General features: G+C 43.6%; 4 protein-coding genes across 12 annotated transcripts in view; 3 read left to right on the forward strand and 1 right to left on the reverse strand.

Annotated features, from left to right (window-relative positions):
* The window catches only part of LOC146566681 (kinesin-1 heavy chain-like), a 17,827-nt gene extending 9,475 nt beyond the window's left edge, over nucleotides 1-8,352 (forward strand). Inside the window, exons 15-26 of the mRNA XM_085286247.1 lie at nucleotides 21-164; nucleotides 909-1,097; nucleotides 1,285-1,402; nucleotides 2,986-3,041; nucleotides 3,118-3,227; nucleotides 3,311-3,412; nucleotides 3,506-3,566; nucleotides 4,476-4,547; nucleotides 5,180-5,284; nucleotides 5,386-5,599; nucleotides 6,166-6,283; nucleotides 6,689-8,352. Coding sequence (XP_085142373.1) covers nucleotides 21-164; nucleotides 909-1,097; nucleotides 1,285-1,402; nucleotides 2,986-3,041; nucleotides 3,118-3,227; nucleotides 3,311-3,412; nucleotides 3,506-3,566; nucleotides 4,476-4,547; nucleotides 5,180-5,284; nucleotides 5,386-5,599; nucleotides 6,166-6,283; nucleotides 6,689-6,695 — 1,296 coding nt within the window. The 3' untranslated portion in view covers nucleotides 6,696-8,352. The remainder of the gene's footprint in view (nucleotides 1-20; nucleotides 165-908; nucleotides 1,098-1,284; nucleotides 1,403-2,985; nucleotides 3,042-3,117; nucleotides 3,228-3,310; nucleotides 3,413-3,505; nucleotides 3,567-4,475; nucleotides 4,548-5,179; nucleotides 5,285-5,385; nucleotides 5,600-6,165; nucleotides 6,284-6,688) is intronic.
* Nucleotides 8,353-10,974: 2,622 nt separating this feature from the next.
* Nucleotides 10,975-80,661, forward strand: arhgap12b (Rho GTPase activating protein 12b). 5 transcript variants are annotated; one of them, XM_085286248.1, is made up of 19 exons: nucleotides 10,975-11,154; nucleotides 15,211-15,952; nucleotides 68,168-68,440; nucleotides 70,120-70,260; nucleotides 70,383-70,463; nucleotides 70,981-71,103; nucleotides 72,493-72,567; nucleotides 72,934-72,995; nucleotides 73,071-73,152; nucleotides 73,332-73,454; nucleotides 75,807-75,911; nucleotides 76,029-76,127; nucleotides 76,344-76,446; nucleotides 76,536-76,655; nucleotides 76,759-76,857; nucleotides 77,628-77,705; nucleotides 77,806-77,940; nucleotides 78,060-78,165; nucleotides 79,261-80,661. In XM_085286248.1, exons 2-19 carry the CDS (start codon nucleotides 15,278-15,280, stop codon nucleotides 79,433-79,435), a joined length of 2,655 nt encoding a protein of 884 aa, XP_085142374.1. In that variant the 5' UTR covers nucleotides 10,975-11,154; nucleotides 15,211-15,277; the 3' UTR covers nucleotides 79,436-80,661. The 5 variants fall into 5 exon arrangements, with proteins under 5 accessions (XP_085142374.1, XP_085142376.1, XP_085142377.1 ...); XM_085286250.1 differs by lacking the exon at nucleotides 73,332-73,454; XM_085286251.1 differs by lacking the exon at nucleotides 73,332-73,454 and having other exon boundaries at nucleotides 75,810-75,911.
* A 24,007-nt stretch (nucleotides 80,662-104,668) lies between these two features.
* On the reverse strand, nucleotides 104,669-155,325 carry zeb1b (zinc finger E-box binding homeobox 1b). 2 transcript variants are annotated; one of them, XM_085286254.1, is made up of 8 exons: nucleotides 155,230-155,325; nucleotides 121,059-121,214; nucleotides 115,487-115,648; nucleotides 114,392-114,594; nucleotides 114,029-114,134; nucleotides 111,857-113,559; nucleotides 110,406-110,583; nucleotides 104,669-108,440 (listed from the first exon to the last, which is right to left on the reverse strand). In XM_085286254.1, the coding sequence occupies exons 1-8, from the start codon at nucleotides 155,285-155,287 to the stop codon at nucleotides 107,701-107,703; spliced, it is 3,306 nt and encodes a 1,101-aa protein (XP_085142380.1). In that variant the 5' UTR covers nucleotides 155,288-155,325; the 3' UTR covers nucleotides 104,669-107,700. The 2 variants fall into 2 exon arrangements, with proteins under 2 accessions (XP_085142380.1, XP_085142379.1); XM_085286253.1 differs by having other exon boundaries at nucleotides 110,406-110,586.
* A 16,392-nt stretch (nucleotides 155,326-171,717) lies between these two features.
* znf438 (zinc finger protein 438) lies at nucleotides 171,718-226,360 on the forward strand. 4 transcript variants are annotated; one of them, XM_085286255.1, is made up of 5 exons: nucleotides 171,718-171,846; nucleotides 198,889-198,974; nucleotides 202,540-202,629; nucleotides 221,630-223,395; nucleotides 223,531-226,360. In XM_085286255.1, the coding sequence occupies exons 4-5, from the start codon at nucleotides 221,654-221,656 to the stop codon at nucleotides 224,117-224,119; spliced, it is 2,331 nt and encodes a 776-aa protein (XP_085142381.1). In that variant the 5' UTR covers nucleotides 171,718-171,846; nucleotides 198,889-198,974; nucleotides 202,540-202,629; nucleotides 221,630-221,653; the 3' UTR covers nucleotides 224,120-226,360. The 4 variants fall into 4 exon arrangements, 2 of the variants coding, with proteins under 2 accessions (XP_085142381.1, XP_085142382.1); XR_014893816.1 differs by lacking the exons at nucleotides 221,630-223,395; nucleotides 223,531-226,360 and adding an exon at nucleotides 211,875-219,325; XR_014893817.1 differs by lacking the exons at nucleotides 221,630-223,395; nucleotides 223,531-226,360 and adding an exon at nucleotides 203,525-207,618.
* Nucleotides 226,361-275,122: the final 48,762 nt, after the last annotated feature.

Below are 275,122 nucleotides of genomic sequence, written 5' to 3' on the forward strand. Positions count from 1 at the left end.
GTGTTATCGTCCACCACTAGAGCTCCTTGGCCTCCATTGACTCAGAGCTTCAGAAATTGAAGGAGATGACCAACCACCAGAAAAAGAGGGTCACTGAGATGATGTCATCATTACTCAAAGACCTGGCTGAAATAGGCATCGCTGTGGGAAGCAATGACATCAAGGTTCCCAGTTTGGCTCTGATACACTGTTTCATATTCAGAAAAGTGACATTTGGGTTAAAACTATGAAATAACAGTGCTTTAGACCACAAGCTAACAACTTGTGGTCTAAGAACTATCAACATCATCAGGTATTCAGGTGATCCTTGCTGAAAATGAGGATGGTTTTGCATAGGCTGGTTGCAAGCACTTAATTCCACTGTGGATGTATCTCTCATTCAATTTATTTAGTGGATTCAGTCAGAAAATGTAGAACATGAACCTTGATAAAGTTCCTGCCAAAGTAGAACGTCAAATCAACCTTTATTATCACAAAAAAAGAAAAGCACCCAATCTTGAAAAATAAGAAACAGAAACTAAACTATGAGTGTTGAATTTCTGCAGATAATGACTTTCAATAGTCCTTAAAAAATTGGTAAAACAGATTTGGTTGAACCAACAGTGTGAAATTGATTGATTCAAATGTAAAACTGGTAAAAGCACAAATATGCTCACAGAAAACGCTTCAGCAGACTAATGTTCTGCATATTTTATGATCAGACGACAGTCAATCAGTTTGTTGTCTAGTTTTAATAGGAATTGTGAGCATCTTGGTTTGTTTCCACTGGTTTCCAGTGTATCTCCAACTGCATGCTCTTCAAGAAATTTTGATAAACTCCTAATCTATTTTAAACTCCATGGATGGTCTGAGTGGGACTGAGTCTGAGGAATGTCTTTGACCTACGTAATGTTCTCTCACGTCCTCAGCAACAGGAGAGCAGTGGTCTCATTGACGAAGAGTTCACTGTGGCCCGTCTCTACATCAGCAAGATGAAGTCAGAGGTGAAGACCATGGTGAAGCGCAGCAAGCTGCTGGAGAGCACACAGACCGAGAGCACCCAGAAGCTGGACGAGACTGAGAGCGAGCTGACTGCCTGTCAGCTCCGCATCTCCCAGGTAACAGCTGCTTAACAACTGCTGCCATCTCAGATGCTGTCGCCATAGTGACATATAGTTAAGATGTCAGATTATGTGGTTCTATATCAATAACAATGGGGCCTAACAATTGGGTCTGGCCTAAAAGAACTGTCATTTAATTTGTATGAGTCCTTTTCATGTCTTTCGTTGGCCGGTCGTTGTTTAGCAAGAAGCCAAAATCAAGTCCCTGACGGAGTCCCTCCAGAATGTGGAGCAGAAGAAAAGACAGCTGGAAGAGAATGTGGACTCTCTCAGTGAGGAAATAGTCAGGACCAGGGCCCAGGGTGAGCAACACACTCTCTGCTCTCCATTCTGTTTTTGCACAAGGAGCCCTGTTTGGCTAAAGGTTTGTTGTGGAGAAGGCAGTGAAACTGCTGTAAGAGGTCCTTAAACTAACTAATAGTTGTCTGTATAGCAGGGGTGGGCAATCTCAGTCCACGAGGGCCGGTGTCCCTGCAGGTTTTAGATGTGTCCTCGAACCAACACAGCTGATTTAAATGGCTAAATTAGCTCCTCGACATGTCCTGAAGTTCTCCAGAGGCCTGGTAACGAACTAATCATGTGATTCAGGTGTGTTGACCCAAGGTGAGATCTAAAACCTGCAGGGACACCGACCCTCGTGGACTGAGATTGCCCACCCCTGCTGTATAGTGACTCAAATGTTTTAGGACATAAAAGCTAAAGCAAGTGGGTACAGTGGTGCAATGGTGACCTTAAAACAAAGTCTCACACACTGATTTTAAAAAATAAAGTCTTGGAAACAACCCTGAATAAAAGGATTTAATCTTCTCTGGTGTTTTAGGGCTATTGACCAGTCAGATAGGGTAAAATCCACATTTCTTTAAAAATGTATTTATTATATGTACCGGCCACTTCATTAGGTGCACCTTGACCCCTTTTGTCTTCACAGCTGTCTTAATTCTTTGTGACAACTCACATGTGAAAAATATTTGGATACATTTTTTGTTGTGCATCGCGGTGCAGCAGGCAGGTCCCAAATACAGGACACAGAGAACAGAACTCAACCTTAACGGTAGTTTTACTGGTGGCTTCATAGGAACCAAGGTGCAGAATAATAATAGAACTTATTAACTAGGAAAATCTCTTTGGAAACATGGAACTCACAGGGACCCACGGCAAGAGGGACAATGTGACAAAGAGCAAGGGGGAAACTCAGACAATTGATACACAGCAGGTAATGAAGGGAGAGGAAACAGATGGGAAACAAAGTGGGAACAAATCAGGAATAACAAGACAAGGGAAGTTAAACTTGACACAAGACTATCACAATAAAACAGGAACAAGCATACACACTGAGACCCAGACTATGACATGCCAAACTAACACAGGGATAGAAGATTAAACACAGAGACAGAACACAGAAAGACTAGACAGACACGGGAACGTCACTGGGGGAACAAAGGGATCACAAAAGATATAGATTTAATAAGCAAGAAGGTGAACTAGAATCCTACAAACTGAGAATATAATAAAGGGCAAACTTAAAGGTATCCTTAAAACCATAAAGAAACTTAAAATCCTGGGTCCAAGATCCAGGGACCATGACATTTTTATTGTTTTAAACCTGAATTTGTAAAACTAAACTTGAATAAGTCATAAGTATTGATTATTAGCATTGAACGTTCAAAGAAGTATCTGTGTTTATGGATTTCCCTGAAAGTCATGTCAAGTAATACCTGTTTCTCCTTTAAATCTTGTTTCCAGTAAACTATGAAAAGGGTTTACATGACGTGGCAAGCTTAAGAAAAATACTGTTTGTACTTGTTTGTGCCATAAGAAACTAAAGAAGATCCATTGTTATATCCCAGTTGTTCCCAATAACATGGATCATTTCTTCTCCTTCCAGAGAAGGTTAATGCCATGGAGAAAGAGAACGAGATCCAGTCTGCAAATGAAGTCAAGGTACTGTAACACGTACAAAGTGTGATTGCCCACCTCATCTCATGCAGTGACTAGCTGTTTTTTTCCGTGTCTTCAGGAAGCTGTGGAGAAGCAGATCCAGACTCACAGAGAGGCCCATCAAAGGCAGATCAGCAGCCTGAGAGATGAGCTTGACGCCAAGGAGAAGCTTATCACTGAGCTGCAGGAGTAAGACACCACATCACCTAACGCTTGTCTCTTTGAGCGAAACTTACATGACTCGGCTGATTTTATCCCTGACCTCTGTGCAGTCTGAACCAGCAGATCATGCTGGAGCAGGAGAGGCTCAGAGTGGAGCATGAGAAGCTCAAGGCTGCTGACCAGGAAAAGAGCCGCCAGCTGGAAGAGCTCACGTAACATCTCTCGCGTTTATTTAACAGGAAAATGCACACTTGTTTAGCAGAACTGTTTTCCAGTCTTATTAATGCTTGTTTCATGTGCTGCAGGGTGCAGCAGGACAGGAGGGAGCAGGCCAGACAGGACCTGAAGGGACTGGAGGAAACTGTGGTCAGTTATTGCCACAAGTTTTGAAATCTGTATTTGCTTAGAAAATGAGTTCACCCACTACACAACAAACCTCTTATGTAAGTAGCTGTTAGCAGTAGTATGTTGCTGGGCGATTGTGGCTCAAGAGTTTGGAGTTCACCTTGTAATCGGAAGGTTGCCGGTTTGAGCCCCGGCTCGGACAGTCGTTGTGTCCTTGGGCAAGACACTTCACCCGTTGCCTACTGGTGGTGGTCAGAGGGCCCGGTGGCGCCAGCGTCCGGCAGCCTCCCCTCTGTCAGTGCGCCCCAGGGTGGCTGTGGCTACAATGGACCTGCCATCACCAGTGTGTGTATGGGTGGATGACTGAATGTGTAAAGCACTTTGGGGTCCTTAGGGACTAGTAAAGTGCTATACAAATACAGGCCATTTACCAGGCCATTTGCTATGGAGATTTCGATCTCCACCAATACAACAGAGGTAAGAGGAAAAACAGTAACATTTTTAACATTCAGCTAGCATTAGCAAATATGGTCACTTCGGGTGTGACTGTGAGTATGAATGGGTGTCTATGGGTGGGTGGATGAATGGATAGATGGATGGATTTGATGGATTATGGAAAGCCTTTCTAGTGAAATTGGTGTAATTAGTTTCCTTTAATCAGCTTTAATCATGTGACCTCTTGCCACATTCATGTATTTTTGCACAAAGAGTAGTGGTGCTCAAAGATGTAATTTTTGGGAGCAATAATTAGGTATGAACTGACATGATGTGACATCTCAGTACAGCCTCACTATTATTTTTATGGCTCACTAGCCCAGATATAACCCAGATTTGTTGCCAGCAGCAAATGATACATTGTGACATGAGTTTGGAGGGCGATTTCTTGTCACCGTTATTCTTTGCAAACCTGTCTTTCTTGTCTTGTGTTAGGCACGGGAGCTGCAGACACTTCACAACCTGAGAAGGCTCTTTGTCCAAGACTTATCCACAAGATTAAAAAAGGTACAAGTCCTCAAAGTGTTTCTGTGATGGAACACATTTCAGCTCTCGGAGCAGATATGTAACCTCCCATTCCCTGAATGTTGCCATGGTGGATCATCACAGTAATTGCCATCTTGTGATCTGATTTGTCATCTGTTAAGACTCCCGTCTTACACAATATCACATGAGCTCTTCTTGCCTCGACCACGACGTTTACCTGGAGTGAGTCAAACAGCTCCATATTTCGCTCATGCACCGGCAACACTCCCATTAAATCTGCATCCTTAATGAAATTTTAATGAATCCAGGGAACACAACAGAAAGTGTCTGCAATAAGTAGGCCATCTGATTCTTCAAAGGTAGCAGCTGTAATTTAGGGACCTGGGCCCTCAGTGCTGCTCATCTCCTGCCTTCCAGCGGAAGCTTGATGAGACAAAGGCAGAGCAGGCTTTCCTGGAGCACACAGAGAATATATTATGCTGCTGTACTCATCCAAAAACTGCTACTTATCACCACATTTAGGCACAGATGGGATTATCTGGATCAGGGCTCTTTGGTTACAGAATTATTTTTCACTTTGACACGGATTTGAAAAACTGAAAGCAACAAAATAAATTACATAGATAACAAAGTTGTTTGCTGTGCTTGGACAGAATGCTCAGATGGACTCAGAGGACACAGAGAGCAGCGCTGCCCAGAAGCAAAAGATCAGCTTCCTGGAGAACAACCTGGAGCAGCTAACCAGAGTTCACAAGCAGGTAGAAATAGATGCAAGCAAAGTGAGACGAGTGTCTCCCACTCAAACTGGCATCTCAAGGTTAAAAGCTCTATTTTTTCTCTTCTGTTTTAAATTCCACAGCTGGTACGGGACAACAATGACCTACGCAGCGAAATCCCAAAGATGGAGAAGCGCCTGCGGGCCACCGCTGAACGGGTCAAAGCCCTGGAGACCGCCCTAAAGGAAGCCAAAGAGAATGCAGCCCATGACCGTAAACGCTACCAACAGGAGGTGGAGCGCATTAAGGATGCCGCCAAGCCTAAAAACATGGGCAGGAGAGGGTCAGCACAGATAGGTAGGTGGCACCACTGTTTTAAAAAGCGACGTCTTTTACCAGACTAAAAGGTAGCAGTTAGCTAAGCTTGATGTAATCTTGCTGTTTGTTTTGAGATCAGGTATGACACATTATAAAAATAATTCTCAAAAGCTATATAGATGTTGATAATCCTGGTACCCTGGGCAGATTATATAATAAATTTCATCCAGATTGACTAACAAATCTAGGCGGAGTTTGGGACCAGGGAACATATATATAACACTATGATTATTATAGTAGGTTTTGTACGTTTTGTAGTTTTTTTGTTGTTTTGGACAGGATCAGGCTAATCATTCATCAGTGTTTTTTATTTTTATGCTAACCTAGGCTAACAGCCAGCTAGCTTTAGCACTAAAGTGATAAAGCTAGGCTAACAGCCGCCTAGCTTTATCACTAAAATGATGCATATACGTCAGTATTTTATTAATGTTCTCATCTGATTCTCAAACAGAAAGAAATTAGTGTTTGGGTTTTTTAAAAATATCAGTGGGCCATTAACCTTCCCTCTCTAAATGATTGTTATTGTTTCGCTGTGTCCAATCCAGCCAAGCCTATCAGACCTGGTCAGCTGCCAGGGGCTCCCATAAACTTCAGTGTCAACAGGTCCAACCTCATCCAGAACAACCACCCTACCGGCATTAAGGGAGGAGGAGGCAATAACAGGCAAGAAAAACATGCACCCTGTTTCCCTGCAGTCCCAGGTTTATGAATTAGCGTTCATGTTTGCTTAATCCTAATACTTTGAGTAACCTCTGTCTGAAGATGGCCTCCCAGTTTATAATTAGCTAAGACAGATGGGCCAAGTAAAGGCTTTTTGAATAATGGCTCAATTACAGCTGCCTTAAAAGCCTCTGATACGTATCCTGTTGATAGAGATAAATTAATCATATTGAAAATTGATTAATTCAGTCTTGTAGAAAGGGGGACACAAAAACGTGACAAGCCAGTGATGACCAACTTATCAACTCTAAGATGATTCATGTTTCTTTTCTCATTCATTCTTTTGCATCTATCCACAAGTTTATGGACTTCATTATTAATTGTTGTCAAAATTTCTCCCCCTCACAGTCCCTGATGGTACTAATACTCACTCAGATACAAAACCAAAGAAGCAGACTGACGTGGACATCCATCAGCTGAATCGTTGCACTATTCTTCCAATGTCTAAATGTGTATTTATTTACTGTACATAAGCGCAGCATAAGCTGCAAAGCTGCTCTTTTAAGCTCTGTAAGCACTCATAACGTGTAATAGTGTCCTGCAAAATCCACTTTTATTATGACAGGCTGGTGTGTTTCCTTTTCCCAGGCACAGATAATATTTTACATTGTGCCAACATGCATGTACATACAGTATCAGACCTTGATGGCCACCTCAGCATGAGAGCAGAGATGAAAACAAGGCTGAACGAAGGCCTTGATTCTTTCGTCTGTTTGTTGACTTATTGATTGGTTAAAATGTGACATGTGCAATTCACAGATGTCACAAAAACTTTTGAAGGCAAAAAACCCCCCACTTTAGTTGTACTCATAGGAAAAAGGAAGTTTTGACAGGACTCTGTGCAGTCCACTCTTACTGTTCCCATAGGATTTACGAGGGCACATAGTAGCCAGGTGCTGCTAATCAAATGCACTTGATTAACAGATCATCAGCGAGTGTGAGCGCCTCTATGAAACAGATGTTTTGCCAGTTTGCTAGTCTGGAACATTCGGATGTGTTTTAATAATGTTCCACAGTTTTCCCAGGGGAAAATCACCAGAAATTCACCCCAAGGTCAGATTGTGGAGTTTTTGGAAAATCTGAAAAACAAAAAAAACCCCGCCAAGAGCTACGTCTCTTAGCATGCTAAATGCTAACGTTCATGACAGGATGATTAGGAAATGACTGCACAAGTATGACTTGTTTGGAAAGGTTGCCAGGAGAAAGTCTCATCTATTGGAAAGGAAGATGGCAGCATGATTTAGGTTTGCAAAGTTGTATCTGAAGGAACTGCATGACTTCTCTGGGTAGATGAGGCCAAGTGTGAGACCATCTGTCCAACAGCTTAAGCTTGGCTGAAATTGGGTCATGCAACAGGACAATGGCTGAAAAAAAGAAAAGGTGTTGTTTTGGCTCAGTGACAGTCCAGACCTCAACCTGATTGAAATGTCCTTATGCATAAATTCAGTTCAAAACTCAACAAACTGAAGCAATGTAAAGTTGTGTTGGCCAAAATTCTCACATGATGTAAAGTTATACAGAAAACAATTACTGCAAGTTTATGCTGCATAAGGAGGTTATACGAGCTACTGAATTGTGGGGTGTACTGAGTTTTTCACTGGACTGCACAGACTACTGTGAAAACTTTCTTTTTCACGACTGTGTCTTAGTTTATGTCACTGAAGTTGCACTGCTGCATTGCAGCACCTTTTGCTGGAGACAGCAGAGGGCAGAAATGGCATAAGCATAAAGCATGACCGTGTCTAGCATTATAGAACAGAGAATGATCTGCCTATGTGTAATTGTTATTATTGTAAAGATACCTCAATAAAATCAATCTGGAACTGCTGTCATATTTTGGTGTGATAGCTTAACAAGCTAATAACGATGATGCTGAAGCAGCAGTTTTTTGTCCCTTAAACATTTAACATTTTATTAAATGAATCTGTTACTACAGTGCTGGGTTCAGCTTCCACTGCAGTTTTCAAATGTATATATTAATAATTATTAATAAACTTTAATTTGAAAGCTTGCTTGGTGACTTTATTTCCTGTACCATCGGGATAACTCAATGGAGGGGGGGTTAGTTCAAGTTCAAGGTTCTTTATTTGTCACATGCATAGTTATACAAGTATAACACACAGTTGAGGAGATGAATAAACTACACAGGAGTATATGGGGGAGGGGGGGGCACCTATTAAAGTGAGCGGTAGCAAAGGAAAAAGCTTATACTGAGTTGTATGTGAGACTGGACGCTGAGGAAGGAGAAAGGGACTTGTGGTGATTGGCTGCAGACAGAGATTGAGTATGTGCAGCATGATTAAGAATAGAGATGGAAATGTGCTAACATATGACGAGTGTTGAAAAGGTGAAAGGAGGACTTTGATGAGCTGATTAATGTAGAAAATATGAGAGGGTATGAAAATAAACAACCAAACAGGAGGAAAAGAAGACCACAGAAAAGATTGATGGATGTCATGGGCCAAACACAGGTTTGACAGAGAAGGATGCTTGGGATAGGGTGACATGAAGGCAAATGATCCACTGTGGCAATCCTTAAAAAGAGCAGCCAGAAGACGAGTAGGAAAATAAATACAAGAAAAACAAATTCCCTACCTAACACATTAGGTGGGGAATCCTGCCTCAGAAAATTCTGAGCATCAGACACTTGGTTTCCTGTATTTTGGGAAGTTTTTTTTTTACTTTCAGTTTAGCGCGGGAGACACAACTCAGGCACCATTGAACAGTTTAACATCTGAGTGAGATCTAAACTTTGACAAGACTGAGACAACATCAACGGGAGCTGAAAAAGGTCCTGGCTGTTCTTTTGCGTCATACCAACTTGTACCACAGGATGGTGTCCTAACTCAACCAAGGCAAGTCACTGAAAGCATTCCTATGCTGTTTTCCAGACACTCCCGAGTTAGCCTGTTCCAGCTTTAAAGTCAGGAAAGTGAGAAAAAACGGGATTCGTTTTCTACTGTTTATATTGAAGGCCGCCATCTTGGATTGCTAACTTGTGGTTGGCGGGGCTGCTCTGACTCTCTGAGTAGGAAATCCAAGTTGAGTTGGCATTCCAAAATTCCAAAGAAACAGCAAAAGCGAAAGGAACAGCAATACGCATGGAAAAGTGCAATGTTGCCCTCAGTGATAAAAGTCTGAATTAACATTTTCTGAAAAAACTGAAAGCAAGTTAGCAAGTTGCTAGCACACTAGCAAAACGTTAAAAAAAGAGCAAAACAGCCAAAAAACCTCTCTAAACAAGACTGATGTGTACTGAAATCAGTGCTCGGAACTGTCATTTCCTCTTTACAACAACATGTTGTGTTTTAACACAGAGTTGTTTATGACACATTCATACATTTTTCTAAGATACTATGGTTGTAGTGTTTTTGCCAGAGGCTAAGTCTGGGTGAGTGACTCCACTGAAGCCTCCCTGCTTCCTGGCACTAAATCATTCATGTTCCTGCTTGGATGGTAAAACACTCTTCTTTGATCACCAAAAGAAATTTCAGCTCAGTAGCCTATGTATGTTTGGTGATGTTACACGATTTAAAGACTGTGAGAATTAAAAGCCTGGTTCTGAAGGGAAATAATTTCATCTTACTGTCATGACCTTTACCTTGAGGAAATTTACAACTATTCCAAGTTTACCAGATCAAAGTCAAAGACCCCCAGGGTGTTCGGCCGGGAGAGGCCAGGGAGACCTCGAGGCTCTGAAACCCGTCTATCAGCGTTGACAGACGGGCGGAGTGGGAGTGACAGACGACTGCTGTGTTAAATGCCCCAACTGCCACAGGGTGCAATAAAGTACGCGAACTCAAACCGGAAACAAGTTTGTTTGTTCATGAAACTAAAGGTCCATCAAAAATCTAAAAACTATTCAACTGAAAATTTTGCTGATTACTTTATCACATCATGTAGGATTATAAACGCAAGTTAATTAACTCCCCAAGCCTTCAAGGATTTGTTTTTTTTACACAGTAAAATTTTCTTCCTAAAAAAACAAAACAAATGTGTGGTATGTGTGAGGATTTCCTCTGAGATGAAATGTGTATAATATGATAATATAGTAGCACAGTCCAAGGACTACAACTCCGTTCAGCGAGGAGATTGTTATGCTTGGACAAATTAGTATTGCGGAGTATTGTGATATAAATTTTAGTGAGCAAAAATATAGATATAATAAAATGTGTTCTTTACGATGCAAATTAACTTCAAAACAAAAGTTCCCTGTAAAGTTCCCGTAGCATAAGACGAATAAAACAATAAAATAACCAAGAAATATAATTATCTGTTGCTGATTTGATAACCGTGTTTTTTGTTTTTTTAAATAACCTCCAAAATGTGTAATTAATGCACATTTGATATTTTTTAAATAAAACTCTTTTCCATTGTTTTGTACATTTGTGGGTACAGAGTCTGTCAGTGCCCCACAGCTGTGTGACTGCATCAAGCGTAATTCATTTTCCAAGAAATAGAAAAGTGCAAAGGCAAAGTTGTCTGTTACTAATAATATTATTATTTTTGTTATGATTATATAAATATGGCTCTTATGGTGATAGCGTTATCGTGATTATCTCCAATAGCGAGAATTTGACGGAGGCAGATTTATTTTGGCAATTATGACCGGATGTGCGCTGTTTCCGCTCGGAACTTGACAGCCTGTGGAGAGGCGGCGGATTGCGAACAAGCTGGCTGAAGGACTTGAGGTCTTCTGCGGACTCAGTCGGAGCAGGCGAGACTGAAATAGGTTAGAAAAAAGTTCCCTCGGAGTACCTCTGCGGTCGGCACGAAGCACGGAGAGACGAAGCGGGAGTTTCTTTTTTCTCGAGGTGAGTGATTTTATCCTGGCGGGGCGCGATGGTCAGCGCGAGGCTATTGGCTTCTGTCGGAATTACTTTGTTGCTATGGCACGCTGTGGCAGAGCGCGCGGTGGTTCGTACTCGAGTGAACCTGCAGTGCTTTTGTCCACGCATGAAGCTTCTCGAAAATACCCCGAAAATGTCTGCTAGTGGGAAAATAAACTAAGGAAACGTTGTTGATATTCTACTGAGAGGGTAATTAAAGGTTCCACGTGATAGCATCACTCCGTGTTGATGGGCTAATTTCCTCTCGGTGTTTTTGGTTATTTGTCCCGGTCCGGGAGGCGACATAAATAGGAGGAGGGGGCTTTCTTTGGCAGGCATGCCCTCCTCTCCCCTCGCTCCTGGGAATCCTTGGTGATGTCGATTCGGAGACCCTTTGTCATGAATTCACATGGATTAAACTCCTTTGTGTTGCGTTACTGCAGTGTGTGTGTGTGTGTGTGTGTGTGTGTGTGTGTGTGTGTGTGGAAGGGACCCTACCCCCCACCTATACCGCCCCTCACCATCGCCTGCCCCCTCAGGCATGCTCTGAGTCCCCCCCCCCCCTACAATTTATAGACTGCTTGCCTTTAGAGGGGGCTTTTCCAGTGCTGTGTCAGGGAGAAGCAGCGTTTATTTCCCATTGATGCTCATCATATGCAGCAAATAACCCGCATAGATGGGATTGCAATGCAGCAGCAGCAGGAGCACATGTTGGAGTGGATGCTGCTCATCCACACATCTGCTTTGGGTGAAGCATAGGGACAAAGGCAGTGCAGGTCTCAGGGTGTTTCTGCTGCTACAGTGGCTTGTCTGCAGATGTATGCAGGTAAACGCTCTGGTCGTGATCTCCTTACTGATGCCTAGCTTAATATTCTTCCATCTACACCCACCCAGCTGAGAGACACTGATTTAACATGTTAACGGTGTGCAGCAGTGCAAGTCATAAACATGTTCGTTAAGAATCTTTAAAAATGTTTTTCCAGAGACCTATTTCTGTCACCGGATTGTTGTCACTGGTTGAGGATTTCGAACCACCTGGCTCCTCTTTTAAAACTCCACAAAAGAAACACAGTAAGTTTATGGTTATCAAGGTCCATATCGACAGGGACAGGCAGTATTTGCACAACATCCCTTTTTTTTTTTTTTTGTAAGAGTCTGCTGAGCAACAAGTTGGCCAGTGCGCTCCTGTAAAGCTGCACAGTGCTGTGACACCCTGCTGTGCAGTGCTGGGTATTTATTTCCAACAAGATTTACTCTCGAGTCCTCTGCCAGAACCACAGCAGTTGAAAGGAGAGACGAGGAGCTCCATATTTCAGCTGCATTCTTGCTGAGAAGTTGCTTTTAATAATTAACAGTAGTGACTAGTGGAGCTGGGGGCCCCTTCCGAGGCTAGTGATGTCATGCTTGATCTCCAGCCAGTTTCTCTCGGTTTATGCTCCCATTAGAGCAGATTTAATCGTTTGGTTTTGTGGTCATTTGTGGTCAGTGTGGGAAATGGTTTTCCTTGGGTATATTTGGGAGCCTTTCAGATAGGTGCCTCAGCTTCACATGCTAGTAGTTATCTGTTACAACCTTGCATACTACTACGTACGCGATCAGGGACCGAAGAGCTTAAACTCACTGCTCTCTGTGTTAGCTTCCTGTGATGAAGTCAGGACAGTGACTGCCATGCCAACTATGGTGATAATGGTGTTATCACGTGGAAGCCCTAACAGGCACGTGACTACATCTTTGGCAGCTTTGCTCATGGTGTCAACTGTAGATTGTGTCTGAGTGGTGCATTCTTGCCCTTGCATGTTCCTGAAGAGACGGTCATTCATAAAGGCTGATGCATGTGTAATTTGACATTACAGTTGGAGGTTGTGCTGGGACAAGCCTGGACCGGGCTGCTTTCAGAGACACACACCCAGAAAGCTGTGGCTTGATGCAACTGTAACACTTCATAGTGTTGAAACAGATGAAACAGACACTATTAAAGCTCATTATGGACATCTTTCATGGGTTCCCACTCTGGCCCAGACGGCTCTTACCACTGTAAATCTATTCTGGGTGTAGCTGTCTATTTCTTTACGTAAGGATGGGGCCCTTTGTAGATTTGGCGGCATGTTCTCACGCCTCACTAATAGCAGCTGCTTTTGCCGCCTAGACTTCAGTCTGTGGCGGCTGGTATTTCAGGGGCAGGAGAAGAAGAAGAAGAATTCAATATGAGGAGATATTAGGTTAACTGATGAAAGGATACTATCTGATGGCTCAATGACAGGTCTCGTCCCAAAACAAACTGCAGAGGAATGGCGTGGGGCCCAGCTGTCTTCTGACTCACACACTGAGTGTACATGATATAGCAAAGAGATCGCCTCAAGCTTTTAAGAGGTTTCACACAGTGTCTTGTAGCTGCATTAATGAGTAATGATGCCAAAGCTGCAGAGCAGGACTCATAGACTTTATATCAGGGATTCCAGTCATGTGGTCCAGAACCAGCCTGCAAGAGGATACAGTTTTTAAATAAAATACTGAGATATTCCTGGTGCGATGATGCCAGCATTACAACACATCGGATTAAAAATGCACGTCGATTTAAATTATTATTTTTTAAAATCTAAACAATGGTTTGGATCATGAAAAACAGAAAACTGTTATTTTCCTTACAACTCTCTAAATGAAGGTTTTATGACTTTCTAGATCCAGTGTGATCTGTAAATTGTAATATCCATGTAATGACACTCTCGATGAGTTTGGAAGAACTTAGGGATGTTGAAATTGCACATCTCAAGCTGTATAGCTTCTGTTTTCTAAACGAATGGCTCTTTTGTGGGCGACCTTGGCTCAGGGGGTTGGGAATCGCATCTGTAACCGGAAGGTCGCCGGTTCGATCCCTGGGCTCTCTGTCCTGGTCGTTGTGTCCTTGGGCAAGACACTTCACCCTACTTGCCTACTGGTGTTGGCCAGAGGGGCCGATGGCGCGATATGGCAGCCTCGCTTCTGTCAGTCTGCCCCAGGGCAACTGTGGCTACAACTGTAGCTGCCTCCACCAGTGTATGAATGTGAGAGTGAATGAATAGTGGTATTGTAAAGCGCTTTGGGTGCCTTGAAAAGTGCTATATAAATCCAATCCATTATTATTATTATTATTATTATTATTATTATTATTATTATTATTATTTACATGTGAAATTGAGCTAAAATTATTTTATACATTATTTGTTGTCTTTCTGGAGACTAATTGGGACCAAAATTTACACAGTAAACGTAACAATCTATTTCGTAATATTTCACATTATCGACTGAAACTATGAACTCGTGAGGAAAGGTTTTATTGAGGCCATAGATCAAGGAAGAAGGAAGTGGATTTTCCCATAGACTTCCTCCCAATTGGACTTCTCTTTACACCCTGAGAAACTGCATGTTAATGGCCATTAAAAACACTCCATGTTGAAGACACTTGCACTTGGGCTTTACTTTTTAGACGGGGGAGCTACATCCATGAAGCACATTTACTGAAGTGCAGCCTTGCTTGTGTGCCTGAGAGCTACACAAAGGCTACCACGGGCTGGTAGTGGTTTTATACAGTGCATGACAAGAAGCTAATAAAATGATGCCGACTTTATTTTTAAGTGCAGCCACTGAAAGAACGTGGCCTCCACAGTGTCGTTATAGTCATTAAGATTAGTGTGTGGGGTCATGTTGCCATCACCTTTAGCTCAGCAGAGGACGATCGGATTACCAGGCTGGATATCCTTAGTGGTCGTATCCGTTATCAGGGCCAGTCAGTGTTGACTGCCTGCTTGTGGTTGACTCACCATCCGAGCACGTCTGACTGGGGGAACATTGTGTCATAATGTGAGCGTGTTTCAGCAGTAGCGCTTTGTGGTTGTGGTTATAAGCTGAGTAATAAAGTGGGGTGTGGATACCCAGGCCATATAAATAGCAGAGGGTTTGTGTTGTTTACTGGATGTGTGTGTTCAACTTTGCTCAAAGTTTTGTAGTCTTTAAAAAAAATAAAAATTAACAACTTATGGTTCTCCTCTGTCTTGTCTTCCTCAGTGAGATATGAGGAACCCTGCAGGCCCAGATTGCTGATCAGCTGAGGCAAGCACTTGTTCCCACAGACATGGCTGACAGAGAGGGGCTGCCCATCGCTCCGGGACAGGTCTACATTGAGGTGGAATATGACTACGAGTACAAGGCCAAAGACAAGATGGTGGCTATCCGGCAGGGAGAGTGCTATATGCTGGTGAAGAAGACCAACGAGGACTGGTGGCAGGTGAGAAAGGACGAAGGCGCAAAGGCATTTTATGTGCCAGCACAGTACGTCAGGGAAGTGCGCAGGGCACTCATGCCCCCCCAGAAACCCACCTTGAGGGCCAAGCCCGCCGTTTTGGACATCTGCCGGGCCTCCAATGAGAACCTCAACAGACCTCAGCCAGAAATGTCCAGCTTCGGACGCCCGTCGCCTTCTTCCACCCCCTCTCCATCTTCTGATCGCGTCACTCCGCCTGCACTGCCCAAGGATGCTAACCAGAACGTGGGGAGTCCCCACCACTGCAAGCTGGTGGCTGAGTTGGTACTTCTCCACAATAACAACAACCACCACCACCCCAACAATTCCACATTGCCACGGACGCGGGCTGATTCACCAACACCAAAATCGGGGAACAACCACAAAAGCCCGGATGGCAGCAAGACGTCCCCTCTGAGCGAGTTGCCTGGAGAGGGGCTAAACAAGCTCCGCAACGACTCGGAGTCTGGAGACGAGCTGAGCAGCAGCTCAACAGAACACATGCAGGTAAGCTGCTGCTTAATTTCTATTAGTAAGCCTTGCTTTGCGCATTTGTGCATTGCTTTGCAGGTGCACCAAATACCACACAGGGTGACACCTTTGGTTCTGTAACTGCTCCCCTCCCAGCAAAAGTGACTCACTCTTATGATCGCCATTCATTTTCTGTTTCTTTGTTCTCTCAGCTATGTTTTTTTTTTTCCCTTTTCTGTTCACGTCTTCCTCTCTCCCTGGTTTATTTCACACTCTTTGCTCACATTTCCTCTGGGCCATCTGCAAATAGCTGCCCTCGTCCCAGTCACATTCTGTCATTGCGTAGAGAGAAGTTCCAGCTTCTTCATTCATCATCTTGCTTAGCTGCAATCGTTCATCAGCTGTGCATCATTTGCCAGTTCTGAGTAAACGCATCAACAGTTGCACGTGCTTATTAAAATCTGCTGTTGCCTTTGAAGCAGAATTTGTCTGGTTTGTACAGATGGAGTGGGGTGAGGGGGTTGCGTTGTAGTTGGGCCATTAACGACTAAATGGTTTTGCTTGTTAAATGCAGGCTTCTATAACTGAGTCTTCAGGTAGATCGAATATAAGGCTGTGCAGCTTTGTTGTCACTTTAGCTTTTCAAACACTTTTATGTTGCTGTACCACAGGAAGGTGTGTAAAGGTATCATTATAGCTAGGCTAATGCTTTGAGACAGATTATCTCTGCAAAGGTTTTGGTATCTGCAGAGATCTAGACTTCCTGACCTCCCCCCCAACACACACACACACTTTGAAATCATAAAATTTATTTCCTCCCTCTCCTTTCTTTCCCGTCCCACAGACTGATAACTCAGGCCACGAGATATGTCTCATCACTCTCAGACAGGGGGACTGTGGGAGACTGCAGGAACTGGGGCTTATCCTCCCTTGTCTGGAGCGCTGGTAGATCAAAGTAGGAAAAAGGAGGAGATTTGAAGACAGTGGGAGGCCATGTGGCTCTGCCTTCACGAGCCATTTTTGGGCCGGCCGTATCCAGGCAGGGTCAGCTGGTTCCAAGGTTCCAAGTGCTGCTTGTGTTCTTTGTTCCACGGGCTGCAGCAGCCTCCTCCACTGTTGAGTGAACAAAGAGACGGGCCTGAATAGAAACTAGGTCATATCTGCCGTGGATCAGTCTGTAGCCCCCGATCGCCCCGCTGCGGGGACCGTTGTGTGAGCGAGAACATGTGTGAGTGCGAATGCCATGTGTGATGCGCCATGTGAAGGAAAGTGAGAATGGCAGCACACCAACACAGTTTATGGCTTCAGAGCCACAGATGTACTGTTGGATGGCCAACGGGTTGGTGGGTCGCTATTGACATAACCCCCCCCCCCCCCCCCCCCAAACAAAAAAAAGAAGAAAGAAAAGGGTTGCTTTCTGTGTTACTGCCTGTCTTCACTAAACTTTTGGAGTTAATTATATGCTTGGCCAAAATCAACACATTTCACTCTCAGGCATTTACATTTGCATGGGCAGCTCTTTGGGGTGGTTTTTGGCGCATAAGTAACAGACAGCAGACAGGATTTAGCCAGAGCTCCCCGTCAAGCTCTGCGGTGTCTGTAGTCGCCGGGGCAGGTGGAACCCACTCCCTCTCTCTTTGTACCTTGTTGTGTTAGCTTGTCCTGTTTGGCCTGTTGCCAGGCAAGTGAATGACCCTGCAGAAAGCCCAATTCTTTCAGCTCCTCTCCTTCCACTGCTTCCTGCCATTGCACGGGTACAAGCAAACTGCCCCCTGAAGAGAGAGAGGCAGAGGGAGGTTCCTGCTGAGGCAATATTGTATTTTAGAAGTTGGTTTTAGACACTTGTTAGTGCCAGAGTGGTAAAACTCACTTTTATGCGATTTGAAAAAAAATAGTTAATTGTATCCTTTGTGTTTACTTAATACAGTGAAACCCCGACTTACGAAATTAATTCGTTCCTGAGGGTCTTTCATTAGTCGAAAATTTTCGTAAGTCGAAGCACCCATTGCGCCTTTTGAGTGAACGATAGGCTATAGGCTAATTGCTAACTGCAACACTAATACGTCATTCAAGTGGAACAGCGAAGCGCAAGTACAAAAGCCAATTGTGGGCATTGTAGGCATTCTGGGCTCAGCCAATCAGAGCCAGCAGATTTTGTTAAGCGGGCATTTTGACGTAACACGGGCAGAAATATTGCCGTTAAGTGCCTTCGTAAGTTGAATTTTTTGTTAAATGGGGTATTCGTAAGTCGGGGTTCCACTGTATTGTGATTGAGACTTGCTAAAACATACATAAAATTATCTGATTGACCCAAGGTGGGCCACCATCGCACCACTATGACACCTCTGACCTTTGTGGCATAGATATGGCAGTGCTGTGGTGTGCAACATGGCATGTAGGCATTAGAGCTTTTGTGTCCACTGGGTTGCAGAGCGGAGCTGGTCCAGCATGAATCACGTGCTGGATCAGCCCCGCTCTGCATATTGCGATCTGGTGTGACTACCTTAAGTTTTTGTGGTGTGGCAGTGCATAGTATCCTGCTGGGAGGTGTCAGCTGCCAAGTGCCATGAAGAGTGTGCTTAATCTGGAACAGATTAGGTAGGTGGTGCATTTCAAATTAGCATCCACATAAATACTAGAATCCAAGCTTGTGAACACTCCATTTTAACAAGATGATAACTTTTATTTGCGTAACCTCGCAGCACTTTCAATGTTCCTCATCTCTCTCTTCCCCATAACATAACAAATTTTAGGGAAATCTGATTGTTTCATGTTCTGAAAGGGGAAAACAGTGGCCGATATATTAGCATATAGCCCATCAACAAATTTCCCACGTGTGGGACTAATAAAGGTTATCTTATCTTATCAACACTGAAGGCTGAGTAGCTCATTGACATACAGGAGCTTCTCTGTTAAGCTGCTGAAGCTGGTCTAAACGTGAGGTAGCAAACACTGTTGAAGCTGCAGTAAACGTCACAGTCATCTCAGATCCTCACTGAAGGTGCAAAACCATGATGTCATGATGTATCTCTATGGCAACGAGCATGTCCAGTGTCCCAGCATGCCAGTGCAGTGAAAATGCAGACTGCCAGGCACTAATACACTTGCTGTCAGGCTGTCTGGAGTGGCAGTATCATCTAATAAGACTAATTTTAACCCACTTACAACTTAAAGCCACCCAAGGAGGACAAACCTTGTCCACAAATCAGGTTATTAGAAGAGGCTAAAGCTGCAGTAACGGTACCCATCCACAAACACATTTCCTCTCCTGAGCACATCGACTCAGGAGCCTTTGAATGAATGGAGACTGGATGGGAGGATTCAAGTGCCAGCTGGCCCCCTCTTAATTGATTTGATTTGATGTGCGGGTGGCGATTAACGCCTCCGTGTCTCTTCATGCTTTCCTCGTGTAATTTGCTTATCTCGCTGGCTCTGGCAGAGACTGATGGTTCACTCCACGCCTCCTCTGCACCACTGGAGGTTGCTTGGGCCGGTGGTCACACAGCCCCATCCAAACCAACTCCCTTTTATTAACCAACCCTCCCCCTCCTCTCTCGTCTAGACAGCACAGCTACTACGTTCTTATTGGACGGGCAAAATAAGCCTCTTTTCCTCACTTCTCGGGGACCTCGCAGTAGGATCTGTTGTGTGTTTTCTTTTTTGAATTTAGCAAACATGTGATTTAAAGCCCTTTTTTCCACATAAACATCTTGGTTTTCTCTACGGTTACTCTGCTTTTATCTGTTGTTTTGTCTGTTTGTCTGACCACACAGTGTGTGTATCCCCACAAAGAAAGTTATTTTGAGTCAGGTTCCTCAGGAGTGCTTTTTACTCAGCTTCTCTTCTTTTTTGACTGGAAGCAGTTTTCTTTGTTCCAAAGCACTGTGACTTAATGAGCAGATGAATGCCACTCTGTGGGATTTTTGGAGAGGTCGGATGGTTGTTTTCTCTCTCAGTGGATGTGTCACACAGATGTGGTGGCCCTGGAAGTGTTTGGGTCTGTGTTTTTATGCCATGGAGTCGGCCAGCTGCCCTGCAGGCACTCACAGGTAGAAAGGCCTTAAAGCCCCCACCCTCACGCCAGGATTTATACCATTTGACACAATCAGTGTCTAAACACTGCTGGACCCTCCCTTTCTTTCATAATTCCAACACATTTGGCTGTTAAGTAAATCCTCACAGGCTGCACTCTCTGTGTCTGTGATGAAACTGGTAATTCCCTGAGATTACAAGATGGATCAGTCACTCCCATTAAATAAGCTGTCTTCTAGTATTGTGTTGTTGTTTTTATTTTTTTTCTCCTCTCAGAGAAATCTAATTGAAGGGCTGCTGTGTAGCCACAGTGACATAACAAGCTTGTATGCATCCAGATGGATTCTTAGAGGGGTTAAAAATGAAAGTATGCTGCTGTTTTGAGGCCAGCGTTTGCCTGCCTTCAGCCTGCTTTGTGGTCTTTTTGCTTGCTAGTCGTGCCTGGAGGAGGAGAGATAGACGGGGGGAAGGCTTGGAGGCCCTGGACCCTGACTTTGCTGCTCGTACCCGGTTATGGGATGGCAAAGGCATCCCAGACAGGTACATTGTCATATTTTTGGTTAATGAGGAGATTAGTTGTAGCACGTGAGCTGTGAACCTCTAAGCAGCTGCCACGGTGAGCTGAGTGATCCAGAATAGCGACACTACAAGGTCACCATTAAAGATGGAGGAGAGCATTAAAAGCGGGTGTTGTGAATGTGTGAGCATATGCTGGGATGTCGATGGCCTGCTCATTGCTGTTTCCTTCTTCCTGTGTATGAAACGCAGAGGGAAGCACGTGCACACGTTGGCCCCGTCCTCCTGCATTGTATGTTTGCTGACTTGCGCAACAGAGCAAAGTTTGGGAATGTGCATCAAGGGTTTAGCAGTGTAATGAAATATACCGCTACGTGCGGTTGCTTGAGACTCCTAAATGCACTTTGAAACTGCAGTCGCTCGCTGAAAGGTTTGATGAATTTACCGCTGTTATTTTGGTTGTGCTGAATCGGCTCATTAAAGTTCAGTGACGTGCGTTTTCTCCCACGTGAAGCAGAATGTGTGTATTGTTCTTAGAAAGGACAGTGAGGTGGATAGTGAGAAAGCCTTTCTGTCCCACTTGAGTGTCCTGGGAAGCTCTTGAGTTTACTGTACAGAAACAACCTGCTCTTAAACACACAGCACCACAATAACCTGCTAATTGCATGTTTTGCTAAATGGGCCCTTTGTGCGTGCAGCCTAAAATTATGTGCAGGGACTCTTTACAGCCAATTTCCAAATAAGCTGAAAGCTTTTGAAGAAAGCATACACTCTTATTACACAAAGACAGTAAATTCCACTAGATATGAGCGCAAGCAGTGCTGTAACCATCTCCTGTGCCGAGACTTGCTACCGGTCCGGCTGAAAAGGAGGCCCCTGCTTGTTTTCCAGCGCGTGCTTGACATTCCTGCATCAGTGCCTACAAACGCACACTCACTCACGGTGAGGCAACAAGCGAGTAAAATCAATGAAGGCTTGCTTTTCCCTCAGAAGTGCAGCACTAGACCTTTTGGTAATCTAATAATAAACTTGAGCAAACAGTGCATCTGCTGTGCTCATGTGAGCGTCTGTCTCTGCGAGTGCGTGCATCTGGCTGCATGCATTCTTCCTAGTTCTTCTTTTTCTCTCTTCTGTCTGGGCATTGAGGTTTCTCTTCTACTTTTCTGCCTCGCTCTGTCTCTCTGCTGCTCCCTCTGCTAAGTCAGTCTGCACACCTGTCTCTGGAGTTTAGTGAATGGCTCCTCTTGGTCCACTTTCCAACCGGTGACTAGGGCTGTTCGATATAACGATATATATCGGATGACGATGTGAAAACGTCTGTTTCATATTATGTTATCGTTTGTTTCGTGGTGTCGCAAAATCATCTGTTTACGGCAATATTTTTTTCATCGTTTTGATGGTCACTGTATAATTTCCTGAAGTTCTCTCTTTCTCTTATATTTAATATAGCCACACTACAGACGGACAAGTGATTGTTTTTATGCATTGTCGTTAGCAACAACGACGGTAAAACCACCGCGTGGCTCCGCCGTCCGCATGTTTATTTTCCACATAAACCTTTCACAATAAAGCTGAAGAGCCTGTTGAGATTTTTCAAAATAAACTGAATCAAGTGAAATAGAATGCAGAGTGTTTACGCATGAGAAGCTAAAAAGAGCTGTCAGGTGCTAAAAAAAAAAAGAAAAAGCTTAGAACAGGCTTTCCCCCGCAGCACGCCGTGTAATAAATACGTAACACTCGACTCCAGGTACACAACGCCCAGCTGAAAACACTTCACGCAAGTCAAGTTGCCCGAGATTAACAGAATTTACAGAAAATGTAAAATTTTTGTTATTATATATCGTTGTCGGGACGATAAATGCCTTATATCGGGATATGAGATTTTTCTATTGATGTTTCTGATGTTTCTATTTATTTCTTCCTCCACATCCATCCCGATGCATGCCTCTGTGACGCATGCGCATGAGGATTATATCCACAAGCCCCAAGCAACAAGGCTTTAAGAAACCCACAATAGCTGATATTAAGGCTTGCTGTTATGGGGGATTGCTTGCTTTCCATTTTTCCTTTATTAATGTTTTGATATAAGAAGATTTCATATCAAGTCACAGTGTGCGTTCACATGAAAGGAGCCAGAGAGACCAATCTGTCATAAAGTGTCACACCAGTTTAATTCTTCTTCTTCCCCAATAAAGACGTCATTTGATGACCTCACCTAGTACCCTTAATGACGAGTTTTGACACCTCCATATATATCGATAAAGATGTGGTTTGTTGACCACAAGATAAGGTTCCCAGCTTTTTCAAGGTTAGCACATAGCTACATAGGCAGACATTATCCGTACTAACTTATGATGCACACCCAGTCATTTTGTTCAGAAAACAGGAAGGAATATGACGGAAACCGCTCACTTCAGAACAGAGGAACGATGGCATTGGAGGGCGTAAGCTGCTCGCACATGCACTCCTAAAAACAGGTTCAGACGTTAATCTTAAGAGCCTGAAAAAAGAAGGCAGCTGAACCTGTGAAGAGGTTCCTCCTCTCGTCTAAGAGGCCAAGAGACAACCCCCACTAGGGGTTAAATACCTGGCCCTCTCCACCTTTTCTTTCGAATGGAGGAAGCCGTTGGATTAGAGTTGAAATATCTCCACAAAAAGTCCAGATGCCTGTTTTTCCCCCAAGACCTGGATAACTGAGAACTGACACGGACATGTCAGGACATCAGGAGTTTTCAGCCCAAACAGTTCTGGGGATACCCTAAGGGTAACTACTCACTTGGTGGTCCACAAAAGAAGTGCATACTCTTAGAGGCTTTTTTTCCCCGATGTTGAGCTCGTACTTCCAATAATCACTCCTATTAGCCAGCTAAAGATTGAGGGCACAATCAGACAACACACAGGCCATGTACTAGGTTGGAGATCATTTGATATCTTCTTTGACTACATTGCATGTTTGCTCTCAGATGCCCATCTATCAGTTATGGCGTAGAACAGGTGAAGGCTGCAGTGTATGCACAAATCCCTTTATATTAACCTGCAGAAGTTCTGTCAATGCTTGTTTCCTCATTTGCAGTTGGCATAAACAAAACCGGGCACAACCAGAAGTAACAACTTCTTTGTTACTGAAATGCATACATACTCCATGTGACCTTAGGCATTTCAGTAACAAAGAAGTGCTCTGCAAGAGAACATGTTATTGTTTCACAAGCTAATAGGGTTGCTGTCCTGTAGTGATTTCCTAGAAAACCATAATATTCTACATCTGCTCAGTTACTGCTCAGTTATTGGGAAAAAGCAGGTTATGTAGTTTATAATCATTTAACATTGGTTTTGCATTGGTTAGACGGCAACTTCTCCTTCAAGTGAGAGTGACAGGTTGGTTAGTGTTTAAAATCCATCGGTTGTTACTTGTCTTCATTACCTTGTGTTCTTCCAAGATGAGGTAATGAGTGTAAACTTGACATGTAAGTGAGCCGCATGTCACTGAAGAACAGAGCTGACACAGGAGAGACCGAAGCCTTGGCCTCTCTTCTGTCTCCCTTTTTAGTTGCAGTTCTTCGTATCCAGCATCCCTAAAGCTGCTCTGCCTGTCAGCCTGTGAGGCAGCGTGCTGCCTATTCATGTAGTGGATGACGGGGGTACATCACCTGTTTAATTTGCTCACTCCGGCTATCTCGCTCTGCTCGTCCTTGCTCCGCAGCTCTCTGTTGTTTAGCTAGTCCCTCGCCTGTCGCTCAACGTGTCTCTCTCTCTCTCTGAGCCTGGCTCACTGCTGTAGCTTGATGCACTGGGACAGCATGTACCCAGAAAAGGTAAGAAGAACACCTATCTGGGCTGCTTTTCATAACTCGGCTACATTATTTTTCTCAAGCTGCCTTCCTCTGGTCTTCTCTCCCCCTCTGGATCGTTCCCTGTCCATGCTTTCTCCTTCCCCTTCACTGTTGTTTGTAATCAATGTGGAAACCTCATTCCCTTCTGCCTGTGGCATTTCACCTGGAAACACTCAGACCGACAGCACCAACTGCTGTGTGTACGCTTATGTGTTTGATATGGTGCTGGGCACGTGTGGGTGTTCTAGTGTAGGATTTATTTAGAAAGTAACTTTGCCAGCTCCCCCTCTGCTGTGTTTTCCACAGAGGTCTGTTTGCACACAAGTGATGATGCTCGGGGCACTGGGCTCTCAGTGCGTAGTTACATAACTTATTCTCGCTGTGTCCAGAGCCTTTTGAACAGCTGCTAGTCCTTTACACCCTCCAGCCGCCTCTTGGTGTGGATGAGTGGTCAGGTCAAGCTATTCTTAAGAATCTCACAAATACTGCACTTTCTGTGTTGATGATAAAAACTGTATCTGGCAGCACACAGTTGCTTGTTGCAGAAAAGGAGGCTAAATTACCTAATTGGTGTTATTTTTGTTTTAAAGTGGACAAATCAACTAGGACCTAAATAAAACCATTGTTAAGTATACTGAATATATCAGTCTCTAAATAAATAACATATGCTGTTAAGTGACCAGCGTGCTCAAAACTGCTGCATCTGTTATCACCCAAGGTTAGCAGGCTACATTAATAAACCGTGCCGGAGCAGTGCACAGGCACATTTATCTGCTAATTAGTGTTAAGTAACAGACTAATAGAGTGCTAGAATTTGCAGTGTTTTGCATCTGTGTTTGAGGTTTGTACTTGCACCTTGAGGGATCACAGTCAGCGCAGCGCTGAAGTGAAGCACCATCAGTATCCCACTGTTCTTGGCATTTTGTTTGTTTTTCTTCGCCCACGCTAGTTTCGCCTGCATAAAGACTGAATTTTGAAATCACGTCACCATGCTTCTAATGTTTACAATTCAAAAACTGTTTCTTTAACAGCTTTTCTATCCAAAATGCACAACTTGGCAGGTAATGGCGTTGCATGTAAAGTCAGAGTTTGGACTAATCAGTGTGTTATAAAAAACTCTTGCGGCCCTCTCGCCCTCTTCCCTGGGTTCTGGCTGCTCTTTGACTTGTTGCACTCTGTCTTTGAGTGTAACAGCTTGTATTTCTCAGCGATTTAGCGCAACACTGCAGCAATTTCCTGCAGATCAAAGACAATATTTGAGAGCCATCTGCTGTGTCTCTCTGCTCTCAGTGTTTTCCTCAGGAGACCTGCAGCTGGGAGCTGGTTGCCAGCGAGTGGGAGGACTGGTGAAAGCATCAGAGCGTAGGAGTCTCGAGGCATCGAGGGGCACGTATTGTCTTCGTCATATGCTGCTGCTATCATTAATTACTTAATGCAGCTGCCAAAGAGACAAAGTATGAGCAGTGAATCGATCAACGCCGAAATTGTTCTGCTGGCGGCTGTCTTGCCAGAGGTCATTTACTGTTAAAAGGAGAATGGAATTGGTCTGTCACATCATCTGGTGGAGTGTACAGGCGCATGGAAAGGTGTAGAGTTGTTGCTGTGGGCTGGTACAGTTGCTGTTTGACCTAACGCACTACAAAGTGCTGCAGGAGTACCTAAAAATACAAAGCAGAATCATTTTGTGGAGACAAAGTATGCAAGAAATAATCTAAATGTCTTTTATTGGTGTTTCATTGGGATGAAAACACCGTTTGTCACATTTAAAGAGATACATCAGAAGCTTACAAACTGATCAAAAATAATCTATTATATGTGTAATTATATTTTCTTTATGTTTCACATTCTGTCAGACTGCTAGAATATTATTAGTCAAATTATTGGGCATGAAGCCTAGCACTAGTTGACCTACTTAAAAAATAAATAAAACTCAGTAGCACAAAGAAGTGCTACAGTGTTGATTTTTTTGGCACTGAGGTTATAGGCATTAGTTGAACCAGCTCTGCAGTGGGTGTGTAATCCTTTCTGTTCGTGTAGGTCATTTTTAGGCTCGCGGTCGAGCATGCGTGGCCCAGATAGTCGTTTACCCCTGAACCAACTTTCCAGAAACTGTTTTTGTCCCCAGAACTTTCCACGAGCAGCTGTCACCGAACAGAGATGCTACAGAGGGAAAAACAAAGGGGATACACAGGGAGTGGACACACTATACCGCTGTGGATCAGTCCGGATCCTTCTGCCAGCTTTACAGCTCTGTAACCAAACAGCAAATCCAATTTTAACACAGCCTCAGCACAAGTCCTATAATTGCTCTCAGATGGGCTTTCAGCTCAGTGGGGAATCCTCCAACCAAACCCTGCCTTAAGGGGATACAGTATGTGTGTCTGTACGTTCCCTCAAAGCTGACCAGAAATAGCTTACTGATAAAATATAGGCGTTAGGATGGTGATCAGAGTTCTCTTTAACACATGGAAGAACCTTCCAAGGCCAGGAGCCTTTCAGTGCCCTTGCATTTGATTGGCAGAGAGGCACTCCCGGTGTCCATTAATGAAATGGATATGTCTGCAGTAACGGATGTCTCAGTGCTCCCTCTATGCTCTGCTGGCTCTGCAGTGCTGTTGGCTGGGCTGATCAGCTCTTTTTATAAACAGGGGTGCACATAAGTGGTCCGGTGCGCATTCACTGTCAAAATAAAAAGACGCGCACCAGATAAGAAGTTGCAACGCGCGTTTGCGTACATAAGATTTTCTGGAGGAGGACAGACATTTGTTTAGAACTCTTAAAGATGTCAAGAAGCAATCTCCTTTAATCAGGTGTTCCTCCACCTCCAAAGAAATGTCAGAAGGAGTCCAAACCGCAAAAGAAGCGCGTATTCTTGGAAAAGTGGTTGCAGAAGGTGAGCTGGCTTCAAACAAATGATGAACGCACAGAGATGTGGTGCAGAATATGCCATGAAAATCCCAAAAACAGTGCCTTTATATGTACGCAAATGCACGTTGCAACTTCTTATCTGGTGCGCGTGTTTTATTTTGACAGCGAATGCGCACCGGACCACTTATGTGCACCCCTGTTTATAACTGATTGACAGCTCGTTGGTTATTCTGTCAGGGAGAGATTAGAGTTTCCGTCATAAACGTATAGACTGGCTCGTGTTTAAAGTGTAGGAGTGGAGACAAAATCCTGCTCATAGTTCATCTGAGAAGCTTTGCAACATTAAAGAAAAGGGTCTGTGGAACCTTTAGAATGATGATCACCTTCTTTCCCTTATTTTCTGCTCCCCTCCTTTGCTGTTTGAAGCATGACCTTGGTGATGGACCTTGGTCAGGTAAGCATTAGCTGAATGGGAGCAAAACAGCCAAGTGTTGGGGATTGTTGGAACCAGTGACATAGTGCATTACCCCTGCCTTGCACACCCCTTTTAAAACTTTTTTAAAAACTTCTTTAAATTAATTCAGATTAACTCTACACGATGCAAAACAGCTTGTGGCAAATACTTTTATGAAGGAGCATTAAAGGCAAAGTCTTTCTCACTGGGCTCAGAGCTAGTGTTGTGAAAAACTATAAACATACACAGCATCAGAAAATAGTATTAGTCTAAGATTAGTTTGTATTTACTCGAGATTTGACTAATCTTTCAAAGTGGTGATTTTAATTGTTAAAGGAAAAGACACACACCTTGTTAAATCATAAATTATCTGTGATTAACCACACCTTTTCGAAAGCTCAGTTTGTTTTGTTAGCTACGATCAGACCTGCTGAATCAAGAAATCACTAAAACAGGAACTGTCTGACAAAGTAGCAAGCTAAAAGGACGTGAAACGCTGCACATCATGCCACCATCTAAAGAAACAGCTGAGAAACAAAGTCATGCCATCTGTCAGTCTGGAAAAGGTTACAGTGCCATTTCTAAGGGTTTGACAGCCATTATCCCCAAATGGAGAAAAACTTGCAACAGTGCTGAACCTTCCCGGGGTCGGCCAAATCAAAGTCTGGGCTTAAATCTGATTGAGATGCTTTGACATGACTTTATACTGGACGCTCGAAAAGCCTCTGGTGTGGCTCAGTTAAAGCAATACAGCAAAGAAGGGTAGACTAAAGCAGAGTGATGTGAAGCACTCATTGCTCAAATGCTTGATTGCAGTTTTTGGTGCCAAGGGTGATACAACCAGTTATTAGATTTAGAGGGCGATTACTTTTTCACACAGGGCCTTGCTTTTTTTCCCCTACCCCCTTAAAAAAACAAATTTTAAAAACTGCATTTTGTATTTAGTTGGTTTATCTTTGTCTAGCATTAAAATTAGTTTGATGACCGGAAACGTTTAAGTGTGAGAAATATACAAAAACAGAACAAAGAAATCAGGAATACTTTTCTGCACCTCTTTATGTCAGTTTCTCCGTAACAACACATTTAGTTATCTGATCAAACATCTCTTCTTTCCCTTCTCCTGCTGTTTTTCTTTAATGTTGTTTCTCACACTGGCTGTGGTTATGGCCGGTCGATAAAATGGGGGAAAAATAAAATAAAATAAACTTTTCATCGATGCATACATGAGACACGGTCAATATACAGTCGATAGAACTCATCCTAACGGCCAGTGACGATGAGAATAGTTGAGAATTAGGTTGACACAGGGAAAGGAAACAACCCAAGCCTCAAAAGAGAAGGACAGACAGAGAAGTAGACACTGCTTTGGGTGGCCTGCACAACCCAATGCACACACAACGTAACGACTGTTCTTGCAGCATACCATACAACAGAAAATGAAGAGACACAGTAATATCACAAATGCAACAGGTAACTTTACTGTAAAAGACATGGTGCCAGTTAGCATAGTTGAATATATTGGATTTAAGCATCTGTTTAAAGTACTTGGCCCTATATGTGTCATATATATCAGGTTTGTGGTTGTACATCCATAGATGAGATTCACTCAGAGACAGTATTGCACTTCATGTGCTTTCTAAAAAAAATGTATTTGATTTACCTTTTTTGGAGCATAAGGGTACCACAACTGAGTTAATATGTCAGTTAATGTTCTTCTTTGTGTACAAAACTTCTCGAACTTGTTTGATGTATAGAGAAGGTTTTTTGTTTGTTTTTGTGGGATTCTTTCCCAATACTTTCAAACTTTTAAGCTTGATAGAAAGATGATTTGATCTAAATTTTGATCTGAAATTTTGGCATGATATGATTTATTTTTCTCTTTCTGTATTGCTGATCCCTGGCTGTGGGATGTGACCGAAACCACTAATAGAGGTTAAATTCTTCTTGTTTCCACAGTGAAAGGCCGTCAGCCAGCAGTTCCTTTTGGCATATGCTGATCATAAGATATAAACATTAGCCACAGGGTGTCACCCATTAACCTCAGCATAAGCATTTATGGAGCTAGTAATGCCCAGAGACGCATACCTGCTGATCAGTACAGAACAACAGGCTCTTAAACACTAGAATTCCACTCACCAAACCTGAATCACAAACTTCTTGGATGCTCTGTACCATACAGGAGGCCATATTATTTGCTAAATGATCTCATTAAACACAGTTTTCCAGTTCAGCGCTTCAAATGAACCAAATCAGCAGCTGCCTGCTACAACACACGGTTAATCGAAGCAGCCCCTAAACTGCAATATTCTCATAGTTCAAGCAGATGCGTTAAAATCAATTACCTGAGGTGCAATCATTTTATTGTAAGAAATTATCCATACTGGCCAGGACCACTTTTGTGTTTTGGCTGTAATTAAGTTGTTTAATGCTGGCATTTAGAGGAGCGGCAGTTCTTGGCACTTTAGCACAGGGTGGTGGTTAGATATATTTGCTGTATTTATTTTCTTTGCTTCTTCTTTTTTTATGTCTATCTCTGATAGCTTTTTAGGTGTTGTGAAGGTCTGGAAGTGTCTAGACAGATCAGGACTAATATTTTATTTTTGAATTTGTTTCATCTTTCATTTTCTAGATTAAATTGGAAAAACTAAGTCTTGACTAAGTAAACAAATAAAATCCTGAAAGCAGCCCCATGACAAAGGTCAGTTGTCTGAGTCCAGTGATTCACTTCCCTCTGGTGTACTTTCTGTATTACAGTCTCATGTTTGTGTGCATCAGGGAATCAGCTTGTGTATAATTCAACATATATGGCACACTAAAGCCTGAGTGTAGTTTTTGTTTTCTCTGAAAAGTGCTACTACTGGAACATTGTTTTGAGTGGATTAACCTTGAGATGGACCGTGCTGGAGTGCCATAATCGTCTGAAAAGTGTTATAGGCTTCAATGGCTAAGCTTCCTGCACTGGCAACTGTGAGACAGAGGGGCTTTACTGGTCAGCCTAGGCACACTGCTCTACACACATACACATACTAGAATGCAATCTTCTTACATATCTGGATTAAGGGGGTTGTGCACGGTACATTCCTGGGTTAAACCCCTCCCTCCAAACTCCTGTTCATCCCACACCAACATGTTGTTGAACAATGTGCTTATCTTGACCCTCACTGTGGCGTGGCAAATCACAAAACCCCACCTTATCCAAATGCCAAGTGTGCCATACTGATGGCCTAGGTAGATGCGAGAGTGCTTGCTGTTTGCTTCCATGTCTTTTTTTGTCGCTTAATTTACAAATTCACTCTCCTTATTTTTGGGGTGTCACTAAAAAACCCTCAGTGGTAACTGACAGGCAAGTAATCTGCCTTTCTTAGAGTCGGGGTTTATGTGAGTGCTCGGTGGCCCGGGCCAGGACCCCCTCCTGGTGGTCAGTAAAAATGTTTGTTGTTGATCTGCCAGCCAGTCCCCAGGCTCTTGAGCATCTATTGATCTAAAATGAGTGGGCGTTTGCAACCATGGTGACATATTCTGGGCAGATAGCACCCACTCCACTGGTTACTAGGTTGCAGCGCTTTAGATATGTTAAGCATGCTGTGTATGAGACACTGTTTAAGGATGAGGGTGTTGGAAAGCCAATCACAGAAACACCAGTTTGCTTTAAATATGTTAGTTTAATTACATGTTCAGTTCACCTTTTAGAATTGTGAGAATCCTGATGCATCCCATAGTTTGGATGGAGGACAACAAAAAGGAACCAAGGCTACAGCATTTGTTGCAGATTGTTGGTATTTTTTATTCAGCTAAAACTGATCCAAACCATCATGCTGAGCAAACAACCTTTACTGTCAGGACTCCTTAATACATTTATTTTTGATTAAAAGGTCTACAAAGGTATCAGATGATACCGTTATGGGGGCAAAGACCAATGTTCTGGGGCTTCCAATGTAACCAGCAGATGTCTGGATAATGACCAATGCATATACAGGTTAATATTTTCAGTTCTACGCACCAGTCATAGTTTACAGTCCAAGTGTGACTATAAATACATGTAAAAACCCCAATAAATAGCTGACGGATCAAGATTACATTTTGGGCAACTGATCCATTCTTGTTCTTAACAGGCAGTGTTAACGCCTCTCCGTTCTGAACCATCCCATTGGTTCATCTGGTCCCATTTCCAATGCCCCTTTGTTCCTTTGAAGCAAACCCACTGACCCTGATCGTAAATGCCATCCAACCTAGTGACAGCCACGTTCCAGATTGCTGTCAGCACCACTCAGCAGGAGGGGACCACCTCATGGCTCAGGGTTACCGACTGCCCCAGTTTCTGCGCTGCCCGGTACACGTTCTGTTCAAGGCCCACTGGTCTGAGCTGCCTTTACGTGCCATTGCTGGCTTGACAAAAACAATGGCGGCATTCTCGATAATGTGGTCAAACTCGCCCAGTGGAAATTGAATTGCTTTCTACAGAAGCAGCTCTGTGACAGTCAATTACCCAACCAAGACCTTTATGTGGGTCAACCAGAGGACAAAGGAGAACAAGCTTATCTGTTAAAAGATATTGGAGCCCATGAATGCGTGTACATGTGATAGTTGGTTTTTCCCTTGTGCTTTAGTGTAGCATGATTATATTCTGTATTTTATATCATTTTTTCCTACCTAGAATAATGAAAATCCACCACTTTAAACCAGATTTCTTTGTTTATTTAATACATTCTTATTTTCTAACCTAAATATGGGTAGTGGGATTCTGTCAAATATGAGAGGAATACAAGTCTAACAGCATGTGAGCACCACACTGCCAAGAATATGTTGACGTGTAACTCAGGAGGTGGCAAGCAGTGCACAGTTCAGTGTGTAGTCATGTTTTCTGTGTCACATGCAGACCAGTGGCTAGCTGATGATGCAAGTCACTTTTCTAAAGACCCCAAACATGTGACCAGGCAGTATAGATGACAAGGCAGCCCTCTCTCTGGCAGAGACTGTACGCAACAATGGCTTTTACAGTGGCTGCTCCCGTGCTGGAACTTTTCTCTGGCTGGATATACCCCGGGACGGGGGCACAAAGAGGGGAGGGCCGGCTGCTTGGCAGAGTCCAGATTGTGGGCTGCCTGACCCATAACCTGTGACACAATGCATCTTTCTGTCACACACACACACACACACACACACACACACACACACACACACACACACACACACACACACACACACACACACACACACACACACACACACAGCTGAACACCCTGAGTCATTTTATGTAGGCCAGTGGGTAGAGTGGGGTGAAGAGGCTGGAGATTTAAATGTGCCCTTTTAATTGTATGTATAGCCTAGTAGCCCACTTTCCTTGGCCCTGTCACTAAAGGCTGTGGTAAATCATTATTAACTAATCTACAGTGACGCTGCCCTTTCACCAGAGCCCAAAGCAAAGTCTTCTACTTATGTCAAGAAACCAGTGGGATTCAGCTGAGGTTGGTGGAAGAGCAAAAACAACCCTGTCCTCACTTTCGAGTAGCTGTAATCAAATGTGTGACATTCTTGTGTGATAAAACATCATCAGCTCAGCTTCTTCCAAATGACCAATCAATACATCGAACCACTGTTTCACTGCTACTAAGGTCACAGATTGAACAATTAATCTCTGGTGACGCTGATAGCTTGACAAGAACAATGTGGCTTTGAAAATGAACATTTTGAAGAATTTATTTACACAGCAAATCTGTAGATAACGTCTATACAGCGGAAATGATTAGTTATCAATGGGTTTTCTGTCCAGTGGAAAGCCATCAGTGGGTTTTTTTTATGTGAATTTCCACATGACTCAAGGTAAATATTAGAAATATATTTGTAAATAAATAAAGTAATTGTCTCTTTTCTCCCCAAATTTGTTCGAACTGTCGTTTGTACAGCATGAACTGGTTCATAAGCTCATAAATTAGAGGATCTATCTGGAAATTAAGTCATATAAGGCCCCCCACAGGTCAAACTATAGAAGGCTCATCAAATGTTGCCTGTAGCTGTCTTAGTCTGTGGCTCTCCAAGGATCAGTAAAGCTGGACTGCTTTCGTATTGGATGGCTGTCCGGCACCTGCCTCTGCTAGCCTTACTGGGCCTACCCAACCACCAGTTAGCCATGTCCACCACGTCAAAGTCTTTGTTTTTATTTGTTTCATAGAAATAATGACAGGACATTTAAAGGCATGTTGTTTAAGTTGATGAACTATGGTGCTGATAATCTAGATTAGGATTACTGAAAATAATAATTTGCTACTATAATCCAGAATACCATCGTTTCTTAAAGAATGATAACCCATTGGCCAGATTTCGAAGCTCATCATAAGTTCACATTGTGGAGACATTTGAGGATTTTCATACAACTGTTACAAAATCACTAAAATGAAGGAATAAAAAGCTAATCGCTAATTGACTCAGTGATGGCTAACATCTTTCTCCAGTCGCCCAAACCTTTGATCACATAAAGAAACAATGCAAAGTGAAGACATAATTTTCAGACTTCAGATATTTTGTGACCCTTTAGTGGATTAAAATATCTATAGGAGACATTTTCAGATTGAAGAAAATCAACACTTCTGTAATGAAAATACACAGAAGTATTTGTGCATGTATCGCTATAGTATTGATCATTATCGTATTCCCTTTCCCTTTTTAATTCAGCAAGATTCATTTGTGAACTCTTTGCATATTTTTAGATGATTGTTTATGAGGACTAAACGAATAAAAATCAGAGTTGTAAATGTAGTAACTGTTTTTTCTCCCCTCCTATTCTCTGCCTTAAGCAGAATGAGTTGTCCAAACCACCTGCTGTGCTCTGGGCTCTTTTTCTCGCTCTGCTAAGGTAATTCCATTTCCTTATTGTAGACGAGCTGCGAGTGCAGCACTCAGCTCTGTGGGGGGTCCCTGCCGTCAGCCTCTCCCAGCCCAGATGTGCCGTTACTGTCTGCCAGTCCCAAACCACCTCATCCCTCCGTCCTAGCTCTTTTTTTCACCTTTTGTCCCTCCTCTTTTAGCGCTCGCCCTCACTGCTCTATAGATGTTGCTGCTGCTGTATCGGTCATGCCATGATAATTTGCATTGCTTGTCCTATGAGAGTATCAGGTACACCTGAATATCCTGCACATCCTGGGTTGCCTTTCAGGTTTTTTTTTACTCAGCAGCTACAACAAAACCCAACATGGCAACAAGACATTTTCATTATGTTGATATATATCAGAGCCTGTGTGGTGTAGCTTGTTCAAACTCTCATTAAATATTCAGAACCTTCAGCCTAAATTTAAGGAAAGCTGTCGAAGCACAACCTGCACTTCCTGTTTGCCTGCCTGTGTTTGTGCGTGAGTTGGATTTACTACAGATTGCTGGTTTGAGGTTGTTTTCTTGGAGGAAGTTTCCATTTCCCTTGCGGTTGGCTGTTGTCTGGTGAAGTGGTACCACTTGGCACTCAGCTTCACCACGGTTTGTGTCAGCTTTCTGCAGAGTGTGATCGCAACCAGGGGCCTTAATAATTCAGTTCACATGATGAAATGCACGCACGCACATTCTCGCACCCCTCACACCCTATAGCACTCCAAAGACGGCTACAGGGTGATACACAGAAGGAGAGAGAGAGGGAGATGTGTGGAATTATTCTATTTGAACCTCGAGGGCGGCAGGGTGGCGTTTATCTGGGTCACATTCTGGAGAGGAGGATCATTAAATCTGGAGCATTAGAAATCAGCTACATGAAAACACTAATGCATATGCATGGTGCAAACACAATCCCCCACACTGAGATGGAGATACACACTGACTCACAACTCACGCAGCTTGCCATCCCATTTCATATTTTGCCTGTAATGCTGTTGTGAGATAAAAGCACTCCTCGCTGTACGTTTGATTTTCAATTAACCTGATTCACTGGGGTTAGTACCCTGATGCACCGCAACCTGCGTGCTCGGCGGCTCCAAGGCGCTCCCACTCTGTTCTTTCCACTAATGAGTCATCTTGTGTCTGAGCACAGATAGACAAGCTTCCCTTTGTCTCTGCCACGAGCCTTCTCTAAAAGAGAAATAAAGCAACTAACATAGAAACATAAAAATAACATCTCAAGTTGAACTCTGTATTTGGTAAGCTGTGCTTCCAGGTTAATCTTTGGTCAGAATAAAAACTCAAGTATGATATATCAGGCTAGCGAAGAAATACAAACAACATGATGAAAAGTTTAATCAGAGCAGTCTCGATTGGAAGTAAAGCACTTTTGGAGTTTTCAACATGTGAAAGGACAGGAATAAGTTTTCCTGTACAGCTGCAGGTAATGAGTTCATGAGCGGGCCCACACATGCAAAAAGAGCGGCACGTGCACTTTACTGAATCCCAAAAAATGACAAAACAATTACTTTTGAACAATAAATACCACATCTGTAACAGACTACCTTTCCTGTCATTTCCACCTGAACTGCAGGATCAAATAAGGCAGAGCAGTGCTCTGGGTAATAAGTACTGTTGTTAGCCGCGATCCACGGCTTTGGAGCTGGAGTCCACGAGAGACTGTGTGGAGAAGCAGCTGTGTGACATGAAGGGTCAGCACAGAATCAAAACTGCCGTGTAGAGAATGTGACATGTAAAGTCAAAAGCTTGGCTGGTAAGAAGCAGCTGAAGTTTCAAAATAAGAGCGTGGAGATAATCTGAGGATGGAAAATATTAAATGGTAAAATGAGTTACAAAATGCACTTGGGTGACCATTAATATAGCGGGAGTCAAGTTGAGAAACAATGCTGTTCAAGTATTAAGTAGTATATGTATTCAAGTAAACCTGGCTTTGCTATAAAGACAGAGAGATCCTACCCCTAACGCACGCACGCACACACTCGTATTTCTTGTATCCACATTAAGGCTTTAACATTGCTTTCTCCAAGTGCCCCTCTACTTTGTTTGTTTTTAACTTGTTCATTGCACTCTGCTACAAGCAGAACTCTTCACATGGGTGTGTGAAGCGGAAAAGATGTCACTGAGAAGGAGCTGGTTGGGAAACCTTGGATGTTTTGATGTACTGCTTGTTTATGCTGACTGTATTACTGTTTAATGAGCATTAATGCTGTCAGCCAAAGTAAGCTGGGACCCAAACGTCGCCCGTGGCCTATGAAGTTCCTCTGCTACATGCTCTGTAATGGACGGGCTTAGTGCTACAGAAGCAGAGGAAAAAAGCCATTTAACTGCATCAGTACTTGATGTTTACTTCACATAAATAGGTGACATTAAATAAGGAAGAAAGTATTATCATGTTGTATTTCAGGTACATTTCAGGCCAGTTTGTAAACGCCATCTTCTCCTTTATAGTACAAAGATTTGTGTGTTTGGTGAGTCTATGAACGTGTGTGTGCGCACCTGTGCACTGCAGCAGAGGCAGGGTATGAGTTTGACACCTTTCTCGGATTTCCACCCACACCAAACACTTGCACTGATGCCTTCTGTCACCTGGCTCGTCAAAACAAAACCGTGATGTGCGCTCGACGTACTCCTCCCACCGATCTGCTGCCCGGCTAACGAGGTAGTGACTCTAATCTGTCATCATCCTCGTCTGTTTTGGCTGACCTTTCCATTCACAGACTGAAACCACACACAAAAAGGGGGGCACTGGGATCAGCTGTGATCACTTTGTTTTGTTTTCACACACAGCTGGTGGCAGACTTACAACAATGCCAAAAATCTAATCTCGATGGCGGTGGGTTTTGGCAATTTGATCATTGCGGCTTGTTGGATGTTATTTCCTGTTTGCGATTGGCTTTCCGATGGCTTTTGTTGAGCTCTTGTTGTGTCTCGGAAAGTGCTGAGATTAGTTTTTGGCTTTTGTCGTGAGTAGATTCACAACAGTTTTCAGTGCAGAATTCACTGGAGCGTCTGTCACTCTAAATGGAGCGTGTGAACCAGATTTTATGACCCCAAGGTTGTGAACTCTGACCTTTTTATAGCCTTTGTCCATGGTACGGCCACTTCTCAAGCAGTCCCTTCTGATTCTTTCTGCCATTGCCTTCATCTTGCTCTGTATTTTCTTTCTCTCTCCCTCCTTACATCCATCTTCCTCTCTCCCTCCCTGTGTCTCTGAGAGGATCAGGTCATTCAGCTAATGAGTCCTCCTATTTAAGGCTAGCACCAGAGCCCTAAATAGATCTCTTAAGATCCTTTAATCGGCCGCTGAGGCCTCTTCTGTTCTCCGTGACGACTGTGTGGATGTAGTCAGGTTGTTACAGTAGCTACTACTTGCCACATCGACATACCTGCTCAGGACCACCCCAGCCCTGACCGGACTCATCTCTCTTCTTTCGGACCATGTTTTCATACCTGAGGACCCCTCATTACATTGTGAGTAGCTGCCATTGTGCACTGTGTAAGAGAAGGCTTAGTGAATGGGACTGGATGTGTCAAGGCTTAGGCTACTTGGCTGAGGGGAAAAGTGGAGCAGGTGTTGGTGAGTCTGGGATCTTGTCATGGTCTCTGATAATCACTACCATGCTGTACCAGCAGACTGCTCAGGGCTCGTATAATTTCAAAATCTCTGGTAGCCCTTCGGGCAGACACTCTTCAGTTTATGGTAGCCCAAAATAAATTTAAGTAGCATGAAAAAAAAGAGGACAATTTTTCTTTGATTGACTTAAAAAATTGTTAAAACACAAATTACAACAACTGTAAAAAAAAAAAATACAATCATCAACTCAAATATTTGGTTCTAATTGAACAGAAACTTCTATGAACTTGTAAGAACTGTGTAGAACATGAATCAGTCTGTGTCAGATCCTGAATCTGACATTTCCACTGAAGTCACGGGTAAGAGGTAAGTGGAACCAAGATCTAGGCCATTTGCTTTGTTTGCAAAGACTGCAAAATTTTGCCAAAGGTAGTTCACTCTTTGCAACATCACGCTGTTCTAAACAGCTTTTTCTTCTGCGTTTCTTCTGGACTTCTTGTTGTGCTGGGTTTATTTTTAGTAGTTTTTTTGCAATTGGCGTTTGTTCTGGGAAAGATACTGCAGACTGAGCAATAATGCATTTCTTGGATTTCTCATGGGTTCTAATGGGGTCTTTCTTAAAATTACTGGTCCCAGTAACAAAGGTGCTTGTTGACTCAGAAATCGAGGGAAACTCAAGACACACCTCGCAGAACATTATGTTATTTAGCTCGTCATATTCCAGCCACAGAAATTCTTTTGTCCATGAAACCAAAAAAAGCTGCGCTTTCCTTTTGCCTCATAGCCTGATTTGTCATATCTTTTCCGTTTTGTGATCGGCTTTTCTTTGGCTGTCCCTTCTTCACCCTGACCTGTCTTATTTGGCTCTGCAGAACTAAAATACCTGCGTAAATCCATCTGCTTTTACACAGGCACTTGCATAATGATCAGCGATTCTCTGCGCAATCAACCTGTATCACATGTTTAAGCTTGCTGCGGGAGATTTCACTTGTCACGTTTGAATAGTAAGCTAATGAGTGATAAGACGATGTCAGAGGAATTAGTGCGCAATTAATCTGTCACTCACCAGTCAGTAGCTGCCGCTCTCTATTCACAGTTCGCGCGATCGCAAAGTGAAAGTGAAGCAAAAAACAAGCGGAAATTCAAACGCGATTTCAATATGTCACATACTGACAGCTACGTTTGCCAAAGAATGCAAAAGCATTGACATATTTTTTCTTCCTATGACAGCCTGACGGGCAGGGCTGAGATGGATTTTGGTAGCCCGACCAGAAAAATCGCTAGCCCCGGGACGTCGGGCTAGCAATTTTGCGAGCCCTGCTGCTGTTGTAATTTCCTTGTGTAAAAAGCATGTGTTATTGATAGAATAATTCCATAAAAAAGACTAATACTATTAGATATCCGACTTCTGTATATTTCGTTTTTAAATAATAGGAATAAACAAGTACCTCTATGCTGTAGCATAGTTGTTTCACCTAAGTGCATACTAAATATAGAGCTAGAGGTGCTACTTTACGTTTCTCGTTAAAAATTGAATGTGCGAGTTGATCATTTAATTAGAATAGCAGCAGAGCAGCTTCGTAGTAAAACTGCTTTTGTACCTCATGCTGTACCTGTTGGCTCCCGGTAGTCACCATGACGAGTGAAGTTCCAGAGAATTAAAACTAAAAAAGATGACAGTAATCCAAACTACACTGGTAAATAGCAATATAGCAATCTATATGATAATATGAAATCTATAATCAAAGCATCCATCATAGAACTGGAGCTATGTCTGTTTACCAGACAGTCACCAAAACAGTAACACTAAAACATTCCACAGCTCATAAGTTTAAACAATGGAAGCCAATGCAGAAATGCCTTATACACACACTCCAGCAGGGGGCATAAGTTCCAGTCGACTGTAAAATATCGAGGAGAGGAGAAAATTCATGAACTGACTGAATTCTTACATCACCATGTTAAATTCAGTGAGCTCTTTAGAATTACCTATTTTTTTCAACAATGTATTTTATTTTATACACTGTGGGGCTGAAATCACATTAGGAGGTTGGCCCAATACCTTTGTCCATATAGTTTAGCAAGGCGTTCTTTAGGGTGGTTTAACTGTTGATCGGTAGGTTTCTACAATATGAGCACTCAAGATCCACTTCTGTGGAAACGTTAGACCTAACATCCAAAGGATATACGCAATTATTAAAACCACCTGGTTAACACCGTTCAACCCCATGACATAAAAACAGAAAAGTCGAGGCATGTCATTGGTAGCTGCTCCTGTGGGTCTTGTGTGTTGTCTCATGGGGATTTACTGAAATGTCCCATAAATGTTCAGCCTGGGATTGAGATCTGGGACAAGTTCGGTGGAGTGCATTATCCTGCTGAATTAGGCAACCGGTTGCCATGGGGAACATGCATCTTCAACAACCTTTACGTGGGCGTTATGTGTCAAAGTAACATTTAACACACGAATGGCAAGTTCAACTGGGCCTTACTTATAGAAGGTTGACAATTAGGACCTCCCCGTTCAGTTGACTCTGATTCTGCAGTTCACTACAGTGATTCAAATACCAATTCCTTTATTTTGACATAATAACATGCTATTGGTGGGGGAAAACACTATTTCAACTCAAAGGCATTTCTTGGTTGGTTGAATAACTACAGCAGCTGTGTGTTGTTAAGGGTTACATCTCAGTGTGTACTGATATCTCTGCATTGGTGTTGTTCCTTGAATCTTCATAATGAATATTGGTTAAGGTTTAGCACTACAAGTAACCAATCACATTGTTATGATGTCATAGTTTTACAATGCAGAAAAAAACCGTGCTGATGTCCACTCAGGACAAAAAAACTCAGAAAATGGGAAGCTAGGGTCAGGGCTGGGAGCGTTATCGTGGTTAGTGATAAAGTTACAGCGGCTAAGGTTATGTGTGTAGGATTGCAGGAAACCATGACGTCACAGTAATGTGATTGTTGACTTGCGATGTGGTACTTGGACCAACATCAATTATGACGATCCAGGAAAAACACCAACAGAGAGAGATCAACACCGGGCCTGCATCACACACAGGAGGTCACCCACATGACCGCGTTTTTTTTAGAGAGGGGCTCAGCTAGCAGGGAATTACTTTACCTAAGGTTTCGCCTTCTCTCTTCTGATAGCCACGAGCACAACGCATGTTATCATCTTGATAAATTAATCTTTTGAGTTGAATCAGGGATCCTTAACTGTTGCTTTGAAACAGTGACTTTGAAGGGGGCAGCCCTGGTAAGACTAAAGCATCCTCAGGAGTATTTCTAAACCTTGGCTGTCTGTCTGTTTCGGGTTACATGAGAGAGAAGAGGCTGATGCTTGTTTTCACATTCTTCCTCCAGCATCAAAAGGGAGTCGGAGCGAGTGAGTATAAAGAGGATCTGACCTTCACTTAACCACGGGGCAAATGCAGTTCAGCCTGAACGGGCCTGTAACGAGAACAGACTGTGTCAGTGAACAGAGCTGATATTGTGAGATGTGACAGTGCCTCGCCTGCGTGCTCTGAGGTGATTGTCTTCACAATTAAAGTTTTTCCTCAACATGGGTTGATGAGTTGAAGCACCCCCCCCCCCCCCCCTCCTCTCTGTTACCCACACACCTGCCTTCCAGTGTGAAGGAAGAAAAGACTGAAATACACCATGTACAGACAGTTCTTTTATTCTCTAATAATAACTGGCAGGTTGGCTTAACCCCTTCCACCCACCACCTCTCCACAGCAACCACAGTAGTACCTACTGTGGCTCTGTTGTTCTCTATTGTTAGTGTCTGCCTATGTCACAATGTTTCTGCCCGCTCCCTCCCTCCTACCAAGTAACCCTTGTGACACTTCACACCTCTTTTTAAACCCCCCCCCATTTCTTCCATTTCCCCCGTCATAGTCAGCTGCTCAGCTGCAGTGACTGAAGGCTGACTGGTCATTGTTATCCTCTGTACCAAGAACCCTTGTATTGTGTGCCGTCTCTGCACTTCATCGCTCACAGCATCAATAGACCTCAGACCTACTGCTACCAGGCTCTCAGGGCCTGTATTTTCCATCAGCCCTCCTCACAATGTACAGGACAGTGAAGGGGAGGATAGCGGAATACCTCACATGTACCAGAACAATTTCAAAATTCTTCTTATGTGAACTGTGAAACCGTCTATTTCTGCCCGTTAACTGTTTTATGGAAGACTGCAGCCAGTAAACAAGGAGCATGCAGATGTAAGCTTGGACAACGAAGAGTTGTCACATTTAATCCAGCCCTCTCATATGATACATAATCATTTAATACTGCAGCACTGGTTGACTGTTCAGTGAACGCTGGTATAAAGCAGTGATGACTGTTTCTTCTAGCATTTGTTATCATGAAGCATGTTGACTTGATACAGTAGGGCAAGCACTTTTTCATAAGGTGTTTTTCCTTAAAGAACTATTTCAAGTTTCAGCAATCAGTTTTTCAATCAACAAATTCTCCAGTATCTGTACTTTTTTGTGTTTAATTTATGCTTTTTTTAATTATTCAGTGACACCTTTGTATGTGCACCACAAATATTTTAAAATGATTAGCTTTCAAATGGCTCACAAAACTGATGTGACATAATAGATAAACGGCCACAGCCATGCATAAAGTTCTCATCTCAGTCCGTAGGCCAGTATCGATCAGAAAGACCCGTACCATGTCTGACTGTTGCATAACGGTGAATCACTAATTCCTGCAGTTCTTTTCATTGTGTCGGCTCATATAACAACGACGTTGTTGCAGTTACCTGGATGGAGCAATGCTGTAATTAATGTTATTAGTGCTCTTTGTATTGTGACAATTCCAAATGTCTGCTTTAACCATAAACCTTTTTCATGCATGGGATGTTAATTAGATATAGGATTATAGCACCTGGAACTGGAACACATAACTATAATAGAGCCTTTATGTTGGAAATGTCATTGGTTGCACTCGGGTTTATTTGCTGCCATGAAAAGGTGTCAGACACCTTCAAACCTGCGGTCTGCTTGGAAGGCTTGCAGCCGTAAAGCACCACCGTTCTCTTCGGTTTTCATTTGCCCCTCAGGGCTTGTGCATATTGACAACAATCACTCACTGAAGTTAATGTTTGTAATTACGGTGAATTAATTAGACCTCAGTTAGCAGCAGCCCCAGTGAGTTGTCTAGATAAGAGGGCTGTTTATATATAATTTTAGGTAACAGACCTTAAAAAATGTTTTTGTCACATACAAAACATAAAGTAGGGAGACTTATTCTGACATATTTCTGTTATTGCAGGTGAATCTTCTTCAATAAAAACAGACACACATTTGTTTTCATATCTTAGTGAGGACAAATCTAATTGACCTAATGCCAATTTGTTTAGACAAAGATTTCTAAACTTGTACACACACACACACCTCTCTGTGTCTAAAACTAGTGTTCTTCCACTGCTGCCTCTGTAGCAGGACTTACTACAGTCCAGTGACTTAAATCGAGGCTGACCTTTTTTAGCAGGCTACTGTAGGTATTACATAATCAGCTTCACAGGATGCAAACACAGGGCTGGTGTTTATAAAATGTGACATCTTGAACCTAAGGTTGTCAGTTTTTCTCGCAGCAGTATAACTTTTTTTAGACATGCACTCGTTTTGACTAATCTGTTGGCATCTGACCAGTTTGTTCTTCATGCACGGGAATAATCTACACTACCTTGTGGGAAATCACAGATGTTAAAAAATTAATATAAGACAAAAGTCTAAATATCCCAGAACAGCACTGGGTCACCTATAATGTCAAACATATTACATGTTATTGAAGGCTAGCTGTTGTTGACAATGATGTAGAGTATTTAAAATTATACTAATAGTAAAAGATACACAGTTAAAAGTAACACAAAGGACGCAAGTGGACACAAAATTCAGTTTCCAGGTGTGTAAAAGGTTGAAGCAGTTGAGTCGTTTTTTTTCCAAGTTCGGTGAGGATTGGATGGACTAGCACCGACATGCACTTGAACTAAAATCCTGTTATTTTGTAAAAGTAAACGATGATGATCCTTGGAAGGCTCCACAAAAAAACAAAACAAAACAAAAAACTGCACTATTTGGCTTTCAAAACCAAAATAGCAAAAACTGTGTCATTCTGTGCTTATGCCAACTTACAGTAGCTACACCGATCAGCTGCAATCATTACTTTATTAATGTCTTAAGATAAATTATTCCAGACAATGAGGCAGTTTGTCAGCTAGCGTAAAAATAATACTTCACTTCTGTTTATACAGTTTATTAGATATAATATCTGTGTACTGTGACTTGTTCCACCAGTGTGGGAATATCTGAATTAAGCTATGACAAGTGACCTAACTCTAATGAACATCCTGATGTGTGAAAACAGCTGATGATTGACTTGGGAGAAGCAGTTCTTTGTATGAAAGGCTTTAACTAAAGCATGCTAGCTTGTTCCAGCATTTAGTAGCCACCCCTGACCTCTGGAATCCCTGAAGAGGATGACAAGAAATTTTTCTGCAGCATAGATCAATAAGATTATCCTAATCCTCTACTGTTTGTTTAAGTTTGCAAAATGAACACGCCATCAGCGTGTTATCAGCAAATGTGCAGATTTTAGTAATCTGTAAAAGCTGTCATCACTAAAAAAGTCCCAATTATCTAACAGGTTGATATCTCAGCTCTGATGGCAGCTGACTCGCAATATATTTGGCGTCTGTACTGTGAAGACAGTAACTCGATCTGTTTTTGTCCCAGTCCCTGCTTCAAGTGCTCATCTGTCTGCAGCAGGAACATTTTTTTGGATGCTGAGATGACAGTGAAGGACGGGAGTGCACCATTCCTTCTCTTCCAGGAGTCGGCTAGGATTTATTTCATCATTATTTATGTAACTGTTTCGGTGTTATCGGCGTGAAATGAATCAGTGGTTTTAGTTCAGCTGAGAAACGGTCTAATCACGCCTTCACTGCATGACACATCCTGCTGTTTTCTTCTCACCTGCTCAGGACTCATCAGGATTTGATTAATTTGAGCCAAGTGCCTGCAAATGCTGACAAACCAAGAATACAGATGTTAATATACATCAACATGTTTCCAGAACTCATCAATGAGGTCATTATGTACCTCCACTGCTGCATACAGTTTGTGATTTCTGAAACCTAATCTACTAAAACAGGGAGCACTGAGGGAGTGCTTTCTGCAGACTGACACGTTTTTCTTTATATGTTGAAGCCTTTGTGTGTAAAACGCTTCTTTTATAAAAAGTTGAAACGTGCGTGTGTGTGTGTGCGTGTGCGTATGAGCCCTTGCACGTGTATTAAAAGGATATGTGCACGTGCACACATTCTCCTCGTCTCTCACAACAACAAAGCCTCGTTCCATCTTTGATGTGTGGAGCCAATGTTCCAGCTTTGTTCTGCTGCAGAGTGGAAGTGACCTCTGGTTCAGGCTCCAGTCAGATTCATTAAAATAAAAACCAGGTGCTGACGCACATGAAGACCTGCGCAGTTAAACATACTCTTATTGGCAAAATGAAATGCAGTCTGAAACGGGCATGTTAATGATACATTCTGCTTGTGTTGGTTGCCATGTTGTATTGGCTGATTTAGTGGGCACAGTACCATCACATGCTGTCATAATGGGACTGGGGGTTGTTAGGGTTTGGGACAGAGCTTTTGTGCCAACCAAGGAAACGCCTTGACGTTTGATGTTCACGAGGAAAATATTTCCCCCCGCTTGCGCCTGAAGAACAAACCCCAGAGACATTAGCTCCGTCTAAAACCTTGTATGAAGTCTGTAGGGATGGGTATTGATAAGATTTTCACGATTCCGATTCCATTTTCGATTCTGTTTAACGATTCGATTCTTTATCGATTCTTATTTTTAAAAAAGGAGAACACTAAGGTCGATTAGCTTAGAACTTTGTTTTATATCTTCTCTTTGAACAAGATAGAAATTTAGGAGTAACATGGCCTTACAAACCCAACAGTGAGATCTTGAGAGATCCAGCCTACGGCTCTTCAATGGGGTGTCACAGGGTCCCCAGGAAAAAAAATTGTAAATGTAAAATAATAAAATAAATATTCTTCTGTAGCAATAACAAAGTATAACATAAATTATTCTGTAGCAATTACACAAGAATATCCAGTAATGTCCCTGCCTACAATTAAACACATTCACTTACCAAAGTGAAATCGGGGGCATCTGCTGTGGCAAATGGGTTCAAGCCTTTTACCACAAACTTAGTCACTGCTCGGTGACATTCATCTATCCTGGCCTGAAAGGAGACGCTACCAGTAGACTGCAGTGAGAACTGCCAGCATCTGAGCCAGACTCTGTCTGTCTCATCATGGTCACCTAAATGCACAGTAATAGCAGGTTTTGTAATAAGGCAGATCGCGCTAACATAATATGCACTGTTAGTTGATTATTTACCTGCCGCATTAACGGGAGAGGACGTGTAAACGTTACCGCTGCTGCTGGGTTGAGATTCACGAGTCCGGAGCGGATTTAAAAACACGATCGCGTGTTTTGTGAGCAAATGCTTTTGCATATTCGTAGTGTTTCCTCCCTTAAATGAAATATCTACTTTGCAAGTATTGCAAGTTGCCCTGTTGTCATCCGTTCTCGTAAAGTATAACCAAGCTTTTGAGCGTTTGAGCCGCTTAGGCACCGTGTTTCCTGCCAGGTAAGCGACGCTCTGCAACATGGTGACGTCATTTGGGGCGACTGGAATTGATAAGGGAATCGTTTGCCATTTTTGCAAACGATTTCAAGGAATTGAAACAGTGGGAACCGGTTCTCAACAAGAACCGGGTTTCGATACCCATCCCTAGAAGTCGGGTGATGTAAGGTTGACCATGGGAAAACTTTGAAAATCAAACTACACAGAGCTGAGCTGAATAAATCAAACCCCATAAACTGTCATGATACCCGTTCCAGCTTTTTAAGTCAAGATTGAATTTTATACTTACCAGTACCTGTTATTCAACTACCACCCGAACACAACTGTCAGCTAACAAGGTGCACCATCATGTAGTTACCTTTTTTCAGACACAAATTTTAAAACATTGTAATCAATCAGTGTTGTGGTCGAAGCCTGGCCTTATCAGGTAGCATCAGTGGCCGAACTCACAAATATGCCTGGGACTAAATGGGAGCAGATCCCTGCAGCCTGGTTCCAGCATTTCTTAAAAATCCTAAAATCATAAAAGTAAAGGCTGCTGTGGCAGTAGATTAATGCTATAACAGCCTGGTTTCTGTAATGAAATCCTTCAGCTCTCTGCTGACCTTGTTTTTCTGTCTAATGAGCTGTTACAGATTGAATATGTGTTTTTATGATGTAGTTTGTGCTTTAGTAAAGTGTGTTGTATCTACTGTAAAGCAATGTTGTACAATAAAAATAGATCTGTATTTCACTAGAAACAAACACGGCTCGTCAGAATGCCGCATTTGGATAGACTTCTCCAATAACAGCTCTGCTCTGTGTGTGATGAAAGCCGAGGTTTTCCTGCCTGCTATGCTCAGTATGAGACCATCAAGTGGAAGGATAATGGCTTTGTTTAAGCAGCTGGGTTAACACAGATCCTGTGCTGCTGCATTTGCGGAGTAATGCACTGGATCAAGTCAAGTTTTCTTTGAGTTAGCCCGGTCAATAAATAACAGAAAGGAAAGGCAACTATTTGGGGTCCTCCCGGATCAATGTGACACAGGTCTGTGTGGACGTGTATCTGAATGGTTTTTGTGACGTAACAGACTCGTCTGCTGAGAATTTTAATTATAAGGCACCAACTATGTGTGTGTCCCAGGTGGTGGACTTCCAAGAAGTATAAGAGTGTAATTGAGGTCTAATTGATAAAAGCTTTGTTTACCAAAATTAAGACTTAAAAAAAATTAGTACAACAAACCAATCAGTTCTCCTTTCTATGTTCTGTTAGCTGCAGCATTAGCAGTGCTGCAGTGTTTGTCGGCAGATAAAGTCCGGGCATGAAAAATAGTAATAACGTCAAAAAACAAACTCATGCCTCTTATGGATTATCTGAATGCTTGCAGGTTCCCATGGTAACCGTGGTCTTACCAATGTACGGCTCAACAGATTGCATATTCAAAACTTATTTTCATCCATTCGAAGCTGATCATAACCATCTTTCTTGCAGGTTGTGTGTTCTGCAGAAGTGTTTGTGGTGATTTAAGCAGGTTAGAAGCAACGCTGAACTATCAGGCTATCCCAGCTACCACAGGGCGAGAGGCGGGGCCAAGGAAACCTTTAAAGCTAAATCCAAAATGGTTCTTTTGTGCGTCATGGCCAAAATGGGAGTGGGGCCCCCTGGTGGGTCATGATGTTACCGCAGACATGAGCGAGACAGGCATCGGTGGGCAAGACACGAAAACAGGGCGTTGTTGGAATGCTACTACGCAAGTAACCCTGGCGGAAGGGGTTACATGAATAGGATGAAGGACCTATGGATTCTTCGATACCCAACATCCACAATGACGGCGAAACAACTAGTAGCTCAGTGTTCCAACATTCGAAAGAAGGGACTGCTCGCACAGCTAGAGATTGACGAGGTACAATATAAAAAATATTACGTGAAGTACCCTCAGAAGGTCTGCTAGATGATGATAATGCAGCACTACGGACGATACCTACAACCACGCTTACCGAGACTAACAAGCTGATCTATAATACGGCAGCAGTGATCAGTGAGATACTTGGCTATAAGTTGAACAGCCACAAGGGGCAGTACCCTCCATGGAGAAGGAGGCTAGAGGGCAAGATCAAAGTAGCACGGAGGGAGGTTAGCCAACTAACGGAGTTGCAGAAAGGTGCGACAAAGAAAGTGCATAAAAAGTACAGCAAGCTGTCCATACCTGAGGCCTTGGAAACTGCCAAGCAAAGACTCACAGCCTTGGCCAGCCGCTTGAGGAGGTACACCAGAGAGATAGAAGGCAGGAGAATAAACCAGCTGTTCTCCACAGAACCAGCAAAGGTGTACTCTCAGTGGCAAGGGAACAATAAGAGAACAGCACCACCAAGGCTGGAGACGGCACAATACTGGAAGAGCATATGGGAGAAGGACGCAACCCATAACTGCAATGCTCAGTGGCTAGTGGATCTGAGGGCAGACCACAGCGACCTCCCTGAACAGGGTCCAGTAACCATCACGGTGGCAGACATCCAAGCAAGGGTCTCTAGTATGAAGAGTTGGACAGCACCAGGGCCCGACATGGTTCACGCCTACTGGCTAAAGAAGCTGACTGCACTCCACGAGCGTCTGGCAGCAGAAATGAACCAGCTGCTAGTTGACGAGAGACACCCGGGTCAATACATGGGGCAAAGAAAGGGATTGGCAAGAATACCAGAGGCGTAAAACACCAGCTACTGGTAGACAGACCAGTCAGCCGAGACTACAAGACCAGGCTGACCAACCTGTGCACTGCCTGGATTGATTACAAGAAGGCCTATGACTCAATGCCCCACAGCTGGATACAAGATCAACAGGACCCTAAGAGCCTTCATCAGGAACTCAATGGCGAGCTGGATATATGCTCGCATTGGAGTTTGGGTCCTCTCTGGTGGGGAAGGAGCCTGAGTTGGTGCGTGAGGTTGAGAGGTACCGGCTAGATATAGTTGGGCTCACCTCTACGCATTGTCTGGGCTCTGGAACCAGTCTCCTGGAGAGGGGCTGGACTCTGTCTCAGTCTGGAGTTGCCCCTGGTGAGAGGCGGCGGGCTGGGGTGGGTATTCTTATATCCCCTCGGCTTGCTGCCGGTACGTTGGGGTTTTTCCCGGTGGACGAGAGGGTTTGTTCCCTGCGCCTTAGGGTCGGGGAACGGGTCCTGACTGTCATCTGCGCTTATGCGCCGAGTGGCAGTTCGGAGTACCCAGCCTTCTTAGAGTCCCTGGGGGGGGTGCTGGAAGGTGCTCCACCTGGAGACTCTGTTGTCCTGCTGGGAGACTTCAATGCTCACGTGGGTAACGACAGCGAGACCTGGAGGGGCGTGATTGGGAGGAACGGCCTCCCTGATCTGAACCCGAGCGGTGCTTTGTTATTGGACTTCTGTGCTAATCACAGTTTGGCCATAACGAACACCCTGTTCGAACATAAGAGTGTCCATAAGTGCACATGGCACCAGGATGCTCTAGGCCGTAGGTCGATGATCGATTTTGTAATCGTATCACCAGACCTGCGACCATATGTTCTGGACACTCGGGTGAAGAGAGGGGCTGAGCTGTCAACTGATCACCACCTGGTGGTGAGTTGGATCAGGTGGCGGGGGAGGACGCTGGACAGACCTGGTGCACCTAAACGCGTAGTGAGGGTGTGCTGGGAACGTCTAGCAGAGGCCCCAGTCCGCGAGATCTTCAACGCACACCTCCGGCAGAGCTTCAACAGCATTCCGAGGGAGACTGGGGACATTGAGTCCGAATGGACCATGTTCAGCGTCTCCATTGCCGAAGCTGCTGCATTGAGCTGCGGCCGCAAGGTGGTCGGTGCCTGCCGTGGTGGTAATCCCCGAACCAAATGGTGGACACCAGAGGTGAAGGGAGCCACCAGGCTGAAGAAGGAGGCCTATCGGGCTTGGTTAGCCTGTGGGACTCCGGAGGCAGCCGACAGGTATCGACAGGCCAAGCGGAATGCGGCTCGGGCAGTGGCTGAAGCAAAAACTCGGGTGTGGGAGGAGTTCGGAGAGGCCATGGAAAAAGACTTTCGGACTGCCTCGAAGAGATTCTGGCAAACCGTCAGGCGTCTCAGGAGGGGAAAGCGGTGCTCTACCTGCACTGTGTATAGTGCTGGCGGAGCGCTGTTGACGTCGACTGAGAAAATTGTCGGGCGGTGGAAGGAATACTTCGAGGACCTCCTTAATCCCACTGACACGTCTTCCGGGGAGGAAGCAGAGTCTGGGGATGAGGGGTGTGACCCACCAATTTCCGGGGGCGAGGTCACTGAGGCAGTTAAACAACTCCTTGGTGGCAGAGCCCCTGGTGTCGATGAGGTCCGCCCCGAGTTCCTGAAGGCTCTGGACGTTGTAGGGCTGTCTTGGTTGACACGTCTCTGCAATGTTGCGTGGAGATCAGGGGCAGTACCTGTGGACTGGCAGACCGGGGTGGTGGTCCCCATCTTCAAGAAGGGGGACCGGAGGGTGTGTTCCAACTACAGGGGGATCACACTCCTCAGCCTCCCCGGGAAAGTCTATGCCAGGGTGCTGGAGAGGAGGGTTCGTCCGCTAGTCGAACCTCGGATACAGGAGGAACAATGCGGTTTTCGTCCTGGTCGCGGAACACTGGACCAGCTCTTTGTCCTCTCGAGGATACTTGAGGGTGCATGGGAGTTTGCCCAACCAGTCTACATGTGTTTTGTGGACCTGGAGAAGGCATTCGACCGTGTCCCTCGGGGCGTCCTGTGGGAGGTGTTGCGCGAGTATGGGGTGTCTGGCCCATTGCTACGGGCCATTCAATCCCTATACAACCGTTGCAAGAGCTTGGTTCGCATTGCCGGCAATAAGTCGGACTCGTTCCCGGTGGGTGATGGGCTCCGCCAGGGCTGCCCTTTGTCTCCGGTTCTGTTCATAATTTTTATGGACAGGATTTCTAGGCGCAGCCAAGTGGCGGAGGGCTTTCGCTTTGGTGGCCTCAGAATCTCATCTCTGATTTTTGCGGATGATGTGGTTCTGTTGGCTTCATCGGGTGAGGGCCTCCAGCTCGCACTGGAGCGGTTCGCAGCCGAGTGTAACGCAGCGGGAATGAGGATCAGCACCTCCAAATCTGAGGCCATGGTTCTCAGCCGGAAAAGGGTGGAGTGCCCACTCCGGGTCGGGGATGAGTTCCTGCCCCAAGTGGAGGAGTTCAAGTATCTCGGGGTCTTGTTCGCGAGTGATGGGAGAAGGGAGCTGGAGATCGACAGACGGATTGGGGCTGCGGCTGCAGTAATGCGGACACTGCACCGGTCAGTCGTGGTGAAGAGGGAGCTGAGTGTAAAAGCGAAGCTCTCAATTTACCGGTCGATCTACGTCCCTACCCTCACCTATGGCCACGAGCTGTGGGTAGTGACCGAAAGAACGAGATCGCGGATACAAGCGGCGGAAATGAGCTTCCTCCGAAGGGTGGCTGGCCTCTCCCTTAGAGATAGGGTGAGAAGTTCGGCCATCCGGGAGGGGCTTAGAGTAGAGCAGCTGCTGCTCCACATCGAAAGGAGCCAGCTGAGGTGGTTCGGGCATCTGGCAAGGATGCCCCCTGGGCGCCTCCTGGGCGAGGTGTTCCAGGCATGTCCCACCGGGAGGAGGCCCCGGGGCAGACCCAGGACACGCTGGAGAGATTATATCTCTCGGCTGGCCTGGGAACGCCTTGGTATTCCCCCGGACAAGCTGGAGGAGGTGGCTGGGGAGAGGGAGGTCTGGACCTCTTTGCTTAGGCTGCTACCCCCGCGACCTGACGGATAAGCGGATGAAGATGGATGGATGGATGGATGGATGGAGTTTGGGTCCTAGTGGAAGGCTTGTCACATATCGCCCTTAACTTCAACAAGCAGCAGCAATTTTTACATAACAGGCTGTGTTGTTTATGTTTTTTTTTAATCAAATATTTCAAAGAAATACAATACCTTGTCTTGTATTTTGAGTAGAGTGAAGAATAAAACTGGGGGAGACCTGTGGGGTTTTCTGCTTTCTACGTGGGCCTCAGCACTCTTGACTTTTGGAGTGGCTGCTTTTAGTTGCAACAAGTGAAAAGAAGCTGCTTTGAGATTTGAAAAGCTAGAACTATCAAAACTTTGACAAATCTGCTTTAAAGCTTTGCTTAAATCAATCAACTTAATCAGCTGATTAGAATCGGTCCTTGTTAGTTTTCTGACTGTTCATCTTTCACCAAGATCTCTGCTGCACAAGTCCACACACCTTTTGACCTCTTCTCCATCCCACCCGACCAGCCATTCTGCACCCAGGGAAGGGAGTCGGTGTAATTAGCTTGAACCAATCACACTGAAGGCATTAGGGCAGGATTAGTCATTAACTGGGGGCTTAGCTGTCAGCTGTCAGCCACAGAGGAATGCTGCTAAGCCTCTGCTTCAGCCCCGTGCCACCAAGACATGGCAAGAAAACAAAAATTACGCCTGCGAAATAGTTCTTAAAATACAGTGGCGCTGTCTGCCGCTCTGCTCTGTTAATAGCCGTAGACACGGGTGGATGGATCAGACACCAGCTGTAAATATCTCCGTTGCATATGTAGCCCGGTGCTGCTCTTTTAATGTCCAACAGATGTTGGTGCAGTAATGCAGTCTGTGAGCCTGAATACAGGAGGACCTGAAAACAGGCACACTGTCTGTGTTAATTAAGCAAGTTTTCATAGTCTGAAGTGTCAGAATGTAATGTGTAATGTTTAGTGGTGTCACCACAGAACAGTCCCTCTGTTAGCTTTGGCTCTGCAGTCAGAGAAAACCTGATGGCAGCGAGTTTGAACACAGACACTCTTTGTACTATGAGGGCCACTTGAAATGAGAAATAAGAGTGAGATTTGCCAACGCCAGTTCCATTAAAGAAATTGAATTTTCCTTCAGCGCGTCATCGATACCCCAACCCCCAACCCCCATAACCCCACTGCAACTAAACAGAACAAATTGATGCTGTCAGGGTGCTGGCAGGTCGTTTGACTGGTGCAGCCTGAATTCATTTATCAGACCCCTTCCAGTTCTCTCTCAGGAGCGTACGCAAAATCCATCACATCCTGTTCTTCCTTTTTTATTGGACGGCTGTGTGGGTAACAGATTGCAGCACGGCTCTGTCGTCCTTTCCCACAAGTCTGGCTGCGTGTCTCACACTTTGATCGGAGAGCACACACGCTGGCTCGCAGCTTTTAGTGAAAGTTTGACTCCAAGTTTGGCAGAAAATGAAAAGCAAAAGGAGTTGAACAGTAGGGGGGGTATGACCCAGACTGGACACATTCCTGGGGGGTCTGGGAGTCTGTCCTCCTGTGCAGATCGGTGGCCTTTAACTTCCCCCAGCATGGGCATTCAGATTCTTTGTTGCAATCTGTTACTCTGTTAGACAATCCTTTGCACTGAGTATTTCTTAGAGAAAAGGCATAGTTATACCAGCACTTTAAACAGTGAAACTTTGCAGTGAATTAAACCCACAGAAGTTTGTTAATTTAAAACAATATTAAATGACTCTAACTTTATTAGCCAATGGAGCGCCAGGGGTGTCCATAACCACCATAAACTAACCTCTGGGCATCCAAAAGAACCAGTGAGAACATGTTAGGTGGTTACATACATGCTGATGCGTAAAGATGGAGTGGAGCGAAAACTGAAGTGCTGATGTATGCTGTGACTAGTCCAACCTGCTAATAACATTATGGTTGTCTTTCAGCTACAGGAGAAGTTAATATGCCTAGGTCCAGATCTTCGAATTCATCCACTCTGTTGCATCAGCTCATTTGTATAGCACTGTGCATGATAACAGTAGCAACTTTGCTCCACTCTAGAAAAAATTCCAGCAAAATTCATTATGTTGCATGCACTGCTGTGGAATTGATTGCTACAGGCAGATATGTTTCTCTGTCGTAACTGGTTAATGAAATATGAATAATCTATTCAATGGAAGTCTGTTGGAGTCAAGACGTAAGACTGGAGTGTAATAGGTCCACAGATCTGTCAAGTATGCACTTAATCATTTACGCTTGTGAGTATAGAGACTGCACGGAGCTTCTAGAAAAGGGGTGTCGAACTCCAGGCCTCGAGGGCGGGTGTCCTGCAGGTTTTAGATGTGTCCTTGATCCAACACAACTGATTCCAATGGCTAAACTGCCCCCTCAACATGTCTTGAAGTTCTCCAGAGGGCTGGTAATGAACTAATCATTTGAAACAGGTGTGTTGACCCAGGGTGAGATCTAAAACCTGCAGGACACCCGCCCTCGAGGCCTGGAGTTTGACACCCCTGTTCTAGAAGAACCACACCGTTTGCAGTGAGGCACTGACCACTGAGACTGAGCACAGCCAGGTGAAGCAAAGGTACATGTGGTACCCACCTGAAACGGCTTGTTACACAAATCACATCATACACTGACAGTAGCAGCACATGCAACAAACATGTTTCTGATCCGTCTCTCCTGCTAGTGTGAGCAGCTGCATGCACTGACCTGGTGATATTTGACATACACATACACACACATTCTTAAATAGTCTGGGAATGTCTCCATGTGCTTTAAAGAAAAGATCAAAACTAAAAAAAGTTTCTCTCTGCGTCTGTGTTCGCATTCACACTTTGATTCGTGTTGAGGCCCAAATAGAATCCGACCCCTGTGATCTGATGTTTACCTGTAAAGTAACCAGGTCCTTGGGTCCTTTACAAATGAAGCTTTTGATTGGCTCATTCTAGTTATTCTCAGTTGCGTTGTTGCAGATAGGCAGAGCACAGTGCCGCACACTCATTCTTGGCTCTACGACAGTCTCCCCTTTATGCACAGGAGACTGAACATGGCTGCAGGCTTCCCCTGTCCTCAAAATCCACCCCTCACTCAATTAATATTTCAAGAAGGAAACCTGATTGGAGAGGCAGTGTGTGGCAGTGAAACTCCCTCTGTTCTTTGCAGAGATGTTGTTTGAACAAAAAAAAAAAGAAGAAGCCTTAAATCATGTAAAACAGATGATTTTGGAACAAAAACTCAAAAATTCATTTGTCCACTGCAGCTTGTTTTAGCACTTGGAGCCTTCTTTTGTCTGCTGTATCCAGGCAGCAACAGTTTGTGTCTATTAGACTTGTTATTCTCCAACAAGCTATCTGGAGGTTTATCACAACAAACTGACATTTTAGCTGAGCCTTATCAGCTCCACACCGAAAGGTTAATTGTTCGCATCTCTATCAGCGCATGAGCCTCACCGAACCTTCTGATCCGTGAAATGAAAGGAGCTGTCGTCATGCCGACCGCTGAAAAGATGCTGACTCGATTTTAATCTCTTGGTTTTTGCTTTTTTTTTCTTTTTGTTTGTTTTTTTGTGCCTAACCCTGGTTGTCAAGTGCTGACCTGTCTACCTGTGCAGGTTGCATATATATGTTTCATTAACATTTTTTTCCCTGCACAAACTATTTAGACGTTTTTTTCTTTTTTTTCTTTTTCTTAAACTGGTTGCTAAGGGAGGTGAGGAGTGGTGCGCGTGTGTGCATGCGTCTTTTCTCATGTTCATGGAAAATAGACAGGGAGGGCTTTGCCAGAAATATTATGATGAGAGAGTGGGCGAATGTGTTCGGAGCGATGACTAGCAACGCGGAAATGTAGGTTAATCTGATCATATGGATGTGGCCATCGTCATCAGCATCATATCTCCTGGAGCAGAGGGAGAGAAAGTATGATGAATGTGAGAAGGAGGGGTAGCAGTAGGGCGTTGGCTGACTGAAAGGTGGCACAGGATAAAGAGGGAAAGAATGGCCAAAGAGGTTTTGGTGCATGATTATCAAAAGATGCAGCAGATGAAAGGGTTGTTTGGTGTGTGTGTGTGTGTGTGTGTCTGCAGAGAAACGTGGCTTGAGAGGGGAAACAGAAGCGAGAGAGGAAGGCGGCGGTGGGAAGAGGTCAGCAGAGAAAGATGAGAGAGCTGAGGACAAAAGAACAGAGGGAATGGGAGCAGATTGAGGCAGCGTTTCAGCGATGCTGCATGCTCTCCCCTGCCCTCCCTCTCTCCAACCCTCATGACCTAGCTTCAAACGGTTCTCGTGGTGACCACCTTATTGGCTGGATGTCTCCGTGGTCTCAGTCACCATGCCGTCTATTCTCACCACCACACCGCACTTCCTTTAACCTGCTTTCATCTAATTCAATTACTCAGTCGCATTATGTAAGGTGGTTACCGGGGGAATAGAGCCACGCTCAGAGGTGAGATTGACCCGTGTGCTGTCGGTGATGAGAGGGAGGAATACAGAATTATTATTTTAACAACAGTTATTACAGAGAGTGGAGCTTGTTGTTGAATCTCTCTGCTGCCTTTAATTTTCAATGCAGACCTCCTAAGATTGACTTTGTGGGAAAGAATATTTGCCTACCAGCAAATAAATAACATCACATTTACCAGTAAGGAGTTATGTGCTGGTGTTCACTATTAGTGATCAGACCCAAAACACTGCACAGTAGGTCTGTATTATCCAGGCTCTGGCCTGCAGTACAGGTGGAGCCGTGTTAAGGAAGTTTGAACTTCTGTTTCATGCTGTGTGCTTTCATCTTTGCGGAACTACTTCCCTTTCTTTTCATTTGCAAAACCAAGTGCAACAGCATGGATGTCTTAAGGGGCTGTGTCATTTCAGACCCACAATTTAAAGACATTTAAAAGACATAAAAGACATTTTGTTTCTGTTCATTTTTAAATATCTGTGTCTATTCAGAAACGTAGATTCTGTGTCACAAAGGAGGGAAGTGAGATCTGTAAACATTATGTAATGTGTTCGGCTTTTTTAGTCTGTCAGGATCCTGACAGCAGTAGCAGCATCCTGAATCGGTGATTGAAATGAGAAAATGCAGTGTTTGATCTGCCTTTGTGTGCTGTTTGGACTGCAAACTGCTGCACAGCTACCATTGATGGAGATGCTGCAGAGTGGGTTGCCATGTGCTAGAAACCCCTCCCCCTCACGGTACTCTCCTCATGGCCAGATATTTGTGATGGAAACTCTCCCCCCTCCCACCCCTGTGCCTACTGTCGTAACCCAAGGGAGACACCTACTGGACCTGCAGTTTAACTGCAGCCTGTGCTTCCCTGCTGCCCTCACCCTGACCTGTACTTCTTTACACAGAGAATTATTTATGGTTTAATTTACAGCGCACTGCTGGGTGCAGTCCTTCTCCAGCGATTGTACAAGCTCTGTGGGACAGGAGGCTGACTGAAGGGAGGCGATTTATAGTGTGCTTTTCTCAATATGGCGATAAATACAAGGGCGATAGCAAACTGCAACAGAGCCTAAGCTCATCGGGATCTATTAGTAAACCTCTCTCTAATCAGTTGTTTTGTTTTCTGCTGTGCACGTCCGTTCCCAGCTTCCTTCAATTTCTCCATTAGACCTCTGAGTTGAATTAACGACATGAAACCACACGGGCCTACACACTCAGCCTGCGTAATGCATTCTTAATGCAGTTTGTGGAGATCCTATACTGTACTGGCCTGTAGTCTGAAACTCATTTATCACGGCTCTGCCAACAGACAGGCTGCTCTGCTGTGAAGAAGACTGTTCTGTATTCAACAGCACCTCTCTCCCTCTCTCCTCATCACCTGCTCTCTTTCTCTCGCTCCCTCCACCCATCCCCTAGATCCTCTCTATTTTTAATTACCTGTCAGAGACCCTGGGTCCTGATCCCTCCTTCCCCGCTCTCTGCCACATCTCATTCACTTCAGCCAGGAATCTGCCTGTTGAGAATACAGCGATTTACAGTGAGGGTACTGGGAGTATACTGTGGGAGGACGTCATGCTGAAGTTGCCTGCTGTATTTTACTGTGTAATACCACAGGGAAGATTTTAGCAGGTGTGCCTGTATTTTCTGGTACTGTTGAAAAAGAGTGTTTTAAAAAGTGTGTTATTTAATTGAGTGAATTATTTAAATTAATGTGTCATACGTTTTGGTTAAATAATGCTTATTATCTTTAAAATTGGCACATTATCATCAAAATAATCATCATCATCATAAGCACAATCGTATCTTACTTACCTTACAGGTAAGGAAGTGCCTTATACTTGCAGTCTTCCTGTTGACCAGCAGGGGAAGCCTCCCGGTTGTTATTGATCGTTGTGTTTTGTCAAGTTTCCCTCCCCTCACCCCCAGATGGACGCCCGTCCCTGAACTGGTTCTGCTGAAGTTTTCTCCTTAATCAAAGATAGTTTTTCCTTCCTACTGTCACCAAGTGCTTGTACACAGAGGTTCGTCCGATTAGGTCTTTACCTTACAATATAACGCAGCGACTGTTGTGATTTAGCATTAAATAAATATAATTAGTTGAAATAAAGTGTTTGCAAAAAGAGGTGACTGTCAACTAAAGCTTGCACTTTTTAAGTTAATGAGGAAATTGCCCCACTTCTCACTTGATTTATGACCTAATTTACCATTTTACTGATTACTTTTTGGTGTTCATTGATAGTTTCAAGTCATATTTAATATAGCATTAATAGCCTACCTTGGGTAATTGCTATCAGAGGAGGTGCAGTCATTACATCCACTCCTTATTTGACCCTGGTATCTCTCTTATTGTGATTTGGTCCCTGCAGCTCTTATGAGATATGACAATACTGGGAATAATTTTCTGCACATGCATCATGACATGTGACCCCTTTCACATGATACACATAGATAACTGATGCCATGTGTGTGTGCTTTAAATTTAGTCGGCTGCAGCTTGTCATACCTGAAGATTAACTATGGCTTTTCCTGCTGTAGTGTAACATTCTCAGATGTATTTTTCAACTGTTTCTCAAGTACATTAAATACGGCACCTAAAACATGTTAAAAGATTACCGGTGTAATTTTTAACACTCTGTCGTGTGCCAGGTATCATCTAGAAACAATACAAAGTGAAATCGGTGATCAAAACTAAGTGTTGTAATGGTGAAAGAGCTTCAGCATGTTGCCACATGGAATTGCAAAAATCTTTAGAGAATTGTTGCCGTTGGTGTTAAATATGGAACGCCAGGACTGCCATAATGAATTAATTAAATACACCATTAAATAATTAATTAAATGTGGCAATAATTAATTAAAATTGGAATTAATTAATTAAATAAATAGTTATGACACATGTAATTAATTAATTATTGACACATTTAATTAATTATTTATGTATTTCACATTTTAATTAATTATTGACACATTTAATTAATTATTGACACATTTAATTAATTATTTAATGATATATTTATTTATTTCATTTTGGCAGTCCTGACGCCTGGCTCTCGTCATGAAATAATTTTATCTGTCAGCCTCACCCATCAAACTCAGGGGGCGGGGTTAACGCTGCCCATGCAGCTTCTCTAACATTTGATTGGTTGCCGTGCAAAGTAAGTCAAAACAGGTCGATCCTAGAAAATCGATTGCTTGTGTAGACTTGGGGCAGCCAGTTATCCCAGAATGCAGATCAAATCACAGGCAGCAATGGTGGTGGTGTAGTTTTAAAATACCCCGTTTTTCTGTCACCAGCTACACTTTTAACAGTGTTTTAGCCGCGAATGTCGCGACGTATGTCTGGTCAGGTTGTCAACATAGAACATGTTTGCAAAAGTGCTCAGATGTTTTCAGAGATTTCACTAGCTCTGCTAACAGTTAGCATGCAGAGTGCACCGAGGGGGTTACGTTAACCGGTTTGTTTACATATTCCACTCTCCGTGTTCCACATGTTGCATTCGCAGATTCTCATTTTCACCGAACGATCGTCTCTTTCCGCCTGGTCTTGTGTCTCTGTGCTTCTGTAACATAAAGAACGAGCTGACATTTTTCTCACGAAACCAGCGATCAGCTCAGCAGACCCTCAGTTTACCTGCATGCATCCTCCTCCTCATCTGTCAGCTGTTTAACACCTGCTGCTAATTCAAGAAACACGCCTAGTTACCTGGTGATAGTCACAGTTTAACTGGGCAGCCGGTGCTCGATATAAAGCAATGTCAGCGCATTTTTCTGCACAAGATAAGTAAATATAGTGTTTTCCCCGAGCGCAGAGCTGCTGGAGCTCGTTTCCTTACAGAGCACTTGTGGTGGGGCGTGGTCTGCGGGGCCGTGCGGACGCACCTGCACGGCATCCGCAATCACGCCCGCCGTGTTAAAACACGGGGACTCAGGGGGTGGTGTGGTGTGACGTGAATCAAATAAAGTTGGCTCTGAACGTCGCTCCGTGGTCCCGCCGTGCCTTATTCATGCCACATTGGTGCCGAAACCCAGGAGGCGGCATGGCGGGTACCTACCAGAGCCAGGAAAGGAAAGAGCTGGCCGAGAGGGTGGCCGAAATAGCGGCCACCCAGCGGAAGCAGGCGGCGGAGGTGCGTCGCCAACAGGAAGAGCTGCGGAAGGAGAGCGAACGCCACCTGGGGAAGATGGCAGAGCTGGCAGCGCTGCTCTGGGCCTGGGCGCCACCCCCACAAGTGTGTCCCGAGGACAGTGAAGCGGTGGAGGAGCCGTGTGGGTCACCTCGGCAGCCGGAGGTGGTGGACGAGCCACGCGGGGGTCCGAGCCTGCCGGGTGAAGGGCTGCTCCTGCCGGGAGCGGTGGAGGAGCCGCTCCAATCGGAGGCCGAGGACGAGGCGGGCGAGGGTCTACACCTGCCGGAGGCAGAGGAGTCGCTCCACCCAGAGGTGGGCGAGGGGCTGTGCCTGCTGGGGGCGGAGGCGCAGTGCGGGGAGCCGCTCCAAACGGGAGTGGCGGAGGCGGTGGCGGAGCAGCTGTGCGGGGAGACGGAGGTCCCTGCTCCAGGGCAGCCTGTGCAGCCGGAGTTGGAGGCAGAGGAGCGGGACAGCCCCGCTAGGCCGGGGATCGGCGGGCTGGCTAGTCCAGCCTCGCTGCCACCAGTCAATTCTGCACGCCTGACGTCTGCCCAGCCGCCTGTGTGCAGGAGCGCACGGCCATGCCTGTGGGGCCGTGTCCGCTTGCTACGCGGCCGACCTCCGGACCAGCTTCGCCGTTGCCGCTGGATGCGCGGGCGGCCACCAGAACGGACGCGTCCCCGTCGCTTGGTCAGGGGCTGGGGCGCCGATGTGTAGGGGCCGAGTCTCGCCCCAGTTCGCGGGGGGGGAGTAGGTTCGGCCAGATTGCTCCCCGGCCTCAATCGGGCGATGGGGGTATGTGGTGGGGCGTGGTCTGCGGGGCCGTGCGGACGCACCTGCACGGCATCCGCAATCACGCCCGCCGTGTTAAAACACGGACTCAGGGGTTGGTGGTGGTGTGGTGTGACGTGAATCAAATAAAGTTGGCTCTGAACGTCGCTCCGTGGTCCCGCCGTGCCTTATTCATGCCACAGCACTTTATAGGCGAACAGCTTTATCAGCGGCTGATGTCCAATCACCAGCACACAGCTTTCAAACCTCAGCTGAGTTTTAGCTCTCAGTGGTTAAACGCTGGACTTCATTCACTCAGGTTCTGTCTGTCGGGTCACGTTTACTTCGCTGTTTTATTTACAACTGAGCAAATCGGTTTGGCTGAGGTTAAAGTTACGTTTCATAACTGCATAGTTTCACAGACGTTTAATGGTTCACTGGCACATGTGTTAGACTGAACTATCATCTAAATATCATCTGTTTTTTAATAGTTATTCAACTGTATTCTAAGCACCAGCTGTCTGTTAGAATGTGATTTTTTTTTTTTCTCTCTCTCTGTTGGCAGAGGTATAAAAATGCGCAGGAAAATCTGACGTGCATGGCAAACTTCACCGACGATATTTAGGGAGGAATAAACACACATCAAACAAATGAACCATTTGTCTGTCTCCATAATTGAGAGAATTTTCTCTTCTTATGTCAACACTCTCTCTCTTTTTTTTTTCTTTTTTTTTTCTTTTTCGGTCATGTTATGTTTACCTGTCAAAGGCTTGTTACAAACTATGAAACACATTGTGCAGACTTCTGGATGTTAGAAGAAAACTAATACTGCTCATGAATGAGACTAAAGGCAGGAAGGTGTCCTTTAAAACTAAACATGTTAATAGGACCTCCCTGTTTATATCATAGTTTATGATATAGCACGTGTATTTAAGGAAATAAAACATCGATAAATATAACCTCAGTAAAAGAAGTCAGCGGGGGTTACTACAGCTGTGTACCGGGGCCTGCGCTTTGTCGGTGGGATTGCTTGCGAGGCGAGCGGGTCTATCCCACGCTTTGCCGTGAGACTGGGCAGACATCTCCGAAATCATCGAAACACTTTTGCAAAGAGGCTGTATCTTGACAAACCGACCAGACACATGAAGATTAAACCACTACATTCTCGGCTAAAAAAATATTAAAACGGTATTTGGTGACACACAAACAGGGTTTTTCAAAGTTCAGTTCTGTTAGTTTCAATATGCCGGTTGTTGTGTGCTAGAAACAATGGCCACCAGGCCAAAGCAATGGTTTTGACTCGATCAGCGTTAACCCCGCCCCCTGAGTTTGATGGGTGAGGCTGACAGATAAAATTATTTCATGATGAGAGCCAGGCGTCAGGACTGCCAAAATGAAATAAATAAATATATCATTAAATAATTAATTAAATGTGTCAATAATTAATGAAATGTGTCAATAATTAATTAAAATGTGAAATACATAAATAATTAATTAAATGTGTCAATAATTAATTACTTAAATGTGTCAATAATTAATTAAAATGTGAAATACATAAATAATTAATTAAATGTGTCAATAATTAATTAATTACATGTGTCATAACTATTTATTTAATTAATTAATTCCAATTTTAATTAATTATTGCCACATTTAATTAATTATTTAATGGTGTATTTAATTAATTCATTATGGCAGTCCTGGCGTTCCATAGTTAAAACTTAAATAACACCTTCCTCTTCTCCTAATCACTTTTATTGCCTGTCAAACCTCCTTTAAATATACTTTGCCTAATCTGTCATATGGCACTCATTTGTCCCGGTGAAAGAAGAGTCCACAGGAGTAGTGATCGGGGGTGTTATCTCTCATCAGCACACTCAGGTCTCTACACTGTGGTAAAAATAGAGTCTGGCCTTTGGTGAAGCAGTTTTGTCGGCCGCTGGTCTGAGCGAAACCCACAGAAAGTCATTCTTTGTAGGGGAAGCTCACACTATTTCAGCAGTTTCCTGTTGTGTCAGTTGCGTTTGTGTACACTGCCGCGCTCTGTGTGTGTGTGTTTGACAAGTGCAAAGGGGAACAGAATCCTTCCACCTCACACACACACACAAAGTGAGGTCTCAGATTTCCTGTTACCTTCAGCTGGAACATTACAAGTCAGAAGGACTGAGTGAAAGCGGTGTATTTCTTTGCGTCTGTGTTGGTGAGGGGTGCTTTGAAACCACAGCGCGTGCCCCGTTGCACTTGATGGCCGCCGTGCATCACCATGCGACGTGCATTCAGTGTGTTCAGAGGCTACAGGAGAGCCGGGGAGGATGACGACGACGTCTTTGTGTGCAGCTCTGGACACAAGGTGACACAAATGAGACTGCTAGATATTTTCACCATGTCAGCTTGCTTAGATCTCTGCCCTCTGCATTAATATAGCACAGTGCCTCTGCGTTGCCAGCACAGATGGATTTTGATGTCCCATAACAATTAGTTCCTCTGTGCTCTTCCTCAAACTGTTCATTTATAGTTTGAGACCTTTCCATCAGCACTGGCAGCAAGCAGCAGCTTTGTTCTCCTGAAACTGTTGCATTGGATTCCAGGTATTATTAATAACAGCATAGTGAAAGTTTGCCAGTCTGAATTTAGGGAACAGATGGTGACTGCCAGTGATGTTTCTCTTCATGTCAAGTTTAATTTTGAAGTAAAAAAAAAAAAGTTCCTCTGTTGTCTCCTGCAATACCAGATATGTGTTGTGTTTTAGTGTATGGTGTACATTGCATGAAGCTTTTCTTTCTCATACAGAACAGCCTCTCTTCATGTTGCTATTTTCATTTCTGTCTAGTTTCGAGGGAGTTGCCACTTTTTTCCCTCTTTCGAGTTTAGATGTCATACAGATTAGCAACAAAAAAGGAAAAGCTAGACTTTGAACCCCTGCATGGGGTCGCTGTAGCTCAGGAGGTAGAGCAAGTCAGAAGTCAGAGCACTAATCAAAAGGTTGGTAGTTTGAACCCTGGCTGCTCCAGTCTGCAGCCAAATATCCTTGGGCAAGATGCTAACCCCATGCTTTCTGATGCATCCAGCTTGCAGTGCAGCTGTTAAATGAGGCAAAGTGCTAAAGTGCTTTAAGTGTCCAGTCCATTTACCATTTGTAGTAAGGAGGGAATCTGCTGGTGATATCTCAGTTCTGTGTGTACACTAGAAATGGTCCTGAGTCGTTACCTGTATGCTGCGATGAAACATATCTATCTTGATGGTAGTGGTCTCTTCCTGGAAAGCAGTGGATCATCATTTGTAATGAGCTTTCACTGAATGGCTTGATGAGGATGAAAGAGCTGTGAATCATGGTGTTAGAGGCTGTATTTTTTGTTTTTGTTTTTCCTGTTTTGTTTTTAACCAGCAAAGCTAGTTTTGTTTTCATCCTGTGATTTAGTCTGTGCGTGTGTGTGCACCATCATGGTACCTTCTCTGGAAGCAAATAATATATAAAGTTTGATGTACTGGAAACCTTAAGGTGTGCGCTTGATTTCACACAGAAAGTGAGCGTTCATGTGACAAAACATCTACATGTCATTGGGAATTACGACACAGAATTTGGTGAAGGTTATAGTGAGTTTATCACTATAGCTTTGTGGTTACGTTGTCATGCTAACACGCAGTGACTGTGATCTGCATTTGCTCACTGCCTTAAGTTTGAGTGTACAGTAGTCATTAGTCGGGTGTTTGGTAATAAACTCTGTTGGTTGTGCTCTTCTTGTTACTCATTATGTTCCACATTAACAGCACTGAGGGGAGCACTACTCAGCCTGTGGAAACACAAAGGGAGCTTCGTCCAGTCTTTGGTAATAACACTAATAACAACAACGAAGAGCTGAGCGTCCTTTTAAACGTTACATGTTAGGGTGGTGCAAAATGACCAGTGCAGCTAAAGAAGACAAACACTCTATGCAGGCAGCAGAATATGATATAAAATGATTGTAGCATGTGTGGTCAGCAGTTGAACTGTGTTCCTTTACCCAGTAATAAAGCGTGTGCACACTCCACTCAGACTACAATCATTTTGAAATGACTCTGAATGCAGAAACCAAAAAAAATGTTTTGGTTTCCCTTCTGTCAAAACAGACATTAAAGCATATAAATTACTTCTCCACCAGATGCATTCAGGTTTGTTTGGGCTGAGTGGAATCTAAATGGATTTGACCCCAGCCGTGCTCTCCACAGCCGCGAGACTCCATCATTGCTGTATTACTTCCTTTAAAAAAAAAAGAGCAGTTAAAGTTGCAGCACACTGGATCCATTCTGGTGGCGACGGACGAGTCTGAACTCGAGTTCAGCCAAACTGTCATGTCTCTTCGCTTTGCCTCGTTCAGCTGCTCGCTCTGTGTTGGACTTGAAACTGAGAAGCAGCGGGTAAAACTAACTGAAGCCAGCAGGGTGCCACGAGGCCTTTGCTCCGGTCCAGCACGTGTGCAGGATATTAAATAATAATTCATGTGAAAAATATTCCTGTTATTCCAAAACCGGCAGGAAGTTCCATCTGCATCCTGAAAGATGCCCAAAAGCTTGTAACTGAAGTGTGTTTCCACCCCTACATTCCTCACCTGTAACAAACAGAGGCAGTGCTGGCACAGCGTTCTGTATCTAATGCTTTCCTGCTCGCTAGAGACACCCAAAGCTGGCACCGGTCAGACTCAGCTCAGCTCCAAAAGCCCCCAATTTTTTTTTTTCAGAGCATACAGAACGTTAAACGCTCTGAGCCGTAGCCATGGTAACTTAGCTTTTTCCCTTTTGTGGAGTGACCTTCGGATGCTGCCAAGTTTTAAAAGACCATCTCAAAAACTGTCTTTGATGTTTATCTGCTCTGACACTGCAGGGCCAGGTCCAAATCCAGGAAAATATATTCAGACGGCATCTCTTAGATTGTGTAAAAGTAAAGATCTAAATGGAAGACAAACTGTTTAGTTAATAGAAACCTTTTTATCTCTATACCGCATCGGCACTTTATACCAGCCATTTGCACAAAAGACACACGTAACTTATCTCTTCTACTTCCTCTTGCCTTTGCTGTGCAACGTGCTTTTTTTTTTTTCTCTAACGCTTGTTTCCCCAAATTTTTCAATCTTTCTAACCTGCTGTTGCACAATTTGAAGCAATATTTATGGTTGCTAAGGAGATGTTTAGCTGTTAGGTCGCCGTGCCGTGACAGTGCTGTCTGTTATGGCAAAAAGCCACATTTAAAGTGACAGCTCTTCACAAGCCTGCACAGAGTCTTGTGAAAACTTTCTGTTTAAAATTCTGTATTTTCCTCTGACCTGTAGAGCTCTTTTTGTGTGCTAGGGGGAAATTTGCTGTATGTCTGCCTTCTCTTGATGAAGTAAATTGTGCTCAAAGCACCAAAAATCCATATTTCTTTCCAGGAATTAAGACCCAGTTACTCAGAAAAATCTGCAGTCCTTTTAGTGAACAGTTGAAACTACACCTGTACCTCTGGCAGTGCTAATGCCAGTGTGACAGCATGGTATCATTAGCTTTAGGTTAAGATTTAGGCTTGTATGATAATAAATAACTGTGTGAACAGGAGTAGAAACAGTTCCAATACATTCAAGGAGCCTTGCTGCAGAAGTTGTCTGAAAAACTGGGCAGCTCATACCAAAACAATCTACATATTGTTTAATATAACTATTAAACAGCCTCATGCATGAACCGTGAAGTAAAATCTCTGAAATTCACCATTTCATTTCTTTTGCATTTCATATCTTTTATCCCACATGGGTATTTCTTGCATTAAAATACCAGCAGACATTTGTCCTCAGAGCATTTGCCTCTGATTTGACAGATAAATGATTACATAACTCTGAGTGCATGTGGTTCAAGTCTCACTGATATGGTGCGATTTCAACCTCTGTGACTGCAAGCCACATGTGCCGCCTCCATCCTGCCGTGCAGACTGCCAGACTTGCTCAAAGCCTTTGTCTGCCTCCTCACTCACTCACTTTCCTTCTTCTAAATGGAGAAATTAGATTATTGTGCAACAGTTATATTTCTTTGCAGCTAAATTCCATGTTTATGTTTGTAATGCTAACTGTGCTGCAGCAAACAGCTCAGCTGATCACGTTCTACCGTTGGGTCCACGCTGTGACAGCTGCTGCTGTTTGTAGCTTGGATGTCAGCAGACACTGGCGTCTTGTGGTCATGGAATTCCTGGAATGTCATTGAATTTTCAGAATAAAGTGAGGACAGTCGTAAATTCCCAGGACAACTCAGTGAATATAAATGAAAAAAAGATGATCAGCCACCCGTGAATGAATGCACCACAAATCCTGATCTTTCCCCCTCTTTTCCTCCATCTGTCTCGTCCAGACAACATCACCGACAAGTCAGGGCCGGTCCGACTCACCTGTCTATACCAACCTCCAGGAGCTGAAGATCTCTCAGTCCAGCCTGCCTCCTGTGCCCTCAGGCTCCCCAATCCACATCCTGGGTGACTGGGAGACCCACAAAGATCTGAGTGGCAGGCACTTCTACTACAACCGGGCCACTGGGGAGCGGACCTGGAAGCCACCACGCACCAGGGATACTAGCAGCAGCACCAGCAGTACCCGAGGAGACAGTCAGTGCACAGCGGAGAGTGAGGTGAGGGGTGCCTGGAGTATTTGAAGAGAGATACTAAAAATGATCTGTTTCTGTAAGTAGTCATAAATGTCAAACATGAACAAGCATTCAAACAAACAATCCTTTGTTTGGGCCAAAGGGTTTAGTAGGTGTGAGTGGATGTGGAAACAGGAATCAGATCATGATGGTCTGTAAATGGCGTCTCTGGCAGTTCACGTTAAATAAACAGGCTCTGTTGAAGTTGTGGTCAACCTCACTTTTAAAAGATGTTGTGGTTAGACGAAGGTGGGAAGACAAGTGCGCCTTTGATATAGAGAAACCATGTTTTCGGTTTCTTAGTAGGTTGTCATTTCATCCTAACTATCCAACACTGCCCCCTTGTGAAGCATTAATGTACTGATGTATAACTGATAGAGCACTGGAGTGGCTTATTATAGCCTAAAAAACAAACGTGTTGATTCCAGCTTGTCACAGGACCTTTGTTTTATTGTTGTTGATTGTGCTGCTTGGCTGAAAGACTTAAAACATGAAATTCCAACCAGCCTGAGGAAAAACGTGGCGATACACGACAGATAAATCTGCCACTGACATTTGCAAATACCATCAGCTACTAGTGTGAAGTTGTTCAATATGTTATTTTCCAGCTGTGACTGTTAACCATTTTTACACAAATAAAAGCATTAGTCAGCTATAAAGTAAGAACAATAAATAAATAAAGTAAAAGAAACACGTCAAATGTTATTTGATGCTTGGGTTGTTCAGCTTTTATATTCACTAAATATAGTTGGTTGAACGCTTCTCTACTCTTTTTCTCTTCTGGCACCAGCAGCCTCAAGGCCTTTTATATTTTAAGGTAAATACATACAGAGAGAACCCAACAATCAGATGACCCCGGCCCCTGTATGAGCAACCACTTTGGTGACAGTGGGAACAAAAAACTCCCTTTTTAAACAGGAAGAAACCTGCAGCAGAACCAGGCTCAGGGAGGGGCTGCCATCTGCTGCGACCGGTTGGGGGTGAGGAGAGGAAGACAGGACAAAAGACAGAGATTAATAACTAATTATTAAATGTCTTCCTTCTCTCTCCCCAACTGTCACAGCAGATGGCCCCGCCCCTCCCTGAGCCTGGTTCTGCTGCAGGTTTCTTCCTGTTTAAAAAGGGAGTTTTTCCTTCCCACTGTCGCCAAAGTGGTTGCTAATAGGGGATCATATGATGGTTGTGTTTTTCTCTGTATGTATTATTGTAGGGTCTACCTTACAATATAAAGCGCCTTAAGGAGACTGTTGTTGTGATTTGGCGATGTATAAATAAAATTGAATTGAATTGAATTAAACACAGCATTTTGCATTAAAATGTTTACATGATGTTTACAGTTTTACATTCTTGCCTACAGTTGGGCAAGATGATTGATGCTGAAAACTACTTGAGAACCTTTTAAATGTTGGTGTTGTACCTTACAGTGATATCAACATGAAGCCATGGAGATGCTGCTGAAGTGCATAACATCCACTGTAACTCACATGTTGGAGTTTTATACTCAGCAGCCAGTTTTTACTTTGGTTGACTATAACTTTGTGTCCTGTTAGAACAAACTTGCCATGTGGTCATACGTGTGGTCATACGTGTGGTCATACGTGTGACCCTTGGTTCAGCCAGTTCTTTGCTTTAAGGTCTTCTTTGCTGTCCTTCTTTCTCCACAGCCACTGTCCTCAGAGGAAAACTGCCACAGCACCCACTCCAGTCAGTCTGACAGCCAGTATGGGTCACCCCCTAGAGGCTGGTCTGAAGAGCTGGATGAACATGGACACACCCTCTATGTGTCTGAATACACACAGGAGAAGGTGGAATCTGATTTTGATTGTGCTTAAAAGAGTTCGGGTGACCTCACCTGTCACCCTTAGCGACTGCACTTCCATCAGATGCTTTTTCTTTATTTGCAGCTGACCAGTGTTTATGTTTACAGTGGATAAAACATGTGGACGAACAAGGCCGACCCTACTACTACAGCGCTGATGGCTCCAGGTCAGAGTGGGAATTGCCTAAGGTAAGATTACATGATGAACTTGGTTGTCCGTGTGCTTTGTCTTCGCTCTTTACATCAGACATCCACCACCTAATGCAGGTTCCTTCCTGTGACAATGACAAGTCTTGTCGTATTACATCACCTGGCACCACTGCACTGTAACACACTTTGCCTCATCCTAGCAGTGTTGACACCAGTCCTGTTGTTGTAAGTGGATGAAGTTCTGAGAGCTCACGGAAGAGCCAAGTTTACGTTGAACTCTAAGTGACTGGCTATTAGTGGCACTTTACCACCTAATCTGGAGGCTTTAGAGGCGATCAGAATAGACCGCTTCGTTTGCAGAGTGAGTAAACAGTGGTCCAGTGCACACGCAGGTACAGTCAGTGGACTTTACTGTAAACAATGCCTGCTGTGTAAGGAAAGTTCCTCTGTCCAATGATCCTGTGGACAGTAAAAGGAGAGGTAGGGAAAGGGGATGTGAGGTCTGTTAGAAAAACATCTGGACTGTAAACATCACCACTTGTCTCTGTCGTTGCAGTACAACATCTCCCCTCAGCCTGGCGAGGTTCCTAAGAGTCGCAGCCTGGAGAGAAAGCAGCCGGAGCCCATTGTCCTCACTAAGTGGAGGCACAGCACTTATGTCTTAGACCTCAATGACAAGGTAGGACAGAGACCACCACTAATGTGGAGTTAAACAGTGTTAGGCTGATGGAAAAAGGCTCTGCTGTGTTGTTCATGCTGTGTTTTGTGTGCACTTTGAGTTCAGCATATGGAAAGGTGGTGAATAATTCTGTGTGTGAAAAGAAGAGAGCAGGTTGTTGTGAAAATTAATGATGGCCAAAAAAATGGATTAACAAGTTTGCTTTTTCTGGGGACGACTTCATGGTGTGTGTAGCCAGCATATCTCTGTGAGGACAGTGGGCACCTGCTCGTCATGTTGTGTGTGATTCAATCTTGTGACATGTAAAACGGGCCAGAGCCACAAAGTACAGCTCACAAACCCACACGCTGACACTTGAATGTCCCTGAATTCCTTTTAACAATGCAACATCTGTTACCATCTGGGTCAGTTATCAGTCTCGCTTGTGTCTTTGTTTGTGAGAGTACTTTTTTGTTTTTGTCTCTTGTGAGAACAAAAATGTTTGCTTCTGTAACGGTTTTTTGGGTGGGGGGCTTTTCCCCCCTGTCAAAGCTTCTCCGAGGAACTTTTTTCACAGGTTGAAAATACATTTTTGTTTTGTTTTGGTTTTTTTTACCTAAGAAACTTTTTTACAAACTTGGCTAATTTTCTTTTCACCTGTTTCAACTGGAGAACTTTTTTCTTCCCATTTCACAGGTAGAAAAAGTAAAACATTGTAAAACGGTCTGAAATTGATTTTTACCTTTTAAGTCAGGAGGAAAATAAACGTGTTAGAGATTAGAAAATGAATCACCACAAGCTTTTCTCACTTTCCGCTCAGGGCTTCTGAAAGGAAAGCTCACAGAATACAAACTGATAAAAGAAAGGAGACGCTGCAGAGATTTAGACATCCTCAACCTTACCCTTCAGTTTGGGCAAAGCTCCAAAAACTAGTCCCTGCACTTTTTATTATGCAACTAGGCACGTATTTTTTTCTTTTCTTTTTTTAACCCTCCCTGATGCAGAGTTTAGCAAGTCACATTAAAGAAATGGTTCTAATATGGGATCTAACAATATGCATGAGTTAAAAGAACTGGCTAAAGAGTGGCTAGATTTAAAAACAACACCCTATATGTTGGTGTTTTGTTAGTTTCTTCAGTGTACATTGTTGTTGATGCAGATCAGGAAAAGAAGAAGCTTATTGGACTAAATATTGAACATCTCTGAAGCCGAAATCCAAGATGTTTGCAGTTTAAACCCTAACTTGTCTTTTTTATCTTTCTCTTTTAATGACTTCTATTAACAATAACTCATTCTTGTGATTCCATCCCAGGTTTCTTCTCCATCACTCTCTAACCTCAGACCTACTGTCTTCATGTGTAGTCATGTATAGTTATTAGTGACTTATCACACTGTGCCTCTTGTTGGTAGGAGTGTGCTTCGGTGCCCAAGCAGAGCTCTCCAGACTCTGACTCCTGCCCCTCATCTCCTAAGCACCCCTTGACCGTTAGTATCCCAGCTTGCACTGCACACTGCATATCATCATCCTGCTGTCTCTGCATGTGAAGACAACACTTCTCATCTTTAATCTTCTCAACAACCCAGTTGGTTTACTATCGTCTGCTGCATGCCATATTTACCTGCATCAAACCTATCACCTACCTACTAAACTACTATTTCAACACTGCAGCATTAGGGTGCCATCTGCTGGTGGTGTTTAGCTATGACACAAGGCAACACAGCAGCTTTAAGACTGTTTGCTCCGCTCCATTTGCTTGTTGAGGATCGGTGTGTGTGTGTGTGTGTGTGTGTGTATTTTCATTCATGTGTTCCAGCAGGTTTTTATCTGCCACTGTGTGTCTCTCTCTTCAGCCTTCAGAGAAGTGTGGAGTTCTCAATGTCACCAAAATCACAGAGAACGGAAAGAAAGTCAGGTAAGACGTGATTACTCTCTAAAAGTGTTCTCTGCATCCACAGAATCTCATTAACACATTTGTTCTGATTAACAGGAAGAACTGGACCTCCTCATGGACTGTGCTGCAGGGCTCATCCCTGCTCTTTGCAAAGGGTCAGGGGGGCAGCACCAGCTGGGTATGTATCCTGTGACCTCGGACTTCTTCTTTTGCTTTTTTTTTTTTTTTTTTATCATTCCATTTGTTTCTCTGATATTTTCCTTTTCCATATTCCTGCGTATTCACCGGCCTTCATGCCATCTGTGTTGTGACGTTTGTCAACTTCTGTTCATTAGTTTTCTCCTCTTCTCTCTGAAGTCTTACTACCGCAGCGACTCTATCCCAGAGCTGCTCCTCACTCTTCTTAGCAGCTGGAAGCACTCAGTCAAGCCCCGTCCCGCTGTCTCCTATGTGAACTGTAGGCCCGGTCAGGCTGCCGCTGTATGTTCCCTCTCTCTCTGCATGCGCTCCCACCTCTCTCCCATTTGTTCATTCACCCCTGCTGTGACTGACCAGGAGACTGACTGACGTGTGTTTGTCAAGCTTGACTCACCTTAACTTCACTTTAGAGAAACAGCGGTTTAGAGAGAGATCAAAGGATTCTTTTAAAGGTTGTGTGATATTTATACTTTTATCTTAAATTTACAAGAAAGCAGCTACCGTACGTTTTTGATCTTTGTTGCACTTTGTGGCATTAAACTTGCACATTTTACCTGGTGCTTGGAGAGCAGCCAGGATTTAGGCTACGTCCACACTAATGCGTTTTCGTTGGAAAACGCATAGTTTTCTCTCCATTTTGGCCTCCCATCCACACTCAGACAGCATTTTCTGTGAAGGAAAACGCATACACTTGAAAATGGTGCTTTTGTGTCGCAGTGTGGACAGCAAAAACTGAGACTTTTTGAAAACAATGATACATTTTAGTCATGTGATGCAATCAAGTGTCTAATTAAACAGCGGTGGGCATTATACAGCAGTTGTTTTGTTTGCTCTCAATTTTGATATCAGTTTGTACATCCCTCAGATAGCTTTTCTTCAAATTCCAACAACTCCACCTCATTGTTAGTCCACTTTAAAAAAAACTCGGTGCTTTTTCTCGACATTTTGCTGCGACGTTTCAAAGAGTCAGAAAGTAAATAAACGGCAGGCAGAAATGAGGCAGGTCGAATCGTCTTGTGTTTCATGCATGCGCAGTACTGGAACGTAAGCGTCTTCGCCCGTTTCAATGTGGACGCACAACTCTGTGAAAATGACTGAAGACGATAGTGTGTGGATGCGGAGTGTTTTCAGACGAAAACACCGTTTTCAAATCTATCCGGGCTAGTGTGGACGTAGCCATAGATACACTAATGAGCAGCAGTGGAGCCCAAACAGACAGACAAACAGAAAATAGTTAATAAAGAGGACTTAAATTATTCTGTTGGATAAAAGTGTATGCAGTGTGTCTCTCCTCAGGAGGACATCCACTTATATTTTACTTGGGGCAAGTGTGTTTAATACTTTATTGATAAATGGAATGCTCTTTAAATATTAAGTGAGTAAAAATATGCAGAAAAGAAAGAAAAAATGCAAAGAGTTTAAAGAAAATCAGCATTCCAGTAACTATAGAAAAGTGATTTAAAGAGAGGAAGAACAAAGTGTGATCAAACCTTCATGAAAGGTTCACACCCAACAGCTGCATCAGTGTGTTTCATACAGTTTCTCTGTGATGTCACTGAAAGATTTTTTTTTTTTTAAGCAGTACTGATATTTCATTTAGCTGGAAGAAACCTCTGGCTGGTAGTTGTGTGTGGAGAGTAAGAGAAAAGAAGGAGAGCACGGAGAGACAAGCACAAAGTGCATACTGGGAGAGAGAGGAGGCAAGAGTTGATATTATGGCAGCATATAAAGACACAGGGAGGAAATACAGAATGCTAACAGGGCTTACCAAGCATAGGTCCAGGACCCAAGGAGTCAGAGGGGTTCCCTGGTCTTATTCCAAAAATATATTACATTGTCCAGAGTGAGGCACAATAAAATAAAGCAAGTCACTCTACAATCCAGTGCCAAATTTAAAATCTTGTCTTGGTCATTTACAACAAGTGGAGATACTTATAATTGACCTTGTTTTATGACGGGTCACACCACAGCTCCAGTGATTAATAACAGTGCTGGGTCATGTCCTGGCATCCCCTTCCAGAAAGTTACCCACACATGAAGAGCCAGACTTTGGGGACAGTGCTGGAGTTGATCAACTGCTCCAACGTGCAGCTTTCTGCTGGGGTGTCTGACCAGGCGTTGATGTCAGGAATCTGTTCGCACAGTTTCAGGCATTTGCCATATGGACCGCATGTCTGACAAGAAGAGAGATTTAGGAGGCTCACGGTGTTCATCACTTTCCGGTGATATTTCCAGGAATAGCTCTGACTGAATTACAACGCTGTTAGATTTAAAACCTCCAAACATCGTGTTTATTAATATGCATGACATTAATATAAATAACTAATAGCCTTTTTGCTTTTTCGTAACACAAAACTAAAGATCTTTGTGTGTGAAGAGATCCAATATGTACCTCCTGCTCCACCAGTGATTCCTCTGACATCAATGCAATATTAATGAACATAACTGAGGTTCTTAGATGATTTAACGACTATTTTATTAACTGTTGTGTTATTTACTGAGTCCAGTGTTAAGTCTTTACCCCTTTGTTGCATATCTGGTTTCATCCTTGTACAGACACAGCATGACATCCCTGTTATATTATGTGTGCGTCAGATGTTGTCTCTCATACTGTGTCCCGTCTCTCTGTTCCAGAAGTTTGGCAGCAATCAGTCTAAGCCTGAGTTCACTGTGGATCTGCGCGGGGGGACAGTGGAGTGGGCCTCCAAGGACAAATCAAGCAAGAAGCACGTCATCGAGGTGCTGGACCCACTGGACCTGCTCCCAACTCTCAGCTCTTGTTTTTTCAGTCATTTTCGGTTCAAACATGTCAGAACAAGCTGAGCTGTTTTGGCTTTTTATCCTTTCCTCCTCTAGCTGAAGACCCGTCAGGGAACAGAGCTCCTGATACAGTCTGAGATCGACAGTGTCATCAGTGACTGGTACCGCGCCCTTACAGAGACCATCAACACACATGTGAGTGGAGGACACAGAAGCTTTACCTTTAATTTAGATACTTTTCCCACAATTCAGTGCAAGTCCAGCCAGAGCTGAAATCCCAGTTTACACCTGTTTAAACAAACTGCAGTGAAAGGTTAAATATTCAGGAGTGGACAGAATAAATAGAAACTGAGAGCAAATTCATTCTGAGCCAGCTTAAGCTAACAGCATGTATGTGTCTTCCCCGTCCAGGCGTGGGAGTCGGATGAAGCCATTGAGGAGGACATGCCAGAGTCTCCGGGAGCTGAGAAACAGGACAAGGAGAAGGAGCACCGGGACTCTAAGAAGAGCCGAGGTAAGTCTGCGAGTGTCCCTGCGCTACAGAATGGACATTCAGTGTGTTTGCAAAAGAGATGCACTCACATGGAGCCTGTCTTCCTACAGCAATGAAGAACTCTGTGAGCATGGATTCATCAGACCAGAAGAAAACCAGGATGAAGCTCAAGAAGTTCCTGACTCGTCGACCCACATACCAGGCTGTCCGAGACAAAGGATACATTAAAGGTAAGCGGACAGCAGCTCTATGCACGTGACTCCAGCGAGAGTGCTCTGTGATGTTCCACCAGACGGGTGAAAGATGGAAATAAATGTTTGTGCGTGCTCACAGATCAGGTGTTCGGCTGCAGTCTGACCAGTCTGTGTCAGCGGGAGAACACATCAGTGCCCAACTTTGTCACAATGTGCATCGACCATGTGGAGAACACAGGTACGAGCCCCCCATACATACGCATATGTCACACTGCTTATTATTTTTATCGATTTTTATATACAACTTCACAAATGCAGACATTAAGCTCCCCCATTCTAATCTAAAGACTCCAGAATATGTTGCTATAAATCATGCATCACCATGGCGATGGTTTCGGCTCAGTTTTATTTCATGTTCAGCCAGTCGTTTGCTACAGTTGCATTATTTTTTCACACACATTAAACAACAGAGTTCCAGAGGTTAAAAGTACACGAGCCAATTACCCGAGTCGTAAACTGGAAGAGGCTGTGTAAAAGTATTTAAATGGAAAAAATGTTTGAAAATCAGTAAATACAAAAATAAATAGATCTTCCAGCCGATGAGGTTACATAGACACAGGCCAGTAACATGACCTGTGTCCAGGTCATGGCGGAGAGAGGCAGAGTCTTTCAGAAGTAAACTCAGGTTTTCTGCCACTTCAGCCAGTTCAGAATATTAAACATCTGTGTGGAATTTCAATTGTTTTTAAATTGTTTTTGCTTCTGATGCTGCGACTTTCTGTATCAGGCGTAATTTTAGTCTCTTTCAAGCATCAACTCAACTGTTTTCATTCAGACTACCTGCAGTTTGTTCCAGAGCAACACAAAGCGAGGCAGTGAAGACAAAAGCATTTGATCAGTCTCTCTTTGTTGGTGCTGCTGCTTTAAAGTCAGGAAACATAAACGCGGCCTTGTCGTTTACACTCCCTGCTCCTGTCTGTGTTCCCTTCCTCTCAACTACACCCACAGGTCTTAATATTGACGGCTTATATCGAGTGAGCGGGAACCTGGCAGTGATCCAGAAGCTTCGCTTTGCTGTGAATCATGGTAAGATCTAGTTACACTGTATCTCTATATGTGATGTGATGTAAAGGGTCAGCTTTCTGGTAATAGTTGTGTTCTGCCTTACCTCCTCGTCATCTGTCAGATGAGAAGGTGGATCTCAATGATAGCAAGTGGGAGGACATCCACGTCACCACCGGAGCTCTCAAGATGTTTTTCAGGGAGCTTCCAGAGCCTCTGTTCTCATACGGATCCTTCAATGACTTTGTGAATGCCATCAGTGAGTTATACGGTTAAAATAGTGCCGCTCTCAATCTTTAGGTTAAATCCTTTGCCTGGTGTGACCACAAGGTGGCACTGCATCCATGTGTTTTCGCTGATTCTGCTTCTCCTCTTCAGAGTGCTCCGACTACAAGCAGCGAGTGAATTCAATCAAAGATTTAATCAAGAAGTTGCCAAAGCCCAACCATGACACAATGCAAATCCTCTTCAAACACCTGAGGAGGTAAGCAGTGCGCTGGGACACTTTCCATTCATCCATTTAATAAATAACTTCTTCAGATCCTGAAACCTGTGAAATTTCATCACTGTCTTCAGAAGTGAGAGAGTCATCAGTCAGACTTGTTCACTTCTAGGTTTCCCAATTGAAGTCGGATATTCTCTGAATTAAAGCCACTGTGTTGTATGTTAGTTATTTATTACTGTGTATTTTGTTATACACTAAGGTATAATGACAAAACATTGTTTCAGCCCAGATATAAATCATTTTACCCTGAAGATCCATCAAATAAAAACAAATATTCGGACCTGTGTCTGTATCAACACATGGGAAAAGTACAGCCTGACAACTGTAACCAGCCCATCCCAGTGTGAAGCCCAGGATCATAACTAGTTGGCCAACTCATCAGCAGTCACTTTGAAAAATATAACTGGTGATAAACGTTTATGAGGAACATCCGACACGGAGAAAGTAAACGCCTTCAAGTGTGTATTCTCTAATGCCCGTCCTCTTTGATTTATTGGGTCACGTTTTACTTGAACGAGTTTCACACGCGTGGCTCAAACGGACCCGTTCAGCTGTTTACTCTCCCTCGTTCCGATCAGCCTATATGCAAACACAAACTTGAGCCAGCTGTGTATTCTTGGCTCACTGCAGCCAGTGGCAATATCATATGTTCACAATGACATTTGCCTAGCTTTCCAATTTGCATTTATATGGTGCCGTGTTTGCTGTAATTCAGTACCTGTGAAGTGGTGTTTCATGAGGAAATTTATAGCGTGACATTCTGTATATGGAGGTCTACATATATCAGCAGGGGGATTTAATCTGCCTTCTTTTTTCCTTCGCTCCATGAATATGTTATTGTTTTGTGCATCTGCATGCAAGGATGTAGATTCTATTTAAAAAAGCTATTATGCTCTTGCCTGGAGCGTTCTGTCCTGTTACCGAGTTTGCTTCTGCGCTCCGGCTCGAGCCTTAAAGATGTATGTAATGCACTTTTCTCCAGATGAAACCGGAACGCCGGCGAACATCTGAAGCTGTTTATAAAACGTGCAATCTTTAAATCTCCTCTTCTCCCCATTCTCCTCTTCTCTCCAGGGTGGTGGACCACGGAGAGGCCAACCGCATGACCACGCAGAGCGTGGCCATCGTGTTCGGACCCACGCTGCTGAGGCCCGAGACCGAGACGGGCAACATCGCGGTCCACATGGTCTACCAGAACCAGATAGTAGAGCTTATACTGCTCGAGTACGAAAGTATTTTTGGTAGGTAGAGGTGCCTACTTAGGAAGAGGATGCCACACTTTTCAAACACGGACTTGTTTTCCATTTCCCCTCCTCTCTTTTGTTTCTGGACTGAACTGAACATTGCTGTGGACCAAGCAGAAAAAAAATTCCTAAAGTGTTGCACTTGAAGAAGTTTTGGAGATGATTTAAAAGAAAAAAACAAAGTGTATAAATCTCACCCACTTGTTCAGTTGCCATTCCTGCTGCGAGTAGTGGGGCCAGATGAGTTTTTTCCAGAGTGGTGCTGCGATGACGTGTGGACGATGTGGTGGATTTGAGTATTCAGGTGTTTTTCACATACACTGGATTCCCTGTGGCCAGTAAATGAAAGTGGAGCTGCTCGCACCTCTTGGTGGAATCCGACCAGCAGTGGTTCTGGTTTCTGTGTCGTGAAGCTTCGTTTGTGACGTGTGAGCCCTTTGAGTATTTGGATGAGGTGGAAAAAGAATCAGTGTTAAGCTAACAGACTGTCTTTTGGCTCTTGGATGAACTGGAATTACACTTATCCCACTTATTAGTGACACCCCCGCCCCCACTTTCAACCAGTGTTGGCCATTAACCCTTTGACACACGAGTGTGCCGAGTGAGGTAAATGGCATCAAATCGGAGCAGAAGCATCCCTGTGTTGCCACTTTGTAACAAACTGTGTGTCGTGTAGTCTAACGTGCTTTGGTAACATTTGCGTTAAGCCGGCCGCGGTCCTTCGTGAACTTCATTAAAACTTCAGTGGCGAGAAAGGTCGCCAACCTCAGTCCTGGTGTTACTGGAAACCAACAAAGCGGACTTCTGGGAACTTCAGTGTTACCATTTCACGTGAATTTGCTGACCCTTCTCCTCACGTAAGCTAATATTACAAAGTGTTCAGACAGGGGAACATGGCGCCCGGCTGTTCGAACGCAAAGAAGAGCCTTTAAACCCTTTCGGAGCGTATGTACAGGGAAAGAAAGTAGCTGTTAAACTGTCGTAGTGACTGAGGTATGTGTGCTTTTGATGGCGAACCAGTGAAAGAGTCTGACTTTGTTGAAGTTTGAATCAAAAACGTGAAAAATAGACAGATTGTGAAAAAGAAAAAAAAACCCGTGACCGACTGTTACTTTTGTTTGCAGGTGTATCTGGAGTGTTTGCGCATGGTCAGGCATACATTTGAATGTACTTTTCAGGCTAACTGCTGTTTGTGAAATTGCTATGTCTAATAAAAAACAAGACAAACCCACGTCGGTGTGTGCTGTGGTGGATGTGACGTGAAGAAAAGGTTAGCAGGCTGTTTAACCTTCAATCAGCTCTAAAGCTTCCCCCCTTTCCCTCGTCTTTAATTACATAATTGAATTAATCTACTCAGCACTGATATCCTGCTTATTGAATTGAGTGATTAAGCTTTCATGTCTCAATCAATTATTTTCCTACCTGTTAATTATGAAATGAAACGTCGGTGTATTTCTGGAGATTTCTTGAACGCGGCCCAACCTCTGCCGCTCCACTTCCATTAATCTGATTTCTCCGTTCTTCAAACGCCGTTTTTGTCGTTACGTCTCAGGTCAAACGTGGCTGCAGACCTGAAGGGTGTGGATTAATTGATGTCTAATTAGGTAATTGCCACAGTGTCAGTTCTGATTAAGAAGCACGAAGTGGAGCAAACTCTGCTTTGCTGAAAGCCACACAGAGCCTGTGTGTATATTTTCTGTAGTTGTCTCCATAACTGGAAGTTTCCAGAGTGGGTTTGCTTTAATCTAATTTAGTTTTTATTAGCGCCAGTGTTTAATTTTCCTTGATTTTTGGAATGTGGCATTTGTCGGGGGAATGCCACATCAAAGACGTCAACTAAAGACACCTCCCGTTGTTATAGTTTCAGAATATCCTTGTTTTCACCTTGTTAACTTTAACCTCTTTTTCATATCATTTTTTTGTGCATATATATATATATATATATATATATATATATATATATATATATATATATATATATATATATATATATATATATATATATATATATATATATAGTAGTAGTTTCTTGGCCCGATGAGGCTATTTAATGACAAATTAAGTCAATACATTTGGTATCTTTTCACTGAAACTCAGTATGAGGTCCAAAGAAATGTTAATGGAGTGAAGGACAGAGCAGAAACTTTAAGAGTAGCCAAATTAGCTACAAAGAAAACCAAAAGGCCTGAAAGACCACAGCAGGCAACTAAACTCTTGGGGAGGTAGGTGTATCATAATCAGTGTTAATGTCGTGAATGTAAACAGCGTTTACAACACGGTGTAAACCTTTGCCTATACTAAAAACAGCAAGGGTAGATTGGACTGACAGAAAACGTGAAAGTACGGTGGCCTGGAGAGGTCAAAAGCACCAGCGAATAGAAAAGAATGCAAAAGCTCACACACACATAAAGAAGCACAACAGAACCTATGTTGTGTCCTCACACAACATGGTGACAATCAGCTGCAGATGTGACAGAAAAAGTCTTCACAGATGAAACAAAGATTAACTTCTGTCAGAATGATGAGAAGAGAAATGATCCAAAGCTTTCCACAGCATCTGTGAAACACGCTGAAGGCGATGTTATGGCACAGGCCTGGCTGTCAGCAGAAACCTGTAAATTGTGTTTGCCGATAATGTGACTACTAACAAAAGTAGCAGGATGAACTAAAGTGTACAGGACCGCTGCTCAGATTCAGCCGAATGCAGCAAAACTGATGAGACGGCGCTTCACACTGCAGATGGATAAGCCAAAGCAAACCGCAAAATCGACCCAAGAGTTCCTCAAAGCAAAGAAAGGAGTTCTTCAATGGGCAGGTCAAACACCTGAAGACAGCAGCCTAGCAGACAATCTCACTCTTACCTGGTTTTCAGGATCTCCCAAATGCTTGCTGTTGGTGGATTCCCTGGTTTGATTTAACATTTCAGCCTGTACATTAGCCCGCAGACATTAATGTGAGGGTTTAGAATCTATGACTGACCGTATCTCACAGATGACAAAAGCTGTGCGATGTGTGACATCATGTGTGAGTCACATGTATGTTAGATTTTTAATACTGTAAGCAGAATACCTCGTGTGACTTTTCCCTCTTTCTTGGCAGTATTTATCTTCTGTACTTTCTCTAAGGGAGTTAAACAGAACTTTTCATCCAGCCTACAGGCTCTTTTCTTTCCACCACATGCCCTCCTCTGATTGAAGCCACTACTCTGAACCACCTCCGCTCTCTTTGCCTATGTGTTAATTTATTGCAACAGGTTTAACTCATACCTCAGCTCTGGCTCTGTTTTGACAGGACGGACCACCCTGGATTCAACAAACGTGTCAAAGGTAGGCAGCACTGAGTCGTGCACCCCGCTGAAAACCGCAGGCCGTTAAAACTGAGATGCAAGGAGGAGGGCCCTCAGTATTTCCAAATGAGAAAACAATTAGATCATTTCTATAATTCATGGATGTGACCACAGCGCAGGCCTGGAGAGGCTTTGAGTGTTTGAAATGCTCCGTATGCTTGCAGTGGTTTTCAGGCCTGATCTGCTCCGTGGAGGCCGAGGTGTGGGCAGGTAATGTGAACAAGCCATTATGGAGCATAAAAGATTTATGGATCTTCCCCCCCCCCCCCGCTTCATTTGCAGGTGGGCTGTCAGCAAAGTGGCTGAATGAGGAACAAAATGGTTTGGGAGGTTTTTCTTTTTCTACTCTGTGGTAAAGACATTTTTACCAACTGCTTTTACCAATAGCTCAGAGAGCAAGCGTGAGGTGCTGTTAGCTCAGTGCTGCAAGATGAAGACATCCAAGAGGAGACTTTTAGATTCCATGATGCTGATTGGTTGTTGAGCTGTGCAGCAGTTAGAGCGCTGGAGCTTTTAAACGTTGTGTTTTCTGACTGACAGTTAATTTAATTTTTTTTACTACACAGGTTTTCTTTCTTTCTTTTTTGTTTCTGGTGAAACGGGTTTGTTGAAGATCCTAATGTGCATTAGAAGTGACGTTTCATTTGACAATCCAGTCCAAACATCTCTTTGACAGATGAACTAATGTTCCTCCACCTCCTCTGCATCCATCCACCAGCCTGCTACGCCACCATTAATGATTTCTGTGGCAGTAGCAGGGCGACATCACTCAGCGCTGCAGTTTCATGTCTGATAACACAAACTTAAGACGTCTGCTGACACTGATACGAACTCGATATGTTTTTGAAGCTGTTAATACAGGATGAATGCACCTAATATAATGTCACCTATGTAGGGGTGGGCGGTATAGCCTCAAAATTATATCACGATATTTCATCGAAATTTGCAATAATGATATTTATGATGATATAGTTAAAAATACTGAATGTTTTATCAGTGATTGAAGCTTTCAGGCAGCAGCATTTGTCAGGGCAAACAAAGGGACCGGCATCTGTGCTCATCGGCGACCTGATTCACTGTGTGAATGAATCCATCACAGTGAATCAGGTTGTGTAAGAATTTCAAAGTTATAAAGTGTTCTACAGGTTTTAGTCTGCATGATTGTCAACTATATGCTGCTATATCACTGGTTTATGTTTGCAGTGTCACATTTTTTTAATTGGTATGTACTCAAATATTGGATTTTACAGGCTAATACTCAAACAGTTTTTAATGTATCCGTTGCAAATAAACTCATGTCTTTTTTTTCTCTGATGATAAAAAAGACCAGGCTTTTATTCTTTTTCATTCCATGTGTATTCAGCTAGCTAATACTCATAGTTCATAGTAAGTAAAAGCAGGGAAGTTTTCAGACTTTGATCCTGTTGTTGAGATATTCAGGGCTAAACACTGCTGCAGATTTCAGTGAGCGAATAACAGCCCCGAAATAGTCAACACACCATTTTCAGAAAACACAAATTATTTCATATATTAAGTTAAAATTTCATATATATTCAAACCTTTGACCATGAAGGTTTTATTTAAATCAGAGGTGAAATTATTCAAAAATAAATTTGCTCATTTGAGATGTAATGACCTTTAAACTAAACCTGTGGTTACAAAAACACTTCCTGTCCAGGGGAAAACGTCCTGTGGCCCTGACTTCTGTAAGCACTTTCCGAGTGGGTGTATTTGCACTCACCCATTTCTGGTTACATTGAATAAAACGAGTGACAGAAGGCAGTATTATCAAGTTTGTTGTCACTATTGTAGCTATTCTCAGGTATACAGCATATATGCTGGACTCTGTTGTTTTACACTAGTATAACACCGCAGTTCTTTACAAGTACCTATAGCAGGACTTTTTCCCCTCGTGTCCTATCAGTCATTTTGTAAAATGATGCTGTTTTATATTCTTTCTTTTTTTTTTTAACCTGTGACTCTACCGACAACCTCAGACCTTCGGCAGCTCCTCTAGACTTCCTAAATGCAGCTGTTTCACTTCCATATGACAAAAACCACACAAACTGCTATTTCTGAGCTCAACTGGAGGGATTTTTAAACGCATTTGAGCTGTGAGCACAACATGTCCAAGGTTCTATAAGTGCACTGGGGTTTGGACAAACACTTTTCAGAGAGAGATCACATAACCTGGAGACATAAAAGCAAAAATGTAGATGAGAAAGCATTTCTTCAGTTATTTGAGAGAGCTGGCCTTTAACACGGCCCACACACTGTAACATTTTTAATGTGAGGGTAAAATTTAAGACAACAAAAAAAGGGGGGTGCATTGAAGTCTGCACGTTCCTACACTGTCTAACCAAAGATGGTGTGAGCGCATACAAGTTTAACATCATGTGCAAGAAGAAGAACCAGTTCCTGTTGCAGAAATAACTCATTTTGCCAGCGCGCTTTAACTCAAAGCCATCCTTTATCCAAATGTGCTGTCATAGATGCAGCGCGTGGCTGACTGGGCTGTGTTCTCGCATGCATGGTGATGCTAAGTAAGCGTGTAAGTATTCCAAACGTCAGCCCGACTCGTCGTTGTTATTAATGAGCTTCGGGTGGCAGGAGTGGATCATTTTCCATGGAAATTCAATGCATTTTAAATAGCGGTGGATCAACATTCCAGGCCAGGATTTACATAAGGTAATTGCAGGATGCTGAAAGCACCTTCTAGCTGGCAATGGACTTTTTCCCCCCCTCCTCCTTACCTTCAGTAATACAATCAAGTCCATTAAGTAGGCAATAAATACAAGGCAAGACTGTATCAGCATTCCATGACAGATAATGGGCTCTCTCCAGAATATCTATTTATTTACCCTTGGACAGTTACAGCTGCTGTTGTAGCAGACACACACGGGTAGTCTAAACCCGCCTCTTCTGCTCCAGTATTTTCTCTTGTTGTCAGTGAGAATTGAAATGAGGCAGCTCTTAGGAAAAGAGGGTGAATAGGAGAGACGGGGCCTCCTCCTTACACCTCTCTGAGGTCTACCTGCGGCAGCTGCAATGGGGGTCTGGGGAAATTAACTGTAGATAGAGCGAGAACACAAAGACAACAGTGGCATGCTGTATATATGCAGAGGTGGAACGGGACTTCAATCAACTCGAAGCTTTAAAAAAAACACATAAAAAATACTTTCTTTCCTGGCTTTGTCAACTGGTGGTTAAAACCTCATGCTCCAGGCTTCAATATTAATATCAAGTACAGCGTCTGCTTTCCTGTGACGACGAGGAACACGTGGCGTAGGTACTTGTTGGCCTCTGTAGGTCTGTGACACAGCCTGTTCAGCAGCTCATTAGAGAAATGGGCTGAGCTGGCTGCCCCTCCCTTCATCTGCACCAACACTCTCCCTCCCTTTTTTTTTTTCTTCCCCCCCGGAGACCTTTCGATTATGTGCCAGTGGCATGTATGGCTTTTGGGGGCCATCAAGTGATGATTACACTCGGTGTGTTGCTTTTAATTGATGCAGGAATCAGAAGCAATCGGCAGCAAAGGGAGAGGCTCCTCGTTTGGAAATGAGGGCAGCTGTGAAGTGATCTTCCAAGCCTGGATGGAGATGTGAGGTGGAGGTTGGCCGTGATAAGTACTGACAGTGAGACAAAGGAAGAACTAGGTGCTCTGATTAATGTGAAAGGAGCTGGATTGGGGGGGAGGTGGGGTGGTTCTGTTTTTCCTTTCTCTCTCTCATTAACACTGTTGGCTCTGGAATATGTTAGCTAACAGCGCATGTATTCCCCTGGTGGGGCCAGTCTCCGCCGAGGCTGTAATTAGGACATTTCATCCACAGCCTTTTCAACGCAGCTGTCTGATTGGTGGAAAAGGCCCAGCGTAATTACAGAGGCCCTGGGCCTCCAATGCTGTCGGGCGAGGAGAGGAGGGACCCTAAACAAATCACAAACAAGAATTCAATTAGCAGATCAACAGCCTCACACGTGGACGTCCGCGTTCGACAAGCCACTTTTGACAGTTCCTGCTTCTGGTCTGAGCTCGGGGAAGTTTTCTTTCTCTCACCGCAGGTAGACCTTTCAGAGGGAGGGCTGCGCTAGTTTGCCAGCTCTCTCATAAGCTCATTGGATTTGCTCCTGTGCCAATGTCTTACTTAATTAGCCTGCACATCTTTACGGGCATAAATCGCTTTTACATCACTGCCAACGGAGCGCACCGCAAAGTGGGTCGATCATATATTATGTTGATCCTCCTTTGGCGTGGTTAAAGCCATACATTACATTTGAATTTGTCGAAGAGCTGAGGACCCCCTGGCATAATTCTTCTTTGTTGTGCTGTCAGCGCTAATCTCTCCCCAGGGGTCTCAGCATCAGCTCTCTCTTTCTTTCCCGTTGCTGCCCCCAGATCGGATGAGTAAAGGGACGTGGGGGATTGAGCCAAGCCAGGAGGGCACCCACACATCTCTCATCACCCCACCGCCCCTCCTAATGCGCAAACCTGCCTCCTACCTTCCCCGCTCAGGCCTCGACTCGGGGTGTTTGTGATGAAGATGACACATTTGATCTGCCTCTCCCCCTTTTTTTGCTTTGATACCTTCCCACACTCCTCACTTTCGTCGTCACCATTGCCACGAGTTAACAAACTTTACAGCCAGACTAATCGGTGGTGTGAAAGGTGGTACTCGTAATGACTGTGCAGCTCCCCTCAGCTCAACATTTTGTTGTCTTTCAGCTTAGACTGAAGCATGTTAGGTTAAGTGTGAATGTGAGTGTCTCTCTGATTGCCAATCTATTCAGGGCATTCGCATTGACTTAGCAGTGTCCTAGCATGCTTCTCTTCACTGGTTAACTTTTAGCTTAGCATTATCTTTTATATTAGGGCTTAATTACGGAGCCCCCCAGGGGACATGGGAGAAAAAAAAATTAGGGAGGAAAAAAAAAAATTAGGGAGGAAAAAAAAAATTAGGGAGAAAAAAAAATTAAGACGGACTTTTGCGAGATCTCGCAAAAGTATTGCGAGCGCTCGCAATAAGTATTGTGAGATCTCGCTAAACTCCAACAATGGCGGCAGCTACTTAGTTGTAATATTACTCTTTCTGGGTCACAAAATACACTTTTAAGATATTTTGAGGCGTGAATGTAGTTGTGTAAACGTCAGATACCTGCTCGGTTTACAAGACATCACATATTTGCAAAAGAGCTCCGACGTTTTTGGAGATCTGACACCCACTAGCTCGAAGCTAATGGGAGGTCGAGACCTACTACAGCCGGGAGGAACACCACTTTCCCGGCACATCGTGCCTCGACCTCCCGGTCGGCTTCGAGCTGGCGGCCTCCGAAGAATGCGGCTAAAACTTTTGCGAGATCTCGCAATACTTTTGCGAGCGCTCGCAATACTTTTGCGAGCTCTCGCAAAAGTCCGTCTTAATTTTTTTTTCCTCCCTAATTTTTTTTTTTTCCTCCCTAATTTTTTTTCTCCCATGTCCCCTGGGGGGCTCCGTACTTAATCTATACCTCTATTATTAGCAATTAACCCATGCAAGCAAATATTCCCTTATTTCCATTGTGAAAAAATGTTAAGCGAAGAAGCAAATATGATATTAAAATGCATTTTAATGTAATCAAAAAGGAAAGTTTTAGCAGCAGACTGTAAACTAATAAAAGTAAATAGTAACTAACTGATACATTTGAAGGCTTTCATTCTGTGACTTTTCCCTGTAGCCTTTTTATTTATCTTTATAGTGACTGGCGAGCTGAGCTCTGTTCTGACATCAAAAACAATGATTAGCTGAGGCAAAATCACAATCTTGGCAAAATTAGGACACACACATCCGTGTTAGGCTAATTGGAGATTCTAAATCTGTCATAGGTGTGGATGGTAGTCTCTCTGCTTGCGTTTGCACTGTGGCACACTATCAACATGGCCGGGGTCTACCCTGCCTCAGGCCTAATGTCAGCAGGGGTAGACTCCAGCACCTATTTTGGGACACTAGTTGGATTTTTTTACTTCCTCAGTCTGTAAATACCTTTTTAACTTTATAGCGAGGCTTGCTCTTTGTCATTTTTTAAAAATATTTTCCATAAATTGATGACTCTTCTTTTTTGGAAGCCTGCTGTGGTGAGTTTTACTCTTGTTGGGATGGGATTATTGTCTGTTATTACAGTAATTTCACTGTCAAAGCTTTTTCGTGGTGTTTAATAGGATCACATTTCACAGACAGTGCACATGTTCAGGTATCAGTGGGTAAGAATGCTCTTTGACCTTCAGCTCTGCCTGGATTTCTATACATCATCAACACGTTATTTTAGTCCACAGTTTCCTGCCGATGAGCCGCGAGTCTACATGACTCTTTCTCGCTCTCTGCAGTGCCTTTTCTCTCCCACTAGGTTGTAGTGAAGAACATGGATTCACCCTCCGCTCCGGCGACCCAGATGCATACCTGCTCCAGGCTGCGCTGTTATTCTCCTTGGATTAACTTCCCCAAACGTCCACCCTCCCCTCATCTTCCACCTCTTCTCCCACCTCCACATAGAGGAGGAAAAACAACTAGAGACATTTGGATCTTTGGCACATGGCAAATCTGCTCCGACTGAGCTTGTAAAAACACACACACACACACACACACACACACACACACACACACACACACACACACACACACACACACACACACACACACACACACACACTCAGACAAAATCAAGCTTTTGCTACTGTTCCTCTCCAGGTCCCCTCTGCATTAGCATGGAAGTCATCCATATTGATGCTAGGTGATTCATGTGCTGCCAGCCTCTTTGTTTTATCTTTTTTTTCCTCGCCTCCCTCGCCCCCTTTACCCAGCCAAGGCTTTCCTGGGGATCAAGGGGGTGATTAAGGTGAGGGGAGACGGAGGAGTGGTCGAGCGAGAACCCCAGGGTGTTGGAGGTAGGGGCCGTTCCCCCTGGTGATGAGGTGGAGCTTAATTGATTTGTCAATGTGGAGCCATCTGGCACAGAAAGATGGGCCTCCAACCTGTTCTCCTTCCTGAGAGGGGAGGCGGGTTGGATTACACGCACATGCTGCATGTACTCTGTGGGATTTTATGATATCTCTTTGTCTTCTTTTTCTTTAACGTTTGGGGACAACGTGTTGTTATTGTGGGTCAGCTACACCCAAAGCAAGATTGCTTCTGTCGTTCTTGCCACACCCAGTAAATGGCATAGAAAAGAAGGCACGGAAGGGCTTGCAGCAGTCAGCCGCTGGTGAAAAAGGGACACCCAAACATTTCTTAACAATTGCACCAGGTGTGGGGGGGGGGGGGCACAGAGGGCATCAAAAGGTCAGAGGGTCTGCTGGACGCTGGCACAGAAATGAGGCCACCAGCATCTTAATGAAAAGAGCTTGAGGAAATGGGGACAGACAGAGACAGAAGGAGAGAATGGATGCTGCCTGCACTGATTAGTATCCCTCCTCATCATCTCACTCCACCCCTCACACCCCCACCCCTTTTTCCTCTTCATTTCCCTCTGTCACCCTCTGACTGGGAGCCTCATTTCTATTGTCATTTTTAAAGGTTGTGATAAGAAGAACAAATGAAAGTGCAAGTGTACGGCTGAGGCTTTGAGTAATGATGTGAATTAGCCTCAGTCGTTTTAGAGACTTTAAAACACACAAGCTACTGCTAACGCTGCCAGGCGGAAACTCCATCGTTCACATTTGGGCACTTTTTTACCTCAGTTTAAGGAACGTAGGTGACAGGAGCCACGTTGGCATCCCCGGGGCGAGGTAATGGTGTCTCCAAGAAAGATGGGAACATTCGGAAATTTCCAGGTTATTTCTAGAATAAACGCTTTCAAGTTGCCCAAGATGAGGGGGAAGTGTAGCTGAAGCACAAATTGATTTGAAATGTCTACACAACAATGCGTAGCAACAGTTCACCTTCATGTTTATTGGAAATATACACTTTCACACAAACTATCCATCCATTTTCTGCTTCTTACCTGGGTTCAGGTCACGGGCCAGCAGTCTGAGCAGAGATGTAGATGAACTCTGATTTACTGTTGTTTGGAAAAAGAATATGTTTGTTTTTCTGTAATTGTTGCTTCTATAATATTTGATATTAATGAAGAAATGTGAAGCACTTTGTCTGGATCAGAGTATTACAGCAAGTTTTAGCACCTATTAGCTTGCTGGTTTGGTTATCTATGGCCCATGAACTGATTGTTTTGGTTCTTTCACCACTATCATAAACTCATCAGTCTGCCAAAAAGTTTTGCTGCCATTTAGTTTAATGGAATATTGAGCAGCTAAAGACCCAGATCATTTACTTGGGCCTTACATCATCAGGCCCAAATCAACAAGCCCAAATGTCATGTGCATAGGTCCTACAGTTAGCCATGTTTTTATGGTATACTACAAGCTCACTAGACCTAACGCCCATGCTAAGCACTTTTTTTTTTAGCTAGCAATGTGTTCATGATGTTAATTATAGTGTATCCCATTAGCTTGCTGTTTCTCTTCATCTTGTCACTGTACACAGCGTAAAATCTTTTTGCAACCAATATGATATGATGGAAACGTTCATCTCAAACCTTCAGAACAGGACTTCAAAAACTAATGGATGATTTTACGGTAGCTACATCCATCTTTAACACTGCCTGTGCTCGTCACCTGTTGTTTTGTGCTCTGCTTTTTGAATCTTTTGAAAATTTGTACTTAGCATTTTGTCCGACGCTGTGTTGTTGTTGTTGTTTGTTTGTTTGTTTTTTTTAAAGCTAAAAGTTACCTATATGGTAACTATATCCGCTAACTCTATGTAACTCGGTTGCCGAGCTGCATTCATAAACTGTATGACATACTGGCTAATTAGTGTTAAGTAACGGACTGATGATAGAATTTCAAAGCAGTCAGATGTTGTATTAAAACTGAGCACCAACTACACAGACCCTGCACAGCACAGCACTCACCAACATCAAGCTGCCTGTGGTGGGACACTCGTCAGTCAAAGCAGGGACATCACTAACTCATTTATCCAGGTGGATAATTTATAGAAAAGAAAATAACCAGACTTGGATTTGTTATGAGGGGCAAAATTATCCACAGTGAACAAAATTATTTAATGTAACTTTCTGTTAAAGTTGGATATGGTAGTGTATAGATGGAGGTCAGCCTCGTGTGGCAGCTAGAGGAACTGCAGGTTTTGGCCTATTTTTTCAGCTCCAAAGGTTAACCTGTTTGCTTAATAAATCTTAATAAGGACAAAAGGTGACACTGAGAATATTCCTCAAATGAGTCCTTTTAAAAGACATAAAAATACTCTTGATAATGCAGTAGTTCTGTTTAAGTTTCAAACATGTTTAGTTGAACGCTTCTAAAACAATAATAAATTCACATCGACAGCGGCAGCAAATAAACTTTCATCGTGTACCCGCTGTGCTCCCTGAATAAACATGTTTCAAAAACAGACACAAATCACACCCTGCATATTCATACACTGTGTTCTCCTGCACCGCTGTCACGTGCCAACGGTGAAGAAAACACGGTTAATGAATTGTGTTGTTTATGAGGGCTCAAATCACCACTTTTCTCTGTGGTTTCACTATTGTGTAGGCACATTCGAGCTTCTTTTTGCAAGCCACATTAAAAAAAAAAGCTTCGTATTGAATCTAAAAGCCCACGTTACTATTACAAAGTATTCATCCAAAGGTGATGATATGAAATTATCCCCAACAAGACTCTCTGTTCTAGTTTGTCTGTAATTAGAAAACGGGCTCCTTTCATTACTTGCACTTTTTACACTGTTATGCAAAAAGCCGTGGAGCCTTTGGAGCCTGGGCTTCAGACACAACAGCGGCTCAGCCGGAGCTGATAGACTCTGCTGTTAGCGCAAGGGAGGAAGACCAAAACTGTTGATAATCGCTGGATTCAAAACAACAGGTGCCGTCAAAGTCTCTGGGCCCGATCAGCCAGAGGAGAAGCAAGAAAACCACAGCTCCGGGGGTGAAAAGTATGTTGAGGAGGAGGCGAGGAAGACTGTGAGGGAGTGATTTGGAAGGTGCTTTGGAGCGCAGGTATCGGTGAAAGGAGTAGTGATGAACAAGCTTGCTAAAGCGCAGGAAATCCCCCTCTGTTAACCTCTGTTCCTACTCCCATGAAACATGCACATACACACCGCCATCTCCCAGTAGAGTAAGAGAACGGTGTAGGTTAAAGGTCATCTCTACCGAGGCATGTACACCTTGGGAGCAGCCAAAGGTCGAGCGCAGCGGGATGGTGATGGTGGACACATTCTTAACGAGTGCGATAGATGAGGGAGAAACGAACGGATTAACAAAAGAGACCTCACTGGTGAGGTGACCCAAACGTGAGAGAGCTGAGAGTCGGTTTATCTGAGCTCAGCTGTTGGCTGCTGAGTGACTCACAGCTCAGTAACACATCTGGATGTTTACTCTCTGTTCTTTAGAAAGACGCTTTAGACAAGACGCTAACTGCTCTTAAACTAATATTCCATAATGCTACTGCAAGGTCTCTAATGAAATGAAATGATGTACACATTACCATGACAGAGACCACCACAGTGTTTAAAACTTCCAGCGAGAGTTTATGCTCATGCTCATTTAAATATTAAATATTAAAGCAGTGTTGTAACTAGCATGTTTACATGTGATGTGTTACACAGTATTATTATTGTCCATAAATACTCTTACAATAATAAAAGTAATTATTAACCTTTTTTTATTAAGCTATAATGTGTGAAAAAATGTATTTATTGTAAACTTTGGATATGCATACTTGCACACTGCTAACACTTTGCCAATGGCAGTCTTTAAGTCTGACGTCGTTAGCTGTTTCCGGGTCCAAACTCTGCTTCAGGTCCCAAAGTCAAACGAACACTGCGGCATCACTGTGAGCTACAAACTTGTCTTTATTGTTACACCTGGGAGAGCAGCCACGCTGACCATTTTATTAAAGTTTAACATCCAGGCATCCATGAAAACAGCATTTATGAAGTTTAACGGAGTTTGAAGTTGGCGATCGTGGCTCAAGAGTTGGGCGTTCGTCTTGTAATCAGAAGGTTGCCGGTTCGAGCCCTGGCTTGGACAGTCTCGGTCGTTGTGTCCTTGGGCAAGACACTTCACCCGTTGCCTACTGGTGGTGGTCAGAGGGCCCGGTGGCGCCAGTGTCCGGCAGCCTCGCCTCTGTCAGTGCACCCCAGGGTGGCTGTGGCTACAATGGAGCTGCCATCACCAGTGTGTGAATGTGTGTGTGAATGGGTGGATGACTGGTTGTGTAAAGCGCTTTGGGGTCCTTAGGGACTAGTAAAGCGCTATACAAATACAGGCCATTTGAAGTTAGCAGGGCGTTAGTTCACTAATTTCCATCTAAAGATGATACCATGTTGTGGCTGAGGGATTTCAAACTGCTATCACTGCTATCACATAAATGAAGACAGAAAACTGAATAGCAGTGACGTTTGTAGGGTTAATGAAGTTGGGCTAGCTGCTATATAATGATGTGCTACGTGGCGGAGCAAATGGCTGCCCTGGTTCTGCCCGAGGTTTCTTCCCACTGTCACCATAGGGGCATGTGACACCCCATAGGGTTGGGTTTTTCTCTGTATGTATTATTGTAGGGTCTACCTTACAATATAAAGCACCTTGAGGCAACTGTTGTTGTGATTTGGTGCTGTATAAATAAAGAGATCTCAGTTTTTTGTTGTTGTTGTTCTTTTTTTTTTGTCGCATATACCCCATACACTGTGTGATTACAGGAACACTAACTAGGAGTCTTTATTCACTTACTAGAAACCTTCTGCTCTTAACTCTTAACCACAAACCACATCAAACATTCAGAAGAATCAAAAGTCAAAACACAACGTCATTTCAATCACAATCGCAACTCTACTAAAATTGGCATTTTAGTTCAACATTAACAGTTAGATGTATATTTAGATTTTAAAAAATGGTTAAGAGGCACAATTATACACCATCTATACAATATCCACTTAGAAATTAGAAGACTAAATATAATAATCAAAAACACTTTAAAAACTGGTATCAATGAAATAAAAACCGCCTATTTAAATGAGATAACATCTTTTTTTTTTTTACAGTGTAAATATAATGTCTTATATGTTCATGGTTATAATTATAAAACAAAAGTTTTCCATTCTGTGCACGTACGGGATGTTTCTACACCAAAGCTTCATGGTGAGGAGTGGACATCTACAGTAAAAGCATCATCTAAGGGAGTCTGTGACAGTGGAAATCAACATGTGGAGCTTTCCATTTTATTTCTCTCTCTTAGCGTCTTGGGTCACAAGGACACAGGTGAAATCTTATTTTCGTGGTACCCGAAGAAGCTCTCCTGTGAGATGATATCTAGGAAGGAAACATCACTAACTGAAGAGCTGAAATGTGGGGAGATGCTCTGTAGTCCTTGAAGCATTTGCCCCTGTAAGGACAAAAAGGTGAACCTTTAAGGCATTGTAAAGAGATGTCACGCCTTTTTTATGGGCTTATCCAGCAACCAGCAACCAATTAGGTGGCAGCTTTAGAGACGACACTTGAAGGTCCGTGCTCCTCTGAGGAGGACGGGACAATGGGATTACACACACACAGCAGAGAGACTGAGAAAGGAGAAATGGATATTAGCTTGTGTATGTGTGTGTTCATGCATGCTTTCCTGCATGTGTGGGAAGACCAAAGCATACAAGAGTGGGTAGATGGGTGGAGGTGCGTTACTTACAGCACAGAGCTTAGTGTGAGTGTGTGTATGCAGGCAGGTGGGTGGTAGCTTTTCAAAGAGCAGACCATTTAATTGAATTCTGTGCAGCTCCTTGTTATTCTAGTCATGACTGAGAACTGCTCCATGTTGTCCCAGCAGTGTGGGAGGGCCGGCCTTACCTGCAAATATCGGTTGCTCTGCTGTGTGTGTGTGTGTGTGTGTGTGTGTGTGTGTGTGTGTAGAGGCAGAGGTTGCGAGGTGATTGTGGTTGCGCTGGTGTTTTTCTAGCGCAACTCTAGTCCCAATGTGGTAACGAGGAGGGGAAGTGGTGAAACTCAGCCCTGAACCTCACCCTGAAAAGAAAGCACGAAACTGCCAGAGCCTTAATACTCTAAATATATGTACGTGTGGAAGGGAGAGAGAGATTTGACATGCGAAGCTTTCATCTCATTGTCCTTAATACAAAGCAACCCAAAAAGAAAGTGAAATCTCAGCTACTAACACGCTTTCAGCTCCCCAATAGAAAAGATATGCTGCCTAATAAAATAAATAGAGCCTCTAAGCAATTACAAGCTTAAACGATGATGCATAAATTTCATTTATAGATAGATTTCACCAGGGCTTATCTCTAAGAAACACTGTAATAGGATTCAGCTCGAAGGCAAGAGGAGCAAAACTGTGTGCGTGTGTGTCGGTAGGGTGGGCAAGGAGGGGTAAAGCTTTTATTTGTGATTAAGGTGATGGGTAAAAGGTGACCAGGCTTCAGGATAACGACTGCACCCTAAACAAGGACACCGAAAACCTCAGTGGATCTCAACATGGTTAATGACTGGTTTCATATTACTGTAGCTGAAGGGTAATTCACCAGGGAGATGTTCGAAGTCTGAGCCAAATACAGAACAATCCAATCAACCATTTGACTGACACACACACACACACACACACACACACACACACACACACACACACACACGTCACCCTGCAATCCTTTGACCAATGCAAAGGGACGAGACACACACACACACACACCTGTATTTTGAGTCAGATGTTTTTGTTTGTTTTAAATAAAATAAAATAATAATAAAACATAACTGCTGAAATTGAACAACCAATTCTATATCCATTTACTTACTCCAGAAGCCCCCCCCCCGGACTGTAACTGTAAAGCTAAGCACATTTTTTTAATTAGTATTCAAATGTCACAGTATTTCCTGTCTTGACACATTGTGTCAGCATGGATTGCTGATGAATCTTATGTGTTACTTACAATTTTCTTCTGATAAATAGTCTTTCAAGCAGGTTTTCATCCTGTCTTCCTTCTCTCACCCCAACCGGTTGCAGCAGAAGACCCCGCCCCTCCCTGAGCCTGGTTCTTCCAGAGGTTTCTTCCTGTTAAAAGGGGGTTTTCCTTTCCAGTGTCGCCCAAGTGCTTGCTCATAGGAGCTCATATGATTGTTGGGTTTTTCTCTGTATGTATTATTGTAGGGTCTACCTTACAATATAAAGCGCCTTGAGGCGACTTGTTGTGATTTGGTGCAGTATAAATAAAATTGAATTGAAACTGAATTGAATTATATTATGTAATAATGTAATATGACAACCTTTTGGTATGCATAACAGCAATATAATTATGTTATAAAAATGTGCTTACATTATCATACAGCTATTATGGTAAATCAGTGGGCGGGACATGTGCTTTCCTATGTTCATGATAAACCCTGTCCTGCTAGGACATACAGACAGCAGTGCAACAGTTTCTCATAAATGTGGACGAGCGGAGAACACTTACAGTTTCTTTTTATAAAACAGAACTAGGAACCACAAGTGCAGCTGAAAAAGAAAACTTTGTGGAAGTACCGGGGGAATTACCAGGATTTCTGCATTGCTTTCCCATAAAAATGTGGCCTCAGCTAGTCACAAATAAGCTGATGTGTTATTTCTAACCTATCAAGTAATGAAACAGAGTGGACTTTGGGAAAAGTAAGGAAACAATAGACTATACTTGAAACCTGTGGTTTAGGTTATGAGGCTATGAGATTGGTGGTAAGAGGTGCCTTGATCACATCTGTCCCAGGAGTTTAGAAGCAGCATTGTAGGACTCGAGGCTGGTAACAGCTTTTCTGAGGGTGCAGCTGTTTAACAGTTCACAAAAACATGGCTTATCTACAAGTGGAGGACAGTTTGGGGTCCTAGTCAGTGTTCCTGTAATCACAGTGTATGGGGTATATGCAACAACAACAACAAAAAAGAACAAAACCAAAAAAAACTGAGCTCTCTGTCCCCCTGTCCCTCTCTGTTAGCACCCCCACCCCCCCCCAAAAAAGGAAAAATCTAGGCCATTCATACTTTGGCTGGCCTCGCCAAAACTTTAGCTTAAACAGAACCCACAAAAAACCCTGCAGGAATCACTACAGTGGGCTAAAACATGTTTGTGTATGGCTGTGTTGGCAGTGTTGATAGAAGGACATGGAAAAAATGAAAGCATGTGGCCTGCTGCAACCCTCAGTTGAACTAGCAAAAAACAATATATGGATGAATATATATTATAGCTAATGTTAGTTTAATGCTAGCTTAAATCAGCCTTTGTTTTGTTAATTTAACAGCAGCTGGACGTCTGTGACGTTAATATCAGGATCTCTCGAAATGGTCACTCGTGTCTGTGAACAAGTGATTAAGGCTGTTAAATTGCTCTCTGGGAAGTGTTTTGTTTAGTCATTTTGGAAATGACTGCTCTGTTATTAAAGTTTGAAGGCTTGCAGAAGCCTGTGATGTTTCTCTTGTGGCCTGTGCTCGACAGCCGGGATTGACTGTTTGATTTGAGCTTCTGTTCATGACTGAAGTGTGACTGTTTCCTTCTACCTTCATGGTTTAGGAGTTAAACAGATCAATACTTCAAGAAGTCCCGTTGCACATAAAGTTTCATGTTTGTCCCGGGATATGATTGCTACCTTGTTAGCGCAGTATAGCTAACGTAGCTTTGCTAAATAAGTAAAAAAAAGAAGTAATGTCATAATTGTTTGTTTGGTATGTTTATGAGCCTGTAAAGGCCATGGTTATATAATGTAGTTTGATGCGCAGGTTTCAGTTATGTATGAGCTTCTGCTGACCGCTGTGTTAAACTAGAGCTCTGAAACAGCAATTTGTCAAATGAAGTGGCATATTAGCCTGCTCTCTTACACACACACACACACACACACACACTTTTGTATACATTCTGCTATTTAGTGGTTGAGTAAATGAACATGATATTTAAGTGACTGCTATTTCCTGAGCGCCGGTTTTTCTTTCCTCTGCCTCCTCCTCCCGGCTTTTCTCTAAATTTCCCCGGGGAGCTTCGGCCCCCTGGGTTTGGCTCAGTGTCAGAGTCCCGGCAGCCATGATACTTCATCAGGCTTTTGCACCATTATTGGCAAGAGCACTCCATATCCTCTTAGCAGTTATAGCTTTTCAATTTTCCTTTGAAATGCTGAGCCCAGCAGAACATATGGCAATATCTTGGCTTTAAGTCCCGGATTGGCCTGAAAGCCTGTAAAACGGCCCCACATATTGAACATGGAGCCACAGGCTACGCACTGGTTAACCTTTGTGGAATTTCAGAATGGAGTCTGAGTATTGCTGTGATCACTGTTAAAGACATTTATTACAGGTACAATTACAAGATGCTGTTGGATGTTTTGACACCTTAATGTTAGGGTGTGAGCTGTAAAGCACTGTTCCACCACCAAACCCCCTCCTCTATAAATGTCTCTGAAGACCTATTTAACACGACTGCAGAGCAAAACCCCTGACAGATTATTCTGTATCTCTCCGCCACAGTCCCCCTCCACCACATTCACAAACACTCCCGTAAATTCAGATCGCAGATGTATAGTACAATCGCTTGGACTCCTTCTGCTCCGAAGAGACAAAAGACAAAGGAGGAAGTTTGAATCCCATCCCACCCACGATTTCCTTCCTTTAAAACAAAGACTCTGGCTCAGGAGCATCTTCTTAAGACTTAAGGATGTTCCTAAAATGCCCCCCAAAATCATCCTTAGGGATCCAAAGCGAGACTGTGCTTCTGGGAAGGCAGAAAGAATACACTATGCAAGAATAACTATCAAATATGTTCACCAGCTATTGTATCATTTACAGCGCCCGCACTGACTATGGATTTTCAGTCCATTCCATTACTAATTCATGTTAGTGGAGGGGGTGGGTTTGGGGAGGCCGGAGGAGGGTCGAACCTCCTGGAAACCTAATCTGGATCAATAGGGTTGACCTTGGGCTGGTCTATAACCAGACGGGCTTGAATGATTCTGCCCAATCACTAACATGTGATCCCTCTATTAAATTTTATTTTTATGATGGAGTAAGGTTTAAATCTGCTCTTCTGATTAATTTGTTACGCCTCCATGATCTCACAACTATGTAACCACTTCAGATAACATGGTTTATAAATAAACTACCACTTGTGACCAATGTTCCCTCTAATTTTTCATGTGTCTGAGCGAACACAAACTCACACCCACTGTGAGCAACAGCAGACGTGTGCACTGTGGTCACGCTGGCATCGAATCCATCCAAGTTACTTGGTTTATTAAAATAATCAAATTACAGCATTTACATTTATGTTAGACTACTTTTAATTAAGTGCTTTAGCCCACTTACAATTTAAAAAAAATAAAAAATCTTGTTCATGATCTGTGTAGCATGTTAACACTATTGGAAGTAAAAAATAACTAATTCCAATTTTGAAAACACAACTTTCTTTTTTTAAATAAAGCTCTGACTTGTATTATGAGTCTGTGGTCTGGGAGAGAGTCCTGTAACTCTGTCTGCAAAATACAGTATATAATGACCAGTGTTGGGCAATTAATTATATAGTTACATCTTCAAAGTAACTGAGTTAAACAAAGTTTTTGCAGCTGTTTACCTAAAAATGCAGCCAAGGCGTCTTTTTAAATAAACATTTCAAACTATTTACAGAACAATCAGGTGTTTCTGCATCAAATTTGATGCCACACAAATTATTTGTGCCACTGCAAAACATAATTTCTGTCCACTATGAGATAAAGGAGAACATCACAAGTCTGATACCTGCAGGCCTGACAGCAGGAGATGTAACACTCAGCAGTCGCCTCATTGTTCTGACACACACAACAAAACTATTGACTACACTACACACTAACTACACAAGATCTCAAATCTCTCACATCTCGAAACACCGCCGTCACTCCTAAAACTTCCCCCCTTCATAAACAACTAAATGCCATGTTGCCATATAATTTTTGATTGGTCGACATGTTAAATTTTTCGACCAATAGGAAAAGGTGTGGGGTTTTTTGGTTTTGCTCACAGGTGGAGAGTGCTTTCCAGCGTTTTCCAAACATTGCATATATTTTTATCATAACTCTGGTTTTACGTGGCCGATCAACACAATTTAAAAACTGGTATAAAGTCCACACTTTTTCCGTCAATTGTTTGTCTGTCCTGCTCACATCTCCAATGGTTGTACACGTTGTCATTAACGTGGCTTCACTCCACATCAGCCACGCCGCTTTGCTAGCTAAAACACTGGTGTCGGCACATAAGGACGCTGTCATAGCCTGTCAACAACGTTGATTAGCTGCGTATACCATTGGGCTATGGGATAAGGTGGCATCGTTCTAATCCCATATGGGAGCAGCCAGTCACTTACTAACATTGCAAAACAGAATTGTTAAAGTTTTCATTTTAATTTCAATTCAGGTTAGATCTTTTTTGTGTGCAGAGACCCAATTACGCACGCGCGGGGCTTAGAGGGAACATTGCTTGTGACTTAGTATTTCTTTTGTTGATAAGCCTGTGACCCGAGGCGCTGAGTAAAGTCTGGAAAATAGGACTATTTACTGCCTTCAAGGGGCATAGGAGACAACTCCCATGCATAAACTGTAGTTAAAAGATGGTTTAAGCTTCAAAGTCTGAAAAATGAATGGAAGGACCTTAAACCTGTATTCTTTTTAATGGCCTGCAGGGGGGGGGCAAGCTAAGTCTATTATATTCCGGTGCCTCTATGGGAAAGGAAAAAGAAACTAAACATAGTATCTGGGTAATTCCACTAAGATTCTGATAGTGGAAGAAAAAAAAAAGAAAAGTGAAAAAAACTATTTAAGATACCCATGGAAGACAATTAGCTTATCTACTAGCGTCTGTTGACCCAGGCTTATATAATGGACCACGTACCCAGGGAGTCAAATACAGTCTAAGAGATGGTTGGTTTTTTAAAATTGTATCCAAGAGAATTGTATTTTTTATATAAGATGCACACATGTATAATAATAAAATGATATCACTTGTAGAATACAGTTTTCAATGATTCCTGATTCCTCTACACTGATGAGGTTAGTAGTCAGCTAACTAGTAGAAAAAAAATCAATAAAATGGATGGATGCCCTGTCGTTCTGAAAATTGTCATATTTATTCAACCAATTCAGGATAAATTGCAGTCAATACTTCTGTTTTAACATTATTATTGTCAACAAGAGGACAAAAAGGTTTTCTCTTCTGTGGGCAAATCCTAAAAGTGTTTTCCTGAGAGAAAATCTCCCTGAGCTCTACTTTTGTTTCAACTTTCATTTGGAAGCAGGACTGTGGTGCTGGCATGAGGCACTGAGAGGATTAAAAAGAGGAGGAGATTATCAAGGAGAGAGGAAGAAGAGGACAACAGGTGTGTGTGTGTGTGTGTGTGAAAACTTACAGTATAGTATTATCATTACATGAAAAAGCTCTGGCTGCCTCATTTTCAATATAAGGTACTTTAGAGCTTTTAATGAAATTGTATTGTGATGTTTACTTTCATCTTGCTCTCCATTTCAAACTATTCCATCTACATGTATGTACATGTTCCTGTGTGACGAAAAGAATAAAAAGCCTCATCAGCAAAACAAGTTGGCTCCACCAAACAGCTGTGCCCATGTGTCTGTAACTTGATGATCCGTGAATGCTACTGACGCTGACTGAAATGCAGTCAAGTCTCCACTAAAAGGTTTTGTTTTTCAGTTCTATCACATCAAATATTTCATGAAGTGTCTTCCTGTTTTCCGCTGAAGCTAAAAAGTGTTTCCTAAAATGTGAAACTGTTGCTTCATTTTGTTCTGCTTTTTTGGTCATTTGAGGTTTTTCCTCAGAACTTTATGAATCCACCCATCTTCTGTGGCTTATCATGGTCCGGGTCATGGGCAGTGTTGGGTGAAACTTCTTTAGTAACATTACACATTACTGCATCACTGAAAAATGTAATGTGATTACAGTAATTCGTAATCACGTTACATTAGCCACAAGCATCTGCACAGACAGGGGGGGCTGTAGCTCAGGAGGCTGGACATCTACTAATTGGAAGGTTGGTGGTTCAATCCCTGGCTGCTCCGGCCTTAATGCCAAACACCCTTGGGCAAGACGCAAACCCCCAAGTTGCTCTCCAGTGAATCCATCTTGTGTGAATAGAAAGCACTTATGTGTGTATATATGAGTGAATGAGGCAAGTTGTATAAAGCACTCTCATTTACTGCACGCCAACCCAAAAACTCAAAATCTTACCAAGTATATTTGTCTAATTTCTAGTCAAAATATCTCATCACTCTTAAAATGTGACAATCAGCTACAGAGTAACATTTCAGTGAGATATAGAAAGCTGTGTTTAGACAGAATTCTGGAGAATTTTCACTTGTTCCTGTGACAAAGTGGCTGGGATTTCATTCATTTACCATTTGTCACTTACATATGTTGTTAATTTGTCTTGTGTTATCTTATAATGAATCATACTGCTTTAATGTAGACACTGCAGATGTAATCTTGGCTCTACATACCATCCCGGTCTGTTTGTGGTAGCATTGGTTACATTCATTACACCTGTGCAAATGTTCTTAAAGCTAAATGTCAGTTAATCATTAGTTGATTTGAATCTTTCATTTGTTCATGTAGTTTGGTTACACTTACCATTCTGTGTTCCTTTGCGCAGGTCCAGTATATAAAACAGGTGTATGAGAGGGGCCGCCCGAGTACTTCCTGGTTATATAGGGTGTGATGTCAATGATCGAGTTAATTGGGTGTAACCAAATGAAGGGGTTTTTCTTTTGTGTAAAATTATTTATTTACTTTAAAATAACCTCATGAGTCGGATTGTGGGAAGAGACTGACTTTTCAAACTGTCAGTTGGGTAAATGAGTTTAAGTGGAAGAATGATTTTATTCCTGTTTCTTTGTCTAGACTGTGTTATTTGGTCTAACCTGTTTTCTCAATGGTAGGGATTAATAAGGGTTCAGCTGTGGGTGGAATTCTGTGTAAAGCAGGTGGGATTTTGACTTTTTGAGTGAAAAATTGTTGAATGGTGATGCCAGAAAACAAAGGACACTTAAAAGAAACTTGAACAGTCTGCTGATGCTTTCTTCCTGTCACTTTCCTTGCTGCTTATGTTATGCTACCCCACAGTTCCAATGGCAGATTTCATTCCACTTATTTCAAGCAAAAATATCTCGTATTAAGTGGGAAAAAGTCTAAAAACAAGTTTGATGAGATATTTTGACTAGAAATTAGACAAATATACTTGGTAGGATTTTGAGTTTTTGCAGTGTAGCCAAGAGCCGAGAATGATGTTAAAGCCCGACTGCATGCTGCCCAGCAGCCGGACCCTGATCCTCAACAGGTAAAAAAGACAGGGTCCATTTCCAACTGTGTGTTTTTTAAAAGCAGAATCACCATGGCGATCGCTTTGAAATCTCTTTGTGCTATATTTCATCTTTGCTTTGCCTTAACCCCGTTTGTGTTTATATGGAAATACTAAAGGGAAGATCCTATCCTATGAGTAATGTAGTAAGTAATGTAATGAGTAGTGTAACATCTTACTTGCTCTGGCAAGTAATTAAGTAATGTACTGTGTTGCCTTTAAGAAAACTAACAAGTCATGTGTCTAAACTACTTTTTTAAAGTAACGACTCCTACACTGGTTGTGGGGCTCACCAACATCAATCCCAAATACAAAATGTGACCATGAACTGCATTTCTCCATGTTTTACACCACAGCCAGATTTAATTCGGTGTTTTCTAAAATGAACATTTCAAAATTATTTTCAAAATTCTGATTAAGAAAGCAAAAGCTTAGAAAGACATGAAAGCAGAAGTGCATGAAAGAGCGTTTTGTAATTTCCAAACTCTTAATGAAAAATCTCATGACAAACCGAACAGCTTGTAATTGATGTATTTTATTGTGAGATGGGGAGTCATAAAAAATGAACAAAAAAGACAAAACAAAAACAATCACTATAAAAAAAGATGAGGGTGTTAAAGAGGGGGGGCATATAAAACTGGGTGCGGTCATGACACTGACATATAAAGTAACAAATTGGCACAAATAAAAACAAATAAGAACGTACGTCAAATATTATTTTGGCTTGGCAAAAAGGACAATTTGTGGGATTAAGGATCATCCTTCAATACAACAGAACACACTCATGCTATTAGACATACAATTAGTTTTCAAAAGTTCAGTAGCTTCATATTAGAAAGGGGAAAGAAAACTAAACTAACATGAGAATGGATGCAGAGGTCACAGGTTCCAATTTTCAGGCTTGCAGGGTGCGAGTTTCTTTTTTTCCCTAAGAAAAACATCACTTCATTTGTTCCAAAAACATACTTCAGTATGCCAGAGTCTGATTTTTCCAGGCTTGTAGTTATTTGCCATTGATTCTTTTTTTGTCCCATACTAAAATATATTATCGTATTAATACAAACTACAGTATTGTACACTACATAGTGTAATAAATAACCATAAAGAAATATAAAAAATAAGACACATAAATATAAAAGTTCTCTATGACTAAAGAGACATACCCAACTCGCTGGGGGTGGGGATAATACTGCCATTGCTGAAAACATACAGTACGCACACGGACACGGAACATAAAACAACGTAAGAGCAAAAAAATGAAAACAAATAAAAAAAATGAAATAAAAAATAATACTGACAGGTAAAACGATGTTGGATTAAACTCCTAGGATTCATATTTGCCTACATTTTGTTACCTGAAGAGACATCTGAGCATTTCATGGTGTGTTTAAACAAGTGCACTGAATAAGCTTCAGAAAGGCAGGACACAGTCAAAAATAAGAAAGTGTATTTCATCATCACCCATTTGAAAAACAAAATGTGCATTGCAATTTTTTTTCCGTTCGTTTCTCAGATTAGGTGAAAGCAAATTCTTTAAAATCTATAACACAGGAACACATTTTACGCTAAACTATACTCTCTCTGGTGCGGCCACCAGCCAAAGTTAACAGTATCCCGGCTTATCGGTTGATCTTGGACCCGGCAATACCTGATCATAGCTCCAACAGCAATATTCAGTGGCACTTTTGATATGCATGCTTCTCTTGTTCAGTTTGATCATTTTAATGTTATTTTTTTGCATAAGGCTCTGAGGGTGGGGCGGGGTTATAGGAAGGATGAGACAGTTTTCTACATCCGCTTTCTGCTCGCTCTGAACTTTAAATAATTTGTTTGACATTTTGAGCTTTATACTGTCTTGCTAGTAACTAAAATTAGCTTAGCTTAGCAATAAGCTAAGCTAATGGAAACAAAGGGAAATAGGTAGCCTGGCTCCGTCTAAAGGAGAGGGCGACGGATATTTGAGTGCTGCTTTATCAGCTTAAATGTAGAAGATATTGGGATACTTTTGATTTGTTTTTAAGAATTGCAGAAATTGAGGCCTTTTATATTTGGTGTCATTACATAGCTGTTAGCTGTTGCAGCACATGTAGCAGAGCAGCATTACAGATGAACAGGCTATCTCATAGATATTTAGTGAAAAACTTTCTTGAAAAGTTTAACATAAACAATTTCCCTTTTCAATATAACTCCAACATACTACATATACTTTGTATCTTTATATAGAACAACAGCCTTTTCTATAGGTGAACCTGGAAGTTAGCATTCCTTCAATAAAAAGCCAGTAAGATTTTTCCACTGGCTTTTGGATTATCGTGGAAAATCTCTGTGGAAACCTGAAAGATACGTAACATGATTTGTTAAGCAAAATCATCTCCACAAATTGTTCTAAAGTTAGGCTTTGCCATGACTTTGGCATCACCAATACTAAGCTGCTGAGTATTTCCCAGAAACTTCTGTAGCCTCATTTAGTCTCTCGTTAGCAAACGTCTGCTCTGGGACATGTAATAGCGTTTTCTAACATAGTTTACGATTGCACAATAAAATGTGACCATGTCTTATGTTAATCTTATAGAAGCTACGAAAGGTTATATAACTAAAGAAAAAACCCTGATCTTAAGACAGCAGAACCAGGAGAGGGAAATGCCAATTGAACTGCATTTAGGCCACAGTGAAGCATTTGCACAGGGGTAAACATGACTGTGTGCAGTTTTAGGGGTTTAAATTAATGATCTATAATGTGCTAGTAATTGTTCAGACGCTGCCAGGCTACCAATATGGCTAAGTGGTTTTGAGCTTTACACCAAATTGGTATCAAGAAAGAAAATATTTGCCCAACATGTCAAACAATTTTTGTTAAATGCTGATTTTAAAAAAAGAAGAAGAAAACAAAGTCTCGAAGGAACTAAATGCTGATGATATTTTCTTCATAAGGCTCATGATCCAATCAAAACTATAAAAAAAGAAAGAATTGTAACGCTAGCATCTGCTAGCATGATGGCATTGTATATCTAATGCGGTAATACTGAAGGGTAGACAACACAACTCAACTGCTCCATCAAAAGGTAAACCAAGCCACTTGTAGTGCACAGGATTTTTTCTTATTTTCCTTCCAACCTAACAAAATACTGACTTTTTTTTGTTCATTGGCAATAAAAAGATATAGAAATATCTCCCGAACTGTACAGGTTTTAAAGGTTAAAATATGAGTGATAAAATTAGTAACACTGATAAAAAGAAATGACCCAAGGTGTTTTAGTAATAAAACATTATCTAAAACGTGTCGGCTCTAGCTTCCAAAGTCTGTATAATGCATGTCCTTCATTTGTTAAAATTCACGTTCGTCTTCGTCTTTTTCTTTACAAATGGATTTTTCTAACAGCGAGAAACTGTTCTCCTGTGGAAAAGTCACTAGTATTTTTTCAGGCACACCTGGATTTCTACACAGTAGTGAACTGTCAGAGTGACCAGACATCATCTCGTGCGTTCTTCCTCTGCACACAGCGAGGAGGAGTCTGATTGTGTCTAGTAGAGGAGTCTGGTTCCTCGTTTAGTCTCCTTTCTCCCGTGGCGTCTGCTTCTCATCTTCACAAACCTCGTTCCTGTTTGTTTCGCTTTGACTCTCCTCTGCGACCTCTCCTCCTTCTCTTTCGCTCAGGCCACCTTCAGTTTCAGCTTCAGGGGAGCTTCCTTCAGTTTCCATCGCCTTCTCCTCCTCCACGTTGGTTTCTTCCTGAACGCTCCCGAGCCCATCCTCCTGTCCGGTGTCAGCCTCCTCTTCTCCTGTCTCGCTTTTTTCCTCCTCTCCTCCCTCTTCCACCGCTACTCTCTTCATTTCCTCCTCATTCCGCTCCTCTGGCTCGTCCTCCTCTTCCCCTCCTTCGTCCCCTATCTGCACCACCTGGATATCATCCATGTCCACCACGCCTTCCTCCTCCTCCTCCTCCTCGCTCTCCTCATCCTCTCTGGTGCTGCTCCCTCGCTCATCTGAGTCCAGCTGGGACGGGGCCAGGAGCTGTCTCTGTGCCCCGCTCAGGACCTCCATGTCGATCTGGGTCTCGCCGTCCTCCTCCGGGCTCTCCCGCCCTCCCGCTTGGCTCTGCGTCTCCTTCTTGCAGTAGGAGTAGCGGTGGTTCATGTGCTGGGAGTAGGAGCCCGAGTGGGAGAAACGCTTGCCACACTTGTCGCACTGGTACGGCTTCTCCCCCGAGTGGAGCCGCATATGTTCGATCAAGTGGTGTTTGTGTTTGAAGGCCTTGCTGCAGATGCCGCACTCGTGAGGTCGCTTCCCTGCAGAGAATAACAAAGCAAATAGATGTCAACACATCAAACATATTTATGCGAATGTGGCAGGATGAATGTTATCCCTCGGTCCAACCCACTTTCAGCCTGGCCCATTAGGGGGCGCTGGTATAAATAGTGGCCATTTGAGTGTCTCTGCATCGCTTGCCTGTGATCTCCTTTTTGGTCACCTGACTTCCTCGGTGTGGTAGAGATCGTTTGTGGGTTACTCCTCTAAAGTCTCCATCGCGGCTGGTCGTAGCTATAGAAGCCTCCTCTGAGCTATTCTGCTTACGTTCTGTGACCCGGCTTACTTGGTACGTAATCAACTTTTGTTACGCTCTCTGCCTTCTATTGTTCTTTTATAGTAATTATTTATTATGTTTCGCAGGAAGTGTGGACCTTAGTTTTGCGCCAAGCTACGCGAACTGAAGTGCTACTGTTTTGCCTTGCTGTGCTTTTACCGTCTGTTCCCGTTGTGAGAATTCTTTCCCTGCTGCTGTCAGCTTTTACAGTGGACGTCGGCGTGGACAACGGCCATATGCATGCCGGTTATCGGAGTCAGCTGGCGTGCATATTGATTGACTGTTAACTTATCGTCGTGTGGACGGCAAGTTGGAGCAGTACGGCGATTCCGTTTGCTCCAGATTTTAGAGTTTTATTCAGATTGTATGTTGTTTTATTGCTTTTTGATTTGTAGTTTGGATTTTCTGTTACACCACTGGTGGGAGGCCCTTTTTCTAGCTGTAGATCACCAGTGTGGTCCTGCAGTTGGGTTATCCCCCGGTGCTACACATTAGTTTGTTGTAATATATTGACATTTTCTTTGTTTTTTTTATTTAGATGCGGAGTGCCGACGTGGAGGAGACTAGGGTGCCTTGGTGGTGGGATCCCTTGAGTGTACACACCTGCCTTGTCTAGTTTATTAGTGTGAGTGTGTGATAGTGTGTTGCACTTGTGTTTTGGTGTGTCTTCTTTCTTTAGTTGTGTGTGGCATCCCTGCCCCTCCACTGGTAAGCCTCAGCTCTGAATACCTTTTTAAGCATATTTGTATTTGAATATTTATGATTATGTTTTTATTCGGTGTTTTAAATAATTACCAATAAATTGTCAATTTGTTTATTATTGAACCTCGTCTCTGGATTGAGTATAGCGAACCTAAGTGCCTTTTTGGTGATTTAGTGTCATTTCCAGTATTCTCTGGGTGAAATTCCCAGGGTGGCGTTGTCGTTCTTTAAAACTGAAGAGTATTTACTTTATATCCCAACCTCGTCTCGCCACAAACTTGGCGTTGTCGTTCTTTAAAACTGAAGAGTATTTACTTTATATCCCAACCTCGTCTCGCCACACAAAGAGAAAATATTAACAATAAACATTCAGGGAGCAAATCCCCCATCATGCTGTCTGAAAGGTGCCAGTGCCGGAAAGCTGAAATCAGTATCTATCATCAGTGTATCCAAGGAGAACATTTCAAAACAATACAACAAAATCACAACGATTGTGCTTCAAAACTTTCAAGAAAACTTTATCCAGGCAGGGAGCAGCTAGTTTCACCTAGCATGAGATCATTTGGAGCCGAAAACTGTGGTCCCGAGCCAGGTATCAGAGTAATAAAGAAAAAAAACATCGAAAATGCCTCTGAGAGTGTTGACCTGAGCTTGGCCACAGAATCATCATCATGGAGCAATCCAAATCACTACCAGAGCTCGCCTCTTGCTTCACATGAGAAGCTGGCAGCGCAGAGGTGGGGAGTTGGCGGAAAGAAATTCTCAGACCTCTTCTGTGCATGTTGAGTAATACCTGCTGGAATGGAGGTGTCCACCCTTCTTTATGCTGTAGCTCAAAATCCCCCTTTTGCTCGCACTCTGACTCATCTTTCCCAGGACCCAACAGAGTGAGCGATGGTGAGACAAGTTCCGGTTCTGTTTTTCTGGCTGTGTTTGTGTGAAGGCCCTGGGAAACACGAATGTTTACCTGTGTGTTCGTATTTGTGCCTCAGGAGCGAGCTGCTCTTTTGGAAGATCTTGTCGCACAGGTCGCAGGCGTACATGCCGCTATCCGTCTTCTTCATCTTCTTCCTCGGAGGGCCCGAGTCTGAGTCGTTCTGCTCCTCGACTGTGGAAACACCCTCTGAACCCGTGTCTTGCCTGTCCTCCTGGGGAATATGAGAAATTAGACACACTTGTAGGAATGCATAGTTATGCTCAATCTGTTTGACAGCAAAAGACAATTGATGACTCAGAATACCAGTAAACTATGTGTCCTTTGTGGGATGTGGTACTGAATCATCCCCTGATCATAGGTTTTTACCAATCTTTTCCTAGAAACTCTGAACCTAGCAACCTATCCACTGCTGTAGTCAAACAGGCTGCTTGGCATGGCTAAGGAGCAAATATATATGCATAGGGCTCCTTTTTACAAGACAGGTCTATGCCAATCCACTTAACACAAAAGTATAATACAACAGCGATAAATCAATGCGGCAGGCAGAGGTGCGGCGCTTAAACAGATTCCAACAGATCAATAGAAGCTTTGCAGTAAAGTGCAGCCTCATGTCCTCTGGGTGACAGCCCAGGAAGATCACTCACACACCCAGGCATCTACATCCATCATTAGAGGCCCATTAGATGTCTGCACAATGAAGAACTATTAAGGGCTATCATTTTTACAAAGAGCCCAATTTTGACATTTCTATATATGACTTATTGATTTGATTTTGGATGGTTTCAGACTATCTATCAGGTGATGGTGGTTCTGAACAACAAGCCCGTACATGGATTGAATGTTTTGACTGATTGCTCCGAAAAAGATAAAAGCCAACTTGATTCCGATGCACTTGATTCTCAAAGTTGTTCATGGATTAAACCCTCAATCCTTTATATAACTCACATAATTGAAGGCAAACATATTTTCTGATAACTCAGGAAACTAATTAAGCTCTTTTGTAAGCATTAGAATTAAAGTGTTAATTATGAAAAATATGCTTAAAGGGAGCTATTCTGCTGAATAAAGGAGTGGCACCGGGATTAATCTGAACTGTAAATCATGCAAAACTGCTCTGTGAATAAAAACAAAGAGCTGGAAATGGGTGTAATAGTTTAGCTTTTTAAGCTAGCGATTAAACGATTAAGAGATGGGAAAATATGAAGCTACCACTAGCCTCTTAGCTTAGAGTACCATAAAGCCTTGAAAGGGGCGTGACAGCTGGCCTGGCTCTATCAAAAGGTAACATAACCCTTTCTGTCTCCTTTGGCACGTAAATAAAAGGTAACAGTTAATTAGTGTGTCCTATTAGCGATGAGTCAGAACCTTTGTTTTACATATTTACATAAGCTAGCTAGCTTCATATTTAGTGTGCAAATACGAGTAGCATCATTGTATCAGCTCTGCTGCTAATAAAATGAGGGGACATAAATGGTGCACACCTTGACTCCGTTGAGGTGGATGGTTTCGTGCGTTTCGGTCCCTGCGGGGCTGTTTGCTGTAGTGGTATAGGTGTAAGCCAGCTGGGGGATCAAGATAGTCTGTTTGTTGTTGGTGGCTAGTGCTCTTAGGCATTGCATTGTGGTGACGATGTCAAGAGATTTGGCACTTGGCTGGCTGGCGTACAGTGCGGTGGGGCAGGTGCCCATGGCTGAGAGTGGCAATGCCTCTTTCTTTGTGCAAGTTAAGTTTAGGGGTTCGTCCATGTTGGCGGAGCCAGAGGAAGGGGAGGGGTAAAGGCAGGTTTTATTGGCCGCTCTCTCTGCTTCATCTCTGGCTGGCTTCGGCAGCGATAGGTCTAGGGGTCCCTCGGTGCTCTGGGTTTTCTTCGCTGGGCCAGGACCTCCGGCTGTCAGATTTAGTGGCGAAGGGGAGGCCGGCGAGCTGTGAGTGCCGTTGATCTCTGCTGGGGTAGCTTCTGTTGGGCTGTCCTGGGTCACAGGAGGAATTATAGTGGCTTTGTCCTTCCCTGGGACCAGAGACACCACGCTGTTAGATTCACAAGTGTCCTCTTCCTCTGAGGGAGGTGTTGGGGCACCCAGAGATATCTGACCCTCCTGCATTTTTTCAAACCACTTCTTTACCACAGAGACCGGGAGGCTGACCGAGTCAGAGATCTTGGCCAGCTCATCCTTGGTGGGCTCTGCGTTTAAGGCAAAGTAGGCCTTGAGCAGTGACAGCAGGTTCTTGGGCTGGCTGCAGAGACCTCCGTCTGACAGCAGGGCAGCAACAGTAGAATCGGACCTATCCAGGCCTGCGCCATTCAGTTTGAGACAATCCTTCTTGCAGTGCTTTAGGGCGTGGAGTGCATCCAGCCCACCGGGACAGTTGTCACACAGGAGACAAGTCTTAGTGGTCTTCTCCTCTTTTTCTTTTGTCTCATTGGCCCTGTTGCCTCTGATAGTCAGATCTTCTGGGAGTTTCTGGGACTTGAACGTGTTGGTGGTGGTTTGAGCTGGTGACATAGGCTCTGGCTCTTTCTTTAGATTATGGGCTGTTAGCTGACCCTGGTTGGGGTCCAAATTGTAGTTGATAATGATTTTTGCATTTCCATCCTGACCCACTATTGGCAGACTGATGGCTGAGATGAGTTGCTGTTGTGGGGTGTGAAGCGTTCCAGTGGTTAGCCCCGAGTTCACCTGGCCTTTGGCATTGTTTTCTAGCACCTGACGGATGACATTACCATCCACCGCCACTTTGAGCGCATTCTGCAGGTCTGCCAGATTGATGCTGATGGGCGATACCAGCCCCACAGTGGGTAGGACCACAGCTTGCACTGTGCCCTGCAGAGGAGCTGCAGCTCCTCCGCCGAAAACGCCGCCATTCATGGCGGTCACAGTCGGGGACGATATCACTGTTGGCTTGTACTCGTAGTCTACAGGTTCTGTCTTGATCTGGTTTAGCGGCAGCTGCTCCTGCAGGGGCTTGCTGTGCTCCAGCTTCTCCCTAATCTGAGTGCGGAGGACCGAGGGTGGTGTTGAAAGTCCTGGTGACTGACCCTGGCTCTGGGTTTTGGCGTTTCCTAGGCGCGATCTGCCGTTAACTGAGATGACGCTGATGCACTTCTTACTGCTGATGTGGGAGCTATATGAGCCCGAGTGGGAGAAGCGCTTCTTGCAGTTGGAGCACTCATAGGGTTTCTCTCCTGGATAAAACCACAATGTGTACAAGGGAGAAAAAGAAAAGGGCGGTTGGGGGCAGGAGAAACAAATTTCCATTAGTGAATGAAGCTAAATGAGCAAGCTAGGCTATGAGCAGCACGACAGGAAAAAGCTCTAATGCATTTCAATGATGCTTAAACGCTGATGTAATAGCACCAGTGGGAAATGCCCTTCTCTAATTGCTGTCCCATAATGCCAAAAGAAACATAATTATTGCACATTAAGGAAGAGCACACAATGGACTGAAACATGATGAAGGATATCTAAATATGGGGAATTGGCTGAAACAGAAATAAAACATAAATATTGCTTCAGAGGAGACTCAAACATCTGCGGCCAACAGAGGCTCGCGAGGCGTACGCCCGCCCCGCTCACGTCCAAGCACACGCCCATCCACAAACACACACACGCATACACAATACGCTGCCATGGAGACAGGGGTTGTCCACTCACCGCTGTGAATGCGTAGGTGCTCCTTCAGATGGTGCTTGTATTTAAATGCTTTGCCACATTCAGTGCACTTGAATTTACGATTGCCTCCCGACTGTGTGATGTGTCTCTGTCGGGAGAGGGGTGAGGCAGTGAGATATACAGTGGAAACGCAACCTTTGAACTGCGACTAATTCATGTCATTAATCAATGGAGGGCAAAAGTTCTTGTTTATTCATCCTGTTTGGAAGCTGCTAAGGAAACTAAGCTAAGATAAGCAGGGTCGATTTGAACAATCGCTACAGCGTTGTGCAAGCAGGTGTGCTACTGGAACAAATCATCTCTAATCGTTCTGTGAAAAAGAAATTGTCAGAAGTCAGTTTCTACCTGATCTCGTGCACTCTTGTGGACCGTCATGTGCCTCTCCAGCTGGGCGCGGTAGGCGAAGCTGTAGTTGCACTCGGGGCAGCTGAAGCTTTCCTCCGTCTTCTCGTGCCTGTACTTGATGTGCTCCTTCAGAGAGCTGTAGCGCTTGTAACCCCGTGCACAGTACGGACAGGTGAGCAGCTGAGAGAATGAATCCGGAGTTCCTAGTGGAAAAGAAGGGCAGAGAGTGAGCAGGGGAAAGAAGAAGGGGTTAAAAACTCCTGATGTTACACGTGGCCTGCCACAGTGCGACTCCTGTGCTATTTAACCAATCCCTGAGGGATCCTCCCCCACAGGTAAACAGGACACAGGTACCCAAATGGATGATTAATCATCTATCCAAATGCCTGCCTGTCTTTGTAAACAAAACATATGTATACGACCACATTTTGAGACTTCATTTGCACTTCAGAAGCACTTGCAGCTTTCACTCCCTTCATATCTCATGATCCGATGTCCTGTTGCGCATTTGAAGCATTTCAAAAAACGCCCACGCACGCGGAGAAAAGTGAGCGTGGTAAACAACAGCCTCCCGTCTGGATCCAATCTGGTTAACACAGGGTCTCAGTTGGCCAGCTCCCACACATGTAAAACATTACTTTGTTAACAGGTGATGTATTAAGTTTCCCCTGCGGGACAGGTGAGGGCCTCGAGATGGGAATGCACACACATTATCGCTCAGGTAGCTGTGAGTCAGAGCTCACACAGACGTGACAAATTTACTCAGGTGTTGCTTTTTCCTCCTCCTCTCACTATCCCTCCCTCCTTCCCTCCCTCTCACCTCCCTTTTTCTTTTTTTCCTCTCAGTGGTAGCAGGTAAAAGCCAAAAGCCCGGGAGTCATAAAGGCCCCAGTGTGCTGCACTTAACAAATAGCAGTGTGTGTAATGATGTCGGAAAGTGGCGCTAATGGGGTGGAGTTAACACCAGAGGTGATACAGTGAGCAGGTAGAGCTGTTTCCCCCCCGCCCCCCTGGGGCGAGTAATTACTGGGTGGGTTGCTGTAGCTTTGAGATCTAAGATGAAAAGTGTGTTTTAGAGCGAGCAATGCCCTGTACCATTCTCGTCGTGGATGCCGGTATCGGGAGTGCCCTGGCGCTGAGGCTCGTCGTCCGGGGCTTCTGGGTAGATGACGGCTGTGTCTCCCTGCTGGAGCATCTCCTCTACGAGGGCGTCTGTGCTCACATCATCCTCGCCATCCGAAACACAATCCTCCTTCACTGCGAGAGGACAAACATAGAGTGATTACAGCCTCAACTGCAGAAATGTTATTGATTACCTCGTTATTTTGACACCTTTTTTTCTATTGATGCACGCTGCACACATGAAACCTTAACCTTTGTATATGAGATGCAATAATCCATGGTGTCAAAAAGAGTGTCATGACTGAACTGAATCCCACAAGCCCAGAACGAGGCGTGCGGCGTTGAGGGGGAAAAACACAACATCCTGAATGCTACACTTCACAATAGGATGAGAAACTAATTAACATCAAAGGCCAGAGGCTACTGTATGAACACCATGCTCTTTGTTAGAAGTGAATGGACAGCCTCTGTTCCCTATGTTAGGTAAGGCACTTGTAGAGACTGGACTGATAATTAGGTGATGAATCTTGTCCTAATGCATTGCAGCAGACAGACATTTCACGAGACCCAGCACACACAAACACACACACACACACACACACATGGACGCACAAACACTGTGTTCTCTGAAGAGGCTTGGCCTTTAGACTGTGCTTAATATCCCAGCAAATGAGGTGCTGTATGTGGAAGCCGAGCGCCTTCCTTCTCCACATCACGTGAGCCCGACTAGCTAGTAACGAGCACTAATGACCAAGCTGCGGTTATAGGAAGTGTAACCTGAGGACAGACTTGGGGATGCATGAAAGCTTCCTTCCTTCTTTCTATCTCTGCTCTCGCAGCGCTTCCTGGAGTGGCTGCCGGAACCAGGTATAGCATGTCAGCTATTAAACACAAGCATTATTCCTCAATGGATATTATGGATATGTTAGCGTGCCTGTGTGTGTCATTACAGAGAATAATTGGAATAGTGAGCTATGAGCTAAAAGCAAAGTCTACTGCGCTGGTGTTTACCAGGCAGATGTTTTATGGCTCGATTTAAGCTCTACCCCTGCTTAGTGCAGATTTGAGGATTGTGTTTTGTGAATTGTGAGCGTGCTGAACGACGGGGCCAGCTGTTTTCTCCTCAGAGACGGGAACAGGTGTAGCACTTCATGACTCGCCGACGCACAGTGAATACCAGCGCTCTTACGCACAGCCTCACTCCGGCTTCCTCTGGCGCACCTTAACAAAGCTGTGAAACAATATGAGGGCACTCATTTGTTGCTATGGTTATTAAAGACCATTTGAAGAAAACCTCCCATCCTGGAATGAGCCCGTGGGAGATAATATGGAGAACGAGGCGGTCTGTTGATGAACGTGTGTGTGTGTGTGAAAGCACAAGCCAGCAGCAGGTGCTGAGAAAGTCTAATCGAGGAATTCTCAGCCCACACTAGGGGGCTGAAAACCCCCTGAATATCACTCAGCTTTTCTCCCATGACCTCAGCAGCAACAGTAACACCCCGTAGACATGTTTACCTCATTTTTCATAGCAGAAGAAATCATTTGGCATTTTGGGAAATGGCTTTCTGGCTAAGGGTTAGATGAGAAAATCAATATCTAGCATTTGCTCTGATGAGTTAAAAAAAACGACCGTAGCAGAGGTAAGCTGAATTAACCACCTCCCACTCATCAAAAAGCCATTCAAAAGACAACTCTGCCAAACATCTGAACCACATTCAGATTAGTTGAAAAAGTTAAAGGTGAAAAGACAGAGAGAGGGAAGAGATCCTTTTCCATCTAAATTTGGTTACAGAGTTGAATCCCATCCTTCACTGCTTAAATCCAGTGAGCGTCACCGCAGTTGATCCTAACCAGGTGGACCAGTTTATCACACAGCTAACCCAGAGAGACACACAAATCATCAGCAGTCACATTCACACTTCCGCAAAGTCCAACAAGAGAAAGCACAGCACGAATAAATAACAGAGGAACAACTGTGAGTAAGTAGCAGACACGCCTCAAGTACATACACTGTACTTGCCATATATTCACAGTATGAAATCAGCCTGGTTTAAAAGTGGCCAAGTATCCAATTCTGAGCAAGACATGTCTTGCTACAGGAAGATCAATCAATTATTTTATCTCGCACGATTCATACTGGCCAATCCAGATAAGAAGACAGGCCTGTTTTTAAAAAAACATAACACATGTGATCTAACTCCACACTGTGAAGTTACAGAAAAGGAAGCTCATTTTTAGACATGCTTTTCAATGGTTTAAAAATATACCTCTCCTACATTTCATGTTTTAAACTTATCTCATCAACACTTTTTTTTGGGTGGGTGGTAATATTTTAATTTCTCTACTGGAGCTAATGGGATCTAAACCCATCATTGGTTAAATATGGAACAGATCTGATGGGCAGATTTTATTCATTTCACTATTTCAGGGCTCGATAAAGGTCATGACGGGCTGAGCAAAATTAGCCCAGAAAGCAGCTTCCATGGACATCTGCTGCTTGGTGAGCTGCGTTTAACTGGCAGACACGAGAGTCAGTTGGAAGTGAAAGCTTCATATTTTAAAGTTATGCTGACGTGCAGAACATGTGTCACATGTAGCAAACTGATGATCCGACAGCAGATCAGCACTTTGCTACAGCAAGCTGGGTTTAGCTCCCATCTCACGCTTAAAGGCAACATCCAAACACACCTTTAGGCTACCAAAATGTTAAGCATGTGTGTGAAGTAGAGTCCCAGTTGGGGGTGCGTGTTGGAAAGGTATGACGTGTTTCTCTCGGCTCTTTGCTAGGTACAGAGCCCGGCCAGAAGGGTTCGCGGGCTTTGCCGAGGCGGCTCCGTGTTATCAGGCTGCTCCCCTGCTATGAAACATCACACATAGGCCATTTATGTTGCTGACACAGGGATGTGAATGCACCGCTGCACAAGCGAGTTACAAAACAGCTGCAGAAACTCGGCCCCCGTGAGGTTGTAGCAGGATGTTCTGTTGCAGCTCCTGTCTAAAAAACTATTTATTGCACGGTGTAACCCAACTACAGCACATCTTAGAACAAAATCACCAGACCACCCACTCTCTCCTCTTCTCTTTCCCTCGCTCCCTTCTCTGCCCACATCTCTGCAACAAGATACAATGCTGTCCCATGATGCATTTCCTGCCCTGGCCAACCTTTGCCCCTGCTGCTTCCTGTGGTCGTGCGTCCAGACCCGTCTGCCGATTCTATCTCGGCTGGGCGATGCCTATCAGCAATCGGGATTCACACAGGCACTCGTTAGAAAAGATGTTCCACTTTATCTCCTGTCAGCAGGAGAAGGGATGTGAGGTATTTCCAAGTCCACAATGATTTACTTATCCTTGGCTTAGTGATATCAAACATTTGTGCTCTGAGTCTCTACTGAGCAATCCTTCCAACCCTCGGGGGTTTCTTCCTTTCCCGTGGCTCAGTTTTAACATCACATGATGTGAGGCACACAGGAACGCACTGTAGGTGTTGATGTGCGTCCATGAAGCCACAGAGAACCACAAAATGGAGTTTCAGCAAGCATCAAATATTGTCTCTGCATATTAAGCTAACAGTGAGGAAACAGGGAAGACTGTGTTTCCCCAGCCTTTCACTGCAGCCTCGCCATATCAAAGCTCTCCAGCTCCAGCCTACCTATTCTCTGAGATGTAATCACACTCCTCGAGTCATTAAATGTAAAGCAGAGGCCCTCCCAGGTCACCGCTCTCTTTACCTTTCCCTCCTCATGACTTAGTCAGCCTGTCCTTAGAGGACAGCAGACTGCAGTTTACTGCAACAATACTGCGCTGCTCCACAATCATTTAGGAGTGAATGAGTAATGACAGCGAGCAGGGCGACCCATGATACCGTATAATCAAGAGGAATGATTCCCAAGGACAGAAATGGTGAGGGAATGGATGAGGAGGTAAAAAAAGGAAAGTAGGGACGGTGCAGAAAAACAACATTTTTTTCCAGTTTGGAGCACAGCAGTCTCTGGAGAATGGGTGTCAAGGCTTTAATTTGAAGCAAACCGGGCTCTGCTGAGGAGAAGACTAGTGGGTGGTGGTCACTTTTTCAAGGCTTGCACCAGATACTCTGTTCTCAGGAGTGCAGGAGAGATGAAGGGCCGAGAGCAAGGGTTTGTTTAAAGGACTGCGGCTTTCCCGTGTTTCATCAGTGCGATCCAGGGCGACAGCTAAGATGCTGCTTGATGTATGAGATGTGGGCTAGACAGAGCGTGTGTGTTTGTACATGACTGAAGGCAAAAGAAAATATGCCTGATCAGGCATAACTGTGGAGCACGGCCAGCTCACTGAGCTGTTTCAGTGTAACTCATGCTTTTGAAGTGTTTAATGTTCACAAGCCCGAGCCAAGACCAATGACATTATTCTTCCTCCAACTTTCCCCTGATGCGAGGAGCTACAGCTGGAGAGCAGTGATGAGAATGACAGCATCGTCTGGTGAATAGGTGGCTGCGGCGTGCACAGGTCTGTGGTGTGACTGTGCGACAAAAACTGAAGGCTGCTCACTGCAAAGGAATTAAAATACATTAAAAAATCACTGCACAGACTGAAAGTGATATGTTACTGGACATTTTCACTCTGCTAACCTGAGCTCTGGCTAAACTGAAGCCTCCTTTCTGTTTCACACATCACAGCCCAAAACGACCAAGTAGCACAACAGGCTAAAATGCTGAATATCTCATTACCTTCAGTTCTTGGCACAAGCCTGAAGCTCACAGCGCCACAAGTACGAATACAGATTTATGTGCGCATGCAGTGTGAGGTCAGCAGCACAGAGGCCTTGAGCCCAGGTTGAAACACCAACGTCCTTCAGCACCTGCAATTGTTGTTTAGTGTGGGTAGGAGGGGGGAGTGCTGTGACGTCAGCCCCTTCCTGTGGCGGTGAGCTGCCTCTGATGTCACTTCCGCGTGCTTTGAGGTAAAAAGAAGTTCACGGAGGCCCCACCAATGCCCACCAGTGCCATAAAGCATTCCACTGACTCGGTGGGCCACAAGGTTATTTTTTTTCTGCTTGAAGGTCTCTCCCTCTGTTGGCATTGTCTTTGTTTAATATCATGCTTCCTGCCATAGCTGGATGTAGTACCTGTTTCCTCACACTCTGTTTCACAATGAGACAAAGCCTGGTACTTAACTGTGTGCAGATGTCAGCGAGGCCTTTCTTAACTTAGCCTACGGTCCATTTGCTGAGGTTAAAACAACAGCAAATGCATAAACAACCCCCAAAAAACAAGAAGCTTTTTCAGAAATAAGTGTGGCACGAACGCCAGTCAGAGGAGAAATGATAAAAATATAAATGTTCTGATAGTTGTTCATCTTCAGATACTGAACAAACCAGCATTTGTCTACAGACAGGTGTAGCAAATACTAAATCATGTTACGTTCGAATCTCAAAGCAGAAAATCAGATTACGCGAGCACTCGTTTGGAGCTTTTTCCTGGTGCAAAAACATCAACTGTGTTTCAGAAAGAGGCCAAGATAGCTGGTAGGCTTGCTTCACAACAACTGACAACACACTGCACATCCTCACCTCGGTCCCAGCAGTGCTCCCTGGGGTGCTCATCTTCTGGCAGGGTGCTTTCGCAGTCGGCCCCGTCCGCCAGGCTGCCTTCCTCCTCCACGATGTGCAGCTTGTCCTCGTCGTCCGAGTCTGAGCCGGCTTCCACCACATTATTGTAGTTAGTGACTGGAAAAGAAGAAACAAGGGAAGACATCAGAATGACTGGGGTGCATGTTTTTGAGAAGCTGCTGGGGCGGTACGGAGATAATTGGAGATAAATGTTTGGTAATTGAACGGCTAACTTTGGGATCCAAACCCACAGCAGTATCACTTGTCATAGGCGGATTTTTCCTAAAACACTAATCTGTGGACTGTACGCTGAGCAGCTCCGTCTCCCGCTGTTCACCGAGTGAGCAGCAAGGCTTCAAAAAGCGACGGAGAGCAGCGGTTTACACTGTGAAAGGATGAACGTGAAGAGACCGTCGGTTGTTGTGATTTATTGTGAGTTTGTTGTGGCTGTCACAGTCTTAAAACTTCCATTATGTGCTGCTGACTGACTCCTAAGACCACAAAAAAATGTATCCACAACAATCCTAGAAGCTGCACACATTTGGCATTTGTATTTTTTTGATTAAGGTAATAAGAGGTGTGCTGTATGTGCGTTGTGTTTACGAGCGCTGAGTGTGCAAGGAGCCAGCGAGGTTAAATATATGTACTATGTCATTTAAATGTCAAAACTATTAAAGGGAATGGCTGAAGGAGGAGCAGGAGGAGGAGGGGGCAGGGAGTGGGAGCACCAGTTAAATAAACCCAACCCAATAACCCAGGCTAAATAGATTAGATGAAACTTAAAATGACCCCTACCGAGGGGGGGGGGGGGGGGGGGGTGTTGTTAAAGCCAGAGAGAATAAAACCACACGGAGTGAACGAGGGGCCGTTAAAAATAATGCCGGAGACGTTTTTGATGCTCGGTGCAGTAAAATGTGAGCGATCTGAATCCAACGGTGAAGACAAACTTCTGAACAACAGGCTCCGTGCAGCAGAGGAACAGAGAACATTCACACTTGCACACACACGCACAGGCACACTAAAGCAGTGTGTGAGATCATTAGATTTCGTGCTGAAGTGGTGTGTGTGCTGTGTGGGAGTCGGTGTGACCTGCTCGGGCTGAAGGAGCCAGGAGACATCGAGACAGCCAGCCTACAGAGAGGGTTATTACGGGGAGTAAATTTTCCTGACCGACTGTCTGTTTCACATTTGTGTGTGTGTGTGTGTGCGAGCGCTGGCTGTGTGCTCCCGTGTCTTCTTTTCATTTCCACCATCTCTCAATTCCACCTGTGCTACTTCCACCCACTCTCCGTCCATTCCTCCCCTCCTCCTCCATCCCTCTGTTCCACAGAGAGAGCTACAGATCCTCTCGGAGGCCAAATCAATTCTCCAGCGAGAGCAGCCCCATCAGCAGAGGGCCCGGGCTGCGGCGCTCAAACTAGCTCTCTGGCTACTTTATCTCACATCACACAACGCGCTCTATCACACGCACACACCACCTGCATTCACTCACAGAATATGCACTGAGTACAAAGCACCTGAACAGTTTTTTCCCTTCACTCTCCCCATCCCCACTCGCCCACCTCTTTCTGAAGTGGCTGCAAATTTGTCAGGAGGAGGCGTATCTGGGAGAATCGTGAGCCTCTGGTTCAATCAATGAGAATTGTTTCAGCGAGGTCGCTCTCCTTCTGTCTTTTGCGTCGTGCGGGTCATTTACAACTGGTTCGTATTCACTCAGTAACTGTGCAAAAGGCCGAGGGGGGCGGCGAGGGATGAAAGGCGGTTGAGGAGGGAGAGGAGCTGTTATTCTGCGAGTCGTTGCGCGGGGTCATTGCTGCTGTGCCGCAGCTGTGAAATCCAATCGGGGTTCATCAGGAGAACTATTTCACTCACAACCTCTTTCCTCTTTCTCTGAGAAAAAGAGTAGGTTCTCTTTTTCTTTATCGTGATGTGAGCGCCACACTCAAGAGATACATTCGGCAGGGTGTTGCACATCCTTTGGCTCCGCTATCCAGGATACATCCTGCAATCTATTTAAAGACCTTGACAGGCAAGAACAATTGAAGCCACAAAGCTGGGATCCCATTCAAATAAAGCTATAATTAATTAGCTTGATGTCGCGTTGCTATGTATGAACTGCTCCGCATCGGTTCTTCTTGCTTGTCTGCCTAACAATGCCAAACTCTCTCTCTGCTGTAAGAGCGACCCAGCCGGGGATTGTCCGCTCAGGGTGCAGCACTTCATTGTGAAACAGAAGCTGCTTTGGGATGAGTCTGAGAGGCTGTGGGGCCACAGCCACTCAGGTGTGGAGCTGAGGTCAGCGATTACAAAGCCAACGCGCTCCGCCAGGCAGTGTCAAAAGAAAATGATCAACTATAAAGCTGTAGAGAGAAAATCAATGTGCTGGCGTGTGCAGATGGGGAGGTGGCAGCGAGCAGGACAATAAAAGCAGCAAAGTACAGCAAATGGGGTGAGAGATAGAAGTAGTGGATCGCGGGTGCCCGTGTGTGTCTGTGTGATAGAAGAGTTGAACAGACAGGGCCCTTCCTGTGCCAAATGGTTGGCGGTGTTGAAACAAAAGTGTGTGTTCCAACAGGAGATGTAACACCTAGCATCAACAAAGGCTGCGGTCCCTTCTGGCTGACCAGGCTGAGCGTTTGGACAGCTGGCTTCATTAGCGCTAGCATGCTAGCACACAACAGGAGGATGACTCCTACGCATCTGAGAGAGAAAAAGTGCCGGTAGGTGGAGGAGGTGAGGAGCTTTACTTCTTCAACTATGCTTATTCTAGGTTTCAATGTGTGGAACACCTGAGAAAATAACAGCCTTTAAGTGTGGCTTAGGCCTGAAGATGCACCAGAACTCCTCCGTGTGGATCACAGCACTCCATGGTACCTCGCGTCTCCTGCAAAAAGCTCTCTTTAACACGCTACAGATGCAGGCTGTCGTTGAATGCTTTAGTAAAAGACTAAAGCCACAGTTGCTCGAGTTTCTCCACCCTCGCCATCACTCGCCACCCTCCTTCCCCATTTGCAAAGTTCCCAGAGTCTTTTGAAAGACAGTGCCAGGCAGTCTGTGTCAGCCACACTTAAATAAGCCTGCCGGAGAGAGAGAGGGGCCTGTCTTGTTATGACACCTGCCAGGCTGTATCAATTACTGGCAAAGAACCGATGACTGGGTGGGTTACTCCCAAAACAGGTCCGGCGATCACCTTGGCAGACGTGTTGTCACTGATCTTTCAGCGGCATGGAACACTGAGTGCCATGTGTCCCCGAATGCAGGTTCACTTTTGTTGGTCCTGCACGAGTACTTAGTGTCCTGTAATTGTGTAAACACACCGGCTCTTATTCTAAGCTCTCGCTATTTAAACCTGGCCTGATTGATGAACAAGAGGGAGGAGTGCTTGGTGCAGTTTATGCTCTGCCACACTGAGGTGTGTCAGAAAGGAATGGCACTATCTCAGCTCAGCCTTGTTGGGAGGTTGCTATCTCTGTGCTCTAGGGCCCTGAAGGTGTGAGTGACTGGCTTAAAAAGTGAGCTTTGGATTTGGACACAGTGACACAGACAGTCTTTGAACAAACATTCATTAACTACGAGGATATCCGTAAGGAACCTATAACTCATCGTTGCTGACTGACAGCCTCGTGTACTAGAATGTGTAGGAGCTATGTCTGGAATGTCCAACCAAAACACTTTTCTCAGAGTTTGTCTCTTAAAGAGACAGATCAAAGGGTGTGTTCTCTGGCTGCTGCTAATTTCAGTCAACTGACTGACACATATTGTGAGGTCTGCTGTAGTTCTGCTCACGATTAGACAGATTGACTCACAGCGAGCACCGGCAACTCTTTGTCTGCCCTTCTACCTCTCTTCTATCTCTATATTTAGCTTTAGTACAGGCTCCCTCATTGAGGTACGCCACTTATCTCATTTGTAGCTCAGGGCCAGGCAGGCAGCGGTGAAGCTACCACAGGCATCCTCAAAGAGGACAGGCTCTGCCGTCACTGAGTCTGCCCTTGTGGCTCTGCAATGCCATTTTCTCAGGGAAGGCAACCACTACAAAAAAACCCCAGCTCGAACCAAAGTAAAACAAAGCCGTGCCATTCAAAACCTCAAGAATGCCGTCTCAAGGTGAGGCGCCTCATTCAGTGCTGAGGTAAACGCTGCTGGTTTTGTTAAAACAACAGCCGTCCTCCCACAGAGTCAGGAAGGTCAACTCAAGTGGCGATAACAAAACAAAAGAAATGGGGATTTTTATGGTAAGCTTGCTCACAGGCTGCAGGTCGACAGAGGCTGACCTGAACTGCTTGGTTTGAGAGATATAACTGTGAATAACACAAAACAGAATCCCTTCGCGCCACCTAGTTAGCTGTAGAGGACGTTTAAGTCTCAGAAGACTGTTTTTCCCAGCAAGTTTGCGACTGGCTTGTTCCTCCACAGATGCAGCACAACATGCAGCTCCAAAAACTCCCCAAATGACTCTTACTCACCGTTCCAAGCAAGGCTGGGAAGGCCAAAAAAACAGAAGCACTAGTACGGGCCAAAGTTAAGAATAGCAGTCCTGAGAATTAGTCACTTTTAACGCAGTTCTGTATTTACTTGCTATGACTGCTAGAAATGAAAAATATTCCCGTTCATTAACACATATGAGACTGCAGCATCTGTCAAAGCACTCCAACAACTTGTGGAGCAGAGCGCTTCACTGGAATCACTTTAGAGGTGAGCTGGAAGACAATGGGCTTTTGTCTTCCTAATGACACTGATCAAGGTTTTAGCACGTGAGCTAATGAGCCTCTGCGGGTCACTCATCTCCCATCTGATGAGCACTTTCCATGATAACACTAAACCTAATGGAGGCTATTGTTCTCTTAATCTGCATGATGATACTTGGAGGTGTAAAGGTGGGTGTTAATGAGTGTAAAGTAAAGCAAAAAAAAAGGGGGCCTTGCTTGTTAGGTCACATGTTTTTATTATTAGTCAGAGTTAGTCCTAATAACTCCCCAGATAAGTGAGTCGGAGGCTGGTAAAGGTACGAACCGGTGATGGTATTTCTCTGCAGGGCTAATGATGAACCACACACATTCACTGCACTGGGTGTCCACAGTGAGTTGCTGCTTCTGGCTCCTCTTAGCTCTTCTAAATAAGGCCAGGTGGGCTGGTAGGAACCAGAGGGTGTCTTCACACCACACACACACACACAATCCACAGCATGCCCTGCCACCAAGTTTACACTATTCCTCCAGCTCATGTTTATATTGGAGGTGAGAAGGCCCCATCCAAGGTAATAACACTTGTACACCTAATTGAGAGAATGTGTGTTCTGAATGTAGCAGTTAAAAAATCTGCCTTGTTTATTGAAGGATTTTAATAATTACGAGTGACTGTGAGAGAAAAGAATGTAACTGATACATTTACATAACACAGATGCCCCCCCCCCCCCAAAAAAAAGAAACTAAATTATTAAAAAAAAAAAAAAAGGAGAAGTAAACCTCCTGCTTTGCTACCCACTTCCAGTATCTCTAAAGCCTCCCTCTGTCCATCAGTGAAGAGGCCTGTTCTCAAACACTCAGCAGGTCTGTGGTGAGAAAATGCAAACTCCCGCAACCGGTCCAGCCATCCACAGCACAGGCAGGTGACAGGGAGGCAGTGATGTAGGAGTTGGGTAAGTGTGAGGTGTGCAGGGGGGGAACACGGAGGTGAGGAGAGGAAACATCTGCTGTAGATTCTGGTAAAACCTGCAGTCACGCTTCCAGCAACCACCTTCCTTCTGTTCTCTTTTACCTCTTCACGGTTGATCTGTCACTGCTTTTTCTTTCTTCCTCCCTTTTTCAACCACCAGGCCAACAAAACTATTTTACCTGAGTGATGCAATTTTATTACTCCTCACTTCTGACTGCACTGGAAACCCCCACCCACACACACATGAAAAAACACTGCACCAAAAAGAGCAACACAAATATTTAGCCAGTACAGAAAACCTTTAGCGCACACCTGGGTAAACAGTTGTTTTCCTTCTGTTAACAGCCACTCTAACTTTAAGCGGCAGACGACTGAGCACAAACCTGGGCTAATGTTGCGTTAGCCTTCGTCAAATCTCATTTGGTCGTCGCAGGCAGAATGAAACGTCCCCGTCACTTCTGCTGTCAGACTCCATTCAGGCTGCATGTACAGACTGATGAGTTTGGAAAGCTGCACAGCACTATATTGGTGTTCTTCTCCTTTCATTTTGCCAATTTGTATGTCTGGGCTTGACATTTGGAGTGGAGGCTCTGTGAGGATATTATTAGAGCGGCTGCCTGAAGGTATTCAGCCTGTTTAAATGTAGTCAGCTACATCAGGAGCATCAAACTTCATTACATGGCTTGTTTCCTTTTTCTCCAGCCACTTCAGCATTAACGGCAGTAGCGCGGCCGGGTCAGCAAATGCCGTTTGAGCAAACACAAGTGAAATTAAAGTGGGATGTGTGCAAACTGGACTATTTATTTGTCATCAACAAGTGGGAGAATTACATCTAAATGCCAGAAACTCAACTGTTCTTACTTAAAAATGTAAAGACTGAACATGTTTGAATCCAGAATTGAATTCAAAATCCTGCTCCTCACATACAAGGTCTTAAATAATCAGGCCCCATCTTATCTTAATGACCTTGTAGTACCATATCACCCTATTAGAGCGCTTCGCTCTCGCTCTGCAGGCCTACTTGTTGTTCCTAGAGTATTTAAAAGTAGAATGGGAGGGAGAGCCTTCAGTTTTCAGGCCCCTCTTCTGTGGAACCAGCTTCCAGTTTGGATTCGGGAGACAGACACTATCTCTACTTTTAAGATTAGGCTTAAAACTTTCCTTTTTGCTAAAGCATATAGTTAGGGCTGGACCAGGTGACCCTGAATCCTCCCTTAGTTATGCTGCAATAGACGTAGGCTGCCGGGGATTCCCATGATGCATTGAGTTTTTCCTTTCCAGTCACCTTTCTCACTCACTATGTGTTAACAGACCTCTCTGCGTTCAATCACACTTGTTATTATCTCTGGCTCTCTTCCACAGCATGTCTTTATCCTGTCTTCCTTCTCTCACCCCATCCAGTCGCAGCAGATGGCCCCGCCCCTCCCTGAGCCTGGTTCTGCCGGAGGTTTCATCCTGTTAAAAGGGAGTTTTTCCTTCCCACTGTTGCCAAAGTGCTTGCTCATAGGGGGTCATATGATTGTTGGGTTTTTCTCTGTATCTATGAAGCGCCTTGAGGCGACTTATAATGTAATTTGGCGCTATATAAATAAAATTGAATTGAATTGAATTGAATATGGAAATTTGAATGGGGAAGAGAGAAGCAAGACCCCCAGTCTTAAAGAGAGCAGGCATCAGTAAAAACAGATAGCACACTGGGGTAGAGATGGGTTGCAATGCAGCTTGCAGAGATAAAGCAATTGTGAGTGTAGCCAGCTGGATCTGTAGACGTGTATCAGCTGAGCCATTGGGTGTGCAAGGTATTTTTTTAGTTTCCCGACTGTGGAAACTACGCAGGACTAGTTTGCATATATTTAAGGCATATATTATCTTACTTGCTACTTACACTCTGAATATTTCTTTCCATCTAAGCAAAAATAGAATTTATATTTGAGTGAATTTTTCCTACAAACTTCTTATTTCCCTTTGGGAGAACGCCAAAACCTCCTTTTTGGAGGGGAGGGGGATTTTTTTTGCAACTGCAAGACTGTGGCCTAACAGCTTGGCTGAAGCACACTGAGGTGTGTGTTTAAATATATGCAATGAGCAGGGATGATGTTATCCAACCTGGTTGTGTAGTGCAGGCCTATATTAGGTTAGTGTAGCACAGGGCTGTTGCATTTTAGGAGCAGGTGACTGGACATTCCTGCCTGTATTAGGCTTGACAGTTTACTGTGGGGGAGTGCAGAGCACGGAGAATTACACTGGCCTCTGAAGAGGGAGGGAAGAATGGAGGGAGGGAAAGAGGGAGGAGTGTGGTCAAACAAGTCTCCATGTGAAAAAACCTCATTAAATCTTGCTTACCTGTAAGCGTACCTTACTGCACAGCCTCATCACTGCTAACTTCAGTTCATTAAACACGAATGAACATTCAGCCATCAGCGCTGTCACGTTTACACTGTTCAATTCTTCACTCTGGCCGAGAATGCGCTTACAATGTAGATTAATACTGAGAAGGCCAGTCGGCAGCAAGAGATGTGCAACAGAAAGAGGGCAGAAGAGGTAAACAGAGGGGAATGGTGGCAAAGTGGGAGGACAGGAACTGCTAATGGCTTAAAAAGACAAAGCTGGGCTGTCACATATGATGCTCAACTGAACTGATGGCTGCCCCGGGGAGGGAGTGACACAAACTGTCTGACAGACTGGCATGAAAAACAGAGAGAGGAAACAGAGGGCTGCAAGAAGAAGGCATGAGGAAAATTATGTGAATAATAATATTAATTAACAAATGAAATCAAGACAACCAGGGAGTGGCAGTACGAAAGAGGGTTAACCCAAAAGAGCGAGGGCAAGGGACAACATTTGGTTGGTGCACAAGTGCCTCGGTAAAGGTCAGGTGTTGACGCTGCGGCTCTGCCTGACAGATGTCTCATCGAGGGGACAGGCTGCAGGGCAATAGGCAACACACACAGACACATTTGCACACATTTGTACACACATTCACGGACAGGTGGAAGTGCAGAAATAACCCAGAAGTTCCCTTTTGCTCATTGGTTGCATCTAGTTTTACAACACTTGCAAGTTCCCCATTTATAGCGATCAGCAGGTCGACACACCTCAGCGAGGACTCGGTCCAGATCCGTGTTGACAACCTACTGTGGCTTCACTAATAGCGACGCTAACACTCAGAAGCGCTGTGCGAGCTCTTCCTTTTTTATGAAAACTCTCCTCTGTGTAGCATTTCAACAGCAGCTAACTACTCTCCTGTTTCCAGAATGTCATCTCTGTCACAAGACTCCAGAGGCCAAACGTCCTGCACAACCCCCGACACACACGGCGCGCAATCAAACACATCGCCCGAGGCCACCACGCAGTTGTCACAGTGGTTTCTTCTTATTCGCGTGAAGCGCAGAGAGAAAGGGGTTAACGACATAAACTTGCATCCACAAACGCTCTTTTGTCACCTCACTCCTCCGCTAACAACCCCCACTCCCTTCACCACTGTCCTTTCCTTTCTCCCCAGGCAAAATGGCCTTTCCCTCTGTGATCAGGAAGGGTTAGTCCCCCCCTACAACACCAGCCCCTGGGGCGAACAGAGCTGAAGAGCAGTCAAGCAGTAGCACTCACACCATTACCCTGCTGTTAGATGAACACAAGGGTGGACTACAGATGGACAGCTACAAAAATCTGTCTTGTTAAACCAGGCGAGAAGGAACGTGTGCATGTGCGTATACATGATGCAAGACCTCAACTAAACTGTGTATGTGGAGTGGGGTCACATTATTCCACAGGGCTGCTCAACACTCACTCCCTTCAGCTGTACTTTGTGTAACTAATACATAAGCTATGATGAGTAGAACAGGGGTGGACAGATGAAAAATGGCAGGCCGAGTGAGCAGCGTCACTGTTAATGCACCCTCTGGATGTGGCGCTCTATAGTGAAATGGCTGAGGCAGCAGGCAAGCGCAGGTTCATCATGCAGTGATGTATCGACGGGCCCTCTTTTGTCCATTACGTTCTCAGGCGCATGGGCGTGTGTCTGGGTGCCACCGGCCCGGGGAGGCCATTAGTTCCCCGTGTCAGAATTTGGAGGGGAGTATCGACGGTGTGGCTGGGGTAATCGATATGGGCAAATCTCTCACTCCTCTCTGCCATCTATGCTAACGGGCCTCCAGCGAGTCAAACACAGCTTCTGTTTACTCCTGCCATTACGCCCTGCTTTGTTTCCTCCAGCTTTGTAAACAGGAGAAAAATGAACCGTTGCTTTTGAGGAAGGGGAACACGTGTGGAATGAATTCGAAAAGTGCGACTAATGCGACTGCCAACCAAACAATGCAGTCACTCTGTGCGAGTCACATGCAGCTGTCTTGTCCTTCATTCAGCTTAGTCATGTTCTTTCCTGCTCTGTTCAGATGCTCGTTTCTGCTCCGTGAGGCCAGACCAGGGTTTCTTTGCATGCTGCAGCCAACAGGGTGGGACCCTGATTACCCAAGTACACTGCAATCATTGGACTGGACTCTCGGGACTATTCCATGTGAAGTCACCTATAATGTGAAGTAATTTAGCAGGGAAACAGCCAGGGAAATGTTCTCTCTTTTCTTTTTCTTGTTAAGTACTCTCAAGTAGAAACACTTGAGAGACCCTATCTGATGGTCCTAGGGGGGAAAACCTGCATCAGGAAAGATGATGTTGTTAAGTCCCCTTTTCGAGCCAACTTTCCCCAAACTAACCCTATAGCTAACCAGCAGCATTACTTACAGCAACTGGCTGCTGACACATTTCCTGACCTGTTTTTATTAAACAAGTCATCCCGGCCTACACTTGATTTGGATTCTGCGAGAGCTGAGATGATACTGGGAGAAAAACACCAAAGAGCAAGAAGAGGATCCTGCTTTTTGTGTCTCTGACAGCACGGTGACTGAACAGGGTCAAACAGAGCCACGTTTCTCCCTGCCGGTCAGGGGGAATTCCATCGGGCAGTGTGTGACCCTGAACACCGGCCTTCCTGTTTGACCGCTGTGATTTGACTTTGTCGCCGAGAGGAAGAGGAAAGAAAGACGGCTCTGTCCAAGCACTAGCTCTTCTTGTCACCCCACCAGCATGACTGTTCCTTGTCCTGTTGGTTGTGAAATAATTAAAGCAGTAAGGTGAACATTTGAGCAATACTATGGGGATCTGGTGGTTTCTGGGCTGAACTCAAGTCATCTGAGTCATCTGTTACTGTCTCTGCAGTCAACAGATCTCAGTCTGGAGATTTTGAACATGTTCATACCAAATGCTAAGCAATACCAAGCAATACAAGACACAAACTAGTTCCACACAAGCTGAGAAATTCACTCGATGCAGAGATTCTGCAAGGCTCTTGATGGAGGCGTACGATTCAGCTTCACCGTTAAACAGATTCAGTAAAAGAGTTTGGAGCAAGACCACCGGATTTCGTGGTAAAATCTGCTCTCGTTGGCTGTTAGGCGTCAGGATTTCTGGGTTGCCAAATGGTCTAAAAACATGCCAGTTACTGTATTTGCATGAGATATGCGAGGCAAAACTTAACGTTTGGTCTCTGCACATCATTAGGCAGCTCTCACTGAAGCTGTTCTGAAATGTTGCCAGCATTTTAGAAAGGTATTTAGTGTTATTTTTTTAATTTTGTCACCCTTTCGTGTGTATATAAATATAATTTGTGTGCGTGTGTGTACAGGTGTTGCCAGATCAGTGATAACACTCTTGCTTTTAATAAACTCTGCAGCAGTGCCGTGTGTGTGTGTGTGCATGTGTGGCTTGCTGAAAGGTCCTGGGCGTGTGATTGATGGGAGCTTTAGCACAGTAAACACATGCAAACACACACACACACACAGGAGATGGGCGGAGAGAGGGGTGGTCATACGCAGCAATGTTCACCTAACATTATTCATCCCGTGTTCATCCGTGTAAGCTGAGCACACTGCTCCCCATACTGATGAGCCAAGTGGTGTGTATTAGTCACTTTATTTAAACACACACAAATAGCAGTGAAGGAGGCAATTTAGAGCATTCGTGCTCTTTTTCTTTTGTCTTTCTCAATTTTTGCAGTACTTCCCTTTGTTATCTGCACGATGGGCTGATTCAGAGCAAGGAGGCCGGGAGAAGGCGGCTGAGAAGGAGAGAATGGAGAGAGAGAGAGCAGGCAGGGAGGAGGAAAGGTTATTTTGGAGTCTCTGAACTGTAATCACCACCTACAGCTGCTTCCTCCCAGGTGCTCCAACTGGACATCGACAAAGAGAGGGAGGGTGAAAGTAGAAGAGCGCAGAGAGAGAGAGAAAAAAACACTCCTGGAAGAGAAGTATTGGTGTCTTTCTGTTCATAAGTACCCCAAATTTCCATTTATCACTACATAACTAACCATACACACATTCTAACACCTCTGCTGCAGACAAATTGTGTTGTGTTTCCACAGTTTTCCCTCCTTCTGAGACCCTGCATGCAAACGGGAAGTTTTATCTAAGGAGTAGGAGGAAGCTGAAGCTAACACAGAGCTGACACGACACTTCCAGTACCTGCCAGAGGAGACAGGATGGTGACTACACTTTCAGAGGAAACTAGTCTGGCTGTGAATTACACCAGACAGCGTGTGACTCGCACAAATAGCAGGTGAGACTGACTAATTAGCCCAGTTTAGCCCGTGTGGTAACATGGCCTGCAGTTTGCATCACATTCACAGCACTGAAAGTTAATGGATAAATAAATTGGCATTGGTGTAAAAGGTAAGGTAACACAGGTACGGTGAAAATGTGCAGTTATGTTGTGGTCATGTGTGCTTAATCTGATAACCTAACAGTCCATTAGAGGTCTTACTCTATCAAAGTCCATGTAATCAGGCGACTTCTTCAGCAGGAGCCTTATCGTACAGAAGGAATGCATAAACCACAAGTCTGAACATACAGCAGAAGCTTGTTATTAGGGTGAGCTCATTTAATTCTGATCATTAGCAGTTCTATCTTTTCATTTGCCACTGCAGTGAGATGCAGCAACGCCGTCTGATTAGCTTCTCCACTTTTAAAGCAATCTCCATTTAAAGCTAACTACTGAGTTGACCATATTAGGAATATCCATTCCTTTTATACAGACCAGAGAGCAGGAAAACAACAGCTGGAAACTAAGCATTTAGAGCAATCTGAAGCATGAGCCTTTTGGCTCTCTGTACTTTGGGCCCCTATCTAAAGAGAGGGTCAAAACTGTAATTTCAGTGGTCACAGGGACATAACGACTGCATGTGTTGAATGACCAAAGCTGATTAAAAAAAAAAAACAAAACAAGAAAAAACTCTGCGCATAAATAAGTCACGACAGCTTTATTCCAGCGAGATCTCCTCTACTTGACCCACGAGGGCACCATCCAAATGCTAAATCCCTGCTACAGTGCAAGAACTTTAGATTTGCTCTTCAGCAGTAGGGGTGGGAGAACCACCACCTCTGCCATCAGGGAAACCTGTAAATTTCTATTTAGTATTCCTCAAGCACCCCATCTCCTCCTTCATTAAACCTCTCTGCTCACAGGGATTGCTTAAACATATGCTGAAACTTCTATCATGTTTAACAAGGGGATCCACCGTTCTAACAACAACAAAGTAAGCAAAAGCACAGTGTGTGATACTGTACGAACACTGCACGTGCTCCAGTGTTTCCCCTCTAATGCACATTTTAAGGATCTTCCACCATCGGGCACAAACACACTTCATCATTTCAACAGCCGCAGCCAGGCACAGTTGTCACTGCATAAAGTCTCAGAGGCCAAATACATCACGCATCACACAGCAAAACACCTTCCACATTTCTGCACTGCTGGTGTTTAAATAAAGAAAAAAAAAACTCCGTATGGAAGGCTGCGGGTGCGTCCCTCTAAGTCATCCATGGCAGCCTCCCATTATTGTCCAATAAAAGTAGTTGGCGCCATGTGAGCCGTACATGTCACCGCCAGCAGCTCCACTGTCTGCTGCATTTTCCGCTGGTTGCTGCACATAGTAACAACGAGAATCTAACAACAAATATGGATAAATATATCAAAAATGTCTCGAACAGACGAGTTCAGAGTGACGCAGAGAAAAAAAACCTTGTGTAGTCTGGAGGGGAACTTATTCTACTCTTTTCCGACTCAGTACTTTTATTAGACTCTGTTAGAGTAGCTCTGGATCATTCGTGGTTTGAAACCATACAACTGGCCTTGCTGAAGCCCTTCATCTAAAACAAGCTCCTCCCTTTACGCCAACTTTCTTCTGATTAGTTGCTCATCACAAACGAAGAGAGTATCACAGAGATGTGATGTTTGCCCCATTCCTGATTATTTACTGTTTTGCACATTTTTCACACTTTAATGTTTCAGATCATCAAACACTTTTTAATTCTGAGATAACTGGATTCAATACAAAAGACAGCTTTTAAATGATCATTTCCTTTATTCAGGGAAAAAACGCATCCAAACCTACCTGACCCTATGTGAAATGGTAACTGTCTCCTCTTGTTAAATCATGAATTAGTTGTGATTAATCACATTTCAGTTTCACCAGCCACATCCAGGTCTGATTACTGCCAGACCTGCTGAATCAAGACATCACTTAAATAGAACAGTGCCCTTTTCACAGCACCGTATATCCCTGTATATCAGAGATATCCTCCTTTACTGACCGTCAGAGCTACGAGAAAACAAGAGTGTTTAGAGCTCTGGGCTCACATCATGTAGTTTAACCTCATACATAGTTTAAGTTTAGAAGGCTGCATTTTTGTATCACATACACTTGTGTAATGAAGTGCCTGTGCTCAGATACAGACCCCATAAAAACCATCAATCCATTCATGCATAAACAAAAACTAAAAAAAAAGAGCTGCACTGCAAACCACCAGAGGTTAAGTGTACAGCACTGTCATCCTGTTAAAGCTGGAGCTTCTAGCCTGGCCAAACAAAACCTGGCTGATAAGGATGGCGGTGGCATCAAAGCCTTACAGATTATAGATTACCATCAAATCAGCCCGTGCACTGCTGAGATGGACAGGCACCTGCTACTTTACTGTAATGCCCCTTATCCACGGTGCTGGTGATTAAGACAGGAAGCGTGTGCGTGTGTCGGTGTGTGTGTTTAGGGGTCGGATCTGGACTTGTATACACAATAGCTTTTCATTAATAAGAATGAGAGAGGTCTCCATAAAACAATGGGATGCTGGTGAAACCCTCTGATGTTAGCCTGTTTTTACTACACCCACCAGTCGGGTTTACATATGTATGTACTCATAATCTATAGCACCAGCATCCACTGTTATTCCAGTGTAGCCGTGGCCCAGTGCCAGCCTCGCCCCTCTCACATCACTCAGTTACAGCCGTGCAGTTTGCTGCCTCTCTGCCCTCATCGTTCTCCTTTGCCAGCAGCAGTGTGAGGATTAAAGGAAAATCCTGACCTCTTCATCCGACTCTCTTTAATACCTGCGCTCACTTTAAATGGCTCCTTGAAAACCTAACTGGCTGGATTATGCGCTCAGGTGCTTGCCCGCCTCCTCCCTCCCGCCTACCTATGCTGAACATACCTCATTGGCATGACCTCAGAACAGGTGGAATCCAACTAAACTGCGGGAATTAGGTGTATGATTGAGATGCAGCCTGTACGATCTGGCAAGCATTAAAAAAAGAAAGTGCAGGTCGTAGGATGACAGTCAACAGGATATGCTGATGTTCAGTTTATCTCCAACACACACACACACAAACATTCCCGCACCCTTAAAATTTCACCAGCAGGGCAGAAATGCTCCCTCCTGTCTGTCTCCCCGTTGGAGTCGCTGGCCCAGCACTTTTCTCCATTTTCATCTTCATTCGTAACCTTTATCTCCCTCCTCTCCTCCCATCGCCTCACTTTATCTCTGCCTTTATTCTTGTTTTTTTCTCCCTAAACCACACTTCTCTAAAGGTGGGAGATGCTGATATTGTGTGCGCTCTACATGAAACAATATATAAGAGAACCTTGGGGCCTGTATAGGTGGGGGTTAGGCATGCTGCCAGCTTAGTGGCACCGCTATGTACGTGCACCTTTTGTGCTGCTGTTTTGCAGGTATAAATATTTCAAGATGACTTCAAGCTTCCTCACATGAAGATTTTAAGGTCTTTACTGGATTTTATGCTAATTTAAAACAGCCAAATTTAATAAACAAGACAACAATCAGACCTATCAGAAAATGGATCTGGGCTGAATGCAGAGTGCTTTAAATTCTCTCTGCTCCCCACAGAGCTAAGAAAAACATTAGGATAAATAAAAGATTTCAAAAATCAGACAATACTTTGTCATGTGTGCCATCCTATAGCATCACCATATTCTGTCGTGTCACAAACTGGGCTCACAGGTATCAGGAGAGACCCGCCGTGCATGTTTCATTCATGCACAGCCATCATTCATAGGTAGGTACACTCACGCTATGGTCGTTTGTCTCTCTGATGGAGAGTGAAGCAGCGGCTACAGGCGGAGAACAACTCTCATGCTACTTTAATGGGGATGAATAAAGGATGAGTCGAGGCTCAGACAACAGGTTAAGACGCGGTTTAGCACCTCTGGCCCAGCGCCCAGTGTTAGAAAGATGGGACAGATGGTGGAAAGGCGGACAAAGAGAGGAATTAGGAGGAGACATTAGAAAGAACATCAACATCAATAGATTTAAGGAGGTGCACTGGTTCCTAGTGAGTACTCTGACTGTAGCATTTAGCAGAAGTACAGGGGTCTTTCTGAACAGCACACTAAACAGCAGTGAAGGAGAGAAAGCTACTTGTTGACACTGAGTCTGGTTCCATACGCCTCCACAGAACTCCTCTCTTTGATCCGCCTTGGAGAAAATGAAAGGCGCTGGAAAAGTGGAAAAAGAAAAACACGGGAAGAATGGGGACCTGGGAAGAAGGATCCAAAGCAACGCCTTTGAGAAAGCGATCTTGGGTTTAAGGTGAACACGGTGCCGAAGCGGGTCGGCGTAATCGGTCATTGGTGGCGGACTGGGAACCGGCAGAACAGGCGCTGGGCTGACGATGGTGCCAGTCTGCTACCTCTGATGCAGTCATAATAGCTGCCACCTGTCCCGGGTAATGGCAGCTTACAGGGAGAGCTGATGGCAGCAGCCGGCAGCACCTGTGTTCAACAGTCAGATCACCACATCAAAACAAGCCTGGAGGGTTATAGCACTGCCTGGGGGGGCGGAGGGTGGAGCTCAAGGGCATCTGAAGAACCAACAAATAGAGCTTTTCAAGATGTTTTCCCCTTCGTCAACCGGGATCATTGGAACGAGGACTGTAGTTTGGGTGGAGGTTAAACCATTTCAATAACTCTATTTAAGAGCAAATAATTCAGGGTGTGAGCTGCCCCTCATTTCCTAAAAAGTGTCGATAAGCGTTCGCCGAGGCTTAGGGATGCCAATTAAACTGCTCATCTGCCACAAAACAACGCAGAACAGTGTGAACACACTTTCAAGCTTTCAAAGTCCGGGGGAAGCATTTGAGGAGCTGTGGGCTGACGGCTGGTGCCATGTGACATGGTGTGAGTGCATCTTATTTTAGAGTGAGAGGTTGAGATAAGGTGTTAAAAGGAGGGGAGGGAAAGGAATGCTGAGCTGTCCTTGTAAGCCGCGACTCATGCTGGATGTTAAAATGTTTGATTAGAAGCAGCGAGTGCTCAAAGAACATCTCCTCTGTTGCATTTGTCCGAATCCAGACCGTTCACAGTGAACATATATTCCACTTCAAACTGCAGAGGCCCAGCCTGTAATCGTCTGCTCCTTTCTTCAGTGATCATGACATCTGAACCACCATCCTGTTCTCTCAGCTTCTCCTGTGTGTGTGTGTGTGTGTGTGTGTGTGTGTGTGTGTGTGTGTGTGTGTGTGTGTACCCCACGCAGCAGTTTATTTAGCTGCCATGTTTACATTCCTGCTCAGTCAGCCCCTCCCAGGGGAGGATGACTGGATCTGAACTGTAGCTGAGCCTCTCTCGCTCTCATAGCTCGCTCTCATAGTACATGATGGTTACTACAGATACCCGTGGCTGACACACACGAGCACACAGTCAACACTCTTTGTTGGCTCTGGCAAACAAAAGAATATTTGTATACAGACATGTGAAGTAAATCTGTCAGTCCTACACGGCAAAGAAAAGTGCCTTTTTTTCCCTTCCATTATTAGGATGGGCGTGGCCACGATATGGGAAGGCTAATTGGATGGAGTTATAGGACGTCCTGAGTGCTCAGGTCCCCAGCACTTCCCTGCCCTCATCATTAGACTGACTGGCTCCTGTGGCCTCCGGCAGAGTGCTGTCTGCACGCCCTAATGACCGCTGACTCACTCAGCACGCAGCAGTGCCGCCACATTAGCCCAGCCCAGAATAGCCCCAAATAAAGAGAGATGAGAAGGGAGCAGGGATGTTTGGCGCCCCTGCAGTCCTGTAAGACATTACTCTCGACCGCACGCAATATGTGCTATTGGATTCGTCTTTATCATAAACTCAATGCTGTAAGAACCGCAGTGGTTGGCTCACCGCATCCAGCCTTTGTGGCATTGTTACAGCTTCAAAGTAAGGAAAAACAGGGCCAGCGCTCCAAGTCATTGTGCTAACAGGCATCCATGAAAGACCTACAAACTGTAGGTCAACTGTCTATAATTGCGCATGCGCCATTAGCAGCCTGCTGTAACCCTAATTTCCTTCGGGATTAATAAAGTATTCTGATTCTGATAACTTAGACTTAACTTAACTCGACAAACTCGACATAATCCAGTACCCGACATGCACTGGGTGGTGCCTGCAGACATGTGAAGTTTCTCCGCTGCTATGGCTACACAACATGATGAAATGTGCACAGAAATTAGTGCTCCAGCTAATGGAATTAGCAGTAGCGACAACAGTTTTGAAAACATGTTTATACCACTTATACCGTTATATCAACGGTTTGTTTTAATTTACAAGACAAATGCATTAGGAATATTATAAATGCAGCATGGAAACACTGCAGAAAAGCCGCTGTGGCTGTAGACGACCTCGCCACTGCCTCTTGTTAATGTTTTCTGGGTTCTGCCATGAGCCCTAGACGACTGTGCCAAGCTAATAAATTTAGCTGATACATAAACTAGTCACTAAGATTAAATAATATCATTTATGAGTTTGAAGAAGATTCATTCAAATGTCAGTGAGTTTTTTTTAATGATCTCTGTTAGAAAAACCCCCAGGAACAATTTGAAACAATTAAGTGAAAAGTTAACGTTGATCACATAGGAAATTTCCACCATGACACTTTAATTTTTTCCTCTCTGACAGGCTTTAGTGTTATCTGTTGTCTCATGATGCGGTGGAAAAACCCAACTCCAATACAGGACAGTTTCCATGCAGCGACCCACTGACTTGCTTTAACACTTACGTTTTTATATGTTGTTAAATGCAATCTAGCGTGCTAAATCAGTGCGCTTTTGAGGTGATACACGGTGTGTTTCTTTTTAATTTAAGGGTTTCCCCCTCTTTTCCAGTCTTCATGTTCAGTGCTGACAAATAAATGGAAGAAGCAGATCAGCACATTTCCCAGAACTAGCCCTTTAATTGCCTAACACAAAGCTCAGTAAATGAAAACACTGTGTGGCTCAGCTGATAGCTATGGGTTAACTAGGCTGCAAAACCCACATGATGGCAGGACAGAGGACTGCTCTGTGTTTAACTGACCATGGGAGGTAGGAGGAGATGGGGAGGGAGACAGGGGGAGTTTTTGTACTGCTGTCCTTCCAAAATGAAGTAAAGCTCCCCCTTGAGCACGGTGGCCATGTCTAACAAGTGTTCAGTTCATACAGTAGGTGGGAAAATAAGTTTCATTTTGATGACTGACGGATCAAAAAGGAGGATTGCTGATTTAATTTTCCTCAATGTTTGTAAGTCATCGGACAGACAGAGTGAAGGAGGGAGAGGACACATCTGCGAGGGATTTGGGACCGGCTGATTTCACCTTCTGTCGGAAGACAGAATAACAGTGAGAGCGAGTGTGAAAGAGGCACGGCCTGTCTGAAATACACCAACCAAGTGCAGTATCAGCCAAAAATACTCCTCCTAACAAGTCAATGCCATGTATTGATTAGTTCTACTCAGGGCTTATGCAACATCACCACCTCAGTATACAATTATGGTGTAATCACTGTGCACAAGCAGGGGGGTTTGCACAGCAACCTGCTTGCCCCGTAGAGATGGAAAAGTAAACTGTTCATGTGTGCCATGGGGTCCTTAAATCAAACTGCACAATGTGAACAAAAGACCTGGAAACACTGAGAGAACTGTGCTCGCATAAACCCATATATAGGGCCAGAGGCAGGGAGAGAGTACAAAGGAGGCAGGGGGGAGGCATGTTAAATGTTTGCAGGGCTCTGAGAAGGCCTCAACCCTGGATATGACTTAAGAGATGAGAACTATTCTGCATTCATAAATCAGGAAGAGCCGAGGCGGATGTCCAGCTAAAGACTAAGAGAAAGGAAAGTGTTGGGCTGACTCAGATGCAATCACCTGCATCGTCTTTTTTCCTGCTCTTAAACCACCATTTACTCCTCCCGCTCCTCCTCATCTTCCTCCTCTGCTGAAACCCAACACAGCCCCATTCCCACCGGGTCTCTGATGTGTGCTATGAGATGGCCGTGCTTAATCGATAGCGCCAGGTTGCCAAGACAACCTTGATTTCCTGTCGTCGTTTTTGCCGAGCGCCGGTGATTGCGCTGGGTGTCCGTTGCACCTGCCGCCCTCTCCTCCAGCCCCGCCCCCCCTCCTCCTCCACCCGCCTCTGTCACTGTCTCATCAGGCGCCCCTTATCCCTCGCCTCCATCTCTCCGTGCTCGCAACATATAGCCGCCATAGACAAAAGGGGAAGGCGGTCGCACAAAGGCAAAACAGACGACGGGTCTGAACAATCAACTTTGTGAACTCGTGGTGCTGAGAGCGAGGCCACGTGCACCCACTAAACACTTTGAACAAACGCACACGCCCCGTCATCCCTAACAAAAGTGAGATGTGACAGCTATCACGTCTACCTTGGACGATGATGTCAGTGCACCTGGGGAGCGTTTACTCTCAGGCCCTCTCTCTTTGGCACCTCTAGTTTTTTTTTTTTTTTTTTCATTAATGGAGAGCTCATTAATCGTGGCTGATAACGAGGATGTGGGACAGGGACATGATTAAGGGGCTCTCTCTCCTTTAGCTTGGCGCCCTTGGGGATAAACAGCCCTGTGCGTGTGTGCTTTTGTGTGGGCTGCATGTTAAAACTGCTAAAGGACACCCACACTCCCAGTGCTATCTCCAGGACATCTGTGGGATAGGAGAATACATGTTTCCACTTTTTCCACAGAGAATTTACATACGAATGTGCGCTAACCCTTCTTCCCTCGTTATGTGGATTCCCTAAAGGCTCCACTTTAATGCTTAAGGAGCTGACACTCATGGAGAGGACTTGAGTCTCTCCAGAGTTTTTCCTTGACTTCCGAGACTCTTAAGTTTCTCGACTAATTCTCACAGATTGAGGAATTGCTTGAGAATAAAAGTAAATATTATGTCTGTCAAAGTCTTTTGAAAAAGCTGCATTTTGTGGTCATTTGTCAGTTCACCAGTGCATCAGACTGCGACTAATTTCTCAGCGTCAGACTTGCTCCAGACTATGAAATTATTGATCCAAAGTTAAAAGAGTGATGTGCCTTGCATTTGTTCGGCTGTGCTTTGTGTGTGAGCGTGTTGGCTTGCATTGTGTTTGACACTAAAACATTACTGAGACCGCCATAAACAGTCAACACGCCAACTCCCAAACAGAACAGGGACATATAAGTAGACTGTGCAAAGCTCATGTAAAGATACAGGATACTTCGCACAGTAAGCAACCATTCTCTGTGAATGCTGCGGATACGTGTTGTGGTTTAAAACTAAGTAAAGGGTTAACAATAGCTAGCAAGAGACCACAGCAACCAAGACTCCTGCAGCAGCTGATCACATTTGACCAATGCTGCTCTTCAGCTGACTGAGCTTCACACTCTGTTCAGCAGACAGTATATACTGTAATATATTTGACAGTAATAAACTATTAACAAGATGGACACATAGCATTATAATAAAAGCAAACAGTTAATAGTCCTGTTCTGTACAAAGAAGCAGTGTTGTACTATTTACTGAATGACGCTCTAAAATAACACTTTCATGCGGTGAAATTAGGAATCTGAAATCCTCATTTTACATCTTATATCTAATTCTATAATACTACATTTACTATTTTGCATTTTGAAACACGCATTTTGATCTGCCAAATAGAGAAAACGATGCTGTTAGGTCATTAAAACAAGCTAATTATGAGTATGCTAATATCAAAAGGAGGCCATCAAATGCTGCCAGTCAAGCAAACAATTATTGTGTAATGCATTAAACAGGTTTGTACAGTTTCTGAAGCATGAAGATGTAGAGGTGTTGGTCTTCCATGGTCTCTTGTGTTCTGGGAGCCTCTGGATGTCTGGAGTTTTGATCTCCTCCATACCCGCTTCACACCCTGGAGGACGGGGCTGTGGCCCCCCCACACTCCCTAGCAGATCATTACATGGAGAAACCTTTGGAATGCAAGCATGCTGATCCACACAGGTATGCACACATGGGTATTCACAGACGCGGACTAAAGCTTTCCTGGCTGCTGCCTCCAAGCACACTGTGCGCTGTCTATCTTGCGTGCTGCACAATATCGTTTATTATTTAGTAAATATTGATATCTATGACTAGCTAGTTTATTGTGATGGTGCTTTGTTTTCTCTATTATTATGTTGCTCTTTGTTGTTTGCTGTCTCCTCTGTTTGTTTTTTTTGTTTGTTTTTTTTTTTTCTCCATACAGGTGACCCAGGAGTTCTTTTTTTTTTTCTCTCTCTTCCCCCCCCTTCTCACCGTCTCTTCTCCCCTTTGGTTTTCTTTCTTTCTCTCCCCCTCTTTCTCTCATTCATTCCCCCTGTCCTATTTATTAAAAAAAAAAAAAAAAAAAATGACAAAGGATGAACTGAAGCTCTGCCATCACGTAATGTCGCATACTGCTGTTTCTGATGTCATTTAAAAAAAAAAAAAAAAAAAAAAAAAAGATGTAGAGGTGTAAATGACTAACTGGTTGAAATGGCTCCAAACTAGGGCAAGATTAGTAAGGTTTTTCTAATTTAACGAGAACCACAAATGTATCTACAAACACAATGGCATGTTAGGACGTCTGCAGCACAGAGCGGAGATCAGCCCGCACTCGCATGAGGGCTTTGTAGCACTGCAATCATTTAGTCTTACACACACATTAAATCCAATCTGTCTGGACCAGGACCCTAATCCCCTCTCCCCCGGCCGTGGAGACAAGAAGACAGTAATCCTCTATATTTGTATATTAATAGGACCGGCCTCCGCGAGGGCCTCTCTATATGTTGTGATGTATGTTTTATTAGTTGTGTAATCTGCTTGTTGATCAGAGGGCCAGACCATTTAAACCGAGGTTTTAATAAAACACAGGCAGGCCTGCCTCAGGGATAAGCTCCCCAAGGACAAGTGAAAGAGCATAGGCTCAATAGACTCATCATCAACAATAAACAGCTTTACATCAACGCTATCTGTCAAGGGCCAATACAATTATTAGTTGAAATTCAACCCTGAGGCCTCTGCCCTTCCCAAGAAAAGGGATAGATAAAGCCTAACCCAAATATGAGCTTGTTACCATAATGCATGCTTCGTCCAACCATCGAGTTATTTCTGAGGGTCTGCTCTCGTGTCACTACGTGTGTCCGTGACAATCCAAGTTACTCTGAGAATTTGTCCCAGTCCCCAAGGACCCTCGAGCAGCAGAGTAGAGGAGAGCCGGAGAGGTGAGATTCCTTTGGATCTGAATCACGTTGGAGTCGTCCGCTCACCTTCCAGCCCGTCTAGACACTGTGTCACTGCCACACCCCTCTGGACATCTGTCCTGATTCAATAGATTTTTCAGACAGCCATTAGATTACAAGGGCACTGCTTTAAATTAGCTGCTGAGTTGGGGAGTGATGGAGGTGGGCTGGACAGGAGGGCCATTACAGCACAGGGGACACTGTCCCTCATGCTTACCAATGCTATGCAGCTGCCAGCCATCACCCCCAATGTCTGTAATCAGTTGAGCTGCAAAGGCTGCTGATGTAATTCGTACGAATGGCTCTTTAAAATATTTTACAGAGATATGTGGCATCAGCTTCCAGGCCCAGTTTATGGTAGGCATCAATCAAAGTGACTTCCATAGAGTAAACAAACAAACAGCGTTTAAACATCTGGTGAGGAGAGACAGAGAGAGCAAGCGAGACACCCTGGGGAGATGTGTGGTTTTCCTCTGAGATGTGTTGATTAACAGGAAAGATGGCCGAATGGGAATCACATGAAACCGAAAAAGCCTCAGAGATGGGTCATACTCAGGTCAGGATTCAGGTGGAGGTTAGGAATGCACTCAAAAACCTAACACACACACAAAACACAGAAAACACACAGCCTTCGAATGCAGTGCAGCTAGACCATGTGACTGTCACGGGGTAATCTCATGGGAGCATCCCCCACCCCTGAGCTCCCCCCGTTTATGGACTGTAACAACAGGAAGTCAGCCCGGCCTGCAACATCACACCACACCTACAGATAACTGCTGACAGCAACACTCGCACTCGCACAGAAACACAAGATTTACAAAGTCTTCACAGTTACTTTTAATCCCTAAGAAAGTGTGCGGTGTGGCAGAGTCGGTGGCACCGCGCCCGCTGCTGCTGCCGGCGTCGGTGTTGCACTGGTAAGCGAGGCGCGCTGCAGCCTGGCAGTGAAACAAGGAGAGGCCAAAGCTGGCAGGGGGTGGGCCTTTCACTCACTGAATAGCCCTTGTTTATCTAGGTCCCTCTGGGAAGTCAGGACACTGCAGTGAATGGGAGCCAGTTAGCAGCGATGGCATAATAAGACGGGTGGGGGTGGCAGGGTCATTGAAATTCAGCGCAGGCTACTGTCGAGACAAACCACTCTTGCCAGCTGTGGCAGTAACTTAAAGGAGCAAAGGGAGTGTTTTCAAGGTTTTTCTGGGCTACCGACACACCATCAGGTGACCCAACCAGCATTGACGTGCCATTTCTAACACGTAAAAAAGACCCTTCAGAAGACTGGGCCACTGTTTCACTACAGCTACAGATTACAATGTAATGACACTCAGTGCTGTTGAATGAACTGCAATCAGTACTCTGCTGCTTGATGCCAGGCACATCTAGGTTTGGCTACAGCTAGCTAGCTAACCGCCCTGATTTTAGTAAAGTTTGTGAAAACAGCTCAAGGCTTCACAGTGGAACTTCACTAACTAATGTATATATGGTCTGTGACGCCTACTCTAAGACTATAGCGACACTAAATAAGACTGACGATGAGCAGTTTGCCACATTAGCCATTTGAAAATAGCAATAAAGTTACCTGTGAGTTTGGGTAACGTGGCTAACTCTGCTCTTTTCTTTCAAACACATGAAACATAAACTGATTTCCCTAACATCTATATTTATTTATGGATCCTTACTAAGATAATATTAGAATGCAGTTTAAAAATAAGGATGATCTCACTCTAAATTTGGCTAACCTTGCTTCATGACCTGGCTTATAATTTGCCCGTGTAAGCATTTGGTAACATTAGGAAGAAGAAATACAGCAAAAAACAACCCTAACTTCAAACACTGGCAACGAAAAGTGTTAGAAACAGTTACATGACAGGCACCGTGTCATTACCAGTGTTTGGAACACTGGAGGTGAGCGAGGCAAGAGCCTCTGCAAAAACAACAAAACATACAAATAAGTAAAAGGAGCCAGTGCAACCATTAAATGTGTGGTAGAAAAGCCATATATTTCTAATGAAAAGAAATGCTCTTTCTCTTTGCCCTCTATGCGCTCCAAGCTAGCGTGTCAGCTGTAGTGCCGGTTCCTTTTCCAGCCTTTCATGTTTTCTGCCCCGGTTTGAGGCCTCCACAACCCCTGATGAGGATCCTTAAATAGGCTGCCACAGGTGCCGGGGGTGCGCCGAGGTGAAGGAGGGGGAGGTGGCCTGGATGGGAGCAGGTCTGCAGGAAGCCTCTTGTTTTCCCAGAGATAAAGGGCTTTCAGGTTGCATCCTGGGCCGTAATCTCTCGCACACTTCCTGGTTTTGTTCGCGGTGAGTCCAGAGAAAAATGACAAACTAACCTTCGCCCCGAAAAGCTGATCGATAGCTTCTGACGAGACAGGATGCGTGTAATGTTGAATTTGAAGAGCGTAAAACGACAAAGAGACAGCTCAGATTTGACTCTGAGCGGTGTTCATTAATGGCCCTTGATCATGGCTGATTTATGGGTTCATTTATTCCGAGTGCTGGTTCATTACTGATGATGATTATAAAAGTGTGCATATAATTTCTTTTCTGACCTCTTCATTTGCTTTTAGAGCACAATTAACATTGTTCCAAGCTCTTACAACCCAATTACAGAAAAGACAACGCTGCCTTCCTTCAAATTCAAGTCCCTTAACCAGTCACTTTAGAGCTGGCCTTGTGTTTAAAAGGGTCCATTTACTAGAAATTTGCATGAAAGGGGTTTATTGAAAAGTTGGCACTGAGCAGGAGTGCAAACTTCAGAAGAATAGGCAACACATTCACATATCCACACAGAGGAAAAAAAAGAAGCTTCCGTTCCAGTTCTTTTTTCTGCCTCTCCCACATTTTCTCTCTCTATTCTGATCATGTCCTTCTTGAGGAGGCCAGCGTTTGACCGTGAGCCACACCCTCTTTCCTCCTGCCAGAGGAAACTTTCAATCTCAGTCTCCCTCCCTCGCTTTGCCCGTGGCTCTGGCTCTCTCATACTTTTGTCAGGTGTTATTTATGAGTGCTGTATGCCTACAGCACCTGCTGGTGCTGGAGAGTCTGAGCCAAGGCAGCTGCTAGAGAGACGAACGAGAGACAGAAACGAAAAGAATACATAGAGGAGGACGCGGGGAGTTACAGAAAGTTTGTTGACGTTTAAGAGCACCGACAGCTAACGATGAGCTGTAGGAACACACCAACGAGTGATGAACAAGCACTAATTAATAATGTTGTACAGCTCCAAACAGGATCAATTAAAGGCCATGCTTCACTGACTTTTGGTGCCGCTGTAATGACAGAGGGGAGGGCGCCGTCAGCAATGAGGAGGAACACAGACAGGCTGGCTGTGGAGATCCAGAGGTATTCACTCCTTTCATTTCATTATCCATTAGAGCCACACACATATACATGAAACGCACACAGGGAGGTCAAAGTATGTTTTCACTGTAAACACCTGAATGCTGGCAGCAGTGAGCTGAGTCAGCACAGGTGGGCTGAGACAGGTCAAAGGTCACTGGCTTTGTTCCATTTCCAGTAAGAGACCCAAAAAAACACTTTGTCCTTTTCTTTAGAAGAAGATATGTCATATAAAGAGTTTATGAAGTTCGTGGCGCCCCTCTACAGCACCTGTCGCTAACAAGCTAGCTCACAGAGAATGAAACAAAAACAAAAGTTGATAATTCTGAGTGACTGGCGAACACAGACTGAGTGTAAACCCACCTACAACAAGACTGTTTTTCATTTCATTTGCATTATCGTTATTATGTTTGCATCCACCGAGCAGCAGCAGAGTCACTAAATAAAGGCATCCAGCCACAGCTCACCATAACTGAGGATGGCCTCAAAGTGCTGGAGCTGTAAAGGTAAGGTTCATGCTTACATGTAGCCAGTTTCATGGCTAAGCAATATGTTAGAGGTAAAGCTGATTTTTTTTTAGGCCTGTGAGGTGAGACTTGCAGACTTCTGTGCAAAAACACAATTACAGAGTCATTACTGTGCTTTTACATCAGGATGTATTTGGTTTTATTAAATGCTCCACACTGCCAGCAGCTGTGAGATTCAGGCTCGTGAAACAGATTGCTGTGAGTTGGCTGCTTGACTAAAACCCTGTAAAGGAGACTAAACTTTTCATCATGGGCTTGTTGAAGCGTTTGAACAGTGCAAACTCTATGTGAAAATTCTATATGAGACATTAATTACTGATTAAATGAAAGCATGTCAACATACTATACATATATAATATAGTGCATGACTATGACATGGCTCTCAGCGAAGCAGATTTTGAGCCTCCTGTCTTATAAGACTTGCAGAAAACACTAACCGAAAGTACTTTTATGTGTCTTTGTTTTAATGCGTTTGCTGTTGCACAGACAAACTATCACTTGATTCTTTGTCCGATACTGTAGCTTCCTTCTTGTAACGGTAAGTCAGCTCGCAGTTGTTGGACAGTGAGGACCTCAATAAAACGCTCAAGGGTTAAATGGGGCAATGAGGAATCTCCATGCCTCCGCTATTCTGCCCTCCCTCTGTTTTCAGACTGCCCATTCTCCTCTCATTAATCCTGTGAGGATGTTTATCCATGTTGACATTCAGCATAGCGGCCGGCCTTCTCTTCTCTGACTAACAAACAGGGTGACTAAGATTTTTTTTTGTCGTTTCTCGCTGAAGCAATTGCAAGGCTAGCCCAGCTTCAGCTACCTTGTTGCACAGGCTTGGGAAGGCATAGGAGCAGTCGATTTGTTCGTCACCGTGTCCCTCGGGACATCACAACCAGACTGGGCAACTGGAATCAAATGTGAATATGAATGTGTATCCCCCCCCCAGGAGTGCCATTATCAGTTCTGTGTGCTATGGAGAGGAAAATCAATATGGTCATCATAAGGGGCTGGCAAAAAGCCAGCCGCTGGGTTGTGTTCAAAGCACAATACACGGCAGTGGATTACTTTTGAACTGATGTCATCTAATTTCATCCCTCTAGACAGAGACGCTCTGGGACCGTAACAAGGTCGGGCACAATAAAAAAGGATAAGATGTCCAACATCTATGTCTCAAAAACACGACAGAAAGGTGGTCAGCAGAGGTTCGCCCTGATGAGCTTTTGCTGCAAACACAAGCTGGTGTAAAAGCCCCACACCGGGTGCGCCTTCTGCCTATTGTGTCAGTCCAGTCTTTTTCATTAACCGCTCCACTGAGGACCCCAGGGAGGGAGGGGGGGGGGGGGGGGGGTGGGGTGGGTGGGATGGGAGAGAAGGAGGTAGCGGCGGTGATGATGTGAGGAGGGGTCTGTAGACAGACCCAAAAACATGATTAAAAACACACATCAACAGACAGCAACGGACAGGGTGTACGCAACGTTTACCTCCGGCAGGATGGCAATTTAGAGGTAATCTCTCCCACAAGTATACACACTACTCAGGATCACTGTCCATCACACCCACACCTGTGTGGAAGGAGCGAGGGAAAGAAGAAAGACTGGGAGAGTTCAAAAGGTTGCAAATACACCTTTCTGCCCATGACTCACTGCTTTGGAGTCAGGAGAGGAGGGCAAAGGAGGCTTTTCTGCTCAGTTAGCTTACATGATACACTTAAGTGAGCTCTCCTCCCTGCACTGCATCAAATACCAGCCTACACCGCTTTCTGTGGCAGTATCTGTGGCTAGGGTCAAGGCAGTCAGAGACACACACCTTGCTCAACAACAAGAAAAGCGTGGATGCTGTTACTACACTACCAACATGACCTGGAGTGAAGTAACCCAGGATGATTCTGGATGGGCGGGAGGGTGCGACAGTTGTGTTTTTGTCCAGTTCACCGAGCTGACGCGTCGCTACAAGCTCCCACCGCTTACCCCCATTATCCGGACCCCCGGCCCCAAACACCCTAAGTCAGCAACTCCAGGATATTTTTGTCCTTCGAGTGGCAACGACTGCCGTTGTGCATACGGCTGCATCATCAACAGTTAAGGAGCCTCGGAGGCTGTCATGCACATCATGCTGGGGATTTGGGGAAACTCCTGCCTGCTGTGCCAAATTAAGCCTTCAATTCACCCTGACATTCAAATCAGCAGAATGGGCGAGCACACTTTAAAACATACATGGCACAGAAATGCCACGGGGATGCGTTGCTGTTAACATTAAGGCGAGTGAGCGTGACGCAGCCACAAGCTACATTTCTGAGACAAAAATGTCAAACAGAGCGCTTCGATGCCAGCCTCTCGAGGGGCCCTGAGGGCCACGTGAGAGAGGGATTTGATGAATTCTGCGAACGTTCCACGGATTCCTCCCTCACAGGGACCTTTGGGAAAAGAATGGGTCATATGCAAATGGCATGCACAGTATGGAGGAGAAGTTTCCCACAAGCCCAGTGTGAAAAGGGCTCTCCCTCCCCATCCCGGGGCCTGCTGAATGGCCCTTTTCTTCTGCCACTGAAAGTGTATGAGGTAGAGCAGGCAAACTCCAAAGGTAACCAGGCTCTTTCTCCTCAGGCTTTCTCACTAAAGCCGTGACACACAATGGTCCAGTTAAGCATTCAGCCACACAAACCCCCCCCAATAAAGCACATCCAAGCACAGTTAAGGGGGTTACTGAAACTGACTCTGGGTTTAAAACTCCTTCTTTATGGAGGGAGAGCACCTTTTTATAGGCTAATGCTCTCAGCCTCCATGGGAGTAGCTAATCATTAAGCCGCCTTAACAGAGGTGGGAGTGTGGTCGTACATCACATCGTTTTAATTCCACCGAACGGTCAGATGATCTCAAGCTTATTTCCAACACGAAGAATGTGAAGCTTAGCTAAAAAGCAAAAAGTTTTAATGTAGGCGATTTCTACCTGCATTGTGTTATTTTTATTTTATTTATTTTTTGCTGATGTTCAAAACAAGTTGTGCAACTACTTCAGAGGTCTGGGAGCTGGCTGCCTATGCATCATTCTTTATATCTTGCCAGCATCGTTCCCTCACTTGTCACCTGTTGTATAAATCTTTCGCCGCTCCACCTCCCATCCCCTTTCGACTCCACTGGGAACACGGAGCTTGCAATTTAGAGGGGGTCAGAGAGGAATTGGGGGGGGGGGGGGGGGAAGAAAGGAGGAGCAGAGAAAAAAAAAGTGCTCTAGGACCCCTCACCATCCCCACCACCACCATCCTCCTTCTCCCCCTCTTCCCCCTGTCATTGAACAGACTTAAACACAAACACAATTGGACATGCTGGAAGCTTCACAATGGCACAGAGGGGGGAAAGTGAAGTCATACTCTAAGCATGCATGGGTGCCTAGGTCAGGGGGCAATCAACAGCACCCCTGGCTACTGTGTCCCAACCCGCCCCCCTGTCCAATCCCCCAAAACTTCCCTGCCCAAATGTGAAATAAAGGACGAGCTCTAGATCTGGAACAAGGAGTGAGAGGGGACAGACTGAGAGCGGAGAGAGAAGGGAGGAGGAGGAGGAGCTGAGGGGTTTTGGGGGGATTGGGGGGGGGTTTCTTCTTACTTGGCACTTTCAAATGAAGCTGCCGGGGAAGTTGGTGAAAAGCAGCGAGATAAATGAAAAATTTCCTCCTCTGCTAAACTCTTCCCACAACAGGGGTGGACCTTTTAAATGTAAACAGATGGCTTTTAAGATGCACAAGTGGCAGCCAATCCCCACCTCCTCCCGAAGCCTCCGCTACGGGCCCAAACATCACTTGTTTCACACAAACAGCACAAGCTGCAGCTAAACTATTGGTTTGTTATGTTTCTTTCTCTTTTTTAAATTGTTATTCCACAAACTTACAGCATGTGGTTGTATTCAGTGGTCTCTAGACAGGGCGAGTGAGTCCAGGGCACCAAGTATAGTTTAAGTATAGTTTTACCAGGCCAATAAACATACTCTTCAACATTACATGAGCTGTTGCCAAGTGCCGAGCCCGCAACCTCATTTGCCTTATTTGATGGATGATTCATCAAGGTGGTACAAGTGTGTGTGTGTGTGTGTGTGTGTGTGTGTGTGTGTGTGTGAAAGAGAGAAAAAGGATGACGGAGAGGGAGCAAAAGAGGGAGTGATGCAGGGCGGGAGACACGCGAGGAGATGAGGAAAAAGGTCTGCGTCATATTATCAAATAAACAGAAATCTAAGCTACCTGTGCACAAGCTCCTTCACAGCACCCCCCCCCCCCCCCCCCCCCCCCCAATGACCCTGTTTATTTTTGCAAAGAATGTTAATACCGTCCGCATTCCTCTATTCCCAAATTGCTGTTTTAAATTACCGCTGCTATTCCTGAGGGGTGGGCGGGGGGGAGAAGCGACAAAGGAAGCTGTAGTATCCCGCCGATTGCAAACACCTGTTGTCCTGCAGGCTGTTAACACCTCTCTGTTTACAACAGGGAATGGGGCTCACCTTGATCTCGGCTCCCTCTCTGCTGGCAAAGTCTCGGACTATAACAAGCCGAGCAAAACTCAAGGGCTTCATTCATTAAAAAAGCAACAGGGTCTTATGATTAGGGAGAGACATCAAATGAGCATGACAAAAACAAAACAAAAACAAAAAAAAAGCTTCATCTAACTTCTCTGAGGAATCCCCTTCAGCTGAGAGGTGCATTTATGTGACAGATCACCTGCCTTGTCAGGTGGTGGTAGGAAGCAAGGACTTTAAAAACACAGGCCTCAACATCCCCTTTGAAGGAAATGCAAATGAGGCAAGGAAACAAGGAGCACATCTGTTTGACTTTAAATATCAATAGGGCCGTGTCATCAGTGAGAAATGATTAATACAGGCCCGTTAACTTAAAGAAAGGAGAAAGAGCAACAAAGGAAAGCACATGAGAAGTCCTTTAAAAGCTCCCTTCCTCCCAGGGCTAATAGAAATACCCACACTTTGACAGCAGGACCGTTATCTGAGGTGTGTCCACACGTTGGACACCGCTCCAGGAATGAAATGCAAACACACCCTTATGAAAAGAGAACAAAATCACAATGGAGAACATAAATAGCAGTGGCTCAAAGTTTTTGTTTCTCTTTTTGTTTTATACTCTTCTCCTAAATTGATCAGACATCAACAGAAAATCCACACGGCACAATTTGCTTGCATTTTCCCACCCACTAACTCGTTTTCAGCAGCGCAGGAGCCATCGCATCTTACTAAGCAAAAATAAAAGCGATATTCGCGTATCACCTCAGTTCCCGTGAGCTACACTGGGTGGTACACAGGCTAACGCAGGACCGAGACTACTTGATATGGACGCCACACGCTGTCAGATCCACGACGGAACAACTTGTTTTGTCAATCAAAAAAGAAGAAAAAAAGTAGTCCGAGCACCGGAAACGACGATTTCACCACAGTCCAGCACGTAAATAGAAAGAGCGAAGCAGGAAAAAACAGACGTTATATACTCGCAAAAGTCCATTTATGCGCGTCACACAACCAGGAGACAGATATTTGAACAAAGTAGAGCCGCACATGCGACTTTGTAACGGTTCACCAGTATTTTCACACCACCCTTAAATAACAAAAAACCCCGTCTTGCTTCGCACGTCGGCATGTTAAAACATTAAACAATGTAACCATTTCAAATGTTGCTGCGGGCTACAAGCTGTAATGAAGTGAGTAAAGACAGAAAAGTAAAGAGGTTCGCTCGCGACCACCGTCCTACAACAATCAGGATTCCCAATGCGCGACAGGAGAGGATCCGCTGTCCTTATATGGGCTGCGCTCGCCCTGCTCACACAAACAGCGCGTGAGATACTCCTCGTTCTCCGGAACCTCCGGCTACCCCATCCATGTTTCTCCCAAGCTTTCTACCACTGCTTCACTGTCAAACCCTCTCTGACAAGTCATATTTAATGTTCACGGCGTGTGCGGCATCGAAATGAAACAGTTAAGTTAGAGGAAAGGCAAGTGTTCAAAGCGAGCTCCAATACACCGATACAGTTTCAGCGCTTCTCGGCTTTAAAGCTTGAAAATTGTGTTTACATTCACACTTAAGTGTCTGGATAACGGGACAGGTCGGGTTAAATGGGGGAAAATTCGTTTTGTCAGCCCTCGTAGCGCAGCAACAGTGTCCTGTCGCTACCTGCTGCCTGTGCGCGAAAGAAAGAACAAACAGTTGTGTCCCCTCTGCTTCACACGCGCACAGATAATACAGATAATTATCAACATCGTCGAGAAAAAACAAACCAAACCAAAACACAGTTCTGCTTAATGATTTCTTTTATCCATATGTAAAAACACAATGTGTCCGTCGAGGTCCGCAACAGGAATCAGGTAGACCGTTTCCCCTCAGAAACAGGTCCGAGTTTAGTGGTGGGCTCAATAACTCGACAGAATGGGACTAAATCAATGGATTGTCAGCCTGTAGAGACGGACAAAGTGTGTTTAAACGAATAAAGCAGTTTAAAGTGGAAACAAAAGCTTTTCCACTCATAACGGACTGAGGTGCGTATAACGGTCTCCGGCGCAGAGAGCCGCTAGGCGGTGGGAGAGCCGCGACCCAGGTATAACGGTACACCACATAGGGCTGTAATACAGCGCTCACTTGCTACTTCCCAGCACTTTCGGTGAGTAAAAACCGGACTTCTGGGCCACGAAACTTTTCGGCAAAATTACTGGGAGACAGGACGGCGTTCACACCGTATCTCTGAAAGCAAAGCTCCGAGTCGGAAGTAGTTTTACTCACCGTTGGTCCTTTTCGGGTTCGGCTGCTTTCTGCGCTTACACCTGGGGCCATCCGCCATGATCCTTTCGTTGTGTCTAAATGCTGCCGGAGAGTCACCTCCTCTCTCACCCCCCTCTCTCCCCCCCTCCTCCTCCTGGCTTCCCTTCACCTCCCCTTCTCCGCACCTGGTTTACGACACTCTTTACGGCATCACCTTCCCGCACCTCATCGACCCACGCTGCCAGTATCCTTCACGCGGAGTGCTGGGAGTGAGAGAGAAAGCTGCGTGGAGTCCGTACCTGCTCCGCTGTCACGAATGTGGCGTGTTTTTAAACAGCATAAATATTTTTCTGTGTATTTTTCTTTGATGATACTGAAAGGTATTTCCACCACATTTTATTTTTATGACCACAGCGCAAATTGGAAGTTAGTTAAAATATATTTTTCTCCAAATTATTATTATTATTATTATTATTTGGATGTTTTGTTGACTTTTAAAGCACGTGGAACAAATGTCAAAAACAAAACGAACAAATAAAAAAAATACATGACAGAGATGTAAATAATAAAAGAATTAGTAGTTATTTAATCCGTTTTGGATAAGTTTGGGAGTGTGTGTGATTGTACAGGTATTCCAGTAGGTAAGCAGATTAGTGCACTGCAAGGAAGAATGCAAAAAAGCCTGGAGCCGGTTTGTATCTGTCACGTGCTGGATCTTTGTTCTTGGAACCTTTCAGAGAATTTGGCCCTGGAAAATGAAGGTGAACACTTGAAATGAAAAAGGCCACGTTTGGCACAAGTTGAGTTAGTATGCTCTCTTTTTATGGCTTCCCAGCACTACTGCTCAGTCACTGCCATTCCCAAATCTCCTTCCAACCAGATTTTAGGATGATCAGCCCCCACCCCCCTTACCCTCACACTGATGGGTTTTGTAAATTAGGTAAGTAGCCACGGATAGAGGAGACTGCAAACTTTAATGAAGATTTAAAAGAAGCATGGCTTCCACAGGAGACTCCTCAGGTGCATTTTTAAAGGGAGTTTGCTATCTTTAATCATTTTCTTTTTTTTTCACACCTGAGCCTGACCTGTTCTGTTTGAATGTATGTTTTCCTGTGTGTGAGCACAGTAGGGTTGCAAAAAACAGCAGCCAGGGCTTGTGTGTGTTTGTGTGTCAGAAAGAGGAAGCAGTCATGAGACTGTCATCACTGATTCAATCCTCCACCTAAAGAAAGACCCTGCTGTTCTCCTGAGCCGAACCCTCTATGGCGGTGATGAAGAGGACACAGACATGCCAGCACAATCAGCAGGTTCAGACTGTATCCAATCAGACCTAAAACCTCCACACACACACACGGGCACACACACACACACACAGGGCGAACCACACTGTGTAAACAGAAGAGAAATATCCAGGATCACATGTTTGAGGTGAATTCCTCTGGATGCTTGTAGTGATGGGGAAAGATGAAGTTTATATGATGCTCGCGGTCCCATGACTTGCAGCAGTGTGTTAGAGTCGTGGCTATTCTTGAAGCAGATGACTACAAGCCAGAAGTGTCAAATGTAGGGCCCAGGGGCCAGAACAAGTCAACGGCTTTGCAGAGTAAAAATTGCAAAAAAAAGATGGCATGCTTTTTTTTCACTTGATTTTTCAGCAGAGAGAATGGATCACATCTTGAGAGAGTTATCAACAGAGTTGGATATCCTAATCATCAGCTTAACAGTCTTTCTAGCGCTTTTCTTAACTCTTTTCCCCATAAAGATGACATTTGATGATCTCCCCTTCACCCTTAATGATGAGCTTTGACACCTCAGCAGCCCTGAAATATGACAGTTCAGAAAACAGCTTCAAGGGTTTCTCCTAGTAAGCTTTTAAGTTATAGATAGATGTTTTATAAAACATGAATAAGTGTGGAATATACATTAACTTGTTAACAGCAAAAAGAAGAAGGCTTTTTTTTAAAAACACGTCTTTCGGCAATAATTTTAGTGGTCGGGGCCACTCAGGATCAAAGTGGGCTGTAATTGGCTTCTCACGCCTGGACTTCTTGTATCTGAGATGTTATCATCTTTCAGCCCATACTGACTGCATAACCCCGGTTTTGCATCAGTTTGGGGTATCCCGCATTGTCAAGGCAAACTGTTTTAAGGAGGATGCAACGATTTCGAGCTGCTAGTGCTTTAAGAAGCAAGCAGAAGTCTCAGAGATATATTTGGATTAGACTTTGCAGATTTCATCATTTAATCACACACAACATTTCAACATATAAATCTGCCCGTACAGTATTTACACACACAGAGTAACAAACCCCACATTGCAGGACAATCAGCTTATCACTCAGCTACATGTGACAGCTTGTATACACGGGATGGCAGACCTCTGAGGTGAATAATTCAGTAGCAGCAGAGCGGTCCAGCTCTCGGGGCAGGCTGCCCAGACGCAGAGTAATAGCTTTAGCATAAACAACACCTACAAACTTGCTCTAGGTGGCCTCTTCCACCAATAGGCAGCCTGCCTTTCATTGCACTGTGGCTACCTCTCCTGATGAAAAAGGCCCCAGAAACAGTCTGCATCAGCAAAGATCAATGATGAGACACTAAGCTAAGCGTGCGGTCGGAGCTGCACACAGAGTCTGGAAAAATAGGATGCTTGTTATCCAGTGGAAAGTCAGATCTTTCCCATTTTCCTTGGATCACGCCGCTATTATAGCATGAAGTCATTTTTTTCTTTTTCTCAACGTCTGTGGAAAACAAAGAATAACAATTACACGAGGACCGCTAATACGAAATAGACCGAAGACGCCTCTGATGTGTTTCAAAGTAAGTGGAGTAAAACCAGAGCGATTTATTTGCTCTTGCAAACCTCTGCAAAGTTTGCACTGCAGCGAATTCACGCAAATGGGAAACGCACGCTCTCAGTTATACATAGGCACCCTGTGTGACCCCACCGTGATTGGGATGAATGTTGGGGAGGGAAGAGAGTCTATTACAAGAGACAGATCGAATGTCATAAAAAAAGCTCCTCAGAGTGAAACCCTAATGAAGATGGAGGCCGTTTTTATCCCCTCTATGACCAGGACATACAGGTGCCAGTCACCTGAGAAATGACAACAGCAATAAAAGCACGATCTTGCCTTAAATAAAGTGGCCCATGAAATGAAATGAAAGGCTGACTCTTGCTCATCCAATGGGGAATTAAAATAGAGGAGGGGAGGGGGTGAATGAAGGGGGGGCGGGAGGGATAAGCAGCCATCCTCCACTACATTAAGGGATCATGCTGCTCCCTGAAAATGAGTATTGATCCTCTTAGGTCCAGGATCGTTTAGGAGATTAATGTGAGTAGTGGTTGAACTCCACAGTACTCCACACAGGACAAGGGGGATCAGCTCGGCAGGATGGCCCAGCTGAAGCAGCCTATCGGTGAGTGAGGGGCTGACAGTATTCAGTTTGTGTTTTGGGGGTGGTTTGGTGTGTGTGTGTGTGTGTGCCATCTGGGCTGTCAGCTAAGAGAATCAGCTGGATGTCCAGAGGTCGAAAGGGTGAAAAACATAAAAGGGGAGGGGGGGAGGTTATAAAATAGAGAAAGAGTCTGAAGGAAAGCGAAAGAGTGTCACGAGCAGGCAGAATAGAGGGAAGGAGAACAAGCAAGAGAAGGAGCAGAGGAAATGAGAGCGAAAGAGAGGAACAGAAACTGCCACAAACAAAAACAAAACAAAAGGACGACAGAAAATGCGCAGCCTGCCTCGCTCCGAATACAGGGGACCGGCTGGAGGCAGTGATAGAGAGAGAGACGCAGCAGAGACTAAACTGCTTAATCTCTCCCAAGAGACGCCAGCCTAAATGTGAGGTCCCCCCTCCCCCTTTCAGACCCCCCCCAACAAAACACTATCACAGCCATTCTGCTCAGCTACAGCCAGGGCTGACAGACACGCACACATATACACACAGTTTAAAAGTCCTGAGGTTGAGCCTTCAGTGCAAAGCGATACTGTGGAGATGAGAAAAGATCCATTTCAGTGCCACACATCCTCGTGAGTAAGCACTGCACGAGTGAGCAGAGTTTGTTGATTTATAAAAGCTGCTGCTTTTAACAATCTGGCTCGTCGTGAATCAACAGAGCCTGAGAATTTTCTCATGTCTCTCTTCTGAGGTCAAGTCGGCCCCCGTGGGGAAAACTCCTAAAACAAATATGGGCTGAAGTATTCAGCAGCGGCTCAATGCAAGCTGTCAGGCTCTCAGAGACAACAATGCAGTGTTTTGAGGGCTAGATGTCAATCTCGGGCACAGTATTCTCAGCTCGCTTCCGTCTCCTTCCATGGATTTTTTTTTTTATTTTGTTCCCCCCTCAAGACAGGAAGTAGCTGACATGCTTGCTGGAGTGAGCCACGCCTCAGATGTTTGAGTTGAGAGAAAGGTGAGGAGGACGGAGCAAGAACAGCTGTCAGACCCCCCAAAGAATCTGATTACACTTTCTCCACCTACTTTCTACTGTCATGAGTGCTTACCCTGTGAATACTGATATACAGCTCCAGTCTGAAAATGTACTTTGATAAAGAGGATTTTTTGCCAAACTCTCATCACAGCATATACCAAACACGGTATATGGTGGATCTTCTGCAGCTCTTTAAGGAGCTGCAGAAGATCCACCAGCCCAGCATCCACCTGAATGATGAGCTGGATCCTAGGTGCCAAACTAAATGCATTTGTCTGCTGTGACAAAAACTACACACTACAACTGTAAATAGCAGGCAGTTAATAGTGGTGAACTGATAAAGATTGAACACACCAGTGTATATAGTGGCTAAAAGCAGCTCTGACAGACTACAAAAGGCTGTTTAATCTGTGTAAAATAAATGTCAGTACGCAGTGCAATGTCACCTAAATGTCATTTGAGTTGCGTGTCACTTTTATTTCTGATGTCAGACTCCATCTTTAGAAAGCCATTTCCCTGCTGTTCTTTGCTGAAAGGGTTGTGTTGCTCTACTCTGCTACCCTGAAGGTTTTCTTCTTGGATTTAAGCCAAGTGACTTGGTCCTAGTTTTCATCATCTCTAAAAAAACTTGTGTGATTTTGGCAGTGTTGGTTTGGACCATTATCACACTGAAATGTTCCTTTTCTGCCAGACTTCAGGAGACTGGGAAGCAGCTTGTCAGTCTGTATTTTGGTATAACTACAGGCCATCTATAAATGTCATGTGCCCAACAACTTTTCCTCTTATGTAGCCTCATATTATCACACTCACTGCTCGGTCCTCCGATGATGGGTCTGTGTATTCTGCTGTGTTGGTCTGATCTGGAGAATTTTGGATGCCAAGTCAACACCTCAAACTCATTGTTACGCTCCTAGAACCATTCCTGAACCATTGTATCTATAGATATGGCATTTCCAAACTCCGGTGACCATGTGACTTTACAGCTGAGCTTTGTTCAGCGTTATTAGTAAGGTAAGGCTTCAAAAGTTGCATTTATGCACCTACAGGATTTTCTAAATAAAAAAGAATTAGAACCTTAGAATTATAATCTGATCATGCTTATCAGGCATACTGACTAATATTACGATATTAGACAGGCTAAAAGAGAGTGCTAGGTCTGACTTTAAGCACAATGTAGCTCGCTAACCCATTAGTGTTGCTTCATAGTACACCCTTCTGGTCGCAGCTACTTTATTTCCATTTCTTTGCATTCCTCCCTGTGCTAAAAATCGTCCCGACCCTCGATGCCATACAAAGTCTGCATATTGTCCGATTCCATCCGTGTGTGAATAGCACATATATTTCCAGCGTTTGGAAGTCTTCTCCTGTTGCCTGCTACATGTGAGAGCGGACAACTCCTGATACTCTCCAGAGTTCATGTGAGACACATCTCAGCTTTCCTTTCAGAGCCACAAATAACATCATACACGTGTTTTCAGAGGTCGAGTAGCTCTCATCATGGCTAATAAGCAGGTTTTTGTTTCTCGTTAAATTAATACGTGCACCTTTTTACCTGAGACACAACTGGAGGGAAGTGTGAGCAATAAAAAGTCCCTTTATTGTATTTTCTTTCTTTCTCAAGTATCACCATTAGATAATAACTCACGCAGGATTAGCATGCAGCAGGAGTTAAGACCCCTCACAGACACAAACTCCCTTTGCTCCCATGATTACACAGGGGTGGGTGGCCACGGGGCAGAGAGCTTTTGACCCATGGGTAAAAGTAACGCTGCCTGTCTAGACACCAGGCCAAGAAATATACTTGTTTTGGCTAGGAAGACGTGTGTGTGAACTTATCCCCGCATGTGCACGTGCACACACATGAACGCACACCTCCTTGCTCCAGACATGCTTGCTTCAGTCTTCCCCCTCCTCCTGTGACTGTCAAGAGGAGACAGCCACACTGTGGAAAGCCCAGTTTAAATTTATACTGTATTTATTGGAACTCCCGTTGCATTTTACTGTTCATTTGTCCTTGCGGCTGGAATGGCGTTTGAGTTCTCTGGGAAGATGTCAAACTTGGTCCATCAAGGTGTTATTTTTTTGAAGGCATCTTCTCTCACAGTTCAAAGGCAATCTGTGGTGAAGGAACAAATGTGAAATGAGGTGCACTGCAGTGAAAAGAAGATGTTATTAACTGGGTGATACGGCAAAGATAAATTTGGTTTGCCAGTTTTTCTAATTTTTTCCATTCATGTCTACTTGATCTATCACTGGTGGTAATTTCTATTTTATGTGGCCAAGCTTTCAGAACATGTCTGTTAGAGTAGAGGTAACTGAAAGCTGGAGACATTATGGAATTTTATTACACTGGAACTTCTTTCTACTCAGTCTCTCTATGTTTGCACCTCCAAAGTGAACCACAGGTGCCCCACAGCGCTTTGCAGACCTGCAATAATCTGGCGTAACAATATGAACACCTGCCTATCTGGCGAATTCGGGGGCCAAGCCAACATCTCATGCTCATTCTTTTGTGCTCCTTCAACTATTCCCAAACCATTTTTGATTTGTGTCAAGGTGAATTATCCTGCTGAAACAGGCCATAGCCATCAGGGAGTACTGTTTCCATGAAACGGTGTACATGGTCTGCAACAATGCTTAGGTAGGTGTCAAAAGAGCATCCACATTGATGGCAGGACCCAGGGCTTCCCAGGAGAACATTGCCCAAAAGCATCACACTGCTGCCGCTGTCTTTCATCCTGTCTTCCTTCTCTCACCCCAACCAGTCGCAGCAGATGGCCCCGCCCCTCCCTGAGCCTGGTTCTGTCTGAGGTTTCTTCCTGTTAAAGGGGAGTTTTTCCTTCCCACTTTCGCCAAAGTGCTTGCTCATAGGGGTCATAGCATTGTTGGGTTTTTCTCTGTATGTATTATTGTAGGGTCTACCTTACAATATAAATCGCCTTGAGGCGACTATTGTTGTGATTTAGCGCTGTATAAATATAACTGAATTGAATTGAATAGAATTGAATTGAATTGCTCCGTGGTCCAGTTCTGATGCTGACATGTCCACTGCTAGTGCTTTCAGGAGTGTACAGAGATCATCATAGGGACCCTGACTGGTTTGCGGCTTTCCAGCCCGATACATAACAAACTGATGTTCATTTTATTCTAACTCCTTTATTCTAACAACCCACAAAGATGCAGTTTCAGAGATGCTGTGATCCAGTCATCTAACCATCACAATTTGGCCTGTGTCAAACTCTATTTCTCGTTCTGAGGACAAAATGCTACCTAATCAATCCCACCCACTAACAGGTGCCATGATGAAGAGAAAATCAGTGTTACTGACTTCATCTGTCAGGGCTCATAATGTTACGCCTGATCGGTGTATGATATAATGTTTAAAATGATCATTATGACTCTGCAGTTGTTTTGGGGGGATGTCCCGCTGTAGAAAAAAAAAAACAGCTGTAAAATGTAATAGTAATAGGATAACTTATAACTTATCGTTAAACTTAGTTTAGTGTCCTCTCAACGTCTGAGCTGAAGTGAAAGCTGCAAATGAGTCATTTGGCTCCGAGTCTCATCTCCTTCATGCTGCTGTCCCTGAAGTTTGTTTACCTTTATCTTTTTGGTAATCTACACACAAAACAAGTAATGCTGCTCCACTCTGCATGGTTTGGCAGTTTAAAATTAGGTGCAAATTGTACGTCATGTCAAAAGCTTTTCATTTCAACCACTTCTGTTAGCAAAAAGGCGAACATCTCTTTTAGCAAATGTTTTTATTTAGAACATTTTCTCCTAATTTTCCTCTTCATGTTACTAAAATTAAATGCGGTGGCTCCCATAATATAACGGTGTACTTTTCGCTGATTGTGTGACCTTTTAATACTCACTTCTACACGTCATTCCCCCAACTGATGATATGAATCTATATGTCACAGTTCCATTACAAGGAAACACATCTGCGAGTATGCAGTTACAGGTACAATGGTGAGGCTCTATGAGTAAATAGCGCGTGGGTGGTTTATGTTTGTGTATGTGCTTATGTTTCAATCTGTGATAGGCCACTGATGTTTTCACTGGATGAATATGAATACCGCACACCTACTCCTTTCCCACACACACTCACAGAACATCAGAACATTTTTCTGTGCACATGAATAGCGGCGGAGCACTATAAATGAACATCCAAAATGCCAGCAATTACTATGGTGTCCCTTTACTCAACCTCTCCATATTAAACCCCGCTTGTCAAACAGATTGTCTCCGGTGCTCCGAGCAGCCTGCGCTGCGAAACAGTTTTCATTAAGGGAGGATTGCCATGGGCCTTAGCCTGGCGGCTTAATGTAATTTCACAGCTCAGCGTCCGTGCGACCACTTCAGGGTCCAAGCACGGCCACCCACACCTTTACAAGAGCCAGCCAGAGGTGCTGAAAGGGTGACGGGCTGCTAGTAAGTTTTAAGAGCAAAAGGGGAGCCCCAAAATGAAATTCCAGCACAGGAAATGACTGTAATAATAACATAACAACCAGCAAGGCTTTGGAAATAAACATGTACAGAGATAGAGCGCGTTTCGTGTCGTAATGGGGTGTTGAGGACGAGGAAACTCACTCAGCAGTGGGTGCTGTTTTTGATGGGGAAAGGTTTTAAGAAATACAGTAGGATTCTTGTAGTTATGGAAATTATCAATGACGCATTGCAAGATTTGGTTAAACACTGATTTATTGTAAGCCTTTGCTGGCAGTACTTGAAAGGACAGTATACTGTTTAGAATATAGTGTAATGCTCATGTTGTTGGCCTAAATAAACTGTGTGTTTTTTGCAGGGGAAGATTATATGACGATACCACGTGTAGAACTTAATACCAAATCGCTAATTTAGCTTACTGGTCCTTTAAGGTGTACTGACAAGAGTGGCAATTTATATACAGTAGATTCATGTAGTTGAACCAATCTCTTCACCTCAATCACCTCTTGAGTATTCACCCCGAAGGTGTAAGCCAAGTGTGCAGTGAAACTCCATATTAGAAACACGTGGAGAACATTACACATCTGTACTCAAAGCGACATCTGGACAAAACTGAAAGTCAGATAGACTAGTGTTTCATTTTCATGGTTTACAGCTTTGAAAGGAGCCAAAGAGTCTTGACTTCAGTGCTTTGGAAGGGAGAGGAGCAACAAAGCCAGGCAGAAGTTAGGCTGTTGGAAACTTTAAATAGCCACAAATGCAAGGACACCCACAAACCAGCCATGGGGGGGCCAAGGCTGTCTACTCCCAGTTTTGGTCCCAAGCCTGGAAGGAAGTGCATCTGGCATAAAATCATGCATGTGGATCGTAAAGAATGAGATTTCCACAGAGGAGCGGTCGGGCCTCGTTTAACAACAGTGGCAACTACTTTGGTTGAAGACAAGGGAGCAGGAGACAGGGAAGGAGTGAGGAGACAGTGAAGGAGAAAGAAAGGAAGGGAATGTGGAGGTGAAATTAGGGACAAAAAATGGAGGGACTGTGACTGGTAAATGGAGCGATCTGGCTGATATGTTGGAGAGAAGGAAGGTAGATTTATTGTGTATGTAGGTGACCGTGTGGAAGGGAGGTGAGGCCAGGAGCATCTGAGGTAGATTCAAACTATTCTATCATGGTGCAGGTAGATGTAACATTAGATGTTTGTCTCTAGTCTGTGTTTGGAAATCAAGAATATGAAGAAGCAAGTGAAGGCAGAGGCCAGGATTAAATGGTGGAAGTCAAAGAAGGAAGAATGTTGCAAAGCATTCAGGATGGAGTTGATGCATATCAGAAGATCAGGTTGAGCAGTTTGGAGACAAAGTTGGAGAGGTAAGGATGAAATGGTTTGGACATACTGGATAAAGAATGTTGAATACCGAGCTGCCAGATACAGGAGACCTGTAAACTCTGTTTAAAATTAAAAGTTACTAAGTTCACTAAACTAAATTTGTGATATTATAAACCCAAATCTGAGCCGGCACATTGGATTTCTCTAAAATGTAAAGAAATCAATGGAGCATAACACTGAACCATTACAGCAAATGTATCTGTGTGATACATTTAATCAAAAAAATATTTGTTTGCACATATTGCTGGATGAAAGATTACAGAAACATACAAATCATTTGAGAAACAGTCTATTAGCCAACTCCTAAGAAGCCTAACAGGAATGCTTACGCCATGATGTCTCCAGTTGTCTGTGTCTGCAGCACAGTATGGGCTACTAATGTGCATTTTTCTTACACTATCCTTAATCTTGGGTTTATTTTAGTCAACATAATATATTTAATATAAGATAAAACATACTTTCCATCAAAATATATTTAAGTGCAACACTACATGGCAAATTGAAGTTTTCTGTTTGTTTATTTTAATAACACGAAAAAAGATATCATGAAAAGGTTCTAAAATTAGTGAAACAGTTTCTAATAGTTCTAAAGTTTCTAATAAAAAATGATAGAACTGGGAATGTGTTTGCAATTGCGTGGGTGAAAATCACCTGATGTTACCATTCTAGGGTTAGGAGGCTGCGAAAGGGTCAACTTAATATATATACTTTTTTTTTTTACCAACAGCTCATGCAAAACTACTATACATGACTCCCAGAACAAAAACGAAGAGCTGAAAATAGTAATCTCTCTTATAATATTCGTTGTTCAATAGCTAAATGCCGTGATAGTGCAGCTAACATAAGCTAGAGTTTAGCACTAGCATGGGGTTTAGCATAACATTACAGGAAAACAGCGATGCTATCTCCAGGGAAACAAAATCTGCCCATCAGCACATCTGCATCTCAATAATTGAAGACTTGTCTGATAAACTCTGCCAACTCTACATTCTTATATTTGCATGGGTTATGGCTTGAGATGGTTTCACCTTTTTCAAATGTTTGTGCTAAGCTAAGAGGCTACTAAATATAGCTTCACTGTACTGACATAAGTGTGGTATTGATCTTCTCATCTACTTTCCATTTTGAGCATTTCCTCAAAAGCTGGCCTGTTCCTTTTGATGTGGCTTCTTGGGAAATTCCCCCTAGCTTGGCCACACGCAATTGGATGTGACTTCAATGCAACCATATTGCACCTAAGGCACCACCACCACCACTGGTTTATGAGTTAAAACACAGAAGTCATTATTTATTGAACGGAAAGGGTTAATTGAAATAAAGGACCAAGGAGCTCAGGTTTACTTTTTCACTGTAAGCCTTGGTAAAACAATGGATGACGCAATAGGTGAGCCAAAAGCAACAATCAGCCCAATCTTCGCATTATGAGTCACGACCGAGAGATGCTCATGCTTATTCAGTGTGTCCATTGAGTTGTGCAGCCTCTTCATTTAATATTTCCATAAGGTTGCATATGAGTGTATGCCAGGCAGTCCCTGTAATAAGGAGGTAATGTATTCTGTGCCAATGGCAAAAAGGTACGCTTGAAACATCCCTCATAGGAGCAGCAGTTTCCAACTTGACAGTGGACACATACATAATTAAGCCAACTAAAAAAAAAATGAATATTTCATCTCAAAGCATTTTCATCTCCAAACATCAAAACACCTCAACGTCTCACATAATGAGCAAGGTAAAATACTTTTATTCATAGAGGGAATATGCAACAAGGAATGCTCAGAGTACCTCGCTGAAAAATATATCAGCTGGAAAAGGAGAGGGAGGCCTTATACTGCTCTTTTTTCTTAGGTTGAGTTCTTGTACTCGGTTCTTTAAGCTCACGTAAAGAGCTCATTCTTTCCTACGAATGTTGCCGAACCATTTTTTCTCATCTGCAATTGTGTTATTATGTTATATTACAATGTCAGCCTTAATGTTTTGTAGGCGGATCCGGCTATAACTCACTCTGACCTGTAATTCATGACATGCCATCCATGAGTCGCCTCAGGACTTTTGGTTTCGCAGGTATGTGCGCGCATGCCAAAGAAGAGGATAAATTATTCCATAACCTTGCAGTGGTTAAATTTTACTAGTGCGGTCTATGTCAGAGTTTGCCAGAATTTCTTCACTTTTGTGATGGCACAGAGGTTCTGAAAGGTCTCAGCTTCCAAAGAATATGTCATAAATCATTTTGCAGTGGTTTTTAGCGGGGGTAGTGGCTGCGCATAGACCCAAAGCAGCAGCACCACGCTAGAGAGGATTACTTTGACCACCAAACCTGCCTCTGACTGGCTCCCCATACACCTTCATAGAAGGGAATTAACCTGCCATGACTTGAAACGCTTTGCTGAGCGCTGGTCGATACTGTCATTATCCTAAAGCAATTCTTAATTCTATTTGGCCCTGAGCTAAAGATCCTTGTATTGATCACAAAGTAGGGATGCCACAACAACTTTTTTCCATAGTTAAGACCTCTATGTGTTGTTAAAAATAAAAGCTTCAGCAGCTCCTATGCACAGCCCAGAGGGAAAGATGCAGCCACAGAATGTAATTTTGGATGTTTAATCATACGTTTCACAGTGATACCTGATGATTTCATCAAGCGTTACAGTTATGAGACACAAATGCTCGAGAGTGGTACCTTTGTGTTTCATCGAAAAAGGCAGCTCTCTTTCATATCCTGTTTTGGGAGATGAGAAATATTGATATCACTCGCCGAGCACTATCAGCATGAAACAGAGGCTTTCAGTAAAAGCAGCAGTGACAACACCTGTACTGAAGTTCCTGATTACATGCCTTTGTTCTCAAAGCTGTGTGTGTCTGAGCATGCATGTGTGTGCAGGAGAAGAACAGAGACACACAAAAAAGAAAGAAAAAAAGATGGAGAAATCTGAAGTAACATGTAACCGAATGCTTCTTTTTCTGTCTGTCATCCACACACACAAGCATGCACAAGCAGACAGCATCGCCACCTGCCACAGACTATACACTGCGGCCTTTGACAGCGGTTAGCAGAATGGGACATGTGTAGCCCCAGGTGACTCAAATTGCAAAACTAACAACAGCATGCTTCATTGCACCAAGAATGCAGTGTGAAACACCAGCAGAAAGGCAGTGTGTGTGTGTGTGTGTTTGTGTGTCCGTGTGCGCATCAATTTACATGTATGTCTGAATGTGTATGTTTTCGGTTATGCATAAGTGTCATAACTGACTCATCCAGTAATGTAATGCAGCAATTAATATGGACTTCATTAGAATTCTTAAAGGAGCCCGAAGCATCAACAAACACGAGCTAGATAATGCAGAAGTATTGCTATCATTAAGACTAACTGCTCTGAGTGTACTTGTTATCCTGTCCTCTATTATTGAAGGATCAAATACATTTATATAGAGAACACTACACTAAGAACTCAGTCTATCTACACTATTCAAATAATAATAATAATTAAAGGAAGACGTTTTAATCAGAGGACAGCATCAAGTAAGTTAAACTTGTGGGATATTGATGTGATCAGTTAAGTAGCGGAGGGGGTTGTTGATCAGGTTCAGCTGCTTTGGTGTTATAATGAAATTAACAACAGCTGCATTAGAGAAGCAACAATGAGCTTACCCCAACACAGGAAGGGTTTTAAGGTGGAGGCCACTCCTTATGACTGTGTTTTTACTAGTTTTATGCTCAGCGAGGGTCAGTGTCACTACTGGTAGCATGAAGGAAACCTGGACCCTACAGAGGTTACACAGGTAGTCCAACTCAACCAGGATAGTACATCAATATGTGTCATTGCCGTGAGGTTTGCTGTGTCTCCCACACTCTCAAGAACATGGAGGAGATTCCAGGAGACGGACAGTTATTCACTGAGCTGGAGAGGGTCCTTAACCCATCAGCAGGACCAGTATCTGCTCAATTGTATAAAGAGGAACATTATGAGCACTGCCAGAGCTACAAAATGACCTTCAGCAGGTCACAATCTCTGACCAAACAACTAGAAACAGACTTCATGAGGGTGACCTGAGGCCCAACCTCCTTTAGTGGGCCTTGTGCTCACTCCCTGGCACCATGGAGCCCAACAGACATTTTCCATAGAATACCAGAATTGGCGGTTCCACCACTGGCGCCCTGTGCTTTTCACAGATGAGAGCAGGTTCACCCTGAGCACATGTGACAGATGTAGAAGGGTCTGGAGAAGTTGTAGAGAACGTTATGCTGCCTCTAACATTGTTCAGCTCGACCAGATTGGTGGTGGGTCAGGAATGGAGGCACATGCAGACCTCTACAGGCTAGGCAATGGCACCCTGACTGCCATTAAGTATCAGGATGAGATTCTTGGACCCATTGTCAGACCCTGCGCTTGTGCAAGTAGTCCTGGGTTTCTCCTGGTGCACGACAATGTCCGGCCTCATACGGTGAGAGTATGCAGGCAGTTCCTGGAGGATAAAGGAATTGACACCATTAAATGGCCCCCATGCTCGCCTGACCTAAATCCAATGGAACATCTGTGGGACATTATGTTGTGGTCTATCCAGCACCACCAGGTTGAACCTTAGACTGTCCAGGAGCTCAGTGAGACCCTGGTCCAGATCTAGGAGGAGATCCCCCAGGACACCATCCATAATCTTATTAGGTGCAGGAATACTAGCATATAGGGGTCATGCAAACTACTGAGTATCATTTTGAGTTGCTCCAATGAAATTTCAGCTAAATGGACTAGCTTGCTGCATCATTTTTTGACTTTCATTTTCAGGGTGTCATTTCCATCAAACGGCGTGGGATCCTCTTGATCCTAACAAATTACCAGGTTTACATAACTTGTACTTAGTTACAATTGTTTAAACCAAGGATCTTGGAATTTGCATTTGTTTAGAAATAGCCCCAAGACACCCTCCTTGAGTTCCTTGGACTTCCCCATTGTTCTGAGTATTAGTCATTCTGATGAGTGACTAATACTTTTTTTGCGCTGTGTAAGTGAAACTACCGATTATAGTCATTTATGATCAATAACAAGAAGTTAATAGGATATCGTATAAGCTTCAGCACCACTTAAAATATATATATTATATTAAATCAAAAATAAATTCAAATTGGTGAACTCAATTTTTGTTTATAAAAGTCATTAAACATGTATGCTGTACAATCATTCCACCCTGGAAAAAGAACAGTTTAAAGCAATCGTCATAAGTGCAAAATTATCAAGGAATAAACAGATGAATTGGCTGTGTTGATAAAGTAATAGAGGTGGTCAAGCCACGTATCCACTTTCAAGCTTGCTAGAATTATACAAACTGTTTTTGCTTTTTGTTTTGTGTTACCGTTTAAATTTGTGCAGTTTCAAAAAAAAAATCACTCCACCTATTTAGTGCTTTCCTGGTAAAATACAAAGAAAACAAAAACATGTGGCTCAAGACTTTTGCACTGCATTACATATGGAATTTAACTGATTGAAAAGACACTCAGATGCAACAGAAAATCTGTAGGAAACCGAAGTGAATTAAGTAATTTCAAAATAAAATTAAAATAAAACAGTGAATGATTATTTTTCATCAGTGTTTGAGACATCCCAATCTTTACTGTGATTTTTTTGATGCAGAATTATAGTTGTTTTAGATGCTACCTTTATATACTACTAATACTAATAAGTAAAAACTCAGTTAAACAAAAATATGTGTAAGAAGGTATATGCACACACTTCCTACAAGGCAAGACTGAGGCCCCTCCAAAGGAATGGGGTCCCTTGTGTCACTGCAGCCTTAAATAAAATACCCTGTTGCATACTGCACACGTACAGTAGTTGTATGTGTGGTTACGTGCTTTCTTCTAAAGTTTTGAAACACCGTTATGCGTCTGTTACCGTGTCCTGCAGTGACCCCCACCAGCCCGCTCTTATGTTTGATGTGTCTGAGCTGTCTGACAGCTTCAGTGCTGTGCTGCGCTGCTACAGGTTATTACACGGCTACTCATTGGCTGCTTTGACAGAACAGAGGAAAGTAGGTCCCCAGTATTTAACGGGCCGTACTATTTATGCCTAAACGGGGTGATAAAATAAATGAGCGACTGTATTGTGTTCTTCCCTTTTCACTCAGACTGACACTGCCAGTTGCAGAGTGGAATAATTGTTTGTTATTTAACTTTTAAAATATAGTTGAAGTGTGGGAACGTCGAGAAACGTAAGCGTTTGATAAGTCGCACACATTCATCACCCCTCGCCGGATCAAGCGGATGGTTTGGCTCAAAATGGCTGTAGAGAAACAGTTTTGAGGATCGACGCTTTTGCCAGGTTTTTAAGAAAAATGAGCCACCCTGTAGTTTGAGGGCACATCCGCCACATAACTGGGGATCCAGGTGAGACACGTTTAAAGGTTATTCAACATTTGCACCCGACCCGTAGCTTACAGGGGGGAAAAACAAGGCCGAAAACGGCTCGCTTTGCAATGTTGTCAGGGTGCCTTGTACTTGCAGCGGGAACAATCCCTGGCTCTGGTGTTGATTTATAGTGTGGATAGCGGCTTCAAACTGAAATAACAGTCTCCAGAAAGTGTGGAATTTGGTGTAAAAGTACTCATGCATCACACGGTGGGTAGAGGAAATGTAACTACGATGTCATACAGGCTGTGTGTAGCTAATGCAGAGCAGGCCTGCGGCTAACCCTGCAGCTGTGCTGTGCACAAATACGTCACCAGGATAGGATTCCCTGCAGTGAGATGTGTACACTGACACAAAGCAGACCCGAGACATGTGGAAGCAGATACTAGGCTGATTCATATTGTTTTGAATGCAACCCAACGTCTGCCCTCAGCTCAGTTCCTGGGCTTTTAACGTGTGAGTGGAGGATCGAGCTGGAGCCCCAGTGTGTATAAATTTGATGGATATCGGTCTTGATTGCTGTAGACGTTATAACTAAGGCTGTGCAGATGGGTCAGGGGTTTAGCCAGGATATGCAGTATAATGCCAGCTGACATTTAGTGGCTGGCAGAGATTTTGTCATTCATACAAATATGTGTGTCAAATATCTAAAATAAAGAACACTGCAAGTCATGCTGCCAAGACCTTTGGAGCAGTGCAATGAGATGCAGCCCCCAAAACATTTCTTAATTGTCAGAAGTTGTGATTTTATTATAGCATATGTGATTTTTAAAGTAGATAATAATAGACGTACTTGATTTTCCACCTCAGGCCCTTTGCAGATTAAGAGCTGCGGTGTTTATTCAAGAGGTTCCCAAAAGATGATCAGAACTAAAGAACATCTGCAACATGCACACCATTTGTTTCAGAGTGTTTTAATCGGTTTTTAATCACTTTTCTATGTGAAACTGTGTACAGTGCTTGACACAGAACTGTCTGATTTGTAGTGGAGATTGGAATGTGCACATGTGATGTGATTATGCATTCACCCTCTGTGAACACTTATTTTGCATGAATCTTCTGAAAAATATCTGATTGTTATCATGGGCGCTCACTGAGTCTGTCATCCTGCAGTTCAACTCTGCGATCCTGGGCAGTGGCACAGGAGATGGTGGTATTCCTGCTTTGGAATAAAAGCAGATGAAATCAGCAATACTGAGTATTTCTGAAACGGTGTTTAGGGGAACCCATTCTCCCCACTCTCTGTGCATTGTTTTAAGTGCCAGTGGCTGCTGTCCAACCCCCAAAAATGTTTCTACCTCTGTGCTTAACAGCTGACAAGCTGTTCTTTTCATCAAATGCTGCTCATTTTCCCCCTCCAAACATACCTCTGGTGATAGTCCCAGAAGAGCTCAGTTTACCTGCATGTGTCCAGAGCGCTTGTTTCCAAGTGCAGTCTCGCTTATCCAGATGTTGATTTTTGTGATGAGATGGCAGGTAAGGTTTCCCTCTGATCACTCTTCCAATGTCGGCCCGGTTTGCGCATCCATACGTCACAGTGGAACCATCACTCCTGAGTCAGCAAAACCTTCCCGCTGCTCGTTTGTAGAGCCACAGAGGGCTTCTTTTTGTTTCTTCTTTCAGGCATGCTGTTTGATGTGGAAGTCAAGGTTCTTGACTTAATTGGCATTGCTTAGTGACATTTTCACACAGTGGAAATCCAAGGCTGGAGGAGGGTTGGCGTCTTTAATAGACCTGTGATTGGCAGGCTTCAGTTTTAGATCAGCTGTCTGCTTATGGGAGCTGTGGAAGAGTCAGAGAATTTGTAGTATGACAACAATGAGACATGTACTAGAAGTGGAATGAAATCTTTGTTACACATTTATGTGGTTTTTAGATTTTTGGTTCCAGTTCTGATCTCAGTAAACAGGCCGATGGGCTGCTGTTGATGCCCTTTTCAGTTCTTTCACAGAAAATGGAAAGTGGATATTAAATGCTTTTAAAGATGTTTTAATGACGGATTTTGGAGAGGATCGAGGGAGAAAATTCCCCGCCAGTCAGAGCCATCTATTTGGAGCTGGAAATCTGTCTTGCTGTGGTATACATGTTCCAGCCAGTATTCTTGGTCTTTCTTTCTAGACACAGCTATATATTATGGTCACCATCTACAGCAGCCCAGTATTTATTTATTTATACATAATAAAGATGCTGTAACTCTCTATCTTTACTGTGGGAAAGTCTGAGACTTCAGTTCAGTGCCTTGCTCAAGAGCACCTGGCTGGCAGCGTTTTAGAGAAGAGCTCTTTTTCTCCTCTTGCTGGTCTGCTTGATTTGATGCCAGTGAGAACTAATTCAGAAGTGCAGAGAAAAAATGTTTTCACTGGAAAACCCTTTATTCACAGAAATCGCTGTTTCAGCGATATTTGTGCTGATGATGGAAAACAGGTCATGCCACTCAAATCAGAAGATGACTTTCTGCATTTGGTGGAGGTCTTACACTCATAACAAAACTCCTCCAACACATGCTTCACAAACAGTAACCGCCACCACTCAGTTTCCTACCACCAGCCTCTCCAGTGTGATTGAGCTTGTTGTCATCACTGGAAATCCTGCATTCTGTTTCTGTTCTGATTGGCTGGCTCACAGAAAAAACAATGAAACCAAAAAAAGAAAAGAAAAGCTGAAGAATTGACAGAAAAATCTCTCTCTCTACAAACAGTGTCCTAGCCTAGGACCTGGATGTCATATCCAGGCCATGCAGCTTTATAGTGTGTGAATGAAAGCATGGAGTAGCCAGGAGGGAGTCATCATTATCATCACCTCTTTTAGCCTGACAAAATACTAGCCCCCCTGAAAAACTGACCAATGCTGAGTATTTAACTTTGTAATGCTCAAAGTTTGTAAAATCAAGTTAAAACTGAGAGTGAGCTTCCAGTTTATACACAGCATACAAACTTCAGGAAAGGTTTGAACTGTAACGGGCAAAAAACAAATAATTATTGTTATTGTTGCTGTGGAAATTTTTTTATTTCTAGTAGAATAATATAAGCATCCAAAATATAACTAGGATGCTTGGAAAAGCTGTGTTTAATTCCTTGCTCTGTTTTGCAGCACTTAATAATTCTGTCCTGTCTACGTGTGTATGTATAATATAAGACGCGAGCTACCAAGTTATTGATTAATACTTTTTAGCAGGTAGTTGTCTGCAGATATTCAAACTATCCAGTAGCTTTTGGCAAAAAGATGAACAGAGGAATTTTCTCTTTCATCCCTACACTGCTGCCTTGCTGAACATGATGTACTCGATGCCATCAGCTCTCCATCAGATGCAGGTTCTGGTTAGTGTGATTGTCCACTTCACAGCTGATCACAGTAAAGAGATCTGACGGGTCACAGGAATGGCAGCGAAAACATGCAGTTGGCAGGGGCTAGCCAGCTAACAGCAACAAAAGTTAGGAGGACAGTCCACTGTTAAACTGATAGTATATGCAATTAGGGCTGCTCAATTAATCGAATTTTAATCACGATTACGATCTGGGCTTTCAACGATCATTAAAAATGACTGAGCCGATTATTAGCCCCTCCCTCATTTATCCGCGACCCCTTAAAGGCCGGTCCGTGAAAATATTGTCGGGCATAAACCGGTCCGTGGCGCAAAAAAGGTTGGAGACCGCTGATTAAGAGGACCCGAGGGAAGCTCGGAAAACTAAGCAGAAGTTATTTGGAGAGGAGAGTGACTGCCGTTGGTTGAAAAGAGGTAAAAAAAACTTCAGTGGTGTTGCACACTATTTTATATTATTTTTTAAAGTCATTGTTAACCCTTTAAAGCCGGTCAGAGCAGCACACTCCGTTTTGTGTAACTATTTTTAAATCCCCGTGGAACCTGAACCGCGTAAGCTAGCGCAATAAACCGGAGGAGTTGTACTTACATCTGATGCCATCAGCTTGTCCTAGGTCACGGTTTCCTTCCACATAAAGCTTTGCAAAAATTGCATAAAAAGCGCTTGCAGGAACAAAAACATAATATTCCAGAAACACGCTTTGCCGATCCGATCAGCTGTTCATAACACTTCCTACGTTGGAATAGACGTCAGCGCGAACTTGTGCATTTCCGCCATTACCTGCCCGAAACCGGAAGTGACGTCAGTTTCGCGGTAATGTAGTCTTTTTCACTATCAGGGCCTCAGGGCCTATACTCGTCTTTTTAAAAGTTATCTTTGACTTTATGACTTTCTGTGTCGTTTCTGGGATGCTTAGGACTCATATTGCACTGCTGGAAATAGTTTATTTTGATGCATATGCTGCTTTTTTGCAAATTTGCAGTATAATATTCAGTATAATATAACTGTCGCATGTCGCATGTCTACCATTTCCTGGCCGAAACCGGAAGTGACGTCATTTTCGCGGAAATTGTAGTTTTTTACTTGTAGGCCTTAAAAACCTCTACTGGTCATGTTTGACTTTTCTGAATAGTTTCTGGGATGCTTAGAACTCGAATTGCACTGCTGGAAATAGTTTATTTTGATGCACATGCTGTTTTCTTTGCAAATTTGCATCATAGGATTGTTTTTTCGTTTTTCCTGCAGTATATAAAAATTGGTGTATCTCCAAAATAAAACTATGAAGACACTCAAAATAAATTTCCTGTTGTTGTAAACTATTTTTTGCAACTTTTTTGTATTTAAAGTTTTGAGGGATAAACCTCTTAAATTTCTCCAAATAGAAATATATGTAAAAAAAACAAAAATGATTTTCAAATTTTTTTGTAGTTTATTGCACTTTTTTGCAATTAATGTAGTTACTATGGACTTAATGCATACATATTATTAAAATATGGGCTATAACAGTTATTTAGCAACTTGAAATGCTCCCACAAATGGCACTACAACATGTAAAAAAATAATATAAGCTCTGGCGGACTTGGTTCTATAGTAGGTCTTAAAGGGTTAAATAAATATCGTCAAATAATCGAGATCTCAATTTCAGTGAAAATAATCGTGATTATCATTTTTGCCATAATCGAGCAGCCCTATATGCAATGTTCTCTCGGATTGATGGAGAAAGAAATATGCTAACATTTTAAATGAATCACTCCCTTATTTAAAAGGAATAAACGTGTCCCCAGAATGTCATCAGAATGTGTATTGTCCTGTTATTTATGACTGTATCATAAGAATAAATACTCTATTCTATCTAAATAAACCCTGTCAATCAAACATTTACGGTGCTAATGTGTTTCCTTTGGCCCTGGGTAATAACGTCTTTTATGGAAGGAAAAACTGAAAAAGGAAAAATTAAAAAAAAAAAAAAAGTATTTAAGCACTGCTGGACTTCCAGCTAATTTAAAGTAATAATGAATATGCTGCACTTGCCATTTTCTTTACTCTCTTCTTTAGAATAAAAAAAAATGCCCACGGAGACGAGCGCAGCATATTTATTGTGAACTTAAATGAAGCATTAAAGGCAGCAGAGCAGCTGGCTGCCTTTCACTCTTAGTGACCTGAATATTTGTGAAATCCTTGCTGTGTGCGTCCCTGGCCGTTATTTCTATGGGAAAATCTGAAGATTTCTCTGGAACTGCTTTCTACTGGAGAAGAAATTCCTGACAATTAGTCAGATGACTAATTAAACATAATGGATACATTACTGAAAGTAGTTTTTATAGCAAAGCTGCCACAGACAGCATAGAGACAGTAGTCGATATATTACATGTTATAGCAAATGTAGTTTTTGGTTTCTTGTGAGCTGAACAGAACATTTGGTGATCTCCTCCACTCTCACTCAGTATTGTAATGAATGCATTTCAATGATTTCTGATGTTGTAAACACAAGGCTATTATCTGATCACCAAAATGGTCAGGATCCCCCAATCAAAGCTGCAGGCGCTGTTAACCCAAGCAGTGAGGTGTGATGGCAGCACCCTGCCAATATTTGCATAAGAAAATGAGTATTTGTATGCTGTACAAAGAATTAAGTGTAAGGAAAAGTGAAAAGAAAGAGGAAAGGTCCCAATAAAATAAATACATTTAGATAGGTGGTTTATGGTAAGTGGACTGATTCTTATATAGTGCTTTTCTACTCTCCCAGAGTACTCAAAGCGCTCTATACAACATGCCTCATTCACACAAGTGCAAACTAATCTACGTTCACACTCTAATGAACACATTGGAGGGCAACTTGGGGTTAGTATCTTGCCCAAGGATATTTGACATGCAGACTGGGGAAGCCAAGGATCGAACCACCAACCTTCCAATGGGTAGCTGATCTGCTCTACCACCTGAGCCACAGCCACCCATTATGGTTGTAGGGTTTAACTTAACTATTCACTAAACTTGAATGACTTGAATTGCAATGAATAACTGGAAAAACTGGGGTTTTCTAAAACGTTTGACCGGTAGTGTATGTATTAAAAATTCCAATTATGTGTGACCTCATATTCAAGGTCAGAGGTCAAGTTTTCTGAAAATCTCTGTAAATGCAGTAACTCAAAAAGGAAGTCACCAGGATTTAGAAATGTATATGATGGCTGCATCTCGTAGCTAGACTAATTTAATTAGGACATTCCCCTAAAGTTTGCTCTGTTGTGTATCTTTCCTGTGGGTAACTGTTGTGGGACTTCCTGAAATATCAGTAAGATGCCACATAGCTTAACCCCGGTAGAAGAATCATAGGGCTATGGCACGGGCACCCAGGATCCCCTCGAACAGTAGAATCTGAGCTAATAGACATCAGACCTGCATGGCTAGATAAGTGGCAAAATGTTTTGATTTGACCTAATTCGAGTGAAGTGGCCCTTTTGCGATGTGCAGAATGGCGCTCTCTGCCTTTAAGTGGCTGCTTTATGTTTGCCTTGAGGACTGTCTCATGTGACATGAGCGCAGGTCACTCCAGCTGAGCACGGCAGCGTAAACTGAGTGTGCACTTCATTTAGGCTAGCTGCCAGATTATGTGACATATCCACTTATAAAGCTAATGACGTACTCATAAATCAGCTTTGATTGTGGCTTTGGTAAATCTGGGAAATGACTTGCATTTACTTTTATTGTTCATTTCACAGAGCAGCTTTCTGCTCACTTGGAAAATTGGTTAGCCTACACATTTTTCTTTTAAAGATTTTTCTTTTTTTCGCCGACTCAGAGCCGCGCTCTGGCCTACAGATGACTCAGCATGAGGAACACCCTCTCTGTCTTCCTACATGCACGCACGCACGCACGACCTCCTTTATCACACAACTCACTGTGGGAAATGTCTCACACTTTTAAGGTTCAACGATTAAAAAAAAAAAAAGAATTGTGCTACATGATAACATCTCCCACCACCCCCTGCTCCCAGAATATGAGCAAGGGACTGGCATGCAAAGCCCAGCATCCAGCGTGTAAACATGTTTGAGCGCCAACAACTGGAGCATTTAGTTCTAGCCGGCGCGCAGCTAAGCTGTGGTTTCACATGTGGCTAGATGAGGATGGTGGAAGCAGGCAGAGGAAACTTAGATGCTTGTCTAACATTTCCGCTCAATCATAACCAAGATCAGGTTACCATAACGCACAAACACACACACATGCACACACCAGATTTCTGCACTCAGGCATCATTCTGTTTCCAAGCTTTGAAGTAACAGCCTAAGTAGTAGAGTAACAAAGAAGAAGCTGAGAGCATTCCCAAAACTTGTTGACATTTTACACGAGGGATATGATAATACAGCCTAACATTCCGCCCGTCATTCTGCATGGATTAGCTCGCAGGTCGGACTGTGTAGCTGCTAATAATTGTGTTTTTCTGAGCTGAAACTTGCTGGAAGGCTTGGCCTACTTTCTCAGTTATGGTGCGTCTACATTATGGGCCCAATATAGACCCTGCAAAACTGAATTAACATGCAGCTCTTTTCCTAAAAAGATAGAACTCTCCTGTGTGAGTTTTGAAAAGAAAACCTTAAAGTTTCTCATCCCATTTAGCCCACTTTCCCCCCCATTTTTTTTCAGTTCTATCTGAATTCTGTGCAGATGATATGCATTGCATCTGTTAAGTGCTGCCCAAAGAAGTCAAGAGTGGCGGATTGAAGAACAAGGAAAGTGCATCTCTAGCCTGAATAATGAATAGGCGACCATATTGTGGATGGGGGAAAAAAGGAGGATGTGGTTCAGTAATAGTCTGGTGAGCATTTCTTTCTCGGCTAAATTGTTGGTCTTGCTAGACTCTTGTTTCCAAGAAAAGTTAATGAAAATTACATGTGAAGTCTAATGACCGACTGTTACAGGATTTGTAGGCTGCAGGCAGCTAAGGTATATTATTATATTAGGCTGCCCCTCTGAGTATTAGCATAGTTCCTGGCTGTGTTCCACTTCTAGCAAACCATTTTGGTCAAAAATGCCACCGAGTGCTGTGATGAGAGTAGACTTCAGTACCGACCCTGTACGGTAACAGTTACAGGGTGGTACTTTTTAGATTTGTCAGTGTGATGCGTCACAAGTCAAATCAGGTGCTTTATGATAACGAGTTTCAGTTACAGCTCTTACAGATCTGGTGAGAAAGTGTATATACCTTTTTCTGCAATACCTCCACACTGGGGTGCCCTTGATCAAAGCCCTTAACCCCAAGCTTAACCTCCAACTGAAAACAGCTCTTAAAAATGTGTAGCAGGATGTTCTCTCTGTTTGTATATAAAGGTTTTAGGAAAAGGAAGCTGCGTTCTGCCACGATCATGAAGTGGTTTAGTGGCCTAGCCCTGCTATGAGTTGGTGCAGTCATGGGGTTTTCTCATCATTCTCTATTTTTGTATTGGAGTTTTTTAAATGTGTATAGCAGGGTATTTTTAAAGGTCTAATTTTGCTGCAATGTTTTGCAAATACTGATGGTTGCTAAAGAAGAACAAGAGTATTTTTGAAGTTTAAAGTTATTTAAAAAAAGTCTCAGTTTCATTGAGTCTTAAGAGGAAATAAATGACATTTAAACTGGTTACTTTGGGCATAAATCCATAAGCATGAATCAAGTAGGTTTCATTTGTTCTGGTTCTTGTTGGCCCCTACAAAAACAAGGCATAGTGCTCCTACTACCCCCCCCCAATCCTCCACTCTGTGTGAACCCTGTTCTGTTTTTCTACACATCTCGCAATAAAGCAGGACCCGAGTCATGACACTTAAAATTATCACTAATGTTGTGTAAGAAGCATTCTTTAGGGACTAGCAGGCAGTTTAATCTTACAGTTTAAGAGTTTGAATGCCATACACAGTGCTGATTTTTAACTCTACTAGAGTAGCAGAGCTAACACACTTTGTTGTGTTGTTACCGGTGTTACAGTGTCTTATTTTCCTTGATATAAAATGTGAAATATGTCTGGTCTTCTCTTGTTCCAAATGTTGATATTATGTCGTGTTTTTATGAGAAACAGAGAGTATAGGAGTTGTTCTAAAAAAATAAAATGGGGCTACAGATATCAGCTTCTTTAAAATGCTCACCAAGCTGAACGTGAGCATTTTAAAGAAGCCGATAAAGGAAAAGGGGCTAACGCTGGAGTTCATAGTTAGCCACAAGCTAGCAGCCTCGGTATGAGCAAACGATCCGAGCAGTTATGAGGAAACTTGTAGAGGCCAGTTATGTCCTGCTAGTTGGTGAAGTTACTGCAAAATGATGCACGTAACTGACATTTATTTTATGCTGGCCTCTGTAAGTGTTAAAGTGATCCTTTGCTTTCTGCTCCGTAGAGCAGGTTAATTCCCGGTTAAATGTTTTGGCCTATATGAAGAGGGATATATTTATTTATGTCTGCCAGTCTAAGTATCTCAGACATCAGGGAAAATGGAAGTCATTTTGGGCCTACGCGTGTTTATTCTGTTTGAGACGGGCTTGAGAATTTGAAACCCAAACCCACGCCTTGTCGTCCCTCCGAGGCCCCTCCCACTCCGGCGGCGGGCACGGCGCTCGCATGAAAGTTAGAAGAGAGGCGTTCGCTTTCATCCCCTGTCATTTGGCCATTTCCCAGATATACCATCTCACCTTCCCTCCCCTCCGCTCTCCTCTTGCTGCTCATTTCTCTGCCTGCCCTACCCACTGTCTCCTCAGCCTCTCATCTCTCGGCATATCTTTCCTCCAGACACATTTGTGTGTCTCCCTGCCTCCATCCCACAGCTATGATTTAGGCGTCAGGGCTGCTCCCACTCCTTCCCAGCCCTGGATCAAGTTACCCCGCCATTACTCAGACGTTCCCCCTGCGATGGTGCTCCATGTCAGGGGTGTAGCGGAGCCTGCCTGCCTCTCCAGACCTGCAGACTAGCTCAGTTCAACCACAGACGCCCCTGGTCAGTGGAGTCTCTCCAGCTATGGCACAGACTCCCTGGAAAATGATGTGGCGTGGTGGGCAGAGGGGTTAGTGTAGTTTTACTTTGGTTTCTATGTGGGACGCTGTCGTAACTCCAGCACTTGGGCTGCTTTCGCCTGGCCCACAGAGCAAACGGGCTGCATTGGGGATCTTTTGTTGTTGTCGTTACCAGTTCACCCACAAACACTAGACTGTGCAGACTGTGTACCAGCTGTGAGCCACACAACAAGCCCAGCCCTTCCATGCGTCACAAGTCGACGGGTGATTTGTGGGCCTCATCGTTTTATGGTTATGTAATGTCGGTTCCTTTGACGAGTAAAATGTCTTGTTAAAGCCCACACCGCCCTGTGCCCATAAAAGTGACTGATGCAGGCAGTATGAGGGCCTGGCTATCCCGTTAGGTTTGGTCTCCCATCCTAGACAGCGTGTCACGGGGCCTGGATGAGAGCTGTCCAGCTTGTGTAGCCAAAACATGACGCTGCAGAAATTTCACAGGCTTGGCTTTATCACTTGATTGATGCACGCTGAGTAAAACTGCTAAATCCACCGAGGAATTGTGGGATCCTATAGGTCTAATTTATGGCAGTCACTGGGGGAAGGCGTATACCTGTTTCTCTGCCCACGCCCCCTTTCATTGGGTGTAAAGTTTTATAGAGGCTATAGCATCCTACTCCCATTAAGCCTGTTGTGCACTTCAGTGGAGCCATAACTCCCTTTCTGCTATCGCCAAGCTTTTCAGCTCCTCTGTAATTTATTTAACTCTGACATATGGCTGTCCTGCACGAGGCAAGGTAGCATATCACAGCACAGGAAGGCCCGCTCAGGCTAGGCTAATCCTTTCTAATTGAAAGGGAGGCAGCGTTGTGGGCCAGTGGCTTGTACGTCGCTCATCTTTCTGCTTGTTTTACAGTAATGAGACATCTGGGGCCCGAGCGCAGAGCTGTTTGTAGTGGGAGAAGTGGTTCCCGAGCCCGAGGGCCTGCAAGGCTTTCGCAGACAGAACAACAGAGCTGACTGCTTGTTTGCTCCTATCTGTATGTGGGCATTTTTATTTTGCCCTAGCCGCCTTGGCACGGTGTCATCAGCCATGCTAATGTTAGATTTGATTTATTTCTTTGGAAAGAATAATACATTTGGGAAATTTAGGACAAGGATGAGGCTATTTAAGTTAAAGGGAGGACGTTTCATTGCCCTGTCTTCTAATATTAAGTTTGCATTCTCTACATCTCCTGTGTTGGTCTGTAGCCTGTTATTCTGAATATAAAGCTGCCAAGAGGCTGTCACTTAAGGTATAATTTGACTATAGGTTTTTTTTAGCATCAGTGCAAACTGAAGTTCTGTTTTACTTTAAATGTATTTACTTATTATTTATATTGTGTGTTGGCTGTAGTTTGTGTATTGAAGAATAAAATTGGTTTCTGTTAGTTAGATGGTGAAGAGCAGCGGCCTAAAACAAAAACCTTGCAGGCTGGGCACTGTGGGTGTCATAGTGTCACTCAGTCACTTATAGCTCCAGGTTGGCCCTCAGTACAGCCTCCCTGTTTATGAGGAGAGTAAGAGAAACCTTTTTCTTCTTTTCAACCACACTGATGTTCCTCCTGAGCTTATAGTTTAGTTGAAATTGACCAAAGTTTGACATGTTCTCGGTTCTGCAGTTTTGACTGCAACTCAACTGATTTTCTCCATGTAGGCTGAAAGCACTAAGCAGTTTATACCATATGTAAGTATATAGTTTTATTATGATTTTTTCCCCATTGATTTGAGTAGGGTAGTGGATGTTTGTCCATAGGCTACAGCTAGTATAAGAGCAGGCTGATCCTAACAGTCATATAAGAGAACTATATGGGTGCTTTTTCTGTTCGTGTGTAATTTCTTGATCTACCACCAATCTAAGTAAGTGTTTGCATATGGTTTTATTTTTAATTTTCCTTCCATTGTTTGTTGTGAGCTATAACTAGTTCTGTCTAGATGTTTTTAATATTTCCAAAGGAGTCTTGTAACCTTGTAAACTTGAGCTTGTTCCTTCCCTTTTGGTGCATCGATCCTATTCTCTTCACCTCTTAAACATTGTCTTTAGGGAAAGGAAGAACTTTACCACAGTGACTTCATGTCCATCCTATTCTTCTGGATGTGATGTCTCAGGAGCACCAGGAGGAGATGTATTTGTACTTGAGGATGAACTGATGGATGAACTTGGATGAACTTCTCAAGATTTCACTTGGTAATCATAGCACATCTGGTAGTGATCTAACTGGTTAAAATGATAATGTAATGATAACGACATATTGTTTTGCACACATACACTTTCTTTGCGTGTTTTTATTTTTATCATTCTTTTCTCCCAACTCGTCTGTGATCAGTTTCCTGGTGGGCAACCCTCCCTGAATCTGAAAGTTCAGTTGTTCTTCTGTTTTTTAAATCTAACGGCTGGCCTGTCCATGTTGTTGCTGCTGCAGACGGATGTGGTCCCTAACTCCACTGTCATGGACTGCAGCTGGCAGCTGTAGTCGTTGGGCTCTGGAGGTCAGCTGTGGGTTGGAGAGCTACGCTCCTCTGTGCTGAGGCTGCAGAACAGTAACTCCGTGACATCGGAGTTTGAGTTAATTGCAGCTTACTACTGAGACAAGAGGAGAAACTTGTAAACTAATATTTACAAGTTAGATCTACTCAATCTAGCTCAGTGGCAAACACTGTAATGTTTTCTTTGATGCCATAAGGAGAAACAAAGAGGGATCTGTGATCACATTTTCCCATTTGGTTCAATAATGAAATGGCAGCTTGAAGCTGTTGTTCCCATCTCTTAAATTCTTTGAAGTCCCCATAATGAGTCTTAACAGACATGGATTTACACTGCAGCATGACCGGTTGGCAGTCATTCTTGCCTCCCCCCCCCTCCCTCGTTCTACTACCACCTTGTTTATTTGCCCCAAGCTACAAGCAGTCACACTGTCCTTGCATTGCCATTTTCACACAGAAACGGTGACCTGGCAGTGCATTAAGGCAGATCTGCAGCTACACTTCGAATCCTGTTGGACACGCTGAACCCTGTGCGGCTCACCAGAGACCTCTAAATTACTGCTTTTCACAACCAGAAAAGCACCTTGCATGTTTGAGAATAGCTTTTTTCCCCTTCTATTTTCTTTTTCTTTGTTTGCAGTTATGTTTTTCTGTCTCAGTGGCAACTACACAAACGCACGCACCGAAAACACTTAAATCTGATATCTTTCCTTGTGCAAGATGCTTTTTTCTGTTAAAAGCAGAAGTTGGATCTCTCTCACTTCAGTGTGGAACGCCAGCGTTACTTCACCTTTTTGTCCTGCTTAGGAAAATATATGCTCACACTCTAAAAGCCATGAGGCTAACCTCGGCACAGATATTTAAGACGCTTAAGGTTAATACTAAACTGCTGTAATCCAGTTTTTGGTTGGATTCAGAGCAGAGATAGCAGCGGTTCAGCATGTACCGGTCAGTACTAAATGATTGCTTATTTCCTGCCAGAGAAGAGTGGAGTTGGGGGGGTTGGGATGGAGTAATAGCAAGCAGCTGCCTCAGCTGGACCTTACCTTTCCTTTTTGTTAGCCTGCTGCTCTCTCAAAGCTAACCTGCATGCCAGAACGCCTACTCCCCCCCCCCCCCCCCAAGTTCTGCCCTGGCTGTCCGAGATACTAAGCGCTGTAGGTGGCACATAATCCGGATGCAGCATGACAGGGAACAGGCTTGATCCATCTTGTTGAGTGAGAACTTCTTGTTGGGGTGTTTGGACAAAGCCTTGTCGTTTTGTCCTGAGAGGTTTTTTTTTATTTATTTATTTTTTATTCATGCTGCTTTTCTCCGATTAACTAAATGCTCCAACGATCGGCCAAGTTTAAGCAGCCAGCACGAGTGGCCATATTTTATATTTATCACACAGAGAGAGAGGAGCAGTGCAGGGCAGTTGCACCGGCTATCACTCTTTCATTGGAAAACGATAAACATAAATCTGTGGAATGCATCCCTGTGATCTGAGTCCGTGGTGGATCAGGGAATGACGGGGAGTAGCAGAAGGCCCGATCTGCTTCGCCTTCCTCAGGCAGTAGAATTCGAAGGCTCTCTGGCTCTGTGGGGTTTGCTGACATTTTCTTTTTTGGGGAGGGGGCCCTTCAGCAAAGGCAGACAGTGTCACAAGTGCAAGATTGGTGCTTTAAAAAGTCAGTGAGGATGTGAGAGCTTCTTGGAAACCCCCTAAGCAATACAGAGGGACTTTGGGTAGGGCAAGGCTTTTCCCCATGAATCACAGCTAATTAACGAAGTAATTAAGATCGGAATCTCGGCTCACAGAATTGTCTATACGTTCAAATAGGCCATCAAATGGAAAATCCCTTCCATTTGTGAAAGGGCTAATTTAAAGCGTTCAGACCTTTTCCTCTCCATTTTTCCCCGCCGTGTGTCACACAAGGGACATCTATTGAAAAGAGCAAGGCAATGTTACGGTGAGTTAATGCGCTCTCCACTCCATCAGAAGCGCTGTTCATAATGCATTCGCTATACACATTTCAACTTGAGTGAATTTATTTCAATAAATAATGTCACTCCAAGGACACGCTTCGATCTTTGCACGGCGGCCACGCTCACCGTAAGCCATGTCGTATTGTTATCTCATTCCTCCTTGTGCCAAATGATAGATTAACAAACAGTTTAGAAACGGGGCACTGAGTATGTCTGCACTTTTATCATCTCCGCACACTGCCAAAATAACCTCCTCCTCTTTATGATGGATGTATTTTCCAGTTTTATTCTGCTCCTACAAGCTGGACTGCTATCTTTAGGTATGGCCATAATGTTAGGGCTTACAGGGAATTTCATATGGTGGGCAAGAAGTGGATACGATTTATGGCTGGGATTATGCCCAGTGTGCTTTTTCTGGTAGGTGCTATTTAGGTGGTGCTAGCATGTACTGTTTAGACTTTTCCCTATGCCTGTCTCTTTCCTGAGTTTCTTCTAGAAGTAGAAAGCTTGTTGGGAATTAAGGGAAGTGTAAAAGAGATTGTGGATTGGTGAGTGGTTGACTGGTTGACCTCTATTGTGAAACTCATTCATGAAAAAAGGGCATTTTGTAGCATTGTTTCCCTGCAGTGTCTCTAAGGATTTTGAACTCTCTGGTTTAGCTGCAGTTAGTTTAGTTTAGTTGGGTTTTTTTGGGGTTTTTTGAGCAAGGGGGGGTTGGAGTGCTGAGTCACCAGCTAACGCAGACCTTCCCAAAGTGTGGGGCCCGCCCCCTAGGGGGGGCGCAGAGCCATTGCAGGGGGGGCGGAATGAAAAGGGGGAGAAAAAACAAAACGCTTGGACACTGCTAGCACGGGGCGGCCACAGAAACGCAAAGCAGGAGATGAAGCATCAGTGAATATGTTTCCAAACCAACTTCATTCTAAACCAAAGACTAGAAAATATAGTGAAGCCAATCTTCCCTTTGGTTTCACCTGCACAAGTGCCGAGGTAGGTCTCCCCTGCAGAATTGGTTTTCGCTGGGCTCTTCAAATCACGGACAAACAGTATCCCACATTCTTGATTTTTAGTTCACAAACACTCGTTGTAATGACTAACTACTCCTGACATTTTGGAGATTTTAGCTCTTTATACAGTAAAGTTACAGCGGGATATAAATAACATCAGGCTGATCCTGCCGCGATTTGTTCCCCCCGTCTAAATCACGGACAAACAGGATCCCACAGCTGTTTATGTTTTTAAACCCATTTTGCACAGAGAGGCATGTTTTGAAAAGTGTATTGATAGCAATGTTGAATATTATTACACAGGAAAAAAAACCAACTACATGTAAAATAATCACACCGTGACGCCTCTGCCTTTCTAAATAGAAGAACAGTAGCTGCGTGTGTATGTAAGCCTGTAAAAACCGAAGATAGTCAGATTAACAGTATTTTGTCTCTATCTGCCATTCTGCAATTCATCTCATGTAAACAATAACGTGGCGCACAGCGTGACGTGGAAGGCACATACCTTTGACGTTGTGTGACGAACTCTGTATTCCTCGTCCACAGGTAAACACAAAAAAGGAGTTTTAAAAAATCTCAGTTTTCGGTGATTCGAAACGCCGTTTACGTGTGGACGAAACAGCTGCGTTTTCAAAGATACTCGTGTAGGTGCGGACGTAGTGTAAAAAAGTTAGTAGTTTATTTTCTTACTACCTGTAATTTATTGCAGATTACTTGTATTTGCTTAATTGTTTACTAAATGTTTGAGGTGTGAAATAAACCGAAATATCCGAACATATCTGACAAATGAAATACTAAAATTTCATTCACTAAAACTGAAGCATGAGCTTCTTGGGCAGGCTGTACCGCGCAGCATGCTGTTTTTATTATGAGATTGTTCGATCAAAAGGCTCAAAGGCATCAGCAGCACAGAGTGTGCACAGTTCAAGATGAGACTTAACGGAGGTGAGTCCAGCAGATGGCTACCTTCCTGTACAGTTTTGATGAAAAGGGAAATTGGCTATTGAGACCATAACAAATTTTTGTACCTGACCCTAAACATGCTTATTTTGTCACTGATCTTGGTAATTTTAACATGGCCTGCGTTATACTTCACGTGTCTCTCTAGTCTGCTAGAGTCCGCTTGGGTCCATTTTTGGGTCCAAGTGTTGTTAATTCTGTCATCAGACTGTGTCAACGAGGATTCATGTGGATGTCCACGTCCGTGCCAGTTTGTTTCGAACGCAGACGCTCATCCACAGACACTTTATATTACAATGAACCAACTGCGCATGCACCCCAGGCGGTGGACTTCAAAAAGACCTCAAAGAAGTGGAACAGGAACGACTTTCAGTCCATCGGGCTTCCAACTCCCCAAAACCCATTGATTCACATTTGAAGACACCCTCAAGTGGGTATTTGATTAACTACAGTATTGGCTTTACTTTCCTGTTCTGGAAGTTACTGCTTGGTACACTGCTATGTACAGTTTTTCTCCTTCAAACTATTTGTTTCCCGGTCCTGAGGTTTTCCTACTTGAACTGGGACAGAATTGCATATATGTGTTATGTTTCAAAATGTTAAATCTTTATTACTTTGTGAATGTCTTTACTTTTTTCTTGCACCATCAGCAAGTCTGTGATTCCAAGAAAAATATCTTGAGATCTACTGAATACTGTGAATGTACTGTAGGTGTATAAGCAGTTGGATGTAGAATAATTGGGCAAGCAACTGAAAAAAATGGCTAATTTAATAATAATACCCAATAATTACTGGTGATGGCATTATTAATGAGAGGCTTTAATGAGAGTACAGCCATTTTTCACTATGTTCTGACATTTTATGGACACAACAAATGACTGATTCATCTTTAAAAGTAATCAATAATGTTGCTGCTTGGGGCAGATTTCTAGTCTGACCATTATTTGAAATCGCAGCTTGTTAACTGTGAAAATCAAACAAGACAGTGATTGCTTGAAAAACAAATTTCTGCTCATAAAGGCATTTAGCTCTCCTCATCCTCACTTTAAGCCTGTAAGTCTCAACTGTGGGTCAACAAAAATTCAGATTGGATGGTTTTTTAGTATTAATAATTCATAAAAATTGGAAAGTGGGGCATGTCAGAAAAAGTTAGAGACCTATTGCTACCAGCCACTAGCAGCTAGATTTCTAGTGATTGTTTGCAGCTTACAAAAGGTTTAAAAGAACAAGTGGGTGGAGCTATAGCATGGGTATGTCTGCTTGAGGTGCCCGTCCATGAGATCTTTAATTCCCAGTAGAGCTTCGATTGCAATCTGAGGGAGTCCAAAATCGTTAGTGCCTGTAAACCCAGATCCAGGTGATGAACACCAGAAAGGATCTGTCAGGCTGACGGAGGGGTCTTATTGGACTTGGTTAGCCTGTGGGACCCTAGAGGTAGCTGACAGATGCTGGGAGAGGTACCAGGTCAGATACCGGAAGGCCCACTCCCCTGGGATTAGTTTAAGACCACGGATCAACACTTTTGTCAACCTCAAAATGATTCTTGCAAATTGTCAGAGGGGGAAGCAGTGCTCTACTTATACACGATACAGTGGGAATGCTGTTGACCTCAACTGATGCTACGGTCAAGTGATGGAAGGAACACTTTAAGGATCTCCTCAATCCCACTGTCATGCTTTCCATAATGAAAACAGAGTTTGGGGGTGAGGCCACTGATATAGTTTATAGGGTTGTCACGATACTAGAATTTCAAAGTTGATACGGAGACCCAAGAAAATACTCTATACAGCTGGGAGGATTTTGACCAAGTTTAAAAAAATTTACGTGTTGATTTTCAACTTATTTTCCCAATTATAAGTTAAATTTAACCAAAAAATTCTCGCTATCATGTATTTCCTGAGTTCCTATGGGCACTTGGTCTTGTTTGATGCCACTTGTGGGTCAGAGGACAGTGCAGGAATAGGTCTCTTACTGCAGGTTTTATTGGATGATAAATGCTCTCTGCTCAGGGCACAAAGCAAACCTCTGTTTCCTGAGCTGTCTTGTACAATTTGTGCTGAGCTCAGTGTAGTGCCAGAACATTTCCACTTATGTTTCACCTCGGTCTACACAAGTATACTGTGCTGAAAGATACACCAGGTCAAACCAGTGATGGGGAAGTTGAAGCAGAGCCTATGTTGAGCTTTTTTTTTTATTTTTCCAGTGCTTTTCTTGTATTATGTTTGAGCCCCTCATCAGCCTTGTGATCACTGATGTAGGCAGCAGAGATCTGGCTAAGAAGGCACAAGTGAAACTTTTCAGGTCCTTAAAAAGTCCTTCTGTGAAATGGCTTCATTTAGATCTGCGGAAATGAAGTTTACACTTTCAGGTAACAGTATGAATTTGCCACCAAACCTAAATCACTTCCTCTTCTCCTTCCTCTCGGTCTGGAAGGGGTTACTCTCCATGTTTCCTGTCTTAATTCCCAGAGCTCCGGCTACGTTCTGATTGCTTTCTTGATGTTAAACATTCCCAGGCTCTTATAACCCTCTAGCTTGCCTCCTCCATCCAAGAGCCGTCCCAGGTGTACGAGTGGGCGAACCTCCTGTTTTTAAGGATAAAATCTCCCCCTTTTTTTCTTCTTTTTTTTTTTTCTTTACTCGGGGTTGGAGATACTAGAGGGGACTGGCGGGGCAGGGAGCTGTGCGATGGGAAAGAATTCTTTCCCTGCATACCATTTAGCTGCTGTAAGGCTGTGGGAAAGCATGTTTTCCCAACCATGCTTCTAGGCAGCTTGTTACGAAAGAAGTCCAAAAGGTTTCGATTGTACAGCTCATAGAGTCGACTGGTATTTTCTGAACATCACGGTTAACATGTGCTTCTCTTTTAAACTTCATCTCTTTATTCTTCCTTACGCGATTCCTTCCCACTCCCTTTCCCCTGGAGACACCTGATCGACGGCTGAGTTATGTTATCTGGCCTGAGTCAGCGCGGCCTTCGCATCAGTCATAAAACAAAACGGGATCCAGATTGCGCTAACATGCCTGGGTAGAGGCTGCAGTGTAGATGTGACCCAGGAGCAACAGTCCAAGCTGGACTATATTTAGCTCGGCGATGCTCCGGCTAATTGCCCTCCCAGGCCTAATCATTTCCAGGCTCTGCAGCTCACAAATGACTGGAGGGGAGGCCAAACACCCACTAACCTCATGTTAAAGGGATGTCAACATCAATGGGGGATGTCGGAGCGCTCCGCAGACAAGACAGATTAGCACAATATTCTTCCTTCTCATGCGCTATTAAGATGTTCTCTAAGCGGATTGGATTGAAGAGTCCAGCATTACTGTCTGCTGCAGTGTATTAATTGAATCTGTTTTCCTGCCTCTGTATCAGTAATGTGACGACTCTTGGCAGCATCCTCTGAAAGCGACACTGCGAGCCCGTCTTCATTTCATCCTCGCTATTGAGGCCCGCTAAATCCCTCCGCTGCCGCCTCCTACAGCCAGCTTAGCTGCTTCCCCAAATGAGGAATGCGCCGGTGCCCCCGCCCCGCTTGCCTCTCCTCTGCTGCGATGTGGCGTTGGTGGAAAAGTTTACTTTTCTGCGATTTGTTCTCACCACCAGCCCTCTCCCCCGATTCGCGAGTTTCCGTCCTTGTCGAGTTGCGCTGCTTCCTGTGCGGTTCCTGTCCCAGAGACGTGCCCCGTGTTTCACCCGGGCACATGATGGCCTGGGTCAGGGGGGTGAGGGCTCTGTGCTGAGGGAGTGGGAAGATGACACAGTTTGGGTTGCCTCTCGGCCTGGTAATCGGCTCTAAGCTTCCTTCCTGGTCCAATTCCCAACGGCATGCTGGGAGATGGTGGTTTTCCAAGGCTGTCTCCATTATGCACACCTGGAGGTAGACCAGGTAGCGTGCCAGTAATGAAAATGTCACATAATTCAGTGAGCTGTTGATGGAAAGGAGAGGTGACAAAGTCACTGGCAGCACAGGAGTTGGATGCTGTGACCTCGCTGAGCAACTCTGGGATTTTAGAGTGTATGTTTCACAGTGATGGTGGTCATCCTCACAGTTTTACAGCTACAACGATGCAAATCATATGACGCTTATAGTGCCTCAGTGTCTTATCTAAGATGGCCTTCTTTATTTTCTGAAATACACTGTTACAGTGGTGAATTCAGAGTTTCAGACAGCTTCTCTATGCTTATCTCTGCCAAGGAGGTTTTTTTGGTGTTTTTTGCTGACATTCTATTCGCAAACAAGTAGCTGGAAAAGTTTCAGATATACTGTGATCAAATTTTGTAGGGGTGTAGAGTGGGGTCATGTTAACAATCCAGTAAAGTCAGGCTTACAATCCACCAAGGCCTTGAAGGTCAACTCAATGATTTGTTGGTTGAAAATGGACTAAAAGCCTAGAAACGTGATTCTTACATGTGCCCTCACATATAGAAAGCCCTGTATAAGAATGCTAAACCTAAAATTGTGTCCTAGACACACAGGGACAAGACCTAAAACAGCTGGTTTCATACAGTGGATGAACTAAGGCCCGGCATGAGATAAATATTAATTAGTTTGAACTGTTGTGCAAAGCTGCTCTTTTAAAGACCAAGAGTAAAATTAGTGAGCATGACTTGCTAAAAGTGAGACTTTCTTTGTTGTTGCCGTGCAGTTTAGTTTTATTATGTTGTCTCCTGGATGCTGTCACAGCTTCCTGGCAGCGCAGGACTATCATCACCTTCGATGAAAGATTTTGGCACGGGAGTCGTCATTGTCCTCCTCCTTATTTTCATCTGCAATAAGAGGTGAACCGCACACGTTCGGTTATGCCATCTTTAGTATTTCATCTGCCTCTAAATCAAACACACTCACTTCCCTCTGTAGGAGGCGAACACTGAAATGAGCAGCGTGAAATCTGTAAACAAAGCGGCTCATGCCAAAGAGATTTAATGTAGTGATAGTGACAGCTCTGCTAGGATTATCTGGCTGGATGATATTTTTGAAAAACAAAATACTGAGTGTGGATTAACCAAGCTTTCAATGCTATTTGTTCCCCACAAAGTCAAACCCACAGAAAGTAAAATGATGGAATATTTCCTTAAATCAAAAAGCAGCAGTGTGATACTTTTCAGGTGACTGGAGCAACGGCGTTGTTAGAATAAAACAACACAACTGTTTTAGTTTTCCATTTAGGCAGAAGAGGGAGAAATCCGAGCTTGGCGCCTCAATGAAAGCTCATATGTGGCCGACTGTAGGCTGGTCTGTCCGAGGTGAAAGAAGCAGCGAAGGATGGAGAGCGAGCGAGCGAGTGAACTGAGTTTGTCAGCTTTTTAAACCTTGAAATTGATTCTTCTTCTGGGTTCTTTTATTCTAATGACAGGCTAATCCCCCTCTGCTGTTTCCTTCTGTTATAAATAGAGCCTCTTATTTCCCTGCTCCGCCGTGCGCCGCTTCTGAAAATTAGCACTCATGATGAGTCTGCGCTCTCAGCAATCAATTTGCCACAGTAAGTCCTTCCAAAAAGGTTACCTGTGGCAACTGAGCCCCAGTCACGTTAACTTTGAATTTGCCGCTCCTGCCAATTTTGATTCAGCTAATTAAATAAATGGCTCCGTCTGGAGAGTCAGCTGAATGAAATGTCAAAATATTGATGTCGAACGCTGACGTGATTTCAGGGTGCTTGTCATAAGGAGAGGAGGAGCGTGGCTGGTAGAGGGGGGGTGTCAGCCTCAGGGCTACTGTAATCCTATTAGTAGAGATCTGCTTATTTATGAGGCTGTAAGTTATTCTTGCTCAGCGTGGGCTATCCATCACAGTTTGGTTGTCTTATTCTGGCCTGCTACAGTCACACAGCTAAGAAGTGTAATAGCAGAGTATGTGATTATCAGATGGAGCTCTGTTATCTAGTCACTCACATCATGACGCTGGGGTAAACTGCTCAGAGTTAGCCCACCAGGCCTCTTTCTGGCCGAGTCAAGGAATGTTTCTTTTTCTCTGCTCACGTTTCCTCCGCCTGCTTCCTTCTGACTTCACCTCTCACCTGCCGCCTCCTGCTCCCGCTAACAGGCTCAGAATGCCTAAAATTAAATACTTCACGCTTCATACAGTGTGTCTGACCGTGTCTAAAAGCAAAAGTGTTTATAGCTGTTCTGAATGTCCAAAGTTGAAAGTGGTGCAGAGAGCATGCCATCATCCTCCAGGCAGCATCCCACTGCCTCCTAAGTCTCTTTCCAAGAGCTCCTGTCTTTTTGTGTGCTTGATGCAGTGAGTCACAGAGATGGAAATAAAGGAGCCGGTGTGCTCTTCAAAAAACAGAAGGCTGTCGGCAGGTCGGACGGCATCTGAACCTTCCTTCCTCCACACCTCTTGCTACGTGGTGTCCGAACATTTCTGCAGCTTTCTGCAGCACTCTCAGCTCGCAGCACTGCACGTGGCTGTTCAGTTTTCATGTTTACAACCACGGGCATCACCACAAGTGGCTTCCGTGCGAAGCCGTGTGAAAACGTGTGTCATTATCCCCACAGTTACACAATTATCCCTTATCGCCTCTCCACGACATCCGCAATGCCACCCCGCCTTCGAGTGCCACCATTTGAGAAAAAAAGGTGCAAAATGTTTCTGTCTGACGGTCAGAGGCACGTCATATAAACTAGTTGTTTTCAAGCACACTTTGAGCCCGAGGGTTCACACTCGTATGCAGCTGTTGGTGGAGTAGCAAAGAGCAGTATAGTGCACACAGTGCCATCCAGATCCTACTGTGCCTGCCAATCAAATACATAAAGTTTATATTTAATTGAAAAGGTTTATGAAATGAAATACTTGGTATGCAGTGAGTCTACATATAGCATTAACTGCCCACAAAAAAAGAAGCTAATTATGATAGAGTAAATTCTTCTCGTATATTATTGGATAGAAGTTTACAGCCTTTAAACTCATGGCTCTGTCACTGCAATTTAAATCTTTTTCAGACATCCCCAGTTTTTACCAGGATGACCCTGCAGGAAACATACCCGTCACAGGACTTCCATAACATGTTGGCGCTATAAACTGGCTCTTTGGGTGACTGTTTCTGTTATTTATTCTCATTTTGTGTTTGTTTTAAGGCACAAGCAGGGGAAAAACCTGTGAGCACAGTCTAGGATCTGAATTTAAACTATAAACCTAACTATGTATTTCAGTTATTCAGTTGTAACCAGGTATGCTTTATTTCATCATCTAATGAAGACCAAGAGCTTCCTGTGGACGTTTCAGAATCTACATAGTCTAATTTGTGATAAATGAGATTTGCAGATGATTATTTTCTTTATTTTTTCTGTCACATTTGACAAGACGCACCCATTTGCCGCTTTTGATAACTGGGACCCCCTGCTGATAATAACTTTTCTATTCTACTATGAACTACATCCAGTGGACCTGGAAAGGAAATGCAAATTCACAGCACCTTATTGAGCACATTTGGGTGTTTGTGTTGGCGACTCGGGCAGGTCTGTGGTGAGTCTGGCACGCTGTGGGGTCTCTGGGTTGCTCTGATAGCGCGTGTTCCTTTGAGGCCCCAGCATGCTGCGGATAACGACACCGGCCTCATCCAGAGTCTGATCTCAGGCCAGCTCGGAAGGAGCCAATATTTCAGGCTGCCAGGACCCGAGCATAATAAAGATACACCCACGGTTGATTGGTTGAGCACATGATCAGACGTGTAACATGGGTTTAGATAGCTGATAGTGCCGGTCCTCACTGCTCTGGTTCTTCGCTGGCACACGACGGCGCCGCCTGGATGCACCTTCAGAGGATGAGCCCACCCTTCTCGTCTCTCCTTGATCTCCTCTCGCTGTGCCTCTCTGTTCTTTCTGTGCCGCTCTTTCCCCCCCGAAACAGTCTTTCTTCTCAGCCTTCTCCCCTCCCAGTCTCTCATCAGATCCACAGGGCCAGATTTTTATCGCTTTTCTGCGAGTCCTGCGAGGGGAACCTTGAGGGTCTCAGTGGGATCAATTTAAAAGGGAAGCACTTGTCTCTCCTCCTCTCCTTGGCCCTCTCGGCTGATTGGGTCCGCTCGCCAGGAACTTGCAGGCTTTTGATCTCAACCACCCCCGTCATCACCCCCACCGCTGCTCAAAGTTTTTGTCAGAGCTTGGCTCTATGGGAGAGGGGAAAAAAATTTTTGTTCTACTTTCTGAGAAATGCTGGCCCCATCCTCTTTCTCTGCACCTGTGAGAGACCGAGTAACATTTTGTAAACCCACGGGGTGGTACTAACAATCTATGGTTTGACTGACTTCTCTTTGAAGATGTGAGAGTGATCCATCTCTTCAGGTGGAGGTACACCTAAGAGGACCCGTAGTCCTCGAGCAGCTCGCTCAAACAACCTGTGAGAAGTTGCTGGGAGCTGCGATGCATTATTCACAGGGTGTTACAAAGAGAAGGGTACAAGGCGATGCCCGCGAGTGATCCCATGCTGAGCTGCACTGAAGTCGCTCCCCTCTTTGTAGGACATGAAGGAACATTGACCCCACAGCATGGGGACTACCTTGGATTACAATAAACATCCAGGGAGCGCTGTGTCTGGGGTTTTTGATAAAAGGGAATTACTTTATTAGAGCTTGGGTCTTACTTTTAGAATTTCTTATTGTTTTTCTCAAATTTTATTCGATTCAGTTAATGGTGGTGGAGCAAGAAGCAGAAACGTCAGGTTAGGTTACTATACCACTTGTCACAGGATAGGTTCTGATTAAGATTTCGATTTGATCAATTCCAGATACGGCTTTTTCAGTCCTTTAAGGAAACGTTCTCTGATTCCCAGTTAAAAGTAAAAAACTGTATCCAAAAAGCTCATTCCAAAACCTGTAATGAAGGCCAGTGTCAGTTATATTAACAGAAATAATGCTCAGATATGTGACAGCAATAATGAAGTGTAGCATCATTGTGATATGGTGCTGTTACAGCTGGCTTTTTGTAGTCCTCCATATGATTATGTAAGTTTGTTGTGTAATGTAAGTGGTTTGCTGAGAGAAGGGCAGCGTGAACTCTCAGTGTGTTTTTTGGATAGAAGCCAGGCCTCGTCACCCTCCTCCTCATCCACCTCCTCCTCTGTCTCCTGCCAGGTCACCGAGGGTCAAACCAGAGTTTTTCTTGTCCTACCTCGCTGACCTCTCTCTCCTCTTGGGAAACCTCGAGTTACATCTCAGAATTAAAATTCCTGGTAAATTTAGCCAAACCAGGCCACAAGCCTCTTTTGCACGTTTGTTTTTCCAGGCCGTATCGCACGAGCGTCACCTTATTCCTCGCCAAACTGAGTTTCTCAGCGGCTGAGAAGACGGGCCCGAAAGTTCGAAGCAACGTGGTTTGTGAGCGTATCTCACTGTTCAGCGCCCCTTCTTTCCAGGGCTCTTGGGTCCCTGGGTGATGACATCATCGGCGTACTTGTGCACTAATTGAGGTTTAATGCTAGAGTAAAGCGAGTAGGGCTGTAATTTTCCCGCCCTGGCCTGGAATAGAGACGAAAGCTTTTCATGTGGTCGGGGCTAATTCAGGCTGCAGTGCTGCAGCTGCGGGACACCTCACACTTTTGTCCTCCTCTTTCTGCCTAGAGATTAGAAAAATATGGAAAGCAATATGACGGGCTTGGCAATGCCCAGGTTTAGACATACAGAGGAGCTCATATGAGGAGGCACCGCCTCATAGGTAGGTGCATTTAGGTGTAGTTGAGTTGGGGCACACTCGTGTCTAAAAATTGGACTTTTAAATCAAAGTTAAGGTAGTAGGTTTTCCACAACTTTTTAAAATTAGGCTGGGAAGAAACACTGCATCGATGAACTACAGTCACCCCTAATGATAAACAACACAACACCGCATGTTTTATACAGGCTGTCATTACAATCGTATGTACACAAAGCCTAGGTGTAATGGTGTTCATCCTCCCATCTAGGCAAACACAAATACACATGCACACCGACACAAACACAGAACTCAACTTGCTCTTTATCCTATCCGCCATATCAGGGGCTGTATAAACATCAGGTCTGTTTGAAGTAGAAGGCCTTAATCAAGTGTAATCACCGGCATCACTTGCTGGTTACGGGGCTGAGAGGGGACGGGCAGAGAAGGAGGGCAAGACCTGCAGAGACACCTGAAAGCAGCAGGATAGACCAGAGCCGGTGTAATGATCCATATGACAGCAACAGATAACTGCTAACACCAAAACAACTATCATGTAAATCTCTTTGCTTTTACGTATTAAGCTTCTAAGCTGTAATGTCTGTGGACATAAATGAGAAATGTTTAAATCTTGACTTGTGCTGCTTTTCTTTCCTCTAGGTGGCGCACGTTGGTGGCATGTATAGAACTGGTTGGATAATCCCCCCCCTTCTGCAACCTGCAAATTTAAGCGTGCAAGAAAATTTGTAAGTTCCAAAATACTTTGATCACGTAGAGCAAACCACTCCTTAACATATTGTTTCGTGGATGACAGCGGTTGATTTCACAGTAAGAAGCTTCTGCATTTTTATTTCAAGGAAAAGTTGTTCAGACTTATTGCATATTTGAACTGGAACTTCAACACAACACAGAGTTTGACATTGAAATTTCTTCTATTTATCAAAAAGTTGGCAACATTTTTCACCTTCTCACCAAGGTTCTTGTCGATGGCTCGTACCTCTGTCCGGCCTCGTGCAGGTCTACAGTCCTGTCATGTCCTTTGTCAGCTCTTTGGTCTTGCCCATGGTGGCTGGAATGGAAGAAGTTTTTTCTGTGGACAGGTGTGGTTTATACCCAAAGTTCAGATCAGATCTATTTGTAAGTGGTTGATTGGTTGATTGACTGTATAGACTAAGAACCTTCATAGTGTAGTGGTTTATACATTTGTCTAATGAGCAAGAAATCCACGCTTCAATTCCCGATGCTACTCCTCGAGGGGCGGTGACCCCCATCAGAGATCAGTCGCTGCTGAAGTGGCTCTACTAAAGCATGTGGACTGGAACGAGCAAGAGACCGACCCACTAACCTACCCACCTGCTGAACAACAGTCACCACAGTAGGCTGTATACACGGACAGACAAAGAGCTTATTGCATGATTTTGTCGGCCTGTTTTCTGATACATCGGTATTGGCATTTATATCAGACAAGAAAGGTAAAGAAGAGATGGGAGGAACCGCGCTGTGAGGGTTGTGTAGTAGGTCCATCATGACCAACACCCAGCTGATCCAAGCAGAGTCGGGCAGAGTGTAAATGAGTAATCTGTGACTTGTTGTGACAAGATTACTTTTAAACTGCAGCTTCATTTTATCTTAATTTCAAAATTAGTCGAAATGTGAAGATTACAGTTGTCGTCTGCTGAACGTGGTCCTAATACTCCTCCACAGACTATTTAGATTTCAAAACAACTTTGTTTAACTTCTTGTCTCCCTGATAAGAGAGCAAAAGCATCTCGTTTTCATTCAGCCATCTAAACACTCGAGTGAGAACTTCTCCACGATAAATCAGAAATGATGCACAGCAGTGCACCAACACTTCAACAGAAGCTTTTTGGCATGCGGAAGCTGAGCGGCCAGCCCTCGTATGGAGCACTTTTCTCAAGTGAGAATGGAAATAAGCAGTAGATGTCATTGCACATAGCATATCGGTGCCTCTGTAATGTACAGTGGCCCCGAGGTGCGATTTAGAAATGAAAGAATGTTTTGTGATTAACTCTCGGCACAGGCACGCACACATACACACACTGATTCCATTGTACCAGTCGGGTCTAACTGGCCTACGCCTGCGCCAAAGCCTGTTAACTCCAATCCAGAGCGTAGAGGCTGGTAATGAGCACTGTCAGAGCTGACATAACAACCTCCCGCTCTGGGCCTGAACGCTGGAGTCAGAGAGAGAGAGAGAGAGTGAGTGTGTCGGTCTGCGCCGGGCTGATCCTGATTCAGCTGCAGACTGATGGTCAGACCTCACCAGTCTAGTGTAATGTGTGCTAAAAAAAAAACCCCGTCTCCTTTAAATTCAGACTTTCTTTTCTACAAACTGTGACACATGGTGTGAGGTTAGACTTAAATGGCGTTAAAACTCAAAGTATGAAAGACTTTACTTTTAATTCCCCCATACCTGGAAAGAATTACACTCTGCTTTGAAGCTTATTACTTAAGCTTTTAGACCACCTAATCAGAAGGAATTAACTGTTCTTTGAGTGCAGCTGACTTTGAGTTGAAAATAAAGGGTCAGTGTGATATTTATATTCTAAAATATATATGAAGAAAATGCTAAAGATGCTTATTGTGTGCTTTACTCAAGCTTGCATAAACGTTTTCTCAGACGTGCCGTGAGTGCACTCTTGAGATATGAGGTGTTCTGTACTGTCTCGTATTTGTCCTCAAGGTTAGCATCCCGGCTCATTAGAATCAGCTTGTTTAGAGCGGATGACTCGCTGTGTTGTCTGATTCGAGTTGGGGCAGCAAGAAAACAAATGCAGCCCTCACGTTCCAGCATCGCGTGTCCTGGCCTCCTATTTCTCAATAATTTATCCAGACAACTAGAATGATTATTATATGAATATGCACTAAAAATTCCATTCTTGTGCTCTTTCTCTCCAAGTTTGTGCATGTCAGTGTGTAGAGAGTGCGAGCGAACACGGAGCTGTGTGTATGCAGCACTTTTCCGCCTGAAACAAAGGAGGTGTCAGAGCGAATTAGCCCCCCTACAACTGAACGCCCAGAGAGCTTAGAGATGCACCACAGGTTCTGCTGAGTCGCACATGAGCCGCGGTGTCTGCTCCCCTCCTCCTCCTTTTGCCCCACCCCTGCCCCATTCCCCCCCTCCGACTCCTGAGTTGCTCTAACAAGGTTGTTGGAGGAGGATAAGGCGTGTTAAATGAATAATTTACACAGAAGAGCGCTCCTTATTTATTTAATACGGCTGGATCTGACTGAGTGGGCAGCCTGCGTCCCCAACTGCTGAGACACTGTTGGCTAAACGAGCACTCGCTCAGCTTAATGGAGGGTCAAAGCGACAGGCGTTTAGAGCGAGCGAGGGGTTGCAAGAGAGAATTTGTTGATATAGTGTGTGTGCGTGCAAACTTCTGAAACAGGCCATGCAGAGCCATGCTAGGGTGTAAACCTTGTCACTCCTGTGCAGTCTGTTATCACACCAGTTTGCTCTTTAAATTTCTGATCAGCTACCACAATATTTCTCCAGATAATTAATGGAATACATTTATGCTTTTTCAACATTAAATTAAATCAATGGGATTTTAAATATTTCATGTATTTTTTTTTTAGTAGTTAAAATAAGTTAAAGTAATTAAAATAATTGCAATTTATAGATTAATTTTACTCAAGGTATTCTCACTAATTATTTTTATTGTCTCTAGATATAATAACTTTATTTTTTACACCATAATCACAGATTAGAAACAAGAAGGGTGATTGTTGTGTTTGTTTTAATGCTAATTAAAATATCTTAAAGCTAAAACAGTTTCAACCCTGCTAGTTAGCGTGCCAGTTAGATAGCATATTTAGAGTTATTGAGGCTATTGAGTCTCTCTAGCTAACTAGCTAGCTAGTTAAATTTGGCTACTATAACAAAAAAAAGTCAGCTTTTTGCTCCTCACATACTAGTACTACAGCAAAACTGAATTAGCTGTCTGCTAAGATGGGTTCTTTATTTTTGATGCAGAGTAATAATACAGTTTTGACCTTGCTAGTTAGCTTGACCGTTAGCATATTCTGAACTACTGTGTTATTAGGTGGGGTAATTATTATTATTAATTGTTGATTGGCTTATTTTTCTCATTTTATTTTATTTTTTTAAATAATTCTTTAAACTTTATTCTTTATTTCCTGTTATTTATTTTTTATCCCACATTATAATTTTGATCCCTTTGGGACTCCATAATCCACCACATCTGTGTCACCATTTACCAAAATTTTGTGATTGCTTTGACTTTGTCTATAAAAATGAGTGAAAGGGTTGATGTGTCTTCACAGGAGGAGTGCGGAGACTGGGGGGAGGGGACCACAACCTGGGCACCAACCAGAAAGTGAGCAGCTGAAAAGGAAGGAAAGATCATCCAATCGGTAAACACCTCAGGTCTACGTCAGTTGTTTTAAGATAAACTTTATTGACCCCATGCAGAGACATTGAAGTGCTACACCAGCACACAGCAAAACATTGTACCTGCTGCTTTCAGCCGATGACTTAAAAACACTAAGAAGTTAAGGAAAGTTTGAATTAAAAATTGGACTAGAGAATGAAATTATGTGATGGCTGTAGAGAGCAGGGTTTACTGTCATTATGTTAGGATTTTAAAACATTTTAGAGATGTCAGTCGTGTTCCATAATTAAAGATCGGCTCTCATTCTAGTAGCAGAGATGGATTAATCAGGGTATGGCAAAAATCCCTGAAAGACCTGGGTAGCTCTGGGTTTCCTCCTCCTCATCTTCCTGTGGACAGAGACGGTCTCACTCAGCAGAAGCATCACAGCACCACAGTTCTTGTGTGTGTGTGTGTGTGTGTGTGTGTGTGTGTGTGTGTGTGTGTGTGTGTGTGTGTGTGTGTGTGTGTGTGTGTGTGTGTGTGTGTGTGTGTGTGTGTGTCCATCCCAGGGGAATGAAATCCCCCAGCTCACACTGACCTCATTATAAAAATAGCTCGTCCATCCAGCCATCACATATCCCACATTTCCCCTCTCTTCCTCGGCCTCTTAGATACGTGGCAGTACTCCCTACCTTCCTCTTTCTCATCTCTTCATCAGTGTTTGAGGTGGACTTAACGTGAGATTAAAAGCTTATGCAAGTCCGTGTAACGCCAAGGTTTCCTTCCCCTGTCATTAGTTTTGTGTCCCTAATCTGGGGATGTCTTTTAATCATGCAACATCTCAGAGCAACATTAAAGATTGCGTATTACATAATCAGTTAACGCTGCTTCTTGGTAGGGTAGAGATTCCAAGCTGTTTCGACGTTTTTCCACAGACTTCCTGTCTTTTCTTTTACCTGGTCCACCGCCTGCCAGAAGAGAGGAATCCCTCCCACTGGAGTGAGCAGCGTCTGGTTAATTTAACAGCAGCATCAGTGATTATTACAGTCCGAGTTCGCCTTTGATCCTGCCAGACAGTATTTGTCTTAGTTGGGTTTTATAATCCAACAGAGACTCCTTAGCAGATGCTCGATTTATGGACTGTGAACAAAGACTGAGATAGACAGACAATTTCTGAAGACATCATACATGGAGATAAAGGCGATTTGACCATTCCTGCTGAGGTTTAGTAAAGCTCACAGTTAAACACAGTCACCAGTGGGAGATGTTTGTCAGCCACTGAGCCACTCTGCTGGAGCAGCTTAGGCTACTGCAGGAATAATCATTAGAGTGCAAATGATTACAAATCACTTTGTTCTACAGTTTGTTATTTTTTTTTTTAGAAACAGAGTTATAGTGTACTTAAACATTGCAAAATTACTGTTTCTCAGGAAACTAATTTCTGGTGCATTTAACACTTAAAGAGTGTGTGTAATAAAGAAATCAAACAGTTTAACAAACTTAGGAAATATGAACCTTATCCAGTAAGTCTTTTGTCACAAAGTCTGTCACTTTGAATCTGAATGCTAAGCTTTAAAACACGCAATCATAGGCCGCAGAATGAAATCTGAGCTGATGTTCGAGCGCAGTAGCTTTTTGCAGACAGAAAGATCTTCTTTTCTCCTCGTGGATCTCTGCCTGCTTTGAGTTTCGAGTAGTGTTGATAAAATAATGATTTTCCTTTTGAATTTTTAAAAACGCCTCATTCTGAGTATTTTGAAATCATTTCAGGTTTCAATTTTACATTAACTGTACGCCCATACATTCACGCTTTCTACACGCACACACACATTATCCACACAGCCTGAGTACAGAGGAGGAAATGGTTTATCTCAGAGGCTTTAAAAAAATGCAAAACCTCGACAAGTTCATGAAATGTCCATAAGAAAGTATAAAAACATTTTTATATCCCAGTTTTTTTATTCCATGCTATCAGAAATTCTGGAATAGTGTCTCTACAGAACATGATCCATAATGTTCTTGCAGGGGAGGGTGCTGCTGCCGATGATTGTGATTGATTAAGCAAACACACTGTCATTTCATAACAAAAGCACCCACAGCAAACACAAAGCCCAGTGTCTGGCACAAGCGCTGATAGCACACAAACAATTATCACATGCAGCGGAGCAATCTGAAAAATGACTGTGTGGGTTGCTGTATGCAGTTATGTGCCAACATAACAAGCATTAGGCTGATTAGAATTCCGACATCAAACTTCCTATAGAGTAAAGTTACCTCGGTTTTTTCCCCTTGCCTGTGTAGAAATGGACTGCAAAGGCTGCTTTGGCTTCTCAGTCTGTTGGACATAAAATCTTGGGCACAATTGCTGTTAGCAAAATCATGAACCTTTCTGTAAGAAGGAACTTTCAGTGGGAGTAAAGCTACTGACCAGAACTCCCATTCAAGATTCACCCATTGATCTGTCTCACCTTGGATTAGACGGTTTCATACAAAACAATAGTCACAAGTCAGCAATGCACATACTGTGTTTTAAAGGTCACTTAGAGATTTATTTAAGATCAGGTCCCTTTTATAAATGGTTCCATTTGGTTTCTGTTATATGCTAGTAGTTACTGTACGTAAAATAATATAATAGAAGTTTAAATTTTAAAGGATGCAGGTCAATTTGTTAGCTTTAATGTGGATAAAAAAACGAATTATCAGCCGAACAAAGAGGATAAACTGGAATTATTAGCATAAAGTGTGTTTGGCTAGCTAAAAGTATAAATGGTTACATTTGCCAGCTAAGCATCAAATAGTGGACCTGGCTAACAAGGTGAATGGATGAATTGTTACAACTTCTGGCTGCAAATGATGCAAAGGTGTGCCGCGAATGGTCCCTACAGACAAAGATTACCTGTTATATGTAGCAGTAACTAAAAGGCTGGATCCAGTTTATAATGAGCACATTTGAAAGTCACAGTTGTTGTTAGTAACAGCGTTCCTGAGCCCATGTGACGTGTTTGTTGAATCCCAAAGGTTGGGATGCAATGTTTTAAGTGATGCAATGAGGTACATTCATCACTTGTGTGAGTGTACTTGTTTGCGTTTACCTCTCCTTTGTAACATTACCTTCTTACCTACACATCCTGCAGCTTACCCCCCCCCCCCCACCAGAAAGACAATTCAACGTTAAATATGGAAAAGCTGCCTCACATTGACCTGTTTTTGTTTTAACTGTTGGATTCATCTGCATTTCTTTTGATCTCACACTGGGTCTCAAGGAGCAGGCGTCATTAAGAAGGTTCACACAACATTTTTTCTTCCTCTCAACATGGCCAAAGCTCCAGTATGTGAACCCTTCTCTGGCAGTGCCCTTTACTCCCCTGCAAGCCCCTTAAAGTCCTCTGCTTTGCTACGCTCCCTTTGCTTCAGTGCTTCAGTTGGGTTGAAAGCCAAAACCATTCTTGTCTGTCCTTCACCGCTAATCTGACGTGTTCGTGTGTTGTGTTGCCCTTGGGGTGGGTTACCTCCACCTCCACCCCCTCCATCTCATCTCTTCTCCTCCCCACCTTGCTGTTTATCCATCTCTGGGCTCTTCGCGTCCCTGAACCTGCTCTAATTAGCATCCCACACAACACTGTTTATTTACTCAGGTACTGGCAGAAGGGGAGGGAGGCGCGAATGAAAGGGAGAGTTGGAAAAAGGAAGGATGAGGCAGAGAAAGCTGGGAAGTGAGGGAGGGAAAGAGAGGGCTAGGAAACAGGAAGAGAGGGAGAAATGATTCAGAGAATCAAAGAGCTCTGAGACTCTCTCATACCGGATGCATGGCGTAATGATGGTTAGAGAGACGTGATGCAGAAAGTCAAAAGTGAGAGACAGAAATCTTTCCCGCCTCTCCACGCCTCCTCTCTGCCATTTCCAGTGTTTCATCTGAGATGCAGAGTGCCTAAAATTAGCAAGCTGGCAGCTTCCTTCCTTCCTCCCTTCCAGGGCCCCATTAAAGTTCTCCCATTGCGTCGAGTGATCATTAAGGTGGGTCTGGGAGTGCAGGTGTTTTCTTAGCACCCCAGTCAAGGCTGCAGTGGCATCACTTTTCTTCATCGGGGCCAGCGTGAGCAAAAACTCTATGCAGTCTTCATTTGCGGGAGTGTTTGAGCTTTCTCCTTGTGAGTAATGAACATCGCTCAGTCTGTCAGCAAGGATGGAGGAGCATATTAATAAACAATGGACAAAGGAGCAGCAGAGAATAGATAGAAGTGGACAGGCCTTGTTGTTTGAACATCTATGTGTTTGACAATCAGGCGGTTGTACAAATCTTGCGCTCAGTGTCTTGTTCTTTGGTCATGTTACCCTACCCCTTAATGCTCTGTGTCGTGCACCGTTATCCAGCTGCCAGTGAATATCTGTGAGATGTCAGGGCTCAGATTGCTGCTTAAATGGACTGGATTGTACATAATCTCACAAGATGGGTAGTCTTTCCTTTTAAAAAGAATTAGATAAAAAAAGAAAGCTCAAAGTTCAAAGCCTTCATGCTTTAACAAGTCTTTGCAGTCTGCCAGGCACTGGGTATGATTGTGGTGTTGCGAGGTCACCAGGTGAAGGTTAAAGGATTTGACACCCACTTCGCTGGACGTCTGTTTTTGCTTGTGCCCGATTCACTGTAAACCTACTTGACTGTGCAGCTTAGCGATTTTGAAATTTCAAACACTGCGGCCTCAGTTGCACCAGTTCCAGCTGGCTCTTTGTTGCATGACTAAAGCCGCTTTCACGCTACATCCCTGAACTTTTATTGGACTTACCCAACAGAGGTGCATGTGGCAACACAAATGTTCCACTGGACACTAAACAGTCTTTAACCAGCCGTCTCCTTAGTACAAAGACTGCGAGAATAGTTCAGCTTCGTGCACTTACCTGAGGATGCATTCAGGGTTTTTTAACCACTTTTCAAATCTTTTTTTCTTGAATGTTGCAGGTCAAATTTCTGGTGTCACAGAACAACAGTTTATGTAATTTCTATTTCAAACTAGACGACTCAGAGTAAGCAAAAGAGAGATCTGATGCCACAGCAGCCACCTAGGCGACCTTCTAGTACAGGGTGGGCCATTTATATGGATACACCATAATAACATGGGAATGGTTGGTAATATTAAAGTCCTGTTTGTGGCACATTAGTATATGTGAGGGGGCAAACTCCTCAAGATGGGTGGTGACCATGGTGGCCATTTAGAAGTCGGCCATCTTGGATACAACTTTTGTTTTTTTCAATAGGAAGAGGACCATGTGACACATCAAACTTATTGGTAATGTCACAAGAAAAACAATGGTGTGCTTGGTTTCAACATAACTTTATTCTTTCATGAGTTATTTACAAGTTTCTGACCACTTATAAAATGTGTTCAGTGTGCTGCCCATTGTGTTGGATTGTCAATGCAACCCTCTTCTCCCACTCTTCACACACTGAGGAGAAATATCAGCACAGGCATCCAGTATCCGTAGTTTCAGGTGCTGCACATCTCGTATCTTCACACCATAGACAATTGCCTTCAGATGACCCCAAAGATAAAAGTCTAAGGGGGTCAGATTGGGAGACCTTGGGGGCCATTCAACTGGCCCACGATGACCAAACCACTTTCCAGGAAACTGTTCATCTAGGAATGCTCGGACCTGGCACCCATAATGTGGTGGTGCACCATCTTGCTGGAAAAACTCAGGGAACGTGCCAGCTTCAGTGCATAAAGAGGGAAACACATCATCATGTAGCAATTTCAAATATCCAGTGGCCTTGAGGTTTCCATTGATGAAGAATGGACCCACTATCGTTGTACCCCATATACCACACCAAACCATCGCTTTTGTTGTTCCAACAGTCTTGGAGGGATCCATCCAATGTGGGTTAGCATCAGACCAATAGCGGTGGTTTTGTTTGTTAACTTCACCATTCACATAAAAGTTTGCCTCATCACTGAACAAAATCTTCTGCGTGAACTGAGAGTCCTGTTCCAATTTTTGTTTTGTCCATTCTGCAAATGATCTGGGTCATCCTCGTTGAGATGCTGCAGTAGCTGGAGTTTGTAAGGGTGCCATTTGTGAGTAGCTAATATCCGCCGAAGGGATGTTCAACTAATGCCACTCTCCAGTGACATGCGAGTGGCGCTGTGGGCTCTTGCTGAATGAAGCTAGGACAGCCACTGATGTTTCTTCATTAGTGGCAGTTTTCTTGCGTCCACATTTTGGCAAATCCAACACTGAACCAGTTTCACAAAACTTAGCAAGCAGTTTGCTAACTGTAGCATGGGAGATGGGTGGTCTCGTAGGGTGTCTTGCATTGAAATCTGCTGCAATGACCCGGTTACTGCGTTCACCAGATATCAACACAATTTCAATCTGCTCCTCACGTGTTAACCTCTTCGACATGTCAATGGCTGTGAACAAAGAGAAACTTGTAAATAACTCATGAAAGAATAAAGTTACATTGAAACCAAGCACACCATTGTTTTTCTTGTGACATTACCAATAAGTTTGATGTGTCACATGGCCCTCTTCCTATTGAAAAAACAAAAGTTGTATCCAAGATGGCCGACTTCTAAATGGCCACCATGGTCACCACCCATCTTGAGGAGTTTGCCCCCTCACATATACTAATGTGCCACAAACAGGACTTTAATATTACCAACCATTCCCATGTTATTACGGTGTATCCATATAAATGGCCCACCCTGTATACTTGTTGGAGATTGGTGTCCACAGTGGGGCTTGCCAAATCCTGGTTTGCTTCCTTACTGGTGAAGGCAGCTTCTGCTGCTGTACATCTATGAGTATCAATACTTTTATGTGTTTAACCTACTGTACCTGTGCCTACTACCAGGTAAACAAAGCTAAGAGATCTTGTCAATGACGGTTCTTCTTTGTGGATTTCAGTGCAAATAGTGCAGTTATGTAGTTATGCAGTACTGTGAAGCACTATGGTCAACACTGTTGTTTTAATATGTGCTATATAAATAAATTTTGATTTGATTTTGATTTGATGTACAGTCTTGGATGGCAGTTTCTTAACTAAAATGGTCCCAAGTGGCTGTCCTGTAACACGTCTTGTCATCTCTGACAGCTCTCGTCCCTCTCTTCTTTCCTTTTCTCCTCCAGCTCCCCTCTGCTTTTCCACCACTGTTTAGTGCTGTTTGACCTGCTCAGAAGGGCCCAAATGTCACAGCAGAGGGAAAGGTCAGGTAAAGGTTTTAGTGCTGAGCAAAGTCTGGACGGCTAACACAGCGCTGGATGCCCGAGGGCGTCGAGGCGGGGGAGGAGGGCCACGTTAACACTTCCGACCTTGAATACACACACACCTACCTCTACACAGTTACGTGCACTTTGACACACTGCTGTCACCTCGCATCCGTGTCGACGTCACTCAGCTCAGAGCCGGGAGCCACATCAGCTGCGTGCAACGTGGCCGCGTCTGTTTATGTGTGCTCGTACGCTCATTTGGGTCATCTGCAAGCACAGATGATTGAGGACGCTATGGCTTCCCGGGGAATGACGCATGGCCTCGCTGTGGACATCAGGTCACAGGTCGCTGGCTGTCGGGGGTTTACAGGATCCTGCTTTTAAAGGGCAGGACCTCCATTTTTTACTGACCACTTTGGAATCCTTTTGAATAGAAAATTATTTGGATTCATATAAAAAGGACGAGTGCGTACACTTCCTTATTTTGCAAGTGAATGAAAGCAAAACACAGAGAGTCTGAGTTCAGTGTGTTCTGTACGGTGAATGGCAGATCAGTGGTGGGATTTCTTTATTGATTAATCTACATCCACATGCAGGGCAGAGCAGCCGGATCCTAATTGGAATGGATTTCTCTCTTGCATTGATTTGCTCAGGTGACAGTGGATGACATATGTGTGTGTGCGTGCGCTGAATACCATATGGTGTTCTGATGTTCTGTCTTACAACAGCTTTCGCTGTTTGTTGTCCGGTGAAGAGGTGAAAAGGAGCAGCTGGATGTTGGCAGCGTGTGCGCCTCTTCTTTGGCTCTCTCATTCAGAAGCACTCTGAGATAAAGCAAGAACACTGACTTCATTACCCCATGACTGCTTTCATGCTTTCACCCACACACACATGCATATACGAGCTGGTGCGCAAAAATGAGTAGTTAGCATGCATGCAGGCAGAAGCAATGGAGCACAGATAACTTTACACAGGAGGGAATGATGTCATTTCCTCTTGGATGCATTTTTGGTTTTTTTTATGTTTTTGCATCTTAACAAAGGCAAGAAAGGTTTATCTTTTTAACTAACTCTCTCACATTTACTTATCCCACACATAATGTGTGTGTGCGTGCAAGAGAGAGGGGGCTACTGAGAGATGGCCGCTGGACATGGCTTCTCACAGCCGACTGGCCCCGACCCCCCATGATCTGCTCTCTTATCTAGTCCAGATCCTGGCCTTTCATCTGGGCTAAAACCTGGGGGAGCTTGGCCTCTGCTGTTTTTTAAGTCTTCTCTCTCTCTCTCTCTCTCTCTCTCTCTCTCTCTCTCTCTCTCTCTCTCTCTCTCTCTCTCTCTCTCTCTCTCTCTCTCTCTCTCTCTCTCTCTCTCTCTCTCTCTCTCTCTCTCACACACACACACACACACACACACACACACACACACACACACACACACACACACACACACACACACGCAGTCTCATTCCAGACCCCCTCCATCTCCAGACTCTATCTGTGAGTCCCAGATGAGCATTGCTCTCACCTACAAGAAGAGATAACAAACCTCACACTCCTCTGCTCTCCTTTCCCCAAAATACTTCAGATTTGATTTCTTCAAAACTCACTGTGAGGGGAAAAAAAAGAAATTACCTCCCCTTTCTCCCTTTCTTATTGTCTGCTTCGTTTTCATGTGAGAATTGGGTTTTTGTAATGTTTTTTTTTTTCTTTTTTCGAGATGTGGTTGTTGTTATGTTTGGGTCCTTGCCACCGCCTTCATAGATAGGAAGCAAAATGCTGCACTCTGCAGTTTAAACAGTAGTTGTTTGGCTAAAAGCGAGACAAAGCAGAATCACAGAACGCATCGGGGATGCTCCCCAAACACGGTGCTCTTCATGTTTTGACACTGAACAAAGTGGCGCTTTCAGTTCTCACTAAATTGCATTACTGCCTAACAATAGGTGGGTTGTTTTGGCTGGTCGGCCAGTCGGTCTTGGCTGGACCAGATCTTCATGTGACCAGCGTTCAGCTGTGAGAGCATGAGCTGACGTTTTTGTGTGTGTGAGTAAAGCGTCTGCAGTTCATACCATGTCATTCCATTCCAGGTGGATGCCTGGCCCGTCCCCACTCTGCCCTGCTGCTCACCCCTGACCTGTTTCCAGCATAAACACCAGATCCTCACCTCTCACCCCTCTGGCTTTACCTGATAATCTGTCTCTGTGGAGCAACCCCCCTCTTTCTCACACACACACTATCGTTTTTCTTCTTTCTTCCTTAGTTTCTTACATTCTCTCCAGAAACCAGATTTCTGCATCACCCTAGCAGTGACCTCTGACCCCAGTCAGATCGGAGCAGTTGGCGTTTTGAATCCAGCAGCAGTTTGAGTAGCATCAGTGACCTGCTTGCACATTTGTCTCTTAGCCTTGTTGTGTTATGCCCCCTCGAGTCAAAGCTGCATAACAGTTAAGGTGAATGGGGTTCGCATTCGAAGACATTTTTCTTTACGGGAGCATGTCGGCCATCAGTGTGTGGATGAGTTATTTTGGAAAGTGTTCACAGGCCCTTCACGTTTTATGAATTAAATGCACTTCTTGCTTATTTTTCTGCACACAATAAATCACATTTACAAAGCAAAGACTTCTTTGTAATTACTGTGAATTTTATTTAATGAGCAATCTTTGTCACGGCACACTAATCTGAGCTTTACTGAGGTGAGTCTGGTTTACATTGATGCTAGCTTAGGTCACACGATTAGCAGGCGAACATGGCGCAAAGGTGAAATGGAGCGACCGATCCAAAGCCCTCTGCTGTGCATCTTCCACGACTTTCCTGTCCACTCTCCACTGTCTATAAAAATGAAAGGCCCAAAAAAATAACACATTAAAAAATATTATCTTTCCAATTTACATATGGCATCATCACCCAACCCCTCCTTTTTCTTTCCTTTTTTTTGGAGGACTGCACATAAGTGCACTTCTGTAGCCTGTGCTTTGTTGGAGTTTATCCATTCTCTATACGTAGACAAAGAGTGGGCACGTAGCAGGACCATCCTTGAATTAAGATCCAGCTTTCTGTTAGGATTTTTCTAATCATCCCTCAAAGATCCAAGGCAGATGGCCAAACAAAGTGATGTAACCAGATTGAAAAAGGCTTTCACTAGGGCTGCTCGATTATGGCAAAAATGATAATCACGATTATTTTCACTGAAATTGAGATCTCGATTATTTGACGATATTTATTTAACAATAACAATGTATTGAATAATGACTTTAAAGATTGTCAAAAAATAATATAAAATAGTGTGCAAATACTGATAACAGTGCAAATGTTTGCAATATAAAAAATAAATGAAAAATGTAAACATCTATGTTTAGTGAACTTTGCAGTGTTGCTCTGTGGTGCAGCTACGACACTGTAGCAAAGTTTACACACTGTGTCTACTTGATTCACGTCTGACTCCGCGAACCCATAATGTTTCCACACCACTGAAGTTTTTTTTTACCTCTCTTTTCAACCAACGGCAGTCACTCTCCTCTCCAAATAACTTCTACTTAGCTTTCCGAGCTTCCCTCGGGTCCTCTTAATTGTTGTGACGGGTGTTCGAAATGCAGAGAGGTGCGCTCGATTTGCCACACGGAGCAGTGCGAGAGTAAAGCACGAGGGAGGAGCTAATAATCGGCTTAGTCATTTTTAATGATCGTTGAAAGCCCATATCGTAATCGTGATTAAAATTCGATTAATTGAGCAGCCCTAGCTTTCACCAATAAAATGGTCAAGAAACACCATCTCCATTTGTTGCAGAGCTCCACTAGTCTGGAGAAACTGTAAGCAGAGCAGCCATCTCAAAAACTCATAGCTGATCAGACCTAGAGTGGACAGACAAAATCTGGCAGGATCCAGATATTGCTCATCACTGGGCCTAATGGGATATTTGGTTAAGTACGCTGGTGCCAGCATCATCCTGTCATGTGTAAAATAACAACTAAAGGTATCTGAAAGCTTTGTCTATCATTTGTGTGTCTACTGAAAATGACATTGCATTCTGTTGTCTTCTTTGATCAGATGTTGAGCCTTGAAATGCTTTGACCTGTGAAACAGAAAACAACAGAACTATTAAAAATTCTAGTTACACTAGCTGGATTTTATTATAGCTTGTGCTTGATTGTAACTGGACATTGCAAAGGGCTGCAGGTCTAGCTTTTAAACAACCGTTGCTCTTGATTTCTGTTCATTTGGTGTCTTTTTGTGTTTGAACACCAAAATAACCTTCTGGGGAGAATAGAGAATGATGACAGGGCAAGTTGACCGCTGCTGTTACATCAACAAGAAATCAAACCCTTGCCCACTCCTTCCTCTTTCTCATTCTCATTTTTGTCTCTTCCCTCTCCAATGTGCCTGAAGTGGAAGAAGGGAGTTTTTAAAATGCAGGTTATGTAGATAGAGGCACATACTGAGACCTGAATCAAATTATGAGCACACGGAGGGAAATTAGCAAACTGTAGAAGGGTTACAAAAATAGCTGGAAGTTTAAAAGTAGCACTTTGACATATATCTGTATTGCCTTCTGTGCAACAGTAAAGGGGTCTGTGTTGTGTCATTGACCCATTCAGTGAAGTGAATTAGCAGATGTGGCCCGAAAGTGTTTTTTAAAGTGTTGTCTTTAGGGCCTCTTAAAATGAGAACAAGTCTTAATTGTGATAACAGTACATTCAGTTCAGTTTAATATGGTTTTATCATGGCCTCCAGATGCTTTATATTGTAAGTTAAAGACACTATAATAATACAGAGGAAACTTCAACAATTAGATCATCCCATACGAGCAAGCAATTGGTGACAGTGGGGAGGAAAAACTCCCCTTTTAACAGGAAGAAACCTCCAGCAGAACAAGGCTCAGGGAGGGACAGATGTGGAGAGGGAGTCTGGACAAAAGAAACAGTCAGAGATTAAATCCTGAAATGAGCTAAAATGAGTCCCACAAATGAATGGAAGTTAGCATGCTAAGTGACAATGGCAGCTCTGTAAAACATTCATATATACCTACCTAACGATCAGGTGGCTGATCGTTAGGTAGGTATTCAGTTTTCAGGCTTTGGATAGGTAATTTTTAGAGTGTAAATTTATACTGTTTTAAGCTTATGAACATAAACGGTGGTCATCAACTTTCAGCTCGACTCACTGGAGCCATCTTACACCAGGACAGTTTTCATAACCCTCCTGATCTCCCACCGCTGGCGCTGCTCTGTTTGCCTAGTGACTGTGCAGTTGTGCTTCAGCTGCCTACATAGGTTGAGCCTTCTCCTTTCTTTGTGTACAAAGTTGCCCAAGGATAAATTCCCTGAACAAAAATCATGAGGAAGTTTCCCCCTTTCTTTCTGTTCCTACTTCTTCCTCCTGCAGTGAATAAGGTCTTATAAAACACAGCAACGCAATAACACCACAGATAGAAACTTAATTAATGTACACATTGCAGAATTAATCAACAGGTATTGCCTCAAGTCCATTCTCTCACTTTTTATACCTACATAAAGCACCCAGAGGAACGCACATCCCACAGTTTTATTCCACTCTGTGTTCTGCCAAAGTCACAGTCAAATTGGAATCAACTATCCACACAGAGGAGGAATATCTCCAGCTTTATGGAGTCGTAATGCGGTAGGGGTACTGTATAAATAATCTGTGCACAGAAACACTTCCAGCTGTTAAACAATATGCCCTTTGCCGTTTTTCTTTTCCTCTCCTCCTTTTGAGTGTGCAGGGCTTTGAGCGTGAAAGCAGGCAGGGGGTTTTGTATGGAGAAATGATTTTGTTTAAATATTTGCCTTTTGTAACACCTCCAGATTGTTGCACTTTATGCTGTTTGGTATTACAGAGTGGAGCTGGAACATTGCCTGTATCAAACGGTGCTATTAAGGTTCAGGTTATAATGTGAAATTGAAATCCCAGAGTCTGTTTACAGTTAGGCCTTTTGAAGCATTCCAGTGTAATCTGTCCCTGCTTTTGATATAAAGATAGAGTATTGATATAAATGAAGGGAATTCTGTCTTTGTTTTTAAAACCATACCTGTGGCTTTTGATTGATGGATGGAAACGCTATGGTAGATTGAGATAATAAAGACTTGCTTAAAACCTCACTCTGAGGTTATAGTTTCCCCCACTGTATCAACATAGTCAGAAAGGTGAAACATGGAGTGCAAAGCCTCATCCCCACTGGGCTACCATGAATTGTTATTTGTGAACAAGGGATGATAAAATAAACCCAGGTCTTTTTTTTTTCAGGGACATCCTCGTTGCCTTTGGCCAGGTTGAGTAGGGAGCAGCTTTCACGCTCCATTGACTGATCCTTACAGGAAGTGAGGGGGGAGGTAAAAGGAGTCCCTTCACCACAGATCCTCAGCATGTACCTTGACTACATGCTGAGCCCATATCAAAGGGGGCACTCTGTCCTTAGCCTGGGGGACAGAGAGTCTGCTGTTTGGGTCTAGAGAGACATGGGTAATAGGACAGCTTGTCACACTTGTGCATATGCCTGCACGTTGCTGCTGTCTTGCTTGGGTTGCAAAGTAGCGACACCACAAAAAAAAGAAAGAAAAGGAGACCGTATGCAGAGGGGTTGCATTTATATTAAGGTCCGAACCATCAACCACAATGACATGAACTCTAACCAGTTCTCACTAACAGTGCAGTGAGAATACTTAAATTTTGGCTTCTGAAAATTGTTCTTGCATCAGGAGTAAAAAATGCATCCAAAATATATCTCCCGCCCATTCTGACCACATCTTGTTGCCGTCTGTAGACCAAACCAGTTTAAGCCTGCGCACGTGCTACGTGTTGCAGCGTTGACTTTCATTGTTCATGTGGAAAAATCTTGCCTCGTTCATAGACAAAATCTGCATCCACGGGGCAAGATTTACAATACTTGAAGTCACTGATGAACACCTCGACACAAAGCAAAGAAGTCTTTGCTTTGTAAATGTGATACTTGTAAGGCAAGGCAAGGCAAGGCAAGTTTATTTGTATAGCACAATTCAACAACAAGGTGATTCAAAGTGCTTTACAGAGACATTAGAAACAAGAACAAATAAAAAGCATGATTTAAAATTGAATAAAACAAGCAAATAAACTAACTAACTAATTAACAAACAAACAACAGTATATAAAATCAAAACAGATAAAATCAGAACAGTAGATAAAATCAGTAGTTAAATGTAAGTTTTGAAATTTAAGCTTAAAGTGTGGATTTGGTGCTTTATTCAAATGCAGCTGAGAACAGGTGAGTCTTCAACCTGGATTTAAATAAACTGAGTGTTTCAGCTGATCTGAGGCTTTCTGGGAGTTTGTTCCAGATATAAGGAGCATAAAAGCTGAATGCAGCTTCTCCGTGTCTGGTTCTGACTCTGGGAACTGATAAAAGACCGGATCCAGATGACCTGAGGGATCTGGATGGTTCATACTGGGTCAGGAGGTCATTGATGTATTTTGGTCCTAAACCATTCAGAGCTTTATAGGCCAGCATCAGAACTTTAAAGTCTATCCTCTGACGGACAGGCAGCCAGTGTGTGGTAGGACTCGACTTAAGCGGTCAAAGAAGTGCAGGAGACTGATGCTGTCCAGTGTAGCAAGTGATTTATTTACCATTCTGTGGCCCAAGAATATTTACAAAGAAACAAATAAGAAACTCAACTCTATAATAAACTCAATTCAAATAAACATAACTGAACTTAAATCAACGGAAATTAAGGTCAAACTGCACACAGCTACACTGACCTGAACCCTTCTTCTGAAACACCTGAGTTCGTCTGCTTAAATAGTCCCCTTAATCAAACACTTTCTCCTCTGGACTATTCCATTCAGTAGGTAGGTGAGATGAACATGATTATATTCATCCTCTACTACTCCTCTTGACTGGCAACATAAACTCTGGTGTAATCAATACATATCACAACATTAAATCTATTTCTTTATAAACCCTTTAAAATCAACTTTATTAAATTATAAGAATTCTTCCCCTCCTGCCCTTGGTCTCTTCCTGTGACCTCAGATGAACCCAGAAGGTATAAAGCAGGAAGTAGAACTACATTTCCTCCTTTTGCTTCTGGAAGACAGGTAGGTAAAGGTAAGTTCAAACAATACAAATTAACAGTTGAAATAAATAACATGTTAACTTAACAAACTTGCATGAATTGATTTAAACCAAGATGTTATATTATATAATCTGTAAAAGTGCAGAACATAAACAAACCCGGGATAGTAGATGTTTGCCTATTGCAGATTACATGTGAAATATGGTTAAATCAAAACAAGAATGTTAACTAAGAATGTAGACAAATGGTCTTCTCACCCACTTTGTCACACAGTGTAAGGACCTCAGAGCTGGACTGATGTGGTCCACTTTTTTGGTCTTAGTGAGGACTCGAGCAGCAGAGTTCTGAATGAGCTGTAGTTGTCTGACTGATTTTTTAGGTAGACCTGTAAAGATGCTGTTACAGTAATCAAGCCTACTAAAGATGAATGCATGGACTAGTTTTTCCAGGTCCTGTTGAGACCTCAGATCTTTTATCCTTGATATATTCTTGAGGTGATAGTAAGCTGACTTTGTTATTGTCTTAATGTGTTTTTCTAAGTTTAGGTCTGCATCCATCACTACACCCAAATTTCTCGCCTGGTTTGTGGTTTTTAGATGTATAGATTGAAGTTCTCTGGTGACCTGTAATCGTTTTTCTTTGGCGCCAAAGACTATTACCTCAGTTTTGTTTTTGTTTAGCTGGAGAAAATTGTGGCACAACCAGTCATTGATTTCCTCAATGCATTTACCAAGAGCCTGTACAGGGCCTCGGTCTCCTGGTGACATTGTGATATATATTTGTGTGTCATCTGCATAGCTGTGATAGTTTATTTTGTTGTTGTTTATAATCTGTGCCAGTGGGAGCATGTAGATGTTAAACAGAAGGGGTCCCAAGATGGAACCTTGGGGAACTCCACATGTGATACTTGTCTGCTCAGATGTGAAGTTACCTATTGATACAAAGTATTTCCTGTTTTCTACGTATGTTTTGAACCAGTTTAGTACAGTTCCTGAAAGACCTGTCCAGTTCTCCAGCCGTTTGAGTAATATGTTGTGGTCAACTGTATCAAATGCTGCACTGAGATCCAGTAAAACTAGGACTGACATTTTTCCACTGTCTGTATTCAGACATATGTCATTAAACACTTTGGTCAGAGTGGTTTCAGTGCTGTGGTTCTGTCTAAAACCTGACTGGAAGGCATCGTAGCAATTATTCTGTTTTAAGAAGTAACTGAGCTGTTGGGAAACTGCTTTTTCAATGATCTTACTTAAAAACGGGAGATTTGAGATCGGCCTGTAGTTGTTCATTTGTGTCTTGTCAAGATTGTCCTTTTTCAGTATAGGTTTGATTACAGCAGTTTTTAGTGATTCTGGAAACACACCTGATAATAAAGAAAAGTTGACGATCTGTAACAGGTCTGACTCTAAAGTCTTTGAGACCTTTTTGAAAAAACTTGTTGGCAGGACATCTAAACAGCAGGAGGAGGAGTTCAGTTGACCTAAGATGTCCTCCAGGTCTTTGCTGTTAATAGGTTGAAACTGTTTCATGGTGTTTAAACAGTTTTTTGGTGGACACAGTACATATCCTGGATCTGCTGTTGATGTACCAATTGCTTGTCTAATTTTTTGGATTTTTTCAGTGAAGAATTTGGCAAAGTCATTGCAGGCCATGGTCGAATGAAGTTCAGCTGCCACTGACACAGGAGGGTTTGTTAGCCTGTCAACTGTAGAAAATAAGACCCGAGCATTATGGCTGTTTTTAGTGATGATGTCAGAGAAGTAGGACCTCCTTGCATTCCTCAGTTGTAAATTATAATTGTGAAGTTTCTCTTTATAAATGTCATAATGAACCTGGAGGTTTGTTTTTCTCCATCTGCGCTCAGCTTTCCTACACTCTCTTTTTTCATTTTCACCAGTGTGGAGTTTCTCCATGGAGACTTTTTCCTTCCAGAGATAACCTTCACCTTAATGGGAGCAATAGTGTCCATTACATTTAACATGTTAGCATTGAAGCTATTGACGAGCTCATTGACTGACCCTCTGGGCAGGTCAGGTGTTAATGGGAAGACCTGGTTAAAAATTGCACTACTGTGTTCAGTTATACACCGTTTTGTGATCACTGTTGTTGATATATTTGTGTGGGCTGAGATTTTACTTTCAAAGAAAACACAGTAATGATCAGACAGGCCCACATCAGACACAGTAACCTTTGAAATGCTCAGGCCTTTGGAGATCAGTAGGTCAAGAGTGTGTCCTCTATTATGTGTGGCCTCTGTTACATGCTGAGTCAGCCCAAAGTTGCCCAGAGTGTTACTCAGGTCTTTAGTCCCTTTGTCCTGAGGGTTGTCCACATGAATGTTAAAATCCCCAGCAATAATTACACAGTCAAAATCAACACAGATCACAGACAGCAGTTCACTGAGGTCATTAAAAAAGTCTGTGCAGTATTTGGGAGGCCTATAAACATTAAGAAACACAACTTTGGATGGGGCCTTCAGCTGTAAAGCCACATATTCAAAAGACTGAAAACTTCCAGGAGATAGCTGCTTACAGCAACCCCTCCTCCTCTCCTGCTCGCCCTGACCTCACTGATAAAACTGTAGTTAGGAGGGGTCGTCTCGATGAGAACAGCTCCACTGTTACTTTGGTCCAACCAAGTTTCAGTTAAAAACATAAAATCAAGGCTGTGCTCAGTGATTAAATCATTAATTAAAAATGTTTTCCCAGCTAGAGATCTAATGTTTAATAAAGCCAACTTAAGTGTTTTAGAGGTATTACTTGTCCCCTCATGTTTGGGAGCAGTCTGTGGCACACAAGGTATGTTTACTATGTTTAAAGATCTTTTAGAGTGCAGCTCTCTGTGTTTTGACCAGGCCACATGTCTCCTGTCACCTAAAAGTACAGAAACTTTAAAACCTTCTAGTAAACAGGGTCCCAGCTTCTCCTGGGAAAAGTCATCACTGCCATAATCCTCACAGCCCGGACCCTTCACATATCAGACTGCGGAGACAGGGCATGAAGAGGAACTAAGGGGGGCGAGGCTGGGCAATGTGACTTCGATTGCTCTGTTGAGGGTGGGGCTCGATGGCGAACCTTTGGCCGCTCTGGTGGGGGGTTTATGGGGGACAAAAAGGGATTGGGACGGGGGGTAGATCTGAGCCCAGCATTGACCCGCTCCATCATCTCCTCAGTGAATTTCAGGTGTGGGGAGGAGGGAGAAAGGGAGGGGGAGGAGGGTGATGGCCTGTCAGGGGTTTGGGGGACTGGGGAAGGTCGTGGTCCCTTGTCCTGGTCGTTGGTGTTGTTGAGAGAGTTGGAGGCAAATAGGGACCCCTCTTCTTGCCTTAGATGTCTCTCCTTTCTGAGGCTCTTCCTCAGATGCCATGGATGTCTCTCCTTTCTGAGGCTCTTCCCGGGTGGGGGCAAATGGAGCTCCTCCTCAAGGTTTCTGCTGGGCTTTGTCTGTTCTTGGAGTACTGTTTGTTCCTCTTTATGAGATAACTCCTCGTTTATCTCAGCCTTGGCACCAAGGACTGTTAGTTGAAGTTCTAGTCACCAGCAATGCACATTTTGGCAGCATGCTGGTAAGTATTTAATGTAAAAGTATATCTGCATTTGTAAATACGATCAGGACGTCTTGGCCTTGATGTTCGTTATTGGCTGTTCCTGTCAGAGCATCAGCATGCAGGCTTAGCTGATGGGTTGCCTGTTCGGGGTTTAAGGGGGATTTAAGACTGGAAAAGCTGAAGGCCCTCAGCGCATGAACTTATATACATGTTTTTTATGCTTGTGTTTCAGTTGGTAGTGACTGCAGACCATCAGATGAAGAGCCTTCAGTTTCGGAGCATTGCCCCCAAGGCCCCGGCTGTGGTGCCCTCTCCTTCCCCTGCGGTCCAGTCCTGTCAGCCCTCATCTGCTCTGCCTGAGGCTACCACTGCCTCAAGCCCCAAGTCCATCATTGTGCCCACCCAAAACTATGCACTCATGCAAATAGCAGGTCAAGATGGCACATTCTCCCTGGTGGCGCTCCCACCTTCTGTTTCTTCTCAGTCGCCGCAGCATCAGAAGAACCTTAAACTACCCATTCCCAGATACCAGCCAATGAGGAGCAAGGGGACCACAGATAAGGTCAAATCTCCTCCACTACCTGCCAGGGTGAAAACAGCCTCCAGAGTTTCTGACTCAGCACAGACCAAATCAGTGGGTTGTGGAGCATCAACAGCTATTAAGAAGAATCTACAAGAGACCAAGCACACAAAGGAAACCCTTGTGCCCAAAGAAGAGCCTTCAGAGCAGCTAATTCTAATAGACCCAGCCTCCTCTGACATCTCTGTTACTGCTCTTCTACCAGATAATGCTGTCCTCTACCCGGGTTCTCAGTTGGAGCGAGTACCAGATGGCTCAGAACGACCTACCACCACTGGTCTCATTCAGAACCTGCAGTACCCCCCTGCTTCCATCAAAAGCTCCCAAAGCAAATCACCGGAGGACAATAAGACTACAGTGAGAGTGTGCCAATCTAAGCTGGCTGCAGCCCAGACCCAGGGCAGTATCACTGTCCTTTCTCCAGCTATCTTCAGTAAAGCAGTCCAGATTATCCCATCCCCACCTAAGGGGAAATTACCCATTTTGCCCTACTCTAAAATGAAGAGCACCCTCATCCCAGCTGCCAAGCTCAATAATTTATCTCCAGAAAAGAAAAGTTTACCTGGCCTGAAAGGACTCACCAGCCCTTTAGATTCTACATCCAAGTCCCACGAGACAGCTGAAACCTTGAGTCACAACCGGGTGCCTAACTCCAGTCTAGAGCCTCAGGCCCAGCCCACATTATTGCCTGTTGTAGGAACACTCCAGAAGCCACCTGGCAAGAAGAGAGGAAGGAAGAGAAAAACAATGGAAGACATCTTAGCTTTTGAAGCCCGCAAGAAAAGGTCTTTATCCTTCTTCCGTAGAAGGGTCCCGGAGAAACAGCCGGCAGTTGTTCCAGGATCCAAACAAAAGGAAGTTGATATTTCAAAAAAATACCGCAGCATTCGACCCAAGCCCATGTTGGTGATGGAGACAGTTCCCCAGTTGGTTAGTCTGCCTGCTATTACGCCAGATGGCCAAGAACAGGAGCTCATACTTGGTCATCAGCTCCCCACCTCTACCACAACAAAAGCATTGGACTGTCCACCTCAGCCAACCCCGGTAACCCTCCACCTCAGAGGAGGCTCCCATCCTAGAGTGTTCATAGGAAGCCGACCGCCCCACCGCTGCCCCACCTGCAGCCGCTGCTTCAAATTCAAGCATCACCTTCAGAGCCACATGAACAGTCACGCCAACAATCGGCCGCACATCTGCCCCGTCTGCCGCAAGACGTACGCTCACTCAAGCAGCCTGAGCACCCACAAGAAGCTTCATCACTCTGAGGTACGGCCACGTCGTTCTCTATCCTGCGAGTTCTGCGAAAAGGCCTTTGGATATGTTGGGGTATACTTCAGTCATCTGAGAGAGGTCCATAAGGTGGTGCTAACCGTGGAGCCGTCAGTCAGTCATCACGAGGAAGACGTGCTTGTAGAGGGGTAAGATTATTAGCGATTGAGATAACTAATGAATATATGCTGCAACCTCATTTTTGATCTTTAACTTCTGGCAAGGGGAATTAAACAGCCAAAGATACTGACTGACTGCACCTTATTCCTTTTATTTCTCTGCAGGGGCAGCTTGCCGGAACCATCAGATGAACAGGATTGTGAAGATCCTGTGGAGCTGCAGATCAAATGTGGCCGCTGTCAGGCAATCACTCCCACCTTTGCAGACATGAAGATGCATTTGCGATATGTGCACGGGGAGGAGGTCCACATTCAACTCTGTGAGGGCCAACCCCCACGGGGAGGCCGTGAGGCTGAGAACGAACTGGTAAAGCACGCTGCCCACTACTGGCGACAGTTAAATGAGAAGCGCAATCTGGTCAAGTGTGGAAGCTGCGACGAAGAATTCTTTTCTTTCTCCAAGCTTAAGAAGCACATCATGTCCCACCACCGAGGAAGGGAAGGAGATGACAGCGGGGTCCTCCCATCACCAGAAAGCAGCGGAGGCCTCGGCATTCTTGCCACAGGTGCAGTTTTTAACTGTGTGCTTTGCAGTGAGGTGCTAGACACTAAAGAGCTGGTCATGGAGCACTGGAGGTGTCACCACCACTGTGAGCGTCCGAGCCTGCTGTGGGATGCCCTGAGCTCATACTCTGGCCAGGAAGAGGGCGAGGCCGACCGGGATCTGGAAACTCCTGCTCCAAGCCCGCGTTAGCCGACTGGCCCTTTGGGTTGGCGTGGGCTCCTACTCATACACACTCAGTTCTAACAATCAGCAGCACAGGGATAGAGATGTTCTCTTATAGCACTAGTTTCATCTTTCACCACTGGAGAAATCTGACCTTGTGCAAAAGATGAAAAACAGTAAAGATAAAATCAAGCCTGTGGTGAAAAGTGATCTTTGTGTTAAGATTTGCAAGAGATGCTCTCGCTAGGTCAGAGAATCCAGTTTTATACACAATATCATTTTTCATGTTATTTTGATTGCACTGTTCTGTTTTTGGACTTTGTTTTGTTTGGAAGTATGTATTTAATATCTCGTTGGAAATGCAAATGATTATTTTCTATCTATTGTTTATTTAAAAGTTATTAGAGGTCATCTATGACCCAACTGAAATAGTCCAGGGGTCATTTCACCCTTTAATATATCTAGCCATGCAGATAAGATCAGATTTTCTTATCTTTTTTTTAAACGTGCCGAACCAAAACGAAAAGTGACACCACACACGATCAAATGTTTAAAAGCGAAACATGTTTTTGTAGCCAGATAATCCTTTCCATGTAACACCAGGCACATTTTTCACAGGACAAAGGTTTAGCAGTCAACTGCTGTAGCTCCAAGTTTGTTGTTCATAAGTCACAATAGCTCCTGCAGCTTCCTACTCGTTATTTCCCATTCATTTTGCTATTTTTATAAGCAAAACATTATTGGGGATATGTAAAATGTGAGCACAAACTAATTCTAGTCACCTCCATTTATCAGATAGAGTCAGAAATCTTAAAGATGACTCAAGCTACCAGGTCTGCATGGCTAGATACTACAAGAGAGCATTGAGGAGATCATTTTATTCGGGGACGGCTGAATTAAAAGTAGTTCATTGGGTACCATCTCAGTGGCTGACAATTTAACCACTGGCCTTTGCGTCATAACAGTTTAAAAGTGTTCTGTAACTGTACAATCCTCAGTGTAGTATTGCTCGTGTAACAGAGTCCGATTAAGGGCAGTATTGGGGTTCATTATCCACCTGGACCCATGAAGGAACACTTTTCTTAACCAGCACCCAAGTGACATCCTTGTGGCCTTCTGAGAAAAAAAAAAACGGAAAAAAAATGTTGGTGTTCATGCGTAACGTGACTTATCATTGGTATGGTCCTCAGTAAGCCGAGTTCTATCTTCTTGACTTGTCGATTAATGCCTATATGTGTATTCTGTGATATGCCAAGGGTCTATTCACACTTGTGATTGTAGAAGTGAGGTTTGCATTGAAGCTTTTTCAACCACTGACAGAATACCATCGGTTTAGTAAATACGCAAAGGAAAACCATTGAATCGCCTACCTGTTGTTGCCAGCTCATGTACGCACCTGTGGAATTGTGTGCACCTAGACTCTGAATAGAGTTAATATAAACTGTTGTCAAGTCCAGAAAATATGCTATTTTATACTATATAGATTATTAAAGAGGTCTCTGAGAATATTTATGCTTGTTATTGGTCCTTAAAGAACCAGCACTGAGACATTTGTTGTTTGCTTCTTTTTTGGGGGTGGGGGTGCTTAAATGTCTTGCTCTTGGTTGGGGAGCACAGTAGCTCTGTTAACGTCTGTCTGTATGTATCTTTCATATGAAGAAGAAAATAAAAAAATCACAGGGTCAAGTGAATGTACCTGAATCTTTTAAAAGACCTACCAAAAGTATATATATGCTACATAGACTTATTCTATAGATAGAATATATAGATATAATGAGAATAAATATATATATATTTACATAGAGTAACTAGTGAATCAGCTGCTTTGTTCTGTCAGTGAAGGAGGGGAAACAAGATGCATATATCATTGCCAGCACTGGCAACAAAAAGCCATGTAGAGCTGTCCTTATGTGTCTGACACAAACAGGGGACTGAATGAAGGCCAAAGCACTGAGAGAGTACTCTGATGTGTCTGGGTGTTCATCGGTGACTTGTTCTTCGCTTTCAAGCCCTCAACGCAAACCAGGAAGTGGCAGGCTTAAGGGTCAGTCTCTTCTCTCCTCAGATACGTGCGTGTATGACTGTCAGCAAAAGTCAGAAAGTGAAAAATCTCACATTAGGCGATGTAATGTGTTTGGCTCACATGATATGTTGGCTGTCAGAAACAAAAAAAAATAACAAAAGACTGAAAGTGTTCGTGCTTGTGGCTGTTTATGTACCTGAAGAACCTGATGTTTATGAGAATAAAGATATGCTTTGTTCAGGACACTGTGTGTGTGTGGACGTTTTTTTTTCTTCTTCTTTTTTTCACTAAACAGTTAGTAACTCAGGAAAAGTTAAAGTTCAGAATGCTAAACTTGTAAGAAGCATAGACTGTATTTGAAAACAATGGACAGAGCCGCCATGATGCCACCCACTGTGTATTTGAAGGTTTAACATTAGCTCTTTATAATAATGGGGCTGGGGCTTGCTGGGCCTAGTTTAAGATGGGACATGGTCACTGCTCCCGTCTGGACGCTTCTGCCCCTTCCTGGGATTCAGGTTCTTGTTGGTTCTGAGGTGCGTGGCTGGATGTTCTAGTGTGGTCATTGGCCCGCTCCCCTCGTGGCTTGGGTTGGCCACTAGGGGAATGTCGGGTTCCTGGTGCAGTAGTTGGCGATACATTGTACATTTCTATTTGTTTCCATCAACCATTTCTGGCTTGTTTCTCTTGCCTGTCTTGCCTTAGACATCTTCATACTATTCCACTTACAATGTAATAGCAAAATGAACACAAAAAGAAACTGTGCGGCTGTTCTTGCAAAAGCAAAATGTGTTCGGCACCAAAATGCATTCAGATCACAGTTCTGATTGCAAAAGCTTCCACACAGGACAGGATTTATTAAAAAGAAGTTTGCATTACTTCATTTATGTAATGACGCTGAGTGGTTGGGTGTGGCTGATACATAACTTGCATTATTTATATCAATAAAGAATAACAATCACTAATAATCATTAGTTATTATTAATCTCTCACTCTCTTCCACGCAAGGTTATTATCGTTAACGAAAACTAATGAAATAACGAAAACTAGAAGTGAAAAAACATTTTCGTTAACGGAAATAAAAATAAAAACGAGACTTTACGAAAAAAGGAAACTAACTAAAACTGTAATGAGTGTTCACAAAACTAACTAAAATTAACTGAATTTATAGCAAAAATGTGTTTAGTTTTCATTGATGTGTGCGTGTCATCCAATAGTCAAGGGTGAAAATGAAGTTTAGTTTCCAGATTTTTCTTGCTGTCTCATTATGCCAGCAGGTGGCAGCACGTTAGTCGAGTCGTCTGCGTTGCTGCTCCGTCCACGCGCAGAATCATGTCAGGAAAAGTTGGGAGAAAGCGCCAGAGTCCAATTTGGGATTACTTTGAATATGACTGTGTTTTGGATGAAGCAAGTGTCTTGTAGTGGAAAGAGACAAAATATGAGGGACATTTCTCAAGGGAAAAAAATCCCACAAACCTTAAAGTGCACTTGAAAAGCTCACACAAGAAGGCTGACCTAGCTTACCTTGAGAAGGTAAGGGAGCACACTCAACCCTCATCCCCAGAAACAGAAGCTAACCCCAGGCAAGGCAGCGTGATGCATCCCGAGACAACAGGACTGGGATATCTACACAACTGTGTGAGTCAATTGCCTTCAAAAAGTTTATCAATTCACTTGAACCAAAGTTACGAACACCCGGTGCTGCAAGAGTTAATAGTCTCATTGGGGCCAAGATATACATTTTATAGTTGCCTGGTATCAATGGTTGTTCATCTGGCCTAATTTATTTATTTATTTATTTATTTAAAGAACCCATAGGTGGGAATGTGAGTTGTCTGTCTCTGCGTGTTAGCCCTGCGACAGACAGGCGACCTGTGCAGGGTGCAGGGTATGGTAGCTGGAATAGCAACATACCCAAGGATAAGCAGAAGAGAATGACTGATATGATGAAACTGGGATTTTGTTACACTTAATTATTGCAAACACGACTAAAACTATAACTGAAACTAATCAAAACCAAACTGAAACTAAGGATTTTCAAAAAAATATAAACTAAACTAAACTAGCAAACAATTGGTAAAAACTAATTAAAACTGATATAAAATTGAAAATCTGAAGTCAAAACCAAATAAAAATAAAAACTAATGAAAATTGAAAAACTATTAAAACTCTGCTTCCACACCATGGCCGCTACGAACTCAAACAAACAACACAAAACAACGACAGCCTCTGTCAGGTTTTGTATTGGTGCCTCAACTTGTCTCTTGTCCCGTCTCCCTCCAATCACCCTCAAACGGTCATAGCTGACAGTTCATCCCTGAGTCTGGTTCTGCTGGAGGTTCTTCCTGTTAAAAGGGAGTTTTTCCTTCCCACTGTCGCCAAGTGCTTGCTCATAAGCTGTCATCTGATCATTGGGGTTTTCTCTGTATTATTGCAGGGTCTTTACCTTACAATGTATAAATAAACCTGAATAGAATTGAAAAGCTCTAAACCCTGACATGATTACCGGGGTTATCATTGAAAACAACCCAAAATCTCAGCTTTAGAAAGGTCATGATTGATTTTGCTTGAAACCACTTGTTTGGAAAAGACATTGTTCATTTTGCTAAGCTCCTACCTCTGGCACCTCACCAGCAGCCGGCTGCACGTGAAAAACATCGGCACTGGTGACAAGATAGTCATGCATGACACGGGCTCAGTGCTCAGAACTGCCATCGATATGCTAACGTGCTGTTTTGCATGCATGTTTACTATTGTCACAATCTTACATGTGTTGACATGCTAATATTTGCTAATTAGCACTAATCCCAAACTAAAACTGACACTGATGGGAATGTCAAAAGTTTTGCAAAGATGATCACATAAATAATGAAACTGATTTTAATTGCCTGAAACCGTTCTACAGGAATGCACTGGAGCAAAAACAGCAGAGAGGCATTGCAGGATACTCACCAGAAGAGATTTAGACAATGACATTAATTGATATTTCTCTTTGGAGACGTGCACGTATGTATGGATATAAAGGTCAAGTAAAGTGGGTTACCCAAAAAGCGTTTGTGAGCCTGCATATGCCTTACCTCAGTGCTCCTCCCCTCCCAGCAGACTCTCCATCTGTCTGTTTTAGAGTCTTGATGTACTCTACAGATACATGTGTGCAAACGCTTCTAGCTTTTGGACTTCCAGTCATGAGTATTGATCTCCATCTTTTACCCCTTTGCCTGCTTTGTTAGACGACAAATTCACACACAACACAGAGATGCTGACGTTATAGTAGTTTGCATGCTGCCAGGCTCAAACTGTCTCTGATGTGTCCTGGGACCTAGCCATGCTACCCATTGCCACACCGGTGTGGAATGCAGGTCCTGGGCTCTAATTGATTCAGCCGCTACGAACTCAAACAAACAACACAAAACAACGACAGCCTCTGTCAGGTTTTGTATTGGTGCCTCAACTTCTCCAAACTGCTTTACAAGCACTTGACTTCAGGTGGATTTCAGCTTGGGTGGAAACACAGATAGAGCTGCGACATTGCTACATTATCGTCACCATCGCACCACATCGCAGGCGCAGATAAAAAGGAAAGCGCTGTACGCTGATGCATATTTCCCTTTAATCAAACGCACACCACAGCCATCACGGCGCACTCCCACCTCACTGTGGCTCTCAGGGGGACAGGGGAGATCAAAGCCACCCCCTCCCCCACGACCCCCCGCCTCCCACAACACACACACACACACACACCTACCCCAACCTTGCTTGTATATGATCAGTGGGAAAGGAGGAGAGCTAGGGGCTGCCTCTTTCTTTCTTTCTTTCTTTCTTTCCTTCTTCGAGCCTTTGAGCAAAACCTCCGTTAACAATCCTGGAAGTGTTGAGGTTGAGCAGCTTCTAAACAGCGCTTTTTCAATCCTATTCATATTGGACACATTGATCCACTTATGTACTTAGTTGGTGTGTGTACCTGTTTCTCTTCCATCTGACCCTGATGTGCATGCCTGGCTGGGTCGAAACAAGAGCACAAAACAACAGGCAGGAAGACTTGGAATAACAACTGGCGTCACCGGGAGAAAGCCGAGGGAGATTTATAGGACAGTAAAAATGTGACCCACGCTGACCACAGATGTTCTCGTGAACAGCTAAGGTGGGGTGTAATGACAGGGCAACATGCAATCTTTCTGGCCGGCTCCACTCCCACTTTCTCAGTTTTCAGTGTCGACGCACGCTCTGCTGCCACTCTGTCTCAATAAGCCAACACCCGTGAAGCTTCTGTCAGCACGTGTGCCGTGTTGGTGATCCATGTGCACGTTCATCAAAGTGATTCTATGGTTTCATCAAAGATTTATAAACTCTCCTGGATGTCAGGACTTAGGCGAACAAATTGGTAATCCCACATCTATGAACTCTCCCTCCATCTCTCTCCTCTCGATGTGGAGATGTGACCCAACCCTTCCCTTCCTTCCCTGCTGCCTCTTGGTCTCAGGTTTCAAATCACCTCATCTCTCTTCACTCCTCCCAGATTAGTCATCTAATGAGCAGCAGTGCTGATCAGGTGAATAATTGATGACGGGCGGCTGGAGAAAGGGATCGATCCGAGCTGGGCTGTGGCTCTAAATGGAGCAGGGAAGGAGACACCTCAGGAGGATAAGCAGGCGCAGGTACACCACTGCAACACTCTGTGCTCAGTTGATTAGGATGTAGATTCAGTATTCTTGCCTGATTCACAAATAGGAAAAGGCTAAAGAGCCACTTCTGGACAACAAAGTTTGTAGGAAGACCAACTTGATAAATCTTGATAAAACCTCTGAATGTGAATTTGTGATAATACCGAGGTAAAGCCTTTAATTACAATAATACCTCCACTGAAGTTTATAATTTCATTGTTGCAGCAGTGTAACAAGGCAGCCCTTAGTGGCTGGAATCACAGTGAATCAACGCAAGTGTAGTGGAACAAAAAGTATTTATTTGCCATACAGCTCTCCTTACAAAGAATTCACTCGTCGAGCTTCTTCACAATCAACCCTCTCTAATGACAACCGGTCACAGACTAAACCATTATTCCACTCACAGTATACAATATATCAATTTGAATAAATAAATACATAAATACATTGCACATTTTTATATTAATAAATCTTTCACACTTTAATTTTACACCAAACCCAATATTATAAAAAGATTCACCACACTCTCAGCCCATGGTCTCTCCCGGAACCTTCATATGGTGTCTGAACCCCCCAGGGAAACGTTTGCCCAGACACCTTGAAGAGGACACAGGCAAGAAAAGTGAGTAATCATATCTTACAAACACTTATTTGCACCACTTTTAATCCTAGATTTCCCACACACATTTGCGTTAGTTTTCCTTACTGGTAAACCTTAATCACAATCTCAATCACCATTCTTTTCTCCTCACAGACAACCAACACATTGCTTGATGAGGAGCAGCTGTGCAGGATCTGAAACAGGGCTACCAACTGATTTTAAAATTCCCAATAAATATTCAATAAATAATTAAACTTCTTGTGTGCAAATGTTTTACTGTGCAAATCCATGCTTAAAGTGTGATGCTGAATAAAATGCTTGATAAGGTGCTTTTGATAAAGTGAAAGGTGTGCTCTAAAGTGCTATACAGATAACAGAATATAAATAAATGTAGTAAGGGAGGCCTCTTCCTTATAAGTAGGCTTTAATTTATTTAATTATTAGCATTGCAATAGATCTGTTAGAACACAAAGAACTGATTTAAAAAGATTGTAGAAGTGCCAAAAAGTGCATTACCTCTAATGGCCACTTGAGGCTGGCACCCAAAGCGAGCCAATCCGACTAAACTAGCAAGTATAATGTCCAATGTAGTTTACAGCCCGGTATAAGAAACACTTTTGGTCTCTGTACCTATTTTTTCATTCATGGTGACAGTACAGAGGGTGAATTATTTTATAACTTAGCCATTAAAATTATGGGGGTTCCATTATAACCTTAACAGTTAATAAATTCCACCTCGCAGCAGTGCAGGTATAAAAATACCTGCACTGCTGCAGCATGCAGATGATAACCGTTGTAAGAGATGTACTTGAATACCAGTTGCCACAGTAGATCTTCACTGTTAGTGGGCTCATGCATGATCAGGGAGGGGAGGGTGTTAAACTAAGTTCAATGAAAATGACTTATAGAGGAAAACAAACCAAAAAGGTTTTGCTGATGCTATCACACTGACCTTTATTACATTAAAACTCAGCATAGATAATTTTTTATTGTTAATGACTGATAACAAATGTTGGGTGAGGTCATGTAATGAAAACTCAGAGGAACATTGCTGGGACAGAAGGTGACTGAAGTCCAATTCATCAGTTTCTCCTTCCTCTTCCTGAGCTAACAACAAGGCAAATGGAGGTATGGCAAGAGGTCAAAATTTCTTTATAGCAGCCACCAAAGTTTTTTGGGGGGTGAGAGCTTCCCTGAACCACTCAACCTCCAGTCTGATCTTGTTGTTGAGTGTTGTTTTTAGAACCGCCACCCCTGTGTGTGCAAAGGACTGAAATGTGCCAGCAGCAGCTCCTTGAGCTTTGAGCGTACAGTTGCTTTGATGGCTGCTATTTTTCCTCATAAACTAAAGACCAAAGGCCTTTACACACCAGAATACATAAAATTCATGCAAATATGTTGTGTGTTAAAAATATTTTTGGACCCACCTGTTCTTTATGCAGCTGTTCATACCTACCAGACAGATTTATTTTCTGGGATCGTGCTCAGTTTTTTCAATTTTCCTGATTTTTCACATCTGAACAAATGATCTAGTAAGACTAGTCTTGTAGAGCATTTTTGAGGACAAATTATTTGCAAAATTGCAATGCAATTAATAATATTACACAACAAATTTGCATCTGACAAATTTGAAATTTCATGGTTTCTTTTTGGCTCGGTGTAAAAACAAAAACTTTAATTACTAGTAGGAATTATTAGATCAGGTGCTGTAGGCAGTTTCAGATTTGCTAAACTACCCAACAGACATACAAAACTCTGCAAAGTTTACTTTGCCTATATATTCCATTTTGTCTTGCTTTACTAAGGAAGGAAATGATAGCATCTGATTTTGACTTTCACTCTAAGGCAGTTCAAAAAACAAAACAAAAAAGCCCAACAACAACAGTGACTGCTCTTTCTTGAGCTATCCAGTGTAGCTAGGTCGAACTAAGTAGGGCTAAAAACCTTTATATTGTGACATAAGCAGCTGCAGCATTATCGGATTGCCTTCATTTCTGGAGGGGTTTGTTTCCATTATGCTTTTCTTCTCCACTGTTCATGTACTCAGTTACAACATAGATTTGAATCTTTAATCCCTCAGGATGCAAACCACAGATGTATTGGATAAGTACAGTATAGAGCAACTCTGCTTAAAGGCTTTAGTTTTCTTTTGGAACACGGGTTCTGATGCTAAAAGTAAAAATGTGTGACATGCATCCAGATTCGGAAAACTACTGATGTTCCCTGCCCCCAGTAACATGTTGCTCCGACACAAAGTTTCATGATATGGAGGCAACCTTCTTGTATATTTCCAAACCTATCAGTCAATGAGTGGTATTCCTAACACTGATACGTGTTTCAGTCCTCATAGCTGACTGTCAGTACTGCCTATGGTTATTTTACTTGTCATTTCTACGTGTCACCAAATATCACTGGAATTCCATGGTGTCTGGTCAATACTGCTAGTCTTTTCCTTTGTGTACTTCCCTCTTAGCTCGTTGATCTGATGTATGAGAGATTCAGGGATATCACTTTCCTTCTAGTGGAGTTAGCCACCTTAAGACCCATTAATGCTGCAATCTTCTTCTGAAATCCAATTTTTTTTTCCTGCTCAGAGTTCAGTAACTAAATGTAGAACTTGCCCAACTCTCCTATTCCATTACCAGTCTGGATCCAATAGTCTCATACTCTTCAGCAGGAGAGATGACTGCACAGTGTATCAAGCCAAACCAAAAATATGCTTTTGATTTGTAGAAGAGACATTATTCTGCCAGAGAGGCAGGGTTAGCCAACCTTTCTGACTGCATGCAGTTTGGTCCAGAAACTGTCTACACGAAGGATGGACAGCTCATAAAGTTTTAAGAAATCTCTAGCCTCCCTGTACATTCCCTTCTTTAGAAATACAGGACCTTTCCCTCCATGATTTACATACACGCTACCTGGACTTCAAGACAGGCTTCTTTTCTCGGGATAACAAATGCATTTTATTGCAACTTTGAACTCAGCAGGCATTTCATTAATGTCTGCAGAGGAAACGCAACACACTACTCTGCTATATCCCTACACAGCAGGTCTATCTGGTCACTGACTTCCAAATGTGGGACACTTTATTCCGACATGGAGCTGATTGGAAACCATATTGGTGACATTGCTCCAAGTGAGTCCGCCTCTACTTTTCCATGTCGCTTCGATGGGGAATCTGCTAGGGGGATTCTACTCATTGCCTCTTGGTCCAGATGGTCAAGAGCTCCCAGTGTTCAGCAGGGTAGGCGGCATTTGCCCAGGGGGACTTGTGCCATCTGTTCTGATCCTCCCCTATCTTCTCATATAACTCCAACTCTCTAGGCCTCAACGCAGTGAATGTAAAGACACAGATAAAGGATAAAGGTCAGATTCCCATCTAGTATTTTTCCATGGTTGTCTTTATACTGTAACAATATGCCTTTTTTTTTTTTTTTTTTTACCTGTGTCTTGTCCTCATTTCTCATCCTCACATCAGCTTCTATTTCTGCTATGCGAGTGTGTGGCAGAGTTAAGTGTGTGCGTCCGAAAGGATTCAAACAAGACATAGAGCATCTTTCCGGAGTCATCTTAGCTCCAGGGAATGTGGCGAAACAGCCGGATGCTAATGCTGCTCTTTGCCTTTGGGGAATTATGTTTGCCTGAGCTGTAACCTACATTTACTGAGCATTCTTACACATAAGGTTAAATGAATCAGGGCTTTATATGAGCACACACACACACAGATACAACAATCATCAATACAAACATTCCAGACGCACACACTCAAACAAGTAGGACTCTGTTTGCTGGAGCGCAAAAGCTAACAAGGTTAGCGAGTAAGCAGGCATCTGAATCTGTAATGAATTTATTTAGTCTGGCTCCAAGGAGCCGTGGGCGTGGGCTAATAAGAGGAAGGGGGTTCTTCTGCAGAGTGTTGTGCATGTGAGGAAAGGAGAAATTTTGCTTTAGAGCTATCATCCTCACATTGTTTTTATTCTGTCCTGCCTACAGTTAAGATAGGTAAGAACAAGAAATGGGGAAATCTGCATTACTGACCTATGTAATATGCATTTGGTTTGATTAAAGAAGGTGGCATTAACCCTCTCGAGGCAGGCGTTGCCGATTTGCAACAGTTAAAAACTAACAACCTGATTACCCCACATACATATTTTATGAGTTTTTTTTACTCAGGAGTACCACTGCAAGGACTTGGTTGTGCATTAGCAACAAAAAGTTTAATTTGAGCCTGAGAGGGTTAAACATTAAGTGGAAAGCAAGTGTTGTATTGTAGGTGAAGTGACTTCCAAATCAACAATCTGTGTAGAAAACACACCTCCACCTCCTCTCCAGCTCATCCCCTCGTCCCCAGCTTCACATTGAAGACTATGTCTGGGATCTGCTCACCGTCTCCCCCTTGGGGTGGAGCGCCGTCTGACTCGGGTCGTCAGAATCAATTATCCTCAGCTACCTTTTCCCTCCTCAGCAGCGTTTACATGACTCACATTTTTCAGACCCCATCTAGAGCATCTACTTCCATTCTTTCTTAACAGCGTCCACCCCCATCCACCACCCTGAGGCCCCCCATCCTGTCAGGGCCGAGGAATAATTCCCCTGCTTTTCCAACGCTTTTGGGAGGAAAACGGCACAAGGTGATAAATCTGCAGTGATGTACTGTAGAAAAAAATTAAATGAAGGAGAAGAGAAAGGAAGCCGGGAGGCTCAGTGCTACTGCCTGCCGGCTCAGCACAATGGGGAAAAAAAGCACAGGCTTTTGCAGAAGGATGGAGATGGGGAGTGGGGGTGGTTAGGTGTGGCAGAGTGAAACAGGACAGTAAAAGAGAGTTACTCACCTTGGACACTGGATGCACGATCCTAAAGGCAGCTGAGTTTGCTCACAGGGTATCATACAGCTGGAAGCCCTCAGCACGCCCCTTGAGCAAGAACTGTAAAAACATCTTTCAACATCATTGCAAAGCAGCATCACCTTAGACATGCTAAGCTCTGCTGCTGAAATAAATACTCAGGTATTACAGGTCTTGTAGAGAAGAAAACAACAGAAATGTGACCTGGGGCTGATATGTGGGAGGGTTTGTGTCCATCAAGATAATCAATACCATGTTATTCTCTAGAGCAGAGCCAAGAAGGGGTTCTGGTGCTCCCTACATTTCTCATATTTAATGCCTGGCTGATTTTAATAGCTTACACTCCTCGTGGGCAGGGGGGGATGGAGGAGGGGTCTGATATCAGCTGGCATCTGTCGACACCTAAAATACCTCAGAAGCAAACCTGGAGTGTTTACCTGCCCCGATGAGTAACATAAAATACAAACAATGCAAGGTGTAATTGGCACTGATGCGCTTTAAAAGCCCTCCTCCTGCTCTCCAAACACCTGCAGCCCATGAAGCTGGGCGGCCCCCTGGGAAATCACACATTAGCATTTAGCCGTTTCATCTGCTGCACTAATCAGAGCCAAACGTTTCAATAATACAACACAAGAGCTGTTACGCAACCCAAAGAAAGGGTTGAGAGGGAGAGAAGGAGCACTCAGTGAGAAGGTATTTCCAGAGGTTGCGAAGCATTTGGCACCCGAGTCAAGTAGCTGGATAGATCTGGGTGGGGTTTAGGGTTAGCAAGTGACCTAAACTGACCCTCAGAGTTGTTTTTCACGGAATAACAGTGTGTTGTAATCTATGAATTTAACAATTTGTTCAGCTGCTCCAAAAGTGACAGCAGTACGTTAACTACTTCCAACCAATCCCAGGAGGAAGAAGGACCACTGTGGCTCTGTAAGGCTGTGATGTGACGCTGTGACATCTTTTCTGTTAGCATGTTAAAGAGGTGATTAACATGTATTATCTATCACAGAGTTTAGCTTCTTATGGCTGATAGAGGGGCTAAAGCAGGGCTGCCACAATACCCTACTTTCATTATACCATTATAACAGCCAAAATAATAACAAATGGTTTATCTGTCTGTTAGCCCTGCAATAGAGCAGGAATTGGATAAGTGGAAGAAGAAAAACTCTTTCTACAGGACTGTATGTCTGAACCTCTACTAGCTTAACTTTTCAGGTACTCGGTATTTCGGTGCTAGGATTATTACTGCCGTTGGATTATTTTTATTTTTTTAAATGGGCATTAATAAAATAAAGATTGGCACTTCAGTTTTTAAAACGCATTGTCAAAAACTGTACAATTGTGAAACACCCAATTACAATATCGTGAATATCTAAACAAACTTCATGCTCATGTATCTAACAGAAAACTACAAATATTAGGGGAGCTTTTGCTTGCGGGTGGCACAAGAAGATGAGGTCACCTAAGTCATTAGGTGTTACACTCATTGTACTTTGTTGGATCTCACATCACTTTATAAGTTGGAGTTGTTGAGACATTTTTCCCTGGGCTGTCCCCCCACAAAAGAAAGAAAAAAACACTACTGGCAGTTAAGTTTTGGACACATGTTTCTATTCAAGTCATACCTGAACTACACTCGGGCTGTTCTTACTCACAGTAACTGGCAGGTTAGTTCTGCTTGCACCTACTCTGGAACCACCTACCTAACAATTCATCAACTTCATACATTTGCCCCCTTTAGACGCCAACCTCTCTTGCAGTCTGTGCTCCCTTCCTGGAGCTTGGCAGCCTCTGATCAGCCTCTCTGGCCTGCAGCGAGCAGGAAATGACCTATTGTTCTGAGATAATGTGAAATATAATGTTCCCCTGCACTCTTGGAAGGCATTCTGCCCTGACAGCCTCATTGCTGTGGGCAACAGTAGGCGCCAAGTATATGAGCACCTGCCAAACAGAGACGTCCATCAGCGGTGCGGTGATGCTGGTTTACAGCAGAGAGATGAGAGGGGAATCCCCTGGAGACTTGAGGGAAAACAAGCACTTCTCACACAGCCGTTTCACGAAAACTCACCTCCGCCCACTCAATACAACCAGGGAGATTTTCTATCATCTTTTCGAAGCACATGTAAGAAAAAAAAACACCTCTGAGTGCATATGAGGCGATGCAGAAAGTGAGGGTGAAACTAACATGATGAGTGAAAGCTTCTTCATCGCTCCCACTGGAAAGAACCCGAGTCAAACACTTACATCACTGAAGCATCTCGGCTTTGCGGATTCATTCCCTTAAAATCAGTTCATCAGTCCCTAAGATAAAAGCTGCAGCAGGCAAGCCAGCAAGAATCACAGTTTGTCAATTCACACCCTGGTAGACACATGTAAGAAATCAGAGGGTTTCCAAACACGACCACACGAGCCGTGTTTTGGAGGGGCCTCGCAGCTCCTAGCTCTAGCTCCTACATGACGAGGCCTTGGGTTTGGTCAGAAACCCTCATTGATCATTACAGTACGCTGTCGAGCTGCACTTTCCCTGCTGTGGAAACAGTGAGGGAGTTTGTTTATTTGAATGCATCACCGGCCAAAAACTCATAAATATCTTTGGCAACGGTGCAGATTAACAAATCAGTCCGCAGAACAAGAACAGCAGAGACAGAGAGAAGGACGATCCGTGTTGTGTAATGGAAACGCAAGATCTAAACACCCGCACGAAGGGGTCCACGAACACAATTTGTCACGCTCTCATATTCCTTATGCAGGTTATTACTATCATCTTCCCTAAAGTCATGATATTAGCTGAAGGATACTATAATTATAGGTCTTGCATTTCAGTTCCTTGTGAAATAATAACTGTATCCAGGAAACTTTATTTAGGACTGCGCTTTAGCATCCTTAATGACCGAAAGTTCAAAGTCAGTTTCACCTTTCTTCTTCAGAGCCTATTCAGCTGTTGTTTGAGATAACACGTTCTCAGAAACCATGAAGAAATGCTCCTACAACTTAAACATTCTCAAACAGGATTCTCCATGAGGTGAAAGATGTAGAGGGCGGCATATTCAGGTAATAAAAGGGTGTAAATCTGTCAGATTAGTGACAAAATGAGAGTGTGTGGGATTAAGGTAAAGCACGGATGCGGCTTCTTTTTGCTTTATTACTCATCTCACATTCAAGGCATCTTTTTTGGAGGAGGTACGCACCTAAATGGATTAAAGTCACAATTCAGTCCTTGTATAAACAGACATTTAGGCATATATCCTCTTCACTGTATCTTTGTGACTGGATGCTTTGATGTTCAACCAGCCGCCCACTGTGACTTTCTTCCAGCTGCTGAATTGTCTGTTCAGCATAGCTTAGGCTCAGACGTTTGGAGGTGCCTAAGACTGCCACCTATTGTTCTTCCTCTAAAGGCTCTGTGCTTCTGCTGAACTGTTGGTAGTGCATTGTTTTTACAGATTAAAAGAGGCTGTCTACGAGGCCTCACAGCTCAGGGTATATGTTTTGTAAAAGTGCTTTTGTTTGACACGACACCTCGTATGTGTCTTAAAGTTTTTCTTTTCTTTCATTTTCCTGGGAGTTTTGGGATTTTATGAGTTTCTTATTATATATTTATATATTTTATTGTGCATACATTACAGGCTCCTGTAAATGTCAAGTTATCTCCAAAATGCAACGTTTGAAAGAAACATTTTTATAAAGATGTAGTTTTCATTTCCAGTAGATCGTTAAAGTGATTTCCGTTCTCTTTTCCAGTGGCACCTACTCAGCTCAATTCAACTCTACTCAATTTCAGTCATTTTCCAAAAAAAACAAACCCTATTGTTTATATTCACATTCACATTAATGTATGACTGCTGTATAACTTTAAACTCCCACAGTTTAAAGTCATACAGTTATTAGGGTTAGGTTAACTGGTGTTTCTAAATTACCCGTGAGTGCTAATGGTTGTCTGTCTCTCTGTTAGTCCTGCGATAGACTGGCAAACTGTTCAGGGTCCATCGTGTCTGGGATAGGCCCCAGCCTCCCTGCAACCATGGTAAGGGTATTTTTTACCAGACTCTACACTTTGTTGAACACTCCAAAAAATAACTCTTTAAATAAACGCAATGGAAAGGATTTCCACATTAATAAATGGTTTTCTATTAGCATTAAGTGTTTTTTTAAGGACTAACGTAATTTGCATGGGTTGGATCAACTCAATTAAATTAAGTTCGACTCAACTGGAGATGAATAAGTTGAGTCATCATTAATTAATTAGGTCGGTCTAACTAAAGTACATTAAGTTGGAATAACAGAAGCAATATAATCACTTGGAAATTCCTTCCATGATTTTTTTAAATGTTCATTCAAAGAGTTATTTTTTGAGTGCAAGGCTGAGTAGGTATAAAAAAGTACCTGGTACCAGGTACTACCACCAAATGGAAATGACTAAAAACCACATTGAGTTAAGTCGAGTCAAGCCATAGGTGCTAGTGGAAAAGGGGCATAATAGTAAACAAAAAAGCTACTGCTTATTTATTTCTTTTAATGTAGGCGCATTTTATTAAGAGATAAGTAATCATTAAATACATTTAGAAAGGTCAAAGACAAAATTTGTGTTCTTTTAGCTTCATAGCATTCTGAGCGCTCTGAATTTGTTTCACCGCATCTTTTTCAGTCCAGCGACAACCTAACTTAGCTTCCTTTTTAGCTAGCAGTCCATCAGAATGAATACTCAAATGGCTCCTTTAGCCACTTAGTTGTGGGAAAAGAACAGGTAGTAAAGATTCTGGACCACATTTAAGACTATAAACTTGACAGAAAGGTCTTTTAAAGTATTTACTTACATGTAGACTATATCAATGACAGCATCAACTGTCTGCTAACCTTTTCATGTATGTTAAAGATTATTTACTGTAACCTGCAATAAGGGGAAACAAGTGAACAGTTACAAACTGAACAGATAAAAAAAGTATGAAGTTGTTATTACACTTGACTGGTTTAATCTTTTTTGCTTAGCAGGTAATGGCAACATTAAGCTAATGAGATACGTTAGCTTACTTAGCTATTCTAGTATCTAGCATTTGAAAAGAAGAAAAAATTCAGGGTGTCATTTGTTTAAATTCATAAAATTGTATTATTTAAACATATTATGGATTCAATTTTTATTCATTGTGTTGCCTGACTTCACTAATAATAGTGCTTTTGACTTTAAAACGCTTCCACACATTAGGTCTGTATTCTTTCCTTGTCTGATGTTGTGATTTTCTTTTCAGCAAGTAACTTTCAGGTTATGATATAGTTCAATGTGCATATTTAAATACAAAAGAGGTATTTCACAAATCAGCATTTGGGGTGAAATAAAAATTCAGTTCAGGGTCACAGGTTCTGCACGACATTATAAACAGTAACGAACAAGTTACTGTTCTTGTTCGTTAAAATATACAGAATCTCATCGTTTCCTAACATTAACGCAGCGTTTACACCCTCTCACTCCTTGGAAGGCATACAGTTACTCCTACAAGAATGAATGTAAAAAGGGCCCCAAGTCTGCACAGTGGAGCGAGTGAAAGCAGAAACAGGCCTATAAAATGGTAAGCAGGCATAAACAACAAAGCTGTGCCTGTCGCTGAGCCTCTCTCAGCCTCACACTGTTAACTCGACTATAATTACTGCACCGTGCAGCAGGCTATCTGAGATTACAGAAGTGAGTTACACCTGATGCCAATGGAAAGTACTCCATACTTTAAATATTTAATCAGCCCCTTCACCGTGAAGCAAATGAGGCGAGGTAAAAGTTGCCGAGTGGTTGGAGGAGAAGAGGGACGGAGGGGGGCTGCCCCGGCTGCATTTTGTGCACATGTGAAATATGAGTGAGTTCACACGAGAATGTGCCAGCACACACACTCACACAGACACACACATAGCTGCACACAGGGGAGTTAAGTATGTCATTACCTTGTGATTTTTCTGTTGATAGATCTTTTGCAGTCTCTTATTTCAGGGCAACTTGAGCACCTCTAAAGTGAATATGTACAGCATGTGTGCGTATGTAGTAGGTGTGTGAATAAGTGTGTGACTGTGGAGGGTTGGGTTGGGCAGCCTACACACCTGTCCAGGGTCAGAGTTGAGCCTCAGTAGGTCTCAGCTACATCCAGACACCAGGCGTGAGGAGACAAAGGAGAAATTCTCCTCCATGTTAAGCCGGTTAGAGCTCAACCTGCTTCAGTTGAGCAACACAGGAAGTGACACAATCGGGCGCTAAACCCTGCATGCCTTGTATGTTCAAGTGACCATGAAATGAACCATCCGCAGAGGTATATTTAAAGCGACACCTGATATGCTCAAAGAGAGAGCCCATCCACGAGGTGCAGCCTGATATTAGCAGTAACTACAAACCGAAGGTATCTGCTCTGTTTATTGGCACAAAAGCCATATTTAATTTATTTTACAGATTTTGAAACGTGCTGGTTTATGTAGTTGGTACTGGGATAGCCTTCCAAAAGAGCTACTGTCATGTTAAATGTGTGATTTGGATAAATGTGTGCAAATTAATTAAACAGTATATTTTTTGGTCTAATTTAGAAGGAGACTGGTTACTGAGACTGTCCATCGCCAGAAAATGAACAGACAGGTTGTATGTGCAAGCAGCTGTTACAACAAACTATAGTTTCATTCTAAAGTTAAGGGATCTCCAACACTCGCATGTAATGTGTCCTTTGCTGTCATCACCTGTAGGTGGGGTGGAACCCAGGAAAGCTGGAGGGTGGTGCTTTTTAACCATGTCAACATTGTAAAAGAATGTACTTTAACCCAAAACATAATCTTTTCTTAACCTTGTCCAAATCGTCTTTGTGCCTAAAGCACAAATAAACAGTGATTGAAAGTGAAAGTTAAAGTGAAACCACATGTGACTCAGACTGCAGTTTCCCACCCAAAAAGAGGGTGTTTTGTCTTCATAATCTCTCTGCTGCATAGTATCGATCCAATTATGGCCTGGATGACATAAAGGAGGTCTGATTTAAGTTTAGAATGAAAATTGGCATTGTGTATGACAGCTGATTGTTTTATCTCCCATAGTTTATCCTAATGGACATCTGGAACACCTAATGTTTGATGGGTGTGTCTTCAACAATATGAGCACTGGACCAGCTGTTGAAAGACTGGTGAAGGGCCATATATTGGATCACTGACTCACCCCATCCAGAGCCTCATTCTGGTGGAGGTTTCTTCCTGTTAAAGGGGAGTTTTTCCTTCCCGCTGTTGCCAAGTGCTTGCTCATAAGAGATTTTTGGAGTCTTCTCTCGTTATTGTAGAATATTGTACAATATAAAGCGTCTTGAGGATTGTTGTTGTTGAGAGTAGAGCTGCTTCTCCTCCACATTGAAAGGAGCCACTTGAGGTGGTTCGGGTATCTAATAAGGATGCCCCCTGGGCACCTCCTGGGTGAGGTGTTCCGGGCCTGTCCCACTGGGAGGAGGCCCCAGGGCAGACCCAGGACACGCTGGAGAGATTATGTCTCTCGGGTGGCCTGGGAACACCTTGGACAAGCTGGTGGAGGTAGCTGGGGAGATTCAGGTCTGGGCTTCTCTGCTTAGGCTGCTGCCCCCGCGACCCGGCCCCGGATAAGCGGAAGATAGATGGATGGATGGAAATATTAATAACAACCTTTGCACTGTGTTCCAGTGCAAACGTTAGTGATCAAACACGTTGCATTGGAATCAAGTTAAATAGAAGTTCAGCCTCACTGCAGTCATTTATCTAGTTATTTCTTGGTACAATTTGGGTGTGTATGTCGAGGTGAAGGTGGAGGTCTTTTTACAACTCCACAACCACTTAAACAGGTGGGTGTGAAGATATTTACATCATGTGTTTCCAAGGTTTACTCCATTTTTCTGTGACGTTCCACAGCGCTCAGTCACGCCAGGGCCGTGCCCACATCATGATTTCATCACACGCTGACATCAACCTTGCACCTCTGTCATCCGAGAGTGATGCGTCCGAGGTCTGACGCCATCTCTGCCGTGTTTACTGGACTGCTCTGTCTGTCAGGATGACATCAGCACAGCTTTGCCTCCTTGAAAATGGTGAGTCAGCCGCTCCTGTCCGCTTGACAGAGAGGAGGGAGAGGAAAAGCAGAAGATGAAGAAGAGGAGGAACAACTAAGATGCAAATATGTGTGCCCTTTAGAAATGCTTTCAAGCTCGGTGAGATTGAACACTGGATGTTTTTCGCTGCACCCTCACTTTGAATTCAGGAGTATTTTAATAATTTAAATAAAGTTGATCAGAATTGAAAATGTGTACAATTAGTCCTTTCCCTCATTCTCTTTCCTGCAAGATAAAGATTACTGTGGCTGATCAAACTAAAGGTAGAAGATCAAAGAGACTGAGCCTAGAAAAAGGAGCTTGGCAGGGGACAAAAAGGTGATTCCACTCGTTTTTTTTATCTTAATCAAAGCCCTTTAAGGGAAAGACAGCATTTAGGTAGTTTGTCAGACTGTGTGGTCACATAGAATCGTCTACGAAGGGCTTGTCATTTGGTGGTTTGTAATCCTTGCTGGGCTTTACTTCTCCTGGCCCTTCCCCAGAGAGAGTAAGTAGAGATGGCTGGAGGAGAGTGATGCTCTTTAGACGATGGATCTTTTAGAAAGCTGAGCAGGCAGAGCCTGTGATAGATGCTGCTCCCTGGAATAGCAGTGGAACTGATCTTTAGGGAGAGGAGGGAAAGAAAGAATAGGAGGTGAAGAAAAAGAAAAAACAGGCATCTGAAGAGTTTCCTCTCCTGAGATTTTCCTCCGCTGCTTTCAGAAGTGGCTCTGGGTGACGTTGCACTCTTTATTAATGCGTGGCAATTTACTGGGGGGGAGTGAAGTTGCAGGCAACATGATGTCAGGTACAGTATGATCAAAGAAAAAGTCAGTGAGTGTGAACTCGGAAAGGCAGGCTTTTTCTCTCATGCCTTTGCCTCTTTTTCCTTTGTTTTCCTTAACGTTCTTATTTGTGCCAGTGTGTGTGTGTCAGGAGGAAGAAAGGGTTTGTTTCCGTACAGAAACTCTGTATGATTCATGTTTCCTCTGCTTTGATCTGTGAGCTGTGCACAGCCCCAAGATAAACCATTTCAGGTTGTCTAAACAATTTCCAATCACTGTTTCCATATTTAGGTTCTTATAAGGAGGAGAGAAGAGAGGGTCTTGCATGCTAACACACTCCTCTCTGAGCAGCGGAGAGGAGAACCTTGTTCTAGCCATTTAGAATGAGGCCAGATGGAACAAACATACACACACACACACACACACACACACACACACACACACACACACACACACACACACACACACACACACACACACACACACACATCTGTAGAGCCATATGCCCTGTGAGGTCAGCTTACTGGTACCCACCTCAATAGCTCATCTCTTTTTCCAAACACACATCTGCCCCCCATCTCTGTGAAATCAACCCAGGCCCACCCTCGCTTACTCTGCTCACCTTTCCAATTGCCCAACATCCCACTCTGCAAACCAGAACCCTTCAAATCCGAATCCAGCGCTTGATTTAACAAGAAAAAAAATACTTGTGCATGACATCATTCAGCTGTTCCTCTGGGCAGGACTTCATCCAACTAAATAATCCAGGCCAGCTCCATAAAGCAGGGAGTGCCGCCACATTACCCCAGCCATGAAATATCATGTGGTATTAAGTCACCGTAACTGTCAGCCTTCTTCCTTCCTTTCCCCTGCACTCACACATTAGCGTGCACACTTCATTTACTTCAATTCAACTGCCATTTGCTGCATGCAAACTGTAAAGAAATCCAGCAGCACACGCAATTTTTTTCCCTCGTCTGTCTCCGTTTGCAGGACAGTATCAGATGTGCAGTACTTGCAGCAGGTGGCTCCACATTAACCCTCGCCCCGTAGTCTGAGGAGCGCAGCAAAAGCGCAGTGCAAGGATCTGGTTTCATCCCCCCCTCACCTCACCTCACCTCACTCTTCCCTCCATCCCTCTATTCCTGCATCCCTGTGGACTCCCATTATACATGACATCAGAGCCTCTTGACAGCCGTGCACAGCTGTGGCCAGAGTGGAGCTGAGCAACACCCAGGATCCACCCCATCCATGCTGTCCCTAAACATCGGTGGAGCTGATTTAAACCCTTGTTTTCTGACTTTTTGTGTAATCAAAGCAGTTCTTTAACATGTTTTGAAAAACAAAAATGCAGTTCAGGTAAATGCTGAAAACTGCCGATTAGCTAATCCTGCTGTTTTTGGCTGAAGGAGACTGTCCAGTCTCGAAAGATCAAATTTAACAGTGTAAGCCAATCAGGAACCTCTTTTAGTGACCAAAGTAAACTCAGTTGTAACAGGTTTCAAGAGGTTTTAAAAAAATTCTCATAACAACTTTTCTTTAATTGGATTTGTGGAATGTCACTTCCTGTGTGAAACATTTGTATTTCATCGCAGTGTCTTTTTTCACAACTGCTGAGGAATGCTAACAGGTGCTAGCTCTGCTTTCAATCTGCGTAATGGGACAAAAGAACAACTGGCGTGAGCACCTGTTTTCTACCAGGCTGGGAAACTGGATCTCATTCCCAAATCACACTTGAGAATCAAAAACAAAGCACCTCTATCCCCGGCCTTTTTTTCTTTTGTCGCAGCCCCAAGATAAGTACATACAGTTTTCATCCAGTTAACCCTTTGTGTTCTGTTTGATGGACAGCCTGTGAGCTGTGATGACGAAGATTACAGTTGGCCTCTTCAGGCTGCACCACAGAGACACCCTGTGGAGGCGATGCACAAGTATGTTTAGTAAAATATATTTACAAAGCATATCCAGTTCTCTCTAATTAAGCCACAGCCCCATGTTATAAATTATCTTTGATTTTTTTCGTATTGAATTAGAAGAAAGCATCTGTGCTTTGGAAACTGGAATGTTTTGAGTGAATCTTACTTTTTGTTAAATCATGCTGGTCTGCCAGCACCTGAAAAAGATGAAAGATGGTGGTTATAATGCATGAAGTGATGGCAAGATCTCAACATTGACCTCGTTAGGTGTCAACTTGTGTTATGTAGATATTAGCACCAATACACATCAAAGGTCAGTGAACAAGCACTTGGCGACAGTGGCAAGGAAAAACTCCCTCTTAATAGGAAAAGAGCTCCGGCAGAATGATGCTCAGGGAGGGGTAGTGACTGATCTACAGACTATCTAACTTTTATTTCTCAAACCAGCTAGAAAGGTGGACTAGTTCTGCAAAAAGGTCCATTACAGAACTGGTTATGCACTCACTCAGACCAGTACAAAAAATGTTAACACACTGGTGAACCCTTTGTTTCCAGGCCCTGGCTTTCCTCCTTCTTTCTCTGTGTCTTATAGGAATCACCTGATCCAGCTGTCCTGAGAGGTGCTGCTGATCCACAGTGAAGTCTTCCCCAGGGCTATTCATTTATTTGTCTGCCACCATTTCCATCTTAAAAAACATTGCTTAAACATGGCTGGGGGTTGTGACCCTTGCTCGTGAATGTATACACACAGTGCACATTTATGTATTAGTACACTGTATACTGTGGGCAGCAGACTGCTGCTTTTACTGTGCGACCTGTGTTTTATGCTCAACTTAAAAAAAGAAAAGAAAAAGGGGTAACAGCTTCAATCACCCTGCAGAGGGGAGTGATGAGAAAATTGAGCTGAAGCCACCTGAAAGGCATAAGGTCAGCCATTACCCAGAGCACTCTGCAGAAGACAGCTGTTACAGTCTGTTTGCACACACACACAGACTCAGGAAGTCATGATGGCTGGCTGTGTCTTCTACGGGGTCATAGGTGTTTTGTGGAGCCATATGGTCGTCGTGGATCACCACCTCCACTCAGGGTTCAGAGGGGCCTCATTTCTCATTGACATTAGATCAGACACATTTAGCAAGCTTTAACCAGACACACCCTACCCTGCTCCCATCCCACTGTCAGTATACAGCGCGCTTTGATTTGACTGCACTATTTATTGTAACGTTCAGAGACTACAGCCAAAAGAAGTGCGTGTCAAACGAGCTTTCAAAAGGCTCGGAGAAAAGCCTTCTTTGCCACCATCCAGGAAATTTGACTTGCTGCAAAGAGAAAGGTAAAGTCTTCCAGAAGATTGATGCAAATGAGACTTAGAAGCTAAAGCTCTTTTGTGTGTGTGTTACTGCCTCTGTGTGATGCGGTGAGAGCTGGCAGAACATGCCCCTCTGAGGTTAGACACGCTACATGGAAAATACCCCTCAAACACCTCCAAAATAATTCAACAGCCTCTCCTTCGTCTCCTTTTCTGCACTATCTTTGATCTCTCCGACCCAAGGCTTCTCCTCTTCCTGATTAATCTGTCTGTACCTGCCTCTTCACGGCACCACCCTCGTGCTGACTCTTTTCACTGAAATTGGATTCAGAGGCTGCTTTATTCAGAGGGATCTACTTCAGCATGTGTCATGCCCCCTTCGTCTTCTTCTCCTTTCCTCTACAGGCAATAGCACAGTGAGAGGAGGATAGCAAAGAGAGAGAGTTAGAGAAACAGAGGCCTCTCCAGGATTGTATCTTCATCAGCATGGTCTGGTGCTGTTGCTGCGGTGCTGTTGCTGCAGCTCTGTTGGCAATACTGAAAACAAGCTTTGTGAATAAAAATGCACCCTCGGTGCGTTCTTCCATGTCTCCTTACCTTAGGGAAAAAAAGACACATTGGACAAAAGCATGGGCGCTGCATGTTTCTCTGAGACCTCTTGGGTGGGGTGGGGGGTGTTCCTGATTGGAGATGATTGAGTGGCACCCTTGGGCAAGGCTTTGCATCTCCTGAAGTGGGCCCCATCTCGCCACTTCTCACCTGAGTAAATGGCCTCTTGTCTGCAGCAGCTCGTGATTACCACCCTTCATCCGAGATGGCGAGGAGAATGGATCGAGCGCAAAGAAGAGGGAGCTGCATGAGAGTGCCTGGAATAATTAAAACCAGAAGGTGCAAAGAGGCATCTGCAGCAGACGTTCCCTCCTTATGACTGGCCTGCAAGAGCCAGACAAGTTTGTTAGCGTTTTTTTTTTCTTTTCGCAAAAATATAGCAATAAAAATATAGTTATAATGAATGATTCATTTCAATTAAATTTTATTTGTGTAGCGCCAAATCACAACAGCCGCCTTGAGGTTCTTTATATTGTAAAGCAAACACCCTACAACAATAGAGAGAAAAACCCAACAATCATAGCGCTTTGGCAACAGTGGGAAGGACAAACTCCCTTTTAACAGGAAAAACCTTCAACAGAACCTGGATCAGGGTAAGAGGAGGGAAACAGGATAAAAGACACACTGTGGAAGAGAACCTGAGATTAATAATAACTAATAATTAAATGCATATTTTTGTATAAACACTTAGTGAAAAGAGACAAATGAAGAAGAAACACTCAATGCATTACAGGAAGCCTAGGCCTATTGCAGCATCGCTAAAGGAGAGTTCAGGGTCACCTGATTCAGTCCGAACTATAAGCTTGATCAAGTAAGCCTGCAGTCTGAAAGCGAAGGGCTCCATTGGGGTGATACAGTATTATGAGGGCTTTACCATTATATATACATAATTATATACATACATACATACATACATACATATATATATATATATATATATATATATATATATATATATATATATATATGTATATATATATATATATACACATTATATATATATATACACATTATATATATATATATATATATATATATATATACACATTATATATATATATATATATATATATATATATATATATATATATATAAAATGTTTTCCCTAAAGTCATTTTATTTCTCATTACTTATAGGTCTCATGTTAGTATCCATTTGTGTAGGTGTGTGTTCTGCAGAGAGAGCAGAACTGTGGGGAATCAACCCACACAAAGGCTACAGAGTTACAATTGCAGTCTTCCAACAAGCCAGCAGTGTGTAGACTATGATGATACCATGCAAAGGTAGAATACTTAGTGGTGGAAAAGTTGGCTTGAACAATGATGGGAAGCAGAGTTCATCACAAAGAGGAAGTCACATGCCCAAAGATCAAATAAGCACAGATGTGAAGCACAGATGAGGTCTTCATTGAAGTGAAGAATACTTCTGTCTGTAATCTTTACAATAGAAAAAGCCCCTGAACGTGTCTGGTTGTTGGTGGGAACCCCTGCTAAGTCTAATTTAAATGGTAAATGGTACTTTTCTACACACTTTTTACTACAAGTTCATATTCATACAAGCACTTTTTTCTATACCCAAGTGCTTTTACAAACACACACACTTCGATGGATGCATAGTGGGCAATTGAGGTTTCAGCATCTTGTCCTGACTGGTGAACCACCAGTTCGTCTTAGTTTTTGATGGATCATTTTTCAGCTTCAACTTATTTTAGGTAGACTCACAAATACATTATGGTTAAGATCTTTAGCTATTTGTTTTTCTTTTCGTGATATTCAAGTCAGAGGACTGTGGAGGTCATTCCAGATACTTCAGCTTGTGTTGTTGTGGGAGTAGTTGATGGTGCATTTCAAAGCCTGCTTTGGATCATTTTCGTGTTGCAGAAGCCAACCCTTCTTTTCAATTGCACTTTCTTGGCTGACTACGTGATGTTCACAGACATTTCCAGATTTTTTGATATGTAGTGCAAGTAGTGAAGGGAAATGTAGGAGTGAAGATATAATCTTTGGAACAGCAAGAAAGTTTGTATCTGCTTGGCAGAAAGGTGGAAAACCCTGAATATGACTGCAGAGGAGCTGCAGGAAGGTTCAGCTGACACAGGAGTAGAGGTTCCACTGCACAGCACTGATGGACCAAGAGGGTCTACATGGAAAAGTTATTACATTGAGATTTGCCCTTAGATCACTATTTGGCGCTAGAAGCCAAGAAACCAGGTAAAATTTCTAAGTCCACCTTCTGCTATTTCCAGAAACAAATGCCGCTGAAGCTTTTGCCGTGTCCCTCACTGTCCCCTGAGTGTCCATGGGTATTAGCAAGTTCAAGTTCAGATTTTTACAAGGTCTTAAGGCTAAACTTGTTATAGAAATAGACATCAAAACTGCAGCAGGCAGACTCTGAACTTCAGCAGGTAACAGTTTGTTACCTGCTGAAGGAGTCAGACTGCAGCTTCTGTTTCTACTTGTTCATACCTCTAAAGTAGAATTGCCGTGGCGACCACTTTAAAGTCTCTTTGTGCTGGTTTTCCTGTTTCCTTTGTCCCGCCAGCTTTGTATTGATATATATATAAATACTAACATAGCATGCACATCTTCATGCCATGCAGGCACAGGGAGAACATGCAAAACCCACACAGAGCGCCGCATCAAAACAGTCCAAGTAGGATTAAAACCCAGGACTGTCTTGCTGTGAGGAAGAGTGTATAAAGATGTAGATATGTAGTTGAAGTAACACGAGTAAGAACATTTAGGACCTGTCTAAAATTAATTTAAAGGAGCTCTGCCTAACCTCAAACGACCACTGCTGTTAATGATTTCAGCTGCTTTGTTGCTAACGTTTGGAACAAACTTATTTATGCTAACTGTTGTCACTGGAAGTGGAGGACAGATGTCGAGGGAATGCAACGGGGAACAAGCTCAGTCGTCACATCCTGTGGATTTTGGCAGACAAAGTATTTCCATGGGGTTTTAGAGCCCAAGCAAACATTTCAGTGTTTGTGTCCTCCCCTGGTGGTCTTTTTCTCTACATTTTCAGTCATAGTTGAGCTAATTAGCTTCATGTTTGGCTAGTGCCATCACTGGGTTTATGATGCTGACATCAGGAACAGAGAAGCAATATTTATAACAGTCTGACAATGAAGTTCACCATATAAACAAACGAGAATTCTAGATATACATGAATGTAAATGGCTTAAAAGTGCTGGTTACTGTTTTACAAACAGGTCTGGGTATGTGGAGAAGCCTCAGTGAGGCTGCCTGTTCATGCCTGTTGGGCTTGGGAGGTACAGAGTATCTGCTATTTACGAATAGTTGCGTCAGTCTGCGTGTGCGAGTTTCTTTGGGCAAGACACTGAACTCTAGGTTGCTTTCTAATGTGGAGTGTGAATGTTAAACATTAACATGTACTGATTAAAAGACAGATGAATTGAGTTTCTTCAGTGTAATAATCTGATCTGTGTCTCTCACTTTGTAAGAGACACTCTAGCCTATGTATAGACGATGTCAACATCATAATGCTTTCATTGGTAAATATGTATTATAACAATTTCAGTACAGTGCTGTGTTGTTCTTTTTCTATGGCTGGATTTTGTCTGATAAACACTTCACAGAAAACCCAACATCACAGTACCCTTGGTGTGTGTTTGCTGCAGACCTTGTATTTATTCCTTTTTGCTTTAAAAATCTACACCTAGGGGTGTCCAAGCATTTGGAGGATTTGTCAGTTTAAAAAAAGAAGAGAAAAAGGAAACAGCACTGTTCTCAGTCAGTATTGCACCCGAGCTCTCAGATTCCCATGTTTTGGCCATCTGACAACAGCTAAAATAAACCTCCAGCTTCCATTTATCTCCTGCAGCACTCACCTAGCTCCCAACTTCCTTCCTCAGTCGTCTAATCACTCGGTGCACTTTGTTCCAAACTCCTGTAGAGATAAGTTATGCAGCAGCTGCTACATTTTAACTTGATAGTCTGCATTCAAAACAGGAAGAAAAAAATCTGAAAGACAGCACACACCTGGGCAGGCGTTTCTTTTTAGAGTGCGTCTGAATAAGATCTGTGCTCTGTATAATGGATTCATGGGCTACCTGTGTGTGCTGATAAACTCCAGAACACACAGGAAACGCAGCGGCGGCAGACCGTCAACTCCAACCCGCTCGCAACGCCGACCGGCCTCCATCTGTTGCCACTTTTGAAAAGAGCGGCTGAAAACACGTTTGTGTAATTTGGCATGTTCTTTCAAATGGAAATAATCCGCCTGTTTTTCCTTCCGAGGGGAGGCTCCCCTCTGTCGTGGCTTTCAAGGTAAGATTAAGAGGACGTTTTTATCGTGCAGGATTTAGCTCTCTCTTCCTCTGGTGATTTCACTGCCTTCAGTCTGGCTGTTTGAAACGCACAGGAGGCTGTGAGCGGCACTCCAAGCCCACTATCAACCGGCGAGAAGGGAAGTGCGAATGTAAAAACTGTTTTATCTTAAAAAAGGAGAAATGAATAAAATTAAATTGTAAGATTTAATATGAGAATCAGAAGAAAATATAAAGCAGCTCTTGGTAACTATTTGTATGTTGTGAAAAGCAGTTGCCGCTAAGAGTGACATGGTACACAAAACTGAATGGAAACACTACATCTATAGCATGGAGACAAATAAAAATGACACAAATACATCCTTCCAGTGTGTATTTGTGTCATTTCAGATACATTCCATCACACAGTTTACCCAGTATTTACACTCAGTTTTGAGGATGCTCTTTATTAAATTCATATACAGTAGATGCACCATTATTATTATTTGGTGTCTTCTAAAGTCTGAAATCATAGTTGTTAAATAATATCTGCCACAGCCTCTCATGCACATGAAATTAATTCTGAGAAACATGTAGTGTTGATCCGCAAGCATTAGTTTCACCTTCTGGCCTGAGAATGGGTCGAACAGATTGGAGAGCTGTGACTCTGTCCAAATGACCAGCAGTGCAAACAAGCATGACTCAGGTGGAAGCATATGATAAGCGGTCTGATCCTGCTGATGAGGAGACTGGAGGTCAACGTCTGTGTTTTCTATGCATGAAAACCCAGGCAAGGAAACTGCTTTCAACAGTAAGTGAATGTGGCCCTTTTGTTTCCCATTAGAGGCTCACAGTGCTGAGGGCTCATGGGCATTTTTACTGCTTAACCCTGTTTGAGACGTCTACATGATTAGTGTGATTTTTTTTTTTATAACCCCCTTTTAATTAATTGGCCCAAAATGTCAGATGTAGCAAAAATTAAAACTCATATGTGCAAACTGATGTTTAATTTATTGCTTTTAAAACAATTCTCAGATTATTTCACCTTTTAGGCTTTATGGCATATTAGCCTGCATATAGCACAGTAGGACAAACAAGGATTCACCATAGCCCCACGATGCTGTTTAAGAGTCTGCAACAAGCTGTAGTTGAGTCTCGCTATATTATTACCTCTGCAGACTGTTTAATTGTTCAGTTCAGTGAATCTGAGCCCTGTTTATGTAGACTCAGATCCAGCCCCCTGTTCTCCAAGAGATCTGTATCTGGATATGGATAAGGTAAAACACATGGGATAGTGTGGGATGGTAGCCAGTGTAAACGCAATGTGTGTGTGTGGCATTTAAAAAAAATTAAAAATCTACCCAGCGGGTTCATAAATACAAGCTCACCTCCAGGAAGACTTTGCAGCACTTTTGGCCCAGCATTAAATCATGATGCGACGTTTCCCCCGACAAAGATTCACCTTTCAGTTTAAAAAAATCAAAAAGAGGGACTGTTTTTTCTTTTTGTACTTTTGTTGTTTGGCCTTGGGACAGAGCTTAACGTTTTGGCCCCTCCGAGTGCATCCAGCTGATCTAGGAGAGGTCAAATAAACTGCAACTTTATAAAAACAAGTGCTGCAAAAGCACAAAAAACAAAACAGAAGTAGGAAAAAACTCACAAAACACAGGGGATGCGTGTTTTTGACAGAACAGCTGCGTGAGTGACAAAAACCAGAACATGCAGAGTATTGCACTGAGTCATCTGTGTTGTGTAAAATACTGAAGATACGTGTTTGCAGTCAGCTGTTTACTATTAGCTTGTCACTTTCTCAGCTGGTCAATCACTTTACAGTCTTTGTGAGCTTTTGTGGCATTTTGTTTTTAATTTCTATTGTGTTTTATTCAACTTCCACTCTATTTTGTGTGAAGCATTTTTCTATTTGCTGCTGTTTTCTTAAGTTGCAGTGCATTTGACCTTTCAGGGCCACCGTACCTACTTGGAAAAAAGAGGGAGAGCATCAAACACTAAACATCAAAGTTCTAATGCAGGCTACAAACTGGGGCGTCAGCTCCCCGTTAGAGTAAACTGACTTTAACTTGTTGTATTTTTTTTCATTTATTTATTCAGAAGTAACCTGTAACTAGTCCTTGTCACATTTGTGCTACAACAGTGTAATTTTCGTCAGTCAGTTGGCCAACTGTATCCCTGCCAGTCAGATGGTTTGGAGTGCAGGTGGTGTTCGCTGCTGTCTGCAATCCGCCAGCTGCTGACATTTAGCAGCAAACATCACATGTTAGAATGTTCACACAAATGTAAACACGCACAAGAAAGCATTCAAGCATAGACAAACACGGGCTCTCTGTGTTCCACCTCCGCATCGCAACCACATCACACACTAAAGCCAAGATAAAACTACCGCAAGGATTGTAGTGGAACGGCGCACACTCACGCTATGCTTTTCAGGCTCTTGGAAGAGAACCTGGGCTCCAGCCTAACCCGGTCCGCCGGTTCTGAACATGCTGCTGGAGGAAGACGGGGAAACGGCAACACAACTGGCTGTCATGGCTCCTAGACTGGATGCCCGAGAAAGGGTGATGAAAGGTATCCAGCGTGCAGCTACACACCAGTGGAAGGATGCAAAGTTTTTAGTCAGCCAGTCATGCCTCAGGCGTATTGTTCTGTTTTAGTTCTGTTTTGTGATACACCCAGAGAAAACATAACGTTACTCTGAGTGTAACTCGTTCACCTCTGTGAGTCAGTTCAATCCCGCTGACCGACGGTGACTAAGGCGCAGTAGAATTTATTTATTTACGTTCACGTGTGTTACAAAGAGCTCCGAAAGGTGAAGATGATTGAGAGAATTAGTGGTTGAGACTGTAGCTGGACCTCAAATGATAAATATATTTCAGGGGAACGTTTTGTTTGGTTCAGATGTCTAGGTGTTTTTCTTTTTTTTCTTCTCATTTCTATACCAATACAAAATACTGTTAGGCTTCCTACTTTCTTATTTCTGAGAAAAGCTGATAGTGAAACTGTGCTGGCCTCAACCTGAAACTGCAGATTGGATGAAAATGTATTTCTATCCACTTTGTGTTTTATCTGACACCAGGACATGATAACCATTCAGGTTTCTGTGTGCACTAAGACAACCAGTTCTCCAATGTGCTGCATTGGAGAACTGGTTGTCCAAATTGCAAAACAACATGTTTTCTATCTAAAGCCATCCAGGTTTAGTTCTCCTGTTTCTGCTGTCATTGTTAATGACAGCCTCAAATTTCAGCCTCAACTCTCGCGGTACCGGTCCATGGCCCGGAGTTGGGGTCCGCTGGGTTAGTACATAAGACTGTGCTGCTGGCTCTAAAATGGGTGTTAGCAGAGGTAAATATAAGTACATAGAGTGGTTTCAAAGTGCCATTTAAATACTGGGCAGGATGTTTAGCACTGGAATGAGTAGACTTCTTAACTATGAACAAACTTTCACTGGATTGGATTATTAAGGCTTTTATTTATTTCCTGGTTAATTATTCGGCAGGAGATACATTAGCAAGGCCTCGGTACAAAAGTAGCAGTAATTCATTAAGGTTTAAACCCTGGTGGACTCTTACGTTTCCCTTCTTTTCCCCTTTATAATTAATGTTTAAATGCGTTTAACAGGATGCAACTTTAGCTCACTGGTTGAGTAGGTGTCCATGTGCCACATGGCTGAAGTACAGCAGCCAAGCTTTGAGTCTAAAGTGTGGTGCTGGACTCTGTGTCTTCTACTGCTCTCTCCCTCTCATTCCTGTCTGCTCTTCATTACCAAACAGTTGAATAAAGGGAAATTGCCCCCAAAATAAACTTAACACCAAAGAAACAATACATCACTATTTGGCGCAGCACGGTGGTGCGATTATGACCACTGTTGCCTCACAGCAAGAAGTTCCTGAGTTTGATTCCACCACCTGGTGGGGCCTTTCTGTGTGGAGGTTGCATGTTCTCCCCATGTTTGTGTGGGTTCTCTCCGGGTACTCTGGCTTCCTCCCACAGTCCAAATACATGCAGTTAGTGGGGATAGTTGGTAATAGGTGCGACTGGTTGTCTGTCTCTATGTGTTAGCCCCGTGACAGACTGGCGACCTGTCCAGAATGTATCCTGCCTCTCGCTCTATGGTAGCTGGGCTAGGATCCAGTCCCCCTGCGACCCTGACGAGGATAAGTGGAAGAGACGGATGGACACCATTATCTGTTTCTCCATTCAAAACGGCTCCATGCTGTTGCTAAATCACACAGGTGTGGGATGTGTTATGCACAAATTTTTGTAATTTTTAAAACTTCAGCTCCATACCCATTAACCATGAGACTATGCAAGAGGGAGTTGTAGTTCTTTGAGAATGAGTCCTACTGATTTTGAAGGCTTTTTAAAAAAATAAATGTCCATGAGGCTAACAAAGGTTACTTTGGTGCTTGATTAGCTAAATTAACGCCATTCATCAGGTTGGGAAGATTGTAACTTCTGCCTGTGCTTGTATGAGTTTCCACCCACAGTACAAAAGCATACATCTTAGGTAAACTGGTGAGTCTACATTGAGTGTAGCTAAGGATGTGAGAGTGTGGGGTCATGTGTCTTGATTTCTTAGATCCGTGACGGGCTGGTGACTTGTCGCAGGTGTACTCTGCCTCTCGCTCTGTGACAACAGGGACAGACTCCAGCCACCCACACTCTAAGCTGGATAAGCTTTTAAGAAAATTGATTCTTATTAACATTCTGTTCTCATCAACCTCTGCTGTACTTTGTTTTCAGCGCTCGCTATAACAAAATAACTCATTAAACAGGTGCTTCATGTTGGTGTTATCAGCTGTGTCAGCTGGTGTAACTGTACACTCTATCATTGCTTTTTGCTCCTGCCTGCCAAAAAACATTTAACTTGTGAACTTAACAGCCAACTCAAGAGTATGTTAGTCGGCTCAAAGCAAACAGAGCCTGCTCGAAATCACTATTTTAATCCGTTTTTCAGGTTTTCCATCTGTTTCCTGGGAGTCTGCGGAGGCTTTGCAAATACTGGTTGTATCTGCCTGATGTTAGACGATAGCTTCTCAAGTTGAGTGTTGGGGACGGGGTACGGGTGTCTTTAACAAGTGGACACATGCTCAGACGATGTAAACAAGCTTCATGCATACTCGAGTTGTCACACACATATAAGCATGCTCGCACGCTCCTCACCTCTGTTACGGCTCACCTTCTGGTGCCTGCAGGACAGTTGGATGTGGGCCTTCATCTTCATCTAGTAAACATACACTCTCACTGTCGGGATGACACGCTTTCCAAAGTGCATGCTGAGTCTGAACGAATACGCGTGGACCCACAAATGAACGCTCGCGACACCCCACTGACAGGCGTACAAGTGCACACGCGCGCGACCCCCACAGAGGAAGTGAGATTAGCTTTTTTGCTGCTGCTGTAATTCAGTTACCCCTCACTGCCGGAGGCCAAATGGCGAGCAGGGAGTAGGATTCTGCTGTGTCTGTGCTTTGTGTGGCTGTCGGCTTGCTTATCCCTGCCGTACACAGGTGAGTGTCTTTTTGCATGCCTGTCTACTCAACCCCTCCACATCCCCCCTCCCTGTCTCCACACAGCCTCGACACAACCTGGGTGCCCCCTCGCTGCTAAGCTGCCGCCTTAAATCCACTATTGTGATGGGTAATGTGTGACACGCTTCCCCTTAGGAATATTACCATTGGCATCAGGGTGAAATCTCAAACTCTACAAAAGTGTTTGTATTCATAAAAAGGCCCTATTAGTACCTAAATTATCCAATCCAACTTTATTTAAAAATTACGACAGAGTCGAGCAAACTGCTTTCCAGTTAACAGACAGCAGTAAAATACACAAACACATTAATACTATGGAAGCAGTACTGAACAAATTGGGGAAAACATTTTCCTTCTCTGTTAGCTCCTTTGTTCTTCAGCTCACTAATGGTTTCTTTTTTTTTAAAGCTTTTTTTCCCCTGTGTGGCTTTCAATTGTATATTAATTCCTTACATGACAACCTCCCGTCAAAGGGTTTATTTTGCATGTCAAACAGAGCCTGATTTTAGAACAGCTAGAGTAGCTTTGCATGATTCCCAGTTCAGAATAATCCTGCCTTATACTGTTCTTTGGTCTAGGCCTTTCCATTTAAATTTAAAACATGCCATTTTAGCTTCTCTCCCTCTAGGTCGCTCTCTAGTTACGCCAGCTTTAATCTTTATTCTGATTGGTCGGGGTTCTGTACTCCCAGTTCTGAACTATTGGTTTGTTCCAGTTCCTGGTCGGAATTTTCAAGCCCCTTCAACTAGGAATTTGTACTCGGAAAGCCAAAAGAAAACCCACCAATCCCGAGTTAAGAATTCAATCCAAGATGGGGGCAGCGAATGTAAACGGTAGTAAAATTGTAAAACTCGTAATCTATTTGTGACTCACTATAAATAAGCCATAAACAAAGCACTGATCAGGCTCTGTCCATGGATGTGCTACACTGACTTGTTCCTAATATTATAATATGTCCCTGATTCGACCATATTGGGAATATCTCCTGTCTATAACATCACAAAGATGTATAAGTGACACCAGTGAGGAAGTGCAGTATCCTGGATTCTTTCTAATTACGAGTACTGTGAAAGATGTCTGGATGTTTAGAAGTCTGTGGGAAAAGCTCGTGTCTCTTTTGATTCATGATCTCAGTAAACACTTTCCTGATGAGTTTATGGTCTCAATCACTAGTTTCAGTTCCTATTAAACACGATGTTCTTTTGGGAACGATTGTATTCCTGAGTGCTTCGGTGACTTATTTTGGCACATCATTATTTTATCCATTCGGTTGATTAGACCTGTTATTGCTGCTGACCTGTTTCAAATTAACTTTAAAGCATATTAACTTTTTGGCTCCTAATCACACTATACCGGGACTTCTCGATGCCGTGCGAGACTTAAAAAGAAAAAAAGATTAGCTTCATGATCTCAGACAGTGAAAGAAGGGCTGAGAGGGAGAAACTCGGGATGCAACAGTGGAGACAGAATCAAAGAGTAAGTTAATAAGGTGCAAATGAGTGAAGGTTTAAAGAAGAAGATGAAGGCGAAAAAGAGACAGAAACTGATTAGGAGTGGGTCGGAATTCAGCTTGAGAGAGTCTGCGAAAAAAGAAACTGCTCAGGTCTGACTTATCCATTTTTTAAGACGTAGAGTAAATGAGGCCCAGTTCAGAACAGGGTCTTTTCATATAAGGATTTACATTGTGTAACAGCAATATTAATGTATTGTCATTTTACTATTTAAGTAAGCTTTGTAGACACAGCAATAAAATGTTGATTTTTTTTTTCATCAGCAAGTCAAACTGATCAGATTTCTATGAAGTCATGATAAATAAATTACCCATCAACTTTGAGGTCGGCTGGTCCTTGTGTCCACCTTGATACACCGTAGTAGCCGATGCAAGGGAGGGTTCGGCTACCTGTTATTGTACCCCTACAGCCGTGATCTATGTGGTGTGTTCGCTCTCGCCAACTCTGCCCCCAACAAGCTCAGTAAAAGCTGAAACCTAGGGTACGTTGGCACGGAGGAGGGATTTTTGGGCTGAGATTGTGGTGGCGACACCAACGGGGCCAACCAACAGATCACAGACGAGCGGTGGAGCCAGTGAGCGGCTGGCGTGCCAGAACCAACGTCACTGAGCTGCAAAGTTGCAGTGCACACATACCTTGCATGTAGTGAGTCATGAGTGCGCACACGCATGTATTCACATGGTGGGAGGCAGCTGTCTGGCACAGGTTCACCACAATCCGGGGCTCTGCCTTCCCATCACCGCGGACCCCTTGCCAGGCCAGGCTTGGAAAGAGGTCACATTCTCCAAGGTGTGTCTAAACAGAAATGACATGTGGATGTGCTGGCACGAGATGCCGCTCTCGGCTCTCTACCACCGCATCTCATGCTCCTGCCAGAAAAGCAGCCGTGGTTGTTTTCTTTCCCCCTCTTTTCTCTTCTCTTTTTCTTCTCCCTCCCTGTGAAATGCAGCCCGGTGCCAGAGAAAACAGAATCAGTGTTTGTTTTAATGGTTGTTCCATTCCTCAGGTTTATCCTGACTTAAAAATACCAGTAAAGTGGGGAGCGAGCTTGACAACTGGAATGATGCTTATGTTAATTTGGGTATGCTATTGCTTCTTTTGCCTGAGGAGTTCTCTCTGTCATCTTTCATTAAACAGCTTTTCTACTGACTGACATGTTTGTGGAAATGTATCCCCGTGACTTATTCCCTTCATAACATGACAGCATAGTATTTATGGTATACGATGTATCATCAGATCTTTCTCAGGGCAAACGTCTAATTACACACTGATGGACAGCTCTAATAACAAATGCACGAATTAGTAGAAGGTGTCAAAACACACGTATACACACTGTTTTACAGAAAGAGTAAGATTCAAAAAAAAAAAAAAACGGGAAAAAAAAGAAGATCTGTTCTGGAGGATGCTGGTGCTGGCCCGATTCCTGATTACTGCGAGCTGTATAATTTGTGAGTGACACCTTCCTGTGAAACAGGATGTCTCCATTTAGACTGAGGTGAGCGGCGCGCATTAAAGATCCCCTCCAGACATCTTTTAAAACATTTAAAAATACTTTGCTTTGAACAATAATCTGTCCGATATGGTATCAGTAGGTGGATGTGTTGCTGGGAGTTTATTTAAGTTGCTTTCTGGATTACGACTGGCTTCCAAGCTAGCTGTGATGTTATAAAATTGGACTTGTACATGCATGTGTTCAGCTCAGACTTGAAGTAAAGTTTTACAGATGCAAATGGAAAAAAAAAAGTAAAGCTTAGATTTTAAAAACTGTCTTTATAGTAAGTGCTGGATGTGATCATCACGTGTTGTGCTCTTGTCTGTTTGTCTTTGAAACAGCACAAGTGAGCACTCACATCGACGGAGCATGTGCTCTCTGGCCAGTCTTCTAGTTAGACACAACATGATGCCCTATGCCTAATATTTTGTTGGTTCCCCTTTTGTTGCCAAAGCAGCCCTGACCCATCGAGGCATGGACTCCACTAGACCCCGAAGGTGTGCTGTGGTATCTGCACCAAGATGTTTGCGACAGATCCTTTAAGTCCTGTAAGTTGTGAGGTGGGGTCTCCATGTTTGTCCAGCACAGTCCCACAGTTACTCGATTGGGTTGAGATCTGGGGAATTTGGAGCCAAGTCCACATTTCAAACTCATTGTTGTGCTTCTCAAACCAATTCTGAACCCTTTTTGTTTTGCGACAGGCTGCATTATCCTGCTGGAAGATGCCACAGCCATCAGTGAGTACTGTTTCCATGAAAGGGTATACATGATTTGCAACAATGCTTCGGCAAGTGGTATGTGTCAAAGTAACATAGATGGCAGGACCCAAGGTTTCCCAAAATCGCCCAAAGCATCACGCTGCCTCTGCCAACTACCTTCTTCCTGCAGTGCAAATATATGAAATATTTAAAAATAAGTTCTGGTATAGTTTCTTAAAATTCCTGAAAAGAATCCAAAAACAGCTGCCGTTTGATTTCAGGGGCTTGATGTTCTTCAATTTCAATTTCAATTTGATTCAATTTTATTTTAAAAACACCAAATATAACCATAGAGTGACAACCCCAACAATCAGATTACCCTCTATGTCCAACTCCAGGCCTCGAGGGCCGATGTCCTGCAGGTTTTAGATCTCACCCTGGGCCTCAATCAAATGATTAGTTCATTACCAGGTCTCTGGAGAACTTCAAGACACATTGATGAGGTAATTTAACCATTTAAATCAGATGTGTTGGATCAAGGACATATCTGAAACCTGCAGGACACTGGCCCTCGGGGCCTGGAGTTGGACACCCCTGCTCTATATGCAACCACTTGGCAACAGTGGGAAGGAAAAACTCCCTTTAACAGGAAGAAACCTCTGAGAGGACTAGGCTCAGAGAGGGGCAGCTATCTGCCATGAGCAGTTGGGAGTGATAGGCTGTGGAAGCTGGAAAAGAGCCAGAGAAAAAGAATAACCAATGATTAAATGCAGAGTGGTGGAGTCCCGGCATAAGGGAGGAGTCAGGGTCACCTGATCCACCTCTAATAATAGGAATGTTTAAAGCCTAATCTTAAAAGCAGGATGTTAGATATTATCAATATTAATATTGTGATATTCATATAAATCATTAAATGTGGGATATTTATGGAAATTAGAAGAGACATGAACCAAAACAGTAAAGCTGTAATCCTGACAATCAAAATAATGAGCTGAAAAAATGTATCCATCGTTAACAGACTTTTTGAAAACGAGACATAAAAAAACTCTTGCAGGTTTAAAAGTCTAACACCAGCAGAGTTTAATGTGTTTCTGGATAAAATATTCCTGCTTTGAGATTTTAAAATGGTAAAAAATGTCAGGGATATCAAGTCAACCTAAAATTTGGAAGCCTAAGAGAAGCAATCCTGCTTTTCAGGGAACAAATTAACTGCTTCGAGAAAAAACATTCAGTACAATTAAAATAAGTAACATCTTAATTCGAAGTCGCTCAAGTCCAACGCTGCTGCTGTGCTTTCCCTGCTGATAAGCTTTTTAAAGCTGACAGCGCAGGATCACAGCTATCTGGTGAATGGAAATGCGATGAAAGCTACCCACACTCAGCGGATTGCTTTGGCTTGCATCATTCTGCATCCCTGGCTGAATTAGTGCTTACTAGGTGGTAATAAAACAACTCTAAGCTGCAACATTGAGTTCAGGTTGAAAATGGCTCAGTACAGTGCGCTGGGAAACTACACTTCTAAGTCTAAGGCGTGTCCAGGTTTGTCGCAGAGCTGATTAAACTCAAACATGTCCTGTTTTTGATCGACTGCCGCCCTGGAAGAGAGCGTGGAACATCACCTGGATCTAGTTTGCACTGACAAATCAAACCCATTTGTGGTGGGTGGGCAGGGAGTTAACCAAAACAGGGACTTTAATCATTTTATGTATGGTAGGAGTTTATAAGTTTTAAATATACATTTATGTGTTCTGGCCCTTATAACTGAGGATAAATCACAGCAGTGATCAGGCTGTGGAAAGGACACAGACACACACTGAACACAGCAGGCCAGGTAGCACGCTGAGCTCAACACAAAGAACAGGGATGAGGTCCCTGGGGACAACATGGTGGACAGGATCAGGTTTGCAGTGGACTTACAGTATGTGTTTCAGAGGATTGCAATGCACGCACAAACTGAAAGGTGAGATGTCATTTGATGCCAGACTATAAATATGATTGTTTTTATTGGCAGTATGGTAGCATTAAATAGCGTGTGATTGCTAGTTTAATCAGAACATGATGGAATAAACTCTGTAGAGCAGTTATGGATTTAAAGATTTCATTTGGCAGCTGCACAGTCGCTGAATTAGTTTTTAAATACACAGTCATATTGTTTATCTGTTTGTGACAGCTGCACTGTCCACCTGCAGATTATCCCCTGAGTCCATTAGCTGTATGTATGGACCCGAGACAGAGAAGCTGCACATTTGTGAGGTTGTGTCAGTATGTCATAATAACCGCACCATTAAAGGTGCACCCTGATGAGACCCAAAAACCAAACATTCAAGCATCACCAGCCCCATCAAGATCACCCGAGTCACTGGAACACAAACATTATAACAAAGAGCGTTGATGATGAGAACTCGCGAGCCCAGAATCCCTAGTCTGGAAAACAATAGTAAAGACCAATAAGCCGAGAACATCAGTGTGCTGTGTGAGAAACATGTATGAAAGTCTGCACGGAGAGCTAGTGTCCACCAGCACAGCATCACAGATGTAGTAAGGACCCAGAACACTGCAGAAGCTGAGGGACACCGAACAGACCCGAAGCCCAAGCGGGGCACCGGCCAGCACGACCCAGGCGCCACAGCCCACCCCCAAAGGCCTCAGACCCCGACCAATCGTGGAAGCGAGAGGCACTCACCCCAACCCAGTGAGCTGGGTGAAGGGACGGGACAGTGGGCACGGAGGGAATGCATCACACAGGCCAACACAATACATGTGTCACGGTCTGCGGAGACAGGCTGTGTGGTGGTGTGTGTGATGGACCCAGGTGCGTACACAAGTGAGTAGACGGGAGTGAACTTAACAGAAAGCGAGCCTTTATTATGGCTGAAGACAAAGTGTACAAACAAAGCAGGGATAGCGTGACTAAACTAGACTATAACTAAACTGGGAAAACTAGTACTGTGACAAACTAAGAAGACTCAGAGACTATGGTGATAACTGCAAAGACTGACCGTGAAAACATGGAGGTGGGAACACAGACGACGCGACACAGACTGAATGAATGAAACACAGAGACTAAATACACATAAGGGATGATCAAGGGAAGTGGAAACACATGAGGGGAACAGATGATACACATGAACCTAATGACAGGACTGGGAAAGTGAAACTACATACACTGACATTAGACACAGACTTTCAAAGTAAAACAGGAAACATGGGGATTAGACGTGACCTGAACTGAACATAACCACACAGACATGACGCATGACAGGTAGACGCACGGACCAGGGAGCCTGAATACAGGAGGAGATGACACAAACAACTAAGAAACAAAGGACTAAACAGCAACCTCGAAATTAACTAGATGAACTAAACTAGGGCACAAATGAATACCAAAATATATAAGAACTCAAACACTGGGTCACAGACCCAGCCCATGACAACATGGGAGGCAGATCAAGGAAAAGGGAAGGGTGGGGAGCCAGAGTGCCAAGTCAGACAGAACTGGCAGGATCTGGCAGTCTCCCCTGACATATCCTGCATTAATCCAGCCCCGCCCGGGCGGTCGACGCAGCCCCCACCCCCAGGACTCACACCAAGCTGGACCAACCCAAAAGCAGTTTTTTAGTTTTTTAAAAAATTGGATAAATATATATTTAAATCATGTATGTTATCCAGCTTCCTGATTGGGGACACCTATAAATTCTTAAAGTTAATTAAGTACATTTTCCTCATGCCTGATTGGTGTGAGCCCCACCTATAAGTGGTTTAGTGAGTTGCATTAAAATTGATGGAAGGTGGAACAGGAGAAAACGAGGCAGTCGCAGATAGTCCGACCACCATCCCAGCCCACCCTCACCACTTACAGTGAGTCGTATTCTGCTCTGCATTAGTATAGTTATGACTCGTATGTGTCAGTGTCAGTGCACTAGTGCTGTGGATTAAAAGAAGCGAGACAGGTGCGGTCATACCAACCCGTTGAGAGATAGTAAAGAAGAGGCAGAGTCATTGACCCCCCATCCTCCCGCAGACCCACAGATCCGGCACCCAGAGGAGTCTCTAGCCCGCCCCCACCAGCGGAAGAAAGAGGGCAGCCCAGAGCATCCACCCGGGAATCTCCAGAGAGACAGAAAGTAACCGATGAATTATGACCGGCGGTTACATCTCCTGCAGTAGTTGCGGTCACAGAGGCGAGGCAGAGGAAAGCAACCAGAAAGGGGTGGAGCTACAGAGAAATCAGGGAGGGGGTGAAAACAAGCCCACCAGACCCACGGCTGGGCCCGTACGTGCAAACTAAGCACAGTCGGCCAAATCAAACGTAATAAATTTTTTAAGGAGGCAGATACTCTTTTCACTAATATTTCTTCAATTGGTATTATTCAACCAGTGATCAATGCTAAGTGATTGCTTGATTTTCTAATAATAAGTATTATTTTCTTGGCAATGGCTGAAGCAGTGAGTGTGGGTTTAGCTCTTTTGGTTGGAAGACTAATTGCAGTTGTCTCACTGAGGAAGCACAAATGAGGAGATAGAGGAAAGCTTTTGAGTTGTTTCAAGCCACGGGTGAACACACTCATAGCTCACTGTAAGGTGGTAGAGAATATTTTGGCTGTCTAATCCAAATCTTTGGAACAGATTAGAGGCTGACATGAACTTTTACCATGAAAGATGTGATGAAGACGTGAGATTCCTTTCTGCTCCCATGTTGTAAAGTGAAGTGTTGCTGTTAAACTGAAAATCTGGATTGTCCCAAATGAGTGAGAAAGCACAGGGTTCAATTAAGGAACTGTATCCAGGGTACCTATACCCGGTTTGTAGAGTACGCTTGGGGAGTATGATTGTGTGTACAGCGTCTCTTTATGTCTGTCTCCACGTTGGTTGAGTGTGGAGTGAGTGCATATGAGAGCATGAGGGTGGGAATGGATGTTTGTGTCTGTGTGTGCCTGTATGTCTGTGTCTATATGTCAGGTTGGGTATCAGACGCCACCTCTCTGGGGACACCTCAGGCCCTCCAAGGTTTGGAGGCCTATCTCCACCCACCACCACTTCCCCTGCCGGTGGCGGACTCCCTCAGGTGTCGGTGTGTTGGTGGTTCTTTGTGTCTGGGGGTGGGCGTCCGGGTACACACCGGCTCACTCCTTGGCGGCCGCTTGTCGGGGCCTGGGGCTCGCTCGGGCCCCCTTTGGAGGTGGGGTGCCCCCGGCCTCTCGGCCTGGGGCTCGGTCACTCAGGCACAGCTGGGGGCCGGCGGAGCTCACGGGCGCGTCACTGCAACTCCCCCTGACTTCTGCTCCGCGGCTGCTGGGCGAGCCCTCATCTGGGACTCTCCTCGGCTCTTACTGGAACAGTGGCGCGGCTGCCCCTCTGTTGGTCTTCCATGGTCTCTTGTGTTCTGGGGGCCTCTGGATGTCTGAAGTTTTGATCTCCTCCATACCCGCTTCACACCCTGGAGGACGGGGCTGTGGCCCCCCCACACTCCCTAGCAGATCATTACATGGAGAAACCTTTGGAATGCAAGCATGCTGATCCACACAGGTATGCACACATGTGTATTCACAGACGCGGACTAAAGCTTTCTTGGCTGCTGCCTCAAAGCACACTGTGCGCTGTCTATCTTGCGTGCTGCACAATATCGTTTATTATTTAGTAAATATTGATATCTATGACTAGCTAGTTTATTGTGATGGTGCTTTGTTTTCTCTATTATTATGTTGCTCTTTGTTGTTTGCTGTCTCCTCTGTTTGTTTTTTTTGTTGTTTGTTTTTTTTTTTTCCTCCATACAGGTGACCCAGGAGTTCTTTTTTTTTTTCTCTCTCTTCCCCCCCCTTCTCACCGTCTCTTCTCCCCTTTGGTTTTCTTTCTTTCTCTCCCCCTCTTTCTCTCATTCATTCCCCCTGTCCTATTTATTAAAAAAAAAAAAAAATGACAAAGGATGAACTGAAGCTCTGCCATCACGTAATGTCGCATACTGCTGTTTCTGATGTCATTTAGAAAAAAAAAAAAAAAAAAAAAAAAAAAAAGGAACTGTATCCACACAATGGCTGAAAAAGGAATTAGGTTACTACGTTTGTCCTGGAATACTAACTCTAAATAGTTCACCAAGTCAGTCACTTTGTTTTTTCTGTAGTCATATCACCAAAAAGTTCACATAAAGCTCTCTGGTACAGGAAAAAGTCTGTCTAAAACTCACATTCACCCACTAACTCAACAGTTATGTCATTAACCTGTCTTTTCAGGAAAATTTTGGCCTTTTAAATTTCAATTTTATTTAAATTGAAACGATGCACCTTCTGTTTTCTTCACCACTTACGGTCATCACAGTGGAGCTTCTTAGCCACGATCTTCAACTAGGCCATCAGAGATAAATGGTTTAACTGTTCTGACTGTGAGGCTATAACAGAAACAACAGTAACACCTGAATTTCATAAATGGTACTAAAGTACAGTTTACATTTACAGTAATAGGGTGACCGTGTAGTGTCCACTCCATGGACAAAGACTTAACACTTTTTTAACATTTAGAAAAACATGTTAATTATCTTCCGGTTTCATTGTGTGATTTATGATTTGAAGTTATTTTCAAAGGCCTTTATTTTTGGGGTAAATAAAGGCCTGCTGAGCAAGTGCTTAAAAGAAGTGTACAGACTTCATAAGACACAAGGTTTAACACAACATTACCACAAACGCCAACCTGTTGGTGGCAAAGCTGAGGGACGACATATCCTTGGAGTAGAAGTGGCTGACCAATCAACTGCCAGCAGCATGGCTAAAGTCATCCAGAGAATGATATGAACCCTGCATTGCGGACTGCATTCTTTCTGCCAACACATAACATTTTATTTTGAGTCCCTTGACAGAGAAAGTTTGGAGCAGCTTGTAGGTCAAACATTTTATCAGTCAGATCAGACCGCCAGCCTGTCCATGTCCTCCTCTGACTGATTTTGTTCAGCTGTTCACTACTCAAAGTAAGTCCTTATTAGCCTCTTTTATTAAATGCTAATTACGCTTCAGACATCAGCCAGATGTTTGCACACTGCAGCTCTCGTGCTCTCCAGATAGCAGCTGTATGTGTGTGTTTGCGTGTGTGTGTGTGAGAGAGAGAGGAGGTGGGATATTAAATGAGTCTCTTAGTCACCTGAGATTGAACTGTGCCATAACAGTGATGGAAATGTGCTGTTAGGGGGCTCAGAGCGTTCAGCTTGTCTCCTCATCACTCTGCAGCGTGGCTGAGGACTTGGACAGGGATTACACACTTCAACATTTGGAGATGAACTAAAGAGAAAAGTGAGGTGTTTTTGTTTCCCCAGCTTTGGGGTTTGGAGAGCCCAACACTGAGGCAGCGAGTCCTAAGGCTGAGTCACTCGCTCCTCTTGGTTACACTGCTTTGTGTTTGTGTTTGGGTCCCTGTTTGTCTCAAATTACACACCTGACACCCCCCCCCCCCCCTTCCCTTCAAAAAAGAAAGAAATTCTGACCAGTACGTGTTTTCTTTATGACACAAGCAACCTCTTCCTGCTCCGTAAATCCAAAAATCCACCTCTGGCTTACAAGTGTAGCAGAAAATAACTTGTGCAGCGAGCTGCTGAACAGAAAGCAGGCACAGCCATTGTGTATGTCAGTGGAACTGAGCTGGAATTTTAGCGAACTCCTTCACTAAACTACCACCACCCAGCATGCAGCCAGCTCTGCCTTCATCATCACCCACCTGGTTAGCAGCACCCACCCCCGCCCCCTCAAACATCAACTCGTCTGCTCTCCACAGCAGGCTGCCAGGCCCGGGGCTGGGCCACAGGATGGAGGAGCAGGAGGAGGATGGGAGTGTGTTTGTTGGTGTTGATTAGAGGATCAGATCTCTAATGATGCCAAGTGGTGGTGGTGGTGGGAGGGCAGTCTCTTGACTCCGGTCCAAAGGCTTTCGATTTGAAGGTGTGCTGAACACTTGGAAAAGCGCACACACGAATACACGTAATGATGAAGAGCGTGGTAGGGGAGCAGCTTTAAAAAGATACTTTTGATTGATTGGCAGATTCTTCACGCAGCAGCTACACTTCTTTACCCTGGTGAAGGGAATAAGTTGACCTAGACCTGTGCTTTGAGCCATCAATTGCAGAGGGAAAAGAAATTATACACAGGATGTAGCATACACAAGCTGGAGCCTCATAAGAGGGAAATGAATGCCAACATCTCACCAAGCACCATGTAAGTTGTTTTTTTGGGTTAAATCTGGAGTCAGCCAGTCATCAACCTTTATTCTATCCAAAAACTGATTTTTGAATTTTGATATATAACGTAGAGCACAAGGAGTGCAAATGAGTCATCCATGACTTGTTATAACAGCAGTAGAGCAGCCAAATCTATATACCACACAATGTGACGCGAACAAATCACCTAGGTACCGTTATACATGTGCTGGTGGTCAGAAAGTAGAGGTTTTTATGTAGAAGTTGGTTGGCAGTAGTGGAGATACAGGTTGGTAGAGGTCAATCCCTGGCTGCTCCAGTTGCACACTGGAGCAGCCAGGGATTGACCTCTACCAACCTCTATCTCTTTGGCATGCACTGCCAAAGTATCCTTGGGCAGGAAACTGAGCCCCAAGTTGCATCCATCGATGTGCGAGTGTAAGCTAAAGCTCTGAGGTGTAGAGTTAAAAAGGACCTAAGTGAATGAGGCGTATTGTAGAGCAGAAAAGTGCGATATAGAACCATGTGTTTTGGTACAAACCAGCCAAGTGTCCCAGTAGCTACCAATGAATATGGGCTCTGACGGTGTCCCACTCTGACCACTGAGCCACCAAATGTGGAAGAAAGTGGCAATCTTGCCCCCTGCCTGGCCTCAGTCAACTGGTGCACAAGTGTCAACTTCAACAGGGACTTCATTACACTGTTACTGTTTGTGGCAACAGATGGGAAATGCTGAAATAAAGAAAGAAGGATGTGGTTCTTCAGAGCAAAAGATTGCTGATTGGAGAAACCAATCTGCACATTGTGAAATGGTATCATAACCACTCAGTGACTCCTCTAAGGAACTACTTTGGAGTACCGAGTTGGTGACGCTGAGAGGTGGGACAGCAAGCAAAGGCAAGGCAAGTTTATTTGTATAGCACAATTCAACAACAAGGTGATTCAAAGTGCTTTACAGAGACATTAGAAACAAAAACAAATAAAAAGCATGATTTAAAATTGATTAAAACAAACAAGCAAACAAAAACTAATTAACTAACAAACAAACAAACAAACAAACAAACAAACAAACAAAACAGTATATAAAATCAAAACAGATAAAATCAGAACAGTAGATAAAATCAGTAGTTAAAATCAGTAGTTAAATGTAAGTTTTGAAATTTAAGCTTAAAGTGTGGATTTGGTGCTTTATTCAAATGCAGCTGAGAACAGGTGAGTCTTCAACCTGGATTTAAATAAACTGAGTGTTTCAGCTGATCTGAGGCTTTCTGGGAGTTTGTTCCAGATATAAGGAGCATAAAAGCTGAATGCAGCTTCTCCGTGTCTGGTTCTGACTCTGGGAACTGATAAAAGACCGGATCCAGATGACCTGAGGGATCTGGAAGGTTCATACTGGGTCAGGAGGTCATTGATGTATTGTTGCCCTAAACCATTCAGAGCTTTATAGACCAGCATCAGGACTTTAAAGTCTATCCTCTGACGGAGAGGGTAATCACCTGGTTTCCCTGCCCTGCTGTGATTAGGTGGTGGGGATCTGCTTGATTCCTTGATTACACTGTGGCTGATATTCCACTTGCTGGATATGACCGTTGTGATAGAGGGGCTGATAATATGCTACCGCCTTGGTAATTTCTCACACTTGAATGTTTCAGATCATCAAAATAATTGTAATATTAGACAAAAATAACCCAAGAAATACAAATTTCAGTTTTTAAATCATGATTTCATTTGTTAAGGGGAAAAAATAAAGTTAATCACAGTTAATTCATAACTTAATATATCAACATGGCTCCCAAAAAGTACCCCTCACCCCCAGACGGTTGTGCCAGATGGCTACCCCTGAGCCTGGTTCTGCTGGAGGCTTCTTCCTGTTAAAAGGGAGTTTTTCCTTCCCACTGTCACCAAAGTGCTTGCTATTAGGAGGGTCATCTGACCATTTAAGTTTTGTCTGTATTATTCTAAGGTCTTTACATTACAATATAAAGCGCCTTGAGGCAACTGCTGTTGAGATTTGGCACTATATAGAGAAAACTGAATTGAAAAAATGTAACCAAATAGAGCATAATGTATCGCAGAATATATGGTCACATCCTACCTAGCATAAACTCACTAAAAACACTTATAATGTTGATGTGGGCATTTACACCCAGATGTTCTTGAAAACTTTGTGAACTCCTGATGTAAATAATGACTTATGGTGACAGTAAATGCAAACAGTAATTTTGTAAACAAGAAAACCAAATGGGGGAATCTTCAAATGAAGGACTTGAGTTATGTAAAGTCCTTGTTCACACACACTTCCTCCAGGAAATTATGACGTTTATTTAGGCCCGATTCTGTTTTGTCAGTCTCTTCAATTCATCTTCCAAGTAGCTGATATTGTTCCATTATACTCTTTCATAAATACTATAAAGTGTGCAGTGGGGGAGCGGTGAGTATTTCAGAATAAAACTTGTCAAGTCTCGTCTTTTTTAGAAAGATTTTCACCATCAAACTGAAAAAAAAAAAGCTTATAATTACCCACATATGTCTGTCTGATGTCCCATCTATTACTCGGAACGTGTGCAGAGGAAGTCCAAACCTGTGGAATGAAGTCTAAACTCCTGTAGATCTCATAATGTGGTGTGCAGTCCCCTTCTTTCTTCTCCTCCAGCTGTGGAGCTTCAGGTAGTACAGAGCCTCCATCCAAGCCTTTAAAAGAGATTGTCCAGGTCTGGTCAGGAGACAGGGAAGAGATGCAGTGAGTGAGGGCGACCTGAGGCACGTGGCTACGCTCCACATTATATAAATCCACAGCACTTTTATGGGCTCCATCAGGGTAGAGATCTAAATCTGGGTTAACAAGCAGAGCTTACCGCTAAGAGTCCAGGGCACGAGAAAAGAGAGAAAAAGTCTCCTGTCTGAAACTCATTTCCCATAAATCATCTCGGCTCACACTCTTTGAAGTGGCTTTCTTAGAGTTTGGACAGGAAGTGTCGGGCTTAGGGTTTTTTTTCCAACCCAAAGACAGAGAGGGGAGGAATGAGGAAAGGAAAGGCAAGGAAAGGAAAAACAAGAGAGGAGGAACACATATGTGCTGTGATGCTCAGAGCAAGTAGTAATCCACACATAAATAGAAACGCTGCGCAGCATGCAGAAGAATATGTGCTAAGCCCGGTTTGGACTCTCATTGTTTGCTGCTTGTCATCTTCTGCGGATGCAGGAGAGGAGGAGGAGAGGGGAGGAGTGGCGCGGTGTAGGCTCCCTGCCAAATGCAAATATTGTGGAATAAATGGCGGTAAAGCTCAACCGTTGCCACTTTGCACCTAAGCCTGTGTTGAATTAACACTGCTATCATAAACAAAACATTATGTTAACGCGGCAGCGGGCTGAGCATCGACAGATGGGTAAGAGCATTAGGGAGATACCCGCCAAAGGGTGCTTTTCACCTCCTGTTTGGGCTATTACAATTCACAGGCGAGTCATGGCTGCAAAAGCGCCCATGGCATATGGCCCAGTAAATATTGACTGATATTTTAATTACCCTCTGCATAATCTAATAATTAATCACAAACATTACAGTTTCACCTTTACCCGGTGCCGCTTTTAAACAGGCACAGTCACTTTCTGTGGATTAAGAGTTTTTCATATTTTTAATGTGGCGGCATGGAGCAACACTCTCCTAATGAAATGCCTTCCGGTGCTTTCATTGAATATGTTTTTCTCAGCAAATGTTTCTCTCATCATCTAATCAAATGTTTTCTTTTCTATCACAGTCTACATCTGAACACATTTGTGGATTTTAGGGCACATTTTACAAATCCGACTGGCTTTCACATGCTTGAAAATAATATTCCCCTGAATTCTATATCCAGGCTGGAGAGACTGGAATTGGACCCAGGACCCTGTGGACCTTCTTCAAAGCGGCCTAAAAGGGAAGCAAACCAGCTCCTAATGACAGACTACATTATGTTGATGAACCCCAAACAGAGGCCTCCATTGCTTTGCAAGTCTATTAGAGAGAGCTCTAGATTTCTGCCTTTTCTGTGCTTGAACCGCAACAGGTTTCAGGTCATGACTGCAGACTGTATATAAAAAATGGAAGTAGCACCCATTGATTTTGCAATTCCACATTTAAAAAAGTCAACACTACCACCATGGTGGGTTTATGGCTTCCACCATGGTTTTATTATTACTGTCTTTTCAACGTTGGAGTTTATTTAAATAAATCCTGCATGTGTATCCTGCAGTCTGGAGACTGACTTGCGTTTAGAGCCAGGGCCAAGTGGCCACCTGAGGAACTGCACGGATGTAGCTGCAGATCTGCATCTCGGACAATTAGCAAAATGTAGGCTCATTTAAAAGCTGGCACAACATTTGAGCGCATTATTTTATGAAAGCAATATTTTCTTTGTAACTGCAGAGATGCATAAAGTTGAAAACAACAGTTTTTTTAACAGATATTTCTTGTTGTCTGAAACAAGCACACAAGCTTACTGTCACGGCTCAACGGCACGAGGGAACAGAGATGGACACAGGCGCAGAAACCAACCCGGAAGCGAGGT

Source organism: Mchenga conophoros, linkage group LG9, assembly GCF_057382185.1.
Source record: "Mchenga conophoros isolate Kocher_MC1m ecotype Shallow Benthic linkage group LG9, M_conophoros_male_GT1.1, whole genome shotgun sequence".
NCBI lineage: Eukaryota > Metazoa > Chordata > Actinopteri > Cichliformes > Cichlidae > Mchenga > Mchenga conophoros.

What these genes read in the sequence shown, in the direction of transcription:
- arhgap12b (XM_085286248.1), top strand. Translation starts at nt 15,278, where the DNA reads ATGGCTGACAGAGAGGGGCTGCCCATCGCTCCGGGACAGGTCTACATT. An exon ending in GCAAGAAGCACGTCATCGAG is followed by an intron (nt 75,912 to 76,028) that starts GTGCTGGACCCA and finishes TTCCTCCTCTAG; the next exon opens with CTGAAGACCCGTCAGGGAAC. An exon ending in TCGCTTTGCTGTGAATCATG is followed by an intron (nt 77,706 to 77,805) that starts GTAAGATCTAGT and finishes GTCATCTGTCAG; the next exon opens with ATGAGAAGGTGGATCTCAAT.
- zeb1b (XM_085286253.1), bottom strand. Translation starts at nt 155,287, where the DNA reads ATGGCGGATGGCCCCAGGTGTAAGCGCAGAAAGCAGCCGAACCCGAAA. An exon ending in CGGCATCCACGACGAGAATG is followed by an intron (nt 114,595 to 115,486) that starts GTACAGGGCATT and finishes CTTTTCCACTAG; the next exon opens with GAACTCCGGATTCATTCTCT. An exon ending in GCACAAATACGAACACACAG is followed by an intron (nt 108,441 to 110,405) that starts GTAAACATTCGT and finishes TATTCTCTGCAG; the next exon opens with GGAAGCGACCTCACGAGTGC.
- znf438 (XM_085286255.1), top strand. Translation starts at nt 221,654, where the DNA reads ATGAAGAGCCTTCAGTTTCGGAGCATTGCCCCCAAGGCCCCGGCTGTG. An exon ending in GAAGACGTGCTTGTAGAGGG is followed by an intron (nt 223,396 to 223,530) that starts GTAAGATTATTA and finishes ATTTCTCTGCAG; the next exon opens with GGGCAGCTTGCCGGAACCAT.